Here is a 288,358-nt window from a genome sequence, read left to right as displayed (position 1 = left end):
GACAAGTCACCACTAACATACGTGCCACACACTCCTCTGCATGTCTGGATCTCAAACACAGGGGCTGAGATACAGGGGATGAAGATTTGGAAGAAAGAACATTCTCTGCTGAATGACTTATGCACATAGATATAGCTGAGATCTGCATTGAGTATAGGGCAGAAGCATAGCCAGGTTGTGATGCCAAGGGGAGCAGAGAATGGACTGTGTAGGCATGTGTGTGCACTACACAGGCATGACGGACTGCTGAAAAATAGGCGCCGTTGCAGTCAGAAGTCTGGGGGAGCGGTCACTCCCCTGGCACCCCACCTAGCTATGCCTCTGGTACGGGAATGCACTCACTCTAAAAATGACATTAGCAAACAACTGCCAAGCAATTGTCCGGTTCCTATGGAAGCAGCTTGTAGGTATCATCAGGTACCAATAAAAGCACTAGCATCTAATTGATTCACATAATAATAAATCCTAATTAATTAATTAAAAAAGAAAGCAAGCAAGCAAGCAAACAGAGAGATGGGAGAGGGGGTGGAGAGTGAAATCATTTGTGTCCTCAAGAACTGACCCAGTATTAGGGTCCCCATGTCACAAGGAGTTCTTATGTGATACCTTTTTAATGTAGAAATTAATTAGTTCAATAAAAGTTTATTGCTGATAGCTTGTTTATTGAAGATTATAAAACAAACAAACAAACAAATCTAAGGTGAGACCTTTAGATTGGACTATGTTCTGGACTAGCTTTTGGGACCTAACAGCCCCTTCCTCAGGTCAGAACAAGCAATGCTTACTTCTACATTAATAAAAGTGGTGCATCCTGTGTTTTAGCAGCTGTGCCAAAGTGTCACGTAGAAGTCCACGTCAGAGATCCTTCATCCTCTACATGACAGCCAGGAAATGGAAAGCGCAGGGGTGAACTGTAGGAGTTGGGGGTGGAATAGCGAGTGAAGGGAAGTTGTAGGAGCAGCAGTCATTTCTGAGCAACCTCACACATTGAGCAGTGGACACCTCTGCAAATTCTCAATTTGTACATGGAGGGTTAGGTCCAGTTGTAGACCTAAGGCCTCTGGCAGACTCTCAGTTTGCAGCCACAAAGAAGTGGAAAGAGCAATAGAGGGAGCTACTCTAGAGTTGTGAGTCAGGATCTTTTGGTCCTTCCGTGTCCAACTCCTCTCACCGCTTGATGGCAAACATGGAGTAGATCCCGATTCCTAATGTAGAAGAAGATGGTTCTTGGAGTGTCATGATAGAATTAACTTGTAAGTGAATGCTCTGCTATACAAAGGACCACCACTAGAGGTGCCAGAGAAATGACCCTATAAGTACAGAGTGGGATTCCTGGGAGAAGCTAGCAGAGCCAGGTTATTACGAATACAGGTGTTGAGTATTCTTCCAATGTGCTTCTGTCTCTGGTTCTACTGGCTTTCTGATTCTTATCGGGCACCATAAGAGAATATCTCCCTGAGTGTGAGCTTAGTGCTGGGACTGTACAAGTGTAAGAGTTATTGGTGTAGGGTTGTTTCAGTTAGATCAGGGGTTCTCAGCCCAGTCCTCAGGAGGACACACCAAGCTAGTCAGGTTTTTAGGATATCCACAATGGATATCAATCTAATATATTACAACAATTATGAATTATCTCACAATTCTTTATTATGTATGACAAAATATTTTAAAAATTATTAAATCTGAAATCACATCATTAAGTGCTGTATACAAACATCCCTTCTGCCTAGTGAAATTGCACCATATAAATACGTCTTACAATCCACATAGCATCCACACCATACTAATCAAGGGGAAAAGATTAATCCAACTGTAATGTACTTACTCCAATGATATTCCAAACAGTCTGCCTTGAAAAATCCAGATTGGATCACATCACGATCCTGAGATGTGATCATCAAATGTCCAAGCCGAGTTCCATGGGAATTATATGGATTAGATAAATCAGCTTAGCAGAACTCAATAATTCCACGCTGATCCACTCAAAAGTAGAATAAACAAAACCACACTGAAGCTCGTTTCTGCAAAGTACCGAACCCAACATGGTCTGTGTTTCACTCCACTAAGCATCATCAGGAGTCGGACATCTAAATATAAAATAACAGTCACTATATGATTGTCCCCTTCATGCATACGTCAAACGCACCATCACATAAATTATAAACAAGTGTATATCACACTCCAAGCCAACACAACACAACACATGGCAGGTACACCAAAAGATGCCCACACATGCACATGAGGCTTGCTGAAATTTCAGCTTTTTAAAAAAACCACATGGTCCACCCCCTACACACTCAACCAATCAACTTCTTTATTGAGCTCATATGTTACCATTGCATTCCACATAAAAATCAATCGCTGTTCCTTTCTAGAAAGTATTAAAGGAACCAGTAGTTCCACTTAGCTGACACAAAACTACAAACCTTAACTGACCATCCCGCCTCCACCCAATGCGAGACCAGGGGGGGCTTCCAACCGCTGCAACCACGGGATACTTAGATGCTAAGCTATTCAAAACTTGATTTTACGAATTGTTTGCCCTATATACTGCAAATTACAGGGACAACAGTTTGCATACACACACCAAGCCGAGTTACCGTCAGTACGCGCATGCAATCTGAAAAATTGACCCACAGAATGAGGCACCATGATTTTGGTAACTTGCAAAGCATATTGACAGTAAGTGTAGCGTCCACAAGCAACATGCTCCAATTCAAAATTAGCTGTGGATTCACCACCATTATTATCATGGCAGAACAGCATCTCCCCTAAATTCCTGCCACGAGTAAACGTGAACATGGGCATAACTTGAATTGAAGCGGTGCAAAGAAAAGCTACGAGGATGGTATGGGATTTGCGTTACAAGACGTATGAGGAGAGACTTGCGGACCTGAACATGTATACCCTGGAGGAAAGGAGGAACAGGGGTGATATGATACAGACGTTCAAATATTTGAAAGGTATTAACCCGCAAACGAACCTTTTCCGGAGATGGGAAGGCGGTAGAACGAGAGGGCATGAATTGAGATTGAAGGGGGGCAGACTCAAGAAAAATGTCAGGAAGTATTTTTTCACGGAGAGAGTAGTGGATGCTTGGAATGCCCTCCCGTGGGAGGTGGTGGAAATGAAAACGGTAACGGAATTCAAACATGCGTGGGATAAACATAAAGGAATCCTGTGCAGAAGGAAGGGATCCTCAGGAGCTTAGCCTAGAATGGGTGGCAGAGCTGGTGGTTGGGAGGCGGGACTAGTGCTGGGCAGACTTATACGGTCTGTGCCGGGGCTGGTGGTTGGGCGGCGGGGATACTGCTGGGCAGACTTATACGGTCTGTGCCAGAGCCGGTGGTGGGAGGCAGGGATAGTGCTGGGCAGACTTATACGGTCTGTGCCGGGGCTGGTGGTTGGGCGGCGGGGATACTGCTGGGCAGACTTATACGGTCTGTGCCAGAGCCGGTGGTGGGAGGCAGGGATAGTGCTGGGCAGACTTATACGGTCTGTGCCAGAGCTGGTGGTGGGAGGCGGGGTTGGGGGTTGGGAGGCGGGGATAGGGCTGGGCAGACTTATAGGGTCTGTGCCAGAGCTGGTGGTTGGGAGGCGGGGTTGGGAGGCGGGGATAGGGCTGGCCAGACTTATACGGTCTGTGCACTGAAGAGGACAGTACAAATAAAAAAGTAGCACATATGAATTTATCTTCTTGGGCAGACTGGATGGACCGTGAAGGTCTTTTTCTGCCGTCATCTACTATGTTACTATCCAGTTTATAATCGAACGAGAATAATGCCCAAGTTCCGACCTAAATCGGGAGATGGGCGTTCTTCTCACAAAAACAAATAAAGCGGTATAATCGAAAGCCGAACTTTGGACGCTTTCAACTGCACTCCGTCGCGGATGCGGACAAAGTTGACGGGGGCGTATCGAAGGCGTGTCGAAGGCGGAACTGGGGCGTGGTTATCGGGCGAACAGAGATGGGCGCCCTTCGCCGATAATGGAACAGTTTTGAGCTAGAATTTAGGACACTTTTCCTGGACCCTGTTTTTTGACGAATAAGGCCCCCAAAAGTGCCCTAAATGACGAGATGACCCCCAGAGGGAGTCGGGGATGACCTCCCCTGACTCCCCCAGTGGTCACTAACCCCCTCCCACCACAACAAATGATGTTTCACAACTTTTTACTTTCACCCTCAAATGTCATACCCTCCTCCCAAGCAGCAGTATGCAGGTCCCTGGAGCAGTTGTTAGGGGGTGCAGTGAACGTCAGGCAGGTGGACCCAGGCCCATCCCCCCCTACCTGTTACAATTGTGCTGCTTAATGCTTAGTCGTCCAACCCCCCCAAACCCACTGTACCCACATGTAGGTGCCCCCCTTCACCTCTTAGGGCTATAGTAATGATGTAGACTTGTGGGCAGTGGGTTTTGAGGGGGATTTGGGGGGCTCAACACCCAAGGGAAGGGTGCTATGCACCTGGGAGCTCTTTTACCTTTTATTTGGTTTTTGTAAAAGTGCCCCCTAGGGTGCCCGGTTGGTGTCCTGGCATGTGAGGGGGACCAGTGCACTACGACTCCTGGCCCCTCCCATGAACAAATGCCTTGGATTTATTCGTTTTTGAGCTGGGCGCTTTCATTTTCCATTATCGCTGAAAAGCAAAAACGCCCAGCTCACACATTGGCGAATAAAACATGGGCGTCTATTTTTTATCGAACATACGGTTTGGTCCACCCCTTCACGGACCCGTTCTCGGAGATTAACGCCCATGGAGATAGGCGTTTCTGTTCCATTATGCCCCTCCATGTAACTTGAAACTGAGTATGTATCGATAAAATAGACCAATGTTTCTTGATGATGTCCACTACCATATTAGTGGCTTGGGTATAGGGCAATACACATTTAAGTTGTCCACTATTTTTTAGCAATGTCAACTGTTTTCTTATCCTCAGTAGGGCCACTGAGAGGGGGGGGGGCAGGGGGGACAAAATTCCCCGGGCCTGGGCCTCCGGGGGGGGGGGGGGGGGCAGCGCCGCCACAGTCCGGCCTGCCCGCCCTCTGTCGCTCCCTGGCATTGAACTTAAGCGCCTCACCTTTGAAAGCGCAGCAAGAAGCGTCAGACCACTCCTTCCTTCCGTGTCCCGCCCTCGCCTGACGTAACTTCCGTGAGGGCGGGACACGGAAGGAAGGAGTGGTCTGCCACTGCTTGCCGTGCTTTCGAAGGTGAGGCGCTTAAGGCCAGTGTAGAGGGCCCGGGGGTGGAGAGAGGGCCCGGAGACCTCGGGTGGGGGAGGGGTCCGGGGGCGGCCTTGTCCCGGGCCTGGCCCAGTCTCTCTGTGCCCCTGCTCCTCAGTCATCCAATTTTAATGGTCAAATCTCTCCACCTATAAATCTGCTCCCCCAACTCAGGCTTCAATCAACTAAACAAACCCCTCCCACACACACCTTAAAAAAAACCTTCAACATGAGTGAAATGGGGAGCCCCTCCTCCTCCTCCTCCCACAGCACGAACAGTTAAAATAAATTGAAAATAAGATTCCGTTCTCAAAATGCTGCTGCTTGCTTGCTTACAGATTCAACTCGTTTTATTCATATTACACCAGTACTTAAGGATTTGCACTGGTTGCCCATCCAATGGAGGATTAGATTTAAAGTTTTGATGCTGATTTTTAAGGCTTTGAGCAACAACGTTCCAGTGTCTGTTGCTAGTTCTTTGAGAATTTATTGACCCTCTTGCATTCATCAGATAAACTTTTACTTGACATTCCTTCTTTTCACCAAATTAGACTAATTAAATACTGTCACAAAACGCCTAGCCACCCACCTGGGGCTACCCCATGGCCACTTTGAGGGTCTATCCCCAGCACAGCTCAGGTCTGCCTGCACCTGTCACGTGCTCTATACTAGCACCCTCCTCCCACCAACTGGGTCCCAACTGCCTCTGGACAAGTCTCCTGCTCTCCAATTATCCCCAGCATAGGCGCCGACTCCGTGGGTGCTGTGGGTGCTCGAGCACCACCAATATTTTAACCCGCCAGAAGTTCCCAGCCAGCCCGACCTGCCCGCCCTCGGCCTCAACAGTCCTCCGTCCACTCCTCGCCTTCCTGCCATCCAGAATTTAAAACTCATCTTTCTTACCTCGGGTCCCGGCGGCCAGGTCTGGTCTTAGCAATCATAGGGCCCTGTGCAAACCAGGTCAGTGGGCCCCCCTGACCATTCCCCACCCGCACCCGCCACCGCCACCATAAGCCATAATTTATCAGTTTACTACTACTACTTATCATTTCTATAGCGCTACTAGATGTACGCAGTGCTGTACACTTGAACATGAAGAGACAGTCCCTGCTCGACAGAGCTTACAATCTAATTAGGACAGACAAACAGGACAAATAAGGGATAAGGACAAAGAGTAGCAAGATTCCGGAATCCCTAAGAGTAGCAACAATCCAGAATCCCAAAGAGCAGCAAGATTCCGGAATTCAAAGAGTAGCAAGATTCTGTGCAGAATCCCAGAGAGTAGCAAGATTCCGCAATTCCAAACACTACTACTTATCATTTCTATAGCACTACTAGACGTACGCAACGCTGTACACATGAACATGAAGAGACAGTCCCTGCTCGACAGAGCTTACAATCTAATTAGGCCAGACAAACAGGACAAACAAGAGATAAGGGAATATTAAAGTGAGGATGATAAAATAAGGGTTCTGAACAAGTGAATAAGGGTTAGGAGTTAGGAGTTTAAAAGGAGGTTTAGAGCTCTCAGAACACCCTCCTCATCCCATACCTTCATATGCATCTACCACGTTTCTGTAGAGAGCGGCAGCAATTTTCATATCCCAACAGCTGCCAAGCCCAGAACCTCCTTGCTGCTGCATCCCGCCCTTGCAGAAGCAGGAAGTGACATAAAAAGGGGGTGGGACGCAGCAGTGAGGAGGCTCTGGGCTCAGCAGCTGACAGGATATGAAAATCGCTGCTGCTGCCTGATGCTGTCCACTGAAATGTGGATGCACATTAAGGTACGGAGTAGGGAGGTATTCCGAGACAGGACAGATGTGCCAGAGATGTGGGGCCCCTAGAAGCACGAGGCCCTGTGCGACTGCTCCTGTCGCCCCTGCCTAAGATCGGCCCTGCTGGTGGAAGCAGTGAAAGTCGAGCAGGCTCGGCGCTTCAGCCTTCCCTTCTTTCTCAGCTCTGGTCCCGCCCTCATTTCCTGTTTCCGCATGGGCGGGACCAGAGCTGAGAGAGAAGGGAAGGCTGAAGCGCCGAGCCTGCTTGCCTTTCATTGCTGCCGCCAGGACCCGAAGTAAGAAAGATGTTTTAAATTCTGGGCGGCAGGAAGGCGAGGAATGTATGGAGGACTGTTGTGGGAGAAGAGGTTGGGCTGGGGTTGGGACTGACACTCGGAGGAGAGGGAGGGAGGCAGGCGAGGGAGAGGGCCTGGAACTCAGAGGAGGGAGGGGGGCCTGGAACTCGGGGGAGAGGGAGGGGGGCTGGAAGTCAGAGGAGATGGGGGAGGGGGAGAGGAGACGGGGAAGGGGAGAGGAGATGGGGGAGGGGGAAATGCACCACCTGTAAAAAAAAAAAATGTTCAGCACCCCCAATCATTTTGAAAAGTTGGCTCCTATGCCCAGTGATTTCTAGGTTACTGGGACCACACTCCCAGTGGTCCCACAGTTCCTAGGAAACACTCACAGACCCAACACACAAACCACCAGGATCCTCAGTCACTCCAATCAAGCAGAGGCAATAAACTAAAAATGTTTATTGTCATGAAAAATTAGAACAATGAACAGAAAAGGTGCAATCAGCAAACAGTATCAAGTAACTGAATATGGAGCAATTATAAAACTAACTAAACATTTGTTTACTATCTAAATAGTAGCTGGGGAGATCAGGACATATAGCTGCTCACAGGTTATCAAATATAACTGTTCTCAGGGCCTCAACAAAGAGATCCTTCTCTCTTTTCTCCATAAGACCGAAAAAAAAAAGCCAGTACAGTACATCTTAGATGAACTGAGATCCTGGGTCAATCAGAGCCCAGAACAAGAAGTTTTCAAAAGTATACTGCGTCTTCCTATCTGTGTTAGAAGACTAAAGGAAAAATAAAAAGTCATTGTTCTGTAATAGCTTTAAACCTAAACATGCACTACCTGCTGGCCAAACTAGAGAAATATTTCTTGTAGTTCATATGCTGGAAAATTCACCATTTTGCCACAAATACTATTCTAATTTTTCATATTGAGGGTACAAAACAGTGGGATTTGTTACCTTTTTAATTTATGAAGTATGATTTCGCTTCTTCAATTCATAAACATTTGAAAGCATTTCTTTTTACTCAAGCTTTGCTGCTGCTTAGAGATAAGTTCTAAACATGACTGATATAGCTGGACTGGGTAAGAATCCTTTTGTAATGTGTAGAGTGTGTTTATGTCTTGTTTTGAAAAGAGAAAGTTTTTTTCACTTAAAGAAGTTTTGGCCTTTCTCATTTTTACACAGTAACTTTCTTCACTGGAACAGTCCAGTGAGTACTTATCTGGATTAAAGTGTCCAGTTCGGGATGCTGCATATCCACAGAGATATAAACAGAGCAGAGGAGTCCAGATGGGAGCTGCCAGGACCTTAATAAGTTTACCCTAGAGGAGAGAAGATAGAAGGGGGTAGGATAGACGTATTCAAATGTGTCAAAAGTATAAATAATGTACAAGAGGGAAGCATGTTTTGTAGTAAATGGTGTTCTACAACTGGAGATTCTAGACTTAGGAGTACTTTAAGAAAGGATTCTTCACCGAAAGGGAGCTGGATGCATGAAATAGGTAAGGTACATAAGTAATGCCTCACTGGGAAAAGACCAAGGGTCCATCGAGCCCAGCATCCTGTCCACGACAGCGGCCAATCCAGGCCAAGGGCACCTGGCAAGCTTCCCTGGCAAGGTAGGCCAGATAGGTAAAATATTTGAAAAATAGCTTTTTAGTAGAGGAAATTAAGCAAAGGGAAATCAGGCATGGTCTTTGGCTTTAATCTTCACCTCCAGTCCTTGAGGGTCAGGTTTTCAGGATGTCCCTAATGAATATGCATGAGAAAGATCTCCATGTATGGAGGTAGTAGGCATGCAAATCTCCTTCATTCGTATTCATTACGGATATTCTGAAAACCCGAACTGTTAGCTCTTGAGGAGTGGAAATGAAGATGAAGGGTGTGCAGTGGGGGTTCTCAGCTCAGTCCTTGGGAAACACTTAGCCAGTCAGGTTTTCAGGATATCCGCAATGAATATGCATGAGATAAATTTGCATACCATGGAGGCAGAGCATGCAAATCTATCTCCTGCATATTCATTGTGGGTATCCTGAAAACAAAATGCAGTAGGGACCAGAATGGACAGATTAGTTGAGCCAGGAGATTTGTTTTCAGAAAGGAAACTAGGAACAAGTCCTCTGCGCTGCTATTTGTGAAGAATATGGTCTATATAGCTGTACTCAATTTGTGAATGAAATGTGGAAGCCTCATGTGAGTTTGGAAAAATCACTTTCTCACTCCCTCCCCCCTTTTACAAAGCTGTGCTCGAGGCTGCTGGTGCATAATGCCTACACAGCCCATTCACAGTGAATTTTCCATCTCTCTGGGTACAGAGGTGTGGTAGCCGTGTTAGTCCACCCTTAACGGTTATCAATAGAAATCAAACAAAATAAAACATGGAAAATATATACTACTATCTGCTATCTCATTTGCTTATTTCCAATCTTTCAATGTTTGTGCTCCATTGTTACATTCCTTAATGACACCTCAATTGTTTCGCATAACTCTGCACAATGTAATCCATAACCAATCTACTACTACTACTACTATTTAGCATTTCTATAGCGCTACAAGGCATACGCAGCGCTGCACAAACATAGAAGAAAGACAGTCCCTGCTCAAAGAGCTTACAAATTGTATTTCCAACATTTAACTCATATTGTAAGCCACACTGAACCCGCAAAAAGGTGGGAAAATGTGGGATACAAATGCAATAAATAATAATCTGACGAAGAAGGGCAACCTTCGAAAGCTAATCAAGAAATGTATTAAGTTATGTCCAATAAAAAAGGTATCATCTTATTTTCTTTTCCATGTTTAATTTTGTTTGATTTCTATAGATTCTACATGGAATGTCGCTATTCCACTAGCAACATTCCATGTAGAAGTCGGCCCTTGTAGATCACCAATGTGGCCGCGCAGGCTTCTGCTTCTGTGAGTCTGACGTCCTGCACGTACGTGCAGGACGTCAGACTCACAGAAACAGAAGCCTGCGCAGCCTTGTACATGGAATGTTGCTAGTGGAATAGCAACATTCCATGTAGAATGTCCAATAGTAGCAACATTCCATGTAGAATCTCCAATGGTATCTATTTTACTGTCATAGTAATGCTTGAATGTTTTCACTTATAAACACTGTCAGCTAGCACATTTGCTTATTTCCGATCTGAGGAAGAAGGGCAACCTTCGAAAGCTAATCAAGAAATGTATTAAGTTATGTCCAATAAAAAAGGTATCATCTTATTTTCTTTTCCATGTTTTATTTTGTTTGATTTCTATTGATAACCATCTCTCTGGGGAAACTTTGATCCTGGATCTTGCAGCAGCCAAATCTCTCAGGGTGAACAGCAGCTGCAATCTTAGGAAAGTTTTCATCAAAAAGTAAAGTTGGTGGTTATCTATCTATCTATCTATCTATCTATCTATCTATCTATCTATCTATCTATCTATCTATCTATCTATCTATCTATCTATCTAGAAGGAATGAGGGAAGAATCGTTCAAAAGCAACAAGTCCCTGAGGTTTTGGTGTGTGTGTAAAGCTAATGTGGATGAAAAGTGGCCTGTTTTGTACATAATTTCTCCAAGATAAAAAAAAAAAAAACTCCAATGTTTTGCGTTTTGGGGAAGGAAATGTGTCCAGGGTGAGTGAGTGAAGGAGTCGGAGTGAAGAAGGAGGGTGCAGAGGAAATCCCAGCTCCCTCCACTCCTCTCCCTTCCTGTGCATTCCTGAGAGGGAAGAAGAGAGCACAAAAGAACAGCCAGAAAAAGAGGCAGGACAGGAGTTAGAGAAAGCAAATCCCAAACAGTACAGGAGCAGCATCAGACTACCTCTCCCTCGGGCCCAGCAGCCTTAAGATTTTGGGTGCAGACAGGGGGAAAGGAAACTAGGAAAAGAGCAAACTTGCCTGGGATCGAATTACATCTTTAGCCGTCCTTGTGCTCTTCTTGTCTCAAGTTTTCTGGAGAGAGAGAGAGAGATGGATACAGTATCTGGTCACAACAAGGACGCCAAGCGTTGAGTTCCCTTGGCCAGAGGATGCAGGGGGAACCCCGTGGGTTTGGATGCCGGCTGGGCTGGTCTCGGGGGTACCGTGGCCCGGATTTCTGGAGGTCGCCCGACGCTGGCTCCAGCTCCATCCCAGCCTGAAACGCGTCGAGATGATTCCGGCGGAAGGGAAACCATGCAAAAGTTGCAAAGGGCCGGGGAAGTTGCGTCCAACCCTCTGAGAAGAGACTTTTCTCGGCGAACTTTGCAAGATGCGGGGTTCTTAATTTCCCTTCCTTTCACTTGCTTTCCTTCCGTTTGGGTTTGATTTTGCTGGCTGGAATAGGTGGGAGCTCCCCCTCCTCCCCAACTTTTCTCCCTCTGTAAGATCTCTGCCTTTTTCAAGATGTCTTCCAGGAAAAAGTTCTTTGTTGGGAGGTTTTGGTCTCTGCTGATCTCCGGGCTCTGCTATGGATTCTCGGTCGTGGGCCGAGCTCAGCTCAATGAAACTTTGGATCTGCTTCACTGCAAGAAAGGCTCAGCCTGCGAGCCTCTCAGGTACAACGTGTGCCTGGGTTCCGCTCTGCCCTACACCCTCACCTCCACCGTCCTGGCTGAGGACTCCGACTCTCAGGAGGACGCACATGAAAAGCTGCTCCTCTGGTCCGGTAAGGCAAAACCCCAAAGGCTTTGGGGTACCCTCGCATATATGTATTCATACCTAATAGACCTGTTCACCGTAGCACTCAGAGGGTACAGATGTTCGCTTACTGGGTACTTTTCTAGCTCATTTTACACGTATAAAGTTTGCCTTATAGACGGACAATGGATGTTTATAAAATTGCTCGTCTAAATGTGTACCAGAGACTTTGCGCCCTTAAAGACACTTGGGTGTGTATGTTATTTATAGCAAGAAAGATGCTGTTGTTGTTTTGTAAGGGGACCAATTAACAGCAAAACATGATTCGTGTCTTCAGCTGGTCCCTTGCAGTAGTTTAAAGCTAAGTTATGTGTAATATAAATTATTACAAGAATGGCGTATTATCCAATATTTAAAGACGAAGGAAGGCTTAGTTTTAAGAGAAGACGGATGATGATATGTTGTGAAAGGGATATCTTAGTATTGAGATAGTTCACGATAACATCTTTTTTTTTTATGGTGGACCATCCGAAAGAGAATAAGTTTCGTTAAATATTTTTAGTGCTTGAATCCCCCGCATAGAAAAATAGTTGCTTTGGACCTTATAGGAGAGATTCAACCTTTGGTTTGAACAGGGGCCTGTATAAAAACCAGGCTTGTGATCTCCATCTCATGGACACTGCTGGACAGCTCTGAAGACGTAGGATTACAGATGCGCACACAAATTAATTAGTCAATTAGACACAACAATTTTTGGAGTTCAGTGGCAGTAATTAGGAGTTATGTGTGTTGTGCAAATGGTCTATGTAATTCACCATGCAAAAATCAAATGTGTTTTTATAAGTGCATCAGTACTGCCATACTGGGAAAGACCAAAGGTCCATCAGCCCAGCATCCTGTTTCCAACAGTGGCCAATCCAGGTCACAAGTACCTGGCAGAAACCCAAACAATAGCAACATTCCATGTAGAACCCCAAAGAGTAGCAAGATTCTAGAATTCTAAAGAATAACAAGATTCCATGCACAATTTCAAAGTGTATAGCAACATTCCATTTAGAACCCTAAAGAGTAGCAAGATTCCATTCAAAATCCTAAGTACATAAGTGTTGCCATACTGGGACAGACCAAAGGTCCATCAAGCCCAGCATCCTGTTTCCAACAGTGGCCAATCCAGGTCACAAGTACCCGGCAAGTTCCCCAAAATGTACAAAACATTTTATACTGCTTATCCCAGAAATAGTGCATTTTCCCCAAGTCCATTTAATAACGGTCTATGGACTTTTCCTTTAGGAAGCCGTCCAAACCTTTTTTAAACTCCGCTAAGCTAACAGCCTTTATTTTTTATGAAGACCTCAGTTGGGTTATTTTATGGAACAGTGTACTTATAGTCCATTGAAGTAATACCCCCAAATCGTCAGTGGTCTTTCTTCCTATCTATCTATCTATCCATCTATCTATCTATCTATCTATCTATCTATCTATCTATCTATCTATCTATCTATCTATAAGCATGTTTTCACTTATCTTTCTGAAATTTCTTTTTGTATTATAACGTTCACATCTTTACATCACTAAGATAAGTCATAGACGTTAGACAAATGTAAAGATGTGAAAGTTGTAACACAAAAATAAATTTTGGAAAGGTAAGTGAAACCATGACGATTTGGGAGTAAGTATATTGTTCCATGAAATAACCCAGCTGAGGTCTTCATAAAAATATAAAAAATATTGGATTTTTGAATGGTGAATTGCATAGACCATTTGCACTTTATGGTGATTACTGTCGTATTGAGTCTATGAAAATGAATATATATTGGGCAAATAAATTGCTTAAATTTCATAGCACACAACTCAAAAGGGGGCATGGCTGTGGGATTTGTGCACCCAATTGCCATCAGTTAGGCATGTGAATTTACACCACCTTTTGCCAGGGGTAAGTCCTTGTGCTCAAAATTAGGCCGACCACTGCGCAGAGCCCTCTGAGGGTCCCTTTTTACAAAGCAGTGGTAAGCACACCGTCATATCTGGTGCTACAAAAATATTTATTTCTGTAGCACCGGCGTGGCCCGGTTACCGCCGGGTTTAGCGCAGGAGCCCATGGCAGTAAGGGCTGTCCTCTGAGGTGGCCGCACAGCAAGTGCTTCACTTGCCACATGACCATTTCTTTAAAAAAAGAATGGAAAAGGGGGCCTTGGCGCATGTCAAGAACACACGCTGATGCCAGCGCAGGCCTCCTTTTGCCGCAGCTTGGTAAAGGGGCGCTGAATGCTATCTTAGCGCTGACCGTAATGGTGCCCATCTTCGGGTACATGCACATTTATATAAAGTATCTGCAGTGGCGTACCAAGGGCGGGGCGGTGGAGGCGGTCCGCCCTGGTTGCACGCTGGGTGCATTCTTAGCTGCTGGGAGCAGCTGCGCGGCTGTCGGCTCTGCTGGTTCCTTGCTCCCTCTGCCCCGAAACAGGTTACTTCCTGTTCCGGGGCAGAGGGAGCAGGGAGTCAGTGGAGCTGACAGCCGCGCAGCTGCTTCCAGCAGCTAAGAATGCAACCGGGGGGGGGGGGGGGGTCGTGCTGCACTCTGGGGGGACGGACGCCGCTGCACCCTTGGGGGGGGTGTGCGCAGTGGCGATCCGCCCCGGGTGGCAGCCGACCTAGGATCGCCACTGAGTATCTGTGTACACTCCAACTCTTCCCAGTTCCATTCAAGACCTCTGAGACTACTTCTGTGCAGATCTTGTAAAAGTAGGTGCAGTCTGGCGGTCAGAGCTGGTGCAAGGGTGGTGGACACACTAAGCATACCTTCAGCCTTACACTGCCCTCCCTCAATTAGCTTTCAGGTCCCTAGCCTTCACCCCCCACCCCCTCCCCGCTAATCCCCAAAGTTTGGATAATTAAAATCAACAATCGTGATGATCACACAAATATCTTTTCAAAATGCAGGTTAAAGTGAGAAGGTGACGATTCTTTAAGTTCCTGTGGCTGACAAGATTTATTGTTTTGCTTAAGCTGAAGCTGCTGTCCTGTGCGATTGCCTAGTTTTGCCTAATATGTTGGCCAGCCCTGCTTGTGGTGTAGCGGTTGTGGAGAATGGGTGGATCTGGGGAGTGGCTGGCGTTTGTGCAAGAATCTTACAAAATAGATATGCATCTATTTTGTAAGATTCTTGCACAAGCATCAATTCTAACCGGAATGGAGGAGTAGCCTAATGGCTGGAGTAGCAGGCGGAAAACCAGGGGAGCCAGCGTTCAAATCCCACTCATGCACTTTGTGGTCTAGAACGAGTCATTGAGGGCCAGATGCACTAAACTTAATGAGCTATCAATGAGCCATTAACGAGCAAGTGTCTATGTAGGACTAATCTGCAGATTAGTGCAGCGGCGACGGCGGCGGAAGGGAAAAAAAAAAGAAAGCCAAGTGCTCATCAGGGACGACCATAAAGAATGTCCTTCCCCCCCCCCCCCCCCCCCCGTAATAATAAAAATGTCCTTTTTGGACATCCTTCACTCAGCTGAAAGACCTGGAAGTCTCTGAGCCAATCACAGCGCGTTTAGCTCAGCTAAACGCGTTGTGATTGGCTCAGAGACTTCAAGGTCTCTTAGCTGAGTGAAGCACGTCCAAAAAGTAAGTTTTTATTATGGGGGGGGGGGGACGTCCAAAAAGGACGTCTTTTTGGATGGACGTCCTCAACTGCACCCTCTGGCGTCTTCCTTTCGGGCAGCACAGAGGCGTATTTGGCATGCGCAGAGCAGCCAGCATAATGCTTGGCTGCTCTACACATGCTCGACCGGCCGACTGTTTACTGATGGAATAGAGAATGCAAGTGAGCTACAACGAGCAGCTCATTTGCATTCCTTTTCCTTGAGGGAGGGCCCGAAGGGAGGCGATCTGCCGCTTTTACACGGAGGTGAGGCGCTGCTGATTTGAATGCAGGGGGCGGTGGCGGATGGAGGGGGGCTATCAACGAAGCTGAGGGTGGGCAGGTGAGACCGGGGACTGCAGCGCCGGCGGCCTGGGAACAGGAGAAGGAGAGAGACTTCGGCGCCGGGCCCCCCTTGGAAGCCTGGGCCCGGGAAATTTTGTCCCCTGCCCCCCTCTCTCTATATATGGCACCCAGATTTGTGCACCCAAGATGCGTGTGCAAATTAATTGCGTAACAAGTCTTGAACTGTCAATAATTGGGTGCTAACGACCAGTTACTGAAGTTAATTGGCACTGATTAAAATGTGTGTGTGCATCTAGATGTGCGCTATTAAGGCATGGCGCCTAACTCTACTGGGGTGTAACTCAAAAGAGGACATGGCCATGGGGGTGTTCTGAAACGCTGGTGTAGTTATACGGCCTCACCGCGCCAACTTGGGCGCCCGCATTTACACCAGGTTTCAGCAGGCGTAAATGTTGGCACTTAGAGTTAGGTGTGGGAATCAGCCAGGCGTGCAATTCCTTGGTTCCATTGTGTCCAAGTGATTAAGATTCAGCTTTGAAGACGTGTGAATCTGTCCATTATTCCTTCTATTTCGGAAATAAAATATCTTCCTGCCTGCTCCTAAATATAAAAGTCTTCTTTATTAAAGAAAGGTTGATACCCTCAAGGGTTCTTTCTGTACATTGTCTCAGAAGTACTCAAAGCCAATTTTAACACTTGATAATCAAGATGTTACTGTTAAAGCCTCTACTTCTGTGGTACGAACGCCCATAGTACCTAGATGTAATTTTTTATTTTTATTTTTTTTTTTACTATCTTTATTGAACAGTTCAGACATGACAAGCAGTGTGGTATGCAGTTGCCCTGGTGCTGATGGTACAATCTTTCAACAATACGCCAATAAATGTTTTTAAAGACTCAACTTTACCCCACCATACCTTCTATGGGGGTTTATGAACTACTAGACATCCATATCAAGTATTTGGTGCAAGGCTTGTGGCTTTGTGCAGCAAGGTTTCCAAATAGGAGCCCCAAATTCTTAAGACAGCATCCCATTGAGGTGGTTTTACAGCTTCGCTTCCAGTTTTTTCATCATCATCCTACCATAAGTACTTAAGTATTGCCATACTGGGACAGACCAAAGGTCCATCAAGCCCAGCATCCTGTTTCCAACAGTGTCCAATGCAGGTCACAAATACCTGGCAAGATCCCGAAAAAGTTCAATACATTTTATGCTGGTTATCCCAGAAATAAGCGGTGGATTTTCCCCAAGTCCATTTTAATAATGGTCTATGGACTTTTCCTTTAGGAAGTCGGCCAGACCTTTTTAAAACCCCGCTAAGCTAACCACCTTTACCATGTTCTCTGGCAATGAATTCCAGAGTTTAATTACATGTTGAGTGAAGAAAGATTTTGTCCAATTCGTATTAATTGTACTACTTATTAGTTTCATCGCATGTCCCCTAGTCCTAGTATTTTTGGAAAGAGTAAACAAATGATTCATGTCTACCCGTTCCACTCCGCTCATTATTTTATAGACCTCTATCTTATCTCCCCTCAGCCGCCTTTTCTCCAAGCTGAAGAGCCCTAGCCACTTCAGCCTTTCCTCATAGGGAAGTCGTCCCATCCCCTTTATCATTTTCATCGCCCTTCTCCGCACTATATCTTTTTTGAGATGCGGCGACCAGAATTGAACACAATATTCGAGGTGCGGTTGCATCATGGACCGATACAATGGCATTATAATGTCCTCACTTTTGTTTTTCATCCCTTTCCTAATAATACCTAACATTCTATTGGCTTTCTTAGCCACCGCAGCACGCTGAGCGGTGCAATATGTCACTATGCCAGTGAGGGCCACTACTGGAGAAGGATAACTTCCCCTGCCAACAGGAGCAGCTTCCTAAAAAACTGTCCAGTGCCCTTATTGACTTTAGACATAATACCCGGGATTCTATATATCGCGTTGAGATTTCCACATGGAATTCACAGCGTATTCCATAACTTAAGTATGTGCTGATAATTGGATGTTAAGCAATTATCAGAACTAATTGGCATTAATTAGAAATTACACACACTACTGTCTAAGCGTATTCTGTAACGTGGTGCACGTAAATATAAATTGCATAGTTGAAAAGTGGGCATAGTTATGGGCATGGTATGGTGGTTTGTGGGCATTTCTAAAACCTTTGGGGTGATAGTGTCACGCTGGTGAGGAAAAGTGAGCCCTTGGGCCTCTGCCGAGGAGCAGCAGTGGCAGGTAAATCACCCAAACAGGAGCCAAGGCAGACAGTGGCGTAGCCACAGGTGGGCCTGGGTGGGCCAGGGCCCACCCACTTAGGGCTCAGGCCCACCCAACAGTAGCACACATTTAGTGGTAGCTGGTGGGTGGCAGAGCTGTGTGTGTGTGTGGGGGGGGGGGGGGGCTAGTGGTTGGGAGGCGGGGCTAGTGCTGGGCAGACTAATACGGTCTGTGCCGTGAAAATGGCAGATACAAATCAAGGTCAGGTATACACAAAAAGTAGCACATATGAGTTTATCTTGTTGGGCAGACTGGATGGACCGTGCAGGTTGTTCTCTGCCATCATCTACTATGTTACCACGTTACTATGTTATAGAATAAACCCGCTCCGTGAATAATTTAGCCATCAGTATTTAGTAAATTTAGTTGCGTGGACCGGCGCTCGGTGTATTCTATATAATGCGTGGAAATTTAGGCTTATTCTATAATGTATGCCTAAATTAAAGCATACTTTATAGAATACGTCTAAGCGAATTTCATTTTGGTGCCAAATTTTTAGGTGTGATGTATAGAATCTGGTCCATTGGGGGGGGGGGGGGGATTAATAAGTGGCACGCTAAGCTAGTCTTCTGTAAACTGAGTTCTGTGCATAATGACTTTTATGGTATACTAGCTTAGTGTACAATTTGGGCTAAATTCTATCTGTGCCGCCTGAAGAACCCACAATGAAAAAAATTACACCTTGGCATATTCTATAAAATACGCCTAAATGTAGGTGTACTTTATAGAATAAACCCAAATTTTCACACACATTACAGAATACGCCTCGCGTCTGTCTGCACAACTAAACGTCATGGGCAGTTACGCCAAGTAAACCTTGATATAAATCCCTGATGCCTGAATTAGTCGCGGATCGGGTGTATTCTGTAACAATGTGCATAGATTTGAGAAACACCCACGACCCGCCCATTCCACGCTCATAGCCACACCCCCTTTCTAAATATGCAACTTAGAATTTACGTGCATCACGTTGTAGAATACGCATAGTTCTGCACACAAACTCTAATTAATGACAATTAGTGTCAGTACTTGCTTATTAAGTGGCAGTTATCCGTGCTGATTGGCTTGTTAACTAATTATGCAAATCCAGAATATGACCAGATTTGTGCATGCATAGGGTTACCATATGTCCGGATTTACCCGGACATGTCCACTTTTTGAGGACATGTCCGGGCAACCGGGCGGGTTTTGCCAATCTGCCCCTTTGTCTGGATTTCTGGACAAGTGGGCGGGCCATCCTATAGGACGGCCTGCCTGCCAGCCTGCCCGTTTGTCCAGAAATCCAGACAAATGGGCAGATTGCTAGCCTCCCCTTACTTACTAGTGCCCTGGTGGTCTAGTGACCTCTTCCGCCTTCGGGGCAGGAAAGAGCCCCCTCTTTCCTGCCCGGAGCGCTGCCCTGCATGCATCCTTCCTGTTAGTGATCTTGTCGCCAAGAGTTCAAGTGACCTCGCGAGACTTAAACTCTCAGCGGCCATTTTGAATCGGCGCCGAGATCACCAACAGGAAGGATGCATGCAAGGCAGCGCTCCAGGCAGGAAAGAGGGGGCTCTTTCCTGCCCCGAAGAGGTCACTAGATCACCAGGGCAGTAGTAAGGTAAGGGGAGGAGGGTGACGGGGAGGGGGTGTGACGGGGTGTGTGACAGGGGGAGGGGAAAATGTGACGGGGGCGGAGCAAGGGCATGAAATGGGGTGGGCGGTGTGTTGTGGTGGGGGCGGGGCATGTGTCCCCCTTTTAGGGGGACAAAATATGGTAACCCTATGCATGCAGCATAAGTCGCGCTGTATAGAATCCGTGGGTTCGTGCCTAACTTTGGTCATAAGTATTTATGCCTGCCAAAGGCTGATGTAAATGCTCATAACCAACTGTTTTATTTATGTTTCAACATTTTTATTGATGACAATTCAATGAAAACACTTTACAAATAGGAGAACTTAAAAAAACTACACCCACATATAAAACAGAATACCCATACTAGTAGTCAACAAATATAATTTGTCATCAAACTTTTAACCATTTATCCCCACCCCCCACCCTTTAGGTTGGAAACAATTTTATTAAACATCTGATTCAGATACAGAACCACCAACTTATGCTGTTATGATCAGATTTCCCCCCCTTCTCTACTAAGTCTCCTCCCCTCTCCCCCACTCCCCGAATCTAACAACCCTCCAACTTGCAGGAATAAACTCTCACAACCCCCCACACTGCTACCTGCCACCCTTAATTCACAGAATCCCTCCCTCCTCCCCTCACCCTATTATTATAACTATTCAACAATGCTAACAATGACCCCCCACATACTCTCCTACAACTGTTAAATACGAACCCATTGAGTTGCAAAAGCCTAGCACCCCTCTTCCTTAAAGACCATAATATCCCAGTGAACCTGATGTTGTTAAACCCCTCACCCTATCTTATTTATTTATAAGGATTTATTTACCGCATTTTTGAAGGAATTCACTCAAGGTGGTGTACAGTTAAGTGTTGGGAACACCCCTGACCCGCTCTTGCTCCTCCTGTGGCCACGCCCCCTTTGGAGTTGCCCACTATGAAATATAGACGACCATGTTATTGAATATGGCATAGGGCAGATCCATGCGTAACTCTAAATTACTGCCAAGTGCTTTCTAACGCATTTATCATTTAATTAGCTAATTAGTTTTACGTGCAGATCTGCGATCCATGCTCAAAAGTGGGCGACCTGTACAGAATCCAGTGGAATAGTTTCAGAAATAGGTTTGTAGATCCAGTGTAAATATCACAGCTTGTGCAGTTCAATCATTCCTCTTGCGATGGAATGTGTGACGAGAAGCTGGATCTGAATTTAGGCAAGAATGGGACAAGTTTCAAGTTTAGCTTTGTTGATATGCTGCCTTACAGACAATCCATCGAAGTGGTTTACAACAGAATCAACATTTTAGAGAGATGTGGAGAAGGAATGAAAATAAAGTCAGTGAACTACAAATCAAATTGGACAGTACATAAGTACATAAGTACATAAGTAGTGCCATACTGGGAAAGACCAAAGGTCCATCTAGCCCAGCATCCTGTCACCGACAGTGGCCAATCCAGGTTAAGGGCACCTGGCACGCTCCCCAAACATAAAAACATTCCAGACAAGTTATACCTAAAAATGCGGAATTTTTCCAAGTCCATTTAATAGCGGTCTATGGACTTGTCCTTTAGAAATCTATCTAACCCCTTTTTAAACTCCGTCAAGCTAACCGCCCGTACCACGTTCTCCGGCAACGAATTCCAGAGTCTAATTACACGTTGGGTGAAGAAAAATTTTCTCCGATTCGTTTTAAATTTACCACACTGTAGCTTCAACTCATGCCCTCTAGTCCTAGTATTTTTGGATAGCGTGAACAGTCGCTTCACATCCACTCGATCCATTCCACTCATTATTTTATACACTTCTATCATATCTCCCCTCAGCCGTCTCTTCTCCAAGCTGAAAAGCCCTAGCCTTCTCAGCCTCTCTTCATAGGAAAGTCGTCCCATCCCCACTATCATTTTCGTCGCCCTTCGCTGTACCTTTTCCAATTCTACTATATCTTTTTTGAGATACGGAGACCAGTACTGAACACAATACTCCAGGTGCGGTCGCACCATGGAGCGATACAACGGCATTATAACATCCGCACACCTGGACTCCATATTAAAGAGATTACTCAGCCATCATATCTGCCCATACAGGTGCAACAGCCATTACATCCTCCAATGCCAGCCTAAGTAAAAGAAGGATATAGCATTATTAAAAAGGTTTTTTGGAAAACAAATCTGGAGTGAAGCTTCCAGACGCAAATCTGGAGGGAGTTCATTCCACAGCATAGGACCGGTGATACTCAACATAATATCTCAGAAGGTATCTAAAAAAAAACCTGGTGTGCACAGAAGATGCATAACCTGGATAACCTGTATGGTCTTTATCTGCTGTCATTTTCTTTTTTTTTTCCCCACGTGAAATGTATTAAAGTTTTCAGGTTAATGCACAAACAAAAGCAGTATGAAAAGCATTATACAAAGAGTAGAAACCACTATTAGTATAAAAGATATAACTCTGAGCATCAACAACCCTATACCACGTCCTCCCACTGCCCTCCCTCCCATCCTGCCTCACCCACGAACCAGAGAGAACTAAATAATCATAGAAACCAGAGTGTAAACTGTCGAGTTCAGTCCAAACCATTAAGAGGAAGAGAAGCAGGTCTGCAGCGGTGCCCATAAGTGAGGAAATTATTGTGCCTTGTCGTTTTTAATAGCTGTAAGTTTTTTCCATCAGCAGAAGGTAAGGCAAGCGAAGCCTCCAATCTGCTAGAAGAGAGGCTTAGGGTGCTTTCCACAAACAGATAACTTCATATCTGGCAGCTGTAAGGCAAAAAAATAGAATCCGTTGCAAAGTATCATCCAAAGATGGGGAAGGAACATAGAGGAGGCAAACTCCCAGGAGCAAAGGTGCCAGGAATCCTGCAGATGCCCTGGAAAAGCAGTGTGGCAGGGCCCAGACCGTAGTGGAACTGCCTCGGAAAATTAAAGAGGGCAATTTTCAAAGGTATCTAGCCAAGTAAAGGGCTGTTTATGGGAGTAAATAACCAGACTGCAAATGGGGCTTCTCCAGATGTGGCTGAAAGCTATGTGGGCTTCCGTAGCGTGTAGATGTTTTGCCAATTTGAAAGGAGGCATTCTTGTGGGTACGTTTAGGTCAGGGAAATTAAAATAGTGCATGTTCCTGGGATTTCCAAATGTACAGTGCTTTGTAAACATCTTTCCAAGGCACTCTTGAACAGTTTGCATGTTCTGCTGTCTAAAAAATAATACAATTCAAGATGCCTCAAGTTATTGAGGTGTTTATAAATAAATGCCCGACACAGGCTGAAGAGTGGCTACACGCTGTCATTCTCTGGAGTGTGATTTTATCTCTGACGTTGCCCGTATGCTGTTCTGGAAGTATCGGTACCGATAACTATACTGTACTACGTCTGGAGAATGAAAAGATCTACAAATGACACCACATTGCAATTATGGGCTGATGATAAGAAGCAAATGCAGGTGCTAGAGGCTGTTTGCACCAGGGGCGTATCTGAACTGCGGCGGTAGGGGGGGCCAGGGCCAGAGTGAGGGGGCACATTATAGCCCCCCCCGCCGCCGCCATTGCCGATCCCCCTCCCCCCAGCCGCTGCCATTGCCAATCTCCCCCCTCCGTTGTTGTCGCCTACCTTCGCTGGCGGGGGACCCCAACCCCCGCCAGCCGAGGTCCGCGTCCTCCTGCCGCTGCCGGCTGCCATTAAAAGAATTCCGTCAGCTGGCGGGGGACCCCCAACCCCCGCCAGCCAAGCCGAGGTCCTTTCATTTCTTCTTCCAGTAAAGCTGGCGCCGAAAGTTTCTTCTGAGTCTGACGTCGCTGCACGTTGTACGTGCAGGACGTCAGACTCAGAAACAGAATGAAGCTCAGTGGCAGGAGGACGCGGACCTCGGCTGGCGGGGGTTGGGGTCCCCCACCAGCGAAGATAGGCGACAACAACGGAGGGGGAGGGTTGGCAGCGGTAGGGGGGTCCAGGGCGAAATCTGCGGGGGCCCAGGCCCCTGAGGCCCCACGCAGATACGCCCCTGGTTTGCACCATACTAGCGCCTGCATTTGCTACCGCCCCATGATCAGAGCCCCTTGCAGGCTCTGAGTGCAACTAACATGCAAATGCATGCTAAACTTATTCTTCCCCAATGATCAGCAACCAGCCTTATATGGTGTGAAGCCCCACCCAGCGCATCCCAGGATGCACTGGCCTGAGCTGGGCACCGCCATTTTCGAGGTGGCGCCGATGGAAGAGGAGGGAGGCCACCTCCCTCCTCCAATGAAGGTAGGGGGTAGGGAAGGGCCGCTAGATCACCAGATGGGGGGGAATTGAACCACAGCCCACTGGGCCACCATGGACATCTGAGGGGATGCTGGGGGGGGAGGGTTGGGGGGGCTGAAGACCCACTGCGTCTCCAGCCCCATCCCCGAACTTGGGTTGGGGGTCCAGAGGTCCGCTGGACTTCCAGCCCCCATTTCACTTTGCTCGGGTTGGGGGTATTTGGGGTCTGGTGGTCCCATGGACCTCCAGCCCCTGTGTTTGACAGGTCTGGGCTTTTGCTAGCCCAGACCTGTCAAACAAGTGCGGGATTAATCCTCCCGCACTTCTACCCTATGATCAGAGAGAATAGCTTGCTTAAATTTGCATGCTATTGTCTCTGATCATAGGGGAGGTAAAGCCCTGCGCTGTTCCAGCGCTATTTTTAAAACTAGTTTTAGTTTTTTTTTTAAAATTTACAATTAACAATCTTACATAAAACGGGGGTGGGGGTGATATTCAGCCTGGGGTGCTCAGCCGATTTAAAGCCTCTGACGTCCATGGGCAGAAATGAATCCAGATAGTCAATGCCAGGCTTTGGCATTCAATATCTAGTTACAGGGCCAGCTGGAAGTTGACCGCATACTGGCTGATATTCAGTGCGTTTTTTTCTAGCAAAAAAGGTGCTGGTACTCAAATGCCAGGTCACCCTTCAGGGGTGGGGTGATCATTGAGGGATCCACCCTGCAATAGGCAGCCCCCCCCCCCCCGCAGCCAGTCACAGAATCTATGACAAGGCAGAATTGGTGTGTACGGCCTGAGCTCTTTCATTAAATCTTGGGGATCATCGGTCAATGTTAGCAGATGATAGAAAAGGTGCCGGTACTCAATGCCCCCAAGTACCCCCTCAAAAAAAGACCTGCTGATATTCAACCAGTGCCTGGTTAGCTCTGCAGATCAAGTTAGCCTTTTTGCAGTCCTAACTTTATGCTCTTTAGGAAATGGAACCCAAGATGGGGAAGACATCAAGTATATTCTGTTCCCCCCCCCCCCCAGCATCCTTTCTTAGGATGTGTTCTTTAAATTTTCTTCCACACCCTTAAAATGGCAGGATTGTGCCAATAAAGACAGATTGGGATAGGCTGGAGTGGGCTTCAACGGTAGCTCAAGTAGTTGGAACATAAGGTTACTTTGGGGCAGACCTTCTATGGTTGAAGTCCTCAAAATAGCAAAGAGACCAGGATCCAGGGGCGTAGCCAGACACCCAATTTTGGGTGGGCCTGGGCCCAAGATGGGTGGGCAGAAGAACTCTGCCCTGTCTCACAAGTGATTTTTTTTTCTCTCTCTCTCTTGCATGCCTTATGGTCTCTCAAACATCCCCCCTCCCCCGCATACCTTTTAAATTGATTTTCACTGGCAGTGAGAAGCAACTAATACACACTGCTCATGTTGGCCCCATAGCCTTCCCTGATGCAACTTCCTGTTTCCACATAGGTGGGAATACATCAGAGAGAAGGCTGTGGGGCCGGTGCAAGCAGTATGTATCAGTTGCTTCTCGCTGCTGTTTACAAGGTACGTAGGAGGGACAGCTGTTGGGAGTTTTCAGCTGGTGGGGCTTGGGCATCCCTTCCAGCCACATCATAGGTGTGCTGCTACTGGGTGGGCCTGAGCCCAAAGTGGGTGGGCCTGGGCCCACCCAGGCCCACCCTTGGCTACGCCACTGCCAGGATCAAGTATTTTATACCACATTCATTGTTAGTTTAATCATGAATTGATAAGGAGTGTGACTGTTGGACAGACTGGATGGACTGTTCAGGTCTTTATCTGCCGTCATCTGTTATGTTACCTTGTTAAATACTTACTTAACTGGTTAGTAGACTGAATATCGCCGCTAACCAATTAAGTTCTGGCTCTACCAACAGACCCCCTGGGCAATGCAGGGGCGGGGGGCTATCTGATAGGTAGGCACAAGCAATTTAACCAGGCAGGAGGCTCTCCTGCCAGGGGCGGCCCGTGGCAAAGATGAGATGTACCCTGGCATTCCACTCCCCCCTGAGTCCAACATCTCTCCCTTCACAATCTCTCTCTGTCTATCTCTCCCAACTCCCCCTCCCCCATGCATGGTCTAGCATTTTCACCTTCCTTCCTTAACTCCCTTCCCTGAGTCTACCTTCCTTTTTTGTTTTCGAAAAGGCGGTGGCAGCAGCGATTCCCATACGCTGCCCTGCCGCTGGCACCGGCTTCTTCTCTCTACTGCGGCCCATCTTTGAGGAAACAGGAAGTTACATCAGAGAGGTGGGCTGCAGTGAAGAGAAGAAGCCGATGCCTGCAGCAGGGCAGCATATGGGAATCGCTGCCGCTGCTGAGTTTTGGAAAACAAAAAAAAGAAGGTAGACTTGGGGAAGGGGGTTGAGGAAGGAAAGGGGGAAAAGCCAGACCATGGCCTGTGTGGGGGTGGAAAGGAGCAATGCCGGCCTGGGAGGATGGAGCGATGCAAACAGGCTGGCCGGCTGGTTCGGTCCAAGATGTTGCTCGAGTGTCGTCTGAGGCTCAGGCGTAGGGTTCTGATATGGCTCCAGAAATAAGAGGATAAATTGAGCCAGTCCAGGAAGTAAAATCCAGACTGGCTCAGTCTGTCCTCCTGAGGTCCCCACATCAGTCGGCCTAGTGGTAGAGCCGTCACTGTCTCCTGCCCAGTTAAATTGTTTTGAATATCGACCCTGTTCTTGATACAACGGTCAAGTTCCTTTATCGCTGCAGTTGTATTGGGTGCCACTGGCATGTTTAAAAGAAACTTTCAATCTTACCTTAATACATTGTAACTGCGTATTACACCCTTTGAACTGCAGAAGGAGCTTTCTTTGATGGGTGACAGACTGAGATCTTACAGAACATAGTCTGGCTTAAGATTGAGGTTCGTTCATGTCATGGTATGCAGAAAACTAGTTCATTGCAGACACTGCCCATCAAAAGAAACTTCCACAGCCTGTTTCACCCGGAGAAGGGGGAAGAAAAGAGGGGGAGGGGAAATTGTATGACTACAAGTGGTAAAGACCAAGAAAGTTTGTCTGCTCAGCTACTGTCTGACTAGGGAACCTGTTTAATGAGCAGCTCATGGGTAATTTGAAATCTTTCTGTTCTCGGCTAGGCCTCCGGAATGCCCCTCGGTGCTGGGATGTCATCCAGCCCCTGCTCTGTGCCGTCTACATGCCCAAGTGTGAGAGTGATAGGGTGGACCTGCCCAGCCAAGGCCTGTGCCAGGCTACCAGGGGTCCATGTGCCATCGTGGAGCGTGAGAGAGGTTGGCCTGACTTCCTGAAATGTTCTACTGACCGCTTTCCAGAAGGCTGCTTGGTGAGAAAAGAAGACACCCCGGGGACCTTTTTTTGGCTCTTCCACCTATCTATGATTCCCCCCCCCTCCCCCCCGTAACTCTCCCTTTCCTCTCGTATTCCCTCCTTCTCTGTGATTCAGCACATCTCTGGAGTCTCCTGCCTTACTGTGATTGCGCCCTTCCCCCCATGAATCTCCCCCGAGCTTACTAACTCTTGGCAAACTCTCTCAAGTCCACTGCTTCTCTGACCCCCCCCCCCCCCCCAATAAGTTCTTTGCCTCTTTTATTCTCTTCCTCACTCTGTGACTGTCTCTATTCTTTCAGGTCCACAACATCTATTGCTCTTTCTCTCTCTTTCCTTGGGTTCTACTACTACTACTATTTAGCATTTCTATAGCGCTACAAGGCGTACGCAGTGCTGCACAAACATAGAAGAAAGACAGTCCCTGCTCAAAGAGCTATGTAATAAAAGTGAGCCAAGTATAGGACAATCAAGCCATTGTGACATCACTGATGAGGTTGGCTCTTATTGGTGGCCTGAGGCATTATGACATCACAATATCACCTCTGATTACAAGAGACTACTACTACTACTATTTAGCATTTCTATAGCACTACAAGGCGTACGCAGCGCTGCACAAACATAGAAGAAAGACAGTCCCTGCTCAAAGAGCTTACAATCTAATAGACAAAAAATAAAGTAAGCAAATCAAATCAATTAATGTGTACAGGAAGGAGGAGAGGAGGGTAGGTGGAGGCTCAGTCCACCAATAAGAGCCAACCTCATCAGTGATGTCACAATGGCTTGATTGCCTGATACTTGGCTCACTTTTGATATTGTGATGTCATAAGGGAAAGGGGGAAAGGGAAATGGGACTTGATATACCGTCTTTCTGAGGTTTTTGCAACTACATTCAAAGCGGTTTACATATATTCAGGTATTATTTTGTACCAGGGGCAATGGAGGGTTTAGTGACTTACCCAGTCACAAGGAGCTGCACTGCACTAACCAATAGGCTACTCCTCTACTACTACTACTATTTAGCATTTCTATAGCGCTACAAGGCGTACGCAGCGCTGCACAAACATAGAAGAAAGACAGTCCCTGCTCAAAGAGCTTACAATCTAATAGACAAAAAATAAATAAAGTAAGCAAATCAAATCAATTAATGTGAACGGGAAGGAAGAGAGGAGGGTAGGTGGAGGCGAGTGGTTACGAGTCAAAAGCAATGTTAAAGAGGTGGGCTTTCAGTCTAGATTTAAAGGTGGCCAAGGATGGGGCAAGACGTAGGGGCTCAGGAAGTTTATTCCAGGCGTAGGGTACAGCGAGACAAAAGGCGCGAAGTCTGGAGTTGGCAGTAGTGGAGAAGGGAACAGATAAGAAGGATTTATCCATGGAGCGGAGTGCACGGGAAGGGGTGTAGGGAAGAATGAGTGTGGAGAGATACTGGGGAGCAGCAGAATGAGTACATTTATAGGTTAGTAGAAGAAGTTTGAACAGGATGCGAAAACGGATAGGGAGCCAGTGAAGGGTCTTGAGGAGAGGGGTAGTATGAGTAAAGCGACCCTGGTGGAAGATGAGACGGGCAGCAGAGTTTTGAACCGACTGGAGAGGGGAGAGGTGACTAAGTGGGAGGCCAGCAAGAAGCAGATTGCAGTAGTTCTCCCGGCTTCTCTGTGACTTTTCTTTACCTCTGATCATCTGCCTGTTTTTTTTTGTTTGTTTTTTAACGTTCCTCTATCCAGGGTTTACATTCTCAAAATACATTTTCCTAGAGCCCCTCCTCCCCCCCAAGACAAAATCATACCTTAGGCAGGGAGGAGGGAGGGTTCCTCCAGGCAAAGGCGAGTAATTCCTCCTTGCAGCTGGCCCGTCTCCTGAAGCCCCCCCCCCATCATCATCCTGCCACTGCACGTCATTCTTCCTGCCTATTCAATGCTGACATCATGACCCATCAGGTTCAAAATTCATCGGAAACACATGCTGATCTTATGCGATGCATCATGAAATCATCACAGCCAGCCTGCAAAGGTTGAAAGTGCTGAGCTGCAGTGTCACATTGTTAGTGAAAATATTTAATGGCATGTTTACATATGATGGTATTTTCTATACCACCCTTTCCATGGATTTCAGAAGGGAAGTTTGCCAACTAAATAACAGATAATGAAGGGAATACCAGTGCTTGTGATGGGAAAGAGAAAAGAGGAAACCCTGGGGGAATATGTTAAAAACAGGGCTCGTAGGTCTAAGCGGGGAGAATACAGGCGTAGCTACCTGTCCCACTGCACACCCTGTATGTGATCACCTTGTGAAAGGCTGGCTGAAGAGATGTGTCTTAAGGGCCATCTTGAATATTTTGAACGAGACCTCAGTGCATTCTAAAGAGTTGGGGTTACAGAAAAGAAAGCACTGCATCGTGTGGAGTTTAACCTGGCAGGAGACACAGAGGGAATTTGTGACCTGGATTGGCCACTGTTGGAATCAGGATGCTGGGCTCGATGGACCTTTGGTCTGTCCTAGTATGTTAACACTTATATACTTAGGATTCTGAATGGAATCTTGCTACACTTTGGGGTTCTAAATGGAATGTTGCTACACTTTGAACTTCTGCATGGAATCTTGTTATTCTTTAGAATCTTGCTACTCTTTGGATTGGCCACTGTTGGAAACAGGATGCTGGGCTTGATGGACCTTTGGTCTTTCCCAGTATGGCAATACTTATGTACTTATGAACGGACAACCTAAGTTCACTGGACGAACGAAGAAGCTGACTTGAAGTGTGGGGAGTAAGTACAGCGAACAGATGGTACAGGGTGCTGGTGTTCAAGGCCATAGGAGCCAACTTTTCACAGTGATTGGGGGCAGTGCCATAACGAGGTCAGCTGACACCCGGGGCAGGTCGCTGCTGCGCACCCCCCCCCCCCGGGTGCAGCACGGCGCACCCTCCCCCCTCTGGAGCGCGTACTTACGAGGGAAAGCGGCGAGGGATGGGCAGGAGAGCCGAACCGCCCCGAGTGCATGTCGCTGGGAGCTGCGTCGGCTCTACTGGTTCCCTGCTCTCTCTGCCCCAGAACAGGAAGTAACCTGTTCCGGTGCAGAGGGAGCAGGGAACCAGCAGAGCCAACCCCCCCCCCCCCCCAGCGGCCTGCACCCGGGGCAATCCGCCCCACTGCACCCCCCTTCCTACGCCACTGATTGGGGGTGCTGAACCTATCACACATTACCCATACTTGTACACAGTGAAGGCATTTGCTCAATATTGAGGGTGCTTGAGCACCCACAGAGCTGGCTCCTATGTTCAAGGCCTTACACGTGAGAGCTAGAATCTTGAACTGGATCTTAAAAGGGAGCCGGAGCAGTGGAGTGAGGTGGAGGTGATAGAAATTCAGTGTGTGATAGAGCACCTTACAGTGGTGTCCTGAACAGACTGAAGGTGTTTAGTAAGTGCACTAGTGGTCCCTGCATAAACTGTATTGCAGTACCTGAGACAGGAAACTTACAGGTGCATATGGCGGGGTGAATTGTGTAGGTGTGAGAACTGCGTAGTGGTTGGAACTGGCACAAAGCTACAGAACAGCGTGATGATTAATGGTAATACCTAGGTCCTTGAGGGAATCTACTATGGTATGGGGAAGCCTAATGACAACGGTACAGTGGAGGGCTGAAAAGGCTGACTGGTGATCCAAGATTCAGCTGTCTTGGTTGGGTTCAAGATGTGGTGATTCTCGAGCAGCCTGTCATGGTTTGAGGAATGTTATCCCTTGGGCTATAGTGAGGTTGGTACCACCTACACTACGCAAGCACAGCACAGGCCCTCGCTGACAATGACCACTAGACAAAGTCCAGGATAGGCTGCAGGCAGACGCGAACTGAACCAGAAACAGGGTTTAGACAGGCAAAGTCAGCAGGAACAGGACAAAGGTCAAGGCAGGCAGCAGGCAGATGAAGTCAGGAACAGGCCAGAGGGTGGTTCTTTAAAGTACCTTTGGATGGAGCTGCAGTCAGGAATGCAGGAACAAGGCAAGGCAGGAATAGACAGGGATTCAGGGACTCTGGAACAGGGCGAAGCAGGAATAGACAGGCAGGACTCTGAAATGGGGCAAGGCAGGAACAGAGAGGCAGGGACTCTGGAACGGGGCAAGGCAGGAAGGAATGCAGGAACAAGGCAACACCACTGGAATCAGCAGGACACCAAGAAGCCTGTTGCTGAGGCACTGGTTGAGAATGGAGAACTTCCTTAAATACTCCTAGACAGGATGTAATATCATCAGTCAGTGCCCTCTTGCAGGGCCATAAAAAGCAAGCGCAGAGTTCCAGAAAGTAGAATAGAGTCTTCAGTCATAGGAGGCTGTTGGAGCCCATTAGAAGCTCCTGGAAACAAGTTAGAGGCATGACATAACCAGTTTGTAGCAGAGGTGAGAAAGCAATGTAGTGGGGTGAGGTCCAGGCCATTGGGGTTCATGACGAGGATGTCGTTAGCATAGTAGGACACACTCCCACATGAGTCCAGGTCTAAGCTTGCCAGACGACCGAGAAATACATTGAGTAATACCAGAACCAGGGCGCATCCCTGTGGGATGCCACACAGGGAAGTTGGCATGTGAAAATGGCAGTCACCTTAAAGGTGTGTCCTTGCCTATTGCTGCAGACATCTCTGGTTGAATTTAAACCCTGCTTCTGTTCATGCCATCTCATCTCAGAAACCATTAGATGTTTTCTGCCACATTTCCCAGCATTCCTAGCTATACAGCGATGAAGTCCTTTGGCGCCCTCCTATGGTAGAGAGCTCACCTCAAAATTTTCCAGTGCTGTTCTCTGAGAGGCCACCAGGTCTTAGTAGAAGAGCAGTTCTTGACTTGCAGGGATTGCCCAACCCTGGCCACCCTAAGGAGCAGAAACCTGACCTTGGATTAGAGCCTGAACTGCCCTCATAGCTGCAGAAACCACAAAACCCTGGCCCCTCTGATACATCTGTTGTTTGCATCTATTGTGTGAAATTTATTTGACAGGTTGTTCCTTTTGTGTCCTAGAATGAGGTACAGAACATCAAGTTTAACAGCTCGGGCCGCTGTGAGGCACCACTGGTACGCACGGATAATCCGAAAAGCTGGTACGAGGATGTGGAGGGCTGCGGCATCCAGTGCCAAAACCCGCTGTTCACCGAGACAGAACATCGTGAGATGCATGTGTACATTGCCAGCTTCAGTTCCGTCACTGTCCTCTGCACCTTCTTCACCCTGGTGAGCCAAGAAAAACGGAAGGGAGGGATCGGGGGGGGGGGGGGGGGCGGGTGAAGGAGGCATGAGGGAAGGGATGGAGGGAATCTACAAGGTAGCTATGGGAATGGGAACCCAGAGGAAGGAGAGCAGATTAAGGAGGAACGAAAGAGAAAGAACGTGGGAAGCTGAGAGACAGGAAGAAGTAATTTTTCGCACTTAGTTACCCTTTTGAAAATTGACTAGGGCTGTGTGTCTAAATTTAGACATCTAAAAATGGGCAGGGCCAGGGTGGGGAAAGGACGCTAGATGCTCACTGTTGATTTTCATGCTAGGTTGTTAACTTAGGTGCCTACATTTAGGTGCGTGAAAAGCCAGCCTGAATTTAGTGCCTGAAACAAATTTTCAACCTAATTCTTAGGTTTCTGAATACAGCAGAAATTTTGCCAAATCTTAGGTGCTTAAGTCAGGCACTCAGCAATCTTTGAATATCAACCCGCAATATTTCACATGGGGTCAGGGGTTCCAAAGTGACTTGGTGCATGAACTGAAGTGAAAGTTCTAGTAATTATTGAAGCTGCATATAGGGTCTTACACGCCTAGGATGTGCTGGTTTCACACCCCTTTAACACCATGTGCCTGATCCACTGTGGCAAAACAATACATTTTATTGTCATATAATACCTGCAAACAATATTCCCGCACCCAGGGGTCAATATTCAGCAGTCCAAAACCTGGTCAGAGTTAACCAGATTATTTATTCAGTTAACCCTTATGTGAATTTTAAGTCATACCGCTGACTATGCAATGCGATGAACAGATAGTTTAAATTAGAACAGTGATTTACATGGTCCTCTATAGAATAAGTTAATCAGATAATGCTGAATATTGGTGCTGTTTGGTTAACTTTTATCCCCACCCCCATCCTCTCTCTTTATCTGGATGCCCTTCGGCTGGATGTTGAAATATCGGACCAAAGCTATGGTCATCAACTGGGAATTTTGAAAACCAGTGACTTATGCGCTTTGTTTTGCAACAGCAGAAGAGTAGCGTAATCAACAAGACGCTTCCAAAAAGCCAAGGAGACAGAGGATGGAAAAATGTTCTTTAATTGTAGAAGATAGGTCTCGACACGGCACCATGTTTCGGCAAACAATGGCTGCCTCAGAAGTCTGTACATAATGGTAACTTGAAGGTGAAATCGAAGGATTATGCATTTTTCTTCTCGTAGCGGATCCGGTTTCTCCACCTCGGTGGTTGTTCCTTTAATTGTTTTGAACATGAACTTTCTAGAAGTTAAAACTCTTGGACTTGTGGGTTTTACGTCTTTTTGTGACAACACTGCCAAGGTTAGAATAACACTGATTGGAATATTAAAACTTTGTAGGTTCCCTACGTTGTCTCAGGGTTTTCCTCTCCCTGACTGTCAGGTGCCTGGAAATCCAGTGGCTCTTTGCTACTTTTACTATTTATTATTTCCATAGCCAGGGCTTTTTTTGAGGGGGTACCTTGGGGGGGGGGGGGGAGGTTCTGAGTACCGGCACCTTTTCCATTGTCTGCTAAAATTGACCCATGGTTCCCAAGAGCTCAGGCTCTACACACCGATTCTGCCTTGTCATGGATTCTGTGACTGGTTGCAGGGGGCCTGGCTATTGTGGGGTGGGTCCCTCAGTGATCATCCCACCCCTGAAGGGTGACGTGGCGTTTGAGTACTGGCACCTTTTTCGCTAGAAAGAAACGCACTGTCTATAGCACTACTACACATAGACAGCACTGCACACAACTGTAAGAAACAATCCTTGCTGAACAGAGCTCACTGTTTATTCAAGAAAGACAAACAGAACAAGAAAGAGTAGGGTTACCATATTTGCTCCCCTAAAAAAGAGGACACATGCCCTGCCCCTGCCATGCCCCACCCCGCCCCTGTCACACCCCCATCCCGTCCCATCACTCCCCCCCCCAAGGGTGTCCTATCTTTCCCTCCCCTCCTTTACCTTACTGTAGTGCCCTGGTGGTCTAGTGACCTCTTCGGGGCAGGAAAGAGCCCCCTCTTTCCTGCCTGGCACAGCTGTAGACTGTCTTGCTGCCTCCCGTCCTGGTTCCGATTCAAAATGGCTGCCGGGAGTTCAAGCTGTGACCTTGCAGGACTTCTGTGGGATTCAAACTTGGTTGTGGGTGCAGTAGGCAAGTGACCTACCGATGGCACTATGAGCATGGCACAATTACTCAAAAGTCTATTCCAGGGGTTCCAGCAGTAAGACCAAAGGAGCAGAGATTGGAGTAATGTGATATCTAATGGTAGTGAACTAAGGGACCGCTGCTGTTGCAGTCAGAGTTGATGAATGCTAGACTTGGCTGCTGCACTAACCATTAGGCCACTCCTTCATTAGGAGTAGCCTAATGGGTGGTCAACAGACTGAGATCTTGGGGAACTGGGTTCAATTCCCACTACAGCTCCTTGTGACCCTAGGCACAAAAACGTAGATTGTGAGCCCACTAGGGACAGAGAAAGTATCTGTATATGTGTATAGTGCTGCATGTGCCTAGTAGCGCTATTTATTTATTTATTTATTTATTGCATTTGTATCCTACATTTTCCCACCTATTTGCCGGTTCAGTGTGGCTTACAATACATTGTGAATGGTGGAAATACAATTTGTTACAACTCGGTTATGAATTACATTGTGAGGAGTTATGCGAAAACAAAGTCAAAGTATCGTTAAGGGAATAGAACAATGGAGAAGAACAATAGAAATGATTAGTAGTAGTACTTAGCCATGTACCAGTTAATATAGTGTAATTCCCTTTCACTGTAGCAGGCAAGGGGAGCCATTGTCAGAAGGTGCAGCCAGAGCGTTGCCTTGATCTTGGAGGGAATTCCATGCATACATCACACTTTTCAGGAAGAACTCTTTTGGGATGTTGCTCCTTCGTCTGTCCAGGCAAACAAAGGGGAAGAGGGGCCCACAACTTCCACAAAGAGGCAAACAGAAAACAACAGGGGTGAAAGTGGATCAAATTCCAAATGACCAAGGCGGACAGGGAGTAAGAGCGTCCAAAAGTTTATTTGTTGAAATAAATTGACCCAAATGACCCGACACGGGCCGTGTTTTGGCACAAGGCCTTCTTCAGGGGTCTTCACCTTTGCACTTGAAGCAACAGAACAGCAGAGATCCACAGTACCCACACGTTGGCCAATTCAGGCAAAGAAAACAGTTAGCAGTGTGGCTCCTTCGTCTACCCGTCATGCTGATACACTGAGCCATATCCCGAGACCCCTCAATGTCTGACTTCTTTCTTTCCTCCTCTCCAGGCCACGTTTGTGTCTGACTGGAAGAATTCCAACCGTTACCCAGCCGTCATTCTTTTCTACGTCAATGCCTGCTTCTTTGTGGGCAGCATTGGGTGGCTGGCTCAGTTCATGGATGGAGCCCGCAAGGAGATTGTGTGCAGAGCCGATGGCACCATGAGACTTGGGGAGCCCACGTAAGTGCCACCCTCTCCTTCCAGTGGTGGAGAGGAGGGTGTAACTTCTCTTCATTATGGGTATGGGCTAATACTGTGGAGGGGGTCATAAATGTCATTTTACCCTGTTATTGATGAGTTAAACAATATAGTTTACCATCGATGATTGCTATAAGCAACATGGTACAGAGGCAACACAATAACAAAATTCAAGAAAACAGTCACCAAATAGCTACTTTATACATATGAGTGGGAAAGCGCGGGATACAAATGTAACAAAAATAAAAATATTTTTCAACTGCTACAGAAACACTAGGATTATAGTATTGCCTTGGAAATGAATAGCTTATATTTTCCATAGCTGTATATAACATGGCAGCCAACTTTTGAAAATTATTGGGGGTGCTAAGCCCAGTGGAAGTAACCCCTCCCTGGACATATGCAAGGAATTTTCTCAATATCGGGATGCTCAAGCACAGCACCCACAGAACCAGCTCCTATGGTATATACAGTGGCGATCCTAGGTTGGCTGCCACCTGGGGTGGATTGCTGCTGCGCACCCCCCCCCCCTCCCGGGTGCAGCGGCATCCATCCCCCCAGGGTGCAGCATGACCCCCTCCCCGGGCGCAATGACACCCCCCCCCCCCCCGGGTGCATTCTTGGCTGCTGGAGGGTGTAGAGAGCAGCTGCGCGCCTGTTGGCTCAACTGGCTCCCTGCTCCCTCTGCACCTGGAACAGGAAGTAACCTGTTCCGGGGCAGAGGGAGCAGGGAACCCACGGAGCCGACAGGCGCGCGGCTGCTCTCTGCACCCTCCAGCAGTGTGCACCCGGGGCGGATAGCCCGCACTTGCTACGCCGCTGGGTATGTAATATAAACACAGATTTAGATATTATAGTGCTATAAAAGTTACATGACAGCCTATTGACTCTTGGAGAAGGTGCGGTGATCAACAGATGATTATGTTAAATATTACCTGTGGAGGTTCGTGTTCCTTCTTGGATTTAAATCCATGTTCGAACGCACAGGAAATTATATTAGGATCATGCCATTATGCTAATACACTTCAAGAGTAATGGCTTCTTCTGCTTCAGTCCTTTAATGAACTTTAAAAGAATCAGAAGACATGTTAGGATCTCTAAAGGAGTGATAGGGAGTAGATGGCATGGATGGGCAGCCTGGATAGGCCGTGTAGTCTTTATTTGCCTACACTTTTCTATGTTAAGAATGTAAGATACAACTACAAGGTTGAGAGCTTCCATTGAATGAACCAACTTACGTAAGTCTCAGGCACTAGAACCAAAACCAAGCAAATGAGATTGAGTGGCAGTACACTTTTTGAGCTCGTATCTAATTCATCCAGAGTCTAAGCCATGTAGTTTAATTAAACCATGAACCATTATTTTTCATGATAGTACTGAAGAAGTGTAGATCTTACTGGCCAGGTGATAGGGAGCACACAGACAAATCAGTAAGACCTCTTTCTTTCTCCACAGCTCCAACGAGACCCTCTCCTGCGTCATCATCTTCATCATTGTCTATTACTCTCTGATGTCTGGCGTCATTTGGTTTGTCATGCTGACCTATGCCTGGCACACCTCTTTCAGAGCACTGGGGACCACCTACCAACCCCTCTCAGGAAGGACCTCCTACTTCCACTTGATCACATGGTCCATCCCCTTCGTGCTTACGGTTGCCATCCTGGCGGTGGCCCAGGTACAGTGCATTGGTCTGATCATTGCCCTCCCCCCTTTCCCCCGAGCCTTATCTGAAATGTCAAAGCTAGGAAGTTTGAAATTTTGGAACCTGACTTGTAAGAGAAGAGAGGAAAGTGCTTTAATGCTTCACCCCCCCCCCCCCCCAAAAAAAAAAAGACAAGAGTTAGGAAATGTTTTGGAATAAGTGTCTAGTGAAGATGAAGTGTGTTCGGTGAGTTCATTGTGAGCAACTGCAGGATTCTCAGGTGTTTACACAAGATAACTCGATCTATTTGTATATCTTGTTCACATATAGGTAGAGGATGTGGGATTTTAACTTGTTTTTTCACTATCATCTGATGCAAATGAAACGGGGGCTAGCAAGGTTTTCTTCTGTGTGCATGTGGGAGTGTGTGTGTCCCACTCCCTGCCCTCACTCCCTTCCCCTGTGCTGTCTGTCCTCTCTGTCCCCTCCCCCCTCGGAGTCCAGTCCTTCAGTGTTAAGTTTCCTACTGTGCTGTGTTTGTGTTACAGAGATAGTGAGGGCTTCTGCCCTCTCTCCCCTCCCCCCTCTGAGTCCTTCACTGTTACAGAGAGAGCGATTTGAGTTCCTGCTTTGCTGTGTTTTCCTTCACTGTGTGTGTTTGTGTTACAGAGATAGTGAGGGCTTCTGCCCTCTCTGCCCTCCCCCCTCTGAGTCCTTCACTGTTACAGAGAGAGCGATTTGAGTTCCTGCTTTGCTGTGTTTTCCTTCACTGTGTGTGTTTGTGTTACAGAGATAGTGAGGGCTTCTGCCCTCTCTGCCCTCCCCCCTCTGAGTCCTTCACTGTTACAGAGAGAGCGATTTCATTTCGTGCTTTGCTGTGTTTTCCTTCACTGTTTGTGTTACAGAGAGAGCGAGGGCGGGGGCAGACACTCATGGGGAAACCGGATATCTCTCCCCCTTCACACTTCCGGCTGGAGGCTTCATTTAGAACGTTGGTGGTGCCTTTTATATATAGAGATTGTTCATTTTTTTGTGTTTTTGGTCTGTTTTTTTTTTTGTTTTTGCAATTTTTATGTTTTTTAGTCTGATTTGAATAAAACATGTTACGCTAGTATTTTTATCTGTGTATATTAATGGTTTCTAAATGTAGATTGTTTGTGTTTTTATATGTTCTCCTTTTTTTCACGGCACCGTAGGTGGGATCATTAGTCCCAGATGAACTATTAATTTTTCCCCTGATACAGGCACAGAGATGCTGAAACATGTTTTATATTTTATGTACTGGACACTCCTTTCTCCGTCATTATCTAGGGTGGCTCACAGGGCCGTGCCTAGGGTCTCTGGCGCCCCCCTGCAGACTATCAGTTGGCGCGCGCGCACCCCCCCAGACCTACCTGGCTCCAAGGCACATGAAGAGCTGGGCGGTGCCAAAGAGCCGAGCGCTGCTCCCCCAAGCTGCCGTCTGGGGCGCGATGGAGGAAATGGCTGGGTTTGGCCTGAGCCTCCTCCGCTCCATCCCCAATTCCCCGGCGCTTTAAATTTACCTCTCTCCACCTCCGGCTCCGACGTCTGCGCAGCGTCAGTGAAAGTGCTGCCTGTCTGACATCTCTCCACCAGCCTTCCCTTCGCTCGTTCGCTCCCTCTGTGTCCCGCCTTCTTCTGACGTCATTTCCTTGAGAGCGGGACACAGAGGGAACGAACGAGCGAAGGGAAGGCTGGTGGAGAGACGTCAGACAGGCAGCACTTTCACTGACGCTGCGCAGACGTTGGAGGCGGAGCGAGGTAAATTTAAAGCGCTGGGGAATCGGGGATGGAGCGGAGGAGTAAGTTGTTGTTTTTTTTTAAAATACAGCTCGACGGCGCGGCGCTCTTGAAGGCAGGCGCCCCCCTGCGGCGCTTACCGTGCTTACTGTGTTGGCACGGCCCTGGTGGCTCATCCAGTAAAGCAATTGAGCTCTAGTTACAATCTTTTAGTGAGCTGCCCTCTGGTGCTGAAAAATAAGGATTACACGGTTTAACTGCTTGATTTCGCTCTCCTTCAAACTGCTTGTTACAGGAGAATGTTCTCTAAGCCAACGATGTAAATTAGACCTCTTAGATGTACCAACAAGAAACAGAGTCGGTTCTGCTAGATCATATCTAAATCTACACTACCCAAATTGCAAAGGCTTGAAATACAAAACAACTTTCGCATCTGGCTTCTCCTACATAAGTGCACAACTATGGAATGGCCTCCCAAAAGCTGTGAAAACAATCCATGACCACTTTAGCTTCCAGAAATCACTGAAGACCATCCTGTTCCAAAAGGCATACCCTACTGACCCAACCTAAATGCCTGAATCCAGCAACACAACGAAACCAAAGCCCGTAACGAACACTATATAACTCTTCTTCTCTACGATTCTCCTAATGTATCTGTAACACATGATCCTCTTTGATAATAACATCACTTTGTATCTGTTTTTCATTGGAGGCGACTAACGCCTTCTCAGTACTATGTAAGCCACATTAAGCCTGCAAATAGGTGGGAAAATGTGGGGTACAAATGTAACAAATAAATAAATGGTTAGATAACGTTCTGTATTTTATTTGTAATTTAGGGACTCTTATACCAAGCCGTGATAAAATTAGTCTCCGGTAGTGTGGGTGCATGGGATTACCATGCACCGAGGCTACTCGACCGCGGCGGGAAAAACCCTATTTTTTAATTGAGGTCCTTAATGGCCGTGTGCTAATTTTCTAATTGGCACGTGGCCATGGCATGTACTACCTGAGCCCCTATTGCCACCAATTTAGTAGGTGGTAAGAGCTCACTTGCTACTTCTGTGATAATTGGCAGCGTTCGGGAACTCACATACTTGATACTGCACTGGCCAGTTGGTTTTCTCCTATGCTGTTTGTCATTTCCAGCTCCAGTAGAAAGGAGTAGGGGGTGCAATGGTATGCAGAGCAGTCTCCAGTTAACTAAACCCCTGATAAGAACATGTGCGTTGCCATACTGGGACAGACCAAAGGTCCGTCAAGCCCAGTCTCCTATTTGCAACAGTGGCCAATCCAGGTCAGAAGTACCTGGCAAGATCCCGAAAGAGTACAACAGATTTATGTTGCTTATCCTAGAAATAAGCAGTGAATTTTCCCAAGTTCCACCTTAATAACGGCTTATGGACTTTTCTTTCAGGAAATTATCCAAAACTATTTTAAACCCTGCTAAGCTAACCGCTTTTACCACATTCTCTGGCATTGGATTCCAGAATTTAATTACACGTTGAGTGAAGAAATATTTTCTCCAGTTTGTTTGAATTTTACTGCTTAGTAGCTTCCCTGTGTGCCCCCTAGTCCTTGTATTTTTGGAAAGCGTAAACAAGTGATTTACCATCTACCCATTTCACTCCACTCAGTATTTTATAGACCCCTATCATGGATAGATTTTTATGTCCAAAAACATCATACCTCTTCTAAAATTAAATAGAAACCCTTGACCCCTTTTTTTTGTTTGTAATAAATTAGGATGTTTAAAATGTAATTTGATTGTAAAAGAAATGTCTGTACGAATTGCAGTGCCAGATTTCAGACATAGTAACATAACATAGTAACATAGTAGATGATGGCAGAAAAAGAACTGCATGGTCCATCCAGTCTGCCCAACAAGATAAACTCATATGTGTATACCTTACCTTGATTTGTACCTGCCTTTTTCAGGGCACAGACTGTACAAGTCTGCCCAGCAGTATTTCCCATAAGTAAATACTTCCAGATTGGGGTGCATTGCCTCCGACCACCTGCAGATAGGTACAGGTGTTGTTATGAATTGTGAAGGAGACAATCTGAGGGACACTTTTTAATGCAGTTTTCCAATGGGTCCTTTTACAATGGTGCGCTAAAAAATGGCTTGCGGTAGTGTAGGCACGAGTTTTGGGTGCATGACAATCCATTTTTTTAGTGCACCTGTAAAAAAAGGCCTTTTTAAACATTTTTGCCAAAAATGGATGTGAGGCAAAATGAAAATTGGGTCTGAGACCTTACCGCCATCCATTGACCTAGCGGTAAAGACTCACGCGGTAACCGGGCGGTAATAACCTTCGCGTGCCAAATGCTACTTGGTGCACGTCCGTCACGCGAGTCTGAAAATAAATTTTTCAGATGCGCGTATCGGACGTGCGTCAAAAATGAAATTACCGCTGGAGCCATGCAGTAGTCGGACGGTAACTCCATTTTGGCATGCGTTGGGTGGCGTAGACACTTTTGCAGCTTAGTAAAAGGACCCCCAAGTTTCCAAGTTTTTTTTTTTCTGTTATACTGCCCTTTGGATACCATCTGAGCGGTTTACAATAGCTAAATCATGAAACAAAATGAGAAAAGAAAGAACTCCATTCATATTGGAAAGTTAGAGGAAAGGTTTAGAGAAAGTTATACACTCCAGATTTCCCTTCTACTTTATTGTGGTTGCACTGATAGGCGCTATAGTAAGTACCAAATAAACAGTAAACTCTTTTCGAATTCCTTATAAATATACATAAAAATGGAGAAGTCACTACGATGACATTAACTTTGCCATAATCGGAAACCTCCAATGTGATCACGATTCAAGCTCTGACTCTGTTGTAGTACTGAAAAAAAAAAATCCCCACTTCTCCTGGCTGTGCTTCAGGGTGTTACGTTAATCAAAGCCGTAAATCCAGGTGTTCCCACTATACGCGATATTGAGATATTACACTGAGGAGTCTAAGCTGCGGTAAAAGAGGGTCTGCGTTAGCGTCAAAGTGTGTTTTTAATGTGCGCTGATACCTCCTTTTACCGCAGCAGGTAAAAGGCTGTCTTTTTTTCTCGACAAGAAAAGGCCGTACGATAAGTGAACCACTTACTGTGCGGCCATTTCGGGGGGGGGGGGCAGCATTTACCGCCGCCCATTGAGGTGGTGGTAAGGGCTCCTGTGTTAACCCAGCGGTATACAAAAAGAAAAAAAGCAACACTGGGCCTTCAAGACTGAGACAACGGGAGTATTTTTATTGACAAATGACCCGACACGGGCCATGTTTCGGCGCTAAACAGCGCCTGCCTCAGGGGTCAGGATTTAGTTGTAAAGTGTACAAGGTGTATGTATGTCCAATGCTTCTGAAAATGAACAAAGGAAATCTTTAAATCCAAGCATGCCTGTCGAAACACAGGAGTCTATTTTCAATGCTGCGGCTGTCTGTTTCGACATTTAAAGATTTCCTTCGTTAATTTTCAGAGGCATTGGACATACATACACCTTGTACACTTTACAACTAAATCCTGACCCCTGAGGCAGGCGCTGTTTAGCGCCGAAACACGGCCCATGTCGGGTCATTTGTCAATAAAATACTCCCGTTGTCTCAGTCTTGAAGGCCCCGTGTTGCTTTTTTCCTTTTTGTAAACTTTGTATGTATGCTGTATACCCTCTCTGTTTGGTTTTTAACCCAGCGCTAACCAGACATAGTAACATAGTAACATAGTAGATGACGGCAGAAAAAGACCTGCATGGTCCATCCAGTCTGCCCATGACAAACTCATATGTGTATACCTTACCTTGAATTTGTACCTGTCCTTTTCAGGGCACAGACCATATAAGTCTGCCCAGCAGTATTTCCCGCCTCCCAACCACCAGTCCCGCCTCCCATCACCGGCTCTGTTACAGACCGTATAAGTCTGCCCTCCCCTATCCTCGCCTCCCAACCACCACCCCCTCTTCCCCCCAACTGCTCCGCCACCCAATTTCAGCTAAGCTTCTGAGGATCCATTCCTTCTGCACAGGATTCCTCTATGCATATCCCACGCATGTTTGAACTCCGTTACCGTTTTCAGACAGTGTGCTGCATTGCCCCATTACTGCTGGGTAAGTGCCAGCGCTACAAAAATAGAACATATTTTTTTGCGCTGGAAGTGGCGCGTGCTGGGGGTGGAAACCACCGTCGGGCTGCTGCGGTAGCCCGACAGTAGTTCCGGATTGGCTTGCTGCGCACCGACCCTTTAGTAAAAGGGTTTCTGAAGTTGTTTTCTGGGGGAAAAGACCTCAGTGGCTCTCACGGCCCTATCTGTAAGGTACCTTGAGAAAAGTTACAAATGTATCACCATCACTGGTCAAGAAAATACCCCTCAGCTTTACATTTATACACTTTAACACCCTTTACTCTGCATTCAAACACCTTATTTACACAAACTGTAATAATTCATATTTTGAATGACTCAATAGTTTTCACACTTTCATTAAAATGGTTCCATGCAAAAACCTCTAAATAGTATTCATACAAAGCAAACTGACACTGATCTTTTGTGCAAGGCTCTTCTTGGCTCGACAGAGACGTCCATTTTGCCTTACTCGGCTTCATCAGGACCCCATACGGTGTCCTTATTTTCAAGACACCGGCCATCCCGCTGTTGTACTATCTAGCGCAGTGTGTCAAAATCTGCTTGGTTTTCCCCCCCAAAAAATAATTTCTGATCTGACAAAGAAGTGATACCTTCAAAAGCTAATCAAAAAATGCCTTAAGTTAGTCCAATAAAAAAGGTATCATCTTATTTTCTTTTCCATGTTTTATTTTGTTTGATTTCTATAGATTCTACATGGAATGTTGCTATTCCACTAGCAACATTCCATGTAGAAGTCGGCCCTTGTAGATCACCAATGTGGCCGCGCAGGCTTCTGCTTCTGTGAGTCTGACGTCCTGCACGTACGTGCAGGACGTCAGACTCACAGAAACAGAAGCCTGCGCAGCCTTCTACATGGAATGTTGCTAGTGGAATAGCAACATTCCATGTAGAATCTCCAATAGTAGCAACATTCCATGTAGAATCTCCAATGGTAGCAACATTCCATGTAGAATCTCCAATAGTATCTATTTTACTGTCATAGTAATGCTTGAATGTTGTCACTTATAAACACTGTCAGCTAGCACATTTGCTTATTTCCGATCTGAGGAAGAAGGGCAACCTTCGAAAGCTAATCAAGAAATGTATTAAGTTATGTCCAATAAAAAAGGTATCATCTTATTTTCTTTTCCATGTTTTATTTTATTCTATTTCTAATGATTACCTATCTGAAAAAAATAAAAACTGTGGTGAGAACTTATATCTAAGGCCTGCTAAGTGCCCGCTGTTAAAAGTTAACTGTTACCCGTACCTTACTGAGCAGCTGGCACCGGCTCTTACATTGAACGCTGACCCGCTGACCAGGGCCACCGAGAGACTGAGCTGGGCCTGGGGCAAGGATGCCCCCGGGGTTCCGCCCTCTCCGCCCCGCCCCCCCCCCGAGGTCACTGCCACCGTTCCCCCCCCTCCACCCTCCCCGAGGTTGCTGCCGCCGCTCCCCCCCTCCGTCCGCCACCGGGCCCCCTGCATTGAAATCGCAGTCTCATCTCCGTGAAAGCAACACTGCAGGCAGCAGAACGCCTCCCTTCAGGTCTCCTTCCCTCCTTGTGTCCCGCCCTTGCGGAAGTTACGTCAGATGAGGGCGGGGCACAGAGAGGGAAGGAGGGCCGAAGGGAGGCGTTCTGCTGCCTGCAGCGCTGCTTTCACGGAGGTGAGACTGCGATTTCAATGCAGGGGGCAGACGGTCGACAACAGAGGGCGGGTGGGATTGCGGCGCCGGGCCCCCCTTGGAGGCCCGGGCCTGGGGAATTTTGCCCCCCTGCCCCCCCCTCTCGGCAGCTATGCCGCTGACCCAGAAGTGTGCTTACATTTACTATTTACAAGTACTATTCACTAACTTAATACTATTTCAATTAATTACATGCTGTTAACTGTACTGATTCACTTTTTATAATAAAAACACTTTCCAATCTATGGCTGAATTGAGACCACATGGATCTGGTGATTTTAACCTATCAATATCCACTTTTGCTCTGATTGAAGTAATTTTATTTATTTATTTGCATTTTGCTCACACCTTTTTCAGTAGTAGCTGAAGGTGAGTTACATTCAGGTACACTGGGTATTTCCCTGTCCCAGGACGGCTCACAATCTAAGATTGTCCCCTGACCCTCTCCCCTGACATTTTCCATCACTTTATCAATTACAAAACATCTTAAATCCGTTATTAAATGTCTTCAAGTGCCTGTATTTTCCAGCAATTCAAACAGGATTTCTTTGCATTTTATTCTAGTTTTTAACAATCTGGTTGTTTTTCCTATATACATTTTATGACCAGGACATTTAATGATGTGAACATAAATCCTGTTTGAATTGTCGGAAAATACAGACACCGATAGTTTCTCATTGCATGACTTTAAGGCATTGAATAACGGATTTAAGATGTTTTGCAATTGATAAAGCTTGTCACATAACCATAACCAGTCACTGACACCGTGTGTTTTGTCTTTCTTTGGACAGGTGGATGGGGACTCGGTCAGCGGGATTTGCTTCGTGGGATACAAGAACTATCACTACCGGGCTGGCTTTGTCCTAGCTCCGATAGGCCTAGTGCTACTTATCGGAGGTTACTTCCTAGTGCGAGGTGCGTTACCTGTGCTTCTCTTGTCTTCCTGAACACACCAAACTCTGAGTGTGAATGGGAGAGAAATTCCCTGTGTCTGAGCTGTGCAGACATACCACCCTTTCTGCTATTATCAATGGTATCTTAGTGAGAGAAAAGCTCCCTGCATCTAAGGTCTACAGATATAGGCCCTGATAATCAGGCTGTGGGAGATAGCCGGGCTGTCCCCTGCGGTCCGGATATTCAGTGCCGTGCCGTATCCGGTGACCGGCATTGAATATCCGGGGGGTTTTTTGGCCAGTGTGAAGATAACCAGCTAGGTCGATATTGAGACATAGCCGGTTGCCTTTAAACCTGCCAAAGATTTACCAGGATTTGATGCAGACAATTATGACCGCCAAACCCTGTTTAAAAATCAGCAGATAGCCAGTTATATCGTGTGATATAATCGGTTTTGCACCAGTTGCTAATCGCGGATATTCAGCGGAGGATAACCGGTTATCCCCTGCTGAATATCGGCAGATAGCCAGTTAAGCGCTCTTTAACCGGTCAGCATCCGTTCTGACAGACATGTCCTCTTTTTTGACGACACTGTGTGGCATCCGGCTGGGTTTTGCCAGTCTACCCATTTGTCCGGGTTTGTGGACAAACAGGCAGGCTGGCGGGTGGACGGGCAGGCGGGCCACAGGGTGCCCTATCCTCCCCTCCTTTACCTTATTATTGTGCCTTGGTGGTCTAATGGTCTCTTTGTGGCAGGAAAGAGCCCCTCTTTCCTGCCCAGCTTGGCTACAGACCTGTCCCTGCTCTGCTTCAAAATGGCTGCTGAGAGTTCAAATGGCGGCCTCATGAGACTCCCACAGAAGTCTTGCAAGGTCACTGCTTGAACTCTTGGCAACCATTTTGAAGTGGCACCAGGAGCTGGGCAGGAAAGAAGGGGCTCTTTACTGCCCCAAAGGGACCACTAGACCACCTGGGCACTACAAAAAGGTACAGGAGGGGAGGGGATGTAAATGGAGTTAGGTGGGTGGAGGGACGCTGGAAAAAAGATTGGGGAGGCTGGAGGGGATATACATGTAGGGGGAGAGAGGGAATCTGGCTTTTATGGGGGGGGGGTCAAGGTGACAGGGGCAGAGTGGGGGTGTGAGAGGGGGGTGGGGTGATATTTTGTGTGCTCTTTTTTTCTCACTGCAAATATGGTAACCCTAACTGAACATGGAGCAGTGACGTAGCCAAGGGTGGGCTCGGGTGGGCCCAGGACCACCCACTTTGGGCTCAGGCCCACCCAGTATCAGCACACCTATGATGTGGCTGGAATGGATCCCCAAGTCCCACCAGCCGAAAACGCTCAACAACTGTCCCTCCTTGCATACCTTTTAAATAGCAGATCTTTGCCTGCAGTGAGCAGCGACTGATACATACTGCTTGCACTGGCCCCATAACCTTCCCTCTGATGTATTCCTGCCTATGTGGAAACAGGAAGTTACATCAGAGGGAAGGCTGTGAGGCCAACATGAGCAGTGTGTATTAGTTGCTGCTCGCTGTCGGTGAAAAGCTGCTATTTAAAAGGTATGCAGGGGAGGGGGAATGTTTGAGAGACCACATGGCATGCAGGCGAGAGAGGGAGAGGCCAAATCACTTGTGGGACAAGACGGAGTTTTTCTGCCCACCCATCTTGGGCTTGGGCCCATCCAAAATTAGGTGTCTGGCTACGCCCCTGACATGGAGTATTAGTGAGAGACGCTCCCGGTCCCAGAGGTGTGCAGACTGGTCATGGTGTATTCACTGAGAGAAGCCCCGAGATGTGTGTTCCCTCTCAGCGTGGAAGTTGGGATGATGCTGAAGCTTATTAGGCTGAGAACCTGTAACTCAAAAGTGTAGTACATGTTAGAGAAATGGTTCAGTTCAGCGAAGCTGGATCGTTAATAGTCAGCTCAGTGAGGCACAGAGTGGTTTTAGCTTTAGTGACTCCTAATTTTACCTTTTTGAAATGTTTTTTTTAATTCATTATTGCTTTTTAGGTGTAATGACCTTGTTTTCCATTAAAAGTAACCATCCTGGTCTCTTGAGTGAAAAAGCTGCCAGTAAAATCAATGAGACCATGTTAAGGCTGGGTAAGTGCGTGTGTGTGTATATGTGTGTGTGTGTGTCTGTGTGTAAGGATTTACACGTTAAGGCTGGGTAACTGTAAATTCTATTATATGATAGTGTGTGTGTGTCTTGTTGCATTCTCCTTTTTGTGTGTGTCTTTGTATGTGTATATGTGTGTTAAGAGCAGTGGCGTAGCAAGGGCGGGGCGGTGGGGGCGGTCCGCCCCGGGTGTCAACGGGTGGGGGGGTGCATCCGTCCACCCCCCCCCCCGGCGCAGCGCCTCCCCCCCCCCCAACACGGTCCCCACCTGCCTACGAGCTCCATCCATCTGCAGCGCTGCTGTAAAGAAGAAATCGAGTCGTCGGCCCTTCCCTCACTCAATGTTTTCCGCCCTCTGACGTAACTTCCTATTTCCTCAAGGGCGGGGCACAGTGAGTGAGGGAAGGGCCGACGAAGTGATTTCTTCTTTACAGCAGCGCTGCAGATGGATGGAGCTCGTAGGCAGGTGGGGACTGTGTCGGGGTGGTGCTATGCCGGGGGGGGGGGGGGTGTCATGTTGGTCTGCACCCGGGGGGGGGGGGGGAGGGTGCAGCGGCGATCCACCCCGGGTGGCAGCTGCCCCCGCTACGCCACTGGTTAAGAGCTTTATACTATTACATTTCCAAATTACATTTTGCACAGAAAACACTTCGTCAAAACTCCTATAAAACTGATACAGATCACGTTCCTTTTTTTTTTCATATGATTTAGTTAGATTTGATATATTCACTTAACCATTATGGATTATGTATAAACAAACCAAACACAGGGTGGAAGAAAACAAGTCCAAGGGACCAGCCAAAACACTAAAGAAAGAGCTCCAAACAAAGTTTATTGGGACCCTACATGGTCTGTGTTTCGGCAAAAAGCCTTCTTCAGGGGTCAATAAAACCTCTGCTGGACGTCGAGTCAGCTTTGAGTGCTAGAAAAGCACAAGTATAATAATTCTGAATCCACAAACAGGGACACAGCCTTTTTTTTTTTTTTTACAAATTGCTTTACTAGGCTGCGTCCCTGTTTGTGGATTCAGAATTGGACTTGTTTTCTTCCACCCTGTGTTTGGTTTGCTTGCGTTACTGTGGAAGGAGTGGACCCAGTGGTGTGCTGGAGCAGGTTCTCACAGGCTCGCAAGAGCCGGTTGTTAAGCTTTTAAGAATTTTGGGAGCCGGTTGTTAAAGTAGGGCCCTCCATGGCTACTTTAACAACTGGCTCCCAAAATGTGGGTTTGGGCCCCCTGCTGAATTCTCTTTTACTTTGCTGGTGGGGATGCTGAGCCCTGCCAGCCAAGTAAATAGACTACTGCTGTTCCCCGCTCCTTGTTTCCAGCTCTGGGCAGCAGGCTCGGACTTCTTGAGCATGTGTGAGAAGTTCCAGCATGCTGCTCTGAGCAAGACGTTGGGAGTGGTTGCCAGCAAAGGTATGCCTAGCTTGCCCGCACGAAGGGAGGGAGGAAAGAGAGGCAAGTGTTGCTCCCCCACCCCCCCGTCCAGAGAAAGAGCCCGTTGTTAAAAATTTACCAGCACACCCCTGAGTGGGCCCCCTTGTCCTTATGTATAAACAAAACAGATTTTATATATATATATATATATATATATATATATATATATATATATATATATATATATAATTAAAAATGCATCATAAAATGTACATGTACCTGAACAATAAAAATCAGCAGGCACATAAATCTATTATTCCACTATCCAAGCTATATGGCTGCTCCATTACCATCCGTATAACAGAGGGGCAGATAGGATGACGTGTTTAGCAGTAGTATCCTGCCAGCCACTGACTATTTGTATAGTGATGCTGAACATCTGCATCTTTTAAATGCTGCACCCAGGGGGTCTTTTACTAAGCGACAGTAAGCCCAACGTGGGCTTACCGCTCGCTGAACTGGAAGTACCACCGGGCTACTGCAGCAGTCCAGCACCATTTCTGGCGCTACAAAAATATTTTTATTTTCGTAGTACCGGTGTTTACCCGACAGTAATCAGGCAGTGCTGGGCGCTGCCCGGTTACCCCCTGGTTAGCGTGGAAGCCATTACTACCACCTCAATGGGTGGCGGTAAGTGCTCCTCTCCCCCACCCCCGAAATGGCGGCACGGCATGTGCTTCACTTGCCGCACAGCAATTTCTTTTAAAAAAAAACAAAAAACAGCCTTTTACCCGCTGCAGTAAACGGGGACCTCAGAACACATCAAAAACACACACTGATGTCAGTGCAGGCCCCCTTTTTGTCGCAGCTTAGTAAAAGGACGTCCCAGTGTTTAAAAAAAAATACAGCAAAATGTATTTGGGATGTTCCATCACACACACACATCTTAAGACACATTTAGGAAAAGTGTTCCTGAGCGTGTGTTTTGGGTGGGATCAGAAATTAACATGTGTAGATTCTATTATTAAGTCTGTGTCCATTACTTTCTGAAAATCTGTCCAGATGTTAAAAAGTAGGTGCAAATATCTGTGGTTTAATGCCAGGGGCGTAGCCAGACTTCGGCGGGAGGGGGGTCCAAGCCCGAGGTGAGGAGGCACATTTTAGCCCCCCCCCCCACCATTACCGACCCCCCCCACCGCCACCACTACCACCACCACCAACTTTGATGACCCCTGCCGACGACCCTCTCGACCCCCCTCCTGTCACCAACCCTCCCCCGCCGCCGTCGCCTACCTTTGCTGGTGGGGGACCCCAATCCCCGCCAGCCGAGGTCCTCTTCTTTCTGCAAGGCTTCTTTCTGCTTCTGACATCCTGCATGTTGTACGTGCAGGACGTCAGAGAAACAGAACGAAGCCTTGCAGATCAGCAGGTCCCCTGCCAGCAGGACGTCAGACTCACAGAAACAGAACGAAGCCTTTGTGTCGGAAGAAGAGGACCTTGGCTGGTGGGGGTTGGGGTCCCCCACCAGCAAAGGTAGCTCACGGCGGTGGCGGGGGAGGGTTGGCGGTGGGAGGGGGGGTCAAGAGGGTCGTCGGCAGGGGGGTCCAGGGCCAAATCGGGGCCCAGGCCCCCGTGGCCCCAAGTAGCTACGCCAGTGGTTAGTGCTAAAACAGACCCAGGACAGTCCCAGAACTTGTCTGGGTAGCAGGGGCGTAGCTGCTATGGGGCCACGGGGGCCTGAGTCCCTGTAGATTTGGCCCTGGACCCCCCTGCCGGCGACCCTCTCAACCCCCCCTCCCACCGCCAACCCGTTGCCTGCTACCTTTCCTGGCGGGGACCCCAACCCCTGCCAGCCAAAGTCTTCTTCCTTCCTTTGGTTTCTGACTGAGTCTGATGTCCTGCACGTACAACGTGCAGGACGTCAGACTCACAGAAACAGAACGAAGCCCTGTGGTGCTGAATATTTGATCACCACAACTGGCATTAAAAACAAAAAAAAAAAAGCACTGACTATGATGGCTGAATATTGACTTGTAAATTACCAAGGAAGTGTGAAAAGTGCACAAAGTGATTATGATTATGAGAATTGCTTGCTGGGCAGATGTTAGCTGCAAGACAGATGCTGTACAGATGTGAACAGGGAGTGGATCTGTGGCCAGATGTAAGCTGGAAAGAGGATGCTGGGCAAATAAGAACAGGGAGTAGGATTACCATACGTCCGGATTTCCCTGGACATGTCCTCATTTTCAGGGGACTGTCGGGTGCATGAACGTTTTTCTTTTCCAGTCAGCCCGTTTGTCTGGGTTTCTGGGTTGATAGGCAGACGGGCTTGCCCTCTTCCCCCCCCCCCCCAGCCTACCGTAGTGCACTCTGGTGGTCTAGTGGCCTGTTTGGGGCAGGAAAGAACCCCACTCTTTGCTGCCCACTGATGCTGACCTCCCCGCTGCTGCTACTTCTTGAAAATGGCTGGCAAGACTTCACGGAAGTCGTGCGAGGCCACCGCTTTAAGTCTCGGCAGCCATTTTCAAGAAGCAGCGGCAGCGGGGAGGTCAGTGACTGCAGGCAGGAAAGAGTGGGGTTCTTTCCTGCCCCTGAAGAGGCTGCAAGGTAGGCCTGGGAGGGGAGGGGCAGGAGACAAGTGGGCAAGCTGCTCGTGGACGGGAGGGGAAAGGAGAGAAGGGAAGGGAAAAGGGGGAAATGCATCACATGGCTAGAAGGGGATGGAGAGGAGAGGGGGACATGCTGCTCATGGATGTTTGATTTTTTGGAAATGTTCATTTTTTCTAATTTTCTATTTAGGCTACAGAGGTAAATTAATTTCTGTTACTTTTACCAGTGTTTTCACTGCTTGTAGAATCTGACTTTTATGGGGGATCAAGGTGACTGTGCGGCTGGGGCAGGGTGGCAATTTTTTGTGTGTGTCCTCTTTTTTTTTGTCTCCACAAATATGGTAACCCTAACAGGGAGTGAATCTGTGGCCAGATGTGAGCCAGGAGGGAGACATTGGGCAGATATGGAAGGGGACATTGAGCAGATGTGGTTGGACAGGAAGATCCTTGCGGGTGAGAGCTGGGGGAAAGTCTCTGGACAGATGCAGGATAACCCAAAAGATTCCATTTACAAAATATCTCTAGAGTTTTCCACACGGTGGTCACAGTGTATCCAGCGACTAGGGAAAGTTTAGATGTATGATTTCAGTGACTATGAAGAGTGTGGGAAATGCAGTGCTGGTTTCTGTAACAGGGATCTTCGGTTTCCTGGCCTTTGGCTTTGTGCTGATCACGTTTGGCTGCCATTTCTATGATTTCTTCAATCAAGCGGAGTGGGAACGCAGCTTCCGGGAGTATGTGCTGTGAGTATGACTTGAGTACTTCATCTTGTGTAGAAACGGCTGGAGCTCGGCATGCGCAAGATTCTTGGGCAAAGGAATTGCTCCCTGCAGTTTTCTCTGGATCCAGCCACTAGAGAGGCAGTGCAAGGGAACTTACTCCATATTTAACCCTCGCCTTCTTACCTAACCCAGTCCCTGCAGTAAGAGGGGCACAGACTCCAGCTCCCTGCATTTACTCTAAACACAGCAGGTAGGCAGGGCCAGCAGCACCTTGGCTGAAGTGGAAGTCATCCATTTATTGGTGGGTTCTTGCCATTTCCTCTCTCCACCCCCCTTCCTGTTTTGCTCCCACCACTTCTGCTCTGCCCCTTCTCTGTTTATAGTGGGAGACACTGTTGGAGCTGATCCTGGGCCCACTGCAACAGTAGTCATAGAGCAGGACCTGAACTACTATGTGATCACCCCTTTACACACAGGCTTCCTAATTGGAAAGGGGACCTGTGCAGAGCAGGGGGGGGGGGGAAGGGGGGCCTTCACACAGGATGGGGCTTCACTCACTGACTGCTGCCACTGCCTGCAAGACTAGAACTGACCCCAGCAGGCTCGCCCACTTCAAGACCTGTGAGGTGGGGGGAGTAGAGGCAGTAGTGGGGGGGAAGGGGGAGAGAGGGGGAGTGGAGTCTGAAGACCTGAGTTCTGATATTGCATCCAGTGACTCTGTACCAGCGCCATGCCTACTGTCCCACTTTTGCTGGGGGCAGTGAGTGGTGTTTTTTTTTTTGTTTTGTTACATTTGTACCCCGCGCTTTCCCACTCATGGCAGGCTCTATGCGGTGGGCAATAGAGGGTTAAGTGACTTGCCCAGAGTCACAAGGAACTGCCTGTGCCAGGTTACCAACCTGGAACCTTTTTTGAACTTGCTTTCTCTTTCCTTTTGCAGTTAGATTTGGAAGGTACAATGCTTTGCTGGCTCTGACCTGCTGGGTGGGATGTAGTTAAGGAGAACGTGGTCAGTAACCCTGAATGCCCACCCATGCCATTGGCCCGCCACTAGATGTCACTGTTGAGTAATGATAGGGCTTCCTCCTTAGATCATAAATTACTGTCTCTAGCACAGAAGTGGGCAACCTGCCGCCCCCCCCCCCCCCATTGAAATTTATACAGCCCGCAAGACCATGGGAAGTATATACAGAAAATATCATTCGCCAGAGTTATGGTGATTTAAAATACTGTATTTCACAAATATTTTCAGAGTAGCCATTCTAGCACATTGTTTCCATCGTTTTTAGTTACATTTTTATTTTATTTATTTATTTATTTGTCACAGAAGGCCTATGGAGCTTTGTGCATGTCCAGTTCCAACATCGTGTAATGTTGCTGCCTGCCAGGGATTGTATTGACATTCATGCGGGCCCCCCCCCCCCCCCCCCCGTGTGTATAAAGGGTTGCTGAGATGCCAAGTTACCCAGTTCCAGGCTAAATTTTGGGACAGTCCTGCATTTCTGACTTCCCTATCCTGGTGTATTGTGAGACTTGCAGCACTGATTTCAATGGGCCCCCTGCATTGAAATCACAGCGCCTCTCACCTCCGTGTGAAAGCACTGCAGGCAGCAGATCGCCTCCCTTCAGGCCTCCTTCCCTCCCTGTGCCCTGCCCTCGTCTGACTTAACTTCCGCGAGGGCGGGACACAAGGAGGGAAGGAGGGCCGAAGGGAGGCGATCTGCTGCCTGCAGCGCTTTCACACGGAGGTGAGAGGCGCTGTGATTTCAATGCAGGGAGCCCGGCCCGGTGGCGGACGGAGGGGGATGGGGGGAGGGGGAGCAGTAGCAGCGGCGACCTCAGGGGGGTGGAGGGGGGGCCGAGTGGGCGGGGCGGGACCCCGGGGACGGCCTTGCCCCGGGCCCAGCCCAGTCTCTCGGCAGCCCTGCTTGGCATCTCTGAGTTTGTTCACTCATGCTCAAGCATCTACAGGTCATGAAACTGAATAGGCATCGGGTTCAGGGCTGGCATTAGGAGGGGGTGTGCAAACAGGATAATTGCCCTGGGCCCCATACCACAGGGGGTCTCAGACCTGGCTAAAGTTGAAGTATAGCCTGCCAGCTGACTTTGGGGTCCCTTTCCATATTTTTGCCCTGGGTCTGGGCATGTCTAACACCAGCCCTTATCGGATCTGCGTGCAAGGGAAAGGCAGGGTATTGGTTTCAGACTTTAAGCAAAAAAATGTTCATGTTGCTTTGTAAAATTCATGTCTTCCTTTTCAGGACTTGTTCAGGAAATATTAACCATGCCTTGTAAGCCGCACAGTGGCAGATCACAGCTTTTATTCCCATCTCAGGAGCCGTGGAGAGGGGTGGGGGAGGCTTTTCACTATGCAATCCTTCTAAAGTGCCATCTAGCAGTTGGGCAAAGAACAACAGTGCAAACAGCTCACATGAGCTGCGGTCTGCCACTTCTTCTGCCAAATCACAACACGCTCCCTTATACCTGCTGGTTCTTTCCTGTTCTTTGATTGGACTGAGCACAGGTCAAAGAGCATTTCCTGAAAAGATGGATGTCAAATCTTTGCAAGATTTTTAAAGGGCTTCTTCCCTAAAAATACAGAGTCATTGGAACTAATGATGCATTATTTATTTATTTGTTGCATTTGTATCCCACATTTTCCCACCTATTTGCAGGCTCAATGTGGCTTACATAGTACCGTGATGGCGATCGCCAATTACGGCGAGCGAAATACAGAGTGATCTAGTATTAATGTTCATAAGTGACAGAGTATGTTAAGTATACAAGGAGAGAGGGTTAAGTTTTGTCCAGTTCTGGTAGGAATTTCGATTGTGTTGCAGGGTTATAGGTGTTTAGGTTGGATTGTTCTGGTACGCCTTTGAGGTTGGTTTTTAGCGATTTCCGGAAATTTGTTAGGTCGTGCATTGTTTTCATGACGTTTGGGAGTGCATTCCATAGTTGCGTGCTTATATAAGAGAAGCTGGATGCATATGTTGATTTATTAAGCTGGTTCAGGCACATCTGGTACCTTCTTACTGCTAATGCCACAGTTTCTGAATCCCAGCTTCCCTGGCTGTAAGCAATACGTCTTTTCCCCAGGTGTGAGGCCAACGTGACCGTTGCAGTGCAGACCAACAAGCCCATCCCCGACTGTGAGATCAAGAACCGTCCCAGTCTGCTGGTAGAGAAGATCAACCTCTTTGCCATGTTTGGTACCGGTATCTCCATGAGTACCTGGGTGTGGACCAAGGCCACTCTCCTCATTTGGAAGCGTACTTGGTGCAGGTAGGAGCTCACCTTCCCTTCCTGTCTGGGCCTCCCAGACAAAAATAAGTATGAGGGCTCCAGTTAACCAAAGTAAAATCAGATTAAACAGAGACTGGCATCAACCATTAGAGCATATTCAGTTTTGTTCAGGATGTAATGATGTAGACCAGTGGCTTCCAATCCTGGTCCTGGAGGCACAAGTTTTCAGAATATCCACAATGAATATTCGTGAGAGAGATTTGCATGCACTGCCTCCACTGCATTCAAATCTCTCTCACAGACCTGCCAAGTCTCCCGGGGTCATTTCCTGCCAAGGATCTCCCGCTGAGTGGCCTCCCATCCAGTGACAGCAGAAGGTGCCTTCACAAAGCACCATCTCCTGCTACTGCTGATCCCATGCCCCACTACGAGATAACATTTTATGAAGGCTTTCCTGCTGTCGCTGGATGGGGAGACCACGCCTATGGCCATTGGCTGCGAATCAGATGTGCTGGGGGCGGAGAAATGGGCAGTTGTGGGTGGAGCAATGGGTGGGGTGGGCTGGGGGCAGAGAAATGGGCAGAGTTGTGTGTGGAGCTAGGTGGAGCAATGGGTGGGGTGGATCTGAGGTGGGCTGGGGGCAGACCCTAAATCTCCTGCTGAATGGATCAGCCCCCGTGGCAGTTCTGTTCTCATGAATTCCCTATCCACATACTTTAAAAAATAACACGGATAATATAGGGACATTTAAATTGGTAGGGATGGAGTGAAGGGAGCCCTTAAAATGATCCATTGAACTAGCAGTCTAAATTTTTCAAACTCAAAAGATTTGAGAATCGCTCTTTTTAACGTGTAAAATGATTTTTTGACTACAGATCTTACATGATTAGAAAACGATAGACCATCCACCTCTACTCCCAGAATCCTTGAACATGATTCAGAAGAGAAGAGAAGGGGTTAGAGCCAATGGAGAAGTGCTGAGATAGCACTATTGAATCTCACTCATCCCTCCCTTCTGATGATTTCTGATCAAATGTGTGGGTCTTTTTGTCCTTTTCACCATAACTAGAAAACGAGTAATCATGAAAAAGAAGGTGACCAATAACCATCAATGCCAAGCTGTAGGTCCCACACCTCTGCCCCACAAAGCAGCCATTTCTCAAATGAATTCCTGGGGAGGGGGTTTGTAACTATAGAGACCACAGGACAGTGGGGGCTTGTCCCTGCTGCTTAGCTCCTCTCTGTCTCTCACCAGGATCCTGGGCCGTAGTGACAACGAACCTAAAAGAATTAAAAAGAGCAAGATGATAGCCAAGGCCTTCTCCAAGAGGAAGGAGCTGTTGGGGAACCCGGACAAGGAACTGTCCTTCAGCATGCAGACAGTGACACACGACGGACCAGTGGGTGAGATGTGCATGAATTCCCTGCTCCTAGCTGTGTGCTCTCCCAGAAACCTATGTCCCCAGGCACAGACCACAAATACTTCTTCCTAGGACTTTCTTGTACAGGAAGTCCTCAAGAGTCATACTGGAAACTCTACCTGAAGTACATGACTTAGTTCCGAAAAGTGGTGTCTTTGAGACTGTGTTGACATCGCTGTCAGTGACTGGCAGGGTTTTTGGCCTCTCTTCCAGAAACAAGCTACAGTTTCTGTAGTCCCTGCTTGAAGTTTTCTACCCTAATTCTAGTGGAAGAGTAGCCTGATGGTTAGTGCACAATATTGAGCACAAAATAGCTGGCTATCTCAGCTGAATATTAGCGCTTAGCGGCTAGCCAGATGACCAGCTATGTCACATGACATAGCCGGTCAGTGCTGATATTCAGCGTCTGGCTGGCTATGTTTGACGGCCAGATATGACCGTGTCAACAGGTGGAATATCTTTGGCTGGTTCCAGCTTAACTAGCTTGGCTGGTTAAGTTGGAACTGACCAAAAATAAACCGGATATTCAGTGCCGGTCACCGTAAATGGCTGAGCGCTGTCTGCGGGAGGCAGCCAGGCTACCTTCCTAGGTCTGAATATCGGGCCCCTTGTCTTCGATTTCCAAATTGATGATCAGATACAGCAAACTTTAGCAATGTGGCTGAATGCTAGGCCCGGCAGGCTGTCTCCCTGTGTGTCCTTGCAACAGAAATCCATACTGATAGCTTTACGGTGCAAACAGTGTGCAGGTTTCTAGGTGGCAACAGTTGATAGAATGTGACAGTGCAATCTGAGACAGTCTCGGTTTTCCCTGTTTGGGATGTGGTTTCGGAATTGGAAATGAAATGGTGACTGGGGTAGTCAGGGCTGGTGCAGGGTATTTGACACCCTAGTTCAGGAGTTCTCTCTTTTTTTGGAGGTGGTGGTTCCCAAACCCCTTTAACTGATCAGTGAGACTCAGACCCCGTTCCTAAACCACATGTCCACTAGTGACCGCTGACAGCCACATATGTCATTGTTAGCCACTATCAGTGCAAACTGCTAACATATCACTAAAATTATAGCAGGACAGTTATGCTACCAATAACTGCCCTAATAACTGCCTTCACGCCTTGTAGAAAGTTTCAATAACTTACCTCAGATTTCAAGACCCTTCTCCGCACACCCTCTGGGAACTGTGGCAATGTGGTAGGGTTCTGGTTGCCATGGCAGCACATTGCAGCTATTGTTCAAGGTTCCATGTGGAGTTCAGGCCTTGCCTGAAGCTGCCGCCAAGCTCAGTGCGTTAGAACAAAGGAGACAAGCTGCTGGGGGGGAGGGGGTGCAGCGTTGCACTGGGACACTATTTCTAGCCAGCGACATGCAACAAAAACTGTCCCAAGTATTTAGAAATAAAGACACGTAGTGTGATCTGCCTTGTCTTGTGCCATTTCTTCCAGCGGGCTTGAACTTTGACCTGAATGAGCCATCAGCTGACATGTCTTCTGCCTGGGCTCAGCACGTAACCAAGATGGTGGCCAGGAGAGGAGCCATTTTACCTCAGGACATCTCTGTCACACCAACAGTGACACCAGGTATGTTTCTACTGCCTCATGACTGAGTGAAATTAATTAATTAATTATTTATTTATTTATTACTCAGAACATTTATACTCCGCTTAATACCACTAAAGCGGCCTCAAAGCGGCTTACAATGGACTGAGGAAACAAATTACAATTTCAATTATGTGACACTAGCTGATTTTCTCACTCCAGCCTTAGCCATGACCCCAATTAGCAGTCTCTCTCGAGTTCTCTACTTCTTCCCCCAGCACACCCAGAAATCATTCCCTGTCTCTCCGCCTCACCTCTCCAGCAGTCACTCTGATGCTCCCCCACCCCTGCCAGTTCCAGCAATCACCCTCATGTGTCCTCCCCATCTAGCACTCTCTCACTCTCCCCTCCTGTCCCATCAGTCACTTCCAGTCTCTGTCTTCACCTCTCTTCCTCCAGCAGTCACTCACACATACCCCACTCCAGCCCCGTCCCACACTGTTCTCATCTCTGCTCCTCACCAACCCTATTATTCACTCTCACTTTCTAACCCCTTGAGTTTCAGCAGTCACTCTCACTCTCTGAAATTCTCTCCCACTCCCAGCTTTCCCAGGCCCCAGCATTCACCCAGTCCCTCTCATTCTCTAACCCCTTAGTTAGAGCAATCACTCTTGCCCCCTTCAACCCCAGGCCCAGCAGTCAATCTCACACTATTCTCCCCTTTGTCCCCCACTAGCCCAGCAGTCACTCTGTCTAACCCCTTGAGTTCCAGCAGTCACTCTCACATTCCCGCCCCCCTCCCCGTCAAAACTTCAGACCTTGTTCCAGCAATCACTCTTACACTGTACAAATACACCTAGTAAATAAAGCAGTAGATCGCTACAAAGGTAAGCTAATAAATAAAGCACTCTCTCACCATCCTCTGCTCTCTTACACAGCCTCTAATGAACATCAGTGCTCTCCCAACTTCCTCTGCTCTCTTACACAGCCTCTAATGAACATTAGCGCTCTCCCAGCTTTCTCTGCTCTCTTGCACAGCCTCTAATGAACATCAACACTCTCTCAGCTTCCTCTGCTCTCTCACACAGCCTCTAATGAACATTAGAGCTCTCCCAGCTTCCTATGCTCTCTTACACAGCCTCTAATGAACATCAGCGCTCTCCCAACTTCCTCTGCTCTCTTACACAGCCTCTAATGAACATCAACACTCTCTCAGCTTCCTCTGCTCTCTCACACAGCCTCTAATGAACATTAGCTGTCTCCCAGCCTCCTCTGCTCTCTTACACAGCCTCTAATCAACATCAGCACTCTCCCAGCTTCCTCTGCTCTCTCACACAGCCTTTAGTGAACATCAGCACTCTCCCAGCTTTATCTGCTCTCTTACACAGCCTCTAATGAACATTATTAAAGCTCTACCAGCTATCTGTGCTCCTCTGCCCTGCTTCCTTGTGTTGTCTTCTATAACATTTCCTAGTAGAAACTGCTCCCATCACTCTCATTAACTCCATGTTGTAGGGGAGTTTGGCATGGAATCTGTGAAGCAGTGGTTTCTGTTTGCTGTCTGATGAAAATGTGCCCTACCTCAGTGCTGACCTGTGAACTCACAGCCCCCTTCCAGTGATCCAATCAGAAAGAAGGATCTTCAAGTTAGACCAGGTGGAGTCAAAAACAGTCAATGCAAGGAAAGACGACTACAATGCCCATTAGGAAAAGCCCGGAGATCAATTTTTGTAAATCTTTTTAACTTGGTAACAATCCCAGAGCTGACAGATTGCTCTATATCTGAGAAGGTCCCCCTTTGTTTTTTTCTTTTTTTTTTCCCCTGAACTCTCTTCAGTTATTTCCATTTTGAATGTTCTCTAAGTTCAGACCACTGACTAAATTGTGAGATTTTTTGTTTTGTACTTACCTCTGAGTATGACAACCAGCGCGAAGCACATTGAGTTATTGCATGGCTGATAAAGGCCAACCGAATTTCAGTTTCAGCACCGAAGCTGAATCCTACCAAAAATACACATTTGGCCTTGTTTCGGTTTCATCCAAAAATGCTGGTGCATTTTCAGCTGAAACCAAATTTTCTTTGCTATGTCCCATGGTTTTCCTTCACCTCCCCTCCCCTCCGAACCAAAAGAGTTCCCTTTTCCTCCCTCCCCCTATAAAAAAGCTCCCACTTCCTCCCTTCCTTTTCCCTGGACCCATCCATAGGCTCCCCTCCAGCCTGTTGTGCTGCCCTGGTGGTCTAGTGGCAAGTCAGGACAGGAGCGATCCCCAGTTGCTCCTGTTTGTGCTGTCTACACAGTCAAAATGGCTGCCACAACTTCCAGTGGCAGTCTTGCAAGATTGCTACTGGAGGTCACTGCAGCCATTTTGAAATTTGGACCTGGTGTGGTCAGGAGTGACTGGGGATTGCTCCTGCTCTGACTAGCCACTAGCCCAACAGAGCAGTACACTTTACATTCATAGTATCTCTTCCCTCAAAGATTTCAAGACAGCTATCAAAACTTGGCTATTTGAGTGAGCATTTGATCCTTAAGTCTTTTAGGGTGTAGTTTCATTCTCTCTCCCTGGCTCTGTTTTTCTTGTGTGGAATGTACGTAATTTTTGATAAATAAAATTCATTGTATTACAAGAGGTCAGTAAAACTGGTTTTTTATTTAGAGCTGCGTAATTTCTTTTTGGCAACAAGGAGGGAAGACTGGGAGAGAAATCTGTCTTCTTCCAAGTCTCCCTGAAATTTGACAACGCAAATGCTTACATTTATACCCTCAGTCACTGTCACGAAATGCATAGCCACCTGCCTGGGGTTACCAGTGGCCTCTTAGAGAGTCTATTCCCAGCACAGCTCAGGTCCGCCTGCACCTGACTCTTGTGCTCTACACTAGCACTCTCCTCCCACCGACTGGGTCCCAACTGCCTCTGGGCGAGTCTCCCGCTCTCAAATTATTCCCAGTGATTTCTGGATTACTGGATCCACACTCCCAGTGGTCCCACAGTTCCCAGAAAGCACTCAAAGACCCAACACAGAAACCACCAGGATTCTTTATGTCCAGATAAAAAGGCAATAAACTGGTTTATTGTCTTAACAATTGAACAATGAACAAAAAATGTGCAATCAGCAAACAATAACAGGTAACTGAAATATGGATCAGTTATAACACTAACTAAACGTTTGTTTTACTTTCTAAAAAGTACCTGGGAAGATCAGATCATATAATTCACTGAGCCTCAGCAAAGAGATCCATCTCTCTTTTCTCCCTGGCTAAGACTGGAGAAAAAGTCAGTAAAATCCAAATGAAAATGAGCTCCTGGGCCAATCAGAGCCCAGAACAACAAAAACATCTCAAAAATATACTGCTGTTTGCTTCCTGTTTGTGTTAAACTAGAGAGAACATTGCTTTTTTTTTTGTTTTTTTGTAACAGCTTACAACAGAAAACACCATCTGCTGGCCAATAGGAGAAATACAATTCAAGAAATATTCAGTACAATTTACAGGCTTAAAAACAAGCTGTTCTGTCACAGTCACATATAAGGTTATTGATCCATCTACAGAGAATTCCATAGCTTCAGCAATACATCTTTATAGAATGCTGAACTAAATGTAAGCAAATATGCTAAAAGTCTAAAGTATAAGGGCGTAGTACAATGGAAAAAGCCTGTTACATAGCATTTTTCAACTACATTTAATAACAGACTAACATTTATAACCTTTTCTGTTTAGTTAAACTCAAAGTATGATTTATTTTTACAAAATGATCTATTCTTACTGTACACCGCCTTGAGTGAATTCCTTCAAAAAGGCGGTAAATAAATACTAATTAATAAATAAATAAATAAAAGAAGACATCTATCACAAATACTGGTTAGTTTCAGACCTTCTTTAATCTCTCTTATCCAAAGGCCTTTCTTTGTCAGCATAGATAAAGAGATCTGCAGTAACAGCGACTTCTATTTGTACAGCGCTGCGTAACCCTAGTAGCGCTCTAGAAATGTTAAGTAGTAGTAGTAGTAGATTCTGGCCTTTTCCTAGTCAGTGGGATCTGCTAAGCTAACGTTTGTTAGTAACTCACTTAAGACAATTTCTTATATATTTAAGACATAAATGTTATTTCTAACTTTTTCCAGTTCCACAATTGGTAAGGAGTTTTATTTGTTATGTTACAACATTTGTGTGTCTCTTGGTAGTGATTGGACCCGTCTTCTTGTGCGGATGTATCCTGTCTCCTTTAGGAAATTGTAGTTCCCTTCCATTTCTTTTCCTGACATTGGATTGTACACCGCCTAGTTCTGCATGTCAACATGGCAGCATAGGAAGTCTAAGGGCTTCTTCTGTTTGGAGGAGGAAGGAAGGGAGGAAAGTGGGAGCTCCTTTGCTTTGTGGGGGAAGGGTGGTGATGGAGGAGGGGGAGTGGGGCAGGGGGTCAGGCTGATTTCGATATCGGTTTCAGCTGAAACCGAATGGCAAATTTTGACCGCAGATTTGGTGTTGGCTGAAACTGAAAAACTTGTTGTGGTTGCCCCCTAGTGGCTGACTTTTGTAACACAGTTGCTTCCTTATTTCCTTTCATATTGGAGGGTGTGCCTGCTAAATGTCACTTTGGGGTGTTGCCACATCATCATAGTGCCAAAGCCTGTGCTGGTGGCAGACGGTCCTTTTAAGCATTCATAATCACCAATTCTTTTGGTTCTTCTCCTCAGTGCCACCGGAGAAAAGAGCAAACATATGGCTAATGGATGCTGAAGTTCCTGGAGAACCAGAGAAGAAAGGGAGCAGGAAGAAGAAGAAAAGACGGCGGAAGAAGGACCCGGGGTCAGACAAGGTATCAGGTCTGGATCCTTTCAAGCATCGATCTTCCTCTGTTGTCCCTCGACTTCCCAAGCTGCCCATGCAAAAGTGCCTGGTTTCTCGGGCCAGAGAGGTCCCTGGTCTGGATGATGTCCTACCAGGTTCCTACACCGAGCATGGATCCAGTATGAGTCCACATGATGCCTTTAATAAATATAAGACATTAAACCTATTTGTTGCCTCCCCTGATGAGGCTTCCCGAGGGCAGCCCCATCACCAGGTTAGTGGCAGATTCCTCCCCCCTGAGAGGTATTACAACAGTATGCTCCGGCACTCATCCATGGATGTGGAGGTTGGTGTACTGTCCTGTGGTCCCTCCCCTTACAACACAAGAACTCAAGTGAAAAGACCGAGCCTAGTGCCCAGGCACTCCAGGGCCAACCTCATGGACAACGAGCTCACGGATGCAGATTCAGACTTCTAGTGACCAGAAATGATCCGTGGATAGTTCAAAAGTGATGTATTTTGGAATGAGACTAGAGACTTTCACCTGCTCAGAGGATCACCAGAGGCCCTTTGGTTGTGCAGCTAATAAAGTCTTCAAAACTCAGAATAAAACATATGAAAAATATTAGGCTACTTTATTTAGAAACCTTTCCTTTTTTTTTTTTTACATTTTTAAAGGCAGGATAGGTTGCTTTTGTTCCCTTCAGATCATACTGGGTGGAAGAAGCTGGAGTCATCATTCCCCACCCCCTCCCCCCAGTCAGAGAGTGCATGGGACATGTGGGTTATTGCATCCCATTCTAGTTCCTGCAAGGATTCTCCAGGGCCCCAGGCTACCTGTACAGAAGCTGGAGAGCTGCTGTGACCTGGGAGGCAGAATATGGTGTCAGTGGAGCGTCAGAGAAAATATTTTATTTATTGAACTGGCACAGCAGTAGCATCTGGCCATCATTGACCTAAGAGAGATGCCCTTAGGATTGTGGAATAGGTTCTGGATTGTAACATTTTGGAAACAATCCCCCCTCTTGTGGTCAGAAAATGCCCTGTATCCAAAAGCCAAAATGCAGCACCGTGGGCTGCACATCACGTAATGTCTTTCCTTTCTATTATTTTAATACAGGCTTTAGCAGAGCTGTCTTTATACATTGCTTTACTGGGCCTGGTAAAATCTTTGGGTATTTTTGTGAGCAAGGAAGAGAAAAGATGATGCAGCCAGCACATGACAAGATAGGTGCTTTGCATATCAGTCCTTAGCTAATCAGAGGCTAGCTTCACTTTACCTGTGATACTTTTCGTTTCCCTAAAGGGGTATCGTGCACAGATGCATGACACTAGCAGGAAGTTCATTAGAAACTTCACTGAAAGCTGAATTTTGATTTCAAGCAATCTGATTGACTGCAACACAGGGCATTAAATCTCTATAAGCGCTTCTCTATCACTTCTGTTCTGGTTGAAAATAAAGCGTTAACTTATTATTCAATATGCTGCTACTGCCTGCCTGGTTGGTTGGACAATATATTTTGCACCCAAGCCATTCTCTAGCAATCTAGATTTCAATGTATAGTAACGAAGTGCAAGTAATGTATTACTATACTTAGGTAAAAGTTTCATTACTTTTACTTGTAACTAAGTGTCCGACAACAATGAGCAATTTTACTTGTAAAGAAGTATTATCTTAGCCAACTTTTAATATCTTACAAGTAAAAGTAGTCCCATTCTCAAGTACTCCCTTCCTTCTCTTAGGTCCGGCATCTCTACCCCTCTCTTCCCTTTTCCTCAATTTGGTCTGTTTCTATCACTTCCATGGTTCAGCTATCTTTCTCCCACCCTCCCATGCTTCTCAAAACTTGCCTTCCATTGCTAGCAGTGGCAGTGGTTAAGATAGGCTGCCTCTGTCTGGTCTCCTCTGATCTAATGTCCTGTTTTTGCCTGGGTGGGATGTGGCAGAGGGAAGCCCCTGTGGCCAGCCAGAGGCAGCCTGTCATAACTGCTGTTGCTACTAGTAATGGAAGGCAACTTTTCAGGACCATGTGGGCGAAGGAAGGGGGTAGGGAGAGGGATGCCAGACCAACATAGGGGGAGAGATAGAGACTTGACTGAGAAGAGGAGGAGAGATATTGGAGCTGGAGGAGGTGGGAAAGACAATACTGGGGGGGGGGGGAGAGAGGGGGAAATTCTGGACGTAGGGAAGGAGGGAGAGATGCTAGACTTGCAGAGGGGCGAGAGAGATACTGGACAGGGGCATGGTGGAGAGAATTGCTTGCCCTGGTGGGGGTGGGGTGCAGGAGAAAGAGAAGAGGTAGGGGGAACATGAAGAGGGACAGGGACACAGAGAAGAGATGCATGACAAGGAGGGAGCAGAGGGACAGGGGAATAGAGGGACAATGTTGGATGGACAAGGGTTAGGGAAACAGACAATGCTGGAAAATGGGGACAGGGACACAGAGGGGAGATGCTGGACAGGACAGATTGGGATGGAGAGGGAAGATATGTCAAATGAACAGGAGATCCTGGAAAAAGAGGAAAAAATGAGAACAATGCAGGAAAGAGACACTAGGACCAAAGTGAATAGAAAAATAAAATGCTCAGACATTTGAGGTAGAAAAAAATGTTTTATTTTGAATTTATTAAATGGAATATGTTAGCTTCAGGAAACGTGCTTCTCTTGATATTTTGCATTTCAGTTTCTATTTCTCTGGTATTGCTGTATGTGCAGAATCAACTTCTTTAGGTTTCTGGTTCATTTTTTGTCTTTATTTCTCTACTACTGATATGTGGTCTCTTGTTTCATATTTATTGAGGGGGGGGGGGTCTGTCTCTGATTTGCGCATGTGACCAAAGTGCAGTAGTTGCCTTCAATGTAGTCACGGTACATCTACTTTTATTAAAAAATATATTATATTTGGCAATAACTTTTTCACTTTCACTTAAGTAAACTTTTTATGTTCAAACAATGTTTATTAAGTTGAAAGACTATAACAAAAGAAATATATACAAAACAGGTTTTGAATTACATCAAATTAGTCCCCCCCCCCCCCAACTTGAATCCCCCCTCTCCCAAACCCAAAATTACAGCACAATGATTCACAGCTAACAGAGGGCTTTGGCTCTTATTGCCCCCGATACAAGTCCTCCCCACCCTTAAGTAAACTTTTAAATGTGCGCCTCACTGTACTTTTACTAAGTATTAAAATATGCATTCACTTTTGCTTTTTCTTAAGTTCTTTGAACAACACCAGAGAATCTTGCTGCAGCTGTTAAGGACAACCATTTTGTGCCAGGTGTAGCAGCAGATCAATCAGTGACGTCACTTCCTGTCCCCAGGTGGGCATAAGTTGACACACTGGCTGCTCTGTACTCACTGCTGCCTGCACAAAGAAGGCTGTCTCCGGCATTAATAAGAGCCTTCAGTGTCCCTGTGTTTTCAATATTTTGCCCAGCCAATGAGGAGCTATTACCTCTCGGCACAGAGGTCACATCAGTTCACTTGTGCTTCATTGAAAACATATGGAAACCCTCTAGAAAGAAACCTAAAAGAAGTACGGCAATAATTTCCTCTACACAGGGCATTTATTGTGAGTTGACCTTGGACTCCTGAAGACATGGGGACTGGTCAGAAGGGTTGATTGCTTATGTAGCTGCTGTTTCTCTCTCTCTGGGGTTGCTAATGTGACCCACAGCAACATCCTCTTTATGTCAGTATAAGTGTCCTCAACCACACCCTGTAAACTGTAGGAGCCCTGAGCTTTCAATTCCCATGTCAGATTTGACATACAGTGCCTTGTAAAAGTCGTGAAACCCTTGTACATTTTTGTAATTGCATTTCTATTGATGTTAAGCATCACAATTAACAACAAACTTCCTTCGGCACTCCACAACATACAAGAATGTCAGTAGTTAAAAATAAAAAACAAACTATGGAGGCCAGAAGTTTAAATCCTACTCTTCCCTCCAACCTCTCTCTGCAACAATAGCTCTTCCCCCAGTCTTCTGATAAGCCATCTGGTAGATATTTCCGAGCAAGGGCCCAATGAGAAGAGAGGGAAGCATAAAGAAAACATCAAAGTGTCATCAAATTCATAAATTAAGAGACCCCTCCCCTGCCTATAAATAAATATTGGGTAGCAATAAAAAAAGGTATTATCTTATTTTCTTTTCCATGTTTTATTTTGTTTTATTTCTATTGATTACTTTTGAGAAGATGGAAATTGTAGTATGTCCCACATAAATACATAAGTAATGCCACACTGGGAAAAGACCAAGGGTCCATCGAGCCCAGCATCCTGTCCACGACAGCGGCCAATCCAGGCCAAGGGCACCTGGCAAGCTTCCCAAACGTACAAACATTCTATACATGTTATTCCTGGAACTGTGGATTTTACCCAAGCCCATTTAGTAGCGGTTTATGGACTTGTCCTTTAGGAAACCGTCTAACCCCCTTTTAAATTCTGCCAAGCTAACCGCCTTCACCACGTACTCCGGCAACGAATTCCAGAGTTTAATTATGCGTTGGGTGAAGAAACATTTTCTCCGATTTGTTTTAAATTTACTACACTGTAGTTTCATTGCATGCCTAGTCCTAGTATTTTTGGAAAGCATGAACAGACGCTTCTTATTCACCTGTTCCACTCCACTCAATATTTTATATACCTCTATCATGTCTCCCCTCAGCCGTCTCATCTCCAAGCTGAAAAGCCCTAGCCTCCTTAGTCTTTCTTCATAGGGAAGTCGTCCCATCCCCGTTATCATTTTAGTCGCCCTTCGCTGCACCTTTTCCAATTCCAGTATATCTTTCTTGAGATGCGGCAACCAGAATTGAACACAATACTCAAGGTGCGGTCATTTTATCAATTGTTGTGCCCTCTCTTCGTTAAGTACTGATGAACTTGAAGTGCTTGGAAGAAGTCCCATAAAGCAAAGTTATATGTTGTAGCTCATTAAAAACAATGAGTTTATCCTTGTTAAAAAAAATAAACTAAGGAAGGACCTACACAAATGATCCCATATAAAGTCCCTTGTCTTTACCTGGTGGGAACAATGGATTGCATTGAATTGGAGCTAACCGTGAGAACTCCCTCTCAATCCTCCCACCCTCCAACTGCCCTAACCCTCTCCCTTCTCCCCTTTTCCACAGTTGCAGAAGTTGTTGGATAAAACAATTTGATATGATCAGTAATTTGATTCCCCACCCCACCAGTGGTATCCATGGGACATAACCAAAATGGACACTCCCACATGAAAAATTCTTCCACCTGGACTTTAAATTTATGCTGGCCCTGCCGCTAGTCCACTAAGAGGCATATTTTCAAAGCACTTTGGGAGGCTAAGTTCCATAGGTTTCTATGGAACTTTGGGAGGCTAAGTGCTTTGAAAATATGCCTCTAAGTACTTCACATGTGTAGCTAGATAAGAGATTTTACAACTGGGTTGAGCTAGAGCCCCTCACTTTTGGGTTTAGAACACAATTCTCTTAGGGGTCCTTTTACTAAGGTGCGTTAATGGATTTAGCATACGCTAAATGCTGCGCAGTTCATTGCATACCTATGGGCTGCATGGCACTTAACGCACACTAATTCACTAGAATGCACTAAATCCATTAGTGCACTATAGTGAAAGGGTCCCTAAGAGAAAACTATACAAACTGGGAAATTCCCCTCTGCAAATGTAAAAGGGCTCCCACTGTTATACTTATGAGTAATGCCTAGTAGCTGCTCTCCTTCACCACCACACTTTTGTGCCACTGGTGCTTTTCATTTTTTTATGTTTTTACAACATTTTTTAAATTTTTTATTTGCATTTTCATCATTAATTCCATTTATTAAAAATCAAGAAAATATACTTCCATAAAGGTAACAATATTATAACAAAGAACACCTCCAAAAACAAGGCAATTTAAGAGAATGTAGTCCCCGTCTTGAGGAGCTTTTAGAAAATGATAATAAAGTAACCAGAAGATTCAAACCCAACTTTTAAAGTGGCTGTTAACATACAGAGGGCTTCTCTTACAAAGCCACGCTAGGAATTCCCATGCGGCAAATGAGAGGAAGTCCATAGGAAATGAATGGGCTTCCTCTCATTTGTCACGCTGGGAATCACTAGCATGGTTTAGTAAAAAAAAAAAAAAAGAGGCCCAGAGTACCCAAAATCTTCCATATAAGTAACTACGAAGTAACTTTGTCTTTCAAAAAGATTTCTAGTTGGGAGGGATTAAAAAAAAATATACCACTTCCTTTACTAAGAAATCAAACATTTACAGGGGACTCTCATAAAAAGGTATACCCCCTACCTGTAAAACATTTTGGTTTTAAACTCAAAAACAAATGTTCTTTTTAGCTGAGTAGAACCAGCTACATCAGGAAACACTTGAAATTTCTGACCACAACCTGGATCACTTTTTTTTATGAAATAAAATTTTGACACCAAAAATTAATCTTTCTCTGCAGTGAAAGTAACAATGAGTAGCCCCAGAAGAAATATTATCAGTAGTTGACTCCAGGAAAATAGTTAAATTAAGGCTCTCTCCCTCCAGGAGATCAAAGTTTCCTTCTTCGCCATTCAATGGTTGAGGTTTAAAAGGAAAGTATTATCATTGGGAAACTTTCATACCATCAGTAAGCAATAGTGTCTCATATTTGTGGAGGAGTGGCCTAGTGGTTAGGGTGGTGGACTTTGGTCCTGAGGAACTGAGTTCAATGTCCACTTCAGGCACAGGCAGCTCCTTGTGACTCTGGGCAAGTCACTTAACCCTCCATTGCCCCATGTAAGCCGCATTGAGCCTGCCAAGAGTGGGAAAGATACTACTGGAGATTCTACATGGAATGTTGCTACTATTGGAGATTCTACATGGAATGTTGCTATTCCACTAGCAACATTCCATGTAGAAGCCTGCGCGGCCACATTGCTGATCTGCAAGGGCCGACTTCTACATGGAATGTTGCTAGTGGAATAGCAACATTCCATGTAGAATTTCAATAGTAGCAACAGTGGAGGAGTGGCCTAGTGGTTAGGGTGGTGGACTTTGGTCCTGAGGAACTGAGTTCGATTTCCACTTCAGGCACAGGCAGCTCCTTGTGACTCTGGGCAAGTCACTTAACCCTCCATTGCCCCATGTAAGCCGCATTGAGCCTGTCATGAGTGGGAAAGCGCGGGGTTCAAATGTAGCAAAAAATAAAAAATATCTCAGCAGACAGTGATCTCATAATGTGAAAATTCAATTAGGTAAGGGGTCCTTTTATAAAGGTGAGCTGAAAAATGGCTTGCGGTAGTGTATGTGCCGGTTTTGGGCGCGTGTCGATCCATTGTTCAGCGCGCCTGTAAAAAAAATGCCTTTTAAAATTTTTTTGCCAAAAATGGACGTGCGTCAAAATGAAAATTACCGAGTGTCCTTTTGGGGTCTGAGACCTTACCGCCAACCATTGACCTAGCAGTAAAGACTCACGCAGTAACCGGGCGGTAATGACCTACGCGCATCAAATTCCACTTGGCGCGCATCTGATACATGCGTCTGAAAATAAAAAAAAATTTCCGAACGTGCATATTGGACGCACGCCAAAAATGAAATTACCGTTAAGAGCCACGCGGTACTCAGGCAGCAATTCCATTTTGGTGCGCATTAGGCGTGCGTAGACGCTTACGTGGCTTAGTAAAAAGGCCCCTAAGATTCCTGGCTCTCAGGGAGTTCACTAAGAGGCTCATTTTCAAAGCACTTAGCCTCCCAAAGTTCCATAGAAACCTATGGAACTTAGCCTCCCAAAGTGCTTTGAAAATATGCCTCTTAATGCTCTAATCTATAACGGGTAGAAAGACTATCTTTAATCACCAGGGAACCAGCAGCCTGTAAATTAGCAACTTGAGGTTCCATTTTATGAATTCTCTTTTCCAAAGAAGAAATTTTAGTGTCCATATCCTCCAATTTAGTGACTGCATCATTTATTTTTTTGTCTATTAGATTGTAAGCTCTTTGAGCAGGAACTGTCTTTCTTCTATGTTTGTGCAGCGCTGCGTATGCCTTGTAGCGCTATAGAAATGCTAAATAGTAGTAGTAGAGGAGTAGCCTATTGGTTAGTGCAGTGCAGCTCCTTGTGACTCTGGGTAAGTCACTAAACCCTCCATTGCCCCTGGTACAAAATAATACCTGAATATATGTAAACCGCTTTGAATGTAGTTGCAAAAACCTCAGAAAGATGGTATATCAAGTCCCATTTCCCTTTCCCCCTTTCCCTTATGACATCACAATATCAGAAGTGAGCCAAGTATCAGGCAATCAAGCCATTGTGACATCACTGATGAGGTTGGCTCTTATTGGTGGACTGAGCCTCCACCTACCCTCCTCTCCTCCTTCCTCTACACATTAATTGAGTTGATCTGCTTACTTTATTTTTTGTCTAGTAGATTGTAAGCTCTTTGAGCAGGGACTGTCTTTCTTCTATGTTTGTGCAGCGCTGTGTATGCCTTGTAGCGCTATAGAAATGCGAAATGCTAAATAGTAGTAGTAGTAGGGTAGATTGGCAGAGCTGCCCCACTACTCCTCCCTCCCCGGATTCAATCCTAGTCACAATACTCCAAATATCTTTTAAGGTAATATCTTGAGTAGGAGCCTTGTGTATTAGATGATTCCAAGAATGGAAAAATAACTTGAGGAAGCTGGATTTGTTTTCCTCCCTGATATGATCCCCAGATACAGGCAGTTTGTAGGAGACAGTTTCCATAATGGAGGTACTAGATTTAGATTAGATTTATTAGTTTCTTCTAGCCCGCTCTTATCCAGAGCAGGACACAATAAAACACCCATAAAAACATTCAGCAAAAAACACAAAAAGAATCGGATAAAGCACAAATACAGTAATCAGAACAACAACAACAAAGCCTTAAAAGAAAGTCTGAGCTGTTTCAGGAATGCAGGACCAATGGTTTCACACTTCGTAATGGCAAATTGTTCCACTCGATTGCAACTTGAATGGAAAAAGTTCCCAGCTTTGTAATCTCCAAGCATATATGTTGTAATGAAGAGGGGACCCTGTTAATGGCATTTCCCCTGGTTGTAGAGGGAAGTCCAGGAGTATGAGGAGAGACTGCAAGGAGGTGGAGCATTTACCCAAGAAACTAGGAACAGTTACTTTGTATTCATTATAGGAAGCTCTCTAGATACTGGACAATTCCATGCATATTTTTCTAATTGTTTAGATAATATAAGTTCCCAGCTTTCTGGCCAAATTCCAGAGCAGGCACAACAATTGACCTCTTTGAGCAGCAATAGGGTCAGCTGGCTGATTTGCAGAAGTTGAGTGTAAACAGTGAGAGTGGACTATGGGCCTGGGACACCTTCTCTACAGTGTACTGCACCGACCACTAGGCTACTCCAGGGACCTGGTTGCTGCTTTTGTAGGACTGGCCATAACATCTGAAGCTTTCATAGAGGCTGATATTTTTATTTATTCGTTACATTTGTATCCCACATTTTCCCACCTATTTGTAGGTTCAATGTGGCTTACATAGTGCTGGAGAGCTGTTTGTAGACTCCGGAGTAAACAAATACAAAGTGATGCTGTGGAAGGATAAGGCTTATGTTGTAGGACCACATGAAGGTATCGTACAGCGGAAGAGTTGTGTGATGGCCATTATGAACTTTAGTGTTGTTGTGTTGCTGATATCAGGTGTTTATGTTGGGTCGGTAGGGTATACCTTTTGTATAATTATGGTACAGCCAGAGACCCCCCCACTGGAATGGTGGCGGGCCCAGTCATAGAGCTCAGGCCATTACAGACCTTGGCTGAGTCAGAAATCTGATGGCTGACATAACTGGGAGCTTACTGGAAAAGTATGGCCTAGTTTGTAGCCCGGATTCAGGCCTAAATAAGCTAAATTAGGAAAAGTTAGGTCAATAGATATGGAAACAAAATGGAGGATTTCAGCACAAAATGGAAGCCGTATCTGTTACAAAGTGGAATTTTCTCTAATGTAAGTTAGAAAAACAAGTTGAGAAATGAGTGAGTCATGCCAGGTGCAAAAGAAAATAGGGAACTAGCTGTCCAAGAGGGGAGGGAGACTTTCCTGTGAGCAGGATTGTGGTCAGCCATGGTGTGAGAGAGGAAAGGTGTAGCTGGATGCAGGGTCTTGCTTAAGATTTGTGGTCAAGCGAGCTAAAGACAAAACCATGTTAGCAAGATAGAAGCTACTCATTAGCATGAGCCAATCAGTGACAACCATGACATTAGCATAGATCCAATCAGGTATATCTATTGTCATATTATCCATATCCTGAGGGCACCTATACAAATCAGGGTATTTCCTGGTTTAAGTTAGAGAGAAGGGTTGCCACTCTCTCTTTCCAAGGGAAACCAATGTGTCCAACAGAATTGACAAATTACCTAATTGCTTTCCCTTGTAAAACATCTAATTGGTAAAAGAAATTATAAAAGATTAGGAACTAATTAACACCTGTTTGCAGCTGGATTATTATATTCCTATAATTAATTGTACATGCCTGTTATCAATCACTGATTTGACTTGTATCTTGGCAAATAAACTCCTCATCCCAAATGATGTTCTGTGGGCTTCACTTAATGATGAAAGGCTGTAAGTATAAATGCTTTTGCTGTATCAGGCTATCTTTCGCTGCATTGTATAACTTGTAATCTAAATCCAGTTTGTCATAAGGCTGGTATCTTTTCCTTAGACCTAACATCTCTCTTAGTGGCAATTCCTTTTAGAACTTCACAACTCCTTGATTACCCCAGTACTAGTGCTATTTAGAGATGGAGACAGATTTAAGGTCACTCCAGCCTTCTTGGTGGTCTTTGAACCCTAAATTTAAAACACTTTTTAAACAGGTGGGTCTTAAGTGATTTTCTGAAGTGTAAGTGGTCATATGTGGTTTTCAATCTTTTGGTAGTGCGTTCCACAGTTATGTGCTGATGTATGAAAAACTGGATGCGTAAGTTGATTTGTATTTGAGTCCTTTGCAGCTTGGGTAGTGGAGATTTAGGTAAATTTGTGTTGATTCGGATGCGTTTCTTGTTGGTAAAACCATCAGTTCTGTCATGTATCCCGGTGCTTCACCGTAGATAATTTTGTGAACCATAGTGCAGATTTTGAAGGTAATGCGCTCTTTGATTGGGAGCCAGTGTAGTTTTTCGCGAAGGGGGTTTGCGCTTTCAAATCTTGTTTTTCCGATATGTACTCTCTTTCACATCTTTGGGGGTGGGTGGGAGGGGTCATGCCTTAATCCATGTCATCTTCTCATTTAGGGCACCTTTTTGTGACTTAGGCATGACTGAAAGAGCTGTAGCCCAAAATGTCTAACTTCTAGCCCAAAAATCTGTAGCAAGACTTACTGAGCTATAAAGAATGGGCAAACATTGTACTCTCACTGTACAGAGTTGTTAGATAATTATGCTAAATGACTAATGGCTGTTACGGCTACAGACAGTGTGAAGACAGCCCATCAAGATTTTTTGGCTTCTTATTCTTACTAGATCTATAATTGTTCTTTCGTGTTGAAAGTGTAGAGAGAATGTTGTGTAGATCAGTGAAACAACTTTAGTGCTGTGTACATGTTTATCCATTCAAGTACAGTAATATATATATATATATTATATATTATATAATATATTTATTGCATTTGTACCCCACATTTTCCCACCTTTTTGCAGGCTCAATGTGGCTTACAGAGTGTTATTATGATATAGTCATTACATGATCTTAAATACAGTCGATAATAAGCTGAAGGTAGATGAGGATTTAGATGGAAAGGTGTTAGGTAAGGTCATGTGAGAGTTGTTTTTTTGAAGCACTTGAGTGGTTTGAGGCATGATTTGTTTTATTAAGGATGTCTTTTGTAGGCTTTGTTGAAGAGTTATGTCTTCAAAGATTTGCGAAAGCTGGTTAAATTGTCCATGGTTTTCAGGGCCATGGGTAGTGCGTTCCATATACTACTACTACTACTATTTAGCATTTCTATAGCGCTACAAGGCGTACACAGTGCTGCACAAACGTAGAAGAAAGACAGTCCCTGCTCAAAGAGCTTACAATCTAATAGACAAAAAAATAAAGTAATCAAAGCAATTAATGTGTACAGGAAGGAGGAGGGTAGGTGGAGGCGAGTGGTTACAAGTGGTTATGAGTCCAGAAGATTAAATACCCTTGCGTTCCATATCTGTGTGCTTTTGTACGCAAAGGTAAGTAGCATATGCCTGTTTGTATTTAATTCCTTTACAGCTGGGGAAGTTCAAATGGAGTTTAAGACTCGCATGTTCTGTTGAGGTCAATGTGTTTGTGTGTTTTTCTGCTGGTGGAAGTCTGTGCATGAGGAGAGAGAGGACTGACTTCATCGCTCAGGTTTCAGTGCTATAGTGTTGGACAGTCATGTTTAAGGGGGTTGGAAGAGGTTTGGGGGTGCTGTGGAGGTGACCTACCATACTTGATCCTGAGTGGGGAGGGAATATGGGCTATGATAACTCTAGCCAGTCCAAGGAACAGATTAAGCATTTGTCTCTCCAGTTCTGAGCAGCTGGATGCAGGTAACGGGGGAGGAGTCTATTAAAGAAATACAAAGTAGGGTATGTGCGGGGATGGGTTACTTTAGTTTCCATAGATGGTGGATACACAACCTTTCTTAGAAACAAGGCAAAATTACATGAAAGTGATGAGCAATGACACAAAGTTACTGAGAGTAGAGGGAGTCATAAAAAAAAAGCAGAGCGACAGTTCTTGATGGTGAAGCTATTAAGAAAGGGCAAAGATGAGCTAACAGTGGAAGGAGGTGGCACGAGCCGGGAACTAGACAAAGGAGTGAACAGGCAAGGTGGGGGAGGGGGGAGGGTAGCAAGAGGGTGAGGAAATATTGGGAGAGAAAAAAAAAATCAAACCTGTCCTATTCCAATTAAAAAAAAAAAAAACTTTAATTCCAGCCTTAGAACTACTGGAATGGAATTTCAGAAAAAAAGAAGTAGAGTATTGATTCTGGCTAAATTTGGGAAGGCAGTGGATCTTTAAAAAAAATGGGACTGGAACTAGGGAATAAGGCGGCTTTTAGTAAAAGGATTAAACCTGTATGTGAGGTCACATCACAGTTGCATAGTGTGGGAGTGAGAGGTCTGAATTCCAGATGCAAGGCTGGTTTGAATATTTGTGGCCATCAGGTGGCACTATTCATCTGTGTATAGCTGAACAAAAGGTACGCTGCACCCAACACAGAACTACTACTACTACTACTACTTAACATTTCTAAAGCGCTACTAGGGTTACGCAGCGCTGTACAGTTTAACATGGAAGGACAGTCCCTGCTCAAGGAGCTTACAATCTAAGAGACAAATGTACACAGCAATCTGATAGGTCAGGCAGATTGGGGCAGTCTATATGTTGGAAAGGTTAGGTTCCGAAAGCAGCATTGAAGAGGTGAGCTTTAAGCAAGGATTTGAAGATGGGTAGGGAGGGGGCTTGGCGTAGGGGTTCAGGAAGATTGTTCCAGGCATAGGGTGAGGCAAGGCAGAATGAGCGGAGCCTGGAGTTGGCAGTGGTGGAGAAGGGTACTGAGAGGAGGGATTTGTCATGTGAGAGGAGGTTACGGGCAGGAACGTAGGGGGAGATGAGGGTAGAGAGGTAGTGAGGAGCAGCAGACTGAGTGCATTTGTAAGTAAGGAGGAGAAGCTTGAATTGGATGCGGTATCTGATCGGAAGCCAGTGAAGTGACCTGAGTAGAGGGGTATCTTTGAATCACGTTCATCAGCAGTCAGATTGACCTCAAGCACAACCTGCTTAATATGTATGTTTTCTATCAACCTTTTGTACACTTGATTCTGATTATAAGTCTCTTTTGGGTCTATTTTTTTTATGTGATCAGTAACCAAGGTGAACATTTTCTGGACACGCCCTTAGCACCTGTTGAAGTAAGTTGAGTCTTCTCCCAAGGCAACTAATATTCACCCGTTGCTCTGCTGCTCCCCTTCTTGGATTGCTAATTAAAATTGTATTTGTAAAGTGCATTCAATTGTAGAAGTGTTACCCAGCTCTAGCCCAAAGCTCTCACCCATTGCACTTGCTTAGTTGACCCCCTTTGTGTCTATTTTGGGACAGGGTAGTATGAATCACAAAGCAAGGGTGTTTAATCTTCTGGACTCATACAAAGACCCTTGTTCTCCCATTCACAGAAAAAATGCTTTCATCCTGAGCTTAGATCTCCAAAGTATTTGAATACCTCTATATCATCTCCCACCTTTCTCTGAATATAAGCAGAGCATCATTTCCCCCCTGAGAATTCACACCATTTCATAACTTCCTCTGACATCCACAGCTTTATGACCCTAAATGTTAAGGTTCCATCCACTGGAGATGGTGAAATCTAGTCTCAGAGAGTGTCCTCTTCTTCCGTTAGCTGCCCTGTGGAGAAATATTCCCCTCTGATCCTTTAATGTATTAGCAGAGTGTAAGGTGTGACCCAAATCCAAGCAAAAGAGTAGTGTGCCCTATTTCAGCTTTGTAGGCTACCTCAATTATCTCTTGATATTCCTGAGATCCTTGATATCCTTCATGGGCTGCTGAACCATAACTGTTCCCTGTGATCCACATGTGGTCTAACAGTGGCACCAGGAATGTCTCTCCTTCTTGGTTCTGCTTGACAACTAATACATGCCAGCACCTGTCCAGCACTGGTAGCTGCTACCTGATTTGGGTTGTCTCTGACTGGCTAATCATTGGCTGAATTTCCCCAGTTCAATTCCTGAATAGAAACAGATACATGAAGGCAGATAAAGACCATGTAGCCTATCCAGTCTGTCCATCCATATCATCTACTGTATTTTCCTCTCCCTTAGGAGCGCCTATGTGGTTTTCACATGCTTCATACAGTCTTCATCTCCACCACCTCCATTGGGAGGTTATCCCATGCATCCAATACCCTTTCTCTACAGAAGTATTTCCTTAAATTACTCCTGAATTTGTCCCCTTTCACCTTCATCTTATGCTCCCTCAATCCAGAGCTTCTTTTTAATTGAAAGAGACTTATGTCATAAGTACATAAGTAATGCCATACTGGGAAAAGACCAAGGGTCCATCGAGCCCAGCATCCTATCCACGACAGCGGCCAAGGGCACCTGGCAAGCTTCCCAAACGTACAAACATTCTATACATGTTGTTCCTGGAATTGTGGATTTTTCCCATTTAGTAGTGGTTTATGGACTTGTTCTTTAGGACACCATCTAACCCCTTTTTAAACTCTGCCAAGCTAACCGCCTTCACCACTTTCTCCGGCAACAAATTCCAGAGTTTAATTATACGTTGGGTGAAGAAAGATTTTCTCCGATTTGTTTTAAATTTACTACACTGTAGTTTCATCGCATGCCCCCTAGTCCTAGTATTTTTGGAAAGCGTGAACACACGCAATTATGCCAATGAGGTATTTAAATGTCTCTATCCTATCTTCCCTCTCCTGCCTTTCTTTCAGAGTGTATCAATAGAAATCAAACAAAATAAAATAAAACATGGAAAAGAAAATAAGATGATACCTTTTTTATTGGACATAACTTAATACATTTCTTGATTAGCTTTCGAAGGTTGCCCTTCTTCCTCAGATCGGAAATAAGCAAATGTGCTAGCTGACAGTGTATATAAGTGAAAACATTCAAGCATTACTATGACAGTAAAATAGATACCATTGGAGATTCTACATGGAATGTTGCTACTCTTGGAGATTCTACATGGAATGTTGCTATTCCACTAGCAACATTCCATGTAGAAGGCTGCGCAGGCTTCTGTTTCTGTGAGTCTGACGTCCTGCACGTATGTGCAGGACGTCAGACTCACAGAAGCAGAAGCCTGCGCGGCCACATTGGTGATCTACAAGGGCCGACTTCTACATGGAATGTTGCTAGTGGAATAGCAACATTCCATGTAGAATCTATAGAAATCAAACCAAATAAAACATGGAAAAGAAAATAAGATGATACCTTTTTTATTGGACATAACTTAATACATTTCTTGATTAGCTTTCGAAGGTTGCCCTTCTTCCTCAGATCGGAAATAAGCAAATGTGCTAGCTGACAGTGTATATAAGTGAAAACATTCAAGCATTACTATGACAGTAAAATAGATACCATTGGAGATTCTACATGGAATGTTGGTACTGTTGGAGATTCTACATGGAATGTTGCTACTATTGGAGATTCTACATGGAATGTTGCTATTCCACTAGCAACATTCCATGTAGAAGGCTGCGCAGGCTTCTGTTTCTGTGAGTCTGACGTCCTGCACGTACGTGCAGGACGTCAGACTCACAGAAGCAGAAGCCTGCGCGGCCACATTGGTGATCTACAAGGGCCGACTTCTACATGGAATGTTGCTAGTGGAATAGCAACATTCCATGTAGAATCTATAGAAATCAAACCAAATAAAACATGGAAAAGAAAATAAGATGATACCTTTTTTATTGGACATAACTTAATACATTTCTTGATTAGCTTTCGAAGGTTGCCCTTCTTCCTCAGATCGGAAATATTGAGATCTCTATATCTGTCCCCAAACACTTTATGACGAAGACCTCTAAATAACTGTAGAAAGCACTAATCCGTTTCGGTTATATTGGCATGCAGTCCCCACACTGGATCACATTTGCCACTTTTCTACACCTTTCCTCGGCATTTCCAGATCCCTCTGTTGGAGGACTGGAGCAAAAATATGTGTAATGTGAGGAAGTTTTGTATTATGAGCAACAATGGTTTTACTGCACAAGAGATCATTGGAACAGGGCCTTGGCTATACTAGGGGTGGACAGATATCTAGGCTGCAATTACAAGAGAGTAGCAATGAGTGTGGAACAGAGACAGCCACACCATAAAGGAAGCATTGTGGGAGAAATCCAGATACTTTTGACTTGTGGACTTTTGTCTCAATTTTCAAACTGAAAGTACACATCTTCTTTGTTTTGAAAATGTGCAGTGGGGACAACATCCCTAATTGACCAGTGGTTCCCAAACCTGGTCCTGGCGGCACCCCAGCCAGTTTTTTCAGCACTGGAGGAAAGGCATGTGATGATCGTCATTAGTATATCTCCTTCCTGCTGTTTTTTCAATAACTCATTATTCTATCGAGAACCTACCATTTCAAGGTTCATGTGAATAACATTTATTACGACGAATGATATCTCTGAGATTTTTGCCCCTGACGCAGCCCTTCTTGGGCGAAACACTACTACTACTACTACTATTTAGCATTTCTATAGCGCTACAAGGCATACGCAGCGCTGTGCAAACATAGAAGAAAGACAGTCCCTGCTCAAAGAGCTCACAATCTGAAATGGAATGTTACTAGTGGAATACAACATTCCATGTAGAATCTCCAATAGTAGCAACATTCCATGTAGAATCTCAAGTAATAGCAACATTCCAGAATCTCAAATAGTAACAACATCCCACGTTCCACTGCACTAACCACTAGGCTACTCCTCCACTAGCAACATTCCATCTAGAAGCCTGCCCTTGCAGATCAGCAACGCGGCCGCGCAGGCTTCTGTTTCTGTGAGTCTGACGTCCTGCACGTACGTGCAGGACGTCAGACTCACAGAAACAGAAGCCTGCGCGGCCGCGTTGCTGATCTGCAAGGGCAGGCTTCTACATTACTACTACTACTTATCACTTCTATAGCGCTACAAGGCGTACGCAGCGCTGCACAAACATAGAAGAAAGACAGTCCCTGCTCAAGGAGCTTACAATCTAATAGACAAAAAATAAATAAAGTAAGCAAATCAAATCAATTAATGTGAACGGGAAGGAAGAGAGGAGGGTAGGTGGAGGCGAGTGGTTACAAGTGGTTACGAGTCAAAAGCAATGTTAAAGAGGTGGGTTTTCAGTCTAGATTTAAGGTGGCCAAGGATGGGGCAAGACGTAGGGGCTCAGGAAGTTTATTCCAGGCGTAGGGTGCAGCGAGACAGAAGGCGCGAAGTCTGGAGTTGGCAGTAGTGGAGAAGGGAACAGATAAGAAGGATTTATCCATGGAGCGGAGTGCACGGGAAGGGGTGTAGGGAAGGACGAGTGTGGAGAGATACTGGGGAGCAGCAGAGTGAATATGGCCTGTGTCGAGCAATAAGTCTGGTATTTGACATCATCAATAAAATTTTGAACATTCTTCCGTTTTGTATCTGCTGTTTTGTTGTCTACGTTGGAGTTTGCAGATCGTTTGGCTTGTTGTTTTTTTGGTATCCTGAAAACCTGACTGGCTGGGGCGCCTCTAGGACCAGGTTTGGGAACCACTGAAATAGACATTTGCACCTTATAGTTTATCAAATTTACTATACCGCTTGGCTTTATGCACTTCTGAAGGCATGTTTTTCATGAAAAATAATGTACATAGATTTAAAAATGCAATCTACATGTGTTATTTTCTTCCACCAACCAAAACAACCCCTCACTCTTAGGAGTCCCTTCTCTTAAATTGGGTAAAAGTGTTTGGACTGTGGAACAATACACATATTTTTTTAACCACACTCAGGAAGGATAATTTTCAGGCAACACGTTTATGTGCAAAAATTATTTGAGAATTGTCCCAAAAGGATTACTTTACTAATTTCCAAATAAGGCGACATGAGATGGAATTTAGACGCTTTGTTGATAAAGTCCAGAGCAGTGTGTATAGGAAAATGGCTTGGATGCATATTACATGATCACAATCTCTCAGATGCTACAAGTTCATAATGATGATCTTAGTGAAATGTATGATCAAAAGTCATTGGAAATATGAGAAAACATCTCCTTCAAGAAGTGGCTTCATGAGCCAGGACAAGCTTGCCGTGAAAAAAAGCTATTTCTGCTGCCAGAGAACAGGACAAAGGTTTCTACTGAACTATGGATTCTGCTGGTAAAAACTCATTTTTACCTCGACATGTTTTCTTTTGACATTTTTCCATAGCCTTTTAGATAACCTAAATAAAACTTGTGAGAACATTCAAGTACACAAATTTGGTTCTTTTAAACTCTCTGGCATCTGGACACCATGTAATCTTGTGAATCACATGGCATACTGCTGGCAGCTTATAAATCAATATCACTTTTAAAATGTTCCCTAGCATAATTTTAACTAGGAAGGGAAGAAAATGTGATATGCTCTCTCAAATGAACGTCAAATTTAAATATGCATTAGAAAACTTTAACTGGCTTCCCACCAGTGCAGTGCATTGGACCAACAGAGAAATGCTGTGGTAGATGAGATTTCTCTGACCACAGAGGCCTCTTCTTCAGGATCTGCAATATCTTCTTGCATTGACCCAATGAGCATTATCGCATCACTTTACTGAGATTTCAGTATTTTCTAGAATCAGGACTGAGGACTGAAAGTAGAGTGCTTGAATGACATGTTGATGGAAGCTTCTCACTTTCCTCAGAGCACAAAAAAGTGTCTGGAGCCCATGACCGAGTTAGTCATCCAATCTCTCAGGAAAGAAGCATGCTTAGCACTTTCCCTCTCAGAGAAAATAACAAGTCAGTCTCATGAACAAAGTCCTCTGAAAATCGTTCAGGGACTACCACCCCTTCATTCCTATTTGTGTCTGTCTTCTGTGGTCCTGCTCCCGGTCCTTCAACTGTGAGCACAGAACAGAAATATTTGTTAAGCAATTCTGCCTTATCTCTATCAGCTTCTACGTATTCCTCCCCTTCACCTTTGAGTCTTATAATGACCATAAATACATTTGCAGTTCCCTCTTTCCAGATTTTGCATGTCCTCTTATCGCTAACATGTCTACAAAATGTCCTGTTCCCCCCCATTTTATCGTATTGGCTATTTTTCTTCCATTTGCATCTTTGCTTTCCTGACTACTCTCCTGCTTCTCTTAGCTTTTCTAGATATTATATCCTGTCTTCCTCTTTCTGCAATCTCTTGTAAAGGCTTTCCTTACCTTTTCATCTACTACTTTTGAGAAGAAAAGCGGCCTCCTTTTCCAATAACTTTTATTTATTTTCCTTACAAAAAAGGTTTGTTGCCCTTACAATAGCTCCTTTCACTTTTGCCCATAAGTAGTAGTGCCATACTGGGAAAGACCAAAGGTCCATCTAGCCCAGCATCCTGTCACCGACAGTGGCCAATCCAGGTCAAGGGCACCTGGCACGCTCCCCAAACGTAAAAACATTCCAGACAAGTTATACCTAAAAATGCGGAATTTTTCCAAGTCCATTTAATAGCGGTCTATGGACTTGTCCTTTAGGAATCTATCTAACCTCTTTTTAAACTCCGTCAAGCTAACCGCCCGTACCACGTTCTCCGGCAACGAATTCCAGAGTCTAATTACACGTTGGGTGAAGAAAGATTTTCTCCGATTCGTTTTAAATTTACCACACTGTAGCTTCAACTCATGCCCTCTAGTCCTAGTATTTTTGGATAGCGTGAACAGTCGCTTCACATCCACCCGATCCATTCCACTCATTATTTTATACACTTCTATCATATCTCCCCTCAGCCGTCTCTTCTCCAAGCTAAAAAGCCCTAGCCTTCTCAGCCTCTCTTCATAGGAAAGTCGTCCCATCCCCACTATCATTTTCGTCGCCCTTCGCTGTACCTTTTCCATTCTACTATATCTTTTTTGAGATACGGAGACCAGTACTGAACACAATACTCCAGGTGCGGTCGCACCATGGAGCGATACAACGGCATTATAACATCCGCACACCTGGACTCCATACCCTTCCTAATAACACCCAACATTCTATTCGCTTTCCTAGCCGCAGCAGCACACTGAGCAGAAGGTTTCAGCGTATCATCGACCACTGCTTTCCAACTTCTTCCAGATGTTCCCATCCAGACAATTCCTTGAGGTAATTCCCCATCTGAACAAAGCTAGTTTTTTTTAAAGTCTAGAACGTTCACTTTTGAACGAATCCTCTCCACATCTATCTTAATATTATTTTATGTCCAAGAATTTTATTGGTTTTAGAAAAAAAAAACAATTTATCAAGTAATAACATCAACTGTAACACAGCATTCAAACAAACAAAAAACAAAAAAACCCTGCAAATCAAAATAATAAATCTTAAACAAGTTACATAAAATTATAAGATTTCAGATAATTATCCACGAGACCAAATTTTAGCAGTAGAACGCGTCTCACCCATTTTGTCTGCAACAGAGGTTTCAAATTTATGAATCTGTAAAATTGAATGCCACCAAAAAGTAGAATTGAAAATAGAATTATCTTTCCAATGCATAAGAACCACACCATCTGCTGATCACCTACTATAACATCAGAAACACTCTTCCTATTAGTAAGCACTAAGGGGTTCTTTAACTAAGCTGCAGGAAAAAGGGCCCTGGGATAGCAGCAGGGGCCATTTTTCCCTTACACGTCACCAACCATTAAGGTGGCAGTAGGGGCTCCCATGGTAACTCGGCAGTAACTGGGCAGCATGCAGCGATGCCCGATTACCGCTAGGATGGCGCCATGCTAGGACCCCCCCCCTATTTTTTCCTGGCGCGCTGGAAATAGTGCACGCTTGAGCCATAACTACTGACGGTGGCCACGTTAGGCCAGCGGTAGTTCTGATTTAGCTTGTGGCAAGTCCACGTTGGGCTTACTTATAATGTGTAAAAGGGCCCCCTAAGTCCAGTATGGTCCCATCCTGCATGCCTTCCATTACCAACCGCTGGAATAGTTTCCTCTGTAGAGAATCCAGGATGTCCCTGCTTCTAGAGGACCCCACAGTAGGGATTCCCCAATCAATACTTGGCATATTAAAATCACCTATTAGTGGTAATTCCCCTTTCATAGCTATATTTGGAATGTCTTCAATTAAATCTCTGTCCATTTTTTTCTGTCGTTGATCATTTTATTCTACTTTTCCATGTATTTTTCAAGATAGTGTGTGTTTCAGCAATAAATGCTTAAAGACATTGACAAACTAAAACCCCTGAGGCAGGCACTTAACCGAAACACGGTGCTGTGTCAAGTACTTTAAAGAATAAAGCATTTTTCATCTTTCTTTTCGTCCTCCCATTGGTTTTCAAAGAGCCTTGCTGGCTACACTACTGTGGGCACTTTTATATGTAGTGGGCTACAGTTTTTCGCTTCTGCGATTTCCTCAATGCATACACATCAAAACATAGAAGCTTAGGAATGATGAACCAGACAGACAGAGCTAGCCTTGACAATAGGTGAGGTGAGATATTGCCTTTGTGTGAAGGGTGTGAATGGAAGCAGTGCATAGAAATCTCTCTTATGCATATTCATTGTGAATATATCCTACAACACAGACTGACTAAGGGGTACTCCAGGAATAATATGAGAAACTCTGCATTAAAGGAGAATCGCTGGTAATGATGGGAGGCAAGGTAGAAGGGACAGTAGTAGCTTGAGGCCTAAATCTAGGAGGAGCTGGTAAGAAATTGGATTGTGGTGATGGATGGGTTCCTGTTCTGGAGCCCAAGGCATTCTTCATCTGTCACAGTAAATGAAATACGGCACAAATATACCAAATGATTTTGTCTCGTTTTGTGTCTATGCGAGTCGATTTCACCAGCAAAAAATAGCTACCAGGATACCTTACAACTGCCTACTATTATTGCACTATATTTGGCTAGGATATCCAGATGTGTCATTACTGTCGTGTGGCACTGTCTTTAGAATTCTTCAGTTGCAGCGCTCGAGAGAATCAATCTCAGCAATCAGAGTTTCCAGCTAAAAGGCATTTCCACTAACAGCCCTGCAAAACCTCCTTTTCGAGGGTTAATGAGAAGGAGCGCACGTTATTTCATTTGGATGCCATGCAACGTCCAAATCTGCTGGATAATTTTGCAGAGACAACGACGATTGTCCCCTTGAAACCGCAGCCCACCCCCAGGCGCTGCACGTTCACAAAGAGACATCGCTTCTCGAAAGGGAAAAAAAAAGAGGACTACAGTTCCCAGGTGGCCCACGCTCCGCCTTTTCACAGCGTCACGTGCCAAGGAGCATCCTGGAGATGGTAGGACCGCGCCTATGCTTTGCCGCCCGACGTCGTTCTTTCTCGCCTACGTTCGGACCTCAACTCCCATCGGCCCCGGCGGGTCGGGGGGGCGGGAGCCCGGGGCGCTGTGTAGCTGCAGTCGCAGCTGAGCCGAGCCGGCAGCGTGGTAGTAGACAGTGTTTGTCGGGAGAGCGACCGGGGACCCGGGTTAGCAGAGCGAAAAGCCCAAGCGATCCCGCCCGCGAGAGCCAGACATGTCGGTGCAAGTGGCGGCGGCGAAAATGGCCGAAGTGGAGCTGAGGGACGTGGGCAAGGAGAAGCCCTCGGCGCAACCCCCCCACCCCATCATCGCCGTCACCCCCGCCGCCGGGGAGAAAGCGGCGGCGGCCGCCGAGCCGACGCTCGCCGCCCCGCCGTTAACGGTGCCCAACCCGGAGTCCAGCCCGGCCCTGCTGAGCAGCGCCAATCCGGTGAAAGCGCTGCAGCCGCCGGCTTCGGCCATGAAACGGAGCGACCCCCACAACCACCACCGCCACCACCGGGAAGGGGAGGCCATGGTCAGCCCGGACGGCACGGTCACCGAGGCTCCGCGCACGGTCAAAAAGGTAAGGAAGGCTGCCCCCTCCCCCCTCAAATTTATCTTCCCCGTGACTACCGGAACGCCCTAGATTTATAACCGCTTCGTGCAGGGAAAGCGCTTTTGACGAGACTCGGCTGTCGTAGGCGCAGCGGTTCCGCCGGAACGGAGCGCTTTCTCCGGGGACTCTTTTTATTCTCTTTCCCGGCGCGAGCGGAGGTGGCGGTGGAATGCCGCTCGGTTGGCAAGGTGAAAGGAGGCGTCACGATGCGGCGTCTCCCACGCTCTTGGAGTAGGTGCCCGCTGAAGTGCGTATCCCTCCGCCGCCCTGTCCCTGCTCCTCATTGGATGCGGCGCTCTTATTGGCTGCTGGCCTGAGGGGGAGGGAGGGAAGAAGACCCTCCGTCTCTCTCTGGGCTGTAATTGTGCGCACGTGAAGGCTGCTTGCTTGCTGCAAGGTGCAGTGCGGGGGAGCCATTGTGGCACCGGGTTGCGGTGCAAGCCTGGCTGCTCATCCCATTCGTCCCCTTCTAATAAAACCAGGGGAGAGCTTTCTTTGGCCACTGCTGCATTGTTTGCGAGGGGAGGGTTTAGGAGGCGAATGTGAGCTTATTCTACGTGTATGCTAGGCATGCTTGAATTTGAAAGCCTATTATTTGTGATCAATCGGTAACGATTGTTTTCCATGCTTGGCTTTTTTTCGATATTGATGGAAGGTGCTGCGGTCTGTTATGCGCGCTACTAGGGATGGGCTGTCATTCGCCTATAATAGTGCGCACACACAGTTCTTAAATTGTGCTCACATTTTATTAAAGAGTGTGCACTCCTTCCTAATGGTTTGTGCATATGGAAAAGGATGAGATGGGAGGCACCATGCTTCGGGGGGGGGGGGGGGGGGGGGGGGGGGGGATATACTAACCTTCTCAGAGCTACAGGCCGGGAGTAATACAAAAAAAACTATAAAAGTTTATTACATAAATCATATATACAAGGTTTTGTAATTTGGACATTTTCTTTTTTTGGTCAGTTTTCAAAACAAAAGCGTCTAAGTTCAAAATGCCCAAAATCAAGACACTGGGATGTAGGAGGAGCCAGCATTTTTAGTTGACTGGTCCCCCAGACATCCCAGGAAAGCAAAGGGCACCCTAGGGGGCACTGCCAGGTACACATCTCACCACTGCTCCTTATCTTGTCTGCTGACCCGCCCTCAAACCCACCCAGAACCCACTACCCCCTACTGTACACCACCACCATAGCCCTTACAGGTGAAGGGGGCACCATGGATTTCTGGTGAGTTCTGGAGGGCTCACAGTTTCCTTCACAAGTCTAACAGGTAGGGGGAGGTATGGGCCTGGGACCACCTGTCTTCAGTGCACTGCACCGACTACTACACTACTCCAGAGATCTGCATGCTACTCTAATGGACCTGAATATTACATCTGAGGTTGGCATAAAGGCTGACAAGTAATGTTTTAAATCACATTTTTGGGGGGTGGGAGGGGGTTAGTGACCACGAGGGGCGTAAGGAGAGGTCATCCCAGAGTGGTCATCTGGTCATTATTCATTATAAAACCAGGTCTAGCTCAAAACATCTTAATTTTAGTCCTAGACGGTTGTTTTGTTCCATTATGGCTGAAAAATGTCCAAATGATAGGAATGCCCAGATCCCGCCCTTGACACACTCCCTTGTGATTTGAACGTACTTCTGACGGATTTCATAGAAAAACGGCTAAAAATTGGTTTTGAAAATACCAATTTGGATGTTTTTGTGAGAAAAACGTCCAAATGCAGATTTATGCCAGTTTTTGGACGTTTTTCTCTTTTGAAAATGAGCTCCATCGTGCACACGTTAAAGACAAATGTGGTCTTTCTACTTACAACGCACACTCCTCTAAGAGTAGGTGCTCTTGATGTTCGTTCCAGAACGGCGGGGGGGGGGACTAACAAAACATTTTTTTGGTTGCCCATCTGTAGCTGGTATCTATCATATTGCTTCATGTTTGGCAGATACTCAGGAACTCAATTGTGTTTAAGCTCTTGTTTTGTAGCCAGCATTGAAGTAGCCTTTGAGTGGTATATAAGTGCTTCAGCAACTTTCTGGAAAGGTAGACAGTAGTTCTGTATAGTCATTGCTTTGTGTGTATTCTTGAAACTGGCTCATACAAAATGTCCAAGTTGATAACCAACAGGGATTTCTGCTCAGTCCTAACAGTAGTAACATAGTAGATGATGGCTGAACGTTCCATCTTGTCTGTCCAACATTCACACTCATTATTAATTAATGGTTAAGCCATCAATGGATGTGGTATAAAATATTTGATCCTCATGTTTCTTTGCCATTTCTGGGACACAGACCGTAGAAGTCCGCCTGGCACTGTCCTCCCATTCCATAAAACAAATAGGAGAAAGTTTTTCTTTACTCAGTGAGTAGTTGGACTCTGGAACTCGTTGCCGGAGAATGTAGTGTCAGCAGCTGGCCTTACGGAGTTTAAGGGGGGTTTGGACAGATTCCTGAAGGTAAAGTCCATTGAACATTATTTTATTTATATATATATATATATATATATATATATATATATATATATAAATTTTTTTTTTTTTTTTTGGGGGGGGGGGGGGGGGGTTGCCAGGTTCTTGAAGCCTGGATTGGCCACTGTTGGAGACAGGATGCTGGCTTGATGGACCCTTGGTCTTTTCCCAGTATGGCGGTGCTTATGTGTTTTATACTGGACTTGCAGTCGAAGGCCTCTCCAGCCCATCCTAAACTGTTTTGCCATATACCAGACACGGACCATAGAAGTCTGCCTGGCACTGGCCTTAGTTCTTCACAGCCGGAGTCGCCATCTAAGCACCACTCGACACATCACACAACACAGTCATTTAAGTTTTGTTTTTTATACCATCCATTTTCTAGTTAAGGATCCTCTGTGTTCTCTTGGGGCTGCTGTGTCATAAGCTTTCATTTGCAGCTCTCCACATTCACATCCACTGCAGCCTTATCTCTGGCCCAGGCATTTTGACACTTCTCTACAAGGAGGGCCCTTCCAGCTCTTTGGTTTCCAGTTTTGTGGTCATTCTGAGTCTAGATAGTAATGCTGAGCAGTAGCTGTGAATAGTAACAGTATATAAATGATGGCAGATAAAGATCAGCATGTCCAGTCTGCCCAGAAAGGTAGCCAGGGTTATTACAACCTCTCCTTTTATTTTTAGACTTTTTCAGGTTACCCCCTGTATGCCTTTTTGAAAGAGTGAAAATCGTTACTGGAAATGATCTATAGTCATTTTGTTCCATCTTCTTGCCATATAGGGCTCCCCTCAGTTTATCTCCTGCCTTTTTGAATTCTGTCACTGGTTTTGCCCTCACCAATGTAACATTGGCAAATATGTTATATTAAATATTTTTAAACTGTTGTAAGTTGCTTAGTGCAATTCTTATGGGTCGATCAAAGGGGACATAAAATAGAAGAATATAAAACAAGACAACACAACGTATCTGTATTATTTGAAGGGTTTCTATGAATTGGTAAAGAATATTAATTCTTTAAAAATCAATTTCATAATACACTTTAACTGAAAATGCACTGACAGACTATGCATGATTATACGTTTAAAAGCTTAATCATAAGAATAGGTGGGGGGGGGGGGGGGGGGCTCAATGGTAGTTACGCAAATGCAGGAATGTCTGGTACTGATCCCCAAAATCAATTTCTACTTGTCGTGTCATGAGATACAGAGAGAATCCCTATATGGCAAGAAGATGGAATGAAAAGTTCAGTGCATTTCCAATCACAGCAAAATTTAAATTACTTTCTCTCTCTATTAAAAAAAGGCATTGAGGAGGTAACTTAACAGAATGGCAGGTACAACCATAGCCATCTTTCTGGGCAGACTGGCTGGGCCAAACTGGTCTTCTATTTGCCAACATTTACTATGTAAATACTACCATATCCAACAATAAATATTTCAAAATACATTTTATAAGAGTACATATATTTTGTGTTTCATTATATAACACTATTGATAATTTAAATTTAGTTATTAAAATAGTACTTGCAGTTGGTGTTCTCCCAAATATAGAAAGTTGTTTTGCTATGAAGATTCATATAAGGTTGTTCTTTTATGAGGAGTTTATTAAGAGGGGTGGAAACTATTTAGAAAACTTATCCAACAATCAGGTTTTTTTTTTTTTTTTTAGGAGATGGACACTAAAAATGCAAAAACATTTTTACCATATTGCAGAAGAAAACTATCAGGAGAAATAAAGCATCTTTGGGCATCTGGCTTTGTGATAGATTTATATCCCCTTTATTTTATCACTGTAGTGATAGTTCTTAAGCTGCGGTGGCTATGTATGAGGGCTCCTTAAGGACTCTTGTAGTTATGGCCACTAGGTGTCACCATTGCACAATGACTGACCCTCTTATCCCCTCTCCATTCCCACTTCCAGGACTGTGAACTGTGCTAGCCATCAAACCCATCCCTCTGCACTACATTGCCAGTTCCTAACATATATTTATGTGTATTTGTAGCTGTCCCCCCCCCCCCCCCCCCCACACACACACACACTTCTTGCCTCTTTTCCTTTAGTGAGAAGTATAAGTACATGTTTACAACTTGTAAGGTACCTGTAATTGTTTGTCTAAATATGTAACTAAGAACAGTGAGGTATTGCAACAATGTATCTTGGGGGAGGGCAGTTGAATCTGTCATGAGAAGGTTTTCATGGGTAGTTCTAGGTACTGACTGACTTTCCTTTGGGGCAGTGTTTTCAAGTGGGTTATTTTTATTCATAATCTTTGACAGCTCACCCAGTCACATTGGGGCTTATTTTCAAAGCACTTAGACTTTCAAAGTTCCATAGTGAACTATGGAACTTTGTAAGTCTAAATGCTTTGAAAATACGCCTCGCTTGTATGTAGTTCATATCTTGTTCTCTTTGTAATGAAACTTTGAATTAAGCCTTCTCCCCAACTGGCTATTAATTACTGCTGTTCAGTGTCTGTTGTGATCATTAAGAGGGTCTTTTAGTAAGATGCACTAGTGTTTTTTTTTTTTTTTAGCTTGCACTAAAAATCAGCAGGTGCTAAACGCTGCGACACATATTATATTCCTATGGTCATCTCAGCATTTAGCGCCAGCTGAAAACCCTAGCGTACTTTAGTAAAAGACCCTCTAAATGCCAAACCTGGGTAATTTTGCTTTTAACAAATTGAATAGGAAACCATAGAAAGGGAATGCAAAAATGCTATGGGGTTGGTGTGCTACTTAATGTAGTTTTACAATTAGAGCAATGCTTATTGGTTCCACTTAGATCAGCGTTTCTCAACCCAGCCCTGAAGGCAGGGTTGGGAAACACCAACGTAGAGTTAAACAGCAACATTTGAAATATGTACTGCTTTATATATGCTTATAACTTACCTAAATAGTTGATATTTTTAAATATACATGTTTCTTAGCTTTAATGCTTTCACATTTGGTTTTATTCTCTTCTTTCAGTTTTTGTCTGAATGTATTCTTGTATGTTTTAATAAATGGAGTGCCCTTTTAATATGTCTCTATCTGCTTGTGAAATGTTTTGAGTGGCTGTTTATGCTAAATTTGCAATTTGTGTGTATTAGCATGCAGGTATTCACATGGGGATCTGATGAGGGTTGATGTTACCAGTGCTCGTTACTTGGATTTCCAATGGTGGCAGTCATAAAGTACTGTCAAGACTGAGAGATGTCTGTTTTTCATCTGCAGGGACTTGTGCATTAACAGGTTGTACTATCAGAACTTTTTTCCAAACTCTGAGTGATTTTCTATTTATTATTTTGCCCACAGTTATGAGTTGGACAGTAGCTGTCATTTATCTCACAACCAGTCTTAATTTCTAGTCTTCAACCATTTAGTGTCCCATTTACTAAGCTGCATTAGCTGTTTAACATGGGAATTAACCATGTGCCAGCAGTTAATGCAGCAAGTTGCTAGGTGTGCTAATTGCTACTAATGTGGGAAATGACATTTTGTGGCATGTAAAGGGCAGAGATCATCATCAAATGTTAACAGCTAATGTGGCAGAAAATGCAGTACAGTTAATTACACCTTATGAGCTGTATTATCTGTTGTGCAGCTAAGGTATGGTAGCAAACTTTCTTGCATTAATTGATGGCAGTCCTGCCTGCCCCCAACAGTCATTGCAGAGGTTTTGCAATTACAATTTAATTTTTGAAGTTAATTCACCTTAGTATTTTCTTCTTTGGCTCATGCCTTCCCAGATGTAGTTTTAGGCAAGTTACATTCAGGTATAGTAGGTATTTTTCAGCTTCTGGACAGCTTAGAACCTATGTTTGCATTTAAAGGCAATGGAGGGTTAAGGGACCTGCCCCCAAGGTCAGAAGGAGCAACAGTGGGATTTGAACCTTGATTCTCAGGCTGCTTCTTTAAGCACTGGGAGATTGACCTACGTGTAAACTTACTTCCAGTGTGGAAAAATATACTAAAAATTAACTTTTTAAACTCCTCTTCAGTGTGATTTTTTTTTTTTTTTAACTGTAGTCCCAGAAGTGAAATACAAAGTTCTCTCCAAAGACAAGCAGGATAGCAGGCCCTCAAATATGATTCCATCAAATGAAACCTGCATGGAAAATGTCTGTCTAACTAGAACAATTTAGGAAAACTTTAGAGGCAATACTGTTCATTCCCTGCTTGTTCCGTCATACAGGTCTTCCTTGATCTTCGTATTTCCGCAGACCTTATACTCTCTTCTTATTTGTGTTTTGAATATAAGTTATGAATTATTGGTTGCTTTTTGGACCTCTTTTTGTTTCATGCTAGTGTTTCTAGTTAGAAATATTGAAAAATCGAAGTCTTAATTTCTTTTTTGGACATAGCTTCCCAAAAGATTTCCCAGCAGGGTCCAGGAGCTGTCTCGGATGTTGGCTTCTTTCAGTGCCTGCGCTGAAGCATCACTATCAGGAACGGATGTCTTCTGATTCATACCTGAAAAGGAGAAAAGCATTCGTCCTTCAACACAGGGGCTCAGATGTGTCAATATCAGACTCCATTGGAATGCATCATTGAGAGCAGTGATGTATTTTTGAAGCAATGCCAGATAGAAGTCCATTCTACCACCTCAGTGTTGGAAGGGTTGTGCAAACCTCCAAAGACTAGTGTTCAGGGCATAGTTTCACCTACTGTTTTCCTTTCAACTTTGACAGCAGCAGCCTATAAGAAGGAAAGGAGGGGGGGGGGGGGGAAGGGAAGGGGACTTGATATACCACCTTTCTCTGGTTTTTGCAACTACATTCATAGCGGTTTACATAGTATATACAGGTACTTATTTATACTCGGGGCAATGGAGGATTAAGTGACTTGTCCAGAGTCATAAGAAGCTGCCGTGGGAATCAAACCCAGTTCCCCAGGATCAAAGTCTGCTGCACTAACCACTAGGCTACTCCTCCAGAAGGATAAATTAGTCTCTTGTGGATTCATGCTTGACATATCACATCTTCTTTGACATTGATGCAGAGGATTATGTAGCCAGTTCTTGAGAGAGCATTGGTCTCAACATCGAGGGTCTCGGAGTCAGTCAGCCACAACTGTCTGTTTCCACTGTACTGGGGGAGGAAAATTCCCAGGGGCACCCATGTGCACAAGTGTCCAAATGCTCTCAGTTGAAGAATATTCACACACCTCTTATTGACTTACAAGTGCATTTACTCTGCAGCTCCTCGGTACCTCTCCACTCTTATCTCTCCTTGCACTCCTCCCCAGGAACTCTGTTCACTGGGTAAATCTCTCTTATCTGCACCCTTCTCCTCCACCGCTAACTCCAGACTCTATTCCTTTTATCTTTCTGCACCATATTCCTGGAATAGACTTGCTGAGCCAGTACGTCAAGTTCCATCTCTGGCCATGTTCAAATCTAGGCTAAAAGCCCATTTTTTTGATGCTGCTTTTAACTCCTAACCCTTACTTGTTCAGTACCCATGTTTTATCATTCCCACTTTAGTAATTCCCTTATCCCTTATTTGCCCTATTTGTCTGTCTTAATTAGATTGTAAGCTCTGTCGAGCAAGGACTGACTCTTCATGTTCAGTATACTGTGCTGCATACGTCTAGTAGCGCTATAGAATAAGTAGTAGTAGTAGTTGCATCCCTCAGACTAGGTCTGCCCAACTCCAGTCACTAGAAGGTAAGAGTAAGGGACATGAAAAGCACATGCTTTTGAGACTGTGTCAAGGGTCTTTTCTGTTGTTACCCACAGACTATCATAGCTGTGGAACCTAAACCTTTATTGTAATTTTGCAGCCCCATGGAGAGAATTTGTTTGGAGATAAGGTAAAAAAAGGCATCTTCTCTGATTAGGATGCAGTACAAACACAGGGGTGTCAAACTGCAAATTAGTCAGGGTTTCAGGATATCCCTAAAGAATATTCATTATTAAATAACTGGGTAAATGTATTCCAATATAGTTGTATCAATTGTATCAAACACTCTAACTATGACAACTATAACTTGTTAAAATTTTTTTATTATATACTAGTAAAAAAGGCCCGTTTCTGACAGAAATGAAACGGGCTCTAGCAAGGTTTTCCTCGGAGTGTGTATGTTTGAGAGAGTGTATGTGCGAGTGACTGTGTGTGAGAGAGTGAATGTGCGACTGTGTGTGTGTGAGAGAGTGAGTGAGTCTGGGTGCGAGTGTGTCTGTGAGAGAGAGAGAGTGTGTGTGTGTGAGAATGAGTGTGTGTGCAAGTGCGTATGTGAGAGACAGTGTGAGAGAGAGGGAGTGTGTTTCACACAGATAAAGTGTGTGCAAGAGAGAGAGTGTGTGTGAGACACAGACTCTCTGTGAGACTGTGTATGAGACCAAGAGAGTGTGTGAGTGACTGTGTGACACATAGAGAGTGAATGTGATACAGTGTGAGACATAGAGTGTGTGAGAGAGAGAAAGAGTGTGTGTGACAGAGATACCTCCCCCTCCCTCCCTCTCTCTGGTGTCTGAGCGTTACTGTGCAGGACGCTGAGCTCTGGCTGTGCTTCAAGGAACTGACCAATCCTGTTTAATAGAATGCACCTCCAACATTCTGAAGCTGAGAAACCTCGTGTGGTTGGTCACTTCTGCTTGTGACGAACCCGGAAGTACGTGATGTCAATTCAGGAGATGGATACACAGAGCAGGAATGCCTCAGCCATGCAGTCAGCTTCAGAATGTTGGAGGTGCGTTTTATTATATAGGATTATAAACTTATCAATACAATTTTCTAAAAACTATTACATACATATCATGCTGTTGCTCACCATTCAAACACATACTCATATATCATCAAACACGTACTACTCCTTTAAAAAAACAACACACCAGTACCCATCCTATCAGCAAGTCTTAGTACTTATCTCAACAGTCCTCCAGCTCGATGTTCCACAAATGGATGTATAATTGCTGTTTAGCTGACACACTGTAGAGAAAACTTCATTTCGTTCTCCAAACAGTCGTTGAAAATAAAGCACTGTAGGTATCAATCCTTCAAATCTGTCCATTACATCTTCATACTCTGAATAGTGCTCCGTATGCCACATTGAACCGAGGTTCAGGTATTAAGGTGATAAGGGCCTCATTGGTGAAAGTACAGGTTCCCCCCCCCCCCCCCCCCCCCCCCCAAGTGATAGGTACAATGAAGTATGCTAAAAGGGGTCTGCACAAAAATGGATTTAACAATTTATAAAATTCAATGGCATAATGGGTCAGGCCCTGGGGGGCAGTATGGCTTTTCATGACCTTTATCGCTTTCTGGATTTCCTTCACCTTTAATGGGTTATTAAGAAATTCCAAGAGCCCAGGAGGAAATTTGGGCATTCCTTAGTGCTGTAAGGTAGTCTTGTAATCTATCTAAGGATGGTTCTACGTGTGCTTTTTACATAGATTTAAAGAATTCTAACATAAGTCAAGCAATTTCTTCCACCTTAAGAGGTTTGTGAGTCACCTGGTCTCTTCATGGACAGGACATAGCTAATGTTCTCTCTAAGTGGCGTGTATGAGTAATCATACATTTTAGAAGCATTGCTCACAGATTTTACATGGTTGCTCCCCAAATTATTTCTGCGCTATATGCAGAAATGCAAATACTGGCGCTCAAAAATTTATTGGTTTTTGAAACTTGTTGCTCACATGAAAAAGAATTGTTCTTTTCACAGTGCTTTCTCTAGAGCTATAATACCTGCAGAGATTTGTTTGTTTCTGGCACTTGTAGCTAATATGTCCCTTCGGAGCATCACCTTTGCAGCCTCCTAGAAAAGAAGGGGATCCTCCTGCATGTTGACCGTTACGATCCGCAAGCTCTTCCCATAAGTAGGAAGGGAACCTCCAAGATCTTTTTCTGATAAAATGGTTCCATAGCCATGCCCACCCAAATTAGGGCATGATCAGATATCTCCATCAGACCTATGTATACAAATGTAATTGAGGAAAAAAGCTCTGTAGAGACCAAAGTATAATCAGTTCTAGAAAGTGAACCGTGAGCCTGTACCAAATGTGCCAAGTCTCTCTTTCATCAGTGTTCAATGGGCACCGTACGTCAACCAGACCCAACACCTGACAACGTAATTCCTTTCCCTTATCCATGTGTGGTGTTACAGGGGCAGTTGATCTGTGTATCTGTGGGTCCATAGCTAAATTGAACTATTCCACCAATATTAAAGGTGTCCCAATTTGCATCGCTCACAAATGTATCGGGTGTTTATAAAACACCAGATCATAATTAATGGGGCCATAAAGTACTAAAAAAATAGTATCCCAACCTTGGAGGAGGAGCTGAAGCAATAGATAATGCCCCTCTGTATCCTTGGCAAACAATATTTTTAAACTAGGATCGCTATCCCTCTCTTCCTACCATCTGAGGATGAATAGAACGCCTCATCCACCCAGTGTTGCTGCAGGTTTTGATCTGTGTCTGACAGCCTAGTTTCTTAGAGACATTTTATATCAGTTTTATGGCCATTAAGTGCTGCAGGTATTTTGGTTCTCTTTATAGGAGATGTGATCCCCATTACGTTCCATGACACCAGTCTATTGTGCAACAAACCTAATGTGCAGATACAGGATGAGGCAAAAAAAAAAAAAGTAACCCTAGAATTTTTTGCTGCTTTCTCAAAAACCTGTTTGAATTTCAACATGAAATTTTTACAGCTTTATTTGTTATTCAATATCATTCCACTCAGCACATTATCTTTAAACATGGCGAAGTTAAAGACATTTTTGCATGTTAAAAAAATGTTTGCACTGTATAACTACTGTTTGAAAGAAAAAAAAAAAAAAGGGGGTACTAGCTTACTGTTAATGATGTCACAGTGACAGAGGCCTCTAACATTGTTCTCCAGACAAAACTCTTATCACAAGCTTCACCCAAAGCCGCAAACAATCACCGAACTTGAGGAAGCGCTGCAGATGATCTGGGACAGCCTGCCACAGGGACAAGGCTGTTAAGAGTTTCCTAAAGTGACTGAAGGCCTGTGTTAAAGCTGGGAGCGGACACTTTGAGCATTCAGAGTGGCTGCGAATTTCTGACACGTTAATTATATCATTTGAATGACATTATTTTGCAGTGTTTTCTTGTGCTAAATTGTTAGGTAATAACGTTAACTACTGCTACTACTTATCATTTCTATAGCGCTACTAGACGTATGCAGCGCTATACACTTGAACATGCAGTCCCTGCTCGACAGAGCTTACAATGTAGTTAGGACAGACAAACTGGACAAACAAGAGATAAGGAAATATTAAAGTGAGGGTGATAAGGGTTCTGAACAAGATAAAATAAGGGTTATGAACAACGCTAAAATGTCAGTAACATCAAAATAGCTTAAGATAATGTTGTTTAATTTTTATTTATTTTTGTTACATTTGTACCCCGCGCTTTCCCACTCATGGCAGGCTCAATGCAGCTTACATGGGGCAATGGAGGGTTAAGTGACTTGCCCAGAGTCACAAGGAGCTGCCTGTGCCTGAAGTAGGAATCGAACTCAGTTCCCCAGGACCCCCCCCCCCCACCTATTACACTTGTGGAGGAAACAGCGAGCCCTCCAAAACCCACCAGAAACCCACTGTACCCATATCTAGGTGCCCCCCTTCATCCCTAAGGGCTATGGTAGTGGTGTACGTTTTCTTTTGGGGGGGGGGGGTTACTGCCTCCTGGGTTTGCTCAAGCAAGGTTTTTCTCTTCTAGTAGAAACTATTGCAGTACTTGAGTGGAATCTACAGCAATTGGTTGTGCTAGGGGATTTTAATTTAGCCATCTTTGACACTCTGGCCCAGATGCATCAACCATACGTAAAAAAAATCTAAAATGTTAAAGTCCTTAATGAATTTGAAAAAATGAAGCATGCACCAAAAAAACAAGTCGCACATGTTCGGTGCAGTATAGAAAAGTACAATGTGTCAAAGATTCGTAATCCCCATCGGTAATCGGCCCCTAAAGCATGCGCAGAGCAGGACATATTAATATGTAGGGCTATAGCTCGATCGAATTTTTAAATTGCGATTAGTAACGCGTTAATCGAGTTAACCATGATTAACATTCAGCCCTAGTAATGGGTAAATATGATGACTGAATAAGTACGTAAAATTTCTTGTAGAAATTCAAAGTAGTTGCTGGGAAAAAAACTAGGGGATTACTTTATTTGCCTCATTCTGTGTATATATAAAAAGGATAGTCCAATGGTAAGTTCCCTGTTCTTTGTCCTGAGACCCCAGCCTCTTCGGGGCACACTGATAGCTTATATATTATACAGCTCATTCTCCTACATACTTATTATACTTAATAAAGTTGCAGTCTTGGATTTGACATCTCGCTGCCTCATCATTAGACAACTGTATGTTGGTAAACTTTAGAGCTCCATGTTCCCTCCAACCCTCATCCCCCCTACGAGCTAAATGTACATACGCCATATGGCTTAGCCATTTGTCACGCACCTAAGCACCAGAAGGAATAGAGGGATCACATTGCAAGTGCCAGAGACTCCCCAACACCACCTATGATAGAAATGTTACTTATGTAATAGAAAATTACAGTAGAATATCCAACCCTTTTAAACCAGACATGACTCTAGGATACATGTATATAACTCAATGAACCAGAAATTCAACATCCTTGCCATTCTGTGATGAATAAGCAAGTTCTTATGATTCCCTTTACTGTGATGAAACAGGAACTCCACCTGTTTTGTGTCGAATTGCCTTATGTTCTTTTCTCCAAACAATCACAAAAATGAGGGAGATAGTAATTTCTAAAAATCAGGGGTATTAATTGCGGTTTCACCACTCAAGTGTTGGCAATATCCTCTTCCTCAAAGGTGTTCAAGTATTCCTACACTGCCTGAAGTGTTTCTAGCACTATCCAACAAATGTTGCGGAATACTTTTAATTTCTAGGTATGAGAACATAAATCTGACTTTCTTTTGAAATAGTTTGCCATAGATCAGGGTGAAACATTTCCTACATTCCATCAGTGTTGGCAAGTAATCTTAAATATGCACACTAACAGGCTTATTTATTAAATAGAAGGGCGCTCATCGTTCAACACAAATCGGAAGATAGGCGTCCTTCTCACAGGGTCACTCAAATCAGCATAATCAAAAGCTGATTTTGGGCGTCAACTGCTTTCCGTCGCGGGGATGACCAAAGTTCAAGGGGGCGTGTTGGAAGCATAGTGAAGGCGGGACTGGGGCATGTTTAACACATGGGCATCCTCGGCCAATAATGAAAAAAAGAAGGGTGTCCCTGACGAACGCTTGGGCGACTTTACTTGGTCCTTTTTTTTTTTTATGACCAAGCCACAAAAATGTGCCTTAAATGTCCAGATGACCACTGGAGGGAATCGGGGATGACCTCCTCTTCCTCCCCCAGTGGTCACTAACCCCCTCCCACCCTAAAAAAAAAATTTTTAAATATTTTTTCCAGCCTCTGTGCTATCCTGAAATATTATACCCAGCTCCATGACAGCAGTATGCAAGTCCCTGGAGCAGTTTTAGTGGGTACTGCAGTGCACTAAAGGCAGGCGGACCCAAGCCCCCCCCCCCCCCACCTGTTAAACTTGTGGAGGAAACAGTGAGCCCTCCAAAACCCACTGTACCCGTATCTAGGTGCCCTCCCCTTCATCCCTATGGTAGTGGTGTACGTTTTTTTTTTTTTGGGGGGGGGGGGGGTTGGTTTGCTCAAGCAAGGTTTTTCTCTTCTAGTAGAAACTATTGCAGTACTTGAGTGGAATCTACTAAGGTGCATTGAAAAATGGCCTTCGGTAGCATAGGCGTCAGTTTTTCAGTGCGCCTACAAAAAATGCCTTTTAAATATTTTTGCCGAAAATGGACATGTGGTAAAATAAAAATTGCCGTGAGTCCATTTTGGGTCTGAGACCTTACTGCCAGACATTGACTTAGCGGTAAGGTCTCTCGTGTTAACAATGCGATAATTGCCTACGCGCTTCAAGTCAGAGTTACCGCCCGATTTTTGCCACACGCCAGAAAGTAAAGTATGTTTTCTGGTGCGCATAGTGGATACGCATAAAAAATGAAATTACTGCATGGGCCACACTGTAGCCGGGCGGTAACTCTGAATTGGCGCATGTTGGGAGTGTGTAAACGCCTACGCAGCTTAGTAAAAGGGCCCCTTTATTTGCAAATAAATGAACAAAACAGCCAGTCTTACAATATTAGCGGCTAGAGACCAGTTCAAAGCAGCCATGCAGTACACTGAGAGGGGCATAATTGAAAGGGGCGCCCAAGTTTTCCTGAGGACGTCTTCGCAGGACGTACTTGCGAAGGGGCGTGGAACCCCGTATTATCGAAACAAGATGGGCGTCCATCTTTTGTTTCGATAATACGGTCGGGGACGCCCAAATCGTGAAATTTAGGTCGACCTTAGAGATGGTCTTCTCCGATTTTCAGCGATAATGGAAACCGAGACGCCCATCTGAGAAACGACCAAATCCTTCAAGCCCTTTGGTTGTGGGAGGAGCCAGCATTCGTAGTGCACTGGTCCCCCTCACATGCCAGGACACCAACCGGACACCCTAGGGGGCACTGCAGTGGACTTCATAAATTGCTCCCAGGTGCATAGCTCCCTTACCTTGTGTGCTGAGCCCCCCATCCCCCCCACAAAAAAAATAAAACCCACTCCCCACAACTGTACACCACTACCATAGCCCTAAGGGGTGAAGGGGGGCACCTAGATGTGGGTACAGTGGGTTTCTGGTGGGTTTTGAAGGGCTCACATTTACCATCCCAAGTGTAACAGTACCCACTAAAACTGCTCCAGGGACCTGCATACTGCTGTCATGGAGCTGGGTATGACATTTGAGGCTGGCATAGAGGCTGGGAAAATATTTAAATAATTTTTTTAGGGTGGGAGGGGGTTAGTGACCACTGGGGGAGGAAGGGGAGGTCATCCCCGATTCCCTCTGGCGGTTATCTGGTCATTTGGGCACATTTTTGTGACTTGGTCGTAAGAAAAAAAGGACCAAGTAAAGTCGCCCAAGTGTTCGTCAGGGACGCCCTTCTTTTTTCCATTATCGGTCGAGGATGCCCATGTGTTAGGAACGCCCTAGTCACGCCTTCACTATGCCTGTGACATGACCCCGTGAACTTTGGTTGTCCCCGTGATGAAAAGCAGTTGAGGACGCCCAAAATCGGCTTTTGGTTATGTCGATTTGGGCGACACTGTGAGAAGGAAGCCCATCTTCCGATTTGTATCGAAAGATGAGCGCCCTTCTCTTTTGAAAATAAGCCTGTGAGTATTCCAGCTGTAGCAAAGTAAACAGGGACAGTTTCTACTTTATCAGTAACAACCACCCCCTCCCATCTTAACCTAAATGTTGCTTGGAGTTTTTAAAATTTAAGATCTTCGCTGATGAATTACAATTCTTTTGATCGTATTATATTCATAATAGTCAAGACCATCCAATTGGCTGAAATATATTTAAAACAATTAAAACCTAGATGTAAAAACAGAAATGTTCCTAAGTGATTTATCTAAAACTATTCAGTTTCTTTTGCAGCTTGTAGTGAAAGGAAATACTGTTGGATTTTGTTTTTCTAATTTACTTTAGCTTTGGGTATGATGATTGATCTTGCTTTAACTTAGAAAAATTGATAAGATAGTTCAAACTGGTTTTTATTTTTTTTCAAGTTGAGAATGTTATGGTATTCCAAGCTTTAATTCTCGCATCTGGTTTATTAACGGGTTTCCAGAATCATCTTTGAGACCTCTCCAGGTGGTTCAGAATGTTGCTGCACGCGTCTTGCTGGGAGCGAATCGATTTGATCATGCAACACCTTTATTGTTTGAATTGCATTGGCTTCCTATTAGTTGGTGAGTTAAATTTAAAATTCTCAACTGTAGTCCATAAAGCTTTGTATAGCGATGACTCCAATCAAGATAGATAAATAGAGGCCTCATTGTTCTCTGTGGGCCTTATGATTTGAGAATTGGTTCTTGTTAGATGTATCAACATTTTGGAAAGTTCATTTAAATGACACCTGAGACTGTATTTTTTTTTCTCCGTAGCTGCTCCACTATTAGGAATTCTTTACCTACTGAACTATGATTTAACTGATAATGCTGTCATTCAGGACAGAGCATAAAGCTTTTGTTCCATCAAGCATATTCTAAAATTTCAATAATTAGGCATTGTCCAATTATGATAGAGAATGTGTTTTATGACTAAATGATTATTATGTTTTTTAAATTTGTGAGTATTGGTTTTATATTATCCATTGTATGATTTATGGTTTTATAACGTATATGTTTTTGTTATCCATTTTTGAACTGTGATAATAGCAGGCTACAGATTTTTAAATTGCTGCTTTATAGAGCTTTCTTGTTGAAAGAAAGCTCAGCGAGACCAGCACCATCAGCAACAACCTGGAGTGGGTAGGGGTTTGGAGGGGCTCAATCACCTATATAGACTTCGATTGGACCTGGTGGTTGCTGGGATGCTCAGTCGGTGTCGGCAGGACTGTCGGACTGGGGGAATGTCCGGTGTCTAAAATGGCTTTTGGACTCAATTTTCTGAAGGAGGGGGAGATTCCGGTGGATGAAGGTGGTGATCACTGTGGTCAGGCTTTTTCTGTGAGTGGTTGCTGGCCAGGGGCCAGGAGATGGTTTTCTCCCAGGGGTTTGTTGCTACAGATAATTGTGTGCCTGATAGGGAGTTTTTTTGTTGGGGGAGGGGATTTTTTGCTGGCTTGGAGGTGCATGAACATCAAATTTTGAACCAAGATAGGAGTTATGGTTATTAGATGTTTGTTAGATTCTTGATGTACCATCTTTCTGTGTCCCTAGTGGGCTCACAATGTAAGGTTTTGGTGCCAGTTGAGAGAATTAATGGGGTGATTTTGGTAGTCGGAGGGTTGTCGATACCAGATAGATAGAGAATAAGCTACGTTTTCTGTTCAGGCTGCTCCTAAATATGGGAGAGTAGGTGAATATGTGAGCATCCCTAAGTTTTGGTAATTATCCACTTGTGTGCCTGACTCAGTGATGAAAAAGCATTTTTGTTAATCTGTAACAGGTGTTAGACAAAAGGATTGATCAGAGACACAGTCCTTCTGACCTCTGAAGATTGCATTCATCTGAAACCAGTTGAAGAAACGAGGGGACTGCTACATAGAAGGGAAAGGAAAGGAAAAGGGATAGGATTTGATATACTGTCTTTCAGTGATTACAAAGTGTTTTACATATTATATAGAGGTAGTTATTTTCTACCTAGGGCAGTGGAGGGTTATGTGACTTGCCCAGAGTCACAAGGAGCTGCAGTGGGAATCAAACCTGGCTCCTCAGGTTCTCAGGCTGCTGAGTTCTGGAAGAGCTGTTCCGTTCCAGCGATATACAAAGTCGCCTTCTTGTGTGACTGATCAATCCTGGTGTCTATGGAATATGCCTTTTTATAGGTAGGCAGTAGTGCTTTGCCTGCAGAGATCAAGGGCAAGTGCACTTATCAGATGGTAAATCAGGAAAGATTTTAGAATATGAAAGATGGGGAAAATATATTGAAACTAGTAAAAAAGGCCCGTTTCTGACACAAATGAAACGGGCGCTAGCAAGGTTTTCCTCGGAGTGTGTATGTTTGGGAGAGTGTATGTGAGAGTGACTGTTTGAGAGTCAGAGTGAAAGTGTGAGTGTGTGTGAGAGAGAGTGAGTCTGGGTGTGAGTGTGTTTGTGAGAGAGTGTGTGTGTGAGAATGAGAGTGTGTGCAAGTGTGTATGTGAGACACAGTGTGAGAGAGAGTGTGTGTGTGTGGGCGAGAGAGAGAGTGTGTGTGAGACACAGATTCTCTGTTTGAGTGAGTGTATGAGACCAAGCGAGTGTGTGAGTGACTGTGTGGCACATAGAGAGTGAATGTGATACAGTGTGAGACAGAGTGTGTGAGAGTGAGAGTCAGAAAGACATTGTATATCAGAGAGAGAGTGTGAGCCGTGCCCTCCCAATCCATGGCCATCTGTCCCCTGGCCCCTCCATTCATCCTTTTCCAGCAATTCCCCTCTCTCCCTGAGCCCTGCCCTCCCAATCAATGCCCATCCATGCTCCTCTGTCCCCTGCCCCCTCCATTCATCCCTTTCCAGCAATTCCCCTCTCTCCCTGAGCCCTGCCCTCCCAATCCATGCCCATCCATGTTTCTCTGTCACCTGCCCCCTCCATTCATCCCTATCCAGCATTTTCCCTCTCTGCCTGAGGCCTGCCCTGCAATCCATATCCATCCATGCCCATCTGTTCCCTCCATTCATCCCTATCCAGCATTTCCCCTCTCCCTGAGTCCTGCCCTTCCAATCCATGCCCATCCATGCTCCTTTGTCACCTGGCCCCTCCATTCATCCCTATCCAGCAATTGCCCTCTCTCCCTGAGGCCTGCCCTGCAATCCATATCCATCCATGCCCATCTGTCTCCTCTATTCATCCCTAGCCAGCAATTTCCCTCTCTCCCTGAGTCCTGCCCTCCCAATCCATGCTCCTCTGTCCCCTGCCCCCTCCATTCATCCTTTTCCAGCAATTCCCCTCTCTCCCTGAGCCCTGCCCTCCCAATCCATGGCCATCCATGTTTCTCTGTCACCTGCCCCCTCCATTCATCCCTATCCAGCATTTTCCCTCTCTGCCTGAGGCCTGTCCTGCAATCCATATCCATCCATGCCCATCTGTTCCCTCCATTCATCCCTATCCAGCATTTCCCCTCTCCCTGAGTCCTGCCCTTCCAATCCATGCCCATCCATGCTCCTTTGTCACCTGGCCCCTCCATTCATCCCTATCCAGCAATTGCCCTCTCTCCCTGAGGCCTGCCCTGCAATCCATATCCATCCATGCCCATCTGTCTCCTCTATTCATCCCTAGCCAGCAATTTCCCTCTCTCCCTGAGTCCTGCCCTCCCAATCCATGCTCCTCTGTCCCCTGCCCCCTCCATTCATCCATTTCCAGCAATTCCCCTCTCTCCCTGAGCCCTGCCCTCGCAATCCATGCCCATCCATGCTCCTCTGTCCCCTGCCCCCTCCATTCATCCATTTCCAGCAATTCCCCTCTCTCCCTGAGCCCTGCCCTCGCAATCCATGCCCATCCATGCTCCTCTGTCCCCTGCCCCCTCCATTCATCCATTTCCAGCAATTCCCCTCTCTCCCTGAGCCCTGCCCTCGCAATCCATGCCCATCCATGCTCCTCTGTCCCCTGCCCCCTCCATTCATCCATTTCCAGCAATTCCCCTCTCTCCCTGAGCCCTGCCCTCGCAATCCATGCCCATCCATGCTCCTCTGTCCCCTGCCGCCTCCATTCATCCTTTTCCAGCAAGTCCCCTCTCTCCCTTCCATGACCCCCCCCCCTCGCATCCATGCTCCTCTCTATCCCATGTCCCAGCCTGGCCCGCCCTCTTCTCCTCCCCCCCTTCGCATCCATGTCCCCCCTTCGCATCCATGCATCGTTTTGTTTTGTTTTTTCTTCTTTTTCAATTTACCTCCGTGGCGTTTCCGGCAGCGAAGCGTCAGGGAAGGAGGCGGCGCTCCCGACGTGTAGCTTTCCCTTCGCTGTGTTCCGCCTTATTTTGAAGGCGGAACACAGCGAAGGGAAGGCTAGACGTCGGGAGCGCCGCCTCCTTCCCTGACGTTTCGCTTCCGGATTTGTTTGTTTTGTCGCGAGGGCGGGGCAGAGACGGCTGGCTGGCTGGCTTGAAGGGAGGCTTCACACCACGAATCCACGAACCCTACAGCTTCAGTGACGTCAGATGGCTTCAGGGCATGGCTTCAGGGCTTCAGGGCTTCACAGAACGTTGTCCTCATTAGAACGTTCACGGTGCGTTTTATTATATTAGATGTTTGTTCACTTAAGTTTATCAACTCATGTATAGCCTCCTTTTTTTTCTTGCATGTCTGAGAATTCATAAGGAGTCTCTAGTATTTTCTGCAAGTCTACACAATACGTTTAATTTGCATATGTATTGTCATAATCCCCACAATGTCATAATTCTTGTGATGTGCTTTTATGATGTCAGATTTCGAATACTATAAAGCTAGATTTAAATAGATTGCATTCATTTAGGAGTTCTGTTGTGGGTGGAAATGTGGAACCATCATTAGTATGAAATATAAGGATAGAGCAATTATTTGAAAGGTAATTTCTGGTTTTTTTACTAGGGCTGCATTTCGATTAAAATTTTTAATCATGATTAATTGCGTGATTACAAATTTTAATCTTGCGATTAAAGGCAGGGTATAGCCAGCTGTCCATTGGGGAGGGTACAGGAGGAGAGGAGCACAGGGTGAACTGGAGGGAGGGGACACACATTTTTTTCTTTCCCCCACTGCACACATTTCCTCTTTCCTCCCCCACCACACACATTAGATAGCATACTTCTGCTGATGCTAAAGCCCCGCCAGTCAAAAACATCCACTGCCAAAAGCTTCTCCCTTCCTCCTTGTGCTGCCATGGGAGTGAGGAAGGTAACGGAGTGCTTCCAACCGCTGATGCTGGCACTTCCTGAACATGCGCAGCTCATACACAAACTGAGCATGCTGGGGGGGAGTGCAAGCGTTGGTGGTTGGAGGAACTTGGCTGATTTCCTTGCTCCTCAGACAGTTTGAGGAGGAAGGGGTCACTCAGGCAGCGGATTTCTTTGGCTACTCCACCAGCCATTGAACAGGTTTGGAGGGGGATCTGAGCCCTCCTTTGAGGGGAGGGCCTCCCGATTAAAGGCCCAGCATCTCCCCTTCTCCCGCCTCCAGGTTCAACTCTCTATCCCTCCTCCCCTCTATCCCCAGGTCCATTATCCCTCTCTCCCAATCCCCCTCTCCCGTCCAACTCTTCTCTCTTTTTCTTCCTTTCCTCCCTCCACCTCCACCCCAGGCCAATTATCTCTTTCTCTCTCTTGTCTCCTATTTCTCCCTCTCCCCTACCCTCCTGCTGCCACTACCACCCAAGGTCCTCCCTCCCTCCCTCCTAGGATGGCCGGCTGGCCGGGCCATCTGATGTTATTTCTCTCCTCTCCCCCCTGCCACCACCACCCAAGGTCCTCCCTCCCCCCTCCCTGGACTGCCAGCAGCTCTCTCCCCCCCTCCCCAGACTGCCTGATTTACCTTTTTCACTGTATTCAGGAAGTCTTTGGCCCTGCAGCAGCTGTACTGAAAAGCCGTTGCCTGCACTGGGCCTTCCCTCTGATGCATCCCGCCCCCTTTTAATGCAGCTTCCTTTTGGGACTGGTCGTCGGTAAGACCCGGTACAAGCTGCAGGCAGATTTTCGGGATGCCTGCCATTGTTGCAGTGCCCAAAATTTCCTGAATTTTCTGAAAACTGAAGTGAAAAGATAAACTAGATGGGCAGGGGAGATGGGAGAGAGCCGCTGGTGGTCGGGGGAAGGGATGCCAGACCACTCTGAGCTGGAGGAGGTGTGGGAGGGAGGCAGTTAATTAAATCACAATTAACTAATTAACTAATGTGTAGCCATAGTTTTTACCTGTTTATTTTAGATAACATTTTTTTAGGTAAAATAATTTCCCCAACATTCATTTTGTCAATTTCAGTTATAAACTGGCTTGTATTGGGCCATGGTGCCACTAATCTTTGCTTGCATCTTTTTCAGTAGTAGCTCAAGGTGAGTTACATTCAGGTACACTGAGTATTCCCTGTCTCTGGAGGGCTCACAATCTAATTTTGTACCTGAGGCAATGAAGGGTTAAGTGACTTGCTAAAGATCACAAGGAGCAGCAGTGGGATTTGAACCAGCCATCTCTGGCTGTCAAGACCAGTGCTGTAACCACTAGGCCACACCTCCTTTTTCACTGTTTTCAGGAAGTCTTTGGCCCTGCAGCAGAGGCAGCCATACTGAAAAGCTACCTACTTGAATATTTAATCTGTTAGGTTTCACAACTGACGTCACAATTGTTGCAGTTGTCTGGGTCTTGCTGTGACTGCCATTGTGATGATGGCTGAAATGTCGGTTCTACTTGGAGGTGGCAAGACCCAAACAAAGGCAACAATCATACTTGTTTTTTTTTCCTCCATTTTATATCCTCTACCAAATCAGCTCAGTCATTGCAGTAAGAGTCCTCAATTGTGGACCTTGAGTTTGTTTACCAGGTGTTGCCATTGCATAGTAACTGCCCAGGGCAGTGTTTTTTCATTGCAAGGCCTAGGGGCTGCAGGGGTGGAGCTCCTTGATTCTCATCCCACAGTAAACACTGTTCTTCTACTGTTTTTTTTAAGCTTGCTGCTAGTCCTGCCTCCGGAACAATTGCCCTGTTTTGCTTAGGAACTGCACAGCTCTTAGTGAATTTGAGCCATGCAGTGTCCAAAGGTCCATGTTATTTCCACAAGACTAAGCAAACTTTGAAGGAATTTGGATAATTCATAGCTCAAACTCACCTATGGCTATATTATGCTGAAAGAAAACAGAGTAGATGTTCCTGTAGCAAGATTCTGTGGAAGGTGAGGGAGGGAGCATCAACAAACTGAGTTGGCTTGGAGAGAATGGGGACGGGATGATGAGAGTGGAGACTAACATAGGCTAGGAGAGTATGTGTATTTAGAGAAGACAAGCTCAGGGAGAGAGAAAATTTAAGAAAATAAGAATAGCCATACTGGGTCAGACCAATGGTCTTTCTACCCAGTATCCTGCTTCCAACAGTGGCCAATCCAGGTCACAAGTACCTGGCAGAAACCCAAATAGCAGCAACATTCCATGCTACCAAACCCTGGGCAAGCAGTGGCTTTCCCATGTCCATCCCAATAAGAGTCTGTGGACCTTTCCTCCAGGAACGTATCCAAACCTTTTTTAAACCTAGGTACGCTGCCTGCTGTTGCTACATCCTCCAGCAGCGAGTTCCAGAGCTTAACTATTCTTTGAGTGAAAAAATATTTCCTCCTATTTGTTTTGATACTATTTCCATGTAATTTCATTGAGTGCCCCCTGGTCTTTGTAGTTTTTGAAACAGTAAAAAATTGATTCACTTTTACCTGTTCTACACCACTCAGGATTTTGTAGACCTCAATCATATCTCCCCTCAGCTGTCTTTTTTCCAAGCTGAAGAGCCCTAACCTCTGTAGCCTCTCCTCATATAAGAGGCATTCCTCCCCCTTATCATTTTGGTTGCTCTTCTTTGAACCTTTTCTAATTCTACTGTGTCTTTTTTGAGATATGGTGACCAGAACTGAACACAATACTCAAGGTGAGGTTGCACCATGGAGCAATAGAGGCATTTTATTAATTTTGGTCTTATTTACTATCCCTTTCCTAATAATTCCTAGAATCCTGTTTGCTCTTTTGGCTGACGCCTCCACACACTGGGCAGAAGATTTTAGTGTATTGTCTACAATACCTAGATCTTTTTCTTGAGTGCTGACTCCTAAGGTTTGAGGAATCAGATTTGGTGGTTCCACATGTTGTTCTCTGTGTGCTTGAACAATTAGACTGGATGCATCGTTGAAGAACATCTTCTGTCTTCATTTCCATGGGTACTAGCCTCTTCATCAGTTTTGCTGGCTCTTATACTGGCTTAGTAAACACCACCTCCAGGAATCAAAACCAGGCCCTCTACATATTTATTTATTTGGATTTTGCTCACACCTTTTTCAGTAGTAGCTCAAGGTGAGTTACACTCAGGTACTCTGGATATTTCTCTGTCCCAGGAGGGCTCACAATCTAAGTTTGTAACTGAGGCAATGGAGGGTTAAGTGACTTGCCCAAGATCACAAGGAGCAGCAGCAGCAGGATTAAACTGGCCACCTCTGGATTGCAAGACCGGTGCTCTAACCACTAGGCCACTCCTCCACTCTTATTCTTTGGGGTTCTACATGGAATGTTGCTACTCTGAGATTCTGCATGGAATCTTGTTACTCTTTAGGATTCTAGAATCTTGGTATTTATTTATTTGGATTTTGCTCACACCTTTTTCAGTAGTAGCTCAAGTTACGTTCGGGTGCTCTGGATATTTCTCTGTCCCAGGAGTGCTCACAATCTAAGTTTGTACCTGAGGCAATGGAGGGTTAAGTGACTTGCCCAAGATCACAAGGAGCAGCAGTAGGATTTGAACTGGCCACCTCTGGATTGCAAGACCGGTGATCTAACCACTAGGCCACTCCTCCACACATAGTGTTCAGAATAACCAGGCTGGCCCTATTTTTTTCATAACCATGATTTGAGTTAATTTGAGAGCAAAGACATTTGTGCTCATTTTCAAAACACATAGACTTAAAGTTACATAGAGGCATATTTTCAAAGCACTTAGCCTTCTATGGAACTTTGGAAGGCTAAGTGCTTTGAAAATATGCCTCATAGTAACCTATTCAACTTTGTAAATCTATATGCTTTGAAAACGAGTCTCATTGTGTGTAGTCCAAGGGTCCTGAATTCTCAAGGACACCTTCCTGATGGGTGCAGTATTAGAATGTGAAAAATCCAAACTGTTTCCTAAGGCTGTTAATTTTTCGTATTGGAAATGTATTGTATGAACACCTCATATACCAATAGTGCCGGAACCAAACAAAACTGATAGTTGAATTTTTTTTAAGACCTCAGCAGTGGCACACAGTGAGCATAGGTCAGCCTTATCGAGATTTAAGCACCATATTCATCATTGGTCTTTTAATAGAAAAAAATATATACACATACACACACAAACAACTTTATTGTTGAATAATTATAACAGAAAATACAACTATTGGTTTTGTTTGATTGGTTCTAGCACTATTGGTGTATGATGTGAAGATTTTTGCTGGGATTGGAACTTTGTCAGCTATTTGTTGTTTGTTTGAACACCTGCTATCAGATACACAAAAAGGATTTACATGTTAAATTGTTAGTGGATTAGTGGATGCAAGCACATTAGAGCTATGGGGCGGGAGAAAAGGGCCAGGTCATATCAATTGTATTTCTTATAACTGCACTCCAAAGATCTGTAGCAGTGGACAGATTGGTAAGCCACACTAGTGCAATATTGATTTACTGGAGTGTGAAATGCAGGAAAACATTACAAAATCTGATCTTATGTCTGAATAGCTCACAGCAAGAGGGACTCTTGAATGTGTTGATCCAGTATTCTCAAATGTGCAGCGACATTACACTAACAGGTAAGCTATGGAATAGGGTGGGCTTTTGGGATCATGGCGTGACCAACATTGCCCCTCATGGCATTAGCAATTAGAGCGCTTAGGGATGGGATGGATGTTGGTTTGTTTGGCCCTCTCAATGGAAGAGGTATTTTGCTGCTCCTGCAGACAAGAATTAAAATTAATCCAAGAATCATTAAGCACACATCTACTACCTTCCTTACCCCACACAATACAGCCCTTTCATGCTTCTCTTTTTTTCCCCATCTCCTATGCAACCCCCAGCTGCCAATTTCTTTTCCCTTTCTCTTCGTGGAACAGGTGTGCGCTATTTAAATGTGTATGTGTTGGGGGAGGGATGACTTTGAAAGTACCTTTGTTTTTGCTGGCTTCTTTTCTTTCCATAACTCTGTGTTGCCCTATGCCAAAATGTGTAAAGGGTAAAGAGGGCATTTGAAATGAGTCCTCTTCAGGGTTCAGTTTCCCAATATAATAGGATTTTTTTTAAGAGGTTCATTACTTTGAAAATATTTATCTGATGTTTCTGCTTTTTGTATTCTTAGAGATTTAAAAGAGAGATTGTGCTGACACATAATCCATTTTATGGAATTCTTAAGATTCCATATTTTGGAAAGCATAAGTGTAGATTACCCCCTGGATTCCACTTTGCTTTTCTCTATTAAAAGCAATAGGGAGACAGGTTTTTTTTTTTTTTAGCTTTCAAAAACATTACTTGCCTTCAGTAGTACATACTGGAAAACTGTTTCTCAAGCAGTTCCTGGAGGTACCTCTGGCCTAAAAGTCTGGTTTTCATGATATGTGCGGTTACTATGCGTATGTATTTTGGATATCCTGAAAATGGACTGGCTAGGGGTACTCCGGACTTTAAAAAAAAAAATGTTACAGCTGGCTGATTTCACTATCACACCCTGTCTTATTGAGCTACCTGTAACATATCACACACAGATGTGAAATGTAGAACTCATTAACTCCACCCAGTGGGCTTCAGTTCCCCAGAGTTAAAGTTGCCAATTTGGGTTCCTTCATTTTAGTCACACTACCCTAGGTTATTTGGTGCCAGTTTTAATACCCTGGTGCTGATTAGCTATGCCTGGTTTTCAATTTCAGTCTTCTGCTGCAAATTTTCAGAGCTGTGAAAGAATTAGAGTAACCATAGCAATCTATATAATTAAAATAGGCTTCTAGGCGGTACATTGTGCCTGTATGTATATATGCACATTTACTGCATTTATTTGTAAGCATTTATCAAGGGTTGTTAATGTAACCTGTAGAAAAAATCCCTACCAAGACAAAGCTGACACTGCTGCATGTCTGTGAGCATGCTTGCTTTTAAAAAGCACTTTTATGTGAACATTGTTTGATAGAGAAGATACTTTTTAAAATTTTTTCTTAACATGTTTCTCTACACGCTCAGTTCTGATAGTCTTCGTTCTGGAGTTGTGATTCTGTACTTCTAAGAGATTTCATGGTAATAACTATATGGTTTAATACCCCCAGGTGGTAGCATGGTTTAATGGATACAGCCCAGCAAAAACACAAGGAAATTAAAATTCCTGAGTGAGTTAGATGAATTTTGTACTTGGCAGTTTGTTCTGTCAGCTGTCGTTTCCAATGGATTAAAAACAATTTTAGAGCTTGTGTAATGAGAGCACCTATTTTCTTTGGTGTATTCATTCATTTGTGCACAAGAAATGCACTCTTTACATTTATATTTGGAGAAGGAGCTGGACATTGTAGTAATGAAGCATGAAAGGGTTAAAAATTGCTTAAATATTATTATTGTGTACTGGCACACTTAGTTGAAAAAAACCTTTTGACTGTTAAACCAGTTAAGGAAGTGTAGAAAGGACATCATGTGTTTAAAAGATTGCTGTAAAAGTATTTTTCCATCCAATCCAACAGAATGTTGAAAAGAAGTTATACATTAGGGGTCAAAAAAATCTGCCTTTCTGAGTATGGCAAAATAACTGTCCAAATATTTAGCAGAACAAAGCCATATTTGGTATAATGAAAAACTAGCGAAGATGTACAGAGTTGAAAATGGGCCAGATTAGACTGGGGGATTCCAGAGAAAATAAAGCCCCACCCCCCACTAAAAAAAGATAGTCCAATGCATTTTTGTAGGAGAAGCAGTTCAGCAAGTGCTACATATAAACACTGATTCACTGTAACATAGGGTTAGGAAATTGTGCCTTTCAAACTGTCCTCATTTCTCTCCTGATCAGACAGAGCCCATGAACATGCATCCCCTCCTCATCACCCTATTCCTGTTGAGCTTGATCTTAGTGAATCAGATGTGTGTTTCATTTTTTTTTCTTGTGAATTCTACATGTACACACCGTTATAAACAAGTACATGTGCTCAGACACACAAAAGGGTTGGAAATAATTCTATGCGCCATGTTTCACATTCTTTCCTTTTTAAAAAAATATTATTGTCAATTTGAAACTCCTCTATTTTAAAAATCTCTCTAATTCTTTTTATGCTAACGGAATGTTAAAGAATAATGTATAAAATGGATTGATGTCTGTTCCTCCATAGGCACAGTACCTGTCCAAAAAAGAGACAAATTCATCAAATTTGGCATGCAGGAGGAAAATGTGAATATCTCAGACGAGTTCGAAAAACAGAAACATTGGGTTAGTATATTCGAAGAACTGAGCCTCCAAAGGAAATTCCTCATTGCTTTATATAGGAAACTGTTTAGGCTACATAATATTGATTATTGTTAATTCCAAAAACACCCCCTACCCTTCCAGCACTTAGGGCCAGAGCAAAATAGGCAAACTGCAAAACAATTATTGAAGCAGATGGCAAATGATGCTGAAAAACACCTTTCAAATCACCTCCTCCCATATTTCCAAAGTAAATCATTCGCCCACCAGCCATATACTTGCCTACACAGCATTAGTCACCTGCCACACACACATATTCCTACCCACCTGCCCTCTCTCCTTCCCCTGGTGCATACCCACAGCCATACATCCTACACATATAGGGAGTCATACTGTAAAGAGGTGCCAAAAATGTACACAAATGACAAGAATATTGGCATATAGATGTGTCCATGCTAACATTCCAGCTTTTGTGTTTTCTATAAAATGGCACCTGATGCAGTGATGTGTAATTTGCAGGTGAGCATACACATGGGTGGCGTCTGGGCAGTGCATGAGTGAGGCACAATCACACACATAAATTATAGGTGTTCTAAGACTGTAAGTGGTCATGCCTAAATTGTACAGGTAATATGAATTATATGAGAAAGTAGTTGCTATGCTCTTTTATGGAATAGGCTCCAGATAGATGCCCCTTCATAGCTTTGCCCTCATAATTTTATTTTTATTTTGTTACATTTCTACCCCGCGCTTTCCCACTCATGGCAGGCTCAATGCGGCTTACATGGGGCAATGGAGGGTTAAGTGACTTGCCCAGGTGACCCCTCCCACCCCCCCCCCACTTTCCCACTAAAGCTCTTTATACCCTACATACATATTCACACTCACAGCTCCAAATTACATACAAGACTCCTCATACACACATACTTAATACTTTTGTAGTATTGCTGAATGTATGGAGTGCTGTACAGAGGTGATATGTGTTCAGGTACAATCGACTGAATTCTCTAAAAAGTGCTAAAAGTTGCGTGCGCAATTTAATTGTCTAATGAGCCAATTAATGCTGATAATTGAGATCTTAACAAGCTGGTATTGGTGCTAACTGGAATTAAAATTTTTCTCTGAGGACAAGCAGGCTAATCTTCTCACAGGTGGGTGATGCCGATCCATGTCGCCTGGTCCGGCATTTTGCCAGTGCTAAAAATAGAGCTTTGTGAAGTGTGAGCCTTGTTCTACCGTGCATTCGCAAGTGCCGTCACATGAATGCGGTCTCCATAGTGCTCTCAATGTGTCAATGATTAGAATGATAGCAGCCATGAAGACATCGAATAACGGCTGCTACTAGAATATGAGACCTTGCCTAAACAAACTCCACCATACAGATTCTCCCATTTTACTCTACTTTTGCTTTTGGTATTTCTGGGATAAGCAGCATAAAATGTATTGAGCTTTTTTGATTTTTTTCCCAGGTATTTGTGACCTGGATTGGACACTGTTGGAAACAGGATGCTAGGCTTGATGGACCTTTGGTCTGTCCTAGTGTGGCAATACTTATGTACTTATGCAGACTGGTAGTCCATGTGTTCCCGTATCTCGACAATTGGCTGGAGACGAGCACCTCAAAGGACGGTTCTCGGGAGTCCATGCGGATTACTATTCGGGAGCCACTAGAGCTCGTTTTAAACTACCCCAAGTCCCATCTACACCTTGTCTAGTGATTGGAGTTCATGGGAGCCCTGCTCGACACACAGAGGGTTTGAGCCTACCTCCTGGAGATGAGAGCGAACAACGTTGTCTCGCTGGCGTCCAAGGTTCATGCTTCTCAGCAGGTCACAGCTCGGCAGATGTTGAAATTGCTGGGCCACATTGCTTCCACAGTTTATGTTACACCCATGACATGTCTTCACATGAGATCAGCTCAATGGACCCTGGCTTCTCAGTATCAAGCCACGAGGAGTCTACAAGATGCCATTCAAGTGTCCCCAGAGCTTGTATGCTCTCTTCAGTGGTGGACAATTCGATCCAATTTGATTCTGTGACTTCCATTCCAAATTCCTTAGCCACAAAAAGTGCTGACCACGGATGCATCTGTCCTGGGCTCGGGAGCTCTTGTAGATGGGCTTCACACTCGATGAGCTTGGTCCTCATAGGAAACGAATCTTCAAATCAAACTTCTGGAGCTTCGAGCAGTCTGGAATGCTCTAAAGGCTTTCAGAGTTCGGCTGTTTCACCAAATTGTTCTCATCCAAACAGAAAATCAGGTTGCAATATATTGCACCTACAAGCAGAGGGGCACCGGATGTGGTTGGATGTGGCATTGGGCGCAAACAACACCCTGGCCGACAGGCTGGGCAGGATAATGCAGCTGCACGAGTGGTCTCTCAATATGAGCAAGGCCTGCAAGACCTTCCAAGCGTGGGGCACCTCCTTGGTGGATCTTTTTGCTACTCAGATCATCCACAAGGTCTAGGCTTCAGGCCCACGGCAGACTAGCATCAGATGCCTTCTGCCTCAATTGGGGGACAGGTCTTCTGTATGTGTATTCTCTGATACCTCTAGTGGGAAAGACTTTGTTGAAACTCAAGCAAGACCGTGGAGCAATGATTTTGATTGTGCCGTATTGGCCACCGCAGATATGGTTTCCTCTTCTGGAATTATCCTTTGAAGAACTGTGGAGATTGGAGTGTTTTCCAACCCTCATCACACAAAACGAGGGGTCGCTTCTACATCCCAACCTCCAGTCTCTGGCTGTTGTCACAGCTTGGATTTGCTTCCTTGGGTCTTCCAGAGGGTGTGTCCTGAGTCTTGCAGGCTTCCAGGAAAGATTCCACTAAGAGGTGTTAACTCTTAATGGAGGAAGTTTGCTGTCTGGTGTGAGAGCAGGCCCTTAGATCCCCTTACTTCCCCTATACAGACCCTGCTTGAATACCTCTGCACTTATCAGAGTCTGGTCTCAAGACCAGCTCTGTAAGGGACAGCCTGGACAGCCTTTAGTTGTTCACTTCATGAGAGGTTTGCTTTTGTCAAAGCCCCCTGTCAAACCTCCACCAGTGTCATGGGATCTCAATGTCATTCTCACCCAGCTGATGAAAGCTCCTTTTGAGCTGTTAAATTCCTGTCATCTGAAGTACTTGACCTGGAAGATTGTTTTTTTGGTGGCTGTTACTTCAGCTCGTAGGGTCAGTGAGCTTCAGGCCTTAGTAGTGGATCCACCTTATACTAAGTTTCATCAGAACAGAGTAGTCCTTCGCACGCACCCTAAGTTCCTGCCGAAGGTTGTGTCAAAGTTTCATCTGAACCAGTCGATTGTCTTGCCAACATTCTTTCCCTGACCTCTTGCCCATCCTGAGGAAAGCAGTTTGTACACCTTGGATTGCAAGAGAGCATTGGCCTATTACATGGAACGGACAGTGCCTCACAAATAGACCGCCCAGCTTTTTGTTTCTTTTGATCCCAACAGGATTGGGGGGTCGCCATCAGGCAATGCACCAGGCTTGCCCTAGAGGGTCATGTCATGGCTCATAATGTCAGAGCCATGGCTGCGTTAGTGGCCAACTTGAGGTCAGCCTCCATTGAAGAAATTTGCAAGGCAGCAACGTGGTCTTCAGTCCACACATTCACATCACACTACTGCCTTGAGCAGGGTACCCGATGCGACAGTCGGTTTGGGCAGTCAGTGTTGCAAAATCTGTTTGGGGTTTAGAATCCAACTCCACCCTCCTAGTCCCATTTTATTCTGTTCCAGGCTACACTCTCATTCAGATTGTGTATGGTTTCAGGTTAACCTGTATTGTGTCCTCGCCATTGCGAGGCAAAGTTGACCAGTGTTTGTTGTTTTGGGTGAGCCTGGATGCTAGGGATTCCCCACGTGAGAAGATTGAAGCCTGCTTGTCCTCGGAGAGAGCGAAGATACTTACCTGTAGCAGTTATTCTCTGAGGACAGCAGGCTTCATATTCTTATTGTCTCCTTGGTTATTTTTTTGCTTAGTATTAAACTGAGGAGACCGTGTTCGCGTGACGGGCAAAATGCCGGACTGGGCAATGTGAATCGGCATCACCCACTTGTGAGAATATGAAGCCTGCTGTCCTCAGAGAATACCTGCTACAGGTAAGTATCTTCGCTATGCATGGAAATTGAGACACAGGTCCAAAAAGGGAGTGCAGCCATGGGTGGGTCACGGGTGGATCATGTGCGTTCCTTTACTTTATGTGCATTGTCCTATATAATAATTCTCACCTCCAACGTTCTGTCTTGCTGCCTGGGACCGTGGCTCCTTCTGAGTTGGTCTGCTAGGCTCCGTAGATCAGGCTGACATCACCGTAGCCATTATGATGTCAACTTCAGAACCCAGGAAAAAAAATGCCTCACAGCTGATCCATGTCCAGAGGAGGGTTGCTGGACATGGGTGGCTGGAGGGGGGGGGCAGGGGAGAGAGGAGGGTCGCTGGACATGGGTGGCAGGAGGGGGGGCAGGGGAGAGAGGAGGTTCGCTGGACATGGATGGCTGCAGTGGGCGCAGGGGGAGAGGAGGGTCACTGGACATGGGTGGCTGCAGGGGGAGAGGAGGGTCGCTGGACATGGGTATCTGCAGGGGAGCCGAAGAAAACCTTGCTAGCGCCCGTTTCATTTGTGTCGGAAACAGGCCTTTTTTACTAGTTATAGTATAAAGGGATCTGTGCCTAATTTAGGCACGGGATTTACACTAAGGTTCCATTGGTGTAAATGGTCATGCCTAAATGTAGTCATGGTTCCTGGCGCTAAGTGCTAGTCTATAAGCAGTGCCTAATTTTAAGTACCATTTATAGAATTGTCCAATATGTCCTTGCTCAAAAGGGCTTACAATCTAAGTGGGTACCTGAAAGAATCGAAAATTGATTTTATTTGCCTATGGTCACAAAGGGTATCTATGGGAATTGAACCCTTTCTTCCCTGGTTCTCAGCACATTACTTTAACTACTAGCCTCATACATTGGCTACTCCCGCATGTCTTTACATGCCACATGCACACTCTGCTCACACCCCTCCACATTGTCATACCCATATTTCATATATCCCCTGATATGCATCCCTTTATAATATGTGTGTATGTGCACACTCACATTCACACTCACTCTTACTTCCCATGTATATAACTCTCAGCTTCAATCCATATACACCAGGGGTTCTCAACCCAGTCCTCAGGACACAATGGAGGCAGAGCATTCAAATTTATCTCATTCTTATTCTTTGTGGATATCTTGAAAACTAGACTGGTTTGGTGGGTCCTGAGGACTGGGTTGAGAACCACTGGTATACAAGTCCTCAGATTTACCCTTCTCCACATTCATGTTCCAATCTAGGTGTAGTTCTCCTGCATACTTTGGAGGGTTAAAGGAAAAGGAAGGAAGTCATACCAACAGTTGGAGGAGGGATTAATTTGTCTTTTGTACCTGCAGTCTTTGCAGTGCTGGAACACTACCTCCCTCCCCCTCCATACACCAACTCGCAATCCCTGTGTGTTCCACCTACATACACCTACAACTAATATGTACCACTACTGCACCCACAGCATATATACATCAGCTACCACACACATCTCTTCATCCATGTCTCCATACCTCTTTCTACAGATCTGTTGAAAAGCATTCCTGATGCATTTTTCTGCAGCATTTCCCTGCTTGTTTAATGTTCTGCTTTTCAGTTATCAGTGTTGTGACAGTGAAACTTTGCTTCTGATGTCACGGAGGAACGCGCCTCTGTATTCGGTTATAATGTTGATGATGGAGTTGCATGCATACAGTAAGGTTACAAGGAGGTTTTGTTTTGCAGGGCCACCGAGAGACAACTGGTCCTGGGGCAGGGCCGCCGCTCTCCCCCCCCCCCCCCAGGATCGCCACCACTGCGATCCCTCCCCAGGCCCCACCAGCAGAAGAAGCCTTCCTCCAGTGCTATTCTTCAGTCTGCCACATTGCCTGCCCGCCCCTGCGGCTTCTTTCCCCCTCATATCACGCATACTCAATTTTATCAAAACTGAGCATGTGAGACATGAGGGGAAATGCAGCCACAGGGCAGGCAAAGTGTCGGAGTGAAGAATGGTGCTGGGGGAAGGCTGCTTCTGCTGGCGGGACATGGGGACCCCTGCCAGCCAAAACAGAGGCCCTGACCCCCCCCCCCCCCCCACCAGCCAAAACAGAGGCCCTGAATCCCCGTGTCTGCTCCTCCCCAGACTTAAGGGGGGGGGCTGGCAATGGATTTTTCTCTCTCTTGCTCCTGTCGGGATGTGATCACCTGGGTCCCATCAGGAGCAAGACCCCAGTGCTGGGCCCCCCTTGTCTGTGACCCTGTTTCAGTATCATATCAAAATATTAAAAAAAAAAACAAAAAAACAGGTGAGTTTGAAATCACATTCTCACATGGTGATTAGCATGCATTTACTTTAATATTTAAAAAGTAAAGATAGACCTTAGCTGTAGTTTTTGAAGGCAGGGAAGTTTTTAAATGTGTCTAGTGTTCTGTCAAGCTTTTCAAAAATCAGTAGTTCACATGAGAGGAGTCCAAACAGAGAACAAAACTGAGTGGTGGAAGCAGATAGGGAAGTTTGTCCTATTAACAGGCTTCAAAATCTACATGACATAACATATTGTGTCTTATTCTGCTAGTATTGTAAAGTTCTAAGTGGATCACATGGTAAAAGCAGCTAATCAGTCTTCTAGGACATGTATCAAATTATAGATTAATACGACCTTGTTACAAACTTCAGTTTGAAGTACATATTTCCAAATAAAAAAAAAGTTTTCATAGATTTTCTAAAAACCTTATAATTGGTAATAAATTGAATTCTGCAGTGAAATGAACTGTCCTGTGGAAACCCTAAGCTGCATTCTTCTCTGCCCTTCTACAAAGATGACTACAGCTCCCATCGTGCTCCTTGCTCTGCCTTTGCAAAGCATCACAACCTGTGGGGCAGGCTAGCACCTATCCTGTAACCCCAACGCTGTTTTTGCTGCCTGCATTCAGACTACAGCTCCCATTGGCCCGCAGGGTGGTGGTGGAAGCCAGGGTGCTATAGCTGTAGTTGCAGCTGTCAGCGTTGTGAGTGCCAAAGAGACCCTGCTGCAGTCATAGCAGAGTCGAACAGAGTGAAGCCCAGTGAGCTGTGCACATAAAAGTGCTGAGTCCGTGCAAGTTGTTGTGGTAACAAAAATGGCTGGGGTGGAGTTGAGAGATGTGAGCAAGGAGAAGCCCTTCATGCCATTACTCTTCCCAGTTGCAGCCCCCAACCCCATCATCACAGTCACCCCTCACTGCTAGGGAAGAGTGGCTGCTAAGGCAGTTGTGTTTAAGATCTTGTTTTGTAGCCAGTGATTATTTTATGGGTCTTTTTTTGTTGTTGTTGTTTTGAGACTGGTTCATGTGAAATAAGTGAACAAACAGGGATTTCAGTATGTTTTGGCCCAATTCCGTTGTAACAGAAGGCAGTTGGGACTACTGTGCCATAAGCTTTCATTTGCAGTTGCTCACATTCACATCCCCTCCCTGGCCCAGGCATTATGATAGTTCTTGACATGGGGGGGGGGGGAGTTCTACCTTTCACAGCTCTTTGCATTCCAGTTGTGTGTGCATGCTGTGTCTGACCAGGTGGTGTTGAGCAGCGGTTGTGGCATCTACAGCTATAGATGGTTTGAAGAGCTGAAACCGGTTTCAGAGATCAGTCCCAGATAACCCTGCATTTCATGCAGCTGTCATTGAGCCCTTCAGTCAATTCTTATGCTAAAACTTTTAAATTATATTTGTACATAAATAGTCTCTCAGTGCATCTTATATACTAAGAAATTAATCTGTTTTAAGCCCATGTACTGATTTTGGAAAGTCAAGAATTTGAACATTTCACACCGCGGTTTGTCTAAATAGCAAGGAGGCGTGTTGTGGGCGGGCCCAAAAGTAGGATGTCAAATAGCGATTTTCGAATGGGAAGAAACGTCCATATCTAAAAAAAACTTTTTTAAATCTAGACCTGTTCCAATCGTGTAGGTTGCAAAAGGTTGCTCTAATTGAGCAACTGACCACTGGGGAGGTGGTGTGACCCCCCCCCCCTCCTTAATGGTCCAGTGATTCCTGTCCCCCTCTCTCTCCCCTGAAAGTGGCTCTGTTGGCTACAGGTATTATGGACATTCTAAACAAAGCAGGAGGCAGTTCAGAGGAGTAGCCTAGTGGTTAGTACAGTGGACTGTGAACCAAGGGTCCCAGGTTCAAGTCCAACTTAATTTTTTTTTTTTTAATAATTCTGAGCCTTGTTTCCTTGTAAATGCCTGATAGACTTTGAGAACAATCATATTTTCTTGGATTCTATTCAACTGGAGGCTTTTATTTGGCTGATAGTTATTGCAGATTAAATTAGGACTTGGGATTACGTAATTAGGTTTTAATTTTATGTTGTCCTGCATTACATAAAGTTGATATTAATATTTTCTACTCCTCCTATACATACTGAGACCTTCCTCTTGATATGGACTTGAAGATGATATTATTTTAGTGTATTTCTTGATGTAAATTACTTATCTTTTTCTGTATTGTTTTTGCAATATTAAATAAAATGTAATTACAAAAAATAACTCAGCCTTCCAGAAACAGAAAAATACTTACTGTACCTAAATATATGACACACCAGCAAGCCTGAAGGCTATTGAAGTGATGTACATTCAAGTGCAGTAGGTATTTTTCAGGTCCTGGAGGGATCACAATTACAAAAAGTTTTATAGAGGGATGTGAACCTGTGTCCCTTGGCTTAGTCCATTACACTAGCCACTAGGCTGCTCCTCTGTTGTGCTGCATGTTATGGCTGCTTCAGTCTCCTGTACGGCTTCTTCCAGCCGTGGACACTACAGCGTATTACTTTTTATAGCCTCTATGATACTTCACTTGACACAGTCTCCATGATAGCCTTTCTTCTGGACACAGATACAAGGGCTGCACTTTGTTTGATTTCACCTGTGGCATTGTCACACGTGACTTCCAGATGATCCTTCCTCAGGTATTGTTGGGTTTCAACACATTCTTGCTTTGTTGGTGATGTCAGCAACTGGGTTTTCAAGTGTTTTGGCTATGGGTGTAGCTTCTGACGCAGCATCTGCTGGAGGAGCTTCAGGTACAGCTATCACAAGTATGGGTTCAGATGCAGAAGCATTAGAAAGAGTTCCAGGTGCAGTGTCTACAGCTGTGGCAGCAAGTGCCTTTTTTTTACAGCAATGGCTTCGATTGCAGCTGTCTCAGTCCTACATCTGTAATAGCATCTTGTATACTTTCAATTGTGTTACATCATTCAGTAGCAGCCATCAGTATGTTTCCAGTTATGGCAGTCATCTTGGGCATTTCAATTTGCAAAACTGTGGAGATAATACCTTTATTTTATAGTTCTCATTCTTATTTAGACTTTAGAAAGTAAACGAAAACTTGGTTATTTAGGAAATTTGTATTAAGCAATATTTTGTGTTTAATTTTATACAAGATTAAGTTATGTTATCTCTATGCTGCCAGCTTCTATGGTTTCCTTTATGGCCCCTCGTGTACATATCATTGGCTCCACCTGCATAGTGACCACTGATAGCCACATTTACCATTTTATTATTTCCTGAGACTGTAGTTTTCATACCAGCTGCTAATGTAGCTGCATGGTTGATTTGTGGAGTTGTTTTTTCAGCACCGTCTACAACAGGCAACTTCGAAGCTCTAGTTTCAGCAGTTGACTATATAGCTCTTTAGCGGCTGTCTGAATTGCTGTCAGCTATTTTCTCTTCTTCATAGTACAGTGGTGGTTGGTTTTTCTCCATTTGTAGCTCCCACGTCTGCAGCACCAATGGTCATTCTTGCTTGTAGGACATTTGACCCTTCCTTCTTCATAGATGATTGTAGTCTCCAGCTTCCAACCTATGGCAGCATATGAACATCACGTGGACAGCATTCCATATGATCTCCCAGTTAGAAACATCCAAATCAGGAGAAATCTTAGTTTCATTGCCCAACTACCATCTGAAGTGAAACAGGGGAAGTGATTTGCATTTAACAGGATATAGTGTAACTGTGATGCTCATTTACAATTCGAGCCAGGAGAGCACAAGAACAGTTCCAGAGATGTGAGCCACCGATAACCATCCACACTCCCCCAAATGCCACAAAGTGGCCTTAATTTGTTAAAATGCACATATAGACCTATTTGCAGGCTCAATGTGGCTTACAATATTCCGCCCTGGCTATTGCCATAGCTGAGTAAAGATACAATTAATAATTACAAGAATATGAGTAACATAGTGAGATAAAGCATTGGGTATAACAAATCAATAGTGAAATAACAAAACAGTATTGCACTAAAGTTCAAGTGAAGGTTCGTTGTGATATGTTCTATTGAAGAGATAGGCCTTCGGTGATTTCCATCCAGACCTGCACATTTCACATTCTGCATACTCTTTAGTGCTTTATCAATTTCCGACAAGGAAATAGGCCTGTAGAACCCTGGGGAGGGCCACTCCACTCACAAAGCCTGGCAGTCTTCTGTGGCAGGATCCCCCTCCCCAGTACATTGTGTATATCTTGAAAACCTGACTGGCTGAAGGTCTTCCAAGATAAGTTTGGGAACCATTGCTTTTATTTATTTAAATTTCTGAAAAGTGAAGAAATTTAAAGATGGGTGGGATAAACACATAGGATCCTTATCTAGAAAGAGGATGCAATCAAAGCAAAGCTTCAATAACCTTAGCACTTTAAACAGGGCATAGAGGAGTGTAACCTGCATAATGGACCATACAGGATTTTATTTGCTGTCATTTGCTATGTTACTATGAATCACATAGTTCAGCGTTCAGAATGCACCAGCTCTCCAGTGGTAAGACTGATGATCTGCAAACCAGGATTCAAATCTTAGTTCTCTTACTGACAATTTCTTTGTGGCCCTGGACATGTCACCTTATCCCCATACCTTAGGTATCAATTTGGTGCTGATTAGCTATGCCTGGTTTTCAGTTTCAGGCTTCTACTGGGAACTTTCGTAACCATGAAAGAATTAAGTAACTATAGCAACCTATACTATTGAAATAGGCTTCTAGGCAATAGGTTGTTTTTCATATATCACATTTACTGCAGTCATTTGTAAGCATTTACTGAAGGTTATAGGCTTACCTTATCTGAAAAAGAGGCAGTAAACCACCTTGAGCTACAATTAGAAAGGTATATTGCATATATGTGTGTGTTTGTATATGTAATAGGCCTTAAAAGCAACATTCAGTGTACAGAAGTCTAGATTTTTCTTCTGTTCTGGGATGGGGTAGGGAGTGACTGGTCCAAGAATACTATGTGGTTTCTGGTTTGTGAATCATGTCTTATCTATTCTCAATGTTTAATGGGTTCTCAGAAAAAAAGCAGAAGGATAAGCAAGTGAATAGGGCATAAAAGAATATATTCCTTAGTGTCCCCTCCGGACCGGCCCAGGATTGGACTGATGGGTTGTGCACTCCTTCCAGCAGGTCCGGAGGGATTAAAGGAAAGCAAATTAACAGGTAAGGCCTAATTTCACCTTTGTTTAAAAAAAAAAAACGGGCAGCATTTCGATTAAAATTTGAATCGCAATTAATCACGCGATTAAAGGGCCCTGTTTACTAAGTAGTGCTAAGGGTGCATTAGCATTTTTAGTGCACACTAATGATTAGCATGCACTAAACGTTAAGTTGCCCATAGGAACACTTGGATGATAATCTTATTCTCATTCTCTGCCAGTGGTTCTCCACCTTTCTTCTGTTGTGACAAACCTGGGTCTGTGTTTCTAATACTCTGAACACTATAAAGTGAGTCCAAATAACATTTCAGTGTAGTTAAAAATGATACAAGGGAAATGTAAACTTATTAATAGAATTTTCTTTTTTTTTTTTTTTTTACTAAACATTGAAATCAATTTATTAAATTTAATTTTTTTTCTCGCAAATGTTTTTGTCCTTGCTTCATCAGTGAGAAAACTGGGACTGATGTGCTGCAAGAATGGTTTTCTAATATTTGGTAGACAAATTCACATTAACTTATTGTCAACATTAGAGCTGTATTGAATAGCATATTTTACTATTCAGTTGAATACGAAAAAGGAAAATACTGTTCGGCTGAGTACGGATACCAAATATGAATAATGGGCATTGAGTTTTAACATAAAAAAAGAAGCAACGTGAAATCAGAGATCCAGTGTTTTTCAGTAGGAGTTAGCATACTAAAGCCCCGGATTATTCATATTAGGATTTAAATCACAATTCAGCCGAATACGAATGATGTATTTGAGTTACTATTCGAGGCTGAATCAAATCAAATACGAATATTCAATATTCGATACAGCCCTAGTCAGCATCAACATTTTTTTTTTCTTACCTATTCTGGAATCAATCTAGAGTACAGCTAGGATATTTTCATTAGTAGCTTATCGTACAAAAAGAAAAATTCAAATTTTGATATCACGAACAGCAACACAAAATCTCTCCAGTGCTAAATATGCTGTGAAATAAAACAATCTTTCAAATAAACTACTCAGAACTTGTGCAGCAAACCTTCAATACCTTAATAGTATTAACTTTCAGGACAGGAGAGGAGTGGTTAGGGTGGTGGACTTTGGTCCTGAGGAACTGAGTTCGATTCCCACTTCAGGCACAGGCAGCTCCTTGTGACTCTGGGCAAGTCACTTAACCCTCCATTGCCTCACTTAACCCTCCATTGCCCCATGTAAGCCGCATTGAGCCTGCCATGAGTGGGAAAGCAAAGGGTACAAATGTAACAAAAAAAAAAAAAAATAGAAGAACTGTACATTCATAAAAGCAGCCGTGAAGATAATGCAAATACTATACCTGTTGGGGATCAGAATAAGTTGGAGTACTATAGAAACTAGGGGTGGCCATCCATAAAGCTTGAAATTATTTTCCATTTCTTTTCCATTCTGAAATGAATGTGAGCCCTATTACCAGTGAGCAACATTTTGCTGCAAATGACAGCTTATCCCTTATAGAAACCTACATAGAAATTACGTGCCGAGAGAATTCCTCACCTTGATAAACCACTTTGGCATTATAAGGCGGTATATAAAATGAAAAATTCCAATCCAAAACAATCCACAGAATACAGACCAACCAGCAAATTCCCACCAGTGTCTGACAGTACAACACAAGAGAGAGAAAAATATTTCTTCCTTTACTTTGCAAAATACAAAGATGTAAGAAATGCAGATTCCCAAACCTAACATTTTTCCAAATACTAAAAATGAAAAATAAGACACTTCTTTTTTACCACTGCTGTGTGGGCAACTTTTATTTTTCTAATTGAAGTGGCCATGTTCTCTCTTCACTCTTCTTTTGTTGGTCTTCCAAAATCTCATTATTCCTTCTCTCTTCTGTCATCTTTCCCTACATCTGTCTCTGACATTTATTTTTCCCTGTCGTCTTTTTTGTCAGTTTTTAAATTATCTTCTCTGTCCACTCATAGGTAGGTATCACATCTCCTTTCACTCTGTTTCTAGTTTTTAGTCCTCAGTCTCCTTTTTACCTCTTACCTACCTACTAACATTTCATTTTCCACTCTAAATCCTTCCCAGTTTATCCATTTCCTTCTGTCTCTCACTCCTTCCCTAGCCCTCTGTACCTGCTCTCTTTCATGTAGTTCCTGGAACTCCATTTTCAACCTGTGATACTCAACCACCTCTATAGCCCTCATACCTTCCTTTGCCTCTTGACACCCTCACCAGCCCAAGCTGCTGCTTCTGTTGTCACTTATCCCTCTTCCCTGGCTTCCAGCCTTTTCTTCTCTTTCCCCTATTTAGCTTCCCCTTAGAGCTCCTCTATTTTCTCCTATCATTCCTTCACAAGCCCAACCCTTTCCTCATTCTTAACCCTTCTCCAGCACCTCCATGTCTTTCACTTTTACACCATCTGTCCACCCCACTCTACATTTCTATGCCTTGTCTGAAATATCCCAGGCTATCCAATAGATCTTTAAAGTTACCTCCACCCAAATGCCTTGCCCTCACTGCCCCATAGTTCCTGAACCAAGCTGAATCTTTTTTCTCGCTTCCATCATTAACAAGTCCCCATTTGGTCACACAGTTCCCACACCCCTAAGTCCCCTGAATCCTCATATAACCATGAGTCCCTGTTCTCATCTAAATCCCCACCTAATTTCAATCTTGAGTGCTATTTCTTCAGGAGGGAGGGAGTACTTTCCATATTGGGGGATTCCCAACCTGTAGAGATATCATTTCAGCAGGCTCATACCTTCTTCGTATGTTCTTCATGCTCCCCACCTGTATACACAGAGTAATCCCCATCCTGACCTATAAAAAGATGGATGCAAGGAAGCCAGACAGACATAGTGGTAAAAGAGAAAATCACCAGAACGGCATTGATAGTCCCAAGCAATTACTCTGTGAATCATGGAGAGAGAGAGAGAAGATCCCCAAGTAAGAAGAAATGCAGTCTATGACCAAGAAAATGTGACAAAAGGATACACAATTCTCTTGGGTTCATAACCCAATGCTTTTTTGGTACAGTGATGTTACAATGTTGTTTACAAAGTTTCCAATGAATGAGACATGCTACGTTGTGTTTCTCTATATAGAAAATTTCCACCATCAGCACTTCACATCCATCCACAAGATGAATGATTGTTTCTAGCTCTTTTTTTTTTTTTTTTTTATAGAACCTACAGATGTCACTTTGTCCTATGCTTGCTGTGAACCAGTGTCATACACAGTTAACTGTCCTTGGCTACAACTATGTCTCTCATTCTTAGGTTTCAGTTTTTCTCTCCTTATAATCATTCATGTGTCTGGTCTTGATCCTCATATGGTTTCTGGAGTAACACCACTTCAGAAGTAGTAGTGACCCCCCATCTACTTTGATTGTCACTATGACCTATCATATAGACTAGCTTTTGAGACTTTATTTTTGGCACAGTGATACGTTATTTTTGTTCCCTGAAAGTCCGTTATGTTTCCAGATGTAGCCAATGCCGCTCGGAGACATTACAAGCATTTCTTACGTATGAGACCCAGGGTGCAGTGACTAGGGTGCCTTTATTACTAAGGTGCACCAAAAAATGGCCTGCGCTGGTGTAGGCACGTGTTTTGGACGTGCGCAGGTCCATTTGAAAAAAGGCCTTTTTTTAAGGCCAAAAATGTATGTGCGGCAAAATTAAAACCAGCGCGAGTCTATTTTTGGCCTGAGACCTTACTTGAGTTAGCGGTAAGGTCTCGCGCACTAAGTGGGTGGTAATTGTCAGCGTTTGTAAACTGCCAATTACCACCGGGTAAGCGCCACACAGTGGAAAATAGAAATATTTTTTGCCACTTGTTTTTGAATGTTCGTCAAAAATATAATTACCGCCCGGGGCGCGCGGTAACTGGGTGGTAGTTCTAATTGGATGTGCGTAGGCACGTACGCGCCTTAGTAAAAGGGCCCCTAGGTGCTTTATTTCTTTTGAAATTTCTTTGCAAATATATGATTGTTTAACAATGAGAACTACTTCTTTTTTGATCCCTCTTGATTAGTGATGTTTCTGAGCAATAAGACTGTAGCCCAGGTTTGAGCAATGGAACCTGAATCGGTTGAGAAACCTGGCTCATAGCTCTCTATTTGGACCTTTTAGTAGTCTGCACTCTTTGGATTATTCTTGCTTTCTGTGGGCTCTGTTTACTAAGGTGTGCTAGCGTTTTTAGCGCGTGCACAAAACTATCGCACGCAAACTGTGTAGGCGCGCATAGCAATATTGTGGGTACCTACACAGCGTGCACTAAAAGCACTAACGCACCTCTAGCGCGGCTTGGTAAATGGGGCCCTATATTTGTATATTTCTTCATATAGTTTGATCTCTTGTCTCTCCCATAATTGAGGACTTGGGTAATGGTTATGGGACATTTGTATTGTTTCCTTATACCTTGTTGTGAACAAACCATTTGTATTCATTTTCAAGAGATGTCTTGATATATTTTTTGAAATTTGCTAAAAAAAAAATAAAAAAAAAAATCTTAGCTGCCAAATTCTGGATTATTCTTCAAGCTTTGCTAGATCCATTCTCATACTATCTACACCCTCAGAGATGTCTACTTGATCACAGAATTTGCTATCAATCCACAAAGAGGAAAACCTTACCCGACAGCCCTTCCACAGTCACTCATAGAAACTAACATCCCTTTCCTTGGAGTGAACATCATTTACCAGTACTCTGTTTCCTTCTATCTAACCAGTTTCTAACTAGTGGCCTTCTGCCTAAGCAGTTACTAACCCAGTTAATCACTTTAACTTAGTCACTTTAGGGGTCCATACTAAGGGCTCTCAGTTTATTTATCAACCACTTATGCTAAAATCTGAGTATACCATATCTAGTGCTCTCCCTTGATCCAGCTGTTTGGTTGCCCAGTCAAATTAATTAGATTTGTCTGACAAGACCTATCTCTAGTAAAATATGGTACCTCAAGTCCTGCAATCCATTGGATTCCAGAAACCTCACTATTCTCTGTTTTAGAAGCGTTTCTATTAATTTACTCACCACAGAGGTCAGTTCTCAACCTCCTTCTGCTTTTGTGGAGAGGAACTACATCCACCCTTCTCTAGTCCCTTCAAACTCTAAAGAAGCATTGAAAAGGTCAGACAGCGGAGCCAACAGAATTTATCTACCTTTAGCTCCTCATAAACACCCTCTTCTGAAAATTGGTCAAGATTTGTTCCCCTTAGTGCCTTTCAGTTTTGCCCACTGCTCTTCTACTTCCCTCAGATTTTCCCATCCAACTAATAACTCCTTGAGATATTTCCCCCATCTTGATAAAGTTAGTTTTTTTTTTTTTTTTTTACATCTAGAACCTTCTTTGATTAAACTCTCTCCACTTATGTCTTAATATTGAACCAGCATCCAGTGGTTCATCACTAGATGACAGGTGGTCATTCATTATAACATCAGAAGCGCTATCTCCATTTGTAAGCACCAAGTCCAATATGGTCTTATCCTATGTTGGTTCCGTTACCAACTGTTGGAACAGTTATCCCTGTAGTAAGATTTCTCTTCTTCGAGATGTCCCCGGAACAGGGATGCCCCAGCCAACATCCAACGTATTGAAATTACCTATTAGTAGTACTTCCCCACTGGAGTGGAGGAGTAGCCAAGTGGTTAGTGCAGCGGACTTTGATCCTGGGGAACTGGGTTTGAGTCCCACTGTAGCTCCTTGTGACTGTGGGCAAGTCACTTAACCTTCCATTGCCCCAGGTACAAAATAAGTACCTGTATATATGTAAACCACTTTGAATGTAGTTGCAAAATACCACAGAAAGGCAGTATATCAAGTCCCATTTTCCTTTATAGCAATACTGTGAATGTCTTCAATTAAATCTGTCCACTTCTGCCTGTGAAGGAGGCCTGTATATCATACCAATGTAAATAGATTTTGTGTTTTCTCTTGCCAGATAAACTCACAGTGCCTCTCCCTTACCTGTAAGTCTTGCAATTCTGTTGCTTTAGTATTTTTAGCATATATTGACACTTCTCCATTTTTTCCTGAGCTGTCCTTCCTGAATAAAATATATATATTGGTATAACTATGTCCCTGTCATGGCTCTCCATGATCCATGTCTTCGTGATCGCACTAAATCTAAGTTAGCCTCCTCCTTCACAGCCTCTATATCCAGAACCTTATTTTCCACTAGTGGAAAAGGCCCGTTTCGAAAACAAATGAAACGGGCGCTAGCATGTAGTTTGTTTTTCTGTTATTTTTGTCTCTTGATATTAAGGAATATAAGTGTTTTTAAAAAAGACAACATTTTTTTTGTAAAAAGTTGGTAGTGGTGCTCAAAATGGCTGCCTATAACAGGGTTGAAAGTAATGGTGCAGGAAATAACAGCGAAGCAGCAAAGGTGTAGAAACAGAAATGAATCAGGGTAGAGGCGTGCAAGCAGATGAGCAGGTACTAAAGTAGCGTGTAAAGGTTCGTTTGTTGTTGTCGGTGGGCATTGTAGCAGTGCAATGATTAGTAGACGGTGAAACGTATTGTGAAAATGGCGGGTGAAATACCGGGAAAGCAGCAAAGAGGAAGGAAGTGAATAAAATGAATGAGTGCAGATGAGTAGAAGCAGAGGAAAGCAGTATGTTCGTTCGGTGGACGCTTTATTCTGAATTGCGGACACAGAAAGCAGCAAGAGGGTGAATTGCGGACACAGGAAAAAATGTCCCAGCAGAGGGGGAAATTTGGACACAGAAAGCAGGAAGAAAGCAGAGGGGGAATTGCGGTCACAGAAAAGAGCAAGAAGTCGGTAATACGTTTTTTTAATTTTTGAAAAGTAAGTCCGTGTAGATGAGTAGAAGCAGAGGAAAGCAGTATTTTCGTTCGGTGGACGCTTTATTGTGGGCACTAATGTCCCGGCATAGCAGAGGGGGAATTGCGGACATAGAAAACAGGAAGAAGTTGGTAATACGTTTTTGAAAAGTAAGTTCGCGTTACCTTTGTTCGAAGAAAGTAAAGGAAAGCAATGTTGTTTTTCCAGCATTATTCGGCTCGTGTTACCCAGAAAAGGAGTGACCCCTTTGGCGTCTAATGCTCCTCCTTTCTTGTGTAGCAGTTGTCTGTGATAGGTCCATCATCCGTCCTTGCATTCCGTTGCTTGGCAACGATGGAGGCGCACGTAATGAGTGAGCCGTTCGCGTGTAAGGCCCCCCCTTCTTTTGTTTGAGTTGTTTGATAGGTGCCTGAGGTGTGATTGCATTCCGTTGCGTGGCAACGGCGACTGACGCCTTCGCCTCAGACGCTCCTCCCTTGTTCTATTCCTATTGGTGTGACGCTCATCCGTGTGTGTTGCAGCTGTGACGCTCGTCCAGGTCATGGCGGCGCACAGATGTACTGTGCTTAAAAGTGGTTACAGAGCTTCGAACATATGAAGTATTGAAGCCTCAGAGTGTGGTTCAGAACGTTCAGGGTGCTTTTTATGTCCAGTTGGGGCGTGGCGTAGGTCACAGATGGGGCATGGCTGAGGGCGGTGGTGAGTAGTCCGAATAGCCTTCCCTACCAGGAGGACTACAGCAGTTCAGGGCTTCACTGCCACAGTTGGAGGGAGCTTCAGAATGTTCAAGGTGGGATTTATTTATATAGATACTGCAGGAATTGCATGGCTATGGTCCTCAGACCTCAAGCCAGAAGTGCAGGAAAAGCTTGCTAACATGCTGTGCCATGCCATGGAGAGACTTTTGAGGAAAAGGTGCAGTAGGCCGCCGTCCTCATCAAGCAGCACTCCAGCATTCTTAAGATCCACTATCAGGCTCACTCCTGACCGTGCCACCTCTTCTAGGAGGTTTTACATTGGAGATCAAAGGAGGTCCTTATAGTAGTAAAGGTGAAGATATCCTCCTTCTCCTCTGTTCTCCCAGACAACTTGGGGACCTTGCTGTTGTACAAGACAGCAGAGGGCCCAAAAGTACCTGTCAGCTTGATAGTCTGAACCAGGTATGGGGATTTGACCGGATCTAGCAGAGCATAATCTCAATCCCTTTAGGCCTTCTGGAGGACATTCTGGTAGGCAGGATGCTGAAAGGTTTTTTGCACTAGGGTGGTCCCTTATAATTTCAGGTTGTTGGTTGTCCAAAAAGGCTACTGTCTGCAGTTTGAAAACATTCCTTCAAATTGTCCACTGAGTGAATTGAAATTAAGCTCTCAGCATCAGGAATTGCTTACCATGACTCTTTCTTGCGGATCAGTGTGCTCAAATCCATTCTGTTCTATTCCCAAACAGGTTGAGAGCTGCCAACTGAACTATTCTTTGGAGGCTATTCCCCTTTTAAAAAAGATTTATTATATTCTTTCTTTAAAAAATGTCTCAGAAGGAGCCCTAGGTTCAGTTTAGTCAAGGGCCTAACTTGGATATTTTAGCAATTTTGGAGACTCCCTTTATCAGAGGACTCCAAAAGGGCTACCTTATTAGTGTCTTTTGTATTTGAACAGGATCTTAACACTGTTCTGAGATTATACTTCCAGAGTTTGCAATCTTTGTTCTGTGGACAAAGGGCATGGATTTATCAAGACGTAACAAAATCTAACACAAGAACAGAGAAATGCCGCCTTAGCAATGCGACAAGATTAAATCTTTGGGTGTGACTTTTTTATTGAGTTATCCATGTAAAAGTTTAATTAGATATGCTGGGACAAAGTATGTTGTTGTTTTTTTCCCCTCCAGAACAGTTTAGGTCGGTCTTGGACTTAAAGATGATCATAACTGGGAGTAATTAGAGTTGATAGAATATTGATGGGGGGATTTTAACTTTAACATCTTTGTTTATAATTTTTTCCACTGTGTGAGCTCCTTATCTTTTGACTTTGCTCCCCCTTCTTTTAATAGTGGTCTAAGAAGGAGTAATTCTTTAAGATCTCTTTCCTTTAGTTATTTCCATTTTGTGTTTGTTACAAGAGAACTGCCATCGGCAAACCCACTCTTTTCAGTTGGCTAGCAGACTGCATTTCTTTCGCTTATGCCCAAGCTGGGCTGACTCTAGATGGTCATGTCAGAGCTATGGCTGTGTCTGTAGCCCACTTGAGATCAGCCTTCATACAGGAATTTTCACAGAGCTGCATTGTGGTCTTCCATCCAAACATTTCATGCCTCGTTATTTGGAACTGGACTCCTAACGCGATAGTCAGTTTGGCCAAACAGTCCTTCAGAACTTTTGTGTTTTCGAATACAACTCCAGCCACCCAGGCCCAGTTATTTTCTGTTCCAGACTACCTTTAAAATAAATAAAGCAGTTGCCTGTTGCAGGGTCTTCTATATTCTCCTTTTTTGTTGTTGAAGGCAGTGTGTAATTAAGGAGTCCCACATGTGAGACTGTTAGCATTTTGCTTGTTCTGAGAGAAAACACTTAACCTTTAGTAGGTGTTCTCTGAGGATAATAGGATACATAGTTTCACATAACCCTACCGCCTCCCCTTCGGACTTGTATTCCTTAAGCTACACACTTGAAAATGGCTAGGTCTCATGGGACAGTGGCAGGCGGGAAGGCATGGGCATGGCTTATGGTTTATTTAACTTGATATGCAACCATTCATGACAACACCTCAAAGCAGTTTTACAAAAATTAGACCGGTGCATGGTCCGTCGTTCTCAAAAGCTTTAGGAGTCAGTTTACAATGCCACGGTAGTGATTCCTAAGCAGCAAATGTCACAAAGCCCATAAGAATTGAATCGGAGAAAATTTTTCTTCACCCAACGTGTAATTAGACTCTGGAATTCATTGCCGGAGAACGTGGTACGGGCGGTTAGCTTGACGGAGTTTAAAAAGGGGTTAGATAGATTCCTAAAGGACAAGTCCATAGACCGCTATTAAATGGACTGGAAAAATTCCTCATTTTTAGGTATAACTTGTCTGGAATGTTTTTACGTTTGGGGAGCGTGCCAGGTGCCCTTGACCTGGATTGGCCACTGTCGGTGACAGGATGCTGGGCTAGATGGACCTTTGGTCTTTCCCAGTATGGCACTACTTATGTACTTATGTACTTATGTACATACCGGGAATCAAACGCAGCTTGGTAAAAGGAGCCCTTAGTTATCAAGCTGGAGCAGTTCCCACACGAGGGCTGCGTCGAATGACAGCACCCACACGTGACACTGTGTATCCTGCTGTCTTTGAAGAACACCCACTAGAGGTAAGTAACTTTGTTTTCTGCCTTAATGTAAAATATATTCTTGTTATTTAGTAATAGATTGATTTTTCTAGTCTCTTGGTTGCTTGAAACTTTCTGGGTCATGTTTTGCCATATCAAACAGCTGATGTTTACCGCTGTGGTGCAGCATTAGGATTCTGCAAACTGAAATAGAGGATGGGCCAAAGTGTTACAAGGTGTTCCAGTTACATATGTGTGCATACATCACTGTCGCTGTAAAGAAATGTCAGTCTTAAATTTGTTTTTCCGGGGGTTCTTTAGAATAGCAAATGTATCTTGCTTATTTCACAAAGGTAGAACTCTGTAAGCTTGATATACTATGAGGTAGTTGTACCACATGCTTCGTGTGGAATAGAAGCCAAAAACAGATGTGGTGTTTTTTCTTTTTTCTTACCCTTTCGAACGGACCCAGAAAGAGACACGTTGATTAACGTTGGTGAAGTTTTTAGACTAGCACCAGCTGTTTTTTTTTTTTTTTGCCTCTGACGCAGTCTCTGTCTTTGGAGAAACATGACCATTTTGGGCACTCGTTTGTAAGTCCTGGGAGCTTCGAAACAACTTATTAAAGACTGCTTTTCTACAATAAGGTCTGTTTTTGGCTAATGTTCCATGGTGGACTCTGTAGATCGTTTGCCGCCTTGTTTTCTTCCACTTTCCTCAAAACCATGGTTACATTTTAAGGGAAGATCACTATTTCTATTTGTGGGTATTTAATGTACCTTTAATCGTTTGTGGTCCTATATTTTTTATAGCTCCTGAACCAATCATTCTAGCTATTAATTGGTGTCTGAAAGAATGCAATTTTGTACAGACTACTTACATTGCAGGAGGCTCTAAGGTACATTTAGAGAGATTGGTATTAAATGTACATAGTATATTACTTAGTAATACTTCTTGTAGGGAGTGGGGACTATGAGAAATGTTGAGAAAATATCAGGCCACTTTTTTAGAAATGTACACAATTGGCCATTTGTTCCCTATTTGCAAGACAATAGACATGCAGTAATAATTTGAAAGGTTATTAACTACATGCCCTTGTGTAGCATGACCATTCATTGACCATTGTTTATGAGAATGAGATAGGTGTAGATTTTAAATAAAATCTTGGCATCTTTTATGTTGTCTGAGTATATATTGAAGGTGGCTGTTCTCATCTTTAAATGTTAATCTGTTTTCTGAATGTTCTTACAAGCAATTTATTGTACTTTGTTTGCCACATTAACTGGCACTTTTCCAAAACCCACGCAGCAGGAAGTTTCTGTTACATACGTATGGGCAGAGATAATTAAAATGTGTTTTTGCTAACAAGTTCCCAGTGCAATTCATTGACATAGTATCCGGATGTTTTTCTAGGTGCTTGATTTGTTTTCATAGGTAGGTGACAATATATATGTTGGACATATTGCTAACAGTTCTTGAAAGACCTAGTGTTATTCTTTTTTAGTATTCCTGATTCCGATGATGATTCACGGGTGCATGACTCTAGAAAGCAGGAGGGAGATGACACCCTTAGAATGCTATAGATAATTTTCAGAGGTATTTTTTTCAAATAGCAAATAATCTTGTGTATCAATAGTATGTTAGTGAAGGCACAGACTGCTAGAAAACTTATTGGAAATGCAGAACCCACTACTGGTTAGTAACAGGGGTTATTGTGGTAGATGATGTAGAGTCAAGGCATAGTACCTTGGAGAAGAGATTGCATCGTGCTTCATAGTGGGCAGTTTTATAAAGATTTGATTGTTCCTTAAATGCTTGGAGAGTGGAGGATTATGAGTTCTTACACCAGATATTCTGCATGGTGAAGATCACATTGAAGGAGGCTTTGATGGTACCATGGCTAGGATTGATGTGTTCGGACCTTACTAATACATAGAGGGGGCCACCTTGTCTAATGCTGCTTCCAGTTAGAAATCTGGTCTACTAGTGGTAGGGAAGAGATATTAGAGGGAAAATACTTCACAGTAGGCAAAGAAAGTTTATTGTTCAATGCCCTCTAGAAAACATTGGGCACAAAGGGTGATGAGGAAGAGGTGCATGAAGAAGCTTAACTCTGAAAGAAAGTATAGAGTAGTCAGTCTAGAGAAGAGCCAGAGCTGAAAGGGACACTATTAAATGAAAAAGAAGTATGGATTATAACAGAAGGGTGTGCCCAGCAGAGTGGGTTGCAAATGATGAGAGTTGTGAAAGGACCAGTAGCTGAGAAACGTGAGGAATTCACTGGTGAGTATGTTAGTCATCATAGTGAATATTAAGGTCTCCAAATATAAATGAATGAGCAGAAACAGTATTAGAGGAAATGAGATTATAAAGACCTGGGAAGCAAGGTAGTAAGACTGGGGGTGGCTGGTAAATCAGAAGGAGGTTAAATGGATTGTGGAATAAAACAGTAAAAGACAAGATTCAAGGTAGAAAGAGTAGAGGAGGTAAAAGAATGTACATTCAAACATGATTAAAAAAAAAAAAACTACTAGGCTACCACCTTTCTTCAGGAGCAGTTCATAAAAACCCCCAAACCTGGGTATCAGGGGGAAATACAGGTTAGAGAAGCTATTCATGTGTTTTCAAAGTTAGATTCTTGCTGAAACAAATATTGCTTTGTTTCTTTCAGGGAATTACTAATGTCACCTGCCTTAATTTCAAACATAACCTATTCCAAAGAGTAGGACTAGCAATACAAAGCAATTGTGCTCAATGTTCTTGTAAGTGGATCTGATGAAAGGATGGGACATTTTCTTTGAGATCTCAAAGTCCTTGTAGGTTGGTAAATCTTTTTAAATAAGAAGCATCAGCTAAGGGTGCATCATTAAGGCTGTAAACACTGTCAAGTCTTTAAACTGAATGTATAAGACAATTAGAAATCAATGAGACTCTTTTAAAATGGGTAATATGACAAATTTGTGATATACCTTTACCCTTTATCTGGAGAGGATGAATATAAGTTTGGGGTAATCCACAACATAAAACCTGTATTACAGTGCAAACATTCTCTATTGTTTGTTTAGCTACCATTCTGATTTTGAAAAAAAAAAAAAACCTGTTTCTTTTCTTAGTTGAGGTTTAAAAGAGATGAATATTGGGATTCTTTTATATTCAAGCCTAACTTCTTGACAGATAGCAAACGTTGAATCCTCAAACAAAGATTTTAGGATAATCCATAATTCCTGTTCTGGATAACCAAAGTATTTTCAGTTTTTGCTACATTCAAAGATAGGCAGTTAGATACCATTCACGCATGAGTAGTTCTTATATATAATTTAACAAAACTAAAAGTTTCGTCCACAGAATTACGCACTTGAACAATGAATTGCAGGTCATCTGCATACAGTCTGCAATGCACTTCTAATCCTTTATTTGTGATATTTATATCCCACATTATCCCAAACAAGCTTGAGTTCAGTGTGGCTTACAATAAACAATATAAGCTACATACATAACAAAGAATAATGCATAAGAAAGTAATAATAAATTAGAAAGCAATGTACAGAACGGGAACATCTACAGATTAAATGGGCAGAAAGAGCCAAGCCCTGAGGTACACCTGATGATATTGGAGTCAGTTTTGATTCTGATTTAGAATCAAATAAGCAAGTCTCAAGAAGGCATAGAATGTCTGGATGAGTATGATCAAAGTATGAACATATCAAATGAATTTTGTTACAGAGTGTGGACATTTTAAACAAACTTTTAAGTGGCAGCAGAGGGCGTAAACTGAGGATTATTTTCTGATTTCTCTTATTGGAAGGTCTTAGCTCACACTCGCCAAGTTTTGGGTCAGTGGTAAGCCTGGATTTAAAGCTATATTGTTGGTCCAGACGGTCCATTCTGTGAGTTGTTTCTCTTGGTTCATCTAGTTAATCCATGCTGTGGATCCATACTGTTGCTCCATTAGTTGATCCGTAGGGTGAATCTGTATATTTGATTCATATTATTATTCTAGTGTTTCAGATCTGCGTTGGCAGTAGTATACTGGCAATTTTCAGGGCTGTATGTACCACCCTTGAAACTGGTGATGTCACTAATATCAGTGTTCTCTGCCTTCATCTTCTGGTTGGGGAGCACTACTTGTCTGGATTAGTCTAACAGGATTCGAGGAAAGGAAATTATCAGGTAAGAGTAAAATTTCACTGTTTTTCATGTCTAAAAACACACAAATAAAACTGTATTAAAGTAGGAGATTGTGTGATTCATCTACACAACATACGCTATACTTGTAAAAACAAATAATAAACCAAATGATTGCATAAGTCTTCGTGCCCCTTAATACTTCATGGAAGCCCATTTTGCAGCAATAATAGCCATAATAGAGCTGCGTACGCCTTGTAGTGCTATAGAAATGCTAAATAGTAGTAGAATAAGTGTCCACCAACTTGCACAGCAGGTGGTGCAATTTTTACTCATTGTTTGCATAATAGCTCAACCTCTTTCAAGTTGGGTAGGGATTTATGTAGATTGCAGTCTTCAAGTCTTGCCACAGATCCATTTGGACACATTGCTGATTGAAGCAAGAATTTTATTTAAATTTGCATGCATTTTGTTTAATATTCTAGCTGGAGACTCTCCGAAGTACTTGATAGAGCAAATGAAGTTTATAGATCTTAGGAAAAGTAGAAAATCATACTATTCTTCTTCTTTCACAGTTTCTTCTCCTAAGGGCATAAAAAGATTTGGCTTTCTTAAGCAGTTGATGATGTTTCAGTCTCCCAATATTTGGAACTCGCTTTAAAATCAGAGGATTTGAATAGTTGTGATAGCTTTCTGTTCTGAAGACTATTCTTTTTTTAAAAGATGTGTTAATTTCTTTTATCTAGGTTTAGGGGTACAATTGTAATTCCCAAGGTTTTGTCTTGGATTTTGGCTCTATATTTTAATGTAAACTGCCTAGAACCTTATGGGTCAGGCAGTCTAGAAATCCAGTGTAATGTAATAGAATGGAAAAGCTCAGACATTCACTTATTCTTGCCAAGTCATACCGTTGCTGCTATTGGTTTTAATTTTGCTCTTGCTTTGTATTTTGGTTCATTGTCCTGCTGAAAGGTGAATTGTCTCTCCAATTCCAGGTCTGTGTCAAACTGGAAAAGGTTTTACTCCAGGATCTGTCTGTGCTTTGCACCATTCATCTTTCCCTGCATCACAAACATTCCTGCCCTCAATGCCGCAGGGTATCCTTATAGTGTGATGTGGCCACCATCATGCTTTTCTGTAAGGATGGTGTTAGCATGTTGATGTGCTGTTTGTTTTATGCCACATACTGCTTAGTACTGATAACAAAAAGTTCACTTTGATCTCATCAGACTACAAAACCTTCCCTCACATTAATGCAATGTTTAAGCATTTCTTTGTTAACATCATGTGGCTTTTCTTCAGCAGTGACTTCCTTTTAGCTAACATTCCATATAAGCCATAGTTGTAAAGCAATTTTGAAATTGTTCAACAGCCAACCTTTATAAAATAACAAAAGTATGCATGCAAGTATTATACTTGAAAGGAAATTAACCCAGGAGCCATTCTTAAACAAAAACTGCTAAAATACAAAAAGAAATAATAGTTTTTCCTGAGCACCAATTCTTATTACCTAAAGTCCACAATATACAGGATGGAGTTTCATGTAGGAGACAAACATGAAACAATACTAAGGGAAAAGCCTACGCTATGTTAAACACAAGCAAGACATTCCCATATGCAGGCTTTAAAGATATTCCAACAGCCTCCGCCCTCTGCCCCCCTTATTCATTTACATGGATATTTTGATAGGAAGCGAACTCCAAATGTTTGGACCCTTGGTTGAAGGAGCAGAAATTGTTGCCTTCTCATTTGGTTAGCCTTTGTTATATATAGAAGAACCTAGATGCGAGTGTCACAAAGCGTAAGATTCAATGCTTAAAATACAGTTTCAGAATCTGATCACGTACAGTTGATCCCACATAATGCACTCTATTTATATGGGGCAGTCAGTCTTCTGATAACTTTTCATATGCCTATAATACACTTCTCCAAAGTGTTTTTAGGAGAAAAACCGTTCAGTTGTGGAAAGTAAATGAAACATATGATCTACTTTGAGAAATGTTTTCTAAAGTTTCCAGTGTTCTATGTATGACTGTATTATTCTTAAAGCTAATTCAGTTGACTCTACTTTCATAACTCTTGAATCCAAACCTTCTACCCTCTCTTCCTAGATAGTTTATTTAGCAGTATTCTCAGTGACAGTACCAGAAAGTTCAACAACCTGGTTATTAAACTGCTGGATTAATACCTTACCCTGCAAGCAATTGGCAAGCCATCATGAGTCCAGTGTCACTATAGTGGGCTTTTTCAGAAAAAAGATGTTCAATTCTTTACTAGGTATTGTCAGCAGGTCTCCCTTCCACTGTTCGGGCGGGGTCGACCCTGCTTAGCCAGACTGCTTCAACACCAGCTCCTGCTCCCTCTGGCACCAGTTGTTTCTCAGTTCTGACTCCCACCTTCGTGCCTCCCTTCAGTTTAGAGGCTCCTCACGGTTGCATATGAATAGCATTTCCCAAAAATGACCAACAACTCCAATCATATCATAAAAGGATTTTCTTCTTTTATTTCTTACAGTCCAAAGTTCATCATTCTTACAGCATTTTATACCGTTTCATCCTCAGTCATTGACATTTGTTTATATACACAGTGTTCAATGAGGGTTCATCCTTCACCCTGCTGGCTACAGTTTACTGCACTTCAATGCTACTTTCTATCCTCCCAGGTAGCTACACATGTCCAACTGATTCCAAAAGCTCATTCAGCCTGCAGTTTCACTCTCCTCTTCTCCTAACGCTCTGGGTTACTTTCTGCCACAACTTCTTCCCCAGCTGCCTCAATTCTTTCCTTCCAATTCCAACCAGTTGAGGAAATACAGCAGCCAGTAAACCCCTCACCTTAGCTCCAGCAGCCTGAGCCAATGCAGACACCTCCATTCTCTCCTCCTCACTCTCACCTGCCTCTTCCAATTTATCCCATTCCATCACTTCCTCCTCCACCCAGGGCTCTCCCAGCTGCTTCTCATCTTCCTGATTGGAAATCATCTCCTAATCCTGTCCCTCCTCCTCCACTTCCTGCGAGTGCTGTATTGGTTCAGGTGCATTATGGGGATGGTAGTTCCTAACCTTATTCCTCACTCTCACCAATCTTTTATCCACCAGGGGGCAAGCTTCCTGCCCACATGGGATGTGTGCTTGCCTGCCTTGCTTCTTCCTGGGCCACTCTTGCTTTCCCTGCAGCCATCCTCTCAGCAAGCCCGCGCAATGTTAATTCAATATTCTACTCTCTGTTGGTGCTCAACTTACCTGTTGTTAGTGATGACAAATCTCCCACCTCATGGCTGCTCCAATTGGTTCAGGGACTACTGACTGTCCACCGACTTCAGACCATCCTTTCCATCACCATTCTGCTCAGTAAACACCACAACAGGGGCTGCCTGTGCTCATCGGGACTTAGTTATTTTTGAGGCTTGAGGAGACGCCTCCACTCAGCTTTCCTCCTAGTGGCTGCCCTACAGGAGCAATCATTGAACTTGGGCCGTGGCATACAAAACCATTTACGGTACCAACCACTAGACCAGTATATATATAGGCCCCAACATAATACAAGGTTGCTTCTTTGTTTTGGCTATGTCGTCAAGGTAGATTTCAGGGGCAAAGGATGCTACAGCTCAGCTGCTGAACACAGCTGCCACCATCTTGCTTCAGCCTTTTCCCTAATATCGGCAAAGATCTATGTATTTCTTTTATTTTTCTTTTTTTTAATCTTTATTTATAATATTGAAAAACATTCAGAAAAGCAAACACTTGTTTCAAGAAATACAGAGTCAAACATAAAGTCAAAACAGGTATAAAGGAATGCATTTCCAATTCCAATATCAAGTATATAACTCTTTTATTAGACCACAACTAGGAGGGGATGGAAAAATAAGAAACACTTGGAAGAGAAATATAAAGTAGAATAATAATAAAAGGAAAAGGCGTTAACACATTCAGTCCGATATTTTAACTATCACCTGTAATAGGCATTACTAACTGAAGATGCAGAAAGCCGCTTGATATCCAAGAAAACTGATCGGGTACAAAGAAAACATACTTCACTCCTAGATATTTAATTACACATTTGCAAGGCTAACTTAACAAAAAAAGATGCTCTCAAAGATTTTACCTTTTGTCTAAAAGAGAAATGCCTTTCTCTTCTCTTGTCGCTTGTGTTACATCCAAGTAGATCCAAATCTTCTAACCTTAAAATAAATCATTTGATCTTCTAAAATACAACTTTATCATTGCATTTAGATCTTGTTCAAAAACGAACTTTACCAATAGAGTTGCTCTGTCCAGTACTTCTACTAACGAAGGGTTCAAGAAAGGCAGTCATATTTTTGAAATCAACATCTTTTCTGTCCACAAGTTATTTAACTTGATTTTTAGATTGTCCACTCTCTTCAACCTTGTTTGCAGCCTTATCAGTAGGATCTTTATTAGAAGAAGAAGGCCCTTTGAGGCATTATCCTACTAACTAGAACTAAGATGTGCTTTTGATGGGATCTGTAGGACTGCTGAGGAACAAGAACTGTTGCACATACAAGGTGGAAAAGCTTCTGTCTTTCCTGAAAGCCTAAGAGCACAGTCACTTGATCACATGTATGGGGTGTGACTGAACTGCTGTCTTCACAGAGCATGTTTACAGCAAAGTAACTTTGCTTAATGGATGTGGTACCAAGCTGAGATTCAAAGAATAAAACTTGTAGTAATTTCATTACTACCCATTGTAGTGAAAAATGAAACATTTGATCAGAAAACCTGTTCTCTCTGTCTGTTGTCTTGCTTTTATCCCTACTCTTTCTGTCTCCTCTGTTCTTGGAGTCTTTCCATGGTCTAAGCTTATCTCATGTTGATCTGTGTTAAGTCTTTCAATGGTGCAGATAAAGCTCTGTGCTGTGTGCATATTGTACACTTGAAAGGAATCACTTTGGCTGCTCAACATAGTGAAAGCAGTTTGCCAACAGTTTAGTTCATTCACTGCCAGTTTTTTTTTTTTTTTTTTAGAATTTATTTTTTCTAGCTACTGGCATCAGGTCTGGATTGCCTAGAACTGGCGCTCGGTGCTTCCTGACAACCTGTTGGAATGCAAATGTTTTTCCTTTACTCTTTCTGCCTTTTTCACTAAAATAGCATTTTATATATTAGTGCTACTGGATTTCTCAGCAGCTTTTGACACTGACCACAGTATTATGCTAGCATGGAGGTGGGTAACCACAGTCCTCGAGGACTAAAACCCATTAGGGTTTTTAAGATTTCCACAATGAATATGCATGAGATTTGATTTGCATGTACTGCTTCCATTGAATTCAAATAGGTCTCATACATATTCATTGTAGAAATCTGGCAGAAACAGGTAACAATGGGATAGTGCTTAACCTGGTTCAGATCCTATCGACCAGATAAACAACAGTCCATACAGCTGGGCAGCACCTTATCGCCACCTTGGGCACTGGCTTGTAGGGTACCACAGGGATCCATATTGTCACCTATTTTGTTTACTGTCAACCTCAAATCACTAGCCAAGCTGATGCGATTGATTGGATCTATATCTACATGGATGATGTGCAGTCACTCATACTCTTTGAACCAGACTTAAACACACAGCCTTGAATAAACTGGCAGCCTCATAGCAATTTAAGAATGGGCTAAAACCAACAAACTTTACCTGAACTCAAGTATAACTGAACTCTTATGGGTCCATAGTACCTGACATCAGAATCCTTTTTGAGAGCTACAGATTCCCTTAATTCACAGGTCAGGAACCTTTGGAAGATCAGCTAGATTCAACACTTATACTGATGTCCCAAATCCAAGTAACCTTCAGGAGCTACCTCTATCATCGGTAACAACTATGCTGGCCCTCTTCATACATTGCGAATAGTGGTTCATAGCATGATAATATCAAGGCTAGGTTACTGTAATGTAAACCCTTTGAAGTCACGTCACTGGAGAGTGCACCAGCTCCTATTGATTCAGATTGTTGCAGCCCATCCGATAGAAGTTTTTAAGCAATGTGATCACATCACACCATTTTTGCAAAACCTTCACTGGCAAACCAGTACACTACAAGGCTAAATTTAAAACTTTGATTTTCAAGGACTTTAAAGAAAATGGCTAGAGTACTTGAACAGGATCTCCCTTTATGTATCTTCAAGGTCCTCCCAAGGAGTATCCCTAACCACACCCTCTCCAAAGGAGATCATGCAATGTGGCACCTACCAATGATTCTTCTGTGGACTAGCCCCCACACTCTGGAAGGCACTCCCCCAAAAGGCTTTGCCTAATACAAGACTATCTCTTAATGGACGAAGCAACTAACTAGCTAGCCACACACATGAGGACTAATACTGACCACACATACTATAGCAAGATTTGCTTTACCTGAGATCCTTTTCATGCACCTTTTCTGATGCCATGTGCTGTTTTTCCTTAAGTTAGTCACCCATATTTTCTTTCTGTCTCCTATTAGACTATCTTATCTGCATATATGTTCCACCTCTACTTATATCCAGTGCTGCCAATTAAGATGTTTTAATGGGTATTGTGTTCACATTGTATGTTGCATATTATGCTGTAATGTGCACTGTTATTTGAAGAAAACAATTTTGTTGGGTGAGTCTGGGGGGATTTAACCTTTACATAAAGAAAAGATCCATAATGCTTTTCAGACATTTAACAAAAGAACAATCAAAATAATACCTTACACAAAGCAATTAGTCCACATCATGGGGCGTAACCAATGCTTAAAGACAACATCCAATACTAAGGCAGGCAGTTAAATTTCTTGGTGACCCACTGTAACTTAACCCATGGAAAAAAAATCATGAGGTATTTTATTTGAATATTTTTATTGCAGTAATTATTCATTGCCTAGATCCAGGTTGAACTTGCTATACTCACAGGAAAAGAAGCAATAACCAACTTCAAAGTGAACTTGAGCACATTGCTTCAAACTGGAAAAGCTGCTTTGAAGTTCTATTTCAGTATCTGTTAAGGGCTTATTTTCTATGTCAAGTGGATATATTATCTCACTCACTATTAATGTAATATTCACCCCTGATACAGGCGCTGTGGATACTGAGACATGTTGGGCTGTTTTTACAATTGGTTTTGAAGTCCAGAGATAGGATTGGAACCATCTTTTTATTGACTCGCAGTAAAATTTCATTTGAGCTGCCACACTGCTTTTTTGATCACTATGGGGGTCTTTTACTAAGTTGCAGTAGCATATTTAGCTCGTGGTAAATACCGAGACGCCCAATATATTCCTATGGGCGTTTCAGTGTTTACCACCAACTGATTTCTACTGTGAGCTAAAAACATTACCACGGCTTAGTAAAAGGACCCCTATACTTACTATACCACACTTTGGGTGAATTTCTTCAAAAAGGTGGGAAAAATTCCTAATAAATACATGTGGCATTTAACGTATTCTTTTTGCAGGAGATTGGATTAGTGTCAGAGCACTGTGATTTTTTTTCTGACAGTGTTTTGTTTCTTATTCAATATAACCAGAGGTTTGGGAAAAAGTGGATCTGGTCAAGCCAGCATAGGAGCTGACTTGAGTTCAGCTGCAGTATTTCCAGTTAGTCGTCTTTGCTTTCCACTCCATGTCACTTGCACTCTTTACCAGCCAATTCTTATAAAATGGAAATAATGTGCCTGTAACTCTTGTTTGTTTTTTTAAATCCCATGTTTTTTTTAATATTTACCAAGTACTACATATGCTTCCTGTAGGTTTTTACAACAGGGCTAGGCAGTCTGGTTCTCAAAGACTACCAGTTAGCTGGTTTTCAAGATTACCTTATTTATTTATTTATTTGTTTGTAACATTTGTATCCCACATTTTCCCACCCATTAACAGGCTTAATGTGGCTTACAAAATACTGTAAAGGTGAACGCCATGTCCGGTAGGGGTAAACAAATATAGATTGAAATAGGGATCAGGTAAGGTTAGAGTATAAGGTACAATAAGGGTCAACGATAATGAGGAATATATAATGTCTAATACGATCTAAGGTTATGTTGTGTTGCAGAGTTATAGCATTAAATAGGGTCAGTGGGATAGGCCTTGCAAAACAGGTAAGTCTTTAATGATCTCCTGAAGTTAAGATGGTTGTAAATTGTTTTCACAGTCTTTGGTAGTGCATTCCACATTTGTGTGCCTAAATAGGAGAAATTGGATGCATAAGTTGATTTATATCTGAGTCCTATGCAGCTTGGATAGTGGAGTTCAAATAGGTACGTGATGTACTAATTCTATTTCTGGTCGGAAGATTTATCAAGTCAACCATGTATCCTGGAGTTTCACCGTAGATAAACTTGTGGACCAAAGAGCAAATTTTGAAGGTAATGCGTTCCTTGATTGGGAGCCAATGCAGTTTAACTCAAAGAGGATTGGTACTATCGAATCGTGTTTTGCCGAATATTAGCCTGGCAGCTGTGTTTTGGGCTGTCTGGAGTTTCTTCATGAGCTGTTCTTTACATCCCGCATATATTCCATTGCAGTAATCTGAATGGCTCAGAACCATTGTTTGTGTCAAGTTACGGAATGTTTCCCTTGGGAAGTAAGGTCTTAGACGTTTAAGTTTCCATATAGAATGAAACATCTTCTTTATAATGGAGTTAACTTGGCTCTCAAGTGTAAGATGGCGATCAATTGTAACACCTAAAATTTTGAGGCTATGAATGATCAGGAGTGTTTAGGGTTGTGGGTTTATAATTATTATGTGGGGAAGAGAGGATAAGACAATGTGTTTTTTCGGTGTTTAGGTTCAGTTGAAATGAGTTTGCCCATGAGTCCATGATGTTCAGACTGCGCATGATATCATTTGTAATTTCAGAAAGGTCATGTCTGAAAGGGATGTAAATGGTGACATCGTCAGCATAAATGAAGGGGTGAAGTCTTTGATTGAATAAGAATTTGGCCAGAGGGAACATCATTATATTGAAGAGTATTGGTGATAATGGGGATCCTTGAGGTACTCCGCAATGTGCTTTCCACGGTGGTGAAATGTTTGTTTTTGATTTAACTTGGTATGTTCTGTTGATTAGGAAACTATTGATCCAATTAAGTGTATTTCCTTTAATGATGATACATGAGAGAAATTTGCATACATTGGAGACTGCACTCAAATCTATGAATGCAAGCATATTTCGTGCATAATCTTTAGTAATCTGAAAAACTGCATAGTTGGTAGTCCTTTAGGACTGGAGTTCACACCCCTGCTTTATCAGATGTCTTTTGGTGCAGTCATAAATCACAAATTTTGGTCCTCAGGTGCCATAGATGGGTCTGATGTTCATGCTAAGCAAATTGGGCATAATAACTTGGTTCTTGAATTAGTGGTATGAAAGAATGTTGCAGATTTTCATTGTGAAAGTCCTAAAAACCTCCCCCAGTCCTATCAGATATCCTCCTCACACTTCCCAACCCTCCTAAAGGCAGGTGTACTATACAATCTCTTCTGCCTCTGGCATGAACCCTACTTTCAAAATGGCGGTGCATTCTGATGAACTGCTAAAGGTCAGCCTACCAAATTAGGAAGTGATCAAAGCATAACCTTATATGGCAGACCAATCCCTAGTGGTGCACTGGAACATACAGCCAAGGGTGGAGCACCAACATGTTGAAAGAGTGGTGCCAGAGGCAGGAGCAATTGGGTATCACTCTTGTATTTAGAGGTGGGTTGGGGTAGGTGGGGGGAGCTGGAGAGGGAGAAGGAAAGATGCTAGATTTGGAGGGAAGAAAAAGGAAGAGAATAATGCACTTGGTTGGGGGGGGGGGGGAGGAAAGTGAGGAGAGATGTTACACCTGATGGGGGGGGGAGGGGAGATAGAGAGGTGCTGCTCCTGATTGGGGGCATAAGCTTGGTCCAAGGGGCATTAAAGAGTCACAGATTGATGCATACGATGATGGCACACGATGGTGTTTTGGCCCCATGTGGGAAACATGACTGGCAGAACATGGTATCCCAGCATGGGAAGATTTGTCATCTCTTATCCCTTTTGGATCCAAAGCAGCCTTAACTCTAAAATTATCAAAAACCATTGCACTCATTCTCCGAGGACAAGCAGGCTGCTTGTTCTCACTGATGGGTGACGTCCACGGCAGCCCCTCCAATCGGAATCTTCACTAGCAAAGTCCTTTGCTAGCCATCGCGCGCCCGCGCGCACCGCGCATGCGCGGCCGTCTTCCCGCCCGAAACCGGCTCGTGCCGGCCAGTCTTCTTTTGTCCGCACTCGGTACGGTCGTGTTTTCGCCGTGTCGAGCCCCGGAAAGTCGACCTCGCGCGTCCTTATTTCTTGGCGTGTTATTTTTTCTTCGGAAAATCCTTCTAAAGTGTGGGAAGTGCTCCGGAAGGCCCTTCGGGTTCCGTTCGCCCCTTCCCGTATTTTCAGTCTTTGCCCCGGTAAGTTTTCTTTCGTCGTCGGGGTAGGCCTCTTTCGGCCTCGGTCGAGATTTTTCTCCCTCAAAGTTTTGGTGCTCATTTTCGTCATTTCGGATTTTGATTTCGCCGGCGTGATTTTTCCGCCCATGACATCGAAGCCTTCCAGCGGCTTCAAGAAGTGCACCCAGTGCGCCCGGGTAATCTCGCTCACTGACAGGCACGCGTCGTGTCTTCAGTGTCTGGGGGCCGGGCACCGCCCTCAGGCCTGTAGTCTGTGTTCCCTTTTGCAAAGGCGGACTCAGGTAGCGAGATTGGCCCAGTGGAACGTTTTGTTCTCGGGCTCTTCGTCGGCATCGGCACCGGGGGTATCGTGTGCATCGACGTCTTCAGCGTCCAGAGCTTCATCCTCGGCCGCCAGTGCATCGAGTGCATCGAGGCATCGGCCCTCTGCATCAGCGCCGAGACATCGGATAGCTGCATCGACGTCGGTGGTACCGGGACCTCGTCTGCTGATGTCGTCGGACGGTGGTGCATCGTCAGGAGTGCAGGTGAGGGCTGTCCATTCCCCTGCTGGTGGCGGTGAGCCTTCGGGTGGGTCTCCCCCTACCCTGAGGGCTCCTGCGGTACAGCCCCCCCGAGACCGACCTCCTTTGGCCTCGGCCCCGAGGAAGCGACGGCTGGATTCTACGTCCTCCTCGTCGGTACCGGGAAGCTCCGGTGACATGCTTCGGAAAAAGTCGAAGAAGCATCGACACCGGTCCCCTTCCCGTGTCGGTACCGAGAGCTCTGGGTCGCCGAGGGAGTCGGCACCCAGCAGGCATCGGCCCCGAGAGGACCGCTCACCCTCTGTTCAGGAGGTGTCGATGCGCTCCGCTCTGGACAGCCCGGAACAGCCTCCATGCCCGGAACAGGTTCTGACGTCGACGCCTGCATCGACTTCCATGCCTTTCTCTGCAGCCGCTTTGAACGAGAGCCTCCGGGCCGTTCTCCCAGAGATTCTGGGAGAGCTGTTGTGCCCTACCCCTCCGGTACCGGCGGTGCTTGCGCCTCCGGTACCGTCGAGCGTGGCGCCGGCTGGCCCATCGCCCGGGGTGAGGTCCCCGACGTCGGTGCCGTGTGCGGTACCGGCTGCGGCCACCTCCCAGGAGGGCTCCCCGACTACGTCGGCGGAGGGAGCTTCGCCGATGCGGGCGAGGGAGTCTACCTCTCGACGCCCCCATCGTGGACGTGGCTCCACGGAGTCGAGTTGGGCACGGTTGCAGACACAGGTCCGTGAACTTGTGTCTGACACCGAGGGTGAGGCCTCGTGGGAAGAGGAAGAAGACCCCAGATATTTCTCTGACGAGGAGTCTGAGGGTCTTCCTTCCGATCCCACTCCCTCTCCTGAAAGACAGCTTTCTCCTCCCGAGAGTCTGTCTTTCGCTTCCTTTGTCCGGGAGATGTCTACGGCCATCCCCTTCCCGGTGGTTGTGGAGGACGAGCCCAGGGCTGAAATGTTTGAGCTCCTGGACTATCCTTCTCCACCTAAGGAAGCGTCCACTGTTCCCTTGCACCATGTCCTAAAAAAGACATTGCTTGCGAACTGGACAAAACCCTTAACTAATCCCCACATTCCCAAGAAGATCGAGTCCCAGTACTGGATCCATGGGGACCCAGATCTGATGCGCACTCAGTTGCCTCATGATTCTGGAGTTGTGGATCTGGCCCTAAAGAAGGCTAAGAGTTCTAGGGAGCATGCTTCGGCGCCCCCGGGCAAAGACTCTAGAACCTTAGACTCCTTTGGGAGGAAGGCCTACCATTCTTCTATGCTCGTGGCCAAAATCCAGTCTTACCAGCTCTACACGAGCATACACATGCGGAACAATGTGCGGCAGCTGGCGGGCTTGGTTGATGCTCTCCCCCCTGAGCAAGCCAAGCCTTTTCAGGAGGTGGTCAGGCAGCTGAAGGCGTGCAGAAAATTCCTGGCCAGAGGGGTGTATGACACCTTTGATGTTGCGTCCAGGGCCGCTGCTCAGGGTGTGGTGATGCGCAGGCTCTCATGGCTGCGTGCCTCCGACCTGGAGAATAGAATCCAGCAGCGGATTGCGGACTCGCCTTGCCGTGCGGATAATATTTTGGAGAGAAAGTCGAACAGGTGGTAGAGCAGCTCCACCAGCGGGACACCGCATTCGACAAATTCTCCCGCCGGCAGCCTTCAGCTTCTACCTCTACAGGTAGACGATTTTTCGGGGGAAGGAAGACTGTTCCCTACTCTTCTGGCAAGCGTAGGTACAATCCTCCTTCTCGACAGCCTGCGGCCCAGGCTAAGCCCCAGCGCGCTCGCTCTCGGCAGCAGCGTGCGACTCAGCAAGGCCCCTCGGCTCCCCAGCAAAAGCAAGGGACGAGCTTTTGACTGGCTCCAGCAGAGCATAGCCGACATCCACGTGTCAGTGCCGGGCGACCTGCCAGTAGGAGGGAGGTTGAAAGCTTTTCACCAAAGGTGGCCTCTCATAACCTCCGATCAGTGGGTTCTCCAAATAGTCCGGCAAGGATACACCCTCAATTTGGCCTCAAAACCTCCAAATTGTCCACCGGGAGCTCAGTCTTACAGCTTCCAGCACAAGCGAGTACTTGCAGAGGAACTCTCCGCCCTTCTCAGCGCCAATGCGGTCGAGCCCGTGCCATCCGGGCAAGAAGGGCTGGGATTCTATTCCAGGTACTTCCTTGTGGAAAAGAAAACAGGGGGGATGCGTCCCTTCCTAGACCTAAGGGCCCTGAACAAATATCTGATCAAAGAAAAGTTCAGGATGCTTTCCCTGGGCACCCTACTTCCCATGATTCAGGAAAACGATTGGCTATGCTCTCTGTACTTGAAGGATGCCTACACACACATCCCGATACTGCCAGCTCACAGACAGTATCTGCGATTTCAGCTGGGCACACGTCACTTCCAGTACTGTGTGCTACCCTTTGGGCTCGCCTCTGCGCCCAGGGTGTTCACAAAGTGCTTGGCTGTAGTAGCAGCAGCACTTCGCAGGCTGGGGGTACACGTGTTCCCATATCTCGACGATTGGCTGGTGAAGAACACATCCGAGGCAGGAGCCCTGCAGTCCATGCAGATGACTATTCGCCTCCTGGAGCTACTGGGGTTTGTGATAAATTACCCAAAGTCCCATCTTCTCCCAGTGCAGAAACTCGAATTCATAGGAGCTCTGCTGGATTCTCGGACGGCTCGCGCCTATCTCCCAGAGGCGAGAGCCAACAACCTGTTGTCCCTCGTCTCGCGGGTGCGAGCGTCCCAAAAGATCACAGCTCGGAAGATGTTGAGATTGCTGGGCCACATGGCCTCCACAGTTCATGTGACTCCCATGGCCCGCCTTCACATGAGATCTGCTCAATGGACCCTAGCTTCCCAGTGGTTTCAGGCTGCTGGGGATCTAGAAGACGTGATCCACCTGTCCACGAGTTTTCTCGAATCCCTGTATTGGTGGACGATTTGGTCCAATTTGACTCTGGGACGTCCTTTCCAAATTCCTCAGCCACAAAAAGTGCTGACCACGGATGCGTCTCTCCTGGGATGGGGAGCTCATGTCGATGGGCTTCACACCCAAGGAAGCTGGTCCCTCCAGGAACGCGATCTGCAGATCAATCTCCTGGAGTTGCGAGCGATCTGGAACGCTCTGAAGGCTTTCAGAGATCGGCTGTCCCACCAAATTATCCAAATTCAGACAGACAACCAGGTTGCCATGTACTACGTCAACAAGCAGGGGGGCACAGGATCTCGCCCCCTGTGTCAGGAAGCCGTCAGCATGTGGCTCTGGGCTCGCCGTCACGGCATGGTGCTCCAAGCCACATATCTGGCAGGCGTAAACAACAGTCTGGCCGACAGACTGAGCAGGATTATGCAACCTCACGAGTGGTCGCTCAACTCCCGAGTGGTGCGTCAGATCTTCCAAGCGTGGGGCACCCCCTTGGTGGATCTCTTTGCATCCCGAGCAAACCACAAAGTCCCTCAGTTCTGTTCCAGGCTTCAGGCCCATGGCAGACTGGCATCGGATGCCTTCCTCCTGGATTGGGGGGAGGGCCTGCTGTATGCTTATCCTCCCATTCCTTTGGTGGGGAAGACTTTGTTGAAACTCAAGCAAGACCGAGGCACCATGATTCTGATTGCTCCTTTTTGGCCGCGTCAGATCTGGTTCCCTCTTCTTCTGGAGTTATCCTCTGAAGAACCGTGGAGACTGGAGTGTTTTCCGACCCTCATCACACAGGACGAAGGGGCTCCTGCATCCCAGCCTCCGGTCCCTGGCTCTCATGGCCTGGATGTTGAGAGCGTAGACTTTGCCTCTTTGGGTCTGTCAGAGGGTGTCTCCCGCATCTTGCTTGCTTCCAGGAAAGATTCCACTAAGAGGAGTTACTTCTTTCTTTGGAGGAGGTTTGCCGTCTGGTGTGACAGCAAGGCCTGAGATCCTCGCTCTTGTCCTACACAGACCCTGCTTGAATACCTTCTGCACTTGTCTGAGTCTGGTCTCAAGACCAACTCCGTAAGGGTTCATCTTAGTGCAATCAGTGCATACCATTACCATGTGGAAGGTAAGCCGATCTCAGGACAGCCTTTAGTTGTTCGCTTCATGAGAGGTTTGCTTTTGTCAAAGCCCCCTGTCAAGCCTCCTACAGTGTCATGGGATCTCAATGTTGTTCTCACCCAGCTGATGAAACCTCCTTTTGAGCCACTGACTTCCTGCCATCTGAAGTACTTGACCTGGAAGGTCATTTTCTTGGTGGCAGTTACTTCAGCTCGTAGAGTCAGTGAGCTTCAGGCCCTGGTAGCCCAGGCCCCTTACACCAAATTTCATCATAACAGAGTAGTCCTCCGCACTCACCCTAAGTTCTTGCCAAAGGTTGTGTCGGAGTTCCATCTAAACCAGTCAATTGTCTTGCCAACATTCTTTCCCCGTCCTCATTCCTGCCCTGCTGAATGTCAGCTGCACACATTGGACTGCAAGAGAGCATTGGCCTTCTACCTGGAGCGGACACAGCCCAACAGACAGTCCGCCCAATTGTTTGTTTCGTTTGATCCCAATAGGAGGGGAGTGGCTGTAGGGAAACGCACCATATCCAATTGGCTAGCAGATTGCATTTCCTTCACTTACGCCCAGGCGGGGCTGACTCTTGAGGGTCATGTCACGGCTCATAATGTCAGAGCCATGGCTGCGTCAGTAGCCCACTTGAAGTCAGCCTCCATTGAAGAAATTTGCAAAGCTGCGACGTGGTCATCTGTCCACACATTCACATCTCATTACTGCCTGCAGCAGGATACCCGACGCGACAGTCGGTTCGGGCAGTCAGTTCTTCAGAACCTGTTTGGGCTTTAGGATCCAACTCCACCCCCCGAGGGCCCTGTTTGTTCTGTTCCAGGCTGCACTCTCAGTTAGTTGGTAAATTTTTTAGGTCAATCTCAGTTATGTCCTTGCCGTTGCGAGGCCCAATTGACCATGGTTGTTGTTTTGAGTGAGCCTGGGGGCTAGGGATACCCCATCAGTGAGAACAAGCAGCCTGCTTGTCCTCGGAGAAAGCGAATGCTACATACCTGTAGAAGGTATTCTCCGAGGACAGCAGGCTGATTGTTCTCACAAACCCGCCCGCCTCCCCTTTGGAGTTGTGTCTTCCCTTCTCTTGTCTTGCTACACATGAGACTGGCCGGCACGAGCCGGTTTCGGGCGGGAAGACGGCCGCGCATGCGCGGTGCGCGCGGGCGCGCGAGGGCTAGCAAAGGACTTTGCTAGTGAAGATTCCGATTGGAGGGGCTGCCGTGGACGTCACCCATCAGTGAGAACAATCAGCCTGCTGTCCTCGGAGAATACCTTCTACAGGTATGTAGCATTCGCTGTATTTATGCAGTAGAGTGGCTGGCTCCAGTATTTTCTCTGTCGGTGTTTTCAGCAATTCTGCAGCATAGCCACAGCACCTTTAAACAGTGGTTCTAATTTCTTGCCTTCTGTACTCTCTTAAATTACCCTTTTGGTGACAGTGCCATTTTATTTTGTGTATGAAATACTTATGGTCACCCCTTCTGAGCCCAGTTAGTGAAACTCTGCAGAACAGGATGCTCTCTGATGAGCCTTTACTGTGGTCTGAGAATAGGCACATTATTAGGGTGGAGGATGCAGCTTCCTAGCTTTGCTTTTCTGCAGAAGGATGTGTAATTTTAATTTGCTGACTTGTAACTTTATACTGTATGCATTTACCTCCAACTTGTGAAGATCACATAATGTTGTGCTCCTCAAATTGCAATGCTGCTTCTGTCACTTTGTGACCTGTAAAGACTAGAATTCTTTCTGGTGTTCAAATTCCGATTGTTGCTGTTTTGCAAACTTTTGAAGCCACTGCCAGGGTGATCACTGTCTAGTCAGAATATACCTGATCAGAATTCTTAACACTTAGCAGATACTGTGTGCAAGGAAGGAAGCTTAATAGTTCAGTTACTTATTCTGTCCCAACCGTGACCCCCCAGGCTTATCAACTTTGCAAAGTTTATGATGTCCAAAATTTCCAGGTGGATCACTTATACCTGTAAATCAATTGGATTACATCACCAAAGTTTTCAGTAGCTTAGGGTGAAATGATTTTGAATTAGAAAACATGTTAGCATCAAGCTGTATGTGGTAATTTCATTACTCTATAATATTCTACATACAGCAGTACTTTATTAAAAGCTCCAACCAAAGTAGCTGGAACTACTGCTATTTATGGTTTCAGCCCAAAACAGCAGTGGTACAATAGGATGAAGAATCAAAGAGGAGCTTCTTTTTTTTTTTTTTTTTTAAACAGCATCACTAATATTCTAACATTTGTGAATATTGCAAAATTGCCACAAATGTCAAATTTGGGGGTCCTTTTACAAAGGTGTGCTGAAAAATGGCTTGCTACATAGTGTAGGCGTGGGCTTTGGGCGCACGCCGATCCATCTTTCAGCGCGCCTATGAAAAATGCCTTTAAAAATGTTTTTTGCCGAAAATGGACGTGTGGCAAAATGAAAATTGCTGCGCGTCCATTTTTGGGTCTGAGACCTTACCACCAGCCATTGACCTAGTGGTAAAGACTCATGCAGTAACTGAGCGGTAAAGACCTACATGCACCAGATGCCACTTGGTGCGCGTCCGTAATGCGCACCCGAAAAGAAAAAGTTTTCTAGATGCGCGTATTGGACGCGCGCCAAAAATGAAATTACTAAGAGCCACGTGGTAGTCGGGCAGTAACTCCATTTTGGCGCACGTAGACGCTTACGCGGCTTAGTAAAAGGACCCCTTGGTTAATAAGGCATAGAAGGGTTCCAGGCATTGACTTAATTTATCTTGTAAGAAGCAAGCCTGAAGTTGGGAGAACCTGAAATGGCCTGTTGGCAGAGATGATAAATACAATCACTGTAACAAATTTTGGCCATGGTTGCAATAGATGTGGATGGCAATAAGAAAAGGTTCGAGAAATCAGGTAAATAAAAATAAACATGGGAAAGTAGTCTGAGGATTCAGACTTCATTTTAGTTTAGTTATCTTCAAAATTTGCACTCTGTTCCACAAAATCATATATGGTGTAGTCCCAGGATACATGATAGACCTCATAGATCTACCAACAAGAAACAGAGTCGATTCTGCTAGATCATATCTAAATCTACACTACCCAAATTGCAAAGGCTTGAAATACAAAACAACTTACGCATCCGGCTTCTCCTACATAAGTGCACAACTATGGAATGGCCTCCCAAAAGCTGTGAAAACAATCCATGACCACTTTAGCTTCCAGAAATCACTGAAGACCATCCTGTTCCAAAAGGCATACCCTACTGACTCAACCTAAATGCCTGAATCCAGCAACACAACGAAACCAAAGCCCGTAATGAACACTATATAACTCTTCTTCTCTACGATTCTCCTAATGTATCTGTAACACATGATCCTCTTTGATAATAACATCACTTTGTATCTGTTTTTCATTGAAGGCGACTAACGCCTCACGGTACTATGTAAGCTACATTGAGCCTGCAAATAGGTGGAAAAATGTGGGGTACAAATAAAATAAATAAATGTTGATCTGCGTGTTCTTGCATCATTGCAAGGGAACCTCCCTATGTTTCATTGCTGGACATTGGCCATAATGGCTATGGTTCTGACTTTCATACTGAAGTCTTTTTTTTTTTTTTTGTCAGCGTGGCCTGTGCTTAAAACTAGTGAAGATCACTTCATTAGAGTGGCAGGAATCCTTCCTTTGGTCACCTACTGAAGAAAACTAATGGCTAGGTCAGGTTTACTAATTGCCATTGAATTTCTTTCATAGTGCCTCTAAAGCATTATGATCATATAACAACTACCTGTTAATCAAATCTTGATGGCCCAATCAGTTTTATATGATTGCCACCAAAAAGTTTTGCTACTGTAGCCACATTCATAAATGCTGCACAGTACATAGATGTGGTTGTGTTTCTCTCATATGTATTGTATTGTGGTTCACAAAGTACAGTTACAGGGAAGAAGTGAGTTTGTTTTTATGCAGAAGGTTAATTTTTTACATGTAGGCTGGTGTAATAACCAACTTATCTAGCCATTGATTAATTTCCTGGATTTTCCAAGGTAGACTCTCTCATTAGCAGTACTAACTAGATTCATCTGGATAACTTGGAATACTTGTCAAGGTCACAAGATAAAGGCAATTTGTAAACCTTGAAATAAAAGCAAATCAATTGATTTCATGTTGTATTATTAATTGCTAACTTTCCCTTACAGATATAGAATCAGTGTCTCCTATTCAACCTGTTGGCTGAAAAATCAATTAGTTCCCATAAAATGAAGATCTGTACTAGGATCACAGCTCCCCCTAGTGTCTATTATCGTTCCTATAAAATTGGTAGTAGAAGATGCTTTTTTGGGATCTCCATTTTGTCACATTTCCATTAGGCAGGTGCTGGACATTTGAGCATATGACTAACACTTTTTTTTTTGTAGTTTGCAATTTTTTCTTTCACAAAAGTACCGTAGCATCCCTAGTTATTGATATATCTTGGACCACGTAACATGCTGATGGTGTTTAAAACCAGATTACATTCAGAGCAGAACTTTAGCTAATGTTTAATCACAGTGGCTGGACAACTTAATGTACAGAACTCTGTGCATAGAAAGTAGTAATGCAATGGTATATGAGCTTACCTCTGATAAGTACGGACGGGGAGAGGGATCTTGGGGTGATAGTATCTGAGGATTTGAAGGTGACGAAACAGTGTGACAAGGTGGTGGCCGTAGCTAGAAGGTTGTTAGGCTGTATAGAGAGAGGTGTGACCAGCAGAAGAAAGGGGGTGTTGATGCCCCTGTATAAATCGTTGGTGAGGCCCCACCTGGAGTATTGTGTTCAGTTTTGGAGGCCTTATCTTGCTAAGAATGTAAAAAGAATTGAAGCGGTGCAAAGAAAAGCTACGAGAATGGTATGGGATTTGCGTTACAAGACGTATGAGGAGAGACTTACTGACCTGAACATGTATACTCTGGAGGAAAGGAGAAACAGGGGTGATATGATACAGACGTTCAAATATTTGAAAGGTATTAATCCACAAACTAACCTTTTCCGGGAAGGCGGTAGAACGAGAGGACATGAAATGAGATTGAAGGGGGGCAGACTCAAGAAAAATGTCAGGAAGTATTTTTTCACAGAGAGAGTAGTGGATGCTTGGAATGCCCTCCCGCGGGAGGTGGTGAAAATGAAAACAGTAACGGAATTCAAACATGCGTGGGATAAACATAAAGGAATCCTGTTCAGAAGGAATGGATCCTAAGGAGCTTAGCTGAGATTGGGTGGCAGAGCCAGTGGCGGGAGGCGGGGGATGGTGCTGGACAGACTTATACGGTCTGTGCCAGAACTGGTGGTGGGAGGCGGGGCTGGTGGTTGGGAGGCGGAGATAGTGCTGGGCAGACTTATACGGTCTGTGCCCTGAAAAGGAAAGGTACAAATCAAGGTAAGGTATACACAAAAAGTAGCACATATGAGTTTATCTTGTTGGGCAGACTGGATGGACCATGCAGGTGTTTTTCTGCAGTCATCTACTATGTTACTATGTTCATGCAGATGAAAGTGGCATGGGAGGCCTCTCCTAGGGGAGGTGGGAAGGGAAGAGGTATATAAATGGCTGTTGAGCAGTATGTGCTACTGTTTGCACTCCTGCCAATGTATTTCTATGAGATAGGGACTGAAAGCACTGCAAAACATCATGCTGACATACTTGGTGACCTTGGGCAAGTTGCTTCATCCTCTGTGCCCGAGTGCAAACTTAGATTATATGGAAATACCTACTGTACCTGAATTTGTATCTTACATTGAACTACCAAAGAAAAGGTTTGAGCTAAATCTAAATTGTAATCAGTAGATGAGGGCAGAGAAAACAGGAAGCCACAGAGAAGTTAATGCTATACTTCTATGATAAACCCAGATCAACTGGTAAAGCCTCTCTGTGGGGCTGATACAGAAAGCTTCCAGCATGGTTACTGAGGGTTTTACATAGATTTACTGTGGGATAGCAATGCAAAAAGAGTTTCAGTACTGGTGTTAACTCGTTCAGAAACCCTGACTGCAATTGCATTGAAATGAACTTAGATGTGGTGTATTTGTATCCTGTGGCAAAAAGAAAAAGCTTTGCCTGTGCGACTACCAAGGGAAAGAACGCCAGGGTCTGGGACAGTGTTGATGGGTTAGTTGAGATGAGTGGGTGTCTTCTGGCACCCCTCTCTTCCACCAGCCTGATCACCCTGCCCCGGTTACCTGCATCGACCCCCTGATGGTCTACCAACCCTTCCCCCCCTCACAGTTCAGAAGATTTTCCTGGTAGCCTAGTGCCCCCCCACACCCACCTACCGACCTACCTACATTTCTCTGGTAGTCTAGTGGCCCGCTCCTTTCCTCACCCTCAGACCCAAACACCTTTCTTCCAATAAAAAAAATTAAATCCCTGGTGTCTAGTGACGCCATCTCTCCCTCCCCCAGTCCACCCAGTCACATCCAACGTACCAAACAGGAAAGGCAGGAGTAATGCCCACTCCTGTATCTGACGCTGCCATCTTGAAAAATGGTGGCATCTTACTTCACAGTGCATCCTGCCATATAAAAGAGTTTTCCCTTACATGGCAGACAGGCCCTGTCCAGTGCGTCGCCAGGATGCACCGAGCAAGGCAAAGCACCACCATTTTTCAAGAACTTGGGGGGGGGGGGGCTCTAGAAAGGATTGTAGGTTGGGGAGGAAGGGAGGAAGATGCTGGCATATTTAGTTTTAGGTTTTTTTTTTTAAATGTCACCCTTTCTGACTGTGTTTGAGCCAATCACCGTTCAGGCACTGACAAGAAAGGTGACATTAATCAGTGAAGTGTGCATGCAGTAATTTGCATGCTCATTGATTATAGCATGCCTCAGTATTTTGAGGTAGAGCTGTGGCTCTACCATGAGGCTTGCTGCATCTCCCCCTTTGCCTGCAGCTCAACCTGGAAATGACTTTATTTATTAGAATTTATTTACGGCCTTTTTTGAAGAAATTCACTCAATGCTTGAAAGTAGATAGTTTTTCAGCATAACCCAAAGAGCACTTACTGATATATATAATTGCCATTACACAGCAATGACCTTGTAAACTGAGGTGAAAATTCCTACTGCTCATAATATTTTTAAGAAATTGGGATACTATTGTATACAGTTACATCAGAAACTTACATACGCATCAAGTGAAGAATTGTAAAGACATAGTACATGAGCATAATAAAAATGCATAGCTTGTACTTCAACGTGATTTAGAGTATAATTAGGACAAATAAGGAAATCTACAAATAAGACTGCTTCTGGATGACGTGAAGGGGCATAATCGAAAGGGACGCCCACGTTTTGTTGAGGATGTCCTTGCAAAACATCCCGATGGAGGGGCGGGGAAACCCATATTATCGAAACAAGATGGACGTTCATCTTTCGTTTGGGTAATACGGTTGGGGATGCCCAAATCTTGAAATTTAGGTCATCCTTAGAGCTGGTCGTCCCTAGACTGGGTCGTTTCTGATTTTCGGTGATAATGGAAACCAAGGGCAACCATCTCAGAAACGACCAAATGCAAGCCCTTTGGTCGTGGGAGGAGCCAGCATTTCTAGTGCACTGGTCCCCCTGACATACCAGGACACCAACTGGAAGCCCTGCAGTGGACTTCAGAAATTGCTCCCAGGTATATAGCTCCCTTACCTTGTGGGCTGAGCCCCCCAAACCCCCTCAAAACCCACTACCCACAACTGTACACCACTAACGTAGCCCTTAGGGGTGAAGGGGGCACTTAGATGTGGGTACAGTGGGTTTGTGGTGGGTTTTGGAAGGCTCGCTGTTTCCTCCACAAACGTAACAGGTAGGAAGGAGGATGGGCCTGGGTCCGCCTGCCTGAAGTGCACTGCACCCACTAAAACTGCTCCAGGGACCTACATACTGCTGTGATGGAGCCGAGTATGACATCTGAGGCTGGCAAAAAATACTTTGAAAGATGTTTTTTGAGGGTGGGAGGGGGTTAGTGACCACTAGGGGGAGTAAGGGGAGGTCATCCCCGATTCCGGTGGTCATCTGGTCATTTCGGCCACCTTTTTGTGCCTTGGTCGTAAGAAAAACAGGACCAGGTAAAGTCGTCCAAGAGCTCGTCAGGGACGCCCTTCTTTTTTTCCATTATTGGTCGAGGATATCCAAGTTTTAGGCACGCCCAAGTCCCGCCTTCGCTACTCCTCCAATACGCCTCCTTGAACTTTGGCCATCCCTGCAACGGAAAGCAGTTGGGGACTTCCAAAATCGGCTTTCGATTATACCGATTTGGACGACTAAGGGAGAAGGATGCCCATCTTCCGATTTATGTCAAAAGATGGGCGTCCTTCTCTTTCGAAAATGAGCCTGCTAGTGTTTAAAGATAACAGTTGAGAGAAAAACTTCACTTTGTCTCTAAACATGCTAGAAATTCAAAAATGCCTCGATAACCAGGTCTTCAGTGACCTTTATGTTAGTCATTGGAAGGATCACATGACCCCAAAGTAGCTTTCAGATAAATCCTTTGGTTTTTATAAATGTGTAAGTTGTAGAAGACAAAGTGGTATTTATAAAAACCTCTTTAGAATCTAGTTAATTGAAAGAATGCACAGTAACAAAGCTGCCGAAATACGGGTCTTTTTCAACTATTTATGAACCAGTGTCCCTATGATCTTAGATACATAGATGTAGACCAAAACTCTGATAGAAATATTGTGCAATTCTCCAAAAGCTAACCCAGTTTTTTCATATTACTTTATTTAAAAAGTTACATTCCATTTTCTAAAGACGTCCAAAGTGGTGTACAACACTATAGAAACATTAATATATAAAATTAAGCCCTATTTGAGACCTATAACAACGCAATAAGCATTTTCTTTCTCCCACATCCCTCCATTAACCATAGAGTGGGAAAAAAAAAGTATAAATCAGTAACAGATTCCCCCTTTACATCTGAAGCTTATTTAGAAAAAAGTTATGCTTTTAATTTTCTTTAGAATATTGTAATCCTGCTCTAATCTTAGCTCTTCTGGAAGTTGATTCCACAACTTGAGAGCAACCATTAGATAGGCCCAAGGTCTAGTCTTGTTCACCTTATCTTCCTTAATGACAGGGACCATGTGCTGCCTATCTGGATTTTGATGCATGTACCACTGTAGCCTGGTATATACAGGAAGTAAGCCAGCCCAGTTGCCCTTAGCCTGCTAAAATCCAGATTCAGCAGTTAAAAGTTGGGTCTGGCTTTCACTGGCAGCTAGTGCAAGATTTTCAAAGGGGAGGCTTGCATTTGCTTCTGACATATCATCATCATCCATTCTTCTGTATTTAGAATTATCCCTGGTAACCCCACATATAGAGCATTACAGGAGGAACTGCCCATGCTTGGACCACAGGACTAAATGAGTCATAATGTAAAAATGAACGCAGTGTCCTCACTCTTAACTTGTACCAGGCTTTTCTCACCATCTTAGATGTCACCTCAGTTAACGCAATCCAAATTAAAACCCAAATCTCTAACCACTTTTACAAGGGACAAGGTCTCAAAATCTAAATTTTGAGTCTACTGGAGCTCTAGCAGGGTTCTCTAAACCAACCAGCAAAATCTCAGGTTTAGCAATGTTCACCACAGTGTCATTTTGTGATAGAAAACACATTTATTTATTTATTGCATTTGTACCCTACATTTTCCCACCTATTTGCAGGCTCAGTGTGGCTTACATAGTACCGTAATGGCATTTGCCAAGTCGGTTGATAACAGATGTACAAGGTTATATTGTGATCTGATGAGGTCGAAGGGAATGTAAATTGTTTATTGTTTCGTGCGATCATTGGTTATGCAGTGTTGCTGGGTATGGTGATTTACGGTGGATCGGTGGGGTAAGCCTTTTTGAAGAGGTTGGTTTTTAGTGATTTCCTGAAGTTTAGCTGTTCATGGATTGTTTTCATAGTTTTTGGGAGTCCATTCCATACTTGTGCGCTTATGTAGGAGAAGCAGGATGTGTAAGTTGTTTTGTATTTAAGTCCTTTGCAATTTGGCTAATGTAAGTTTAGATATGATCATGATAATCCGATTCTGTTTCTGGTTGGTAGATCTATGAGGTTTGTTATGTATGCTGGGACTATGCCGTAGATAATTTTGTGGGTCAGGGTGCAGATTTTGAAGATGATCCTTTCTTTGATTGGGAGCCAGTGCAGTTTTTCTCGGAGGGGTTTGGCACTTTTGAATCGTGTTTTACCAAATATTAGTCTGGCTGCTGTGTTTTGGGCAGTCTGGAGTTTTTCTGTGAGTTCTTTGCATCCCGTGTAGATTCCGTTGCAGTAATCTGCGTGGCTTAGGACCATTGATTGTATTAGGTTTTGAAAAATTTGTCTTGGGAAGAAAGGCTTTAATCGTTTGAGTTTCCACATTGAGTAGAACATTTTCTTTATTACGGAGTTTACTTGGCTCTTAAGGGTAAGGTTGCGGTCGATTGTGACTCCCGACTATTTTTAGGCTGTCTGAGATAGGAAGGGTGTGACCTGGGGTGTTTATGGTTGTGGGTTTGTCCTTGTTATATTGGGATGAGAGGATGAGGCAGTGTGTCCATGATGTTCAGGTCGTCATTAATCTCTTTGGTTATTTCTGTTAGATCATGTCTGAAGGGAATGTAGATTGTTACGTCATCTGCATAGATGTACGGGTTAAGGCCTCGATTGGATAGGGACTTTGCCAGCAGGATCATCATTATGTTGAAGAGTATTGGTGATAGTGGTGATCCATGGGGTACTCCGCAGACTGCTTTCCATGGTGGTGATATGTTTGAATTTGATTTTACTTGGTATGTTCTGGTGGTTAGAAAACCCTTGATCCAGTTAAGTACGTTTCCATCGATTCCAAATTGGCCGAGGAGTCTTAGTAGTATGGTGTGCTTTACCAAGTCAAATACGCTCGACATGTCGAATTGGAGGAAGAAGTATGCTTTTACCTGTGGCTATTTCCTGTTTGAATTACGCCAGGAGAGTGACTAGGACAGTTTCAGTACTGTGGTGGGGGCGGAATCTTGATTTGTGAGTCGTGTAGTATTGAGAACTTGTCCATGTATTCCGTGAGCTGTTTGGTCACCAAACTTTCCGTCAGTTTAACTACTAGTGGGATAGATACCACTGGATGGTAATTGATGAGGTCGTTTGTGTTTTTCTTAGTGTCTTTTAGTATTGGGGTGAGTAGGATGTTACCATATTCCTCGGGGAAGAGACCTTGTTGTAGCATGAAGTTAAGGTGTGATTTGAGGTCTGCTATGAAGCGACCGGGAGCGGATTTAAGTAGATGACTGGGACATATATCCAGTTTGCAGTGGGTGTTGGCGAACCTATGAGTCACTTGTGTAACTGATTCAATGGTGAGGAGGGTAAATGTTGTCCAGATATGGACAGCTGGGTATGGCCAGTGTATTTAATGTCCACTACATCTGTGCTGGTCATAAATTTAGGCTCTCAAGTTCACTGTTAAGATTTAGTCTCTGCCTATTAGGCCCATTCCCTTGCAGTTTAAGTACTGTGGGTATGCTTGGTAAAGCCACAGCTGTTGTCCAATGTAACATTTTATAAAGTTGGAACAGCCATTATCTCTTGAATCTAGAGGATTTGCTGTATTCAAGGCTTGCCAGCTCTTCCATATCTTTTCAAGAAACTTTTTAAAATCATCTGATTTCTCAGTGTCTTCATTGTTACTATGTGTGACTTACGCGTTTGTTGGGAACTGTAGAGTTAATATGTGATTATGCAGTTTCACACAATATGATATGGCTTTAATTTATTTTATGGCACAGCTATCTTCAGTACTATTACCAAAGTATATCACCAAAAGATTGTGTTGCTGTAATCCTCTATTGTCTTATCAAACTTCAACAGATGGAGAAAAAAAAGCCTCAGACTTAAGTGGCAGCTATTCAGTTCAGTAGCTGCTTTCAATCATATCATTGGCATAAAACAACTTCTTCAGTCATTGGCAGTGGAGGAGTGGCCTAGTGGTTAGAGCACCGGTCTTGCAATCCAGAAGTGGCAAGTTCAAATCCCACTGCTGCTCCTTGTGATCTTGGGCAAGTCACTTAACCCTCCATTGCCTCAGTTACAAACTTAGATTGTGAGCCCTCCTGGGACAGAGAAATATCCAGAGTACCTGAATGTAACTCACCTTGAGCTACTACTGAAAAAGGTGTGAGCAAAATCTAAATAAATGTAGACTAAAAAGGGATTAGCAGTACACACCCCGGGGATAATGGTGGTATTTGTTTTAACCTTGCTGAAAAATCATTAAATATACGTTTTATACCTTTATAAGTACATAAGTACATAAGTAGTGCCATACTGGGAAAGACCAAAGGTCCATCTAGCCCAGCATCCTGTCACCGACAGTGGCCAATCCAGGTCAAGGGCACCTGGCACGCTCCCCAAACGTAAAAACATTCCAGACAAGTTATACCTAAAAATGCGGAATTTTTCCAAGTCCATTTAATAGCGGTCTATGGACTTGTCCTTTAGGAATCTATCTAACCCCTTTTTAAACTCCGTCAAGCTAACCGCCCGTACCACGTTCTCCGGCAACGAATTCCAGAGTCTAATTACACGTTGGGTGAAGAAAAATTTTCTCCGATTCGTTTTAAATTTACCACACTGTAGCTTCAACTCATGCCCTCTAGTCCTATTATTTTTGGATAGCGTGAACAGTCGCTTCACATCCACCCGATCCATTCCACTCATTATTTTATACACTTCTATCATATCTCCCCTCAGCCGTCTCTTCTCCAAGCTGAAAAGCCCTAGCCTTCTCAGCCTCTCTTCATAGGAAAGTCGTCCCATCCCCATTATCATTTTCGTCGCCCTTCGCTGTACCTTTTCCAATTCTACTATATCTTTTTTGAGATACGGAGACCAGTACTGAACACAATACTCCAGGTGCGGTCGCACCATGGAGCGATACAACGGCATTATAACATCCGCACACCTGGACTCCATACCCTTCCTAATAACACCCAACATTCTATTTGCTTTCCTAGCCGCAGCAGCACACTGAGCAGAAGGTTTCAGCGTATCATCGACGACGACACCCAGATCCCTTTCTTGATCCGTAACTCCTAACGCGGAACCTTGCAAGACGTAGCTATAATTCGGGTTCCTCTTACCCACATGCATCACTTTGCACTTGTCAACATTGAACTTCATCTGCCACTTGCACGCCCATTCTCCCAGTCTCGCAAGGTCCTCCTGTAATCGTTCACATTCCTCCTGCGACTTGACGACCCTGAATAATTTTGTGTCATCGGCGAATTTAATTACCTCACTAGTTATTCCCATCTCTAGGTCATTTATAAATACATTAAAAAGCAACGGACCCAGCACAGACCCCTGCGGGACCCCACTAACTACCCTCCTCCACTGAGAATACTGGCCACGCAATCCTACTCTCTGCTTCCTATCTTTCAACCAGTTCTTAATCCATAATAATACCTACCTCCGATTCCATGACTCTGCAATTTCTTCAGGAGTCTTTCGTGCGGCACTTTGTCAAACGCCTTCTGAAAATCCAGATATACAATATCAACCGGCTCCCCATTGTCCACATGTTTGCTTACCCCCTCAAAAAAATGCATTAGATTGGTGAGGCAAGACTTCCCTTCACTAAATCCGTGCTGACTTTGTCTCATCAGTCCATGTTTTTGTATATGCTCTGCAATTTTATTCTTAATAATAGCCTCCACCATCTTGCCCGGCACCGACGTCAGACTCACCGGTCTATAATTTCCCGGATCTCCTCTGGAACCTTTCTTAAAAATCGGAGTAACATTGGCTACCCTCCAGTCTTCCGGTATTACACTCGATTTTAGGGACAGATTGCATATTTCTAACAGTAGCTCCGCAAGTTCATTTTTTAGTTCTATTAATACTTTGCAATTTCTCTTTTCTGTGTAAAACTTTGCTTTGCATTATTTGTTTTTCACTGACTGGATGTAGTATACCAGTGCCACCTTGTACATTTCCATATGATTTGCTATTTTGTACGTGTAGTTCCATGCCCTCTGTAATATCATATGTGGATGGTTGCAGTTTAGACAGTTTAGCTGTTAAGCTTCCTGTAAGCTCCTTAATTATCTCTTACAGTGTGATGAGTGGCTGTGTTTCAGTTGTTCTCATTTCTGACTTGTTCTTGTCTACAGTCTGCCTTTGCATTTTTATTGACATAGCATTCGTTCAGCTTAGATTTAAGTATGTTGTTTTTCTCAGGTGCTTCAGGTGTCTTTTAGCACAAATGTTATAAAAGGAAAAAAATTACAGGCTATTCCTTGCAAGAAAAAAAGGCCTGATTTTCAAAGCAAGTTATGCATTTGCCAACAGGTAATAACTGCACCACTTGCATGTCTGTGCATTAAAAAATAATTATAATACACTATCACCTTGCGGTAGGAGTCTAGTCCTCAATGCATTGGGAGAATGATTGGTGGGGTTTTTTTTCTTCTAGGAGATAGTTTGTCATTTTGTTGGGCTGGGTTGGGATAGGAGTATGAGAAAGAGAGGAGAATTGGGGGGGGGGAGGGGAGTAGTGAGCTGGTGGGGAACAAAGAGCAGTAATTATCTGATAGCACAGTTTTGGGACCACGAAGATCTTGTGCCTCCGGAATAAGAATATTTTCTTGGCCTTGAATAACAATGGTTTGTATTTAACTGGCAGGGGGATGGGAGGGATTTTTTTGTGGGAGGTGGGGGAGGAGTAATAGGGTTTCTCCGAGGACAAGCAGGCTGCTTGTTCTCACATGTGGGTCGATGTCCGCGTCGGCCCGGGAACCGGCATTTTTCCAAGCAAAAAATGAAAAAATTCTTGCCATAGTCTTCTGGCGCGCGTGCACGGCCAATTTCCCGCCCATCTTGTGAGCGTTCCCGCTCAGTTATTTTTTTCTCTATGTTGAGGTGCGGTCGAGTTTTTTCCCTGCTCCTCTCGGGCCCGGGAAAGTCTATTTCGTTTTGAGGATTTGCCTTTTTTTCTCTTCTTTTTAGTTACAATTTACCGTAAAAAAAAAAAAACAAAAAACTTCCTGTAGTTTCTTTATTTTTTTGACCCGTTTAAAGTTTCCCTTTTAGACGCGGCCAGTTTAGGCTGCGCGGTCGGGTTGTTCCCTTCTTTTCTTGCCCTTTTTTCTTTTAACAGGCACGATCGCGTCTTTTGATTTTGCCGAAGCCGTTTTTCCTTCCATGTCATCGAAGACACCCAGCGGCTTCAAACATTGTACTCGGTGCAACTGGACCATCTCGGGTGCCGATACCCATGTCTGGTGTATCCAGTGCCTTGGGCCTGACCATAGCCCAGCCGCTTGTAGGCTGTGTCTTCGCATGAAGAAAGGGACTCGTCTTGAGAGGCCCAACGAGAGAAGCTGTCTGATCCTTCAACATCGACATCGGTACCAAGGTCGGCGATGTCGGGATGACCAACTCGTGCTGGGAGCAGTGAGGCATCGAGTCAGTCTCCACCTTTCTTGAGGCCTCCTGTTATGCAGGCCCCCCGGGACCAACCTTCGTCGAACCCGGCCCCGAGGAGACGTGAGGATTCCACGTCTTCCTCATCGGTACCGAGGAGCCTCGATGACTGGCGTCGAGCGAGTGAAGAAGTACTGTTATCGTTCTCCTTCGATACATGGTGCCAGGAGCTCCGGGGCGTCGAGGCATTCGGCACCCGAGAAGCGTCGGCGCCAAGAGGATCACTCTCCCTCTATTCAGGAGGTGCCGATTTGTTGGTCTAGCAGCCCGGTACCTGCTCCCGAGCCTCAACAGATTCTGCCACCGACTCCGCAGCCTTCTCCGACGGCGGCTCTCGACGAGCGCATCAAGGCATTGCTTCCAGAGCTTCTGGAAGGGTTACTGCACCAGTGTGCTTCGGTGTCGGGGGTGCTTGCACCTTCCGTACCGTCTACTGTAGCAGTATCTGGCCCTTCCCCAGTGGTGAGGTCCCTGACCTCGGTGCCGCCTGCCACCCAGGTCGACTCCCCTTCGACATCGGTGGAGGAAGCTTCACCGGAGTCCAGGCGGGCATCGACTTCTCGGCACCGCCATCGAGGACGTCGTTCCTCTGTGGACTGCTCTGAGAGATGTCTTGTCCGATACTGAAGATGAGCGTTCGTGGGAGGAAGAGGAGGATCCCAGGCACTTTTCTTCTGATGAGTCCTATGGGATTCCTTCTGAACCTTCCCCTCCACCACAAAGGAAACTTTCTCCACCGGAGAGTCTGTCCTTTACCTCCTTTGTCCGGGAAATGGCTGCAGCTATTCTCTTCCCTGTGGAGGTTGAGGATGAGCCCAGGGCTGAGATGCTCGAGGTCCTGGATTATCCTTCTCCACTTAGAGAGGCTGCAATGGCTCCTTTGCATAATGTACTGAAGGAAGTCCTTATGCGAAACTGGTCGTTCCCTCTGTCTAATCCCGTGATCCTGAAAAGAATTGAATCCCAATATCGGATCCACGGGGAGCCTGGATTGATGAAGTCTCAGCTACCTCACAATTCCATGGTGGTGGACTCCGCTCTCAAAAGAGCCAAGAGTACTAGGGACTATGCCTCGGCGCCCCCAGACAGAGAATCTAGAACCTTGGACTCTTTTAGGAGGAAGGCATATCAGGCCGCTATGCTCGCTGCCAAAATTCAGACATACCAGCTCTTCATGAGCATCCACTTGTGGAACTCGGTGAGACAACTGTCTAGCTTGGTTGATGCACTTCCTCTGGAGCAGGCGAGCCTTTTCGCCAGGTGGTCAGGCAGCAGAAGGCGTGTTGAAAATTCCTGGCCAGGGGTACGTTCAACACTTTTGATGTGACATCCAGGATTGCTGCCCAAGGTATAGTGATGCGCAGACTCTCATGGCTGCGTGTCTCTGACCTGGATCATTCGGTCAAGCAGTGGATGGCGGATGTTCCTTGCCGGTGGGATAACCTTTTTGGTGAGAAAGTAGAGGATCTAGTGGACCAGCTCAAGAAGCACAATGATGCTATGGATTCTCTCTCCCGCCGGGTGTCTTCTACTTCTACCTCCTCATCTAGGAGGGTTTTTGGAGGGAAGAGGAGTGCGCCCTATTCCTATGCTAGGCGTAGGTACACTCCTCGACAGCCTGTCCAGGCTCAGTCCCAGCGCGCTCGTTCTCGTCAACAGCATGCGCCTAAGGCCTCTACGGCTCCCCAGCAAAAGCAAGGGACGGGCTTTTGACTGGCTCCAGTTCAGCATAGCCTCAGCAAAAGTGTCCGTGCCGGACGACTTGCCGGCCGGGGGGAGGTTGATATTTTTTCTCCAAAGGTGGCCTCTCATAACCTCCAACCGGTGGGTTCTTCAAATAGTCCGGTCAGGATACACCCTCAATCTGGAATCCAAACCTCCAAATTGTCCACCGGGAGCTCATTCTTACAGTTCCCAGCACAAACAGGTACTTGCAGAGGAACTCTCCGCCCTTCTGAAGGTCCAAGCGGTCGAACCCGTGCCACCAGGGGAAGAAGGGCTGGGATTCTATTCCAGCTACTTCCTTGTGCAAAAGAAAACAGGGGGGATGCGTCCCATCCTAGACCTAAGGGCCCTGAACAAATTTCTTGTCCGAGAAAAGTTCAGGATGGTTTGCACCCTTCTTCCCATGATTCTGGAAAATGATTGGCTATGCTCTCTGGACTTAAAGGCAGGCGTAAACAACAGTCTGGCCGAGAGGTTGAGCAGGATAATGCAACCTCACGAGTGGTCTCTGAACATGGGCGTAGTCCGCAAGATCTTCTGAGCGTGGGGTACCCCCTCGGTGGATCTTTTTGCCACTCAGATCAATCACAAGGTCCCTCAGTTCTGTTCCAGGCTTCAGGCCCACGACAGACTAGCGTCAGATGCCTTTCTCCTGCATTTGGGGACAGGCCTTCTATATGTGTATCCTCCCATACCTCTATTAGGGAAGACTTTGCTGAAACTCAAGCAAGACCGCAGAACCATGATTCTGATTGCGCCCTCTTGGCCCCGTCAGATTTGGTTCCCTCTTCTTCTGGAGTTGTCTGCCCGTGGAGATTGGACTGTTTTCCGACCCTCATCATCCAGAACGAGGGGTCGTTTCTACATCCCAACCTCAAGTCTCTGGCTCTCACGGCCTGGATGTTTAGAGCTTAGAAATTGCCTATTTAGGTCTTTCAGAGGGTGTCTCCCAAGTCTTGCTTGCTTCCAGGAAAGATTCCACAAAAAAGTGCTACTCTCTCAAGTGGAGGAGGTTTGCCGTCTGGTATGACAACAAGGCCATAGATCCTTTTTCTTGTCCTACACGGACCCTGGTTGAATACCTTCTACACTTATCAGAGTCTGGTCTCAAGACCAACTCCGTAAGAGTTCACCTTAGTGCAATTAGTGCTTATCATCGCTGTGTAGAGGGTAAGCCTATCTCTGGACAGCCTATAGTAGTTCGCTTCATGAGAGATTTGCTTTTGTCAAAGCCCCCTGTCAAACGTCCACCGGTGTTATGGGATCTCAACGTCGTTCTCACCCAGCTGATGAAAGCTCCTTTTGAGCCACTGAATTCCTGCCATCTGAGGTACTTGACCTGGAAGGTCATTTTCTTGGTGGCTGTTACTTCAGCTCATAGAGTCAGTGAGCTTCAGGCCTTGGTAGTGCATGCACCTTATATCAAGTTCCATCACAACAGAGTAGTCCTCCGCACACACCCTGCCAAAGGTGGTATTGGAGTGCCATCTGAACCAGTCAATTGTCTTGCCAGCATTCTTTCCTCATACCCGCCCTGGCGAAAGCAGTTTGTACACCTTGGACTGCAAGAGAGCATTGACCTTTTACGTGGCGCGGACAAAGCCCTTTAGACAGTCCACCAAGTTGTTTCTTTTGATCCCAAGAGGAGGGGAGTCGCCATCGGAAAACTCACAATCTCCAATTGGCTAGCAGATTGCATATCCTTCACTTACGCCCAAGCTGGGCTGACTGGAGGGCCATGTCACAGCTCACAATGTTAGAGCCATGGCTGCATCAGTGGCTCACTTAAAGTCAGCCTCCATTGAGGAGATGTGCAAGGCTGCAACTTGGTCATCAGTCCACACATTCACATCTCACTACTGCCTCCAGCAGGATACCCGACGCGACAGTCGGTTTGCGCAGTCGGTGCTGCAGAATCTGTTCAGGGTTTAGAGTAACTCCACCCCCCATGACCCTTTTTTGTTCTGTTCCAGGCTGCACTCTCAGTTAGTTGTTTATGGTTTCAGGTCAATCTCTGTTATGTCCTCGCCATTGCGAGGCCCAATTGACCAATGTTCATTGTTTTGAGTGAGCCTGGTTGCTAGGGATACCCCACATGTGAGAACAAGCAGCCTGCTTGTCCTCGGAGAAAGCTCCCCTTTGGAGGAGTTGCTTGTTTATTATTTGCTTTTTGATTAAACTGAGCAGGAGCACGCGACAGGTGGTGCTTGCGCTAGAAGGCTCTGGTAAAATTTTTTAACAATTTGCTGTAGAAAAATTTGCCGTTTCCTGGGCCGCCGACCCACATGTGAGAACAATCAGCCTGCTGTTCTTGGAGAATACCTGCTACAGGTATGTATCTTCGCTTTTTCATAAAGTGAGATCATTCAAAATTCCATAAATGTTTGAACAAAATAAAGGCATACTGTGTGAGGCCTGTTTGTTTTTTTCCTACACAAAGTCTTTTATTTATTAGGATTTATTTACTGCCTTGTTGAAGGAATTCACTCGAGGCGGTTACAGTAAGAATAGATCAAACATGAGCAATAGGTAATTACAGCAGTAAAAATATTCAAAAAACAATACAAAGTATGGCATAGTATACTACTTACAATAGAACATTTTAATTGATAGTGAAGGGTAAAGCAAAGATGTAACATATAGATAGGTAAGAGAGTAAGAAGAGTTAGAAAGTAAAGGTGACTGATTTAAAGAAAGTTGCACATGAGGCAGTGGCGTAGCTACGTGGGGCCTGAGGGGGCCGGGGCCCCCGCAGATTCACCCCAGGACCCCCCTCCCGGCGAACCTGCCCCCGCCGCTGCCTACCTTTACTTTTGCTGGCGGGGGATCCCACTCCCCGCCAGCCGACGTCTTCTCAGTACTTCCTGCTCTTCAATTTGTTTGCTGACGTCCTGCACGTAATTGTACGTGCAGGACGTCAGACTCAGAGAACAGTTCTGTTCTCTGAGTCTGACGTCCTGCACGTACAACGTGCAGGACGTCAGCAAACAAATTGAAGAGCGGGAAGCGACTAAGAAGAAGACGTCGGCTGGCGGGGAGTGGGATCCCCCGCCAGCAAAAGTAAAGGTAGGCGGCAGCGGCGGCGGGTTCGCTGCGGGAGGGGGGGGCGGCAATGTCGGCGGTGGGGGGGCGGCGCCGGGGGGAGGGCTAAAATGTGCCCCCTCCCCCCGGGCTCTGGACCCCTCTCCCACGGAAGGCTGGCTACGCCCCTGACATGAGGTCAGACAGATGGTTAAATATTATCACAGCTAGGGGTAGGAGTGGATAAACATATCCTGCTGCAGTATGTGCAGCCAGAGTCACTCCTTGTGTGTGTGAGTAAGACTAACAAGTTAGTTACTTCTTCCATTAAAGGCCTGGTTGAAGAGCCAAGCGTTCGCCTGCTTTCTGAAGTAGAGATAGTCTTTTGTGTTATGCGGAGTCTTTCAGGCAGTGCATTTCAGAGTGTGGGGGCTACTCTGGAGAAGGCTCACTTGTGGGTATCACATCGTGTAATGTCTTTTGAAGAGAGCGTGGTTAGTGATAGTCCCTGATAGGACCTTAGTGTACTTGGCGGTATGTGGAGGATCATCCTATTCTTCAGGTACTCTGGGCCATTTCCTTTCAGGGCCTTTGAAGATCAGACAAAGTTTTAAATTTAGCCCTGTATTGTACTGGTAGCCAGTGAAGTTTTTCTAAAATGGTGTAATGTGGTCACATCACTTGCAACCTTGCTGCTGCATTCTGAATAAACTGGAGCTTTGTAGTCAGACCATTGTATAGTGCATTGCAGTAGTCCAGTCTTGATGTTATCGTGGCATGCACAACTGGGATAAGATTTACCTTCTCGATGTAAGGAGAGAGGCATCATAGCTTTTGCAAATACTAGAAGCAGCTCTTGAAGGTTGCTTGGTTTTGGGGAATCAGAGTAAGTGTTGAATCTAACTGTATTCCAAGGTTTCTGAGTTGTGATGTGAGGGGGAGTTTGTACTTCCCAAAAGGGATTTTGATGTCAGGTATGTATCCACTTGTGTTAGGGACCCAGAGAAGCTCGGTTTTACTTGGGTTCAGTCAAAGTTTGTTGTGTTTAGCCCATTCTTGAATTGATGTTAGACAGGTAAGCAGTGTATTCAAGGCTGTAGGTAAGTCAGGTTCAGTGGGTATGAGTAGCTGCATATCATCCACATAGATGTAGAACTGAGTGTCCATCGACCAAATCAGCTCAGCTAGTGGCTTGAGGTAGATATTGAACAGAATAGGTGACAGTATCGATCCTTGTGATACCCTGCAGGTCAGTGTCCATGGTGGTGATGAGTTGCTGCCAAGCATTATGGATTGTTGCCTGTCTGATAGGATCTGAACCAGGCAAGTACTGTTCAATTGATACCTGTTTCTATCAGTCAGCATGATATTATGATGCACAGTGTCAAAAGCTGCTGAGAAATCTAGCAGTACTAACATCGAGGCGAATCCCTTGTCTCTGTTTCTGTGAAATGTTTTAAAACATTGATAATTACAGGTTTCAAAGAATTCTCATTTCATGGTATTTCTTGAACATCCAGGGACTATTTATAGCCTAAAAATCAGGGAATCAGAGGAAAGTTTGAATGTTGCTTGAATTTGGTTTTTATAGACGCTTCTTTCCTAGAGGGAATTCTGTGTTGGATACTGAACAGCAGGGAGCAGTAGCACTGCTTTCTTCTCATGTACGCATGCAAACTGATTTTACAAATTTGCCCAAGATAAAAAAGGATTTAAGAAAGCTGTTTGAAAGGGATTACTTTGGTGTCTCTTCTGCACCAGTACCGGATATTTGGAGAGAACTCCCATTCTTGATGAATTGAACAGTACTCAGTTGAACTTAGATGATACGAAAAGAATTAAGATTCATATGGTTTACAATGATCACCCAACCTAGCTTGTCACAAACCTGATAGGTGTACTTCATTGATAGCAAGCATTTTTGTGGGGGTGGGGTGGTGCACTACTTTTCAAACAAAAAAAAAAAGCAAGCAGCAACCATAGAGATTTGATTGAAGGTAGTACAGAGGTTATACCTATTGACTGAGTAGCTGCTGCTATTAAGCCATTACTAGGAAAGGACAGGGTTTGAAGGTTTATATCCGTTTGTCCTTCAGTTTGAAAGTTACTATAGATAAGAGGCAGTGATTCAGTGCTGAGCAACTGACTAATGAAAATGATTGGAATAAAAGGCTCCTGTGTTTTCCGGCAGAAGAGGGTGGTGACAACTTCCAAAGCCCATTGTAAGCTCCTTGAATAGACTGGGAACTTGGCTGCACACTCAGCAGTGCAGAACTTTTAGTGGATGCCGTTTGCATTCCCAAATATTTTTGTTCAGTTTGCCTTCCTATTCTTTAACTTAAAAAAAAAAAAAAGAAAAAAAGAAAATTAAACTTTGAGGCCCGGAGCAATGGAGAAATGGGACAGCAGTATAGGTACCTCTGCTTTCCATATGCCAGAATGGATGGTAAGTTAAATAAGAATCCTCCCACCCCAACTATTATAAACTTAGGTACATTCTGTTTAAGAACTGCTTGTCTCCTAGTTTCTTTACCATTTTTGCTTGGCTTTTGTTAGTTTGCTATCAGTTACTGAAGCTGTCAAAAATATTTAAAATTATCTTCAGTACCAGAAAAATTGTTTTTAGAATCAGGCAAAAGTCTTAATCTGCCTCTTTCTCTTACATTTAGATGATGTTACTGTAGCAACAATTGCATTGCTTTTTAGCTAGAGAAATTGTACAATAGGTTATATTTGTAGGATCTGTAAGTGTGCCTCCCTGAGATATACTAGGGAAAAGGAGCAACAAAAATTTCTATTCTTACTACCTGAAAAAAAAAAAAAAGCATTGCAATGTATTGCAGAGTGAGTTAACTTGATATTTGAGTAAAAATGTCTTATGAGTATTAGCAAATATTAGAAACCTTTGAATACCAGGTGGGAAGTTGTGTTTGGTAGATTACAGGAAGATGGGGAGAATTAGAGGCTCCAGATATTATTTTTTGAGGTGGGGGGGGGGGGGGTAAGGCAATTCCATTAAAAATGGACTAATGATGGTCTGAGTGGTGACCAAGCTTGAAAGGAAGATTTGAAAGGGTAGACTTGGAACTGGAGAGATTGTGGGAGAATATTAAAAAAAAAACTGTGGTTTTCTGTCAGGTTCTTCCTTTTTTTCTTTAAAATATTTCTATTCTGCACATTCCACAGTTCACAGTGGAATCAGGTTGCTGAACTGGAACCTTTTGAACTTGCTTCCTTTTTCCCCATTGCAGCTAGAGTGCAAGGCAAATAAAACCAGTGGCCCTAACTTGGTACTATTTTTAAAAAATAAAATTACCACTTCAAAAATGTATAAATATATATCATAAGTATAACAAGAAGTTGAAAAGAGACCTAGTAGTATGACTGAAAGAAGCATTACAACCAAAAAATAGCCAAGTTAATAATTTGGAAGAACTCCGTGTAGCCAGTTCCAGACTGTACAGAATCAGAGGGGGGTGTTCTCTTCCATATTGTGCACTCTGCAGCCTGATCAGCTGTACTTGGACTTTCCAGGAAGTGTGTTAGGTGCTGAGCTGTCATTGTAACTAAAATACTTCACATCATAATCAAAAATATGGGCTTTCCCATGAGTCTGTGTAAAAATATTTCCTTTACCATTTTCTAAGCTATCTACAGCTACCAAAATAGAAATCTATACCTTACCATCACTACCAACATTACTGTAAATTATCATCAATAAAATCTGAACAACAGAAGTTCAACAGTTAAAGGCCAGTGCTAAAATAAGCAGTGTGAAGTAGCAAATAATCCATAAGTGAGCTGCAGTGGTAAGTAATGGATGCATTGCTAATACTTTTTTCCTTTCTACTACTTTTCTGCTGTTGGTGGTTTTTGAAATTAGCATAAATTTGATGACACAAGGTCCAGCAAAATATTCTGTGATATGAGAGACTGTCTTCCTTTCATATATCTACCAGCATCTGTTGGCGTTTAGGAGAGGACTTGAGACCTTGCATGCAGTTTCATGTTTTGAGGTGTGTTGAAGTATTTTTCGCATTATGCGACACAGCTTATTGTTGAGGGTGTCTGTGTATGTGCAAACAGATGTGTTCCAAGTACATTAGATTCAAACGTTGGCAGGAGTCTCTAGCTCCTCTTGGCAAAGATCAGGGTAGAAAATTAAAGGACCCTAAATGAAAGACCTTTGATCCTTTTCCCTGCCTGGGGGATAGAGGCCTGTGCTCCTTACATAGGGTTGAGTTGGGTCAGCCTGGTACCCTCTCCTTCCTAGGATCCTGAATGACCCCTGAAAGTCTCGAGAGGTGGGGCAGGTGAGGTTATGAGGGCAGAAGTGATCCCCATTCCTGCACCAGTATCTGATTATATAGTTGTGGGTGCCAGATGACCACTAGGGTTAAATTGGTACTACTGCTAAGGGTTAGCCAACACTATATTTGTACATGTAACTGTCAGGACAGGAGAAAGTGCTCTGCCCTCATCACCCCCCCCCCCCCAATAAACTCCTGGGGGACAGTCATAGTTGAAGGTTGAAGGAGTGGGGGTTACATCTTTTGGCTGTGGGGGCGGGGGAAGGGTCTATCTATCCGCCGCTTTTGACACTGTCAATCATGATCTACTCCTTGCCACACTGTCCTCATTCGGGTTCCAGGGCTCTGTCCTCTCCTGGTTCTCCTCCTATCTCTCCCACTGCACCTTCAGAGTTCACTCTCATGGATCTTCCTCCACCCCCATCCCGCTATCTGTTGGTGTTCCCCAGGGATCTGTCCTTGGACCCCTTCTCTTCTCAATCTACACCTCTTCCCTGGGCTCCCTCATCTCATGGCTTCCAGTATCATCTCTATGCGGACGACACCCAGCTGTATCTCTCCACACCAGACATCACCGCGGAGACCCAGGCAAAGGTATCGGCCTGCTTAACCGACATTGCTACATGGATGTCCAACCGCCACCTGAAACTGAACATGTCCAAGACTGAGCTCATCGTCTTTCCACCAAAACCCACTTCTCCTCTTCCTCCACTTTCTATCACAGTTGATAACATCCTCATCCTCCCCGTCTCATCTGCCCGCAACCTCGGAGTCATCTTCGACTCCTCCCTCTCCTTCTCGGCACACATCCAGCAGATAGCCAAGACCTGTCGCTTCTTCCTCTTCAACATCAGCAAAATTCGCCCTTTCCTCTCTGAACACACCACCCGAACTCTCGTCCACGCTCTCATTACCTCTCGCCTTGACCTACTGCAACTTACTCCTCATCGGATTCCCACTTAGCCATCTATCCCCCCTTCAATCTGTTCAGAACTCTGCTGCACATCTTATATTCCGCCAGAACAGATATACTCATATCACCCCTCTTCTCAGGTCACTTCCGATACCGCATTCAGTTCAAGCTTCTCCTTCTTACCTACAAATGTACTCAATCTGCTGCCCCTCACTACCTCTCTACCCTCATCTTCCCTTATGTTCCCACCTGAAACCTCCGTTCACAGGACAAATCCCTCCTCTCAGTACCCTTCTCCACCACTGCCAACTCCAGGCTCCACCCATTCTGCCTCGCCTCACCCTATGCCTGGAACAACCTTCCTGAGCCCTTACGTCAAGCCCCCTCCCTGCCCATCTTCAAGTCTCTGCTTAAAGCCCACCTCTTCAATGCTGCCTTCGGCACCTAACTCTTACCTTCAGGATATCCAGACTGCCCCAATTTGACTGCCCCTATCGAATTGACTACTCACTTGTCCTTTAGATTGTAAGCTCTTTGAGCAGGGCCTCTCCTTTTATGTTAAATTGTACAGCGCTGCGTAACCCTAGTAGCGCTTTAGAAATGTTAAGTAGTAGTAGTAGACCCATTGGACCACTAGGCTTTTATTTTTCTTTTTGTAGCTGTCAATTGTAACTTTGTTTTAGCATTTATCTTTCTACAAATTTTCTTTTTCAATTCCTTTCCTACCCCCCTCACACCACTTATTTATGCTTCATGGTCAGCCTTGGGCTGTTGGGCCACAGATTCCACCATTACTTAGAAATCCAATTTCTTTTGCCCTCCTGACTAATCCCCTCCCCCCCCCCAAAAAAAAACCCCAAAAAAACAAAAACAACTGGACTGAAGACCTCAGATTTAAAAATCATTCAACACAGCATTCCTTGCTCTGGGCGATAATGTCTGTATATAGTCACCTCACAAGTCCATAAATCGTTTATGCTGTGGTTCTCTCATCATCGCTATTTTATCCATCACTATTATATGGCACAGGGCAGCTCTCTGGTGCCCAAAGGATGGTGTATCAGAAGTTACCCAAGCATCCAAAGTAGTCCTCACCTTCCCATTACCCAAGCTTCTCTGACCCACAATTACTGCGCCTGGCTCCATATTCCAAGGTCCTCTTCCTTATAAAACAACACTTTGAGGTAGTAACATTTGCAATTTCCCCCTGAACCTAGCCCATAAAACCATCCATTTCCCACTAAAATTGCTGTACTTTGGGGCTTCTCCACAGTATGTGACATAACGTTGCCTTTTCTCTCCCACATTTTAAAGTCTAATGTATGTGCCTCACCCATTCTTTATGCTCTACACAGCACAAAGATTGCCCTATGAAGTACTTTATATTGAACCTCTCACAAGACAGTGGAAGATACTAATTGGAGAGCCTTGCAAAACTGTGCAGATATCCTTCCCTTGGAGAGTCAATCCCAACTCACCATTCTGCTTCACCAATTCCTCACACTCTGGCAATTGCTTTCTGGCGATGTCTTGGAGAAGTTGAAGGTTATGGGGGAGGCATGGCTATTGTCTGGGTCGGGGGGGCTCAGGGCACTTGGTCTAGCCATCAGGTGTCCTGGTCCATAAATCGCCTGAAGTCCTGGTTGGTCCGCCTAGTTCTGCAGGAGCTTCGGCCGATCCTCGAGGGGAAAAGCGTTCAGAGTTATGTCAGACATTGCTATGGCGATGGTGTACATAAGCACGGCGATGCTAGGAATCAGGTGGTGGCCCTGGGGATAGCGTGTCTGTTGGTGGGTGGAGACCCATCTGCAGACCCTTTCAGCGGTCCACATTGCAAGCAATGACAAGATATAGGTGGAAGTTCTCAGTTGCTTCTTCCTGGATCCAGGAGGGTGGGAGCTGGGGCAACAGGCCTTTCAGCTCATTCTGGATCACTCAGTTCGACTTGATGGCATCCAGGATCAACTCTTCAGTTAGAGGGAGCTGGCCTCCCAGGGGATAGAGGCCTTGCTTCAACTGTGGCTGTGGGAGGAGCCCTTCTTTGTCTCCCCCCCCCCCCCCCCATGGTCTCTGATAGGTTGTCTCTTGCGCAGTCTTGCACATAATCCTCATCTGGTCCTGCTGGTGTCGCCGGATTGCCCTCACAGGCTGTGGTATGTGGTTCTCTGGTGCCCCCTTCTAGATACTCTTTTACTACCCAGGGGCCGGATTCCTTCTGGTTTACAGTTTGGCAGTTTGGAGATGCGCAGGTTCTCCCCCACAGTGGTCATTACGCTGCTCCATTCCAGGAAGGCCTCTAGGTCTTGGCTTACGTCAGGGTCTGGGGAGTTCTTGAATCCTGGTGCGGGAGCTGTGCCTGTCTCTCTGGAGGGCTCAGATTCCTGATACTTTGGAGTTTCTGTAGCTAGGCCTGGATCAGGGACTGGCTCTGAGCTTTCTGAGGGTCCAGGTGGCGGCTCTAGCCATTTTTCTTGTGAAGGTGAAGGGTATCTCTCTGGCTATGCATAAAGAGGTGGCTCAGTTTCTTAAGGGGGTCACTCATCTGCACCCTCCACTCACCTTTCCTTCCCTTCGTGGGCCCTCAATCTGTTGCTCTGGGTGCTGTCCGAGGCCCTATTTGAACATCTGTGCTCGGTTTCCACCAAGGACCTTCCTGTCAGGGAAGTTTTTCTGGTAGCTATCACCTCTGCTTGTAGAGTCTTTGAGCTGCAGGCACTATTTTGCCTGTACCTGTATCTGTCCTTCATGGAGAACTTGGGTCCTTGCCAAAAGTGGTGTCTCCATTCCATGTTAATCAGGAGGTCTAGTTGCTCTCCTTTTTGGTGGAAGGTTTGGCTCCTGGGGATTGGGAGCTCCATAAGCTAGTTGTCCAAAGGACAATTCTCCGGTGCCTGAAGGAGACAAATTAATTTTGTCTCTGTCCATCTCTCTGTGTTTTCCATGGCCCTTGGAAGGGCCAGGTGGCCTCTAGCCCTCCATTGCGAGGTGGATCAAGGTGGCTATATTGAGTCTGCCTACATAGGCACCAATCATCTGGTGCTTCAAGGGCCAGGGTTCAAGCTGCCACCTCGGTAGAAGCTCGGGCAGTGTCCCTTGAGGACATTTGCAGGGCAGTGACTTTAGTTGTCTCTCCATTCCTTTCCTAAGCACTATAGTTTGGACAGGTTGGCCAGAGCCCGCTCAGATTTTGGCAGAGCCGTTGTTTGGGGGTGCCATGTCTTCCTCTGCCCAGTAGACTGCTTCGTTAAATCCCATTTGTGCAGAACGGTGGATCTGACACTAAGAAAGGAGAGATTGTGTCTTTACCAGATAATTTTCTTTTCTTTAGTCAGCGACAGCATTCTGCAGTCCTGCCCTTGGAAGACCTCGGCCCAGGGTTCTGGGTGTGCTCTGTGCTTCCTTTTCAGTGCTTCAAAAAAATTATTTTGTAATTGGCAGCCATATGGGTTTTCCGTGAGATGGCTGTATTCTGATATATGCAGGGTAGTGAGTGCCACTCTGGTGTGTTGCTTGATTATCATTGCAGCTGCAGTGTTTAATGGGGCATGGGTGTGTTACAAAGGGACCCTCTGCTGCTTGGATAGATGCATACTACATTTGTTCCATGGAGCACCTCTGCTTATATTGGTGATGTCACTTGCAGAATTCAGTTTTCTCTACCTCCATCTGCTGGTAGGAAGGGATAACACCCATTTATGTAGAATGATGCCACTGATTAATGAAAAGAATTATTTGGTAAGACATAATTTATCCTTTTCCTTTACTTTTAACCATACTAGAAGTTCACCAATCTCTGTCGTTTCCATAGAAATTTAACATCATCTCCTTGCTCCCTTTTCTTCTTTGGGGACCTCCTTTGGAGCTCCAAAGTATGTGAAAATTCCTTTAGTAGCACTCTTTTTGGTAGCACTGGAGTGCAGTAAATGTGTAGCTTTTCATGATGCTAAAGGCATGGCAGGATAACTTCGGCTCCCCTAGAATTCAGCAAGTAAGTTGGTCATGACCCAAGAGGTACCTCTCAACGGAACTTGGGCAGGCAGGCAGGCATAGATGCACCAATCATCCCCTTGGTCTAGCAGCTAACAGGTGTTGCTTCTGTCTCAAAACTTATGTACTCCAATATGAAATGCCTCATATTACACATAACAACTTCTAATATAATTTTCCTTTTTTGTGTTCTTTTGAATTAGCAATTAGTTTATTTAAAGAACAGTCTTTGAACTCTGAAGTGAACCTGTTTTTTACCCTTACAGGTGTTATAACAGACATCTGAAATAGAAGGTTGGGTTCAGGTCAGTGAGAACAAGAGAGGCAACATTCGTGATATTTCTCATATTTTGTAATTTATAGTTGGGTTTCCTTCCTGTTAGGAGTGATAATGGTATCTCTTTTCTTAGAGCACTAGTATTCAGCTATTTCATCAACGTACAATAAGTTATTCTCCAAGGACAGGGCAAGGTACAGTAGTCTTAAATGTGAGTGATGTCATCTCAGTACAGCGTGCATGAGAACAATTCACAACCTAATATAGTAAATGACAACAGATAAAGACCTGAACCGTCCATCCAATCTGCCCAACAAGATAAACTCATTTTACATGGTATGTAATACTTTATATGTATACCTGAGTTTGATTTGTCCCTGGCTTTCTCAGGGCACAGACCGTAAAAGTCTGCCCAGCATTGTTCCTGTACTAAACGTTCTGAAGCTAACGTCGAAGCTCCTTAAAATTTACACTCCAGCCCCTCCATACCTATTCAGTCACGATCAGGGCACAGACCGTAGAAGTCCGCCGTGCACTGGTTTTATTCTCCAAATACCGGCACCGCCACCCAGTCTCCACTAAGATTCCATAGATCCATTCCTTCTAAACAGGATTCCTTTGTATTTATCCCACGCATGTTTGAAGTCCTTTACCATTTTCATCTCCACCACCTCCCGCAGGAGGGCATTCCACGTATCCACCACCCTCTCCGTGAAAAAAATACTTCCTGACATTACTCCTGAGTCTGCCCCCCTTCAACTTCAGTTCATGTCCTCTAGTTCTACCACCTTCCCGTCTCCGGAAAAGGTTCATTTGCGGATTAATACCTTTCAAATATTTGAATGTTTGTATCATGTCACCCCTGTTTCTCCTTTCCTCCAAGGTATACACTCTCATCAAGAAGCTCAGAAGTTTTCTTTCTCCATTCTCCTAAGGTGGTGTTAGAGAAATCCAGTGTTTGCACAAGACTCTCCTTATGAGAACCAATAGCACTTTGCCATACAGGGACTCCTGAGGCAGGCCTGAATGGCCGAAACACGACTCGTGTCGAGTCCAGTTTTTTAAGAGTCCAGTAGAAGTTTGTTTGGCGTCATCCATCTTGTCACCTTCGCTGTATTCTTTTCTTGGTTTTTCCATTGCGGAGGTCCGCTTTCTTCTGTGTTTGCCGTTCTCCAGTGTTAATACCATTCAGCATTAACAACAGTGTTGTACATGTGCTTGGACTGTAACAAACATTGTTACAGAAATACTGTATATTCATAAACAATACAATTCAGAATCTGCTGATGGCTTTCCCCAGAAATATTGAGCTGTCTTATTCCATATCCACTTTTTCCAGCAATCAAGCCAACATACACTGTCATTGAAATCAGGGTCATCTTCATTAAATTCCTTTCAGTTTTTCTCTTGCAATATGGGGCTTGATATTGGCATGCCCTTTTCCCTTTTATGTGTGAACCATAGAATCAAAGCTTTGTTCACCTTCTCATATTTGCATTTTTTCATTGTTTTCTTAATGTTTAATCCATATTTAGAGGTACAATTGGAACCCCATTTCTCCAGTTCACTTTATTGCCTTTTCTCTCCACTCCAAATTTGGTTGTAATTTGTTGTATGGCCTCACCCTTGTCTATTTTTTAAGCTTCAAGTTTCTGCTCTATAGACAGTACAGCTTTTCTTGTTTGACTTGCTGTTGCAAAGAAAGCAGGGTCACAGGTACAACCGACTCGGTTTTAAAGTAAAAAGTGATCTAAGATTAAGAATAATAAAATTAATGTAAAAGAAGAAATAATAAAAATAAAAAAAACCCTTTACTGTACTCAATCTTGCTAGCACTGCTGCCTTTTGACTGAACATGATGCCAGGAAAGAGAGAGCCACATGCACCTCACTGACGATGCTGTCGCATCAATGGAGCTTGTTGAATAAACCAGGTGGCCAGATAAGCGAGAGGCTATGGTTTTCAAAATTGGTGTGTCTCAATAGGGTAGACTTTATTATTTTTAGATGTAATATTAACAGTTTTGCAGAGAAGGCTGACTGTGGACCCACACTTAGTGAAACATAGTATATGAAGTTAAAATTCTTACCACTACATGGTGCCATTTGAAAATGATCATCAGGCTGCTGATAGAGAGAAGCAGCAGATGTCAGGAATAATCAGTTTAGCTGGGTGCTAATTCAAAAGAATGGAGATTTATAATTGTTGGACTAAACAATTATAACTGTGAATCCATTGAGCAACTGTACATAGGCAACCTCCTTTTTCCGAATTCCTTTATTTATGAATTTGTTCTAATTTGATGGTCATCCCCTGCGCTACAAGGACTCGATTAAAATCCTGGGTGTCATTTTTGATTCATAGCTCAATTTTCGTCCACAAATAGACTGTTGTCCACTCTTCATTTTTTTTATCTTCACTGTCCCCTCATTTCTTCTTCAGTCCTTCAACCTCTTATCTTTGTCCTTGTTATATTCCATCTCAACAATTGCAGTTCTCTTTACTCTGGCTTATGTCTCTCCTCTCTTATAATGTCTTCAGCTTGTTCAGTTAACCTCAGTTAAGCTTCTCCACAACTCAACCGCTTTGATCATGTTACCCTACCCCCCTCCGCTTCAATCATTGGTTGCCCATCAGTGCCCACATCAAGTATAAAATTCCTCTTTTAGTAAGTCCCATCTTCCCTCAGCTCCATACTATCTTCATTACTTTCTCATCCCTTAACACCCCTCTCCATTACCTGCACTCTGCTGATCAGAACCTCCTGACTCTCCCTTCCCATTCCACTCTTCACCTTAAGATCTCATGCAACCGTGCCTTTAGATATATTGGTCACTAGTTATGGAACAGCCTCCCCCATCTTGTTAGGAACCAGCCAGCTGTCTCTTCTTTTAAAACACTACTCAAGTTTCATCTGTTTTCAGAACGTTTCTCTCCCTCTACCACTTAGCTGTCTTCTCTGACTGCCATGTTACCTTTTCACTTTCTCCTCCCCCCCTGTTATTTTCTTTCCCTTTTGTTTCTGTTTTTAATATGTAAACCACTATGTCAAGGCCAACGACTGTATATCAAGTGTGATAAATATATAAATAACCCATGTTTTGTGAATGTAAAGGTACTTGTTAAGGATCAGAAGTTGCCAAGGGCCCGTGGTCCTGTTTGGGTGAGCAAAACTGAAAACAGATGTTTTGTTCATTTCATTCTAGCAAGAATATGGAAATGTAGTACCTCAACTCAGGGATAAAGTGAGGAGGATAAGAAGAATGGCTGGAAAGTTAGTGTACCTAATTAGCAAGTTAATTATAGCCTGCTAGAAAAGTGTGGCAGTTACATAAATAAGCTATTGCTATGCATGCACGAGTAGGACCATGTTAGAAACTGCTGTTAACAGTTTAGAGGTCAGCAGTAACTCTGTAATTAGCTCTGCTAAATAAATAAATAAAGACATAAACAGGAATGCTCATTAAATCTCGGGGTTCTTTTCTGCCAAATGGCCTGTCGGAGGTCTAGCTGGAAGATGAGGTAAGCATAACCAAAGAAAGAAAAAAAATCCTCATTCGGGTTTGAACCAGAGCAGGCAAGATTGCGGAGGCAGGATGTATAAATGAAGGGCCTTGCAGTTTCCTGGATGTGGAAGGGTTATGAGAGGTCTGTCGGAGGCTAACATGCTGAATAATAAAAAGAAGTATTGTTTGAATGGAAGCTCTGGAGCTAAAGCCCAGGTGAGGTGTCATCCTGTGTTATGTTTCTTTTTCTTCTGCTTGAACCTTGTTAAATTTATCTGTAGTAAGTGAGCATACACTTGTGAATTTGATTATATAAATGCTGAAATTGATGTAGCTCTTTGCTACAGATATATCAGTATATTATAACTTAAGTCATTGTTGATTTCTAATCTATATCCACCTGGTTTACCAGGCTGTTCTACACCTGCCTGTGATGAAGCTTAAATTTCAGTTGATGTCTGTGCTATGTTCAGTATTGAATACTTTGAGTACTTTACCACTCTTTTTGAACCATTAGGGCTATAGTACTTTCCTGCTTTCCACCATACAGATTTCATAATATATACTAAGTAGTAAAATATTAACATTTAGATGCTTGTGAATGCCCACTGTATGGGATGTGGGTTTTCTGCATCAGTAAGTAGGCAGTGGTTCCTATTCTTCCATTATCGAGTATATAGAAAACCTTGATGCTCTATGAAGGTACGTGATTATGTATGTGAGATGTGCAGTTGAGTGTGGGTGAATGATTGGGGGTGGGATGGTGAGGGGTAGAGGGAATACAATGCACGTTCACTATCAATATACCAAAAGGTTTTTTTTATACATTTTAGTCTTAATTTTGTGGATCCCATTATAGTTAACTGAAAGAGTAATCTTCTCAGCCTCACCCTCAGCTGTAGTGCTGGAGATTTCTGCCCACATCTGCTGATCTATGCCAAAACATGTTATAATGTGAAGAATTTTCCTGTTACGAGAACTTTTTCCCTTGATTGTGGGTGTTAATTTATCCTTTTTACTTTGTAACACGTAAAATTATACATCAGAATACTGTGTAGTGAAGACCACCTGCACCATCATTTGTTCAAGCACTTTTATCAACATAAATTCACAAACAGCCTGAAGCTTCTGGCTTTGGAATACATTACAGCCTCAGACATTAAACACTACATAAGTTCTAGCTTTAGACAGTGGCCCTTACTATACTTTTTGTTGTGGAACAATTAGTTTAGCATACATTGCCATAATTAAAATGCACAGTACAAGAAATTATTAGGTCTGGTCTTGGAAAATGTTTTTGTTTTTTTTAAGGAAAAGGCAATTTTTATTCAGAGACTCAATACAGGGGCCCTTTTACTAAAGCCCTTGGAAAATGTTTTTAAAACTAAACTGTACCAGTGGAAAAACAAATGTAATAGCTTATCTGCAAAGCAGTAACAAGCTATTAGTGTGTGATGACCCCCCCCTTAGGCAAATAATTACCTATGTGGCAGTAAAGCAAATTGTAAAATAGGTGATTAATAAGTATTCAATAAATAATATTAACAATATTTGACTCATAAATAGTGAAAGAATGTGGCCAGATTATATTTTTATTATGCGTTGTGTAGAGAGTATAAAGACTGGAGTCCATGAAATTGCAAAATTAATATAGCCAGTCACTAATGACAACATTTCAGATGGTATCTAACGGCAGACTAGAGACTTAGTTCATTTTGTGCATGTGAAAAAGTATTACCTGGGCTGAAAAATTGTGTGTGTTAAAAATCCAGCAAGAGTTTTCTTGAAACATTTTATTATACTTTCTAACTCAGTAAAAATATTTGTTTAAATTTTGTTGGTCCAAAAGTTTCCTCTTACGCCTCTAGTCTTTCTGCTCTGGTGAAACTATCCTCTGTTGGGCTATGATGTCTTGAGCCTTCTATCCCATCCATAGAGTAGTAGAGACTTTCTCTCATGTGGGGCTGCAGGATGCTACATATGTTTAGTGGTGTGATAGAAATTAGTTGTAGTAATACCCTGGGAGTATAGGTGGGTTCCTTATTTTATAATTCTTTCACCCCACCTCCCCCATGTATCTCCCTTATCATAGTGACAGCCCATTGCTGGGGGCTAGAGTCCATGGCACCTTTTGGAACCTGGTGCCTGTGCATCCTAGATCTGGCCACTAGGTTTTATGCAGTGGCCCTGTAAATTCTGCTACAGACCCCTCCCTTCTGAAAAAAAATCTATACTCCATTCCTCTAATTACTAGCATTCTTATAGGATTTTGGGAGATACCTTAGAAAATCATTTTCCATTTGTATGGTGGTAATTAGTGAAGTAAATGCCAATTTAAGCTTGGATGCTTATAATCAAACCTATTATGGTGTGATGTTTTAGTTTTATCATTTATGTTTGTGCATATGTGCATGTGAAATCATATATATATCACATATTGATGTATATTTGAGGTTCTCTTATTTAAACTTACTTTTGAGCCTGAGATATATTTTTTGTTTAATTTATTTAACTGTTTTTCTAAGTGTTATATAGTCATCACCAATCTCTGAGTGCCTGAGTTTTCTATGATTCTTGCCGTTTATTATAGGTGAATTATTTGTAATACTGATTTACTATTCAGCTTAGAAAGTCTGTACTCATTAGGTGATGAATGAGTCACCTTTCAACCTCTTCTGGTTCCTCAGCTAAGATAGCTGGAATCACAAGAATCTCATTCTAAAATTTTCTCTTCTATAAGATGTAACTTTGGTGACATGGTCCACCTAAAATCTTCACTTCCCATTTGTGACATGGCGTAGTTGCTTGAGTGGCTGGAAGTCTGTAAGTAATCTAAGGCTTTGCTACTCAAATGCTTTGGCCTTTTGTCTTCGTTCATGAACACGAACAGTCAGTGGGTTTTAAAGCAGAGAATTTGTTATCCTTCTTGCAACTACAGTGAAATTTTGGCCTTGGAGACATACCATGGACTCGGGTTTTTTTTTTCTACTATAGCATTTAACATGCCTTATGAAATAGTGACTGCCACAAACAGTGGTGACAGGCCTGCCTGTTGGATATTAGTTGCTGAAAAGCATGTGTATATTGTATATCATCAATTTAATTGCTTGGTTTTAATTCCATCAAGCCCCCTGAGCTACTCTAGCTGAACCCACTTCTGCTGTAGCATTGATATAACAGGGATCAGGAAGTGCTGTTCAGAAGTTGTTGTTACTGGCTTTCCACATTGATAATAAGTTGAGCTGTTATGAACATATTTAAGTGGAGGAGGAGTATTGCACAAGCGGTCTGCTACCATAATCATGCAGAAATCGGATTTTCATTTTTGACATCAACCATGCTATGAAATGGATAACGTATTAAATCAGTTTGCATTGTGTCTATTGATCAGAGCTGCTTATGATTGTTGTCACACTGCCCAAGCACAGGAGCACGCTGCCATTTCTCACAGTTGAGACTTTGTTGTGATTATAAAGCTGCAGATGGCATAGGCACTGTTTCAGGAACATCTCTGCTTCCTTCTCACAGATTCAGTTTGCCGATCAGAAGCAAGAGTTCAACAAGCGCCCAACAAAGATTGGCCGCCGTTCTCTGTCCCGCTCTATATCTCAGTCTTCTACAGATAGTTACAGTTCAGGTATGTACTTTTACACCAGCCCTTTCACTCCCCTCCAATCTATATCTACAGATACCTGTCATAAATCTGTAGACTGTTCCTCTGTGTTATGTCTTAAATATACTGATTGCGATCTCTGTTATTAAAATTTGCTGTCTTTTAAAGATATGGTTGATTCCCTGGTTCCCTTTATATAATTAAGTGCATTTTATTCTTTATTGATGCTAGATTAGTGAGAAACAAGCCTGGGAATATCGTTTTAGTTGCTTTCTAGAATGAGGCACTAGGAACATAGTGTGGATTTGTGACATGGTTCTACCCTACTGTATGAAGGTGGGAGTTATGTGAAGGCAGTGGTGCCTTTAGAATGTCAAATAGGACCTTTTGATCTTTTAGTGACAGGGAGGAAACTTATTTTGGGATGAGTTGAGGAAAGAGGTTGTTGAACAGCTGAATTGGCAGGTTTAGGGATTAGTCCACCGTGAGAAATCTGTAGAAGTTGGAAGGGAGAATGGCAAGGGGATTTTCCCACAGCGGTGGGATTTTTCATGGGGTTGCCAGGTTGTGTGAGAGACCAGAGAACTTTATTGCTGGCAGTGAAATTTTTCTGCAAGAAAGCAGAGGAAAATAGATTTTTTTTTTTTTTTAGTATTTGATTGCAAGGAATGTTTTCAGTTGTCAGCTGGAGGAAGGTTTGCACAGATTAGCCATTCTCAAGAAAAGAAAATCCAGTTTTAGCTTGTTTATCTTTCATGACTTTTGATCTTTGTCTTATGTGTACTGTAATCCAAAATTCTCAGAATTTTGTTATTGTATGAATTCTGCACAGAGCATTCTACCTTTAGAAAATTAATTTCCTTTTCCGCATAGCTTAGTGCCCATCTCTAATTACTTCCCAATTCTGGAGCCAAACGGGCATCTTGTCTCCCTTACCCTCATCCTCACCCCAGCCTACAATAATATAATGTGTTGTGGAAAATGGTGCATCTTATTCAATAAGGATGTTACATCATGTACAACAGGTTAAAGACACTGAAGCCACTGATTCTGTCAGCCCAAACTTGCAACAGTTTAGTGTCTGTTTTATGGAAATGCTTAGTTACAGATATGTAAAAAAATAAATCCATCAAGTAATGTGGAGCTGTGTGAAATATATTAAGAAAAGCAGTCCATTAGTTGTTTCACAGAAAAGGGGTAAATATCATAAACTACTTTACAAAAAAACCCAAAAAACTGCAAGAAATGCATCCATAGTTACATTACCTCTCCAACAAAGGAAAGTGTTAAAAAAAAAAGCAAAAAAAAAAAAACAAACGAACCCCCCCCCATATCCTAGGGCTCTATATAGAGGGGTGTAACCTGCATGAGAAGCAGGTACAGTCCTAAACAAAGGCACAGAGGATGTAACCTGCATTTTCTACACAGTGGCAGGTATGACTAGTCACCTTGGTGGGCAGACTAGATGATTGTTATCTGCCATCTGTAACAATGTTACTTTGAGGCTATTTTCAAAGCCCGTAGTCTTGTAAAGTTACAAAGTAACCGATGTTATGAAACTTTGCAAGTCTAAGTGCTTTGAAAATGAGCACATTTTATCTACTAATATCCACTAATGTATGCTTATCTCAAACTTTCTTTTGCCTCAACCTCCCCCCCCCCCCCCAAGAAGCCTACTTTTTTACCATGCCCTCTTTAGTGTCACAGCCACTTCTTTCTTCTGTGGAGCCTTTGTAGGTCTAATGGAGGGTCATTGGGAGGAGCAGGCAGATTGAAGTTTTATGTTTTTGTCGTAGGTCATGACACCATATGGATTTTGTGACCCACCCCTCATTTGAGGACCTGGCAACAGTTGGGAAGCCCTGCACTCTTGACGCTACATTTAGATCAGGAAAAAAACATCTGTGAATCACAGTGAAAGGCTTTCTGAGCAAAAATGGACAATTGGTGTGGGTCCTAAAGTAATAATTTTAAAAAATCCCAAACGGGCTCTGATATTCAGCCAGTGGCATTCAGTGTTGTGCAGACCACTGCTGCTGAGAAATCCAATTCTGGGACATGACTGGGCTTAGGCATGGAATTTCCGGGTTTGCAGATGAGCTAAAGCATTGAACTGGCTTTGGGGCACCGCATAAGATAAGACTGACTTTTATGTGATCCTGTTTATGCATTTAACTTGGCTGGTTAAATTCTGAATATTGGCGCTGAACTGGCCAAGTGCCGATTCTGCCCTGGAATGCCTCCAAAATAGCTGGTTTTCTAACCGGACATTTTCAGCATCAGTAACAGGTTAGCATCAACCATGTGATTTAACAGGCAAGGAGCTGTTTCTGGCCAGTTAAATCTCTTTGAAGAGTCTTTAACTGCACTTTGAAAGGGATTGCAAAACTTTGCCTTAAGCATAGAAAATGTCAACCTGCACATGCTTACATGAAACTAAATTTTTAATCCCAGTAAGTTCTAACCAGATTTTGAAGAGTGTCTGTGGCCGTTATCAAGTTCTAAAGCAAAGTTGATTACCAGCGTTGACATTTTAGAAGCCGCTTCCAGGGCATTTCAAGTTCATGTGTGAGATCCATGAAAAACAGACATATCTAAAATTGTGGGTAAGAATTGTACTTGTTCTAGTGATTTGATATGCTTATAATATGTAGTAGACCACTGAAAGCAACGGTAAACCAAGTTTTGTGATCTTGAATTTCAAAAGAGATTATAAAAATATTTTAGGACAGTTAATTTCCATAAATTGCTAACTTTGAGTGCTTTTGGTGTTTCCAATCTCCCCCACCCCCAAACAATTTTATCTTTAATTAATGTAGAATTAATAGCTTTGGAGTATCCAAGCTTTGTTCTATATCTTCTACTTTTTTCTGAATATTTCCAGTCTATATATTGCAAGAAACATTTAGTTTTCATGATCCATGATTAATTCTTGCATAGCTTATAAATAACCTGATTACTTAGGTGAGCCCTGTGATGGTGGCAGTGTGAAAGTCATGCTTATCTGCACTCCATCTTTTTTTTCTTACTTATGGGGGAACTTGACAGGAGATCAGGGACTTTTTCCGTGGATCCCTCAGCTACTCCAGTTAGCGGTCATTAGCAGTCCTATACATAAAATGTTCAAACACAGACAACTCATGGATGTTTCTGGCCTGGAGCCTTTGGGGACCCACGTAGAAACAAGTGAACCATCAGGTTCTCCTGGTTCTGATACTACTCTTGTCTGTTCCTCTGGTACAGTCTGCTTTATTATCATCCAGTGCCATGGAGGGCTGTGCAGATGACCTCACAAGGCATAACTTTTGCAGTTCAAGTAGAGAATGGAGCAGACTGGTGTGTTTAAATGGTTCTGTGGTCAGTGGCAGAAAGAAGCCCATGGAGCTAATTCGGAGTCAGAAGGGGAATTCCTCTGTGAATTTGGCAGCAGCAGAGGCTGGGGTTTTAACCAGGACTGAAACAAGAGTAACACTGCAACCCCAGGTCAGTTTCCACTATACAGAGCAGTCTGGCAGGTCATTGTAGAATTTGACCAAGCTTTTATTCTGTATGTGAATTCTTTGGCCATGAAGGATAAGCAGAGCGAAGATAAAGCTAATTTTGTGGAAGCAGAAATTTCAGATTTGAAGCATTTGGTTGGAGATTGTGAATTAAAAATGTAATCTGTGCAACCTTTGGAGGTCACAGTGGTTAAACATAATTCCGTGCTGCATATGAAGGTGAAAGCTTTGGAGAACAAGGCTAGGTCAACCAGTTTGCATTTGATTAATTTTCCGTGTTTACCCTTGAGGTCTCCTCAAACTTTTTCTTAGATATTTGATGGAAATTTTGAAGATAGAAGAAAATGACCTTCCTCCAATTTCTAAGACATTCTACTTCCTTATTGCTAAGAGGAATGCTGGAGAAGTTTCTGAAGCTGAAATTCCAGTGGAACCGTTGAATCTTACTGACATACTAGAAATGTCAGATACTTATTTAGAAGCTACTGCAACTGTAGTTGTCTCTTTAGCTTGGACAGAGTGGTTAGGGTGGTAGACTTTGGTCCTGAGGAACTGAGTTGGATTCCCACTTCAGGCCCAGGCAGCTCCTTGTGACTCTGGGCAAGTCACTTAACCCTCCATTGCCCCATGTAAGCTGCATTGAGCCTGCCATGAGTGGGAAAGCGCGGGGTACAAATGTAACAAAAAAAAACAAAACTCTAAGATTAGGGTGTTTTCAGAGATGACAGAGGATGTTCAGATGTCGGAGGGAATTTGATATGCCCTGGTGTGTTATAGCTGTGTATGCTTTTTTTCCCTTAAATTTCCATACAAATATAATATCAGATATAGTTCTGTTAATTGTTTTTTCTTCCCAGTTGTCATCCTTTCTAGACGCCAAAAGACTGGAGGCCCCTTCTAGTTCTATTCCATCTTAATTTTCTTGTTAGTGCCCGAAGAAGGTATGTGGAGTAACTTTTATTCTTTTTTTTTTTTTTTTTTTTCTTCAAATTTTTTGTACCTTAGAGTTACCTTCTAGTAATCTATATTGGATTTCCAAAATGATTATTATGGACTTGGTGATATCTGCTATAATAATTTGCACCTCCAACGTTCTGTAGCTGACTGCTAGGAAGTTGAAGCCCGGTTCGTAATGTCTGAAGCCTTCCGGTGACGTCACTGTGTTGCCTGGGAAACCGCGACACGTCTCAAGCGTGGGCGCTACGAGTTCGCACCACCATCTCCATCCCCTCCCAGTTCAGCAGTCAAGGACGCGTGGCTGCCCTTAACGTCGCGGTGATGTGCACACTAACGTGCTACTCACTCACGCACCGCTCTTCACAGAAGCGGAAGCTGCCAAAATTCAAAACAAACTGCGAATACAGCGCAGAATACAGTAACCTGGTGAGCAGCATTTCAACTGTCAAATGTGAAACACACTATTGGTGTGACCTAAGTACTCTGGGCACGAGCGCTGACCAGGTGCATAAAAAACAACAACAGAGGAAGGGCAGGGGATAGAAGTATACTGCAGGACATGGATGGATGCACATACTCTCTCACTGTTGCTGTGCCTGACTAAGTTTAACAAAAAGAACAAAGAAAAAAGAAGGCAAGGGGATAGAAGACGAGAGAGGGAGAGGGTCCTGAGACGAGAGAGGGGGGAGGGGATCCTGAGACAAGAGAGGGGGGAGGGGGTCCGCAGACGAGAGAGGGGGAGGAGGAGGGGGAGGGATGGTGGAGGAGGAGAGGGAGGGAGGTAGGTAGGTAGGGGGTGCGTGGAACTCGGAGGGATGGAGACAGGTAGAGGGCACCTTGCTAGCACCTGTTTCCTTTCTGTTGGAAATGGGCCTCTTTTACTAGTGTTAATTTATTTTCTTCATTTTTCTTTCTTTTTGTCATCTTTGTACATTTTTTCTCTACAAGCATTGTTTTGCCTGTAAAACTAAGTTTTGTTTTTTAAAGAAATATTTTATTTAGAAAAAATTTTAGTGCAAATTTCACACATCCTGTGGCTGTCTAAAAGGCAGTATTGTTCCTGGTATGAAATTATTTTTGAAAACTGTGTACTTAACCAGGTCAGTTCTAAAGTCATCTTAATAGAACACTCACCAGTTTCTAAAGCTCTTCTTGGACTCCCTGCAGGATTTGTTTTTTTGTGAGGGGGTACTGGTTAGCCATCTGTAACGTTCTCTCAACTTGCACATCAACATCCAGTATTTCAGACAGCCACTTTGGCATAATCCAAGTACTACAGCGAGCATTAGTAATAAATTTGAGAGACTGAGATCATACTCCACATTCCCTGGCTTAGGAGTAAGGTTCGTTCCTGTCAGGTATATGCAAAACTAACCCATTTGGAGAAATTGCCCCAAGGCAAACCATCTAGCAACTAGAATAGGCTGTTTGTCCCTCTTGTCCCAAGAAGAGTAAAGTGTCAATGATTTGATATACTGCCTCTTCTGTGGTACATCCAAAGCGGTGTACATTTATTATATGCAGGTCCTTTTCTCTGACCCCAGTGGGCTCACAATCTGAATTTTCTACCTGGGGCAATGGAGGGTTAAATGACTTGCCTAGGGTCACAAGGAACTGCAGTTGGAATCTAGCTCAGTTCTCCAGGTTCTCAGTCCACTGTGCTAACCATTAGGTTAATGTTTGGTACTAGGATGGAAAAGGCAAGGAGTGGGAGCAGGCTCTTCGATAACAGACCAGAGATGCGAGATGTGAATCAGAAGCTTTATTGGAGGATGACTCGACAGGGTACCTTCCTCTGGAGTCTTGTAGTCTATGTATGAAGATTAGGTTCTCGGTATGTGGATTCTAGAAGGGAGTGATCTTTAGAAAGACTTTTGTGGTAGTGGTAAGTATTTACCGCTTCTGAATGTCGCTGAAAAGCTGGTGCTAGGATGGACCTGGATCTGATTTCCAGTTTAGGTTTTCTGTTCTCTCAGTGGGCTCTGGATGTGATGATGATAGGGTATATCATAGTCATCATGAAGTGTAAATACCTACTGTCTGGATTTAGGATGTCTGATTGCAAGGTTCCAGGAATCCTGGTGCATGGCCCCTGACTGAGGACTGTTAATACAATAACTAGGCTAAAAGTAAGCTTGGAAGAGATACAAATGAAGTCTTATGTGCCAGATTCTAGTTCTAGTTCTAATCGAGCTGACAGCCGGAGGAGCGGAAGGAAACTGCCAGTTAAAATTAAAGACCATTCAAATTATGAGACATCTCACAAGATGTTAGCTTGTTTAAGCACCTACAAATTTCAATTTATTCAAGTTTAGATTAAAAAAAAAATGGTTTCCTTAGTACCACTCCTGATTTGAGTGGCAGTGTCCAACTGTCCATTCCCTTGCATTTGTCAAAGGCTGTGCAAGAAAGTTGGGAGGGTGTCAGTCAGCCACTCAAGTCATGATGGAAATACAGAAGCCTTTTCTCTCAACTGTAGGAGAAAGCAGCTTCTTGAACCAGACCCTGCTTCCACTTTGAGGACAGACATACCTAATGTCATGTGCTATCACTTCCCAAAATTTCTAGAGAAAATGGCCTCTCATTACAACTCCTTCCTCACCCCACCATAACCCTGGGGGAAGACACTGACATCTCACTTCATACTTCTTTTACCTATCTCTCCATATTTTAGGATAAGCTAATATGTTTTCTTATCCTGGCCCCAGGGCATGATCTTTTCCTGCTGGGAATAGACTTGCCTCTAGCTCACAGCACCCTGCTGGAGACAGACCTTTATGAAGAAATTTCAGAAATGCGTAATCCTTCCTTTTTAAGCGGATTAGATAAAAGCAGATCTTTGGAGTGGTTGGCACTGGAAACATCAAACATAAGCTATTACCCATTCCATTTTCCCTCAGAACCATAATACTGGAAGAGGGGTTGTTGAAACTTCTAGCGCAGGTGTGGAGATAGTCTTTGGCTAGAAGAAGCTATTTCTTTTCTCATTCTGACACTTTGTTTAGTGGATTTGTCCACTCTCTCACCTGCCTTCAGCAGCTTATGTTTGCATAAGTATTTCTAGGATCACAAAGGGCAAGAAACCAAGCATTTTTTGTAGTAATGCCCAGAATTTGTCTTGTGTGTATACTTTTTAAGCCTGTGTACAGCTTTCATACTGTATATTGTGTACCTCATTTAAAAGTAACAGTGGGGAAAGCATGGCTCATAGAAATCTTTCTGACCCCTCAGCTTGTATGTGTGTACATGCACGCATTCATGTATTTGTACTGTTTTGTGTGTGAATCTTTGTGGCCTGATATGTTTATGTGTGTATGTACATGTTCTTATGTCTGTGCCTGTTTGCATTTGTTTATGTGTGTATGTATTGTGTTACCATGAATCAGTGTTTGTATGCGACAGCTGTTAACTGTTTTCCCTATAGAAATGCACTGCGGCATTTGGTGGGAGATTGGGTGGGGGGAGCTTCATTTCTCTTTCACCTCCTAACACATTCAGAAACTTCACTTGTTTCTTCTGGGAGAAGTTTGCTTTAGAATTTGAAATTTTTGTGCATGATATTTAAAATTTTGTGTTGATATATAATTTTTATTTTTTTTGCAGAATTTTTGTGTAAAGCCTCACCCAGGCCTGAAAATCCCTCTGCCTTTTCCTTTCTCAGACTCCAGCCTCCCCAGTTCCCCCTCACTCCAACTGCAGTTTATTTAATTGAATTTAGCTCACTTTTTCAGTAATAGCTCAAGATGAGTTACATTCAGATACATTAGGTACTTTCCTGTCCCCAAAGGGTTACAGTTTGTACCTGAGGCCGTGGAGCAGCAATGGAATTTGAACTGGTGGTCAGCCCACTGCTCTTACTACTAGGCTACGCCTCAATTCTTTCCTTCTATCTCTCAGCAAGACCCTTAATTCGGTTTGTCCCCAAGCTCTTCCCCTGCACACAGTACCCCCATCTCTCCTTTTTTTATTTCCAGGCATATACTCCAACTCTCGTATTTTGTCCTCCTCTCCCCAGCATTCATTATTTCTCCCCCCTCTTCCTCCCCCATGGCACACCCTCAAGCTTGATCCTCATACCAGTGGTATACTGTGCTTGCTCTGCCCCTCCCCAATCCCCATGGCACACACTCAACCTTGCTTTGCCCCCTCCCATGCCCATGGCACACAACTGAATCTTGCTGTGCCCCTCCCCCTTAGCACCCATCAGCCTTCTCCAGTGACCCTTACTCCTTTTTGCGAATTACCCTACTTGAGTTTAGCTTACCCCATGCCTCTCCCTGATCACACTGCCAAATCTGCTGCAATAACCTTCTCTATCCAATCTCTCATAGGTCATCCCCCTTCCTTCTCTATTAAAGGAACTTCCTTGCCATATTGTACTCTAAAAATTCTTGGTGTTACATTGAACGGTACTCCTTTAAATCTCATATATCTAAAGTTGTATCTTCTTGTTTGTGGCTCTTAAGCAGATTTGCTCCATCTGCAACCTCTTAGAACAGTCATCTCTTTCTTATTTTAATAAATGCATTGATCATTTCAAAACTTGATTACTGCAACTTATTTTCTAGTTCTACTTTACACAGGTTGCAGCTCGTATCAATTGACACCTTAGGGTGAAGTCACCTCCTCAGCCTGTTGTCTTGTTTTCCCTATCCTTTTGGTTTGTTTTTTTCCTCCCTTGTTTATCTACTTTTGGAAATTTGTATTTTATTTCCTAATTTTTCTCTTTTGTTGCTGTCTAGTCATATTTTATTGTATCTTGTTTGATTAATGTTTTAATATTGTTACTTTTAGCCATTTTTATTATATTGTATTTTATGTATTTCCCTTATTTTTAATATATTGTAAACTGCTTAGATTTTATTGTTTTGGCGGTATGTCAAATAATGTGAACCTGACGGGTGCAAGGCTGCTCATCTGCTGACTTAGGCCCAAATGTTCATTTGAACTGTTCCAGCGTCTGTACAGTTGCATGGTTTAAATGAACAGTTGGGTCTAGTAGCGCTGTAGAAATGATAAGTAGTAGTAGTAGTCTAGGCCGGCAGAGGAGGACGACGCTGTCTAGTGTGGTCACATCGCCACCATCTCTTCTTGCCGTGCAGTCTCTGCAGGGAAAGAGAGCAAGGGATTGAGGAGAGCCGCTGACGTCAGTGCCTACTCAGAATTCTTCACAACAAGTGGAGAATTCTTTGCTAATTATGCATTTGGTGCAGAATTCCCTCAGGAGGAGTAACCTGTACAGCACAAGAACTTCCTGCAGCTCACCACCCCCTGTGATTTACAGCAGCCTTCAAGTGTTCTGCCCCCATAGCCTTGCACTGATTGGATCCTACCTGTAGTCTTGTGACCAGTGTTACCCCCTATTCCTGCTTCAAGTGCCTTCCTATTGGCTGATCCTACACATAGTCTGCTGCTGGTTATACTAGAAGCAGGCAGTACATGCTGATTCACATATTAAGGAGATTGGAGATCTGCAGACAGTTTAGCCATCTATCTAGTTTCTAGACATTAATGTAAAAATAGATTGAATGCTGTAAAAAGCCAAACAGTTGTCCTAACCAACCGAGTCCCGAGTACATCTGATGGGGGTCCCCAAACTTTGCATTCGTCCAGATACGTGCCTAGTTTGTCAATGTCTTCATTTAGCCCTGCCCATGGCAACAGATATTAGCTGGCAGTACACATAGCAACCATTAAGAAAGCAGTACACGTCAATCCTCAAAGTAGAACTCCCCCCTCCCCCCCTCCCCCAAGAAAATGTAATATACATCTGCATAACTTAAAATGCAGCACATCGTGGCTATGAATTAAATGCAAAGTGCCTCTGTGCCTCATCTGTACTCAGGTTTGATCCCAAAGTCTCTCTTTCTAGTCATTCCAGATTTGACAAAACCTGCAAGCACATTTATGGAAAAACAAACCCTATCCTCTAGAGATATTTAGGCTGAACTCTCTATTCTCGTCTTTTTGTGTTTCATGTGCCTGTTTTGTATGCTGTACATTTGTTGTATGGGGCTAGTTGGTAGGTAGAAAGCAGTTTTCGGGGTTGTTTGCGATGTGGACAATTGGGGGGGGGGGGGAGAAGGCTGACATTTTGGGAGGTTAGGGCACTATGTGGATGGTGTGACAGTTGAAGGGGCAGTTAAGTGATTGTTTGGGGGGGGGGGGTTGTTTTCGGGTTGCTAGGGCAGTTGACGGAAGGATAGTTTAAAAGGAGGCATTCCCTATTAACTATGTTTGACTGTATCTAAGTTTCAGTGCTGTAGAAGCTGCAACTGCTCCCATGGGAAATGTGTTGGGGGGGGGGGCACGTTTATTTCTCTGGAACTCCTGGTGTAATGTGGCCCATTGTCACCAGTTTTTCCCCCCATGCCAGGTTTTATCCCATTCTGTTAAATTTTTAGAGTTATTTTGTTCCCAGATGGACAACCAGAGAGACATTCTTGGTCCCTTTTGTATAATTCTTTCCAGCTTCCTTTGGATTGGAAAAAATAAAAAAGCAATACTTTTATACAGAAGCATTAGCTGACTATTTAATGTCAGGTATTTTTAAATTGTTTTATTTCCGAAACAAATGTTTGTTTATCTATTGGGATTTATTAACCGCCTTTATGAAGAGATTCACCCAAGGTGTGGTGTACAGCAGGTACAGTTTAACATAAAACTTACAATTTTGTTAACAGCATAAGAGTAGTAAAATAACCAAGAATAAACATAAATCCAGTAAATGAGGTAAACGTGAAAACAGTAAATTGAAATCTTAATAATAGAACTACTGTGAAACAATATCAAGAATATACTCATTTAACAGCACTTACACATTATATACATTTGATTCATTCTGATTTTTCAGTTCTCCATTTGAATTGGTGTCTTCTGTTTTCTGTTATCCCCCCCTCCTTTTCCTAACTTGGTCCTTTTCAGTCACCTGTTACCTAAACTAGTTGCTCTCAAATAAAGTGGGAAAACTGCAGCTTTGCAGGGGGATAGCATGAGACAGCTTGCAGCAAGGTTGTCTTCTGTTCTTATCATCCTCACCCTTTCTAACAAGAGGAGAGCAGAATTTCATATCTGCATTTTGCTAGGTGACACCATATTTGCTATCCTTTTGTGCAAGTTATATGTAAAAAAAAAAAAGCTGTGTTACCTTTTTTTCCTTTTCGAGTAGTTTCAGTATGGTGCTCTCTATCTATGAAACTTAGGACAATTTCTTCATGTTTGCTATTCCGTAAGCATTTAAAAGTACATCTGTTTGAAAATTTTTTATATTAGGTCATAAATTTGTGATTTTTCTTTTTTTACTTTTCTAATTCTGTGCCAATCTCTCCAGTCTAAATACAATACCTTATCTTAAAAAAAAAAAAAACTTTAAAAAACAAAAATACTGTTAAAAGAATATTATAAAAATCTTGTAGCCCCAAAAGGTAAAAGGCAAGAATACATGCTACTGACTTTAGAATGGCAGAAATCTAAACAGAAATCTAAACATATCAGCCCAAAAACATGCAGAAACTAAAATCAACTCATGAAATGGGCATCACTATGCATCAAAAACAGCTTATAGAAATTGCAATGTGATTACTGCAAAATAAAATGCAGTGCCTTAAGAAAAAGAAAAGAAAAAAAAGAGAGAGAATAATACTTACATATCAGCGCCAAAGACACCCAAGTCTAAAACCGAACTATAAATGATATGAACAATAAAAAAAAGATACAAATGAAATGGGATTAGCAATAACTATAAATGCAGTGCCATGAATAAAAAGACACATCAATCCAAAAACATTTGAGTATAGAACCAACTCTGAATGATATAAATATCAGTTATTTGAATAAAACATTATATAAAAAACATAGAGTTGTATCCAATTTATACTAAACAGCTTCAAAGGAAAACAGACAAGTCTGTGTCCATATTTAAGCCACCAGGATGTAGAGTCCCCAAATCAAAAATAAATTGCTATTCTCTTCTCAAAAGCTGTAGATCAACAGGGACCCCCTCTCCATGACATTTTGAAACACACAACCAATAATCCTCAAAGTTATACTCTATAGTGTTCAACCAATGTTTTTTTCCTTCTTGCCTCTTTTGAGCACACTCTCATGCTCAATAATCCTAACATTAAATTTCTTCTTTATATATGCCAAACCATATGGGCATAGTGCTGCATACACCACATTTTCAGTTTTACATTTGGAAGACTGTTTCAAATGTACATTTTGCCTGATGATGGCATACAAAATACTTTAATTTTCATATTGACTATACAGTGGTGGAAATAAGTATTTGATCCCTTGCTGATTTTGTAAGTTTGCCCACTGACAAAGACATGAGCAGCCCATAATTGAAGGGTAGGTTATTGGTAACAGTGAGAGATAGCACATCACAAATTAAATCCGGAAAATCACATTGTGGAAAGTATATGAATTTATTTGCATTCTGCAGAGGGAAATAAGTATTTGATCCCCCACCAACCAGTAAGAGATCTGGCCCCTACAGACCAGGTAGATGCTCCAAATCAACTCGTTACCTGCATGACAGACAGCTGTCGGCAATGGTCACCTGTATGAAAGACACCTGTCCACAGACTCAGTGAATCAGTCAGACTCTAACCTCTACAAAATGGCCAAGAGCAAGGAGCTGTCTAAGGATGTCAGGGACAAGATCATACACCTGCACAAGGCTGGAATGGGCTACAAAACCATCAGTAAGACGCTGGGCGAGAAGGAGACAACTGTTGGTGCCATAGTAAGAAAATGGAAGAAGTACAAAATGACTGTCAATCGACAAAGATCTGGGGCTTCACGCAAAATCTCACCTCGTGGGGTATCCTTGATCATGAGGAAGGTTAGAAATCAGCCTACAACTACAAGGGGGGAACTTGTCAATGATCTCAAGGCAGCTGGGACCACTGTCACCACGAAAACCATTGGTAACACATTACGACATAACGGATTGCAATCCTGCAGTGCCCGCAAGGTCCCCCTGCTCCGGAAGGCACATGTGACGGCCCGTCTGAAGTTTGCCAGTGAACACCTGGATGATGCCGAGAGTGATTGGGAGAAGGTGCTGTGGTCAGATGAGACAAAAATTGAGCTCTTTGGCATGAACTCAACTCGCCGTGTTTGGAGGAAGAGAAATGCTGCCTATGACCCAAAGAACACCGTCCCCACTGTCAAGCATGGAGGTGGAAATGTTATGTTTTGGGGGTGTTTCTCTGCTAAGGGCACAGGACTACTTCACCGCATCAATGGGAGAATGGATGGGGCCATGTACCGTACAATTCTGAGTGACAACCTCCTTCCCTCCGCCAGGGCCTTAAAAATGGGTCGTGGCTGGGTCTTCCAGCACGACAATGACCCAAAACATACAGCCAAGGCAACAAAGGAGTGGCTCAGGAAGAAGCACATTAGGGTCATGGAGTGGCCTAGCCAGTCACCAGACCTTAATCCCATTGAAAACTTATGGAGGGAGCTGAAGCTGCGAGTTGCCAAGCGACAGCCCAGAACTCTTAATGATTTAGAGATGATCTGCAAAGAGGAGTGGACCAAAATTCCTCCTGACATGTGTGCAAACCTCATCATCAACTACAGAAGACGTCTGACCGCTGTGCTTGCCAACAAGGGTTTTGCCACCAAGTATTAGGTCTTGTTTGCCAGAGGGATCAAATACTTATTTCCCTCTGCAGAATGCAAATAAATTCATATACTTTCCACAATGTGATTTTCCGGATTTAATTTGTGATGTGCTATCTCTCACTGTTACCAATAACCTACCCTTCAATTATGGGCTGCTCATGTCTTTGTCAGTGGGCAAACTTACAAAATCAGCAAGGGATCAAATACTTATTTCCACCACTGTACATACTAAACAGGTACCGCAAGGATAATGTCCTATGGGCAAACTTCTCATTGATGGTACAATATCAGGTAATGCAGATGGCACAAGCATATCTTTTAAGTTTCTTTCACGTTTATAGGCCACCATTAGTTCTTTATCATTAAATGATGCTAGACCCTGTGCTGTATCCCAGTGCTTTCTCATAATCTTCACAATATAATGAGACAAGTGTGTGAACAGATGACCTTAGTATTCATACACTTGTCTCATCATATTCCATCCATAATCTTTACCCCTTTGTTCCCCTCCCCAGTTCCAGGGGTGTGTGTGTGTCTCTCTCTCTCTCTTAAGATCGGCACCTCTTCCCATCTGTCCCTCTCTCTTGTATTCCATCCAGCATCTTTCCCTGTCTCTTCCTTTTTTCCTGTCCCTTCTCCACCCCGGTCCATCAGAGCATCACTTGCATTTCTATCTAGCTCTCTCCCTCCAGGTCAATGACCATTCCATCCAGCATTCCCTGTCTCTTCTTTTGCCCCCTCTCCCTCCCCACCCAAAGAAGTAGTCTCACGCTTGCCTTGGATGTCGTTCTGCTGCAATGTGGTACTGCCTCAAGGACTCAGCCTTCTTCCTGTGACCTGTCCCTCCCTCGTGGAAGCAGGAAGTTGTTTCGGAGGAGGTGGGACATGTCATGGGGGGAATGCCAAGTCCCCGAGGCAGGCCTGCTTTGATCATTAGAGTGCCAATTGCTTCAGTGTGTGCGAGTCAGTGCTGGGGTGGGAGGGAACACGGCCGTGCAGAATTCCGAAGAAGATGACTGGTCCCACAGACTGCAGCACTAATAGATTCTTGCTCTGTCTTTCCTGTACTGTGCAGCACTGCAAGGTACCATGAGGAGGCTTGTGGGGTCTGCTTGTGGCTGGGGAGGCTTAGCCTCTTCAAGCCTCTTATATCGGATGCCTATATAGGGCACAGTTTATTTCTAATGGTGAAACTAGGAATAGCATAAGAGGTGGCAGCCAGCAAGGAGCAGGTATGATGCTCCACTTCCCTCTTGTGACTGGGGGGAGCAAGGTCCAAAGGACTGCTGATTTTGGGGGTGAAAATCTGAGTGGTGATTGAGTGATGGAGAGGGGCTAATTTGCTGGAGTCTGAAAAGTCCTTTTTCGTGACCTGTTCCTATCTTATTTCCTTTGTTTTCATTACCCTTTAAAACTCTCATTTTCCTGTCCATTCCTCATTGCTTACACCCTCCCTTTTCTTTTGCATTCCTCTCTTGGTCCCATTTATTTTGCTTTTTCAAGTTCTCTCTGCATATGCCTGCTTCCACCTTATTCAAAATACTGACTTAGCCTAGAGTCACCAGTTTGAGCAGCTCTGTGTAAGTCATGTGTGCTGTTGAGACTTAAGCTGCCTGCCCAGATAGGCACATACCTTACAAGAAACACAATGGTAAAACCGTAACAAGGATGAAAAGGAGATTTAAAAATTACCTTATGCATGCAGCACAGTTTTTCTTTATAGACTATGATATTTTTCTTTTCTTTTTCCCCAAATCTTTTTTTCAGTATCTGACATATTTTCAATAAGTGCTTATAAACTGGACAAAATCAGATTGTACCACATTAAGTTTCAGCCATTTCCAGAGTTTTCTGCCTGTATATAGCTATGTAGTGCCGTTTTTCTTGTATCTCTTCCTTTAATTTAGTACTTCAGCTGAAGTCTTTATAAACAGTGATCTACATTATTTTTCCTATCTGGGGGGAGTGGACACCACTTCTACAAAAATAAGTTCCATATGAGAACCAAGATCATTGCTGGACAAAATTATGAGAGTCAGGGCTGGGGAGGGGGTGTTTCTGGCTGATGCGGTCAGTCTAACTCCTCGGGCACATTGAAAGAATGAATGTCTACTCCCCTACACTGTCTCTTCCCCTAAGACCATCATCTTCTCCCTCTCCCCAGTCCACATTCTCGATTCCTGTCTCTAGGCCAGGGGTTTTCAACCCAGTCCTCAGGACACATCTAGTCAATCATGTTTTCAGGATACCCACAATGAATATGCATGAGATAGATTTGCATGCCCTACCTACATTGTATGCAAATTTATCTCATGCATATTCATTATGGGTATCCTGAAAACCTGACTGGCTAGGTGTGTCCCAAGGACTGGGTTGAGAACCCTTGCTCTAGACCATATCTCTCCACAGCTTTGCTCCTCTCCCCACACTGCTTTCTAGCCCCATCCCAGCCAGTCTCAATCCCCACTTTCTGTGTCCAACAATTAGTTTTCACCATCCTGTCTCTACCCCCAACCCCTTTAGCTTGCTCTCCCTTCAGTTTTTAATCTCCCCCCTCTCCCTATTTTTTCTTCAGAGGCTTGTTGGCAGTGGCTCCTCTGAAACAGCTTTCCTAATTTCAGGACCATGTGAGTCTGAGTTTGAATTGTAGAGCGCCTGACCACCTACACTGCTCTTAGTCCTGCAAAAATAGTCTGAGAATTTGGGCAGCTCAAAGTTAGAGAACTCCTTGAAACAAGTTGGAAACAAAGCAACTGTTAATGGATGTACTGCTGGCTGCCAGACTCATGAGAAAGTGGAGCGAGACCATCTATTGGTGGAAAAGTCAAGGTTACACTGAGGGTATATGGAGACAGTCACTGGACTCCAGGTCTTGCCATGAAGAGTACTGACCCATAAAGCTAAATCAGATGCTTAAAGGTATCTGACATCCAGAAATGGAGACTATAAAATTGAAGTATGCCAAAACTTTTGGACTAGTGGATAACACTAGAACGTATGTATGCAGGTGTCTTTTGTATTTGTTAAGCTAGTCTTTATTAGCTTTATAAATCCTGGTGAGTGTAAAATAAGCTCTGTGAATTGTAAAAGAAATCATTTTAGAATTACTGTCCCCTATATAATCTTTACATAAATGCAAAGTATCTTGCTTCTCACCTATACTCAGATTAGATCCCTAAGTCTCTTCTAGTTGTTTCCTGATTTGACAAAACACCACATTTGTGAAAAAATAAGCCCTATTCTCTAGAGAGAGATTTAGTCTGAACTTTTCAGTTCCCTAAAGCAGAACTGCCATTCATTTTAGTGTTGGGCTAGATTAGAGAGAAATGTATGATGTAGCTGAAGAGGGCTTCTATTGTGACCAGCCAGTGAGGATCCCATCTGATGTTGAGGAGGCAGGAGGAGTTGCAGGAGGAGAGTCCCTTCAATATTATAGCCCCCTGAGGGAGTTTTCAAGTCTCAAGTTGGTTAATGTTTGATATACTGCCTATTATAATTAAGTGGTTTTCCATAATCATATAATAAAATGGAATACAAGGAAAATGAAGTTACAATTTCCATAAAAGAAAAAAAATCAAAGTAGATAGCAGTCTTCCTGTATCACAGGCTCTAATTCACCCCCAGCCAATAGATAATCCAGCTATTCAGAATAGAAAGCTTTTGTAAATATATTTTCAATCCTACTTTAAATTTTAGAATGTCCTCTCCAGTTGTAAATAATGTGGCAAGTCATTCCAAAGGGTGGGAGCTGTAACAACAAAATATTACCTGCCAAATAGTATCCAAATGTATGCTAACAAATTAAGTTGGTTGGATCTAAGAGTATAAAATGATGTATAAGGAATTATGTAGCGAGATAAGATTGATGGCTATCCAGTGCAGTAGATCTTTTGTAAGAATACTATACGGTAGGCCAGTGGTAGCCAGGACTAGCACACCAGGGGATGCAATATCCTCTCGCACCAAGGATGTGTCTCCAGGAGCTACTGCCCAGGAGGGAAGTGTTAGGATGGCTGTGTAGTTGGTGATTCAATTATTAGGCATGTGGCTGGTGGACATGAGGATCGCCTGGTCACTTGCCTGCCTGGTGCAAAGGTGGCGGACCTCACCACCTCAAATTGGTGGAGGGGTTAGCATTGTATGTTAAGTAGGGCGTTGAATCAAATAGATTAAAAATTTTGCAGGAAACAAAACACATCTTGGAATCCCTATGGATTGAAATTCTATGTGTAAAGTAGAAAAGGGTAGTGATAGGAGTGTACTACCATCCAGAATGAACAGACAGATGTAGAAATGTTATCAGAAATTAGGGAGGCTAACAAACGGGGGAACAAAATAATAATGGGTGATTTCAATTACCTTGATATTGACTGGGTAAATATAACATCAGGACATGCTAGGGAGGTAAAATTCCTTGACAAAATCAAGGACTGCTTTATGGAGCAGCTGGTACAGGAGCCAACAAGAGGAGGAAAAAATCTAGACCTAGGCCTTAATGGAGTGCCTGATCTGGTGCACGAGGTAATGGTGCTGGGGCCGCTTGGTAACAGTGATCATAATATGATCAGGTTTGATACCGATTTTGCAGTAAGTGCACACAGGAAATCAATAAGTTAGCATTTAACTTTCATATAGGAGACTATGATAAAATGAGAAGAACGGTGAAATAAAATCTTAGAGGAGCAGCTGCAAAGGTCAAAAATTTACATCAGGCGTGAATGCTGTTCAAAAATACCATCCTAGAAGCCCAGGCCAAATGTATTCCGTGTATTAAAAAAGGAGGAAGGAAGACCAAATGACAGCCAGCACGGTTAAAAAGTGAGTTGAAGGAAGCTATTAGAGCTAAACAGTGGCGTTCCTAGGGTGGCTGACACCCGGGCGGATCGCTGGGCGAAACGACACCTTCCCCCGGCGAAAGGACACCCCCCCCCCCCCAGTGCATTTTTACCTGCTGGGGAGTGGGGTTGTCGCGCGCCTGTCGGCTTCACTCGTTCCATGCTCGCAGAGGGAGCATGGAACGAGCGGAGCCGACAGGCGCGTGTCACTCCCCCAGCGGCGTGCACCCGGGGCGGACCGCACCCCCCTAGGAACGCCACTGGAGCTAAAAGAAAATCCTTCAGAAAATGGAAGAAGGATCCAACTGAAAATAATAAGAAACAGCATAAGGAATGGCAAGTCGAATGCAAAGCGCTGATAAGGAAGGCAAAGAGGGACTTTGAAAAAAAAAAAGATTGCGTTGGAGACAAAACACATAGTAAAAAATTATTTTAGGTATATTAAAAGCAAGAAGCCAGCAAAAGAATCGGTTGGGACCGCTAGATGACCGAAGGGTAAAAGGGGCATTCAGGGAAGACAAAACCATAGCGGAGAGATTAAATTAATTCTTTGCTTCGGTCTTCACCAAGGAAGATTTGGGATAGATACTGGTGCCAGAAATGGTAGCTATAATTCGAGTTCCTCTTTCCTACATGCATCACTTTGCAGTTGCTCACTTTAAACGTCATCTGCCATTTGGATGTCCAGTCTCGTAGCTGACAAGTTGGAGAAACTGAATGAAATCTCTGTAAACCTGGAGGATGTAATGGTGCAATTTGACAAATTGAAGAGTAGCAAATCGCCTGGACCGGATGGTATTTATCCCAGAGTACTGATAGAATTGAAAAATGAACTTGCGGAACTATTGTTAGTAATATGTCATTTATCTTTAAAATTAAGCATGGTACTGAAAGATTGAAGAGTGGCCAATGTAATGCCGATTTTTAAAATAGGTGATCTGGGAAATTATAGAACGTTGAGCCTGACGTTGATGCCAGGCAAAATGGTAGAGACTCTTATAAAGAAAAAAATTACAGAGCATATTCAAAAGCATGGATTAATGAGACAAAGCCAACATGGATTTAGTGAAGGGAAATCTTGCCTCGCTAATTTATTACATTTCTTTGAAGGGGTGTACAAACGTAGGATAAAGGCGAGCCAGTTGATATTGTGTATCTGGATTTTCAAAAGGCATTTTACAAAGTACTTCATGAAAGACTCCAGAGGAAATTGGAGAGTCATGGGATAGGAGGTAGTGTTCTGTTGTGGATTAAAAACCGGTTAAAAGAAAACAGAGAGTAGGGTTAAGTGGTCAGTATTCTCAATGGAGAAGGGTCTGTGCTGGGACCACTGCTTTTTAACATATTTATCAATGATCTAGAGATGGGAGTAACTAGTATGAAAAATTACAAGAGGACCTTACGAGACTGGAGACTGGGCATCCAAATGGCAGATGATGTTTAATGTGAGCAAGTGCAAAGTGATGGATGTGGGAAAGAGGAACATGAATTATAGCTACGTAATGCAAAATCAGCATTAGGTGTAACTGACCAGGAAAGGGATCTAGGCATCATCATTGATGACCTTTGCTTAGTGTACAGCGGTGGCTAAGAAAGCAAATAGAATGTTAAGTGGTATTAGGAAAGGAATGGAAAACAAAAAATGAGGTTGTTACAATACCTTTGTATCGCTCCATTTATACAACTGCATCTCGAATATTGTGTTCAATTCTGGTTACTGCATCTCAAAAAAGATATAGTGTAATTAGAAAAGGTACAGAGAAGGCAAAGAAAATGATAAAGGGGGTGGGACGACTTCCCGATGAGGAAAGGCTCAGCTAGGGCAGCTTGGAGAAAAGACGGTTGAGGGGAGATATGATAGAGATCTATAAAGTCATGAATGGAGTAGAACAGGTTGACATGTAGGAAATATAAAATGAATCAGAGAAAATATTTCCTCATTTAACGTGTAATTAAACTCTGGAATTTGTTGCCAGAGAATGTAGTAAAATCAGTTAGCTTAGCGGGGTTTAAAAAAGGTTTGGCTAGCTTTCTACAAGAAAACTTCATAAGCCATTATTAAAATGGACTTGGGGAAAATGCATTGCTTATTTCTAAGATAAGCAGCATAAAATGTATTGTAGTGTTTTGGGATCTTGCCAGGTACTTGCAACCTGGATTGGCCACTGTAAGAAACAGGATGCTGGGCTTGATGGACCTTCGGTCTGTCCCAGTATGGCAATACTTATGTACGTTAATAGACTTAAGGGTTAAGTGCTCTGAAAATATGCCTCTTAATCTCTTTAGCTTCCAGATCATTCTGAAAGTGTGATTTTATTGATCCGTAAAGCCAAATTGCATTCACTCAGAAAATATTTATTCTTTGCGACCCAATGGAAATTGGAAAGAATTCTATAAAAGGAGTTGAGCTATATCTGTCTGGGGACAAAATAATTCTTTGAGGAGAAGCAAGATACTAAGGTTGCCACTATACATGAGTCGTTTGAATTTACAGCTGAACCTGACGATTACAATCTATGCAACTCTGATGCAGTGTTAGATATTCCAGTTTACAGGGAATGGTCCGCCTTTACACCTATTTCTTCTGAGACTTGGAGACTCTAAAAAAAATAGGTTGTCGAATCCTGGCTGCTCTTAAGATAATGTACCTCCCTTTTTGTTGAAAGATCTACCTTTAGAATTGCCAGATTAGTATTGTATTGATAAAAAAGTTAGCCAAAGTTAGGATGGTTCTCCCAAACTGAGTTCAATTCCCACTTCAGGCACAGGCAGCTCCTTGTGACTCTGGGCAAGTCACTTAACCCTCCATTGCCCCATGTAAGCCGCATTGAGCCTGCCATGAGTGGGAAAGTGCGGGGTACAAATGTAACAAAAATAAAATAGATACTATTGGAGATTCTACATGGAATGTTGCTATTCCACTAGCAACATTCCATGTAGAAACCTACGTGGACTAGCAACATTCCATGTAGAAGCCTGCGCGGCCACATTGGTGATCTGCAAGGGCCAACTTCTACATGGAATGTTGCTAGTGGAATAGCAACATTCCATGTAGAATCTTCAATAGTAGCAACAGTGGAGGAGTGGCCTAGTGGTTAGGGTGGTGGACTTTGGTCCTGGGGAACTGAGGAACTGAGTTCGATTCCCACTTCAGGCACAGGCAGCTCCTTGTGACTCTGGGCAAGTCACTTAACCCTCCATTGCCCCATGTAAGCCACATTGAGCCTGCCATGAGTGGGAAAGTGTGGGGTACAAACGTAACAAAAATAAAATAGATACTATTGGAGATTCTACATGGAATGTTGCTACTATTGGAGATTCTACATGGAATGTTGCTATTCCACTAGCAACATTCCATGTAGAAGGCTGCGCAGGCTTCTGTTTCTGTGAGTCTGACGTCCTGCACATACGTGCAGGACGTCAGACTCGCAGAAGCCTGCGCGGCCACATTGGTGATCTGCAAGGGCCGACTTCTACATGGAATGCTGCTAGTGGAATATCAACATTCCATGTAGAATCTCCAATAGTAGCAACATTCCATGTAGAATCTCAAATAGTAGCAACAGTGGAGGAGTGGCCTAGTGGTTAGAGTGGTGGACTTTGGTCCTGGGGAACTGAGGAACTGAGTTTGATTCCCACTTCAGGCAAAGGCAGCTCCTTGTGACTCTGGGCAAGTCACTTAACCCTCCATTGCCCCATGTAAGCTGCATTGAGCCTGCCATGAGTGGGAAAGCGCAGGGTACAAATGTAACAAAAATAAAATAAAAAAATCCATGGGTAAAATTGTCTTTACTCCCATTCCCAAGAAGGTTGATGCAGATTTATTGCCAGTTTCAAGTTTTAGGCCTGTTGCAAACACATAATTTCTTGCAAAGCTACAGGAATTTATGGTAAGATTCCAGTTATCAAGATTATTTAAACTGCTGGAATTTGTTGCACAACTCTCAGCATGGTTTTCGCAGTTTCCACAGTATCCAAAACTTTATTAGTTTTGATATCTGAAGTGAGAAAAGTATTGTGTAGAGGTGTTGAGATGGTTCTTTTGCAGTTTGACATTTCTGCAGCTTTTGACATAGTCATGACATCTTACTTGGTTAATGGTCTGAAGTAGATTTTTCTTGTACTGTGTTAGACTGGTTCACCTCGTTTCTGAAAAACAGGCAATATTTAGTGCTTAAGGATAAAGGTTTTTCATCCTTTTGGGTACCGCTTTACTGTACCCGGAAGGATGCCCCATCTCTTCGCTTTTGCATAAACTCGGTCAAATTGCATTGAATTTGGGTGAACAGTTATCTTACATTGATGACTTTTTTTTTATTGGTTCCAGTGCATTGAGATTTGCAGGTTAAATTATAGTAATGCTATTATCTGTACTGACAAAATTGACAAATCAGTGGTGTGGCTACGGGTGGGCCTGGATGGGCACAGCCCCACCCATTTTTGGCTCAGACCCACCCAGTGGTGGCACCCCCCCCCCCCCCCCACATTAGCATCTCTCCTTCTCCACAGCATCCTGTCATCTGCCTGCCCGTCGTTGAACCCCATCACTCCCTGGTGATTGTGCATGTGAATCTTCCATGGGTCTGTTTCCCTCTAGGCATTCCATGGTGGCGGCAGTAGCGGCTGCTTTCATGCGTCTGGGGTTCCATGCCCGTGCATTAGACCCAAGATCAATTGGGTTAGCCTCTTTGAGGTTTCTCTTGCTCTGTTTTTAGAGTTAGAAAGTTTATCGGTTATTGTTTTCTTTATTCTCTGCTTGGGTATTGATTATACTGGAAGTGAGACTGCTGTACAGGGTATAGCAAGCTCTGGCATTCTCTCTGTCTCCACCTGATGGTAGACTGACATAACCCACAAGTCTCTGGATTGATCTGTTGTGACTAATGGAAAGAAAATTATCAGGTAAGAACTAATTTTTCCTTCCCCATCAAGGATGAAGTTAGATTTGAGGTTGGTAGCAGGAGCCCCAGGCACAGCACATCGCATGACCACCATCCCTTAATATTTAAATGCTTAACTGTTTCAGTTTATTGAACCCAAAGGTACAAGGAGGTGATGCTCAGGGTAGGGAGGGTCACATTGAAACAATTTTGGTGACACTGTATTATTCTGACTTTATTGTATGTGCTTTGATATACAAATCTCTGTATACCCATATTTTGGATGTGTTTACTTTGCAGTGTCATGAATAAAAGAAAACTTAAAAGAAAAGAAGGTGATGCAGATTTTGTATACGTATGTTCCCTGTGTGAGGGCACATTTATGCAATATCACGTCTAATGGTTACTAAGTGAATGCTTCAGACACATAATGAATCTCTGCCAGCTAATATGAGAGCCTTTGCATTCTGTCACATGCAGTCACTTGATTATCTTGTTTATTTTCTGGCAGTTAGATTATTAACTTTTTGTCTCTGCTTTTTATCCTGTGCTGTCCAGCTGCTTCTTACACAGACAGCTCCGATGATGAGACCTCTCCTCGGGATAAGCAGCAAAAAAACTCCAAAGGAAATAGTGATTTCTGTGTTAAGAACATCAAACAGGCTGAGTTTGGGCGCCGTGAGATTGAAATTGCTGAACAAGGTATATATGCGCTGCTTGTGTGACACAGTAATTAAAGAATAAACAAATTCATTAGGAGCTGTAACCTTTATAGCAAGCTGGAAATATCAGATATCTGGATAATGAATATGGGCAGGACCAGTGTTCAGTTAAAGCCGGCATTAAGGGGTGTGTGTTTCACTTAGCTGTTTGCCTTAAGCCAAGGCAGAAAGTGCCATAAAGGAAGCACAGTTCCAAAGCATTAGGACGCTTCAAAAGTTGCTCTCTACCAATATGCTGCTGATAGGATGAATGCACCTGAGCCCATACCAGGGCTCTAACTGTTAACTAGAGGACTGCAGACATGACAAGGGAAGCCTGGAAAAACTGCTACAGTCAGCTAAGAGACCAGTATGAAATAGAGACCCTTGAAATTGAAACTGATATCTGCACAGAGATTGACTTACTCTGTGCAGTCCAGCAAATGTTGATGTTGCCTTCTATCCCTCATGCAGAGGTTTCAAAAGGCCATTCCTTAGCATCTTGCTACATTGTTCTGCACAGATAGGTTTTATTCTCTCCTACCAGCAGGTGGAGGTAGAGAAAAAAACTGAGTTTTACCAGTGACCTCATAATACATAAGTATTGCCACACTGGGGCAGACTGAAGGTCCATCAAGCCCACTATCCTGTTTCCAACAGTGACCAATCCAGGTCACAAGTATCTTAGAAATTAGCAGTGGATTTTCCACAAGTCCATTTTAATAATGGTCTATGGACTTTTCCTTTAGGAAGCCATCCAAACCTTTTAAACCCCGCTATGCTAACTGCTTTTACTACATTCTCTGGCAACGAATTCCAGAGTTTAATTACACGTTGAGTAAACAAATATTTTCTCTGTCCTATTTGTTTTAAATTTACTACTTTGTATCTTCATTGCGTGTCCCCTAGGCCTAGTATTTTTGGAGAGAGTAACCAAGAGATGCACGTCTACTTGTTCCACTCCACTCATTATTTTATAGTCTGTTTCTGTCTTGGCTGAGACTTCTTGGTCTAAAGTGTAAATGTCTTCAGTGCATTCACACAATTCTAAGCAGGAGGAGCACAAAGTTCTTTACCTGTTATGGGTGTTCTCTGTAGTCCAATGGTTCCCGAACTGTCCTGGGGCAACCACAGCCAGTCAGGTTTTCAAGAAAGCCGCAGTGAGTATTCATGATTTAGAATTGCTTTCACTGCCTCTGTTACATGCAAATCTAACTCATGAATATTCATTGTGGATATCTTGAAAACCTGAACGGCTCAGGTTCCCCCAGGACAGATTTGGGAACCGCTGCTGTAGTTGACCAGATTAGTCAGGCACACAGTCCCTCCCATCTCCTGCTTGCTTTTGAGCTCTGGAACTGAGAGGTCTGTGCAGGTTTGGAACTTTTCACTAGTTCTGAGCTCCAGGAGAGCTGTTTCCTCTTGGCACTGTCAATAACACCATTCACTAGTGTTCCCAAGTAATGCTGCTGTCAATGGAAGACATCTGTTACAGGTATGCAACTTTACTGTATTACATAGTAACATAGTAGATGACGGCAGAAAAAGACCTGCACGGTCCATCTAGTCTGCCCAACAAGATAAACTCATATGTGCTACTTCTTGTGTATACCTTACCTTGATTTGTATCTGCCATTTTCAGGCCACAGACCGTAGAAGTCTTGCCCAGAACTAGCCCCACCACCCAAACACCAGCCCCGCCTCCCAATCTCGGCTAAGCTTCTGAGGATCCATTCCTTCTGCACAGGATTCCTTTATGTTTATGTTATGCTATGTTTATGATACAGGGTGAAGAGCAGACATTTTTAGTTAGATGACTTAGAGTGCACCTAAGCTACCAGGCTAGCAGCATTATCAGTGATGATCCTGGCTCTAATACTTACTCAAGTTAACTGTTTTCCAAAGTGGCCCCACTAGTGATGATTGGCCTAGTAAATTCTAAATATACCTGGGAAAGCTTCCTAGTGGGAGTTGGTTAAAAAATAAACGAAAATTGGAAGGTGCCTGTAGTAAAGTTTTAGTTTGACATGCACAGTTTAACTGTGCAAATAATGTTGTTGTTTTTTTAAATAAAAGTATTTTATTACTTGCCCTCCCATGAATGTACCTAGGAAAAGGTAAAATGAAGACAAACTGAAAGCAACCATAATAAACAATCAACAAAGCATGCACATAGAGAGCGCTGGCAACAGGAATTGGGGGTGACTATTGATGAGGGTGACTGGTCCTTTTTTGAGAACAATTGGTCTAAGATTTCAATCTCTGTTCCATACCAGGAGAACATAGTTAAAGTGCTTTATCGGTGGTACTTGACTCCAGTTCGGTTGAACCATATGTTTCCTGGAACATCTCCACTGTGTTGGCGTGGTTGTGGACAGAGGGGTACGATGGGCCATATCTGGTGAACATGTTATAAAATTTGGGCATATTGGAAAGCCATAAAACATAGACTGCAAAAGTGGTTTCAAAGGCCTGTTAAGTGGTCTCCTGAATTTTTTCTTTTTGCTAAAAAAACCTCCAGGTCTTACTAAATCTCAGGCATTGTTAGCCCGGCAAGCAATGGTGGCGGCGAGAGTAGTGCTTACTGCGTGTTGGAAATCACCTGCCACTCCACCTTTGCCGAGCTGGTTAAATAAGCTATGGTTTATATGTGAAATGAGAGACTTCGGGCAGTGCAAGGTCATACTGAGGACAAGTGGAAGGCAATCTGGGAGCCCTTCTTGAAACATTTTCAATATTAAGGGGGAGGGAGGGGAGTTGGGCTAAGGGTGGGGGAGGGGGGTTATTGGGTAGTGCTCGGACAGAGTTAGGTTTTTTTTGTTTTAATTAATTTTACAACACCTTAAAACATGAGGTCATATTATGTGCTGTTGTAGTAGTTGACATTTCTGTTGTTACTGTTCTATTGCAAAGAATATGAATGGGAGCTAAGATGGCAAATTGATCTTTGAATATCTGTATGATGCTCTCTGAGTAGTAGTTCCTTATGTACAGGGAATTTTTCATTCGTAATAAAGACCTTTTACAAATTCAAAAAAAACAAACAATCAACACAGCAAGTCGATCATAAAATACAAATCAAAATACCCAATTCATATATACAAATTAACAAAAAGAAAAAAAAAAACAAGCAAAGATAATCTTAAAGCAATAAACCACCTCTCTTACCAAAAGCATAATCTGGAGTAGCAGTACCTATGGTGACTGACTAACCAAATAAAGAGCTAAATACAGTTCTTACTAAGTCCACTACCGAATAACTGACTATACTCCTGACTCATCAGATGCTCTCCAAAATCCAGGATGTTCCCAAGAAACAACCCCCTGCTGAACTGTGCAGTGGAAATTCATATGAAGTTACTATGTATTACCTACATGCATGGTATTTTCATCTTGCTTGAGTGTGTTTTGTCATTTTTCCTGTATTCTTGTCTATTCTTTAATGAAGGATACTGTATGCTGAGGCATTCATGATCCGGTAAACGAGCATTAGTTTTGAAAGTTCAAATAATGTGTGACTCTGGGCAAGCCACTTTTATCTCCATATTCTCCAGTGTACATCACTGTAGTGATATGGCATTTGTTAATCTTTCAGTTATCCCTTGCTTAAAAATATAGTATATAAGACCAATGTAGTGAAACGTCTTTCATACCATCAGCTAAATGGTGGAACTCACTGTCAAGTTTTATTAGACAGTCTTCCAATTACAAATTATTTCATAAATTGTTAAAAACATTTTGTTTCAAATTTGTTTCTTAACTAATTAGTGTGCTTTGTGTGATAATTTAACTGTGTTAATTTCCAGGAATGGCCTGGCTTCTTTTGCTGTAAACTACGCTGAACTTTAGTAAGGCTAGAGCAGTATATAACACTTCATGTAATTTAATGATCTTTTTCCTTTTGTGAATCTGGTAAATGGGTCAGATAAATTAGTTGTGTATGTGTTTTAAACTCTAGATGTGACTGTATGTATGTAAAGGCATTAAAATAATATGTGTGGAATATGTTTGAACAAAAGACATTAAATTTAAATGCATAATAGTTTTTTCTATGCTTTGCAGAAATGCCAGCACTTATGGCTTTGAGGAAGCGCGCTCAAGGAGAGAAGCCATTAGCTGGAGCCAAGATTGTGGGTTGTACTCACATTACCGCACAAACCGCAGTAAGGGCTTTTGTGTGTTACTTTTGTTTTTTGTTTGCCTCTCATAGTCTTTAGATGTTCCTGTCTGGGTGGTTCTGGTAAGCCCTTGCTAGTTTGAATGCTGTAGAAGGACTGAACCCCTCCCCCCCTCCCCACCAGATAGGGGATGTGAACCCAGATTCTCTGTGCTATAATGTGCTGAAACTAATCTCCCACAACTAGCCTGGCTTTTGCTGTGTTTGTACACTTCTTTATAATACTCTCAACCTGTACACCTTACTGCTTGGGGAGTAAGACTGATACCACCAGTTTCAAGCTGAAGGTAGCATCCTATTTCCTTTACTTTGCAGTAGCCCATCCTTCTGAGCCAAATTGTAGCAGCTTTCTGGATCTTGGAGTTGGGAGGTTAGAAGAAGAACCATGGTGCTGTCTGGAGCCCTGGTTAGTCCAGTATTAAAGAAATAGAGGGGCATAATTGAATGGGGTAGGGAAACCTCACACGACTTCCCTTGAAGGTGCAGGGAAACCCGTATTATCGAAACAAGATGGGCGGCCATCTTTCGTTTTGATAATACGGTCGGGGACGCCCAAATCTCCACATTTAGGTCATCCCCGATTTTCAGCGATAATGGAAACAGAGGACGCCCATCTCGGAAACGACCAAGTCCAAGCCATTTGGTCATGGGAAGAGCCAGCATTCGTAGTGCACTGGTCCCTCTCATATGCCAGGACAACCGGGCACCCTAGGGGTTACTGCAGTGGCAGAAATTGCTCCCAGGTGCATAGCTTGGGCGCTGAGCCCTCCTAACCCCCCCCCCCCTCCAAAACAAAAACCACTCCCCACAACTGTACACCACTACCATAGCCCTAAGGGGTGAAGGGGGGCACCTACCGCAAAATAGCTTTCTTAACTTATCCAGATAAATTCACCCTTTCCTTTCTGAGCATACTACCAGAACCCATGTCCACACTCTATCACCTCTCACTTAGACTATTGCAACTTGCTTCTCACAGGTCTCCCATTTGGTCATCTCTCTTCAATCTGTTCAAAATTCTGCTGCACGACTTACATTCCGCCAGTGTTGCTATGCTCATATTAGCCCTCTCCTCAAGTCAATTCACTGGCTCCCTATCTGGTTCCGTATACAGTTCAAACTCCTCTTATTGACTTACAAGTGCGTTCACTCTGCAGCTCCTCAGTACCTCTCCACTCTCATCTCTCCCTACATTCCTCCCCAGGAACTCTGTTCACTGGGTAAATCTTTCTTATCTGCACCCTTCTCCTCCACTGCTAACTCCAGACTCCGTTCCTTTTATCTTGCTGCACCATATGCCTGGAATAGACTTCCTGAGCCAGTACGTCAAGCTTCATCCATGGCCGTCTTCAAATCTAGGCTAAAAGCCCATCTTTTTGATGCTGCTTTTAACTCCTAACCCTTGCTCGTTCAGTACCCATATTTTATCATCCCCTCCTTAGTAATTCCCTTATCTCTTATTTGTCCTGTTTGTCCTAATTGGATTGTAAGCTCTGTCGAGCAGGGACTGTCTCTTCGCTGCGTACGTTTAGTAGCACTATAGAAATAAGCAGTAGTAGTAGTCTTTGGGATACCGGAATCTTGCTACACAGTCCTTATCCCTTATTTGTCCTGTTTGTCTGTCCTGATTAGATTGTAAGCTCTGTTGAGTAGGGACTATCTCTTCATGTTCAAGTGTACAACGCAGCATATGGCTAGTAGTGCTATAGAAATAAGTAGTAGTAGTAGTTACTGGCATTGAATGTTGACGGTACTCAAATAACTTCCAGTGGCTAGCCTGTAACCAGGTATTCAGTGCTGTTATCTGGGTATGGGCTGGTCAGTGTTTGAATTCGGTGCTGACTGCAGTGTTTAAATATCATGGGGTCAGTTCCCATTTGAGGTTTTGTTTACCAGCCCGTAAGAGCACTGTGTTCTGACTCTACAATGCATCTAACTGAGGATATGATGTCTACAGTATGTTATGCCTTTATAAAGACTATCATTCTTTGTGGCTGGGCCACAGTTGTGGAATAAGTTACCAGGTTCATTGTGTTCATATGCAGATAAGAAGCAATCTAAACAATTATTAAAGACACAATTTTTTGTGCAGGCCCATTTTAAGAAGTAGGTTTTTGCAGAGCTTATGGGGTAAATTATCAGGTGGACGTGGTTGTGTCCTGTGTTTTTAGTAGTATGGTGGGGACGTGGAAGGTAGTTCAACAGTATTTTAATGTTTGTATATGATCGTTCTTCTGGATTTATGATTTTATGTATGTATTTTTTGTAAACCATTTGGGTGTAAGTGGGCTAAAAAATTTTAAATAAAATAAATGTATTTTTCCTCTTGTAGAAATGCAGCTACAAAATCTCAGAATGCCTCGTACTGTAGCTATATAAAGTTGACATACATCTGTTGCAGATGGCCAGTGACCCACTGCATTGATAGGAATACCAAATGCAGATAAAATGAGGCATTGCAGCAGCATGTTTTCTTCAGGATCACTGCATGTTTTTCTTGTTCCAGGTGCTAATTGAGACCCTGGGTGCCTTGGGGGCTCAATGCCGATGGGCTGCCTGCAACATTTACTCTACTTTAAATGAAGTGGCAGCTGCACTGGCTGAAAGTGGTAAGTGACACCACTTTTCTTATGTCTACGATACAAACCAACCATCACTGATGGAAGTTCTATCCTTTAGGAACTTGGTGTGGTGGGAAACTAAGGATCCATAATTCTGACCAGTTTTGCTCATTTTGTCATAGGGCAGTCCTTTCACCTTCATGTGTTTTGAGCTACCCAACTGATGTAGTTATTTTGTTGGTGTCGCTGAAATTTAGCAAATATTGGCTTAATTGCAAAATACCGTATTTTTCGGACTATAAGACGCACTTTTTCCCCAAAAAATTTGGGAGGAAAATGGGGGGGTGCGTCTTATAGTCCGAAGGTAGCGAGTTCCCTCCCTCCCGCCCTCCCCCCGAGTTCGGGATCGCCCTCCCCCCGGCCCTGTCACAACTTCTCCCCTACTCAAGTCACGCGATGTTCCCTGGTGGTCTAGTGACGTCGGGGCAGGAAAGAGCCCCCTCTTTCCTGCCCAGCGCGCTGCTCTCCGTCCTCCTGTATGCTGCCTGACGGTCTCGGCGAGATTCAAAATGGCCGCCGAGACTTCAATTCTCAGTGGCCATTTTGAATCTCGCCGAGACCGTCAGGCAGCATACATGAGGCTGGAGAGCAGCACGCTGGGCAGGAAAGAGGGGGCTCTTTCCTGCCCCGACGTCACTAGACCACCAGGGAACATCGCGTGACGTGAGTAGGGGAGAAGTGGTGACAGGGCCGGGAGGAGGGCGATCCCGAACTCGGACAAGACGCACCGGAGCACCTAGGTTTTAGAGGAGGGAAAAAGGAAAAATTTTTTTTCCTATTTCCCTCCTCTAAAACCTAGGTGCGTCTTATGGTCCGGTGCGTCTTATAGTTCGAAAAATACGGTACATAGAAATATTTCTTGTGATTTAATATGCTCATGAAAATAAAAGGTAATCCCCTTTCAGGTCCTGTCCTAAGGGCCAGCTTTTTTGGGACTCTGTTTTTCAGTTATTCACAGACATTACTGAACTCCATCTATTGAGGGCCAAGGACTGTTTGCTGAATATCGGTCCTTCGGGTCTGTCTAGTAAATTAAAGAAATTGGTGATTAATGTTACAGCTATGAGGAGAATGGTGCTAGCCTCTGGCTGGAAAATGAAAGAGGCTCCAGCTATGCATCAAGTGATTGCCAGAGTGGTCTTTGTATACTCAACGTCGAAATTGACAGCATTGCAAAGGCATAGGATGATGCAATTTCTTAAAGTATGGAGTTTATATGATAAATGGATAGAATGGGTTAGTCATGCCAACTAATTTATACTGTGTAACAGTGGGAGAGGATTTGAGCCTAACTACTTGCCAGATCCCCTAAGGAGTGCTGGATTTGACAGATGAGGGCTGGGAGAGAAGTTTGGGGAAGGGATTTAGGCTTAATGTTGTAGAAGCAATGTACCAAAGTGTCACGGTATGTAATGAGGATTTGTTTGTTGTGTTTTGTTTTATGGATACATACAGTATGGGTTAATAATAATAAAAGTAATCCACCATTTTACATTTACTTTGCGTTCTCTGGAACAACATCATATTAGCCCTGAGAATCTACAAATTGATCCATCTGCTCGTCATTTAACAGCAAATGAAGTTGAGCAGGATCAGAAAACACTTATTTTAGTGCTGGCAAAAATCATTTACAATGAAAACAAAGAAGAAATTGACCACCAAGTGTCAAAACCTATCGGTGTGATGAAAGAAATTTTCGCCTTCTGTCCTACATAATCCTACACAGGTCAGGAAAAATCGGAATTTTTGAACCCTAAAAGGAAGCAGATCACTCACCCAGACTAAGCAATGTTTCTTTCTCCAGCATGGCTGCTAGAAATAAGTGAGGATATCTATGGATTCAATCAGTCCAGCAGCTCAGGTATTACTACCTGCCTAAAAGGGAAAGATTCTGAGATTCCAGGGGAAAGACCTGATCTTTCCCCTTTTGCTTTCCCATTGCAAAATACCATGGGCAAGAGGGCTGGAAGCTTTTCTAGTCACATCACACCTCACAGTGCCACCTTGGCCGCTGCCACAGCAAGTTTTGGCTGTCAGTGGAATAATTGCCTGTAGGACACCAAAATGTCACCTGCCTGGATCAATGTCTAAATATTTTTTTTTGTTACATTTGTACCCTGCGCTTTCCCACTCATAGCAGGCTCAATGCGGCTTACATGGGGCAATGGAGGGTTAAGTGACTTGCCCAGAGTCACAAGGAGCTGCCTGTGCCTGAAGTGGGAATCGAACTCAGTTCCCCAGGACCAAAGTCCACCACCCTAACCACTAGGCCACTCCTCCACTCCAGAGGACAGATTTTGTCTATTCCCTGCTTTAACCTGCCTTAGATGTAACAAGGACAACTTCATTTTGCAGCTTATTCCCTTGTGTTATGCACTGTAGTGAGGGAAAACAAATAATTTTCCTCTGAAAATGATTGTACTATATCGTTATCGTGTTTGATTCTGATTGATAAATTCTTCCTTTCTTCTTAGGGTTTCCAGTCTTCTCCTGGAAGGGTGAATCAGAAGATGACTTCTGGTGGTGTATTGATCGCTGTGTAAATGTTGAAGGGTGGCAGCCCAATATGGTGGGTATCATTTCTGCATCTTTCTACTTTGGTGCTGCCATACAGGAGAATTACAGGTTGGAAAAATGCAGCCTGAAGTTACTCCCCATTTCTGTGTTTGCATAATTCGTAAATAGTGGTTCTACATATTGATGCATTTTTTTTTTAAAGCTGTACTTGGGTACTCTACAATGTGCAAGTGATAATTGAGATGCAAAGTGTGCTGGATCCTGTAGATAACTCCCCAGTGGGGTTTTTGTGCTATACACAAGTCTGAGTTTGTGCATGCAGAGTCCCAGTAGAAGCTTTTTCCCTCAGTTTTTCTACAGGAAATCCAGAGGGGAGATTTGGGGATTATGACTATGCAGGCATTTCCCCCAAATAGTTTGACATTCCCGCCAGTTGTAAACATCACATTTTGAGAGGGTGGAAGGAGACATATCACGTAGGACTGCAAATTGGTTTCGTTTGGATTTCCCTAGAGTTAATTTTTAAGCTACTTTTTTTTTTTTTTTTTTTTTGCAGCTTTTCTGGAAACTAGGGACAGACATGCTTGGAACTGTGTTGAAATTGGCCTCACATGGTCTTTTACTTTACATTTTGTTTGAGATTGTTTCTCATACAGATATGTGATATATAACTAGTACAACCAATCAGATCCTATGAATATGTGGTAGTTTGTGGTTCTCTTGCTGCAATGACTTTCCAGTGTTCTCCAGCTGCTAAAAAATATTATAATTATAAATGCACACACATATATACAGTATTGTGGGAGTTTTTGACCCCCCCCCCCCCCCCCGATTATTGCATATATGTCACACTGAATGGTTTCTGATCTTTAAACAAAGTGTAATTAGACAGAGAGACCCTGAATAAACACATAACAATTTGTACTTCATTACATTATTTATTTAAAGAACGTTATCCAACACCCGTATCATCCATGTGAAAAAGTAACTGCTCCCCTTAGTTACTCATCAACCAATTGGCCAAATTCAGTTGGTAATTAGATTCAGCTGATTGAACACAGCCAGGCTGTATTGCAGCCAGCTCTGTTGGATCTAAACTTCACTATATATTGTACCTTGACATGAGAGTGAAGTAGTCATCACAAAGTTTCTACAAGAACTCTGCCACAATCAAAGGAAATACCAGAAGAGATGAGAAAAAAAAAGTTGCTGATATACAAAGCCATTTCTAAAGCGATGAGACTCCACTGAACCATAGTGAGAGCTATTATGTCCAAATGGAGAAGACATGGAACAGCAGTGAATCTTCCCAGGAGTGGCCGGTCTGCGAAAATTACTCTGAAGGTTCAGCAACAACTCATCTAGGAACTAACAAAACATCCCAGACGGACATCCAAAGGACTGCAGGCCTGTTTAGCCTCAGCTAAGATGACTGCACAATAAGAGAGACTGGTTAATGAATTCATATGGGAAAGTAGCAAGGTGGATACTGCTGCTCTCTAAGAATAAGATTAATGCTTGTGTCACATTTGAAAAGCATATCTGAAGGGGGGGGGACTTGGGGACATTTGTTAATGCTCAGTTCTTGCTGTACTTGTATGCTGTATGATGGTTATTTGAACTTAAAACTTTAATAAAAATAATTGGAAAAAAAGAAAAGCATACTTGAATGATCCCCAAACCTTTTGGGATAATGTTCTGTGGATGGAAGTGTCAAAAGTAGAACTCTTTGGACAATACAGGTCCTATTATGTCTGGCATAAAGCAAATCCAGCATACCACAGTAAGAACATTGTACCAGTAGTCAAACGTGGTAGTGTGATGGTGTGGGGGATGCTTTGCTGCCTCAGAACCTGGAAACCTTGAACCATGAATTTTGCACTGTACCAGAAAATTATAAAGGAGAATGTCGGGTCATCTGTCTTTGACTTGAAGCTGAAGTGTAATTGGGTTATGCAGTAAGACAGTGATCCAGAACACAAAAGCAAATCTACATCTGAATGGCTGAGGAGAAACAAAATTTAAAGTTTTGCATTGGCCTAGTCAAAGTCCTGACTTGAGCCCAATAGATATTCTGTTGCAGGACCTGAAATTAGCAATTCATGCACGAAAACCTATGAATGTATCTGAATTAAAGCAGCTCAGCAAAGAAGAGTGAGTTAGGATTCCTCAATAGCAATGAGAAAAACTGATAACAAAATATAGAAAGTGCTTGGTTGTAGTTATTGCTGCTAAGGATGGTGCAACCAGTTAAGTTTAGGAGGCAGTTAACCTTTTCATGTGGGTGATATGAGTGCTGGATAATTTATACTGTGTTATGATTTTATTCAAATTCCCTTTGTCTAATGTTACATTTTGTTTAAAGATTAGGGACTATTTAGTGTGAGATATGGATTGTTGTCTAGATTATACACATGACCTTGTTTTCTTTGACGATTCTTTTCTCCATTATTTTAGTTTACCTCCTAACTGCATGGTGCTGGAGAATCTTGTGCTTTTTTCCAGTGGTGGAAAAATCTCAGGTGCTAGATTATCTGGGTGCCTAAACATTGACTACTCACTGTGGGAGGCATATGCTGCTGTCTGCCTGCCCAAAAGAAGGAGGAGACTGAACATAAAACAGAGAAAAAAATGAAGCCAAATAAAAACCATCCTGCTTATAATCGAACGAGAAAAACGCCCAAGTTCCGACCTAAATCGGGAGATGGACGTTTATCTCACAAAAACGAATAAAGCGGTATAATCGAAAGCCGATTTTTGGACGTTTTCAACTGCACTCCGTCGTGGATGCGGACAAAGTTTATGGGGGCGTGTCAGAGGTGTGGCGAAGGCGGAACTGGGGCGTGGTTATCTGCCGAACAAAGATGGGTGCATTTCACTGATAATGGGAAAAAAGTATGCGTTTTTAGCTAGAATTTAGGACACTTTTCCTGGACCCTGTTTTTTCACGAATAAGGCCCCAAAAAGTGCCCTAAATGACCAGATGACCACTGGAGGGAATCGGGGATGACCTCCCCTGACTCCCCCAGTGGTCACTAACCCCCTCCCACCACAAAAAAATGATGTTTCACAACTTTTTATTTTCACCCTCAAATGTCATACCCAGCTCCCATGCAGCAGTATGCAGGTCACTGGAGGAGTTGTTAGGGGGTGCAGTGGACTTCAGGCAGGTGGACCCAGGCCCATCCCCCCTACCTATTACAATTGTGCTGCTTAATGCTTATTAGTCGTCCAACCCCCCCAAACCCACTGTACCCACATGTAGGTGCCCCCCTTCACCCCTTAGGGGCTATAGTAATGGTGTAGACTTGTGGGCAGTGGGTTTTGAGGGGGATTTGGGGGGCTCAACACACAAGGGAAGGGTGCTATGCACCTGGGAGCTCTTTTACCTGTTTTTTTGGTTTTGTAAAAGTGCCCCCTAGGGTGCCTGGTTGATGTCCTGGCATGTGAGGGGGACCAGTACACTACGAATCCTGGCCCCTCCCACGAATAAATGTCTTGGATTTATTCGTTTTTGAGCTGGGCGCTTTCATTTTCCATTATCGCTGAAAAACAAAAACGCCCAGCTCACACATTGTTGAATAAAACATGGGCGTCTATTTTTTTCGAAAATACGGTTCGGTCCGCCCCTTCACGGACCCGTTCTCGGAGATAAACGCCCATGGAGATAGGCGTTTTCGTTCGATTATGCCCCTCCATATGACCTATCCAGTCTGCCCATCCATATCATCTACTATCTCTTCTTTTCCCTTAGAGATCCTATATACTTGTCCCAAGCTTTCTTGAATTGGAGAATTAGAGCACAAAACTGGAGGGACAAGGAGGAGTGCAAAAGACGCTGCAGACAGTTGGGGTGGGGGAGAGGCATATTAATGCATTTTTGATGCATATTTTAATTGTCTTTCTAATAATTTTATGGCATATTTTTCCCATTGATGAATGAATAACTTCATAATGCTTTTATCTTCAGTTAGCATATGAATTCTGCTCTCATTTTCTATTTTTATGAATACATAAAATGATAGATACAATTGAAATTCAATGCTGAAAACATTGAATCTGCATGAGCTTAACTGAATGGAGGAGTGGCCTAGTAGTTAGAGCACCCGTCTTGACATCCAGAGGTGACCAGTTCAAATCCCACTGCTGTTCCTTGTGATCTTGGGCAAGTCAATAACCCTCCATTACCTCAGGTACAAACTTAGATTGTGAGCCCTCCTGGGACAGAGAAATAGTCAGTGTACCTGAATGTAACCCACCTTGAGCTACTACAGAAAAGGTGTGAACCAAAAACCAAATAAAATAAAATCAGATCAAACATGAATGTACAGAAGTTAAAAACATATATTTGAAGTAAAATAAAATTAAAAGCAAATCCTTTTTCTCATAATCTTTTGGGGTTTTTTCTGTAGAACTATTCAAATTGGAGAACTAAAAATAATAACTAAATGTGCAAAATTAAAATTCCAAGTATGAGTATTTTAAATAGAAAACTACAGAGGGGAAAGGTATGGTCTTTAAAACTCGAATACCACTTTATGAGCTTGCAGAATATTTGAAACACATGACTGCATAAATGCTAAATGCTTATCTTGAGTAGTACTTCCAACAGCATTTATAGGTGCCAAAATAGTCATAGAATTCAAGAATGTATGGGGCAGATCATAGATCTTCATGAAGGGAAAGGAAAAGACCACAGATAACAAATGGACAGACTCAGTGGTCCAAGCTGTCATCTACTGACTCCTTCTACGTTTTTATAAGCAATTTTAAAATATTTGTCTTGATCTGCAACTGTGAATCTCTCTCATTTACAGATCTTGGATGATGGTGGTGATCTCACACACTGGATTTATAAGAAATATCCCAACATGTTTAAGAAAATCAAGGGTATTGTGGAGGAAAGCGTCACTGGTGTCCATAGGTGAGGAAGTGATAATATGATGCACAGCGTACATTATTGCCAGCAAATGTTACTAACTATCCCCCTCCCTGTTTACAAAGCCGCGCTAGCGCCGACACAGCCCATTCACTTGAGTATAATCCCCGCCTCCCAACCACCAGCCCCGCCTCCCACCACTGGCTCTGGCACAGACCGTATAAGTCTGGCCAGCACTATCCCCGCCTCCCAACCACCAGCCCTGCCTCCCACCACCTGCTCTGCCACCCAATCTCGGCTAAGCTCCTGAGGATCCATTTCTTCTGAACAGGATTCCTTTATGTTTATCCCACGCATGTTTGAATTCCGTTACCGTTTTCCTCTTCACCACCTCCCGCGGGAGGGCATTCCAAGCATCCACCACTCTCTCTGTGAAAAAATACTTCCTGACATTTTTTTTTGAGTCTGCCCCCCTTCAATCTCATTTCATGCCCTCTAGTTCTGCCGCCTTCCCATCTCCGGAAAAGGTTCGTTTGCAGATTAATACCTTTCAAATATTTGAACGTCTGTATCATATCACCCCTGTTTCTCCTTTCCTCCAGGGTATACATGTTCAGGTCAGCAAGTCTCTCCTCATATGTCTTGTAATGCAAATCCCATACCATCCTCGTAGCTTTTCTTTGCACCACTTCAATTCTTTTTACATCCTTAGCAAGATACGGCCTCCAAAACTGAACACAATACTCCAGGTGGGGCCTCACCAACGATTTGTACAGGGGCATTAACACACACCGCTTTTCTTCTGCTTGTCATTCCCCTCTCTATACAGCCTAGCAACCTTCTACTTACGGCCACCGCCTTGTCACACTGTTTCGTCGCCTTCAGATCCTCAGATACTATCACCCCAAGATCCCTCTCCCCGTCGGTACCTATCAGACTCTCACCACCTAACACATATGGCCTAGAATGCACTGTTCATTCACCAGTTTTTCAGTATGGTCTTGTGCTGACAAATAAGAATTTTTAAAATGTTTATATTGCCCTTAATATATATTTTTCTCTCTTATAACAGATTGTACCAGTTATCAAAAGCTGGAAAACTGTGTGTCCCAGCTATGAATGTCAATGACTCTGTCACCAAACAAAAGTTTGACAACTTGTACTGCTGCAGAGAGTCTATTCTTGATGGGTACGTTCATAATCTGCTTCAGTGGTGAGACTGGTGACGCAGCCTTAAAGGTTACTCCTCTGTTCTTTTTACAAGGAAAGAGCTGTGAGTCATTACATGGATTGGTTGTATTGAATCAGTAACCTCAGGATATTCTTTTGAGGGTGTATAGTGAAAAAAATAATGATGTATGCTGTTTAACAGTGTTTTTATTTTTCTCTGAAGTTCTGGGTTTAGTCTGCACCCTGAAATCATATGTTCATAATTTCCTGATAGGTGCGGCCAGGATTAAAGTTCAGTTAAGTGTGCAGCACCTGGAAAACTTTCAGAGATAGCAATGTGTTTAAAGTGCTATTCTAGGATGAAATGTTTTATTAAAGCAAACTGAAACTGTAGGATAGTGGCCTATGCTTATCCAGTATGGACTGAGACTTTGTCCTTTTTTGGCTCCACACCCCTTAAGAAACTGCAACCTTGGCAGAACAGAGAGAGGATTCTTGAAAGGATCGTAGTTTGCGCTTATCCCAGTGTTTCACTAATGTTTTTTTAAATACCTCTAAAATATTGTATTAGAATGAAGAAAGCAGTTAAGTTTGTACTTCAAGCTGTTAATTACTAGATAAATCAACAACTTTTATGTGTTATGGTAGATTTTATGATATTTGCGTAACGATTGCAGTGAATCAGCTTGGCAAATAAAATATCATTACCATAGCAATTTTGAAATATTTAAGAATATTTTCATGCTGATAGGTAAAATAGTTGTACATGTAATATGAAAGCAATGTAAATTCAAAGCTCAAGAAGAAGAGAAATTTTATTGAGCATAATAAAATGTGCAGAAGACTGTTACAGGGTCTTGAGTGCCTTTTTCATTCAGTTATGTTCCCTCTTGTGTGTGTGAAATATTTAATGAACAGAGCAATATCAAGCATCAGATGCCATGGTGAAAGACTATGAAAATTGGAGGAAGTCCCAGAGGCGATTTCAAGCTCAGTATTCAAAAGATCAAAATTTTCCTGGACTTTTGTGCCAAAATTTAGAAACTGATATATGAATAGCGGCACTGAATATGATATGCGGATTGTGTGTAAGTTATCCAGATAGCAAGTGAATATGGCTTCAGTCCAGATAATTTTTGGACCACCTTCACCCTGCCCCAAACCCATTTTTGTATGGATAGTATTGGGCTGAAAATATGACTAACAGTCCAATACTATCTACACATGTTCTGGAAATACATATTTAGTGAAGAAATACATATTTAGTGAAGTAATACATTACCCAGCCACTGGTGAACACAGGGCTGAAGGGGCCTAAATCTAGGAGCCTAAAGTAGGAGGTCAAGAAAGGCCAAAGTGGGGAGAAGTTAGGTGTTCAGATCTAATTTCTGGCATTCGGTGCTAACAAGAGTTGCCTATAGCTGCTAAATTTAGACAAGTCAGTACCTGGTGTCTTAAATGTTAGTATCCTATATAGTCAACTCAGTTTTTAGATTCCTGAAAACAGCTAAATATAGGATCCTAAATTAAGTACCTTACTAAAGCATCTAAGTTGAGGCACCCAGAACCTTTTTTGAGTATCAGGCTTTTTACTTCTAGAACAGCAGCTATAGAAAGCAATTGTCACAAGACAGAGCCTGGTCTTTCTTGTGATGTATGAGCTTTGAATAGAAAATGTGTGTCTTACACAGATTTGACATATTAAGACATATTTCATAGTGTAGGAGGTAATAATCATAGTTGAAAAATGTAATTCAAGGGGGATTCAAGATGGCTGCATATTGCTCGTTGGGAGCAGTGGCGTTTTACCTTTCTTCCGTTATAGCAAGCAATGAGGGAAGCAGCCATGGAAGGTTGCCTTTCTAATGGCTCCAGACCCTCGTGGAACCAGTGGATTACTTTTTGCCTGCAGAGAGGATCATCTTTGTGATCTGGAGCTTGGCCTGCTGGGAGTGACATTGAGTTGAAATGGTAGTAGCTCCCTTGGGAGTGGAATGTCTTTAAGCCTGGACATTTGACCCCTCCCCACCTTTTCCCTGCATTCCCAGCATTTCAGTTCTCCAGTGGCTTCTGCAGGATGTCGGGCCCAAGATACTGTGTTCTTGGATTCATCTCCAAGTCAAGAGCAACGCGGTTGAACCATTGGAGGAACAATGAGTAAGCTCGCGGATACTGAAGATGGCTGCAACTAGAGAGGAGATGTGGAGACTTCTGAAGGCCATAGGAGGCAAGTCGGCAGACAAATCTACTGTGGGAGTTGTCACGTCAATATCATTGCTTCAGACACTTGTGGGTAAACCTTTAGTAATGTTTTTAGAAAATATTTGGATCACTATATCAGACCTTGCAAAGACCATATTGCCACTGGTAAAAGATTTAACTGTTTAGATGACTGAATTACAGAAAAAAATGGCTAAGATTGGAAACTTCAAGTGTGATCCTACAACATTGATCTACATTTGTCAGATATATTTTTCAATCAGTGAAACAAGTACCAAACATTCATGAAGTTATAATTAAGGATTTAAATGGATTGAGATTAACGATGGAGACTATTGAAAAGAATGCTAGAAGTATAAAGTTGAAGCTGGTAATCTTCCTATGTGCCAAGAAAATACCTTCGCCTGACATGTTAAAAATTTATTTTCTTGGAAGTCTACCAGCTAAAAATGGAGCAGATCCCGAAGTTCTGAAATCATATTATCTGTCTCAGAAACAGCGACGAGTCTAACCTCTGATGGAAATTTAACATTAGACTATTTGGAACAAATTCTAGCATCATCTTAATCTGATGGTGATCATGCAGCAATGATAATAACTCTGGATGATGTTTTAGAGATTGGATACTTAAAAAAAAAGCCAAGAAAGAAAGTATTTTAGGAATCATCAGAAGTTATTTAAGAATGTTGAACTATCCTTATTTCCTGATCTGTCAAAAGAAACCCAGAAAAAAGGAAACTATTTTTGTTTAAGATCAGGAACCTTTAGGGCAACTGATTTTTTTGTTTTTCTTTTGTTTTTTATTGATTTTAAATAAACATACAATATAACAATAAAGCATATTTAAGTAAATGCATACAAGTAATAAATAACATAACAAAAACATTCATCCAGTTGTTAAGGCAACTAGCCCACATTATTGGAACATTCTATTTGAATGGAGTGAAGAAAAAGAGAAAAATCTCAATTACATAAATAACATTTAGTAATCGCTCATGTAGAAAAAAATTGATAGAATCCTTTTTATTCTTCTTTAGACTATCTAAAAAGGGACATTACTCCAGAGCTACATATTCAGAAATCTGCCTCTCACTTAAATTACATTCCAACTGATTTGGTTCTAAAAAAGTATTATTCCCATGCGTAATCAAACATTTACAAGAAAACTTAACTACTACTGCTTATCATTTCTATAGCACTACTAGACGTACGCAGCGCTGTACACTTGAACATGAACATAGTAACATAGTAGATGACGGCAGAGAAAGACCTACATGGTCCATCCAGTCTGCCAAACAAGATAAACTCATATGTGCTACTTTATGTGTGTATACCTGACCTTGATTTGTATCTTGTCATTTTCAGGGCACAGACCGTAGAAGTCTGCCCAGCACTAGCCTCGCCTCCCACCACCGGCTCTGCCACCCAGTCTCCGCTAAGCTTCTGAGGATCCCTTCCTTCTCAACAGGATTCCTTTATGTTTATCCCACGCATTTTTTAATTCCTTTACCGTTTTTATCTCCACCACCTTCCGCGGAAGGGCACTCCAAGCATCCACCACTCTCTCTGCGAAAAAATACTTCCTGACATTCCCCCTGAGTCTGGAGTTAGCAGTGGAAGAGAAGGGTGCAGATAAGAAAGATTTACCCAGTGAACAGAGTTCCCAGGGAGGAGTGTAGGGAGAGATGAGAGTGGAGGAGGTACTGACGAGCTGCAGAGTGAACGCACTTGTAAGTCAATAAGAGGAGTTTGAACTGTATGCGGAACCGGATAGGGAGCCAGTGAAGTGACTTGAGGAGAGGGCTAATCTGAGCATAGTGACACTGGCAGAATATAAGTCATGCAGCAGAATTTTCAACAGATTGAAGAGGAAGGAGATGGCTAAGTGGGAGACCTGTGAGAAGCAAGTTTCAATAGTCTAAGCAACAGGTGATAAGAGTGTGGATGAGGGTTCTGGTAGTATGCTCAGAAAGGAAAGGGTGAATTTTGGTGATATTATAGAGAAAGAAACGACAGGTTTTAGCACTCTGCTGAATATGTGCAGAGAAGGAGAGAGAGGAGTCGAAGATGACCCCAAGGTTACGAGCTGATGAGACAGGGAGGATGAGAGTGTTATTGACAGAAATAGAGAATGGGGAAGGAGGAGAGGTTGGTTTAGGGGGAAAGATGATAAGCTGAGTCTTGGTTATGTTTAGTTTCAGATGGCGGTGAGATATCCAGGTAGCAATGTCAAACAGGCAGGCTGATACTTTGGCCTGGATTCCTGCTGAGATTTCTGGCGTAGAGAGGTAGATCTGGGAGTCATCAGTGTAAAGATGAAACTGAAAACAGTGGGATGAGATCAGAGTACCAAGGGAAGAAGTATAGGCAGAGAAGAGGTCCCAGGACAGATCCCTGAGGGTACACCAACTGACAGTGGGATAGAAGTGGAGGAGGATCCACCAGAATATCCACTAAAAGTACGATGGAAGAGATAAGAAGAAAACCAGGAAAGAACAGAGCCCTGAAATCCAAGTGAGGACAGCGTATCAAGGAGTAGGCTGTTATCAACAGTGTCAAAAGCAGCAGATAGATCGAGAAGGATGAGGATCTGGCCAGGAACAGGTCATTGGAGACTTTAGCAAGTGCTGTTTCAGGTGAATGAAGGGGGCGAAAGCCAGATTGAAGTGGATCAAGAATAGCTTGAGATGAAAGAAAGTCAAGGCAACAGTGGTGAACAGCATGTTCAAGTATCTTGGATAGGAAAAGGAGGAGGGAGAAAGAATGTTTCCCCTACAGCCAAAACATGAGATTTAAGCTATAGGAACTCCTTCCGTCCATCTCTCTTCTGTCATTTTAGATACATCTGAGAATATCAATACAGGCTGACCACAAAACATATTCTGTTTCTTCTTAAAATAGGATTTTAATATCACCATTTTCTGTTCTTCTCTCTGAAAAGTCACAAGTAAAGTCGTCCGCTTAGTTATTGAATCATGCAAATATTCTAGAAATGTAGTTAAATTCAAACTATCAGGTGAATATATTGAATCCCATACCCCCTTCATCACCTTCAAGTTTCTCGGAATATAATATGCATTTAATATAACAGGCATATCCTGTATAGGAAGCTGTAAAATTTCTTTCAAATATTTAGTCAGTAACTCCAAGGGTGCCAAATAGTGTGTGCCAGAGAAATTCAGAATCCTTAAATTGAGGGCACTAGATGCATTCTCTGTATTTTTCCAATCGCCTACACATAGTTAAATTACCCTTCACCGCAGCAGTTACAGTTGTTTGTAATTGTTAAGTTTGGGCTTCCAAAGCAGAACACTTTTGCTCAAGCAAAACAAATTTTTTTCTCATGATCTTTTATCTTATTAGAAACATTTTCTATAAATGTACAGAGTCTACTTAAAGGGAAATGGGACTTGATGTACCAGGGACAATGGAGGGTTAAGTGACTTGCCCAGAGTCACAAGGAGCTGAAGTGGGAATTGAACTCAGTTCCCCAGGCAAAGTCCACTGCACTAACCACTAGGCTGCTCCTCCTTTGAAGATTAGAGTCCATTTTTTTAATGGCTACCCAAACGTCCTTTAAAGAAATATCTGATGAGGAGTTGAAATTATAGTATTTCACACTCCACAAAGCTCTGTTAAGTTTGTTATAAGCTTCGGACCGGGCAACGTGGCACCATGTTACCCAGTTGTGAGAATATAAGTCCTGCTGTCCTTGGAGAAGACCTGCTACAGGTAAGTATCTTTGCTATCTGATTAGGCCACAGGTGGTAGTTTCTCTAGAGCCAGTGCCGAAGAGGAAGTATTAACCTTATCAGTTAAATTAGAAGCAATCGGAGGGGCTATCTCTGGGATCAAAGAATCTCCCGGGGAGAGAATCGTGCCTACTCAGATGCCGGATCCCTTCCATACAAATCATAGGTTGAAGGAGTATGATTCTCACTAAAAATAGCAAGCCGAAAATATTTATGAAAACTAGAGGAAATATTGATGCTGACTTGTTCTGGACCAAACTGCAGACCTTGATGGAAGTGTGCTGTCTGCAAGATTTATTCATTAATTGACATGCTCACATTTCAGAAATATTAGATGAAATAGCCCTGTATAAAACTAAATATAAAATGAAGAGAATCTGAGAAATGATTTGATGTTGAATTATTTGCCCTGAAGCGAGCTTGGAGGAAATATGAGAAAATTTGGAGAGTCGTCGTCTTATAAGCATAAATTAGCTTGGCATTCTAAAATATCACAATACAAAGAGCTGATTATTAATTAGTGAGGACTCTTCAAGCTCACATAGATGCTCCATCTTGCAGATAATCTCGTTAATTCTGATAAGTTACTCTCTGATGTTTGTTTTACTACTACAGCTGAGGCTTTCACATCTTATTTCAAGGAAAATGTATTAACTATTCGTAGACAACTAAATTCAGCTATTCTTGACTTAGAGTTGAGTACTGACTGGATGTATGATAACATTCTGTACCCATGACAGCAAAGTAGTTAGGTCGCTAATGACTATGTGAAATAGAACTGTAGTGTGGATCCTTGTCCAGCATATATTATGAATGACATGTCTGATGTATTTCTCTCTACTTTAACTTACTGGTTGAGTTTTTGTCTTGTCGATGGCCAATTTCCGGAACATTATGGTGGGATTGTTTTAACAGCTATCCCAAGAATCCGTGTGGGAATCTGTCGTCAGCAAGTAACTGTCAGCCGGTTTGTTAAAATCATGGAGGGTTATGTCACTGATGCGCTGGATAAGTATTTAGATACAAATACTATTTTGCATTCTTCACAGTCTGGATTTTGGAGGAACTATAACACTGAAACTATGGTAGCATTTGTTATTGCTTATGGTAAGGCATTGCTGAATTGGGGTCAGAATGTAGTGGTTGTACAATTTGACCTGTCCTGAGCTTTCGACTTGGTTGACCATTATATTATGCTATTATTATTGATTGATAAAAGAATATATGGAAATGTGTGAAAGTGGTTCAGAGGTTTTTTGTTTACTTGGAGCTATAGGGTTCAGAAAGAAGGTAGTTCTTTAAGAAGGTGGAATCCTGGACACGCGCACGCACACACACGGATTGTAAGTCATCAGTTGAAACTTAATTGTGTGAAGACCAAATTTTTATGGATACATTCACCTGATTCTTTTGTTCTCTCTCAACAATTTTCTATTGGGGTAAACACGTTTACTCTTTAATTCAGGTCTAGGATTCTGGGAGTGGAAATAGCCTTTTGACATTTTCCCATCATATAAAGCTATTAGTAAGAAAATCTTTTCATATGATGAAGAAATTATGGGCAATATGTAATTATTTTTAACCCTCGAAGAACAGATTATTATTGCAAGCATTAGTATTATCTGAACTTGACTACCGTAGTGTAGTTTAATATCAGTTTCTCTAAGACATTGCTTAATTCCTCCAGTTCATTCAAAATACAGTAGCATCATTGATCTATTCTGTAGGGAGGTTTGATTCTGCTTCTTGGTTGCTTGGTAAATTACATTGACTTCCTGTGAGTGCACAGGTTCAGTTTAAGCTGTTCACTATGATTTTTAAGATCATGTAGGGAAATGCTCCCTCCTATTTTTAGTTGACTGGGTTACATTATTACATAAAGGTTCTATCTATAAAACTCATAATCAAATGCTGGTAGATTTTCCATCAGTAGGACAGATCATAAAGTGCCGAATGTTGATTCCTCTCTTTTCTATCAAGCTGCTTTTGTGTGGAACCATTTTCCTTTGCAGATCCGTTCGATGACAGATTTTCAATGGACCCTTAAAACACATTTGCTTAAGGGATACATGTGATACAATATCTGTGATGTAGTATGACTAATTTTGTAGCTTTTGGTTTGCTGTCCAGTTGTCTTGTTTGTTGTGATCGACATTGAACCAGTGATGGTATTTCCAGAATAAGACCAAAAAACATCAAACCACCTCCTCTTCTACCCGTTCAGAAATAATGAATGATTTTCACAAATTTTGTCAGTTTAGTACCACAGCAAGAACTTTTATGGGTTAGACAAAGCTACTGCTTCTCCAGACTTCATTTATTGTGCCACTTTTCTTCTCCAGTCAGTTGATGGTAGACTTGGTTGCTATCTGCAAGTCTTGATTTCAGTACTGGATTCTGGTTCAGCATTTCATTTTCATAGATGAGAAGCCAAATCAGTCCACCTTCCATTTCCAGTTCAGATTCCTGGTCCTAGACAACAGGGAGCTGTTACCTCAATCTGTGTGGGCCATGAGGACACTGAACAAACTCTGTACCCTTTCCTCTATATGCACATTTCCTGTTTAAATTGGAATTATGTGGAGTCCAAGGACATGCAAATGCATGAATACATAGCACTGTGTATTCTGTGTTCTAGAGCCTATGCTTCTGCTAATGTTCTGTGGTGGTTTCAACTAGGATGGGTGGAGAGGTAGAAGTGAGAAATGGAAACTGGAGAGCAGATTAAACCTTCCTTAAGCTGTGGAAGTCAGACATAAGGAAAGCATGCAGTGGCCTCAGCTCCTGTGTTGATTTGGCCTTTGAGACAGTCAGGCACACACATGTACACACACAATGTCAGTAACTCCTCCTGCCTTGCCCATGAAAAACAGATGGGCTGTTGCTGACATGTTCTTGGTGACTGAGTACTGTCCAGCAAGACTACAGATGTTAGGGCAACAGCCTTTACTAGTTACATCCATACTAGGTATATGTATTTAGTCCTTATGGGCATTTAAAAGTTTAAATTGGATTCAGATTGCTTGCACACAAGTATACTTATTAACACACACAACCAATTTGTTCATGAAAAAAAAGTATTTGGATGCAATGTATGGGGGGAAAAAAAGAAAAACACATATCGTAAAATCTTTAAAACGGCCAACAGACTTATTTTTGGTCATGCCACATCCCTAATTACAAAACTTGGGGGTGGGGATGCCTAACTGTGTGGACAGGAATAAAGGTTCAGATTCGATGGTCTGCTGAATGATGATCATACAATGAAGCAACATTATACAAGCATCAACAGACTTCCTAATTCAGTTTAACCCTACCTTCCGCACATATGCACATAAAATAACTCTCTTAGATATTTTAATTGGCAGTTTAAACAAATTGAATCAGATTTTCTGTGTCTCTTTTAGATATTAATGCTTTAAGATTGTGAACGTTTATTCTTGTTTAGTCATTCTCACTTTTGTGAATCTGAGTAAATACTGGTTCTGATTTAGTAATCTTAAGTGTGCGATGTTCTGGTGTCATGCTGGTAAAAGTAAAACACATATCTAGTACAACCAGAAAATTAATTATAAAGGCAAGGGTTGTAAGCATAATAGTGTACACTTGTTTTTTTTTTTAATAGCAGAAATGTGTGAAATTAAAACCATGGGAAGTTATCAAACAGAAGCAGCTGAGCCAGATGATCTGAAGAATCTAGCTTGCATTGCTGCTTTTTATTTTTGAGTAGTGTAAAGCAACAGTGCGGTTAAAATTAGAACATTCTCTTCCTTCTCCTGCCCCATGTGGCTAAAATAATTTACACGTCTGGAAGTTGACTTTTTTTTTTTGGGGGGGGGGCGTTTTTGTGGGAATTGAACTGTAGTGACCTCTGCAATCAAAGGTCTCTAATAGATCTCTTAATTTCTTTTTATGTTTTAGCTTGAAAAGGACAACGGACATGATGTTTGGAGGGAAGCAGGTGGTGGTCTGTGGTTATGGAGAGGTACGGTATTCACTATAGAAGTTTATTTTAATTAAGGGAAGGCAAAAGTGCATGCCCCCAAAACCCAAGTTCCGATCTGACCCAACGTCACTGCCAAATGAAAGCTTTATGGTAGGATTCTGAAATGAACTGGTTATCTTATTGTGCTTCCAAGTAGGTTAGTCTCTACATCACTAATACAATGAAATCTTAACTGACTGCTTTACTGATAGTCTCAGAGACTAGAGATTATCAAAGTTTGAAACCTGAGCAGGACTGAAATATGTTGGTAAGACAGTGTAACAGCAGCGTGCTGCTAATCGTACTGTACCTGTTATATGACAGGGTGTTTTGTGAGGGAAATGGGTTCCATTTGCTATATTTCAGGGGTCACAGGTTCAGTCCTCTAGGACTGCAGACAGGTTAGATTTTCAAGATATCCTTAATACACTTGAAATAGATTTCTATGCAGTGGGGGTGGTGTACATGCAGATCTCTCATGTATATTAGCAATATCCTGATAACATGACCTGTTTGTCATAGGTGCCAGCTCTGTGGATGCCGTGTATCCCCAATGTTGAGCAACCTCCTTCATTGAGTCATGAGAAGGGTAATTTGTGTAGCACCCCAATCATTTTGAAAAGTTGGATCCTATGCCGTTTTTGGCTCATGAAACAGATTTGGGATAATCCTGATGATTATCCAGGATGGCCATGAGGAAGAATGTCAAGGTACCCAACTTCATCAGTCAAAGGAAGGAGATAAGATCCTTGGGAATTGATGCTTTTTCAGCTATGGCCTTCTCAGAGCTCTTATAGTCTGCTGGTGGGAAGAGTGTATCAAAGGATTGAGGAACATTAGGGTCTAGTGATGTGGTGGCTCTATATTGACTGAGGAGATTGTTGTACGCAAATTTGATAACTTAAGTTCAGAAGACTCTTTTCCATCAGCTCAGCTCCTATCTTGTTTGTCCTTGGAGAAGGCAAAATTACTAATGTATAACAGGTGTTCTCTAAGGACAGCAGAATATTTGTCCTCACAGAACCCTTCTGCCTCCCCCAGAGAAGAATGTTCTTCAAGATTATATGTACACACTGAGTGGCCTTCATGAACATTGATACTAAACATCCTGTTTATGCTTAGTAGTTCGTAAGTACATAAGTATTGCCATACTGGGAAAGACCAAAGGTCCATCAAGCCCAGGATTCTGTTTCCAACAGTGGCCAATCCAGGTCACAAATACCTGACAAGATCCCAAAAAAGTACAAAACATTTTATACTGTTTATCCCAGAAATAGTGGATTTTCCCCAAGTCCATTTAATAACGGTGTGTGGACTTTTCCTTTAGGAAGCCATCCAAACCTTTTTTAAACCGCTAAGCTAACCGCCCCTACCACATTCTCTGGCAACGAATTCCAGAGCCCAATTACACGTTGAGTGAAGAAAAAGTTTCTCTGATTCGTTTTAAATTTACTACATCATAGCTTCATCGCATGCCCCCTAGTCCTAGTATTTTTGGAAAGCGTAAACAGACACTTCACATCTACCCGTTCAACTCCACTCATTATTTTATAGACCTCTATCATATCTCCCCACAGTTGTCTTTTCTCCAAGCTGAAGAGCCTTAGCCGCTTTAGCCTTTCTTCATAGGGAAGTCATCCCATCCCTTTTATAATTTTTTTCGCCCTTCTCTGCGCCTTTTCTAATTCCACTATATCTTCTTTGAGATGCAGCGACCAGAATTGAACAGAATATTCGAGGTTCGGTCGCACCATGGAGCGATACAAAGGCATTATAACATCCTCATTTTTGTTTTCCATTCCTTTCCTAATAATACCTAACATTCTATTTGCTTTCTTAGCCTCAGCAGCACACTGAGCAGAAGGTTTCAACGTATCATCAGCGACGACACCTAGGTCCCTTTCTTGGTCCGTGACTCCTAAGGTGGAACCTTGTATGACGTAGCAATAATTCGGGTTCCTCTTTCCCACATGCATCACTTTGCACTTGCTCACATTAAGCGTCATCTGCCATTTAGACGTCCAGTCTCCCAGTAACGTAAGGCCCTCTTGTAATTTTTCTCAATCCTCCCGCGATTTAACGATTTTGAATAACTTTGTGTCATCAGCAAATTTAATTACCTCACTAGTTACTCCCATCTCTAGGTCATTTATAAATATGTTAAAAAAACAGTGGTCCCATTATAGACCCCTGGGGAGCCGCACTAACTACCCTACTCCATTGAGAATACTGACCATTTAACCCTACTCTCTGTTTTAACCAGTTTTTTGTAATCCACAATATAACACTACCTCCTATCCCATGACTCTCCAATTTCCTCTGGAGTCTTTCATGAAAATCCTTCTGAAAATCCAGATACACAATATCAACCGGCTCACCTTTATCCACATGTTTGTTCACCCCTTCAAAGAAATGTAGTAGATTGGTGAGGCAAGATTTCTCTTCACTAAATCCATGTTGACGTTCCTGCTTATTTTCGAAGGAGAAGGCCGGCCATCTTCTGACATAAATTGGGAGATGGCCGGCCATCTCCTAAACCCGGCCAAATCAGTATAATCGAAAGCCGATTTTGGCCGTCTTCAACTGCTTTCCGTCGCATGGCCGGCCAAAGTTAAAGGGGCCGTTTCTGCAGGGTACGGAAGGCGGGACAGGGAAGTGGTTACAAGATGGCCGGCTTCGGCCGATAATGGAAAAATGAAGGCCGGCTTTGACGAGCACTTGGCCAGCTTCACTTGGTCCATTTATTTTTAGGACCATGTCTCAAAAAAGTGCCCCAACTGACCAGATGACCACCGGAGGGAATCGGGGATCACCTCCCCTTACTCCCCCAGTGGTCACCAACCCCCTCCCACCCAAACAAATAAAGTTTAAACATTTTTTGTGCCAGCTTCTATGCCAGCCTCAAATGTCATACCCAGCTCCATCACAGCACTATGCAGATCCCTGGAGCAGTTTTTAGAGGGTACTGCAGTGGACTTCAGGCAGGCGGACCCAGGCCCATCCCCCCCCCCCCCCCCCCACCTGTTACACTTGTGGTGATAAATGTGAGCCCTCCAAAACCCACTGTACCCACATGTAGGTGCCCTCCTTCACCCATAAGGGCTATGGTAGTGTTGTACAGTTGTGGGTAGTGGGTTTGGGGGTTTTTGGGGGTCTCAGCACACACTGTAAGGGAGCTGTGTACCTGGGAGCTTTTGAATATGCTAATCCATGCTTTTGAATATGCTCTGTACTTTAATAATAGTCTCTACCATTTTGCCCGGCACCGACGTCAGACTCACCGGTCTATAATTTCCTGGATCTCCTCTGGAACCTTTTTTAAAAATCTGCGTTACATTGGCCACCCTCCAATCTTCCAGTACCACACTCGATTTTAAGGATAAATTACATATTACTAACAATTGCTCCGCAAGCTCATGTTTCAGTTCTATCAGCACTCTGGGGTGAATACCATCTGGTCCAGGAGATTTGCTACTCTTCAGTGTGTAGAACTGCCCCATTACATCCTCCAGGTTTACAGAGAATTCATTAAGTTTCTCTGACTCGTCAGCTTTGAATACCATTTCCAGCACTGGTATCCCACCCAACTCTTCCTCGGTGAAGACCGAAGCAAAGAATTCATTTAATATCTCTGCTACGGCTTTGTCATGTACCAAGACAGCCGGCATCTAGGTGACGCGTGAGGTCCGCCACCTTCGCACCAGGCAGGCAAGTCACCAGGCGATCCTCACGTCCACCAGCAACCCAGCTGTCTATATGCCTAATGATCGAATCGCCAACTACAACAGCTGTCCTAACCTTTCCCTCCCGGTCAGCACTTGGAGACGTATCCTCGGTGCGAGAGGATAGTACATCCCCTGGTGGGAAGGTCCTGGCTAAAGGAGTACTTCCTACTTCACCAGGGTGATGCTGTCCTTCTAGGAGACCTCCCTCCTCCAAGGTAGCACAGGGGCTACCAGACTGGAGATGGGACTTCTCTACAACATCCCTGTAGGTCTCCTCTATATACCTCTCTATCTCCCTCAGCTCCACCAAGTCTGCTACTCCAGCCTCAAGAGAACGGACACGTTCTCTGAGAGCTAGGAGTTCTTTGCATCGGGCACAGACATATGACATCTCACCAACTGGGAGATAATCATACACATGACACTCAGTGCAAAAGACTGGATAGCACCCCTCTCGCTGCTGGACTGCTGCATTTTAGTGTTTTTGAGTTTTTCAATAATTTAAAACTTGCTACAGTATTAAGGATATTAGCCTAATATAAAAGTGTCCTTTAGTTTATATAGTATATTGTATGATTTATTTAGTATTTCCTTCTTAGATGGTAATGAAATGTATTTAAAACTCTGTAAGAGCTGTCTTTTTTGTCGCGTGGCAGGCACTCCTTGCTTGTTACCCTAATTACAATAACTGAATATAAATGAAGAGTTGTCCTAGGGATGGGCGGGAAGACTAAACTAGATCCTGCAGTGCCTGCTAGATTCTATCTGTTACTGCTGTGGTACAAAGTTTTTAAAACTAAGTGTAAAAGACTATGGAGATTAGTTGATAAAATTAGCTTTTTGTATTTTTATTTTGCCTAACACTAACCTACAATTCCTCCTTTAAACCCCAATCTTTAAGTTCCCAAAGCACAAAGCAAAATAGCGTTCACTTACCAGAGAAATGTCTTCTCTCGGAACTTCTCAGAAAAGTGCATATCGGAAGGCTCTGTTATAGTGGTGATCACTAATTTTTAAGTTGGGGCCATTGGGTTCAAAAGGACTGAAAAAGAGCCTACAAATATTTTCCTACCCAGCACCATGACATTGACCAGTGTGTGCCAATGGCATCCATGCCCACCAATCTGTCTCTCTCAAATGTCCCCCACCAGGTCTAACATAGCTACTACTCCATCCCCTTCTGTCCCTCCAGGTCCAGCATTTCTCTCATCCTCTCCAGCTCTCTTACCAGACCCACCTTCAGCCCTGACTAGAAGTTTCAATTCACCGTCATCTGTAAAGGCAGGAGTGATGCTCAATTGCTGCCTCCAGTGCCACCATCTTTCAAAATGGCAGCACTGGAGGCAGGTGGGAGTTATTTTTGAGGGGAGGGACTTGGTCAGGAGAACAGGGGCTGCCAATGGCTTATGGGCCTTGCATTGAGGAACACTGCTTTATTACATTTGAAGTTAGTGCTCCAGCATAAGCACCATACAGTGTCATCTGTGAGGACTGATAGCTGTTATCACAGAACATATGGAAGTTAAACAACTTTGTAAATTAAGTGGTGTAATAAAGCAGGTCAGTTATGGGAAGGAAAGAGAGTCCTAAGAGGGAAGGGAGGAACATATTGGAGGAAATGGGGCAGTATGTTGAAATTTGGATGTTACGAAATGTGGGAACACATGCTAGAAGTGCATATGGGATGTGAGAAGCTAAGTGGAGAGTGGTCTATTGCCTTATGCTTGAGGCTTTTGATTTTCAGGGATTTAAATTTACAATCCAAGAGGGGTTATAGGTAGTGATGACTTTCAGCCTCTGACATCTGTACCTACAGCCATGAACACCTATATGGTGTTACAGGTATTAGCAGCTGCATTAAGGCAGCACTGACCAGTTCAGGGCTCCCTTGGACTCGAGTTGTTAAAGGAAAATCATCAAAACCAGAATTCTTAGTTAAGATTCATTAATACTGTATGTTTGGGGGAATTCTGCACACAAAAAACTTACTCTGCATATCTGTAAGAACTTTGTTCCATTTTGAAGTTGAAATTGATTCAAATTCAGTGATTATACAGTATTTTAGTAAATATAGATAGAATACAGAATTTTAAACTGTTGTACAATTTTTTCCCAGGAATACATGACAGAAAACAGGACATCCAACTGTGTTGGCTGCAGTAGTTGAGGATGACTTACTGAACTTGTCTTATCCTGTTTTTCATTGCTGTGTAGGTTGGCAAAGGCTGTTGTGCTGCACTGAAAGCCATGGGCTCCATAGTGTACGTGACAGAGATCGATCCCATCTGTGCTCTGCAGGCCTGGTAAGACAAACAGTATAAAGAAAACACAGTTGCCATTGTTAAAGCGAATCATAATGACTACCTGTATCATTTAAACAATTTTACTTGAAAGTTATTACCTGAGCCTCTGGGAGCCATCATGTTCAGAATAGTGTTATTTTATATCACATGTACTAATTTAGGGCCCTGTTTACTAAGGCCTGCTATTTAGCACACGCTAACCGTGTAGATGCCCATAGGAATATTATGGGCGTCTACATGGTTAGCACGCTATAAAAAACGCTGACGCACCTCTAGCACGGCCTAGTAAACAGTGCTGCAAGTGCCTTCTGTGTTGCTATAATAGACAGTAGAAACCAGTCGGATGTATTGAGTGACAGGTGATGTGTGCATTTATCTATCTTCATATTCATATCTATGTACGATGGCATGCTCTGGATCCAAAATTTCCCAGCTTCCTGGCCCATTCTACAAAATCAGAGAGAGAATTGAATATAGGAACAGAATGTTGAATGTATTTGGGGGCATATTTTATACAGCTTTTTGTGTTTTATGCACAGAAATAGGTGCTTCAAAAATTGTCCAGGGGAATACACAAAAACATATGTTATTCAACATTATGGTGGTAATGGTATAGTTTTTGCATGGATATATGTGGTTGTTCCCGGAGATGGAAGTAAGGTGGAAGTGGGGCACAGCAGTGAGATACACACATCCACACCTGTCTGTACAAACTGAGGTGGAAAAGTTATGCCTATCTTGGAGTAGGTGTAACTTTATCCAGGAGCTTATTGGGAGGCAATATGATAAAGGCATATGAATGGATATGTTGCTTTTGTAAATAGATGTTACGTATGCCCCAGTTGCCTTCACAGCCTAGGTATCCTATACAAGAATTACCCCTTTTGTGTAATAAAACACTTTTATCTACAGTACATGCATACCATGTTTTAGATGTTGAAAAGGGCAATTATAAAATTGTATAGCTGAATATGCAAGTGCAAGTATCCATGACAGCAAGATGATACTTAATGTGTGCATACTGTGTGTAGGCATTCGCAGAAGCATTGCTTAGTCAGAATGGGAGTGGGGTTGAAATGTACGAGCATGTTTTATAAAGTATGCAAGTGCACAAGTGGGGGGAATCCTTTAATGCTTTTCTAAAGCCTGTGGTATACATGGAAAAACACTGTCATTAAATTGTTTGACTGCATATGTACATAAAAGTTATAATCACAGAAAGCGTGCACCTACTTTCACTTGATCTGTGAGCAGATATTCCTAAAGGGGTAGCCTGGGAGGTAGAGTTGTGATGTATGTGCAAATTCGTATTGACATTTCTCCTTTATTATGGCTGGTTCTGGGTGCTTGTGATGCTTTTTAAAGTAGGTGCCGCCTTGGACTTTTCACTTAGGGGTCCTGTGAAAATCAAGCCCATAAAGTACACACATTCTTGTATGCCACCTTCTGAATAAGTTTGTTTGTTCATGAGGATTTATTTGCTACTGGTTCTACGTGCCTATTTATAAAGTCATCTAGAGGACTTTGTGGCTGTGATGAATGCCTGAGTGAGCTTTTAAGTTTAAACAAGTTTGATTCAGGGAATCAGTACTGGAGGTATTGACCCAGATGTACCCAGGGGCTACAGGGGGATACATCAACAGCAAGAGGATATCAGTTGTGCATTGGAAGAGGCCATCAGGACCATCTGTTAATGAAGCCCCTTCCAAAGAAGGGTTTCCAGCATCAAGGGATTTCAGTCCTGCACAGTGAGCGAAGGCTAAGAAACATTGACATTGTTGAGATGAAACCAGAAAGAGACACACAACGGATTAGGCTGAAAGAAGACTAGAGGACATGAAGGCCAATGTTCATCTGATTCTCTAAGAACTGTTTCTATATGGGAGTGCAGAGAAGGCAAAAAGAACTGCATTGTATCTTTAAGCAGTTCTGCAGCAATAAAAACAATTGCTTTCCATTGCCCTATACAGTGGTAGTTTTAAAATTGCTAGATTAGTACTTTCCTTTATAGAATTGTATCTTCATATGTACCAATATTGTTTTCCCTTAAAACCTGGCCAGTTTATTTCTGAACTGATTTTAGTTAGTGTTCTAGCCATTTTTCATTGTGCCTGCAAAATGTTCCATCATTTTATTACTCTGAGTAAAAAAAGTGTTCCCTTCAATGGTTCGGAAAGGTATTTAAACAGAACCTTAGAGGTTTTTTGTTTTGCTGTTCTTTTGGTATAAAGATCCCCTTAAACTGTAACACTCCCCGCTGGGACAGTGTTTTGTTTTGTTAGCATATATGAGACCCAGTTTCCCCATTGATAACTTTGTGACTTTTCTTTGAGTTTTCTTATGAATTTTCTAACATTTGGTTATAACTTGAGCATAGTCTCCAAAACGGAATTCTAAACTCCTAATGCGGCCTAATAAACATCTTATACAGTGGAAAGAGGCCATCCCTTTGTTCCTTGTTTTCATACCCTGTTTAATGCATTCAGTATTTTCACATATGTTGCATTTTCATTCCCTTCTGTAGCATGGATGGCTTTCGTCTGGTGAAACTGAATGAAGTAATTAGACAAGTGGACATCGTCATCACTTGCACTGGTAGGTTATTTATAGAAGCACACAATTTTGAGGTTTTGAATTTAAACTTACAGGGACAGCAACAAGTTGGGAAAAACAATTTTTGAAAGAAGGATCTGCTGGCCATAATAATGCCTTTTCTGGGTAATATTTATTAAAATCTATTAGCTGCTTTTATGAAGATATTCATCCAAAGCAGTGGATAGCAGGTGTAACTAGACATAGATAACTTACATTGTGGTAACAATATAAGTTTAGTAAAATGGCCAAATGTTAGCAGAACATACAGTTAGAACATTGAGGCAAATGTTAAAATAGGCAAATTAAATCATAGCAATTGTGCTTTTAAGAAGCAGCAAAAGGAACATCTGTAGTTGGGACATATAAACAGACAAGATGGGTAAGACAAAGGCATTGTTATAAGTAATTACTGAACTGTAGCTTGCACTACGGTTTTGTGTAAGCCACATTGAGCCTACAACTAGTGGGAAAATGTGGGGTATAAATGTGTTAAATAAAAGTGAGTGGCTAGACTGAAAGTAAATTACATGGTTGAATAAGGTATATGCAAGTGTTTTCGGAGGAGTGTGGCATGTTATCCTTTGGGGTGACCGATACAGTGAATCAGGGATGTACACGGTTCCACATAGAAGACCGCCAAACTATAAGCTCAATTTTGCATAGTGCATCTAGTGCTTCTTTTACAAAGCTACACTAGCAAATGAGAGGAAGCCCATAGGAATTGAATAGACTTTCTTTCGTTTGCCGCACTGAGAATTATTAGCGTGGCTTTGTAAAAGAAGCCCTTAGATAGGAATTAGGATGTTCAGACCAGGATGATCAGCAGAGAAATAGAACAAAAAAAAAATGTTCTTCAGAAAGCAGTGAAGGCTAAAAGCAGAGAATGATAGGGGTGACACTGGAGCCACACTTAAGTTAATTTATTGATGACCTGTTAAATACTTTCAAATAAATACACATTAATAAGTTATTGCAAACAGCATAAAAGCTTGACTATGTACATGTAAAAGCATATGTTCAACATATAAAACAGTCTTTAAATCTCTGTATATATTCAGTTGTTCTGTATTTCTTCTATTATAATTGTACTAGCCATTGAGCCCTTTAAAATGGGCTGGTATTGGGGTTTTCGGAGGTCGACGCTAGCTCCTCCCCCCCCCCCCCCCCTGCGAGGTCGCCGCTACCGTTCCCCCCACCCCCGGAGTTGCCGCCAGCCCTCCACCCGGCCCAGGCCCTCTCTCCGCTACTGAACTTACATCCATTCGCCGGAACGCAGCAGGGCAGATCAGCTGAGCTGCCGTCGACCTTCCTTCTCTGCCTGTGTCCCGCCCTCGTGTGACATAATGTCAGTGAGGGCGGGGCACAGGCAGGGAAGAAGGCGGACGGCAGCTCAGCTGATGTGCGTGCTGCGTTACGGCGAGTGGATGTAAGTTCAGTAGCGGAGAGAGGGCCTGGGCCGGGTGGAGGGCTGGCGGCTGTGACACCGGGTGGGGGAGCGGTAGCGGCGACCTTGGGCGGGGGGGGGGGGGGGGGAGCAGTAGCAACCTCGGCGGCTTTGCACAGTTTCCCTCTCTGTTCCGCCCCTGTCATTACGTATTGACGCGGGGGCGGGACAGAGAGGGAAGTCTCTACTGTGCATTTGCGAGTGAGTCGGTCACTCGCCGTTTATATGTTTGATTACAGTTAACCATCCTTATGCTGTTATTGTATCAAGCACATCCTACTTTCTTGATGCTGTGAATAATCTCTGTTGTATGCCACATTGAACTCGAGAATTCTTGGGATAATGTGGGATGTGAGTGTCATAAATAATCTGCATAAATCATACATAAAAAACTTCATAGGAAAAATTGATAAATGAATACTTAAATCTTCAACAAATATTATACCTAAGTCAAATAGACATAGTCTGTAATAATAGGAAGCTGATCAAATATTAAAAATAAAACCTCATTATACCATAAAGAGTAACAGAAATCTGACCTTACTTTTCTAAAATGTGTCTAAAATTGACTGTTTCAACTGTGGAGTCCTCCTTTTAGGACTGTGGCACTCAAGTCAAACTATTGCTAATGTGGCTAAAACCTAGTAAAGTATTAGTCCTTAAGGCATTGTCTGCTTTATACTTATTTATTTCTTTGTATGTTGGAAATAGGCAAATACACAAAATGCATTTAAGTATCCAAACAAAACAGATATATTTCCAACTTAGTCCTAAAAACAGAGTGTGTTGCTGCGGTGGATATATGTGGGTAGTTTGTTCCAGAAAGTCAGAGCTAGTGAAGAAAAGGCACAAGTAAAAAGTTATTTGTCTTGTGCAAAGGGCACCAAAATGTGTAGTTATAAACAGAATTCAAAACAAGATCACAAATGCCTTTGTATGCAAGAGTTAAAAGCTGACGGCAATATTTGGTAGGGACCACAGTATATTGCTCTTAGAAGTGAAGTGGCATGAGAGCAGCATGGGGTGTGTGTGATAGCAGGTATGCAAAACATTTTATAAAAGTTTGAACAGGATGGCGTGCAGTGTCATGGAGATCTACCAGAAAGTTATTACTGTAGTCTAAAACAGAGAAAAATAATTACTGAGAAAACAAAACTTAAGGGGCAGTGTTCTAACTGTACACTGCATCTTCAGCCAGTACAAACAGGTTCTTTTTGTATATTGTGAGGAAGGAGACCTTCAAAAGATGTTCTCCATATAACAACTTGGATACTCAAGAGAACATTGAAGACATTGAATGTATTATAGGACCATCTCGACAAACCTTTTGTCCATATTGTGCTCATCTGTAAACCTAATGCTAATTTAATGGCTAAGCTAAAGGTTTCTTGATAACTCTGAATTTTAATCTTTCTCTGAAAGTCTTTTATCAGTCCTGTAGAAATACTGCAGAACAGGAGCTGTTAACGTTTGAAAGAAATCAAGTATTTCCACTGAATACAATCAAACTTGAATGACTCAAGTTTCAGTGCCTCATACAAAGTTTCTTAAAATAAATTTCTGTAGCATTCAGTTTTCTAATAGAAGACACTAAAGACAGTTCTTTAGATAATCTCCTAGTCCTTGGAGACAAAATGGCTTTAGCTATGGAGGTGCTAGGATTTGTACCAGGGTATAATGATTACTAAAGAGCTGGCATTAGGGTTTGCAGATCATTGGGGAGGAATGCTGAGCCCTGTCCAGCATGCATTTGCATGCTGGCAGACCCCCATTCCCTCCAACAAGGTAAACCTGCCAGCGACAGGGGGCTGGAGGTCCAGCGGACCTCCAGTCCCCCCCTCCCCGCCGAGGTTCAGGGAGGGCTGGCGATCCGGGGGATCTCCAGCCCCCCCTAACTCCCCACAACATGTGCAACCAGTCCCTGGTGTGGGCAACCAGACCCTCCCCCCCAGCGATACGGGGGCTGGAGGTCTGCTGGACCACCGGTCCCCCCCCCCCCCTAGGTTCAGGGAGGGCTGTAGATCCGGTGGTTCTCCAGCCCCCCTAACATGTGCAACCAGTCCCTAGTGGCCCAGTGGGCGACCAACACCCCCCCCCCCCCCCAGTGACAGGGGGACTGGAGATCCGCTGGACCATCGGTCCCCCCCCCTAGGTTCAGGGAGGGCTGGAGATCTGGTGGGTCTCCAGCCCCCCCCAACCCCCTAGCAAAGGGTCCCTGGTGGTCCAGTGATCAGTCCGCTCCCCCTCTCCCTGCCTACTCTCTCCCTACTCCCCTGCCTTGTGGGTCGGAGGAGGGAGGTAGCCTGCCTCCCTCCTCTTCCTTTGACACCGCAAAATGGTGGTGCCTAGCCCTGCCCAGTGTATCCTGGGATTCGCTGGGCGGGGCTACACACCAGAAGAGGAGGGAGGCAGGCTTCCTCCCTCCTCTGGCCCACAAGGTAGGGGGGTGGGAAGTGGGGTGGGTAGGCAGGGAGAGGGGGGGTGGATTGATCACTGGACCACCAGGGACCCTTTGCTGGGGGGTTGGGGGGGGGGCTGGAGACCCACCAGATCTCCAGCCCTCCCTGAACCTGGGGGGGGGGGGGACCGGTGGTCCAGCGGACCTCCAGTCCCCCTGTCACCGGGGGGGGGGGGGGTTGGTCGCCCACTGGGCCACCAGGGACTGGTTGCACATGTTAAGGGGGGCTGGAGAACCACCAGATCTTCAGCCCTCCCTGAACCTGGGGGGGGGGGGGGGATCGTCGGGGGGACCGGAGGTCCACAGGACCTCTAGCCCCCATTGCTCGGGACAGGCGTAGTTGGGGCCTGTTGGTCCTATGGACCTCCAGCCCCTGTGTTTGACAGGCTTGTGCTTTTGACAGCCCTGACCTGTGAAACAAGTGCAGGAGGATTGTGCTGAGCGAATATTCAGGCACAATTCTCCCGCACTTCTACCCCATGATCAGAAATAATTGCGTGCTTAAACGTGCATGCAATTATCTCTGCTCATCGGTTCAGTAAAGCCCCGCGCTGTTCCAGCGCTATTTTAGAGCACTGTTTGGAACAGTGCAGGGCTTTTGAACATCTGGATACGAGTCTCCTGGCTAAAATGATGTACTTAGCACATTATGAAAGGATGAACAGATCGTCACCTTTTCTTATTTTAGCATCTCAGTAGTTTTTATGCAGAGAAAGTTGAAACAAATGAAAAATATGTAAAGCAGCAGCTTCGTGATTCATTCATACCTTCATAAAACCAATGATAACAGCTCAGCTGAATAGTTTCTTCACATTGCAGTGACGCCTCCCTCTTAAAGTAGTGCTTTGGCTAATTTGCAAGCTATCAAATAGAATGAGTGTGTAATCAAAGAATTTATCTATTAACTCTCACCAGTTTGACCTGTTCATTCCAAATTACAGTTCTATTTAGCCAAAAGATTCTATTTATATGGAAGAACTGTTAGAAGTATGATGAATGTAATATCTTTGAGATTTTCTTATGTACATTGTGGATAAGTACTTAGAGATGGACACTACATATGTCAATGAAGTGATTCTCACAGCTCAAGAATGTGTGCAGAAGTCGCTGGTCTGTGCCTTGAGCAGCAGCAAACTCTACTTATGGTTCAAAATACCACAAGAGAATAAGGATGATAGCAAGACAGTTCAAATGGAGGCGTAGCTTAGTTGTTAGAGCAAGCTGAGAATCAGCAGAATTGGAGTACAATCCCACTGGTGCTCCTTGGGACCTTGGACAAGTCACTTAACCTTCAGTTGCCTCTGGTGCAAACTGAAGATAAACAAGTACCTGCTGTATCTAAATATAGTATATCCTTAAGCTACTACTGAAAAGGTGTGAACTAAATCCAAATAAAATATAGCATGAAATTCCTATTTGTTGCTTAATCACTCACTACCAGTTAATCAACAATGCCTAGTTTCAGGGTCTTCAGATAAGTAGAACCGCAAATGTTTGTTTTTCTTTTATTTGATGCTCCAGATGTGGATGTGTCTTGTATTCAGTGTCTCTTTTTTTTTTTTTTTTTTTTGGTTAGGGAACAAAAATGTGGTGACAAGGGAGCATTTAGACCGAATGAAGAACGGTTGTATTGTATGCAACATGGGACACTCCAATACAGAAATTGATGTGGTAAGAATGAGAAGAAAGATAAAAAAGAAGTAATTGTTACCTTTTTGGACTCCTTGCATATGAAATTTCTTCCTTGTCACCGAGAGTACCTGGGTGTCATGAGGGGGCAGGAACCATTTCTCCTTTCAGTAGTGGTAGACATAGCAGTGATTTTGTAGTGCTACAAGTACCAGAATCTGTTGTAACTAGCCGTTAAGCCCGTAACAATGGGCTAGTGTTTTGTTTTCCTATGGTCTCCCTCCCCCTCCAACCCTGCTCTCTCCCCTGCCCTCCCCCCAGTGTCTGTTTCCCTCAGTTCCGCCCCCTCCTTCCCTCCCTGCTCCCTCCTCCAATTTCCAAGCCCATGTCCAAGCCCTCCTCCCTATTGGGCTGTACTGCTGGTGGAGGTGGGGCTTGGACTTCTACACTCTCAGCGTTCCGACTCTACTGTGCATTTGCAGGTGAGTCGGTCACTTGCCATTTATATGTTTGATAGGAATGTAAAAGAGACCAGGTGGATGGTGTTGAAAGCAGAAAGAATGAAGCTAGAATTTTAGAACTTTAAATCTGGGTAGAAGCTAGAGCCACAGGAAATTTGGACAGACCTATAGCGAATGAAAGGTGCAGCATGTTTTATACTTGAATGCGCAGCATCTGAGATAGTAACATGCTGATGATAGAAATGCAGTGAAACCAAGGAAACACAGAAGTGTAAAATGACATTTTGTTTTGAAAAGCTGTTTTCAGCCATAAGGTGGTTACTTCAGTGTTTAAGATGAAATCCTGTGGGGTAGTGTTAGATGTCCGCTTCTAGGAGCTGATACTGTAATAAGTGTGGATAGAAAGTTTTTGCAGAACTAGGTATGGTAACATCACTGTTCATCATCTGTGCTACGAAATCCTTGTAAGAACATTTTGGCCATCTGATTTCCTTTCTGTAGAAATTATTCCTGCTAGTGTGACAGCTGCTAATTTTTAGTCTCGTGCTATCTGATCCTTAGAAAGTGTGCACTTGACGGACCATGATTGGCAATAGCAGTTGCCTGTACTGCCTTAATAGCAAAAGGTATAGAATCTCTGCTAGGGCTCTAATAACCCAAGTTTTATTGTATTTCAGGCAAGCCTACGCACTCCTGAACTCACTTGGGAGCGAGTAAGATCCCAAGTAGACCATGTAATCTGGCCAGATGGGAAGAGGGTAGTGCTGCTGGCAGAGGTAAATGTGCTGTTAAATGGTAATAGATTTTGGTTGCCATGTTAAAGAAAGAAATAGATCATTACATTTTATCTTGGAGAGAAGTCTATTAAACTAAGCTTTTGTTTATTTACTGTAGGAAGGAAGTGTTGCTCTTTTTACTTCTTAAGTATTCAGAGCCGGTGTCTTTGGTAAACAGTGGGGTAAAGAGAGTGATATTCCATATCATCAAGCTGATCAATCCATAGACTGGTGGGTTGTGTCCATCTACCAGCAGGTGGAGATAGAGAGCAAACTTTTGCCTCCCTATATGTGGTCATGTGCTGCCGGAAACTCCTCAGTATGTTCTCTATCTCAGCAGGTGGTGGTCACACACAGCAGCAGCTCTGGCTAGGCCTCCAAGCCTAATCCTTAGGTTTTGTTGAGGCCTGGGGTTGAGGGCTCTTTTGAGCAAGTGCAAACCTGGTGGTGCCAGGTCCCTCCTTTTCTCCCCCCTCCCGCTGGCTCCGTTTAAAAAAAAAAAAAAAAAAAAAAATTTTAAACGTCTTTAAAGGCGTTTAATTCGACGTTTCTTTAAACGTTCATTGCAGCTACTCACTGGGACACCAGTTCGTTACAGCTCGGAGCGGCAAGCAGGTAATTTTACCTTTTTATAGCGGGCAGGGGGTTCCCCGATTCTTCTCCTCGTGGCATATGGCGTCGGAGGGCGAGGGCGCAAAGGGTCGCTCCCCGGATCGCTGGAGCGCTTCTAGAGGGGATGCGGGGGTTTTACAACCTGATTCGCCCTTGATGGGTGACAGTTTAGTGACCGATGAATGTCCCGGTCGTTCCTCCGGCGTGGCGGTTTTTTCCCGCCATAAACGCCCATCCCCCGCTCCTCGCCTCCGCCATCTTGGCCGGCCACGCGGCTCGGACGGCTTCTTCGTGGGCCGCCCTTGAGGTTGGAGACATTAATGCCATGAACGCCCTTAATTTGGGCGACGGCACAAGCGGCTAAAGTTAAGCGCCGTTCTTCCCGCGCGGCTCCTTCGCGGAGTTTCGCGCCGGACGCCATTTTGGATGCGCAGCATGTCTCTCCCCCGCTATTGCGAGCGCCGGTTGAGAGTGCGTCTAGGGCTGTTGCCCAGGCTGCGGAAGTGCACAGTCTGGGGGGTTTCTCCCCCGAGTTTGTTTTGCTGCTGCATCAGGCTTTCCTCATGCAAACCGCTGCCCCTGCTCCCTCTTCTGATAAAGAGGTTGAGGTTCCCAGAGGTAAACGCCCTCGGGTTGATTTCCAGGCCTTGGAGGACTTTGTCTCCTCCGATGTAGATGAGGGCAGCGTGTCTGAGGTCTCCCAACGGTCCTTTGCGGATTCCTTGGAGGAGATAGATCCCCGCTCGGATGGAGCGGATGACCCCTCTGCAGCGCGGCTTTTTAGCCCAGAGGATTTGCCCAACCTGTTTTTACAGGCCATGGACACTTTGAAGATTTCCTCTCCGGAGGACGTCTCTCCCTCAGCCCCTGTTGGCTCTGCCATTATGCTGGGGACGAAGCGCCCGCCTAGATCCTTCCACGTGCATGATGCCATGCACACCTTAATTGCGGCTCAATGGGATGTCCCGGAAACGAGCCTTAAAGTGGCTAGGGCTATGTCCCGCCTCTATCCTTTGGCTGTGAGTGAACGTGAGGCCTATCTGTGGCCTACCGTGGATTCTTTAATCACTGCGGTGACTAAGAAAACGGCGTTGCCGGTGGAAGGTGGCACGGCCCTAAAGGACGCCCAAGGCAGAAGATTGGAGGCGGCCTTAAGGTCGTCCTTTGAGGCAGCTGCTTTAAGTTTGCAGGCCTCAGTTTGCGGCTCCTATGTGGCCAGGGCGTGCCTGCCTATGGTGCAGCGGGCTTCCCCCTCGGATCTTTCCTTGAGGGCTGATTGGCCGGCCCTGGAATCGGGCTTAGCCTATTTGGCAGACTTGCTGTATGATGTCTTGAGAGCCTCAGCTAAAGGCATGGCTCAGACAGTCTCTGCGCGGCGGTGGCTTTGGCTGAAACATTGGTCTGCTGACCACGCCTCTAAATCCCGCCTGGCTAGATTGCCTTTTAAAGGCAACCTGCTCTTTGGGGTCGAGCTGGACAAAATCGTGACCGATCTCGGCACGTCTAAGGGCAAGAAATTACCAGAGGTCAGGGCTCGGGCTAGTACTCGTCCCGGTACCTCCAGAGGACGGTTGCTGGAAGCCCGTCGGTACCGCCCGGGCAAGTCGGGTTCCTCTGCCCCCTCTTCCTTCAAGAGGAATTTCTCCCCCAAGCAGCATTCCTTTCGCAGAGACCGCCGTCCTGGAGGTGCTCCCTCCGGTCCTCCCCCAGGGTCTCGTACCCAATGACGGGGCCTTGGTCCACGCCCCAGTGCAGATTGGAGGACGGCTGTCCTCGTTTCTGGGCGAGTGGACCACTATAACTTCAGACGCGTGGGTGCTGGAAGTCATCAGAGACGGCTACAAGCTAGAGTTCTGCCAACCCTTAAGAGACGGGTTTGTACTCTCTCCCTGCAAGTCTCCGGTCAAGCTGTGGCAGTGCAGCAGACCTTGGACAACCTGATCCGCCTGGGTGCGGTCGTTCCGGTGCCAAAAAATCAGATTGGCAAGGGACGTTACTCCATTTACTTTGTGGTTCCAAAGAAAGGAGGTTCTGTCCGGCCTATCCTCGACCTCAAAGGGGTCAATCGGGCCTGGAAAGTGAGGCACTTTCGCATGGAGACTCTCCGCTCTGTTATAGCGGCAGTGAAGGCAGGAGAGTTCTTGGCTTCCTTGGACATCAAGGAAGCGTACCTGCATATTCCCATCTGGCCTCCTCTCCAACGCTTTCTGCGTTTTACAGTCCTGGGACGACACTTCCAGTTCAGAGCCCTCCCTTTCGGGTTGGCTACTGCTCCGCGGACCTTTTCCAAAGTAATGGGGGTCATAGCGGCCTTCCTGCTAAAGGAAGGAGTACAAGTCCATCCTTATCTGGACGACTGGTTGATCCGAGCCCCCTCTTATGCAGAGTGCGGCAAAGCTATGGACCGGGTAGTTGCTCTTGTGAGCTCCCTGGGATGGATCATCAACTGGAAGAAGAGCCAGCTGCGCCCGACTCAGTCCCTGGAGTATCTGGGAGTTCGATTCGACACCCAAGTGGGCAGAGTGTTCCTGCCAGACAATCGGATTGTCAAGCTTCAGGCTCAGGTGGACTAGTTCCTAGTAGCCTCTCCTATTCGGGCTTGGGACTACGTGCAGCTGTTGGGCTCTATGACGGCCACGATGGAAGTAGTGCCCTGGGCCAGGGCTCATATGAGACCACTACAGCTATCTCTGCTGCTGCGCTGGACTCCGATGTCGGAGGATTATGCTGTGCGCCTTCCCGTGGACCCAGCAGTGCGCAAGGCGCTGAGCTGGTGGACGCAGACAGACAAGTTGTCTGCAGGATTGCCTCTGGTGACCCCGGAGTGGATTGTCGTCACGACAGACGCCTCTTTGATGGGCTGGGGAGCCCACTGCTTGGGAAGGACAGCGCAGGGGCTCTAGTCTCCTGCAGAGGCAAGTGGTCTATCAACCTCCTGGAACTCAGAGCCATTCGGTTGGTGTTATTGGAGTTCATCCCGGTACTGGTGTTGTAGCCTGTACGGGTCCTGTCGGACAATGCCACGGCTGTGGCCTATATCAACCGCCAGGGAGGTACCAAGAGCGCCCCTCTAGCCAAGGAGGCTATGAGTCTTTGCCAGTGGGCGGAAGCGAACCTGGAGCAGCTTTCAGCGGCCCACATTGCCGGAGTCATGAATGTCAAGGCGGACTTTCTCAGTCGCCATACCTTGGAGCCCGGAGAGTGGCAACTATCTGCTCAGGCGTTCTTGGACATCACGAAGCGCTGGGGCCAGCCGAGCCTAGATCTGATGGCGTCATCGGCCAATTGCCAAGTGCCGCGCTTTTTCAGCAGAGGACGGGACCCTCGATCCCTGGGAGTAGATGCTCTTCTCCAACAGTGGCCGACACAAGAGCTCCTCTATGTGTTCCCGCCCTGGCCCATGTTGGGCAGGGTGCTAGACCGGGTGGCAAAGCATCCCGGCAGGGTAATCCTGGTGGGTCCGGATTGGCCCAGACGTCCCTGGTATGCGGACTTGATCAGGCTCTCAGTCGACGATCCTCTGCGGCTGTCAGTGGAGCAGGGCCTGTTACATCAGGGTCCCGTGGTGATGGAGGATCCCTCTCCCTTTGGTCTTACGGCCTGGCTATTGAGCGGCAGCGTCTGAGGAAGAAGGGCTTCTCAGACAAGGTCATCGCCACTATGCTGAGAGCGAGGAAGCGCTCTACTTCTACTGCTTACGCCAGGGTTTGGCGTATCTTTGCAGCATGGTGTGAAGCAGGCTCACTTTCTCCCTTCACTGCTCCAATTTCTTCAGTGTTGGCGTTCCTGCAAGAAGGTCTGGAGAAAGGCCTGTCGCTCAGTTCCCTTAAAGTCCAGGTAGCGGCCCTGGCTTGCTTCAGGGGCCGCTTGAAGGGTGCTTCCCTGGCTTCGCAGCCAGATGTGGTGCGCTTTCTCAAGGGAGTTAATCACCTGCGCCCTCCTCTGCACTCAGTGGTGCCTGCGTGGAATCTCAACCTGGTGCTAAGAGCATTGCAGAAGCCGCCTTTTGAACCCTTGTCGAGGGCATCTCTGAAAGACCTGACGTTGAAAGCAGTCTTTTTGGTGGCTATCACTTCAGCCAGAAGAGTTTCCGAGCTCCAGGCGCTCTCATGTCGAGAGCCTTTTCTGCAGTTCACTGAGGCAGGAGTGACTATTCGCACAGTGCCTTCCTTCCTGCCCAAGATTGTTTCTCGCTTCCATGTGAATCAGCAGCTCTGTCTCCCTTCCTTTCGTAGGGAGGACTACCCAGAGGAGTACTCTGCTCTTAAATATCTGGATGTGAGACGAGTCATCTTCAGATACTTGGAAGTGACCAATGATTTCCGGAAATCGGATCATCTGTTTGTCCTGTTTGCAGGTCCTCGTAAGGGTCTGCAGGCTGCTAAGCCTACAGTGGCAAGATGGGTCAAGGAAGCCATTGCAGCGGCTTATGTGGCCGCGGGGAAGGTGCCGCCTATCCAGCTGAAGGCTCACTCCACAAGAGCTCAGGCGGCCTCGATGGCAGAGGCCGGTTCCGTCTCCTTGGAAGAGATATGCAAGGCGGCAACTTGGGCTTCGGCCCATACATTCTCCAAGCATTACCGCTTGACTGTGGCTGCTCGGGCGGAGGCCCGGTTTGGAGCTTCAGTGTTGCGGTCAGGGATTTCTATGTCCCGCCCTGGGTGAGTACTGCTTCGGTACATCCCACCAGTCTATGGATTGATCAGCTTGATGATATGGAAGGTAAAATTATGTATAATCATACCTGATAATTTTCTTTCCATTAATCATAGCTGATCAATCCATAGCCCCTCCCAGATATCTGTACTGTTTTTATTCTGGTTGCATTTCAGGTTCAAGTTCAGTCTTCAGTTACTTCAGAAAGACTTCGTGTTCAAGTTTTTTCACTTGGATTCTTCAAGAGTTAAGACGAGTTTGTGTTACAGTGAGCTGCTGCATTCCTCTCCCCTCCGTTTTACGGGGCTGGATTGAGACTTAAAATTCTGCCGGCACTCCCTCCCGCTTCGTGCGGCTGTAGGGCAGTTTTGTACCCCTCCCGCTTCGGCGGTGTTAGGGTCAGTCAGCTCCTCCCGCGGTTGCGGTTGCAGGATAAGCCAGATCCCCCCGCATCGGCGGGTGTGGTGTCCCTCCCCCGCTCCGCGGGGATGAGCTGGACGGATTCCCCTCCCCCACTTGTGTGGGGATGAGCTGGGTTAATTCCCCTCCCCCGTTTCGGCGGTGGTGAGCTGGGCAGAGTGTCCCTTCGTGGGTGTAATTCTCTAAGTGCTGAGTCCTGCGGATGGAGCTTTGATATCGACATACTGAGGAGTTTCCGGCAGCACATGACCACATATAGGGAGGCAAAAGTTTGCTCTCTATCTCCACCTGCTGGTAGATGGACACAACCCACCAGTCTATGGATTGATCAGCTATGATTAATGGAAAGAAAATTATCAGGTATGATTATACATAATTTTACCTTTCTTGCAATCCCTGTGTGTTTCCTCAAACCACAGAGCTGCAAAGGTTAACGGCCTCTTTAATACAGCCTGGCCACTAGCAGTCAGTGTGGCTCTGTAGTCTAAGTTGGCATCAACAAGGGGCATCAACACTACTTTTCTTCTGCTGGTTATACCTCTCTCAGTGCAGCCTCGCATCCTTCTGGCTACAGTCACCACCTTGTCATATTGTTTCTCCACCTTGAGCTTCTCAAACATCAATCCAGGATCTCTCCTGAAAAAAGATTATCAATCTTGCCTCCTACCTCATACACCTCCTTTGGATTTCTGCTCCCCAAACATCACTCTGCACTTCTCATTAAATTTTAACTTGCAGACCTAAGTCCATTCTTCAGATTTTTGGAGTTCTGTTGCTTATTATAGAAACATTATTTTAAAAAAATGCAAGCATCTGTGGGCTCGATCATTCAAAGTGAGTTATGCATTTGTTGGCAGGTAACGATCACATAACTCACCTGTATATATATTTTTGACTCTCTTATATGGATAAAATATAGCCATTTAACTAGCTAATGGTCAGATTTTAACCATGTAAGAAGTGGCCGTCATTGGAGAGGGATAAAGGGTGAGTTGGCACTTACATGTTTGGCAGCAATATTTAGCCACTAAATGGATAAGTTATGCATCTGGATTTAGGCTTGATGAGTAGCAGGCCTAAATATAAATGGATAGTTGCTGTTTAAAGGCGCTAATTAAACAACACCACTGAATATATGTGTAAAGTTAAATGCCTGTCCCAACACTTTGGCCACCCCACCTTGAACTTTCACAGCTAGTAGCAGAAATAATTATAAACACGGTGGACAACAAATAAGGGCTTCTTAGTCCCATGGAAGCTAGTGGCTTGGTGGTCAACAGTCAGAAATGTGAACAGACTGGGTAAGAGGACTGGAGTTGGGTTGAGTGGGAAGGTGTCAGCTAGTAATATTTATTAACCAGGAGATTATTCACTAATGGTAAAAAAACATTGTTATAACATGTAATGAAGAAGAAAGCATGCTAGTTTGTGACTGCCTTCTCATGTCCAATCCTGTCTCCCGCACAGGGCCGTCTGTTGAACTTGAGCTGCTCCACTGTCCCCACTTTTGTACTTTCTATTACTGCGACTACTCAGGTGGGTGTATCCTATCAAGCTTCTTCGCCTTGTCCACTTGTAGTTTAGTTAGCTCCTCATGAGCACAGTCCTCTGAGAACGGGTCTTGGTCTAGCATACATCCATCCCCATTTGCATTTGTTTTCTGTGGTCCTACCCCCGGCCTTTCAAACACAGAACAGAAATACTTGTTAAGCAGTTCAGCTTTATCCTTATCAGTTTCCACATATTCCTCTCCCTGGATCTAAAGTACTGATAAATATAAGTTATATTACTTTAGATCCGCAACAAAAAAAATGTGAAGCCTAATATCAGTAGGAGTCAGAGTTGGACAGTAGAAAAATAGAAGAGTCTGGATGTAGGACGAGGTGATTGGTATGTGTTGTATTTGGCAGATTGCAGCATGCTAGTTAGCTTTGTAATCAGATGATAAGGGGTTGAAATCATCAATATACCTCTTATTTTACTTTTCCAGGCTTTGGCATTAATAGAGCTCTACAATGCTCCAGAGGGACGTTACAAGCAGGATGTGTACCTGCTGCCTAAGAAAATGGGTAAGGAGGATGTCTGAGAGCTCTCTGGTACCATCTGTGTCCATATACCTTCATCATGTTTCATGTTTAATATACTGTCCTGGAGGAAACTTTCAGAGTGGTTTAAATATCCAAATTTAGGCTTTGAAGTGATCCTTGTTTCTTATTGAGAAACAAAACAGAAGTGCATAGTTGATAGGACAGAGAAAAGTGACAGTTTTATAGATCTGATCCAAACTCTGTGACCTGGAGACTGCCCACAACAGGTTGCAGAAGTGTGGACTTTGACATTAGCTAGAAGCATCATGAAACAAAATTTATCAAAGGATCTCTCTAGGCATAAATGGGAAGGTAAAACCTTCGAAAGAGAGACCAGTGACAAAAGTTCTATTTCTTATGTACTTGAAACAAATATATCTGAAGGGAGGTACTACAAGTTGGTTAAGTTGTGAGTATTATAGAGTGCATACTGGGGTGTGTAGGGTATTAAAAGTTGGAGAGGTACAATTTGATCCTTGAATGGCACATTTTATGAACCAGAATGAATATTTCATTTATTTTTATGACTCAAAGATGCTACAGAGGTAGCCTCAGATTCCCTTCTGTAAGGAAATGCTGGATCACTGACTCTTTGCTGGATGGTTTTAGAGGATGTGGTGGGTTTTATTAAAACAGATGTAATGATCTGTATTATAACCCAACTAGTCATATAAATGAGGCATAGAGATGAATTTGACTACAGGTCACCAACAGAGCAAGGAACTGAACCATGAACCGCTACATCTCATCCATTTTTGGAAGAGAGAATTTAGATGTATCTGCATCAGTGGCGTAGCTACGTGGGGCCTGAGGGGGCCTGGGCCCCCCGTAGATTGCAGCCTGGACCCCCCCTCCCGGCGAACCCGCCCCCGCCGCTGCCTACCTTCACTTTTGCTGGTGGGGGACCCCACTCCCCGCCAGCCGACGTCCTCTCCGTCCTGCTCCTGTTGCCTGCATTGCTGACGTCCTGCACGTTGTACGTGCAAGACATCAGACTCAGAGAACAGTACAACGTGCAGGACGTCAGCAATGCAGGCAACAGGAGCAGGACGGAGAGGACATCGGCTGGCGGGGAGTGGGGTCCCCCGCCAGCAAAAGCGAAGGTAGGCGGCGGCGGGGGAGGGTTCGCGGCGGGAGGGGGGTCGGCAAAGACGTGGGGGGGCGGCAATGGCGGTGCTGGGGGGGGGCTAGAATGTGCCCCCTCCCCTCGGGCTCTGGACCCCCCTCCCACGGAAGTCTGGCTACGCCCCTGATCTGCATTGTTACACAAGGGATGAAAACTACTCCATTGAAATGTTGTGTAACTTGTATGCAAGAGAGTATTGGTGGGGAAGGATGGTTAATGTGCAAAGAGCTGTTTTCTACCCTTGAACTCGTTTCAGATGAATATGTTGCAAGTCTTCATCTTCCAACCTTTGATGCACACCTGACAGAACTCTCAGATGAGCAAGCAAAATATCTGGGATTGAATAAAAATGGACCTTTCAAACCAAACTACTACAGGTTGGTGATAAATTTAAAGTAGCAGGTCATAATTTTGATATGTCTCTCCATTTCTTCAGGCACCCTTGCCTCCTCCATGTAGATGGAGCTTCTGGAGTTACTGAAGGTATTCGTGTAACAAACATTTTGCCAATAACAATTAAGTCCTGCTTGATTTCCTTAGTGCATTGCCTCTGACGACATAGTGCTCTACAGAACTCTTAACTTCACTTCCAGAATTTAAATAGGAATAACAACACAAGCTGGTAAAGAGTGCTTCTCTTTTTTGTTGTTGTTGTTACATTTGTACCCCGCGCATTCCCACTCATGGCAGGCTCAATGCGGCTTACATGGGGCAATGGAGGGTTAAGTGACTTGCCCAGAGTCACAAGGAGCTGCCTGTGCCTGAAGTGGGAATCGAACTCAGTTCCCCAGGACCAAAGTCCACCACCCTAACCACTAGGCCACTCCTCCACTCCATGTTTGCTAATTTATTTATTTTATTTATTTACGGTTCATTTCTACCCCACATTTGCATTAAAGTATACTTTACCTTGTGTTTTTTGATGTGCTTCAGTTATTTGCTGAACTAACTACCACAGTTCAGTGAATAATACAGTAGGGGCTATTTTCTGACTCTGAACACACAGGTATTGCCAGTAGTGTAACACTGACACATCAGTACTCCAGAAGTATCCCCCACACACCCACACCCAGCCTGTGGTACTTAAGATAGCAGGAAGTTCTGAGTGGGAAGCATCACCCAACAGTGGAACAGTCCGACTCCCATATGATTTCCTGAAGTTTAGGTGGTCATGCATTGTTTTCTCTGCATGACCACCTAAACTTCAGGAAATCATTAAAAACCCACCTCTTCAAAAAAGGTTATCCCACCGATCCAACATAAATCCTCACACCCAGCAACACAACATAATCAATGTTTGTACTGGACAATTTACTTTCCCTTTCCCCTCGACCCCAGGACACCGGATTCACTTCTACCTCATTTGACCTTAACACAATCTTGTATTTGTTATCAACCGAAATGGCAAACACCTTTACGGTACTTTGTAAGCCACATTGAGCCTGCAAATAGGTGGGAAAATGTGGGGTATAAATGTAACAAATAAATAAATATCTTCTCCATTTCAGACCACTACTACTACTACTACTACTACTATTTAGCATTTCTGTAGCGCTACAAGGCATACGCAGCGCTGCACAAACATAGAAGAAAGACAGTCCCTGCTCAAAGAGCTTACAATCTACTAGACAAAAAATAAAGTAAGCAGATCAACTCAATTAATGTGTACAGGAAGGAGGAGAGGAGGGTAGGTGGAGGCTTAGTCCACCAATAAGAGCCAACCTCATCAGTGATGTCTCAATGGCTTGATTGCCTGATACTTGGCTCACTTCTGATATTGTGATGTCATAGGGGAAAGGAGGAAAGGGAAATGGGACTTGATATACCGTCTTTCTGAGGTTTTTGCAACTACATTCAAAGTGGTTTACATATATTCAGGTATTATTTTGTACCAGGGGTAATGGAGGGTTTAGTGACTTACCCAGAGTCACAAGGAGCTGCACTGCACTAACCAATAGGCTACTCCTCTACTACTACTACTAGTACTATTTAGCATTTCTATAGCGCTACAAGGCGTACGCAGCGCTGCACAAACATAGAAGAAAGACAGTCCCTGCTCAAAGAGCTTACAATCTAATAGACAAAAAATAAAGTAAGCAGATCAACTCAATTAATGTGTACAGGAAGGAGGCGAGGAGGGTAGGTGGGTAGAGGAGGGTAGACCACAATCTGTCTCTCTCTCTCTCTCATTTTAATAAATGATAAACCATCATCCAAAATAGCACAAGCAGACCCGAATTTCCCTTTTCTCCCACATGTGCATAACCATTCACATTTGAACAAATGTCTTCAGAGGACAATCTCAGTGTTAAATTTATAATGTCTCTTCCTACTACTTCTTCTGACAGACTATTTCAGAAACATGCTATTTACTCTTTTAAGGTAATAACTAATGTATCCACTTGGCTCCCTCCATTGAATAAAGCTGTTCCTAATATCCCTTATTACAGTCCCGTCTCACACTTTTTTTCCGTCTTTTTCTTCCTAGGTATTAATTTCTTTGTATCACTAATGGAGAAAAGTCGAAGGAGAAAGACAACCAGGACTTTCCCATATCCTGTGCCGCCAGACCATGCGGTACGAGACTCCTCAATTACAGCTGGACTTGTTCACACAGTAGACAGTGTGTTAGATTATTTATTTATTAAAAACAGCAAAATCCCTACAATATGGTCCATGTAGCCTCTGCCAGTGGTGTTCTTTTTTTGTTCTTTTTTTTTTACTGCCATGAGACTGAGAGGAGAAGAGTAAGTTCTCAAAATTAATTTGCTGCAATTGTCTGTCAGCTTTAAGTAATCTGTTCCCCCTGTAAATCTAATCTAATAATTAGGTGGGTTGGGGGCACACTGGGGACAGGAAGCAAATAGTATGAGGCTGGTGCTTAAATGTATCCATGTTGTGGGGGTTCTTGTACTTTTCTGATGTTTGTTGGAGGGACAGCTGGCTGGCAATCAGATGCCCTGTATTAGAAATTTCTTTTTAATGCAAGGCAGTGGCACAAAGAATTTATTTTAATATCTTACTCGAGTTTTAAATGTTTTTCTCATGCCTTTGGAAGTCAAGCTAATTCATACCCTGTTGCTCTCAGCTGTGCTGACAGGACTTTTCTTAAAACACTAAGTTAGAAATGCTAGTAAGGGTTTCTTTTTTTTTCTGACATGAGCGAGTGCTGGCGGAAATGCTGCTGCTGATCTACATATTAAACTTCTCTTATTCCTAGGGGTAGCTCTAATGTTGATCACATTGACTTGCTACACCTCCAGGGATACATGTATGCCCTGTGCATGCTCTACGCTTGTATTTCTGTTGGGGCTGCTGCATTCACTGCATCCCTCTGACACACAGAAGGAAACTGCTGTATTCAGCCAATCGGTCAGTTGATTGGTTGAGCGTTATTTATAATCTAAAGGTTGTCCCACACAATGAAATGATTACACATGAGCCAGTTTTGTTGGCTTTAGTGATTCGAAAGCTTTATATTAGTTTTTTTGCATTATTGTACTCTATTTTGCAAAAATTAGATATTTGGATTGCCTAGTTTGGTTTCTGAATGCTTTATTTCAGAAACTTAGCTCTGTCTTCAGGTTAGGTTCCCTCATGCCCTTGGTTGTTTATCAGTGAAACAGGCTTCTGAAACTCCAGCTGCAGTGTCTTCATGCCATGGTACAGAAAGCAGTATTCTCAAAGGTAAATTGAACTGTTTGAAACGTGCTATCCTGTACCTGGCTAAAAAAAATATGTGTAGGATTCCATAGCATGTGTGAAAAAAAGAATCTGGTGGACGTGTTTGGGCTAGGGAAGGAAAACAGCACATAGATATTTTGATTTTCAAACACATGCATGCTATGTCACCCCCATCAGCTACCCATACCAATAGTTTGGGCAGAGTTTGTGTCCTTTGTGGATATTTACATTACCTTAGCTAATCTACAAAGAAACAATATGGGTGTTTTCTCTTTAAAAAGAAAGTGCTCAGTTACACAGACACTGCTGGTATAGCCATAGAGAAGGAAAAGGCAGGTTGAGCTGCACAAAGCAGTAGTGCACATTAGTAAATGGACTGTAAGAAAGCTATTTCAGTCAGTTAATAGGAGCAAAAACATTGAAGCATAGCACAGTCAGAAATAGGCAGCCTCCAAGTCTGATATGCACAAAATGTTTTGACGTTTAGAGGCACATTAGTATAGAAAGTATAAAACCTAGAACAGAGTTTCTTAATCTTTAGACATGAGTATGTGTGCAGTTGGGGGTGGGGGAGAGGAATCTTTGGTCCAGACCAGTTCTGCACTAGAGAGTTGCACGGGGATGGGAATCTAACCTATCCCCGCCCCAAGTAATCTCCTCCATTCCCTCCCTGACCCACCCTTCCCCGCCCCCATCTCACTGCATCACACATCGCTGCACAGTCACCTTGACACCCCCCCCCCCCCCCCAAAAGAAAGCCAGATTCTATAAATACTGGTAAAAGTAATATAAATGCATTTTCTTCCATACTCTGCTACATAAAACTTTTTCTCAATGCACATTTTCAAAAAAAGCAAACATCCATGAGCAACATGTCCCCCTTTCCTTTCTTTCCCCTTCCCTTCCATCTATGAGCAGCATGTCCCCCCTCTCCTCTCTATCTCCTTCTCTCCCATGTGTTCTGTTTCCCCTTTTCCCTTCCTCCCTCTCCATATATATCTCCCTTACCAAACTTTTTTCCAGCTCCCTCTCACTCACCCCCCCCCCCCACCATGCACGACTCCATTGGCAAATGGTAAACGACAGATACACCGGGATCCTCCCGGAACCTCTTAGAAAACCTTTAAATGTTCACCTTTTTCTTGCACAAACATTGATATATGGACATTTAATATATATTCTCCTTTGAAAAAAAGAAACATGTTGATGTTTTAACACTGTGGATTATTCTCCCCTCCCACCTCAACGAACATACCTCTGTACATTCTGGTGGTCTAATGGGGCAGGAAAGATCCCACCTCTTTCCTGTCCACTGTTGCCAATCCTCTCTCTTCCGCTGTTTCTTTAAAATGGCTGCGGAGACTTCAGTTGGTGGCCTCGCAAGACTTCCGTGGAAGTGTCGCAAGGCCGCTGCTTGAAGTCTCAGCAGCCATTAAAAAAAAAAAAACAGCGACAGAGAGAGGATTGGCGGCACCAGGCAGGAAAGAGTGGGGATCTTTCCTGCCCCACTAGACCACCAAGATATACTGAGGTATGTTCGGGGAGGGCACCAAGGGCTGGAGGAGAGGGGAGGCCACTTGATTCGCCTATGCTTCCGCGGGATCCCCGCAGGGCTTGGATCCATCCCCGTGGAATTCCCCCCCGGTTCCCACTAGCCCCATTCCCGTGCAGCTCTCTATTCTGCACTCAGTACCTCACAGCAAGAAGAAATAACAATGATGACTCTTAAATGTACAGAAGCTCCTTTCTAAGCACACATGTATTGTATCATCCATCTCACCTTAAATACTAGAGCCCTAGAATGTGGGAATTAACAGGAGGCATATAGTGCACAGACAGCTGAGCCCTACTTTGTACAGCATGTGCATTGCACACATCCTGTTCCTCCTCCTCCTCATTCCTGACTCTCATAGGGAGTCTGTGCAGCTTTTCTTTTGTCATCCTTTGTCCATATTGCCTGCTATGTGTAGATTTGTGTGCTGCAAAACTTATTTGAAAATGTAGATATGCCTTGGCCATGAAAATGTCGGGGAACTAGAAACGTCAAAAAACCTAGACATGTGCATTTAGTGCTGGGATTTATCCTGTGCCTTAACAGCACTCAAGGCTCCTCGTAAAACTTGTTAAGGAAGAGGCCAATATTCAGAGCAATTTAAGCAGGCTGGAGAAGCTCTGGCCTGCTTAAATTGCCTGTTTCCAACTAACCGCCGATATTCAGCGGCACTAAACCAGGCAGTACTGCTGAATATCGCCTCTGACTGGCCCCCAAAAAAGTGGGCCAATCAGGGGCAGGCCGGGGGGGGGGGGGGGGGGCGGATCTTATGCGGGTGCTGGTGATATTCAGCTGACGCCCACATAAGCTTAAGTGGATGAATTTAAGACAGCTCAAAAGCTGTCCTAAATTCACCTGCTTAAGCTTATGCAGGGACCTGCATAAAGTTTTTGTTTGTTTTAATTTTAAATCGCTTCCCCCGATGCCTCATATCCCCTTCCTCCCAACCTGTGGTCAAAAACTGCTGCCTCCTGCAAATGCCTCCTGCCCCCCCCCCCCCCCCCCCCCCGTAGTTCATATCGCCCCCCCCTCTGGTCCTACCTTATTCCCTGTTGGTCCAGTGGTGGTCATTGGGGACAGGAGAGAGCCCCCTTGCTCCTTCCTATTGTGGCCCCTTTGCAAAATGGCTGCTGCAACCTCTCGCAGCAGCTCACAGTACTTTCATGTTGTACCGCCATTTTGCAAACATGAACTACGGGGGGGGGGGGGGGAACGGGTGGCATTTGCGGGGGGAGTGGCTTTTGACTGTGGGTTGGGAGAGGGAGCGGATGCCATGTGTTGGAGGCTCAGGGAGGGAGGGGGACTTCAATTTAAAAAGAAACAAAATAAGATCTTATGCGGGTTCTAGCCCGATATTCAGCCGGGGCTGCATAACTCTTATGTGGGCCCGGGCTGAATGTTGACTGGATCCGCATAAGCTCCGTTGCCCAGCTCGCCAACAAGTAGCCCTCAATATTCTTTGCAGGTGCCTGGACGTGGCTGGACACTGAATATTGGGGGCTAATTTAGCTGGTGATGGTCAGCGTTTAAAAAAAAAAAATGCTGACCTTCACAACCTGAATATTAGGGGGAACTCTTTAAGTGTGCAGTATGGTTGTGGAGGAAGGCACAGTTGCATATATAGTACACACAGCTCTCTCAGCAGTGGTGTTCTGCATTTAATATCTAGCATTTTGTTAACTTCGTCCAGAGCTTGTATATTTTTTCAGGCTGTATGATGTATAGCCTACTGCTGGGTGTCTCATGCCTGTTGCCTGACCCTCTCCTCTGCCCTTCACTTGCATTAATTGCTGCTAGGCATTCTGTGTACTTCCCTTACAGGGTGACTATGAAAACAGTTAAGGTTAGACTTAGGCTGCATTTTATTTCAGAAGGTCACTGTTGCAGAGTTGAGTATCCATTGAAGGAGGCTAAATTTAATTTTTGGATGAACATCTATAATTTTCTCCATGCCAGAATAATTTCTGATAGTTGTTTTTAAAAGCAGCTTTCAGTCTAAGGTACAAGAACCTCTTAGTTGGCAGGTTTAGGGCACAGAGCTCTAACCCTTTTCCGCACAAGATTTCAGCATGCTGAAGTGTGGGAACTGCTTAGAGGGCTCTGTCCAGTGGCGTGGGCAGGGGGGCGGTCCGCCCCGGGTGCACGCCACTGGGGGGTGTCGGCTCCGCGATGGTGCACTGCTCTCTCTCCTCCGGAACAGGTTACTTCCTGTTCCGGGACAAAGAGAGCAGTGAACCAGCGCGGAGCCGACACATCCCAGCAACGTGCAGTCGGGGCGGATCGGCCCTCCCGCCCGTCCCTCGCCGCAGGTATGCGCTCTGGGGGGGGTGCGCGCTCCATTGGAGGAGGGTGCGCCATGCCGCACCCGGGGGGGGGGGTGCGCAGCGGCGACCCGCCCCGGGTGTCAGCTCCCCTCGCTACGGCTCTGGCTCTGTCAGGTTTTTTTTTTTTTTTTTAAATACGTTCTTCAGTTTTCAGTTTCTGTTCTGGAATTCGTTTACAGATTGACTCTGAAAGCCTTAGTGCCCTCTGATGCAATTCTTTCTTGTTTCTCACAATAAAGAAGACAGCTGTGTTTCTCCCCTACAGGTTAGTAGTATTGCTGCATGCACCTGCCATTTGAAGGCTGCTACTTCACCTTGCCCAGATTCTGTAAGTTCAGCCCCTGTGGCATTTGGTTAGCCCAGATGGCTGCAGAAAGAAGACTTTGTATGAGGATTACTGACACAGCTATTCTGTTGCCTCACTGCTCCAGCTGTTTAATCCCCGATTTCTTTCCCTATCTGTCCTGTGCTTCTCTAGTCAACTTTGCTATGATGCTTGAGTTTGCTCACAGCTTCTCTGTCACTGCTACTAAACTCTAAGAGGGCTCATATAGATGTGTGTGCTTGAGTATTGGTGATGTTTGTTATTCATCTAGGAACGGTAGATAGGCAAGCTACACATAAGAAACTGGTAAAAAGAACAGAAGGAACAAGTTGATCTGTTCATTTAGGCTTAAAAGTTAAAGTATAAAAAAACGTTTGTCCAGTTTTTAATCACACCAAGAACAAACCACATAGGAACCCCCTCAGTTTAATACTGTGATTCCTTAAGTTATGTACTTAGGGTCAGCACCTGCTTCCATGATTGGCTTAATCATCTTAACTTCAATGTCTTTTAAAGCAACAGTACTAGCCAGCTGCTTCTAAATACTTTTATTCTATAACAGATATGAACGTTTATCAGTATACCCATTTAAAAAATGTATATATAATATATATATATATCAGTGATTCCTGCTTAAAGTTCTGATGATGATCAGTAAAGTAGCATCCTAGTTTAATTAATTAGCCATGCCAATAATTTACATATTTAAATAGGTGGTGTTTTCAAACACTTGATATTTCTTTAGGAATTAAATACAAATCAAAAGGAGAAAAAGATGATTTTAAAGATCTTGACTGCTAACAGAACTATCCAAACAATGAAGATTGTGGTGCTTATGGCTTTTCTGCTTTTTCTGTGTGAGTGGAAACAGTAAAACTCTCTTAGTAAATGCCTATTTTTCAAAGAAACTTTTCACTGCATCAGGAAAGATTGGGTTTATCACCTTTTATTTGTCAGGAATATAGGAAAAACATACTGGATTTATGCTTTGTGGAATAAAGTTCATATGTAAGCATATCATGTAACTGTGAATCATGGATTTTGTTTTTGTGATGACAGTGGTATAGGTATAAAGGCTTAATGTAAATAATCAGTGCTTCCTCGGCCATTTCTTTTTTATTTTTTATTTTTTTACTGCCATAGGATTATAACAGGGTATTTACTCCATCCAAAAGTATTGGAGGAAAGCAAATCTTCTAAAGGTTCAGCACCGTGAAATCCTGCCACAAGGAAATTCCTGATCTAATAAATAGACTTCTGATATGTGCTGAGTCCCTGAATTCCTAAGGCAGGGGGGTTGTTCGTTCTGGTCCTCAAGGAATATAAGCCAGTATGGCTTTCAAGATATTCATAGTTGGTATTCATGGTAAATATATGTATATGTTGGTTGCCTTGAAATCACACCGATTTATGGCCCTTGGGGACTGGGTTTGCTGCACCCCTGTTCTATGGTGATATCTTATATATAGTCTGATAATGTCAGAACAGAGGAATGAAGTATTTCATACAAGCCAGGGCTTTTAAAGCTAGCACTCACTAGGGATTAATAGACTTTTATATCACTGCAAAATCTATTGAAAACTTGCTGGGTTTTTGTTTGTTCCTTAGTGTGGCATCATTATGTTGCATCTGCCTGGCTAGTGCCCCTTGTCAGTGTTCTGGATGGCTTCAGGCCACTGAATTATTGCATACTCTTGTTTAGTCTGTTTTCTAGCAGGTTATTCATGTATTCTGTACTCATAAGGCATGAAATCTTATCCCAGATGACTAAACAAGGCATATTACATTTATGATCAGAAAATAGCAGGTAATCTGGACTAGCAGAAGCTTCAGAATTCCAGCAGTTCTGGAATTACTTCATCCCTGTAATCTCACATTGTCAATGACATGTGAAGCATTAGAACACGCATACACATTTATAGTAGAATTTTGTAAAGAAAGTAGCTGATGATCATTAAAAATGGTTGGAAGGATATGATTTTCTTTTTAACTTAAATTTGTCTTCTTTCAGCCTTTCACTACAGCAGACTTTTGCACTTCATTAGGAAATGCTTAGGACAGTTAAGTTTTTCAAGTTTATTCAAATGTATTATCCCACCCAATAGACAGACCAGCTGGGTGGTTTACAATCTAACAGAGGGTACAATTAGTGCCATACAACGAGACAAGACATGGTAAGGATAGTGGGTAGAACTACAATGTAAGATAGGATAGAAGGGTAACAGCCTTTCATTACAGCAGACTTCTGCACGTAATTAGGAAATGTTTAGGACAGTTAAGTATTGGCAGAGGTCATTGTTCCAAATTAAATCTAAACTGAAGTCATATTCATGTTCTATTTGTAGTTTTAAGATTTTTACTTCTGATTTACTTAGGCTGCTGGGCGTATGTATTCTAGAGTGTGAGACTAACTATGTCCATCCCCTTACTTCTAAAATCATCTTGCTTTTCAAACACACAGTGCACCGTGTCAGTTTTTAGGGGTAACAAGTTCGTCTACATTTTGGGTATTTTCAAATGCTGAAAAGTTTCTTCCCATCCCACATCGTAATCATATCAGAATGCTTGGAAGAAGTTTCTCCACACATTAATGTAGTGCAGTTTATGCACTGAGGACAGTAAGAAAGATGTTCTCTCCATAGCTGCACAGAAGATAACACCCAAAATATATGAAGAGAAGATGGGTTATAAAATCCTAGGGCACTCTTATTGCCAAATAAACAGTACTCACAGAATCTGAACTTGTGCCCTTAAAAGCATCAGACTGCTGCAGATCAAGAGTTGCTGAATGAATGAACCCTCACCTCTCTTTCACAGTGTTTACCTTAATACTAGATCCTCTTAAAATGCATAGAGTCTGGAATAGGCAGTGTATTTCTGCTTGACAAAGTATATCCGATGTATGAGACTTAAATATGTATACCCTAGAGGAGAGGAGATATAACAGATGCTCGAATATAAAGTTATACATAATTAGAGCTTCTGTTTTTTGGTGTTTATAAATGTACATTTTGATGTTTTTGACTATTGGAGAATCCCTTCACTCAGTAAACACTCTTGTTCTCACTTCTGTTCATTTTCTTCTGTTAATCCTCGCTCCAGTTCTTGTTGTTGGGAACAGCTCCACAGCAGGAGGAGCAGTGCAGCTGAGTAGCTGTCGTAAGGAGTACTGAAAAGTACTGAGGGCAGCGCTGTTTCCCATGTTTATCTAATAACAAGGGTATTTTTCAAAGCCATTTTCCATATGTGCGGGGTACAAATGTAATGTAAAGCACGTGGGGTTGTAGCATTCTATGTGCGGGCAGTGCAGCCACACAGAGTAAAAAGGAGGTGGTGTGCCAAAATTGCACCCCATCCATTGCCTCCCCTTTTTGGCTACAACACAGTGAGCGGGGTGGGAGTGCTGAGAGGTGTGTTGCACAGGGCATGATTCCAGCTCAAGATGGTTCTGAAGGCGTGTTTTACAGGCAGAAGATGGCTCATGAATATACGCGTATAAGTATGTGTTCTGACAAGATCATGGATAGGTGTTCTCAGGGGCATAGATCGGGTACAGCGGAATGAAATTGCAGTGTACAGGCATAGAACACATTCACCTTCGGAGCAGATGTGGATTTCTGTACTACTGGGACTGATTGGATGCTTATTTTATAAAAACGTATTCACCTATGTTGCCTTTATAAAATAAGTAAATAAGAGATCCAAACTAATAATGAGCAAAACTTCCCAACAGGATTATCAAAAAAGGCTCAGTATAAAACTAGTGATACAGCAGGCATAGCACGATTAAGTAAATGTATATATGAGGACCTTCATCGAAGGGGAGAACAAAACAGGCAAAGCAGCCTTATAGTGTAACTCTACCTCACAATATAACTGTTTGCTCTGATGGATATCTAAGAAGATATCAGTTCAGTCGCCGTAGACATTGCAATTTTCCACAATATAAGTTCATGCACTTTCAAAAGTAGAGCAAATCAAATTTGAGTATGTCACTTAACTTTCCATCTGCTGTAGCAATCCAGGTTCATTAAATGGTTTTACACGAATCCATGTTCAAGTGCATCAACTCTGCATCAGGGAAAACCCTCAAAACACAGATTCATGTCAGACTATTTAACGGACTGGACTGTTACAGCAGGTAGGACGTTAAGTCACATACTTGAGTTTGGTTTGCTCTGTTTTTGATAAGAGTATGAACTTGTATTGTGAAAAGTTGCTGTGACAAAAGAGATTGAACTGATATATTGTTAGATATCGATCGGACCAATAATTATATTGTGAGGTAGCATTACTTGCCTATTGTGTCCTCCCATATGTATGTTACTATGGCTGCCATATCAATAGTTTTATATTGAGCCTTTATCAAACAGACTGAAAATAGGTGCCTTTTTTGGCCTTTGATATTTGGTCATACTATTGTAGTAGATGATGGCAGATAGACCTGTACGGTCCATCCAGTCTGCCCAACAAGATTTATTTATTTTATTTTTGTTACATTTGTATCCCGCGCTTTCCCACTCATGGCAGGCTCAATGCAGCGGGCAATGGAGGGTTAAGTGACTTGCCCAGAGTCACAAGGAGCTGCCTTTGCCGGGAATCGAACTCAGTTCCTCAGTTCCCCAGGACCAAAGTCCACCACCCTAACCACTAGGCCACTCCTATTTGAGACTCTACATGGAATGTTGCTATTCCACTAGCAACATTCCATGTAGAAGTCGGCCCTTGCAGATCACCAATGTGGCCGCGCAGGCTTCTGCTTCTGTGAGTCTGACATCCTGCACTTAAATCACAGAAATTTACTCCACAACCCCTAACACTTTTTAGCTTCTCTTGCCCCCAAACTTATGCATATATAACCTCATCCCAGCCAGTCTCAGCTCACTACTTGCTTCACTTGTTAGTCTTCTACTTTCCTGTATCCACCCCATGACCTTCAGGTTGGTTCTGCCCTTAGTTTAATCCAGTCATGGCCTTTTGTGTACACATGCTACTAGTGCTGGCTCTAGAGCAGAGCAGCTGCTCTGTTTTCTTCCAGCATTCTGTGCCTCTCGGTGAGTTTGAGCTGTTCTGTGTGAAACTCTGCACTGTTTTCATGACCTCTTGAATTCTATTCTATTCCTGTTTTTTATATCCTGCCTAAATCAGCTTGGAATCAAAGGTGGTTCCATACAAATACAACAACAACAAATATAGCATCAAACACATTCTGCATATTTTCCGTATTTACTAAATAAGTTTTCAAAGCTTTCTTAAACATATAATTAGGAATTCTCAATAACTGAATTGGAATAGAATTCCAAATCCTACTAGACTGAAAATTAAATGAACTTTCATGAATACATTTATAACAAACCTGAATTACAGAAGGCCTACCCAGTTTTATTAATGATCCAAAGCAAGATGCAGAATGAGCAAAGGTTTGACGGCAGCAACCGTTAATTATTTTAAAAATCCAACATGTCACTTTGAATTTCGTTTGAGCATCTGTTGGCAGCCAATGTAAGTCCCTCAGTAGTGGGGTCACATGATTCAAATTTTTTTTACAGCCAAAAATCATTCCTGCGACTGTATTCTGCTAAAGCTAAATCCTATCCCTAATTATGCGAGCAGTGCCCACATACAAAACATTACAATAGTCTACCTGGAACAATAATATAGCTTGAACTAACAGTAAAAAATGCTCTGGTTAGGAAAAGAAAATCTTACAGAACAACTGGCAGAAAATGAAGAAATTGTTTCTTACTAAGGCTGTAGCACTCCTTGGCCTTGCAGTGAAGAGCACTGGATTCAGGCATGCTTTACAAACTAAAAACGCTTGGAATGCCCTCCTGCGGGAGGTGGTGGAGATGAAAACGGTAACGGAGTTCAAACATGCGTGGGATATGCATAGAGGAATCCTGTGCAGAAGGAATGGATCCTCAGAAGCTTAGCTGAAATTGGGTGGTGGAGCAGGTGGGGGGAAGAGGGGGTGGTGGTTGGGAGGCGAGGATAGGGGAGGGCAGACTTATACGGTCTGTACCAGAGCCGGTGATGGGAGGCGGGACTGGTGGTTGGGAGGCGGGAAATACTGCTGGGCAGACTTATACGGTCTGTGCCCTGAAAAGGACAGGTACAAATTCAAGGTAAGGTATACACATATGAGTTTGTCTTGGGCAGACTGGATGGACCATGCAGGTCTTTTTCTGCCGTCATCTACTATGTTACTATGTAAAAAGCATAGCCTCATTAATGTGGAAATGAGTAGCAGTTCTTTAAGTTTCAACAAAATTAACTAATATGGGATTTAAGGGGGGATGAAACATTAAGGAAAGATAAAATCATCTATGTTGTACCATTTTCTCATCTCTGAAGTAATGCAATTTCAGCTGTTCAGCTTGAATTGCTCTTTGGAGGAGTAGCCTAGTGGTTAGTGCAGTGGACTTTGATCCTGGGGAACTGAGTTCGATTCCCACTGCAGCTCCTTGTGACTCTGGGCAAGTCACTTAACCCTCCATTGCCCCTGGTACAAAATAAGTTCCTGAATATATGTAAACCGCTTTGAACGTAGTTGCAAAAACCTCAGAAAGGCGGTATATCGAGTCCCATTTCCCCTTTATATTGTCATTCTCTTTTGCTCTGCACTGGTCTCACTCTCCACGGTCACTCCTAGAGCTTCTTTTCATGATCATTGTCTATGCCAGCCTTATTCCGTGCTATCTCTTTGTGCTGTTCATTGTGTTGATCTTCATGGTTGCCCTCTTAGGATCTGCTGGGTACTTTCAAGCGACCTTAAATCACCGTTGGAGACAGAACGTTGTGCTTTGTGGACGAATGGTCTAAGTCCTCATGGCACTTATTAGGCTGCTGTGATGCTCCTTGTGAGCTGATCTGTCTCCATGGGTCATCCCCACTGTACTACTCTCTGAGCTGGTCCCTTTCTCCACAACTGATCCTTTGGTCAGCTATTTCAGTCCACAGTATATCAGAGGTGAGGGTGGGCTGTCTACGTCCCATATATGGCATTAATAGAGCAGTGGTAATTGGTATTAATGTCAAGCACAGATTTTCAGTTTCAGGGCCCTTTTTTGGACACCTGATTTTACTGTATCAATTGTATTTATAGTATTTTGTTTATTCTTCAGATTTCTATGCTTTATCCATGTTGCTAAGCATTTCTGTAAAAAGAAAGATGTACAAATAAATGAAAAGGCTTATGCTAGTCATTGATCTGGATTTGCACTCCATGTGTAATCATCTCTGAATTTACTCTGTGATTGTTTTAATAACAAATAATCTTAGAGACACCAGCAAACTGTATACGCAAGAGAATTGCATTCTAAATATTGTTTCTAATTAAAAATAGAATCATCTATTATTTTAATTCCACAGTAAGGACATTTCTTTGAAAAGGATGTTTTAAATATTAACATATGGGTGATTATATTAGCAATAAGAAAATCTGTAATCTTAAAATCAATAAAATATTATAGAAATGGAGCTGTCCGAGTATGTTCTTTAAATGGAAAGTTGTGCTTGCCTCAAATTATTAAACCAATGGAAGCAATGAAAGGTGATGTATAAGTTGTTATGTGGGAAGTCCCAGATTTGCACCTTAGCTGGCTAAGGATGCTGCAGGGTAAGTATTCAAAAATGTAAGCCTATCATTCTCTTATATGCTTGGCAAATAAATGTTTAAGATGTTTACAGATATTAAAAAAACGTTTGAAAATAAAGTTCCCCAGAGACATTGCTCTTGTCCCCTGTGGCTATCTATTAAAAGAATCAGGATCTCCCCTATGTAACCTAAACAAAGTGATTCAAAGTTGTTACCAAGCAGGATCACTTAGATGTAAATTCTTTTTACTAATTAAGATCATAGTTGGGTAGTGGGGGCATGAGTCCTCTTTTGTTTGGCTTTTGTGTGTGAAGTGTCCTGTAGTTATTACCTTTTGGGTCTCAGAACAATCGTATTTACAGTATAATTAACTTTAGTCAGTCTAAACTAGGTAGTAATGTACTGTAAATGAAACATCATCTGTGAGATAACAGGAATTCGTTAGTTGAAGAGGGACCATGCGTCTCAAACTCTACCTGTGATGTCTAACAGGACAGGCGAACCATGAATCACAATGAGCAATGTAAACATTTGAAAATTTAAGTATGGTAACTAGACTTACTCCTTTCTCTTATTCATAATCCAAAGGGTAAGCTATTTAAGGTACTGTATGTGTCCATTGAGATGTATCAAAAAACCTAATAAATATAAACATATAGGAACATTTAAATAAAATGCAAATTAACTGACGAGGAACCCAGGGCAGATGCATATACTTTGCATTACAGCTGTGTGCTAATACTTAGCATACAGCTTCCTACCCCAAGAGTAATGCCAAAGTTTTGCTCCTCAATGCAGTAATCTAATAGTATAAAAATTAGCCCTGCATGAAAACATGCAGTAGCTTCCACTTGCACACATGGACTTGTATTAATGGAAGTTGTCTCGAGTGTATGCTTGCACATATGCTGGAAAGCTATTCTGTATTCCATAAACACAACCTCCCACAATCAATTTTAAACTCTGGTTGCTATCAGACCAGCAGTGGTGTATGCCCTAATTTTTGGACATTTTTCAGCCATAATGGAACAAAACAAAATCGTCTAGGACTAAGACATTTTGAGCTAGACCTGTTTTTATAATGAATAAGGCACAGAAATGTGCCCTGGATGACCACTAGAGGGAATGTGTGTACCTCTCCTTACTCCCCCAGTGGTCACTAACCCCCTCCCACCCCCTAAAAATGTGATTTAAAACATTACTTTCCAGCCTCGGATGTAATATTCAGGTCCATAGAGTGCCATGCAGGTCCCTGGAGTAATGTAGTGGTTGGTGTAGTGCACTGCAGACAGGTGGTCCCAGGCCCATACCTCCCCCTACCTGTTAGACATGTGGAGGAAACTGTGAGCCCTCCAGAACTCACCAGGAACCCACTGTACCCACATATAGGTGCCCCCTTCATCCATAAGGGCTATGGTAGTGGTGTACAGTTGGGGGTGGCTCATCAGATGAGATAAGGGAGCAATGGTGAGATGTGTACCTGAGAGCATTTTATGAAGTCCACTGCAGTGCCCCCTAGGGTGCCCTATTGCTTTCCTGGGATGTCTGGGAGACCAGTCTATTAACAATGCTGACTGCTCCTACATCCCAATGACTTGGTTTTGTGCGTTTTGCACTTAGACTTATCATAAAACCTTGTTCTAACCAGTATTTTTGGACTTTTTTTTTTTTTTGCAAAACGTCCAAAGTCTCAGACTTAGACGTCATATCGAAAATGCCCCTCTATATACTTGGCCTTTTTCATGGAGAATGTTGGGGGTCATACCCACATCAGAAAACATCTTTGGTGATGATTGGAGCAAATCACTGTAAATCTAGAAGGTTCAATGGAACAAATTGACAAAATATAGAGTAAAAAAAAAAAATTATCAAGAGCAGACAGTATTCGCCCTGGAGATTGAAAGCTCAAATAAGAAATTGCTAACCTATAACTAGTAATCTTAACCTATCGTTTAATATGGCCTGCTCTATCAATCAATCAATCATTGAACATGTAGCCATGACGTAATGGCAATGAGTCAAAATGGGATTAGGAAAGGCAAGTCTTACCAATTCTTTAGACGTTTTTGTTTATATCTTCAAAGGTCAATAAAGGTAAGTTGGTTGGTAGTGTGCTTTGGATTTTCAGATGTTATTTGGCAAAGTTCCCAAGGAAAGACTCCTGAAGAAATGGAAGTGTCATGGAATAAGAGGCAGTGCTTTATGACCCTCTTTTACCAACCTGTACTAGCGATTCCCGTACAGCAAATGTGTTGCAGCCCATTCACCAGGCCGGGCATCGCTAGTAGTGCAGTTTAGTAAAAGAGGCCCTATTACAGACTGGAAGCTGGTTAAAAGACGAGAAACAAAGTTAGACAAAAAGGGTCAATAGAGGAGTGACCCCCAAAGAAGTCAGGAGCATCTCAAGAGGAATTAGAACCAATATCCTCAGCTGCTCAGCAACAGAATTATCATAACTCCTTCCATTCTACTCTCACTCTCCAAAGGCTGCTCATTTCCTATTATAATTCTTACTACAGATGCATCTACACACAATTTTGGGAGCCCACATTCTACTTTGACTCAAAAAAAAAAAAAAAAGTGTACACTGCACACCATCATTCTAGAGTTCAAAATAATTTTCACTGCCCTAAGAGCTTTCAAACTTTGGCTCTAAAGACACAGCACCTCCAGTACATTCTACAGGCCTTCTAGATCAAGAGAATCTATTAGCAGGTTCGGCCTGTCAGCAGCTTGACCTTCATGAGTGGTGTCTCAATCTGGTTGTTCCTTTTTTCCAGGTGCGCTCAGGAACTGGACCAGCACACGTCCAAAACACAGACCTACACCAGTGCAGGCCATGTTTGCGTGTGCCTTACTAAAAGGGCTCCATAATGTGTACAGTGCTGTGTGTCTAGTAGCATTATAGAAATAATTAGTAGTAGTAGTAGAAGGGATAAAACAAACACAATAGCCAGAGCAGTGGGAGATCAGGCAGAGGGTCACTTACCAGCAAAGTTTCTAATCTGAGCGAAGGAGTAGCCTAGTAGTTGGAGCACTGGACTTGACATCCAGAGCAAACCTGGTTCAAGTCCCACTGCTGCTGCTTGTGATCTTGGGTACGTCACCTAACTCGCCATTGCATCAGGTACAAAATTAGATTGTGAGCCCTTTAGGGGCAAGAAAATAACTTATTGCACCTGAATGTAAGTCAGCTTGAGCTACTACTGTGGTGAGCAGAATAAAATTTAAAAAAAATTACATTAAAGGCAGACCTTTACAGAGTGATGATGTGAATGCACCAAAACAAGAGTACATAAGTACATAAGTAATGCCATACTGGGAAAAGACCAAGAGTCCATCGAGCCCAGCATCCTGTCCACGACAGCGGCCAATCCAGGCCAAGGGCACCTGGCAAGCTTCCCAAACGTACAAACATTCTATACATGTTATTCCTGGAATTTTGGAGTTTTCCCAAGTCCGTTTAGTAGCGGTTTATGGACTTGTCCTTTAGGAAACCGTCCAACCCCCTTTTAAACTCTGCTAAGCTAACCGCCTTCACCACTTTCTCCGGCAACGAATTCCAGAGTTTAAATACACGTTGGGTGAAGAAAAATTTTCTCCGATTTGTTTTAAATTTACTACACTGTAGTTTCATCGCATGCCCCCTAGTCCTAGTATTTTTGGAAAGTGTGAACAGACGCTTCACATCCACCTGTTCCACTCCACTCATTATTTTATATACCTCTATCATGTCTCCCCTCAGCCGTCTCTTCTCCAAGCTGTATAGCCCTAGCCTCCTTAGTCTTTCTTCATAGGGAAGTCGTCCCATCCCCGCTATCATTTTAGTTGCCCTTCGCTGCACCTTTTCCAATTCTACTATATCTTTCTTGAGATGCGGAGACCAGAATTGAACACAATACTCAAGGTGCGGTCGCACCATGGAGCGATACAACGGCATTATAACATCCTCACACCTGTTTTCCATACCTTTCCTGATAATACCCAACATTCTATTCGCTTTCTTAGCCGCAGCAGCACACTGAGCAGAAGGTTTCAGTGTGTTATCGACGACGACACCCAGATCCCTTTCTTGGTCCGTAACTCCTAACGTGGAACCTTGCATGACGTAGCTATAATTCGGGTTCTTTTTTCCCACATGCATCACCTTGCATTTGCTCACATTAAACGTCATCTGCCATTTAGCCGCCCAGTCTCCCAGTCTCGTAAGGTCCTCTTGTAATTTTTCACCATCCTGTCGCGATTTAACGACTTTGAATAACTTTGTGTCATCAGCAAATTTAATTACCTCGCTAGTTACTCCCATCTCTAAATCATTTATAAATATATTAAAAAGCAGCGGTCCTAGCACGGACCCCTGAGGAACCCCACTAACTACCCTTCTCCATTGTGAATACTGCCCATTTAACCCCACTCTCTGTTTCCTATCCTTCAACCAGTTTTTAATCCACAATAGGACATTTCCTCCTATCCCATGACCCTCCAATTTCCTCTGTAGCCTTTCATGAGGTACCTTGTCAAACGCCTTTTGAAAATCCAGATACACAATATCAACCGACTCCCCTTTGTCCACATGTTTGTTCACTCCTTCAAAGAATTGAAGTAAATTGGTCAGGCAAGATTTCCCCACACAAAAGCCATGCTGACTTGGTCTCAGTAATCCATGTCCAAATACATCTTAAGGTGTGATGGAATCACAAGATTATGTAGGCGCAATCAAAGTGCCCACAGAAAACAGGTTTGAGTAAAGAATACAATCCTGAATAGACAGCTTGATGGGTAGCAGTAGCCACACTTGTGTTCTTAAAAGGGATACAGTAGGCCATAGGCAACTCCTCCCCGTGAACTCCGTTCGCTGGGTAAATGTCTCCTGTCGTCCCCCTTCTCCCCCACTGCTAACTCCCGGCTCCGTTCCTTCTATCTCGCTGCTCCCTATGCCTGGAATAGACTCCCTGAGCCAGTACGTCAGGCTCAGTCTCTGGCTGTCTTCAAGTCTAGGCTTAAAGCCCACCTCTTTGCTACTGCTTTCGACTCCTAACCATGACTCTCTTACTCAACACCCTCACTTATCACCCCTACCACTGCAATTTCCCCACCCCTAGCTGTCTGTTCATCTGTCCAATTTAGATTGTAAGCTCTGTTGAGCAGGGACTGTCATGTTAATTTGTACAGCGCTGCGTAAGTCTAGTAGCGCTATAGAAATGTTTAATAGTAGTAGTAGTAGGCCATAGGCAACTAATGTTCCTCCGAGGTAACATGTTATTTTTGCTTTTCCAGGAGAAGCTTAACTGAAACATTCTGAATAACTTGCAATCATCTTGGGAACATGTCATTCCTTAGTACAGTGAATTCCAATAATCTAGACAATTGAGAAGGGGGTGAAGAAGAACACTAAAGTAATTTTATCTAGTAAAGAGCGTGCTGCCCTTTTCTGCTTTGCAACAAAAATAAAGGATCTTTTCTTACTTTAGAAACTCTTCTCCACGGGAACATTACCCCCACAGTGCAGGGAGCTTATGCTTAGAGCTGTGCAGAAAGTGAAGCCAAGGAAACAGAAAATGAGTTCTAAGAAGAAAAGACAGAAGACTGGGATACATAAAGCTGAACTGGAAGAAGAAAGAATT

The 288,358-nt window shown here is 43.9% G+C and overlaps 2 protein-coding genes and 1 long non-coding RNA gene across 4 annotated transcripts; all 3 read left to right on the top strand.

The window, feature by feature from the left end:
• Nucleotides 1–11,012: 11,012 nt before the first annotated feature.
• On the top strand, nt 11,013–65,140 carry SMO (smoothened, frizzled class receptor). The gene is made up of 12 exons (XM_030216846.1): nt 11,013–11,936; nt 27,116–27,321; nt 32,333–32,542; nt 35,832–36,004; nt 37,478–37,697; nt 46,011–46,134; nt 48,132–48,224; nt 52,862–52,970; nt 56,049–56,234; nt 57,451–57,599; nt 59,056–59,190; nt 63,845–65,140. The coding sequence occupies exons 1-12, from the start codon at nt 11,675–11,677 to the stop codon at nt 64,414–64,416; spliced, it is 2,439 nt and encodes an 812-aa protein (XP_030072706.1). The 5' UTR covers nt 11,013–11,674; the 3' UTR covers nt 64,417–65,140.
• Nucleotides 65,141–65,376: 236 nt separating this feature from the next.
• Nucleotides 65,377–82,116, top strand: LOC115479098. The gene is made up of 3 exons (XR_003943607.1): nt 65,377–65,387; nt 65,983–65,985; nt 82,008–82,116. It is a non-coding gene; the product is annotated as an uncharacterized LOC115479098 (long non-coding RNA).
• Nucleotides 82,117–87,011: 4,895 nt separating this feature from the next.
• On the top strand, nt 87,012–271,598 carry AHCYL2 (adenosylhomocysteinase like 2). Of its 2 annotated transcripts, none has more exons than XM_030216847.1 (17): nt 87,012–87,459; nt 193,043–193,151; nt 217,497–217,640; nt 221,702–221,802; nt 224,323–224,425; nt 226,912–227,006; nt 231,772–231,878; nt 232,906–233,022; nt 242,897–242,960; nt 248,900–248,988; nt 251,513–251,583; nt 257,062–257,156; nt 258,253–258,351; nt 265,507–265,575; nt 266,030–266,108; nt 267,509–267,629; nt 269,741–271,598. In XM_030216847.1, the coding sequence occupies exons 1-17, from the start codon at nt 87,109–87,111 to the stop codon at nt 269,745–269,747; spliced, it is 1,821 nt and encodes a 606-aa protein (XP_030072707.1). In that variant the 5' UTR covers nt 87,012–87,108; the 3' UTR covers nt 269,748–271,598. The 2 variants fall into 2 exon arrangements, with proteins under 2 accessions (XP_030072707.1, XP_030072708.1); XM_030216848.1 differs by lacking the exon at nt 87,012–87,459 and adding an exon at nt 189,651–189,730.
• Nucleotides 271,599–288,358: the final 16,760 nt, after the last annotated feature.

The sequence above is a fragment of the Microcaecilia unicolor genome, chromosome 10 (assembly GCF_901765095.1).
Source record: "Microcaecilia unicolor chromosome 10, aMicUni1.1, whole genome shotgun sequence".
Lineage (NCBI taxonomy): Eukaryota > Metazoa > Chordata > Amphibia > Gymnophiona > Siphonopidae > Microcaecilia > Microcaecilia unicolor.
This window is presented reverse-complemented; position numbering and strand designations above follow the sequence as displayed.

Coding starts and splice junctions, on each gene's coding strand:
- AHCYL2 (XM_030216847.1), top strand. CDS start 87,109: ATGTCGGTGCAAGTGGCGGCGGCGAAAATGGCCGAAGTGGAGCTGAGG. Junction 233,023..242,896: donor AGAGAGTCTATTCTTGATGG/GTACGTTCATAA, acceptor TTTATGTTTTAG/CTTGAAAAGGACAACGGACA. Junction 266,109..267,508: donor CCTGCTGCCTAAGAAAATGG/GTAAGGAGGATG, acceptor AACTCGTTTCAG/ATGAATATGTTGCAAGTCTT.
- SMO (XM_030216846.1), top strand. CDS start 11,675: ATGTCTTCCAGGAAAAAGTTCTTTGTTGGGAGGTTTTGGTCTCTGCTG. Junction 27,322..32,332: donor GCTTTCCAGAAGGCTGCTTG/GTGAGAAAAGAA, acceptor TTTGTGTCCTAG/AATGAGGTACAGAACATCAA. Junction 56,235..57,450: donor TGGAAGCGTACTTGGTGCAG/GTAGGAGCTCAC, acceptor GTCTCTCACCAG/GATCCTGGGCCGTAGTGACA.